The sequence below is a fragment of the Lethenteron reissneri genome, chromosome 34 (assembly GCF_015708825.2).
Source record: "Lethenteron reissneri isolate LAM-NWPU_2019-01 chromosome 34, ASM1570882v1, whole genome shotgun sequence".
Taxonomy (NCBI): domain Eukaryota; kingdom Metazoa; phylum Chordata; class Hyperoartia; order Petromyzontiformes; family Petromyzontidae; genus Lethenteron; species Lethenteron reissneri.
In genome coordinates, this window is record NC_083812.1 from 8597639 (window position 1) to 8885996 (window position 288358).

General features: G+C 42.2%; 5 protein-coding genes and 1 long non-coding RNA gene across 7 annotated transcripts in view; 5 read left to right on the forward strand and 1 right to left on the reverse strand.

Moving 5' to 3' along the window:
• The window catches only part of LOC133350648 (carbohydrate sulfotransferase 3-like), a 10407-nt gene extending 7529 nt beyond the window's left edge, over positions 1-2878 (forward strand). Inside the window, exon 5 of the mRNA XM_061565246.1 lies at positions 1-2878. This exon is cut by the window's left edge and continues 1093 nt beyond it. The gene's annotated coding sequence lies outside the window, so the exon portion shown is untranslated.
• An 18575-nt stretch (positions 2879-21453) lies between these two features.
• Positions 21454-69206, forward strand: LOC133350649 (protein Dok-7-like). Its single transcript, XM_061565247.1, has 8 exons — positions 21454-21629; positions 21748-21793; positions 27181-27489; positions 38539-38739; positions 41407-41523; positions 62110-62237; positions 64710-65654; positions 68943-69206. The coding sequence occupies exons 1-8, from the start codon at positions 21576-21578 to the stop codon at positions 69006-69008; spliced, it is 1866 nt and encodes a 621-aa protein (XP_061421231.1). The 5' UTR covers positions 21454-21575; the 3' UTR covers positions 69009-69206.
• Positions 69207-81159: 11953 nt separating this feature from the next.
• LOC133350650 (uncharacterized) lies at positions 81160-121473 on the forward strand. Its single transcript, XM_061565249.1, has 8 exons — positions 81160-81240; positions 94803-94845; positions 100224-100308; positions 103817-103908; positions 109010-109082; positions 110211-110330; positions 113409-113573; positions 120674-121473. Exons 1-8 carry the CDS (start codon positions 81191-81193, stop codon positions 120796-120798), a joined length of 753 nt encoding a protein of 250 aa, XP_061421233.1. The 5' UTR covers positions 81160-81190; the 3' UTR covers positions 120799-121473.
• Positions 121474-125409: 3936 nt separating this feature from the next.
• Positions 125410-140771, reverse strand: LOC133350651 (dentin sialophosphoprotein-like). Of its 2 annotated transcripts, XM_061565251.1 has the most exons (7): positions 140540-140771; positions 139337-139387; positions 135041-135172; positions 133639-133833; positions 133068-133140; positions 130479-132423; positions 125410-126724 (listed from the first exon to the last, which is right to left on the reverse strand). In XM_061565251.1, the coding sequence occupies exons 4-7, from the start codon at positions 133668-133670 to the stop codon at positions 126321-126323; spliced, it is 2454 nt and encodes an 817-aa protein (XP_061421235.1). In that variant the 5' UTR covers positions 133671-133833; positions 135041-135172; positions 139337-139387; positions 140540-140771; the 3' UTR covers positions 125410-126320. The 2 variants fall into 2 exon arrangements, with proteins under 2 accessions (XP_061421235.1, XP_061421234.1); XM_061565250.1 differs by lacking the exon at positions 133068-133140.
• Positions 139830-140833, forward strand: LOC133350653 (uncharacterized). Its single transcript, XR_009756096.1, has 2 exons — positions 139830-140486; positions 140786-140833. It is a non-coding gene; the product is annotated as an uncharacterized LOC133350653 (long non-coding RNA).
• A 7853-nt stretch (positions 140834-148686) lies between these two features.
• On the forward strand, positions 148687-178923 carry LOC133350652 (tetraspanin-5-like). Its single transcript, XM_061565252.1, has 8 exons — positions 148687-149495; positions 169977-170027; positions 170973-171119; positions 171858-172028; positions 172574-172699; positions 174110-174157; positions 175167-175283; positions 176881-178923. Exons 1-8 carry the CDS (start codon positions 149385-149387, stop codon positions 176944-176946), a joined length of 837 nt encoding a protein of 278 aa, XP_061421236.1. The 5' UTR covers positions 148687-149384; the 3' UTR covers positions 176947-178923.
• The last annotated feature ends 109435 nt before the right edge of the window (positions 178924-288358 follow it).

A 288358-nucleotide genomic window follows, 5' to 3' on the forward strand; every position in this document is an offset into this window, starting at 1 on the left:
ACCTGACTTCCATTATCACTAAGACATTAATTTGTTATATTATCATTAAGCTACATGGGTCCCATGGTGGCAAAATGGCTCAGCACTCCAACCTCGTATCTGCCACCACTTTGTAGGTTTGAATCTAAGCAAAGCTTGCCGTGAATGGATGTGGTTTTCGAGTGCAGTTGGCTGACAGTCTCACCGCAGTTACAACTGACCACGTTTTGCATTTAATTTGGCTAAATTGCTGCTCTAAGAATCGAGGATATTGGTTTGAACAGCATGGGATGCACATTTATCTCTGTAGCTGGGCAGGTGGGAAAGTGCTGCCCCTATACTGTAGAAAATAGGTCAGTTCTGCAACATCTCCTTCTATGGACCATTCTCGAACATAAGAGGATGCAATGCTCTTCGAGATTTCAGAATGGGTTATTCGTCTCATGAAAAAGCACATTTGTAATAGATTCTTGGAAAAAGACAATAATGACATTAATTACCACATCAGTATCATGGGACCTCCTTTGCCAGTACCAAAATATGATAACGTTTTTCCCATTTTTTCTGGCAACAAAACAAAAGACACTAAAACACCATGTTTTTGTTTGAATTGTGACCACAAGAATTGTGGTTAATGCAGACATGATTCCTTGTAAAAGGTTTCAGTTTGGTGTTTTAGCGTCTGCCAGAAAAATGGGGGGAAACCTGTTATCATACAACATCAGTCCCACACTGAGACCAATTTATTTGCATTTTGGACTCTGCTATTCTGGTGTGTAGACAAAAATAACCAGTGTCATTGTGTAAAACTATAACTAGGAAGCTAATGGGTTAGGAAATCCATGCTTAGTATGCAAACATGAAATGCATAAAATGACCTGCCATCAAAGACAGAAAGACAAATTAAGTCACGGGGTGACTGATGTTTGCTTGTTTGGCACAATCTTCACAATCACCCCATATCGATGTACTTTGACTATCTCTGGTATTTTCACAGTTGCAGCACATTATTACATTTTGGATTGCATTTTCCTCGCAAAGAGGTGATATTGTAACATTGTATATGTTCGTGTGGTTGTCATATTTGTCCAAGAAACCCGAGAGAATGTGTAGTAATAATTATTTATTTACGTCGTGTATGTCATTGTTTTTGCTGGACACAACTGTATTTACATATTGAGACATTGCTTGCCTTCGCAGACGCAAGTTCACACTCAAATGCATGTTGACACAGCTTGGTAGCTTGGGAAGAGTTAATTTGCACCATCATTTAGACGCGATTCCAACAGAATTACTTTTGTTTCCATGTTACCAGTAGTGAGTGCTAGCGTGCCCGAGTGTAAATGATGGAGATATTTGATAATTACCCGCAGTTGACAAAGGTAAAGGATGACAACAACAAATTAAGATCGATGTGATAACTTTTCATTCCATTATGTACACGCGCATTGAATGTCATTGCTGCACCGCTGCAAATGTACTTAAGAAATGTTTTATATCTGCTGTGTGTGGATTAAAAAAAGGAATATGAATATCCAATGAATGATAATTATGGTTACAAAATTGTCTACTTTTTACAAAATTAATGGGGATAAAAAGTGACATGTTTCTTACAAAGTACAGCAACATACAGATAAAAGTAGCGTTGCCTGGATCGTATAGGGCAGGGGTCGGCAACCTACGGCTCCGGAGCCGCATGCGGCTCTTTACGGGCTGCTTCTTGACGATATGTACGTATGTACAGTATGTACTCAGATGCATTGCGGCTCTTGAAATACTGAATTTTGTACCGAATTGGAAAGAAATGGCTCTTCTTGTTATTTTGGTTGCCGACCCCTGGTATAGGGGATGGGACGTTTTCACCTTGTGGGATGCTTAGTCTGCTTGCAATTAATCGGAAATGCATTGGATCAAGCACTTTGCTGGACAGAAATGACTGGTCCACCGACACGTGAGTTACATTGGTTGGTAGCTTCGGTTTCATGTGTGCGCCCCTGTGTGTTTGTGTGTGTGCAATTATGTGCGTGTGTACACACGCCATGTGTGCGTATGCATTTACGGTGCAACGTCACGTACGTGACTCGCTGGGCACTGAGATGCGGGCGGATAATGTTATGGTCAGATGCGTGAAGTTACACTGTACATCTTTATACAACAATGACTTTGTAACAATACGAACGTGCATTGGTCTGTTTCGTGTTGTGATTAAGACACTTGTATTAAATGCTGTGTACATGGAGCAATATACGGTATATGTATTCCACACAGTTTATCCAGTTTTACAAAAGCTAACAATGTCTGAATAATCACCCATAACACACAACCAGTAAGGATGTTTAATCTATTTTACGACATAGCAGCACAAGATATATATTTTAATGTTTGGATGTGCATCGCAGAAGGGAAGTTAATTTCTGTCATAACTTATGATTCGGGCATCGATGCAAATGCAAGTTCTTGCATAGAAAGATTGCAAGTCTACGATAATGTTCCCTAGCTTGTGGGTGCAGTTTGTCTTGATTACTTAATTCACGGTGTTGAGTTCATTTCATTGGTTTTTGTTCAGTGGTTGACAGTTCTGGGAGCAGGATAAGTAACACAGTGGTTTGTGCAGAATCAACTCGATTGAAAGCAACAGACGATGTAATTGTGACAAGTTCCCAATAAAATAAGGGGATGGTTAAACATGACATTGCATTGCATGGTGTGAGAATGTTAACATCTAAAGAAAATGGTTTACACTACAGTGTAAATATATACCCACCGTTTCTCTTCAGAATCGTGAGATGCGGTCACATTTAGCTTCTATATAAATTCAAATACAAAGTGTAATTTCACATACACCCCCATACTCCAGGTGAGACCAAAAATGTGGAAACCGGTCCAAAGTTTGCTTAACAAGTGCTGAAAGGCCAAGAGATGTATGTACTATAAAATATTTGATGTGTACATACAAAATAGTAGTATATTTAATTATTTAATTACCCAGAATGCTACAGTACGTAGTTGTTATTTTTTTTGGCGTAGTTCTGTGGGCTGTAATACTGACTAGGAATAGCCCTGCATTTGAAAAGACTGCTTTGAGATGTTGAAAATGTTAATTCCATGCGCATAGTGAAGTAGTAGCTGTAATGTCACCTGTTACTTCATTTGAAATCTGACATGGGATATGACTTCAACACGAACTTGAGGCACGGGTGCAAAATAAATATTGGCATTTTGTCCAGCCATGAAGTACGTAATCTGACCATTTGTATTCTGCCCGTTAATACTCCTGGAAATAGGGAAATAACGATGTACACAAATCTGAAAAACTGTGAGCTTGAGACAGCCAGAGTGATGGACTGCAGAACGTGTGTGTGCACGAAGTGAAGAAAGGTACAGAGTTGCAAGCCCAATCACAATAATGGCATGTTTAGACAGGTCCTTAGAATACTAAATTACAAACTAAGATGTCAAGATCCTCCCAATTCAAACAAACACAGGGCTATACATCACATCTTGTTTACAGACCTCAGCAAGTGGTGTAATTCCACATTCTGGTGGCAGGGGTGAGTCTATGCATTTTACTTTCCTCAAAAGCCAGGAGTTGAACTCACAAACGTATCATTGTAGATGTCACAGTGATTCTGCAACATTGTTCTCCGTTCCTTGAATCATTTTTTATAAACTGTAAACCATTCTACTCGCCTCGCGAGTTCGCGTCGTTCATTTTGGTCGGAGTATATTTGCCGCCGGGACCTCAGGTTAAAGAGGCCCAACGCATGCTCGCCGACCAAATTCTAAGTGTGGAGCGAGCAAATCCAGATTCGATGGTTATTGTACTTGGCGACTTTAACAAAGGTAATCTCAGCCACGAACTCCCCAAATACAGACAATTCATTAAATGCCCTACCAGAGAAGGGAACACTCTGGATCACTGTTACACTACAGTCAGTAGAGCCTACCACGCCGCCCCCAGAGCAGCACTGGGACACTCTGACCATGTCATGGTCCACCTAATTCCTGCATACAGGCAGAAACTAAAGCTCTGTAAACCTGCTGTGAGGACATTTAAACAGTGGACTAGTGAAGCTATAGAGGAATTGCGGGCGTGCTTGGACTGTACTGACTGGGATATGTTCACGACTGCTACCAATAGTCTGGATGAACTCACAGAGGCTGTGACGTCGTACATCAGCTTCTGTGAGGACTGCTGTATTCCGAACCCGCACCAGGGTGAACTTCAACAACAACAAGCCCTGGTTCTCAGCAAAGCTCAGAAGGTTGAGGTTGGAGAAGGAGGAAGCGTTTAGGAGTGGGGATAGAGACAGATTCAAGGAGTTGAAGAACAGGTTTAGCAAGGCGGTGAGAGAGGCTAAACGACTGTACTCAGAGAGACTAAAACACCAGTTCTCTGCTAACGACTCTGCTTCTGTCTGGAGAGGGCTCAGGCAGATCACCAACTACAAGCCCAGAGCCCCCCACACCACTAACGACTCCCGCCTAGCCAACGACCTGAACGAGTTCTACTGCAGATTTGAAAGACAATTGGACTGTCCTGAACTACCCCTTCCCACCCAAGAGGCCCCTATCCCACCCCACACTACAGAGACAACTATCTCCATTCAGGAGGGAGAAGTTAAAAAACTTTTCAAGAGGCAGAACCCACACAAAGCAGCTGGGCCGGACTCTGTCTCTCCAGCCACCCTCAGGCACTGCGCGGACCAGCTGTCTCCAGTGTTCACCAACATCTTTACCACCTCCATGGAGACATGTCATGTACCAGCCTGTCTCAAGTACTCCATCATCATTCCAGTGCCCAAAAAGCCAAGGCCAACAGGATTAAATGATTACAGACCCATCGCCCTTACCTCCGTGGTAATGAAGTCTTTTGAGCGCCTGGTCCTGGCACACCTCAAAGCCATCACAGACCCTCTACTGGACCCCCTTCAGTTTGCCTACAGAGCCAACAGGTCTGTGGATGACGCAGTTAACATGGCCCTCCACTTCACCCTACAGCATCTGGACTCCACAGCATCCTACGCCAGGATCCTGTTTGTGGACTTTAGCTCGGCTTTTAACACCATCATTCCTAGCCTGCTTCAGGACAAGCTCTCCCTGCTGAACGTGCCAGACTCCACCTGCAGATGGATCACAGACTTCCTGTCTGACAGGAAGCAGTGTGTCAAACTGGGATCACAAGTTTCTGCCGCCAGGTCAATCAGCACCGGATCTCCTCAGGGCTGCGTCCTTTCCCCTCTGCTATTCACCCTGTACACCAACAGCTGCACCTCCAGTCACCAGTCTGTCAAACTCTTGAAGTTTGCGGATGACACCACCCTCATTGGGCTAATCTCTGATTGGGGTGAGTCTGACTATAGGAGGGAAGCTGACAACCTGGTGACCTGGTGTAGCCAGAACAACCTGGAGCTTAATGCTCTTAAGACCGTGGAGATGGTTGTGGACTTCAGGAAGAATACAGCCCCACTCACCCCCATCACCCTGTGCGACTCCCCAGTCACCAATGTTGAGTCCTTCCGCTTCCTGGGCACTATTCTTTCCCAGGACCTCAAGTGGGAACTGAACATCAGCTCCCTTATCAAGAGAGCTCAACAGAGAATGTACTTCCTACGGCAGCTGAAGAAATTTAATCTGCCAAAGACAATGATGGTGTGCTTCTATACAGCTATCATTCGGTCGATCCTCACCTCCTCCATCACCGTCTGGTACGCTGCTGCAACTGCCAAGGACAAGAGCAGACTGCAGCGTATCATCCGCACTGCTGAGAAGGTGATTGGCTGTAATCTACCAACCCTTGAGGACCTGCACACTTTGAGGACCCTGAAGCGAGCGAGGAAGATTGCGGACGATTCCTCGCACCCTGGATACTCTCTGTTCCAGCTACTCCCCTCCGGCAGAAGGCTGCGGTCCATCAAGACCAAAACCTCACGTCATAAAAACAGTTTTTTCCCATCTGCTGTTGGCCTCCTCAACAAGGCCAAGGGCTTAAAATGACTTTTACACTTAAAATGACTGTTACACTTACTATAACATTGTATCTACATAATTACACCTTTCCATACTTACAACGTGTAATCTTATTTGTATTTTTGTATTTTAAGATTGTTTAATACGGCTAATTAACATTTTACATTCGCATTTTATAAGGTCTACTTATTCATAATTTTTAAGATTTTAGCCCTTTGGTATTACTTATACTTTGTAACGTTAGTATAGTTAGAGTGTATACCTTTTATATAAGTTAAGATTCCTACTTGTTCAATGTATGCACCGTCCCGCCATAGTGAATTCCTTGTTTGTGCAAACTTACATGGCGATTAAAACCGTTTCTGATTCTGATTGTGAGCTGCAGACCCTAACCACTGCACCATGCAGCCAGATGCAATATTTTCCTTTGCCAGAAGCTTTATTCAGCAATGGTCATGCACAGCACGACAATCTGGGTTCTGTATTCTTAGAATTACCCAGACTCCTATGTGCGGCTGTGGCATCACACAGGAGTTTCCATATATTGTCACAACCACTCTACAAACGTTCTGACATTCTCTTACTATTATCTAGTAGGACAAAAAACATGCTACATAGAACTTCTATATATATACACGTATTATAGGGAAAATAACGTCGCATAACGTTAACATTTAAGTTTGAGAATAAAGTATTGTAAATGTATTTTACACTCTTAACAGATCAACTACCATGTGAATGTATTTTTGACTGCTGCCGCCGATAAAACAAAGCTGCATATTGTATTCTACTCGAAATTAAACGCACGGTAGTTATGCTAATATAGTATGAAAGGAGGACACGTAGATGTGATTCCAGGCTGCATTCTAGGTGTGTCCCTTCAGCTTGGTTCGGAGTCGAATCACACCAATTTTTGCAGCAAAAAAATCATCACTTCGGTGAATCAATATTAATGTGACCCAATCATCGACGTGTGAACCAATGTGTAAATCAATCATATTTCAATCATTTATAGTATTAAGAATTAGTAGTTGGCTGAAGTCTTCATTCGAATTACAAATTGATTCATTTAATGGATTGCTCGGTGATAGATTCAACAATTCACTGCCAGTAAGAGCTTGGCCACTTAGCAGCCCAAACCTACAACACCTCGTGTTTCCAGGCAATCTCCCATCCAAGACTAATTCGGGTCCAATCCTGCTTCGCTTCGAGATATGAAATCTTGGGCACATATCGGATGACTTGGCAGTTCCTGTAATTATTTTCAACACTGACAATGATGCAAATTAATTAATGTTATGGTCACCAAGGATGTATCAAGCACGGCAAAACACTTTAGTGAATGCCAGTCTTCATAAAAACTAATGCTAAGTTCAAACGTAATTGTGGAGCTTACGTGACTGCAGGAATTGCTCTTTGGTTCTTTCGGTAAAGTCACGTAGAAAGAGAAAATAAATATGTAATGTTGTATTTTCTCTTTATACGTGACTTTACCGAAAGAACCAAAGAGTAATTCTAAGTTATATGTGAATTAAATCATTAGTCGTTATATTCTTGTTGCGGTACATTTGCGAATTGATTAATTCACGGCATCTTTCAATCTGTGTGTCTATGTAATTATTATTATATTCTTGGGTCTTTCGGTAATTATTATTTCGCGTTTATGTATGTGTGGCAGCCATACATCGATTGGACTAGCACCATCATGTAAACGTCGCGCATTCATACAATGTATTGATGTCCCGATGCTCATTATCGCGATACAAAGATAGCGCAAGATGTCATGTCATCCATGCTGTGATGTACTGCACATTCCCTTGCATGGCAAAGATGACACTGTACAGTGTAGACATCTGGCTACAGTCAGTTTGTGATGTATTCTTTATTACGTGCAACACAATAACTGCGTCTGAAGAGAGATCCACTCCCATCAGTTTGGGTCATTCCAGGGTGGAGGTGTATGCTCAAATGGTATGTGGGACACATCCCAAATGGGCATTTGTTTAAGTTACGTATAAAGCTGGTCGTCTGCCGCCTCATTGAGTCAACTGCCCCCTTTTTTTGTCGAGTGCTACCTCACCGTGTCCACTGCCCCCTCGTTGAGTCGACTCACTGTGTCGACTACCCCCCCCCCCCCACCAACACTGCCTCATCACATAGACATAGAGCAGGTTAAAGAAGAGGGAATTAAGGTAGGAGTGCTGCTTGAATGTATGGACCAGAGAGCTGGACTCGAAGAACAATGGAAATCGGCTGTTGGAATGTAAGCACAGGTGTCAGAGACGGATGATGGGAAATGCCCTGGCAAGGCAAGCTAAGCAATGTGGACATCCGGAAGGGAACGTGGCAGGTAAGTGGCGTGTTTATGATTTGGCGTGGCAGGCTCCACTGGACGGGATGTGTCTCAGGATGGAGGAGGGCTGGTTACCGCGACGGGCATTTGGGAGTTTTGACTTAAAATTTTCGTGACTGCGGGAATTCATATTCTTGTTTTTTTTTGGTAAAGTCACGTAAATAGAAAACAATGAATTTTGAAAAAAAATACAAATCAAATATAGTACAAATTCTCTCCGCATGACGAAGAACGCTTGTGTTGCCATCAAAACGTCGTGGGCTTTTGCTTTTATTATCTTCAATTTATTTTTATTTCTAAGTTTTAATTTGATTTTACTATTTTTATTGTGTTATTTTTGCTTTTATTATTTCAAACGTATTATTTTCAATTTATTATTTAAATGTAAAAATTGATGTTATTATTTTTATTTTATATAAATAAATAGATATTTTGTCTTCTATTTACGTGACTTTACCGAAAGAACCAAGAATAGGCAGTGGGAGTGGTTTCCACGTGTCCAGCGACCAAGACCACTGCCCAAGGCTAGTGGGGATTACCGTAAGGGCAAATGATGTCGGACGCGTTTTTACTCTGCAGGCAGCTGCGGGGTTTGGCAGAGGGCAGAACGCTTTGGCATTAACGACTTTGGCCATGATGACATCTTGATCTTGATTGATCTTGAACAGTCATGGGCAGTGCCGCCGTTTGACAAGTTGGGGGAGCGATACCTAACTCCGTTGCGCAGACACGGGGAGAAGGGGGAGGAGGGAGGTTGACTTCAGGGGTGGAACGATCGAGCGATTAATCAAATGTTAATGTTCTTGGTTCTTTCGGTAAAGTCACGTAGAAGGGAAATAATAAAATAATACAAATAAAACATAACAAAATAAAATACTTTATTATTTCCCTTCTACGTGACTTTACCGAAAGAACCAAGAAGATGAATCTCTGCAGTCACGAAAGCTTCAAATCGAAAAATCAAATGTTAATGATTACACTCATCATATATACAAGTGTAATGACCGAAAAATGACCAAAACTATATGCAGCCTGACGGCTATTTAGAAATAAACAAAGGTCTACGATTGGAAGAGAGAGGCCTCCACGGTGATTGGTCGGGGGGCAGACCTTTAAAGAGATTGGAAAATAATGGTTGAACGGGAAAACAGAGAAGATCCGTTAAAGGGAACGGGCAGGGGTTGGCTAAAGGTAAAAACAAGGACCAAGAATGTTCGAGAAAGGGGGCTGAGGGATATATAAAGGGGACAGCACGAGGAGTCGGAACACTCGGAGGAAGATACAAGCGGGAAGACAAGAAGGAAGCCCAGTGTCCCTCATTGTGGAAGTCGTTAGTAGTGTTCCTAATTGTGGAAACATTTCAATTAAAGTGGCTCTTCTCATTACTTTGTCGTCGGAGTCGTTACACATAAAACAGCGTGTGTGAGAATCCACGTTTTTCTATTCGCATTCGTTCCATGTAATGCATTCAGATATTACTTGCCAATTATTTTCGTTCAGTTGATTTTGCTTTGTTACACGGATGATCCCGTCTGGCTAGTTATCCGGCTATTTTACACGACAGTTCCGTGATGCGTGAATACAGCAACAACAACAAAATATCAATATTGTAGAGAATTAGTATAGGGCCTTTAAGGATCATTGCACCACGAACAAACGAGTTATTTAACGGTCGTAAACAAAACACGAGAATTAACAAACAGTGCGAATATAATATGAGAGCAAGAGGTACCAGATAAACTTCGATACAGGTGCAAGGTCTATATCTTAGCCTAACAAACCACTTGAAGCGTCGCTCGCCCCCTTGTATGCTGGATTGCAGTTGTAATCTGTTTCTATTGAGCATATCCCGAGAGTGTCGCAAATTGCCTAAGCTTTTGCTCTATCTGTACGATTTTAAAAGACTGCACTCATGTGACTAGAGTGTGATATGTTTGAGTTAAGATTCAGTAATGTACTAATTGTCAGTGTTCTATTTACACGTACTGTGTAGAGGTGTAATTGCGCATGGCTACGAAAGGTGTCGTGTGATTATGCATGGCCACGGATGGCCAACAAACACAAAGGGCGGGGTTACGGCCGTACACAGGGGTGGCGCTCGCACCGACGTCCGCATGTACATCCCCCACGGGCCCCCCCCTTGGGGGCAAGTCCTATAAAAGGGGATGAGCCGAAAGGCTCGGGAGTGGGGACTCAGCTTTAACCAGAGAAGAACGAAGACCTGCTAGTATAGGCCCCGGAGCTCCCCTGGCTCGCTGTCCTTCTAAGGGCCGACCAGGGCAAGCCGGTGGCGTGGCCCCGAGAGCCCAGACGAAGCTGGTCTGGTGACTCAGGGAGCCGGGATCCCAGCTTAACCAAGCTGGGACAGATAGCCTCCCCTAGTCCCGTAGTGGAGGAGTTGGTATAAGTTAGAGGGGTTAGCTGTCGAGAAATCCCTGTAGCCAAGTGACCTGTACAACTGTGTTGGTGTAATAAATAAGTGTGCCTCCGATCCTGTCGTCAAGCCTCCATATATACTTACTACATCTGGGGTCAGAAGTAAACGTCCAACGATGGACACACGAGGGACGACACGTACCAGGGAGTCGGAGATGGAAGACGCTGCGGCCGAATCTCCACCAGTGATGGCCGGGGTCGAATCGGAGCAGCCGGGGCCGAGTACGCCCGCGCCGCTACGACAGGAGGAGCGGGATGCGTCGGCCGAAGGACTCCGGCTGGCCCACTCCCGCCTGGCGGACCTGCTCTACGCCGCGGCCGCCGCGTTGGACGAGATCACGCGGCTGGGGGCTGGAGGAGCAGCGCGGGTCGACGACGGCAGCCGGCGCGGGGCGACGTTTCCCGCCACCCCGACGCGGCTCGCGGTCAAATTTCCCGCCATCTCTACAGTACGAGCGGAGGGCGGGGCCGGCCCGCGTCACGTGTCTGCTGAGCGCCAAGCACAAGCCGTGACATCATCAACGCCGGCCGGCGCGTCAACATCAGAGCGACCGGCGATGCCATGTGCACGGCCCGCCCACATTGTATCATCGGCGGGGAGCGACGGAGAGCGTTCTGCGGCCACGGACGCCGCCTTACAACAGCGTCTGCCGCCTCTTAAAGAATTTGTCGGCGCTGACGGAGACTGGGGCGGCTTCAAGAGGCGGTCCATCGCTCATCAAGAGATGGCGAACTGGTCGGACGCGAGGCTCTACGCGCGCTGCCAGCGATGCTGGACAACGACGCCCTGGCTACCCTCACCTCGGCGCCGAGGGAAAAGCGCGCCACTCTACACCTGGCGTTGCAGCTGCTGTCAGCCGTCTATGGGCCGCCTTCGGACTGCAGGCAGCTGTTCCACGATCGGAGTCGGGGCGCCAACGAGTCACCCCTGGCCTTCCGGACGGCTCTCCTGGCTCTGGCAAAGGCTGCTTTCCCAAGGATGGACGAGGAAGGAGTGGATGCCATGGTGGCTGAGAAGCTGCTGCTACTCGCTGACGAGCTGGACGTCAACGTCCTGGCTCAGGACGACGCGGAGATGTCGTCCCTGCTGGTCGCGCGCCACATCCACGGGGGCTTGCGGTCCCTGCGTCGGAAGGCGGCAAAGGGGGCGGCCGGCCATGCCATGGCGACCACCGCCCTCCCATCGGAGGAGGTCTGCGGGGTGGAGCGGCGAGGGGAATGGAGATCGGCGGCACCGCAGGCTCGGAATGGACCGAGCCGCCAGGAGCAGCCCAGGTCATCTGGGGCGCTCACACGCTGCTACAACTGTGGCCTGCAAGGCCACGTTGCGTCTGGATGCCGGGCTCCCCGTCAGCGCGGGGCGACACCTCGTCAGGACGCCACGCCGTCTCCTCCCAAGCTCCAGCAGAGAAATACGGCGAGTCGCGGCACCTCACACGTTTGGCCCACGCACACATCCGACACACACTCACGCGCTCAACTAAACAGGGCTCCAAATTCCCCGTCCGTCGCGCGCGATTGTTCGGTAATGCGGCGAGCGCTCCAACCGGGTCAGTGGTCTGAGCTCGCCCATCGTGTCGTTGCTGCGTCGGCGGGATCATCGGTCGTGGTCGGTCACATTGATGGGGTAGAGGTGCGGATTTAATTGACACAGGGGCATCGGCGACCATTATATCTGATTTAATTTATAACATCCTTCCCGTTCAAAGTCGTCCCTTGCTCCCTGTTGACGTGCCGTGCTATGCCGCTAACGGGGGCTCTCTGGGCATTATTGGCCAAATCCGCGCCACTATCTGCATTGGGGACATTAAATTATCCGGCCCTGTTTTGGTTTCCTCCTCACTCGCGGTTCCGTGCCTGTTGGGGACGGATTTTCTGGCCAAAATGCCCATCCGTATCCTTATTGACCAAGGGTGCATTGAGCTCCCATCGGGCCGACGCGTTACATTTCTGTCTTCCCCCACCACGGAGCGTCGGGCGTTTGCCACCGTGCAGGCGCTCGTCACAAAAACTGTGCGCGTGCCTCCGGGGGCTCAGATGCTCGTCCCTCTTAGGTTGCGTCGGCCGTTTGATGCAGGGGTTGCGGATCGGGGGGTCTTGTTGGGTCCATCTCGGGCCGGGGTCAATGGACCCGATTTGCTCGCGGCTCAGACTATGGTGAGAGGGGATGGGGACCCCTTCATTGCAGTCCTTAATGTGGGATCGCGAACGGCCGTGGTTCCTCAAGGGACCGTGCTTGCACACGCAACGCCGGTGCCCTATGAGGAACCACTCGTGGGTCAGGTATCCACCGAGCCTCCGTCGCGACCGCATTCGGACTCTGATGACGGATGGCTGGATGCGCTTTGCGCGGGTTCAGTGGACCTGTCTGACTCGCAGCGCGCGCAGCTGCGAGTTCTCCTGAGCGAATTTGCTGACGTTTTTAGTCAACACAAATTTGATATTGGTTGTACAAAATTGCTGCGACACCATATTGACACGGGTGACAGCGCGCCAATCCGCCAAAATCCCTTTCGGTTGAGTCCCGCCGAAAAGGATCATGTCAAATCGGCTGTTGATGACATGCTAGCCGCCGATATCATTTCCCCTTCCACCAGCCCGTGGGGCGCGCCGATCGTTTTGGTGAAAAAACACGACGGCTCACTGAGATTTTGTGTTGACTTTCGGCGTCTCAACAAAATCTCTGTGGCAGATGCGTACCCGCTTCCTCGGATGGATGAGTCGCTCGACGCCTTGGCCGGTGCGCGATTCTTTTCCACCCTTGATTTGCTATCTGGATTCTGGCAGCTTCCTCTGGATGACGAATCGAAACCTAAGACTGCTTTTCGTACACCGCAGGGCCTCTTCCAATTTAACCGCTTGCCGATGGGTTTACATTCTGCGCCGGCAACTTTTCAGCGGTTAATGGAATTGGTCTTGGCAGGTTTGCAATGGGATTCGTGTTTGATTTACTTAGACGATGTCATCGTCTTTAGCAAATCCTTCGAGGAACACCTCCAGAGGTTGCGTGCTGTTTTTCTCAAAATGCGGGCTGCCAATTTGAAATTTAAACCACAGAAGTGCCATTTACTCCGCGAATCGGTGCGATATTTGGGTCACATTGTTGGGCGCTCGGGGATATCCACTGATCCCGCCAAAACGGAATGCGTCAGCTCCTGGCCGACTCCCACCTCTGTGGGAGAGGTCAGGAGTTTCATTGGGTTCGCGTCGTATTATCGGCGATTTGTGGCTGACTTCGCTACGATTGCGAAACCATTGCATGCCTTGACGTCCAAGGGAGTCAGGTTTCATTGGGGGCCGGAGGAGGAGGCTGCTTTTCGCGCCCTCAGAAATGCTTTGGTGGGAGCTCCGCCGTTGAATTACCCGGATTTTTCACAACCCTTCTTGCTCGATACAGATGCAAGTAACACGGGCATCGGGGGCGTGCTGTCCCAGCTCATTGGGGGCGTAGAGCATGTGGTGGCTTACGGTAGTCGGGTACTGTCTCCAGCCGAACAGCGGTACTGCGTTACCCGTCGGGAATTATTGGCGATTGTTTATTTCATTCAGCAGTACCGCCCGTATCTGTACGGTCGGCGGTTCACCGTCCGTACAGATCATGCGGCCCTACAATACGCCCTGCGGGTTCAACAACCATCGGGCCAGTTGTCTCGATGGTTGGAGATTCTCCAAGACTATGACTTTGTCACCACATATCGTAAGGGTCTCCGCCACACGAACGCTGACGCCCTGTCGCGATTGCCACCCACTTCAGAGTGCGCGTGCCTCTTGGGTTCGGGGCGTTGTAGGCCTCCGAACGTCACCACCGAGTCGGTCCTCGTGGCCGCTGCCGATGCACCTTCGGTTTCGGGTCCTATTGAGCAAGAAGGGAGGGATTCGTTGCTGGGGTTGTCGGTCGCGGAATGGAGTCGCCTCCAAATGGAGGACACCTCCCTCCTCGCTCTGCGCCGTCGCGCCGGGGGGGTTGGCCAGGGGGTGGAAAACGTTGACTCGTGGGGGTTGTTCCAGGGACTTTTAATGCACTGGGATGGTAAAACCCGGCGCCAGCGGCTCGTGGTGCCTGCTGCTTTAAGGGGTAAGGTGGTATGGGCTGTTCATGAGCGGCTTCTGCACTTGGGAGTTCATAAGACCTTTGCCACGCTCCAGCTAGATTTCTTCTGGCCGGGCATGGAAAAGGACGTGGGGGATCTCTTGGGGTCATGCACGCAATGCGCGCAGAGGAAGCCACCTGCTAGGGGGTCCAACCCTCCGCTGCAGTCCATAAAAGTTTCCCGGGTTAACGAGCTCGTCGCTCTGGACATACTTGGCCCATTTCCCGCGACGCCCAGGGGCAATAGGTATTTACTAACGGGGGTTGAATACTTCACGAGATGGCCTATGGCCTGGCCCCTGGCGAACCAGTCGGCAGCAGCCATCGCGGAGGCCTTTGTCCAGGGCTATGTCCTCGACAAGGGTGCTCCGGAACGGCTGCTTACTGACCAGGGTAGGAATTTTTCTGGTAAACTCCTACGTGAGGTGTGCGACCTCTTGGGTACGGAGAAGGTTCGGACCTCTCCGTATCACCCACAAACTGACGGGATGGTGGAAAGGCTGCATCGGACCATCACGTCCATGCTGTCCCAGCAGGTGTCGGTATCCCAGACGGATTGGGACCTCCGCATAGCCGGTGTGTTGCAGGCCTACAGAATGGCTCCTCATGCGGCCACCGGATTTTCCCCTTTCTTTTTAATGTATGGGCGCGAAGTTAACCCCCCTGTGGCGACCCAGCTGAAGCTCTCGGCGCTCCCGGCGAAGTCTAATTTGTCCGAACACGTTAAATTTAACATCGCTAAATTGTCTGAGGCGCGGGAAGCGGCCGTGCAAAATTCTGAACTCCGCCAGAAGGCGAACGAGAGGCTTCGGTTGGGGCGGGTGCAGGTGGTCAAATGGGAACCAGGGGACAGGGCGTGGTTGCACTGTCCTCAGGTGCCGCTGGCAACCTCGTCGAAATTGGTACGGCCGTGGCGGGGCCAGTGGAGGTCGTGCAGGTTTTGCGGCCGCAATGTGTTCGCGTCAAATGGGGGAGGCGCCGGTGGTATGTGCACCCCTCAAGGTTAAAACCATTTGTCGCGCCGCCCCGTGGTTCACACACACACACGCATGGCCAAACGTGTGAGGGTGTCGCCGACTCCCCGTCGTCGCTGCACTCGCCTAACCTGACGCCAACTGTTCCGTCCCCAGGTGAAACAGGAGTGACGGGCCCACGCCCACCAACCCCTCCCGGTGGGGTCGGGGGTCACTCGGCAGCGACGCCTGACTCTCTGGCACCCGGACCGTCAACAACCTTCACTGAGCGTGCCAGGACGGGCCCTTGTGACGGGCCCGCCGCGAGAACGCGCGCCAAAACGCGCAGACTGTTGTGAGGTCGGCCGTTGGGGGGCCTTGCGGACAATGGAGAGGGTGTTGTGAGGTCGGCCGTTGGGGGGCCTTGCGGACAATGGGAGGGGTGGCGTCCGGAGTGTATATATATGTGGGTTTTGGGGTGCTTATTCAGGGAGGGCGCGTCGGGATATTTTTTTTCTCTCTCTCTCTCTCTCTTCCTCTTGTTGTTCTGTTAAGGTTCTCTTGTTCTTGTTGGAAATAATTTACGCGAGGCACACACACGGGGGGTTGTGAGGGATACACCTTTATTCAGATTTTTTTTGCAGCCAGGGACGGCTGCGAGCTGTACAGGGGGGGGTGATGTAGAGGTGTAATTGCGCATGGCTACGAAAGGTGTCGTGTGATTATGCATGGCCACGGATGGCCAACAAACACAAAGGGCGGGGTTACGGCCGTACACAGGGGTGGCGCTCGCACCGACGTCCGCATGTACATCCCCCACGGGCCCCCCCCTTGGGGGCAAGTCCTATAAAAGGGGATGAGCCGAAAGGCTCGGGAGTGGGGACTCAGCTTTAACCAGAGAAGAACGAAGACCTGCTAGTATAGGCCCCGGAGCTCCCCTGGCTCGCTGTCCTTCTAAGGGCCGACCAGGGCAAGCCGGTGGCGTGGCCCCGAGAGCCCAGACGAAGCTGGTCTGGTGACTCAGGGAGCCGGGATCCCAGCTTAACCAAGCTGGGACAGATAGCCTCCCCTAGTCCCGTAGTGGAGGAGTTGGTATAAGTTAGAGGGGTTAGCTGTCGAGAAATCCCTGTAGCCAAGTGACCTGTACAACTGTGTTGGTGTAATAAATAAGTGTGCCTCCGATCCTGTCGTCAAGCCTCCATATATACTTACTACAACTGTATGGAATAGAACATGTAGATAATAATAGGCTGTGAACCACATGTAATTTCAATACATGTCATTGTTTTTTTTTAAACATCTTAATCCATACTCCTCATTATTTGTATCTTAAACATGTTGTACTCAGTAGGGGTATAACAATTTACCTCCCATCAGAGATGAAATTCATTGATAAAATTCAGTGCTGTGACTTTATTGAATAATTATTCATATATTGTCATGAACCTAATTTCCGCTGGTAACTGCAGGGTTCAAGTGAACCCATTGCAGGCGACGGAAATATAAATATTAAATAAAAAGGCCATTCTTACACAATTCAATAATTGAATTGTGAGCTTAAGAATGTCGATTCCTGAATCGATGCATTATTCCACCTCTTGTAGTTAATGTGGTAAATATAAAGTAATTAAGGAATATTTCCGACTATGGCATTGATGCCAAACTTGGACAAAGAAAATGGAACGAAACGTTGGTAAGTGCACAAATAAGCATGGCCAGATGCAAGTTTGCAATACATTTGAGAGATGAGAGACAGGGGAACACGTGGATTAAATAATCGAGGTATGTTCAAGAGGGAGGCAGGGGACGTGCCTGAGAGGACGTACAATGCGGAGATGGAGCAAAGATAGTGGCTCGTGTGCTGGTGCTCGTTATCTCACAGCACTGCGAAAGACGGAGGTGGCTTGTGGAGACGAGTAGGTTAATTATGGCCGATGATAATTGAAAAAGGTGAAAAAAATTAGTACTGTACTTTATTTCAAGATGTAGAAGAAACGTTCATTCAACCGACTTCATAAATTATATCCACCGCTTCCCATGCTTGGAAACATTGCTTACCTTCTAAAGTCCATTTAATTGTGTATGTGGGTATCCATGGCACTGTTTTTGAATGTATGCGAGCAATGTGTAAAACGTTTTTTTTTAATTCCTACAATAAGCGGTTGATGCCATGGAAAACATTACTTCACCATGCTTCCATGTGGCACCACTTTGATAAAGGCCACGGGCATGGAAATGCACACGTAGACATTGCTTGAGTTGACGTACACACACCTACGTGGGAAACCAGCTCTTCGCCAAGAGTGGCGAAAACTGCGATTGGCTTCAGCGCTTTGCGGCAAACGTGATCTTTGGGAGATATTTTTTTTTTACCCACGGACGAAGGCATAACGGCAAAAATGAATGGGTGGAAAAAACCCGATTTTTCCAGCGGCAGGCATCGGGTTTTTTCTTTAATACAATTAACCCCGATTTCGGGGAATTAAAACCTGGTTTAATGAATACGAAACTCTGATCCAAGGCTTAGGCTGCTTCCTCGTCGGTGCTGCTATCGTACTCGGGGGCCGTCGGGCACGGGGTAGTCGTAGAATGCGGCGGGCAGGTTGGTCGTGATGAACACGATCTTCTCCACAATTGTGGGCGCCAGTGAGTTCCTTAGCTTGGAATGGATGAAGCCCATCGTTGAGAAGTTGGCGAAGTGCGGTTCTACAATTAGAACCAATTAAACCGGATTTCTCCCAATCTCAGATGATCGGGTTTAATATAAAAACACAATTAAACCCGGTTGTAAAAACCCCGACTGTGCCACCCTTGCAAAAATTAGCAATCTCCCGCATGCTAGCGTGACCAATGTTTTTACAACCAGAGCACAAGTGTGGCAACACGGATACGGATAACTGTTTGGAAAGGCATCGCCGTGATCTCTGTAATTAAGCAAGCGAGCCCCTGCGAAGATTATAATGAGAGCAGAGCTATACGCGTCGCTACCAAGAATAGCGGCCACATTAATGCGTTTCGCTCGTCAGCCCGCGGAGGCTGTTACTTTGAACCAAATTGTGTTCGCTACGATACAACGACTTGTCTCAGATTTTAAGTGGCATTTGCCTATTCCACCCCCCCCCCCGCAAAAAAAAGAATGCAGCAGCTTTGCAAACGCCGATAGTGAAATGTAATTGCGGCTCATGTCATCACTCTTGTTTCTTGTTTCAAAGGAAATGTACTGTTGGAAACGTTTAGTTAAATAACATGAATCTATTGTTAACGTTTACACACGTTTGGATGATTTTAACTCTTTTACAGTGTGCATAAGTGTGCAAGGGTGGAATGGGAGGCCAATGATGTCATTTGGTTTGGTAAAAACATACAATACAATACTGTACACCATTGCCACGTATTTTCTGTAAAGCACTGCCAGCAGATGTTTCCTTACCTTCCTGTATATTGTGAGTTACTGTACATCCATAACTTTCCAGTGGAATGAGTGTCCCACATGTGCCCGTTCGCCAGGAGGCCAATGTGCAAGCCCCTGCAACGAATTTCTCACGGCTGGTGAAAGAGCTTCCACTAGAGGTCGGTCTTGAGTACCCGTCTAGAGAGAATTTTGGTCGACTCCATCACGCTGGTCAGAAGTCTTCGAAAATGTGGTTAGGGGCCGTCCATAAATGACGTCACGCGATTTTGGACGATTTTTGACCCCCCCCCCCCCCATCGTCACACGGCGTCACAAAAAGTGAGACCCCCCCCTTCAAATATGACGTCACAAAGCTCTGCCCCCCCCCAAAAAAAAAAAACATGCTTCAAATCGCTTTAAACTATTGTCATTGTAGTGCGTATTTGATGTGGCGCTGCGCTCTGATGTTGTAGGAGAAAAAATTTATTAAAAAGTCTATTTAATTAAGTAGAACGTGTTATCTATATTTATTAAAGTTGCGCATTTTTATGTGACGTCACATTTCTCCCCCCCCCCCCTCTCGTCTCACATCGTCACAAATGTCTGACCCCCCCCCCCCAGGTGCGTGACGTCATTTATGGACGGCCCCTTACTTTATCACACCATAGGGCACAATCTGCCGATCGACTGTGGCTTACCCATGCACATATTGCTGTGTGGACAGAGTTGCGGGTGCTGAAGGAACTTGCTCATTGTTCCAACTTCCGTTGCGCGGAGTTTGACCCGGTTAATCTCCGGGTGTGCTCGCCATTAAACCACTGACAGAATCCCAGTGTATGTATGTATATTCATATCGAGTGCAGTACCATTCATCTATTGTTTTATCCGTTTGTGTATGATGTGTTGCATGAAGTCTTGTAAATGCATGCTATACTGTTGTTGCCTTCTGTGTGAGCAATTTCCACCAACACAATCATACGTTGCAATGTACAATGCAAATCAATAATACAGACGTGAAGAAGAAAATTGCTTGCAATTATTGTGTTATATGTTTCAGTAAGCAAATACAATTTTAATATAGTTTAAACTTATTTTAGCGTGACATATGTAAACAAATGCATAGTGAACGGGGCACGATCCTGGTTCTCATCTGTATTTCCAAATTGTGCCACTAAATTGCAAACATATCACGTGATCAAAAATGGCAACGCCCTTGCACAACTGCACATTATAAGAGCAGCAATCTGCTTTTCATGTTTGTGTCCCCTGAGGGTATAACGACAATTCATACTTTATTCAAGAATCAACCTGCAACATTTCAATAATCATGCGAACTGTGGAAACATTTACAAATGTGTGCAAATGGCTGCTTTGAGATAAAAACAAATGCATTGATTTCACACACAAACATAGCCAATGAGACACCACAGATACAAGTCCTGTTTTCTTTATGACCTCACTCGTGTAATGTTTGACACCTGTTGAGCACAAACTTCTTGGTTATTGAACTTGTCATGGATTACTCAATCAACTCTGCACACACGAATCCGCACAGCCACTGATATGTGCTTAATTTCGACTTGTCCGTCATCTCAAATCATCCTGTCAACACAATGTTGAAGCTGAACCACCAACTGGCGTCCCACTTATTTTGTCATTGCAAACATGTTCACATGCGATTGCAGTCATTCCGCCCATTTGTAAGTGTGACCACAGTTTGTGCAGTGATCGCCCAAATCGCAGTGGACAAAAATACTAAAAGGAGATAATGTTCTTCTAATGTGTGGTTATAATTCGGGCTCCACCACCATCTTTAATAACATGATACAATCTGCCATCTAAGTGACAACATCTGAAAAGAAAAAAAATTGCAGGAGCAGGGTCATGCTCCATTCACCAACCATTTTTTCAAAACCAAAATTGCACTCACTTCGCATATAGAATATATTAAAAAAAAACTATCTACCAATGAAAGCTTTATCAATGATTTGAAACCGCATTATACTGAAAAATCACAGCACTGCGGCACTGCAATGCATAACTGCTTTTAATATTATTCACAACATGCATTACAAATAGGTTATGCGCCTCGAGTCTGGCTCGGAGTAATTGCAGCATTAAACAACGGATCATCTGGTGGCATCGCCATGCTGCCATTGACAGATAGAGTGCCCGTGTCCTCCTCCACTTCCCATTTATGAAAGTGTGCTCTCATTACTGTACGCTCAGCGATTCCTTGCGACGTGGCATGAATCAAGGGCTGCTTGTGGTTCGGGCAGGGCCTCGGGGATTCCTCTCGGGGGCAGCGCTAAGGCCTGAGTTGGCAGGCACCGGGGCCTCTCCCTTTGAGACTAATTTTAAACTCTGGCTTGAAAATGTATCCGTGTGTGCCCCGATCGAAAGATGACTGATGTCGTGGTAGCTGAAGGCTCCGTGAAACTCAGGGAAGGGAAAAAGGTTTGTTGCGTTCCTTTTTGTTATTACATTTCTTATTCCTTTTTTTTTGTGAGTTCCAATTAATTTTTCAACAACGACACTCTCCCTCTCCCTCGGTAACTCTGTCTTGTTCGTCCAGTGGAAAACGCGATGGGTCGTGCTGAAGAAGCCCTCGCCCGTGGCCGGTAAGTCAGCTGCGCAGGGAAAGATAAATCCGCCTTGGGCTGTTGACGCTCGGCCGCTCGCGTCTGCGCCGTTACCGCTGCATCGCCTTCTTCTTTTCAAGGGTCGACGGGGATGCGACAACGTCGAACATTGTGCCGCGATTCAAGCCCGGTCTGCTTTGCTTTGGCCGGCGTTTCTTTCGCAGAGCCAGGATTTGCTACAAAATGTATTTCTCGCCGTGGAAAGTGCGCGGATTAGGAAGGCGGTTTTTTTTTAACGCCGCAAACGCGCTTTCACATGCGCGAGACTGGGACTCGAGAGGCTGAATAGTGCTGTGTGAATGTGGTTTCTGCTGGTCAGGCAACTTACTTGCTGTAGGTTTGCTGAATATCATGTGTTTTTTTCTTCTTTTTAGCGCGCGCATGTACATATATATACTTAACTATTTCACTGCGACTCAACTGAAGAGGAACACGTCGGAATGGGAAGGACACGGATAGCGCTGTATTAATAGCGTGAGAAAAGGATTATATAAGTGCGATATTTCTTTGCTATGCTCGTTAAAACCTGATGATGTATGGCACAGCAAATAACATTTCTTTAAGTGACGTGTGTGCTTGCCGGCCAATCAATGTTTTCACATTACATTATATAAACACACGCAAAATAACTGACTTTATAGATTCATGCAAATAAAATGTGTTTTTTGTGTATTCCCGAATCATCGTCATACAAATATATATACAATTATTTAAGTGATAATTTACAGGTGAATAAATGTAATACATGCACTAATGTTTTGTAACAACTCCTTTGTTAAAACAATAATACATGCGTGTACTATTTAATGTTTGAAAATGCACGGCAGAGCCGTGGAAATCTCTACCTGTTTACACGCCACGTGTGTTCATTGCGGATAGTTCTCGCGATTATATTCCAGCATGATTGATTGAACATGCCAACAGCTGGTCAAGCAGCATGACCGGTCGTACATGGCTTTAATGAACCACGAGCGCTGTTCACAAGAACAGATGAAATGCATTAACTGGAAATAGGGTTCATTTTCATAAAGGTGCCAGTATTTTGTTTGCCTGCTGTGCCACTAAAACATCATTCACATTGAAGTCCCGATGCGAAGAAAATATGCTTCTCACACTAAACTAATAAAACATTGCAGCACGTTAACTATGTATAAGAAACCCCATTGCGAAGGCGTTCGTGGGTATGCTATGTGCGAAGGGGGTGACGGTGGTGCAGTAGTTTGCACTCTGTGCTATGAACCTGGCAATCTGAGTTTGATTCTCGTCCATGGCTAACATTAGCGGCAGGTTATATTGGAAACGGTCCTGGACCCAATCTTAATTTTGGAGCTTTCGTGACTGCAGGAATTATTCTTTGGTTTTTTCGGTAAAGTCACGTATACAGATAAAATAATAAATTAAATAATAGCATACGACGTTTCGATTGCAACACAAGCAATCATCATCAGGTATAATGAAATAGCAACATAAAATCTAACCAGAAAACTGTATAGACAGACATATAAGCAGACAGATATCACCAACCTGTGTTGCTCTCTCTATGTATCTTGGTGATATCTGTCTGCTTATATGTCTGTCTATAGTTTTCTGGTTAGGTCTTGGACCCCTCCTTTACCAACCCGCATTGAAAATCATCGTGGTGAAATTATGGTCAAATAATACCCATGACACGGTGTTACAAAAAAAAATTCATCTAGCAGGGGATTGACGGCAAAGCTATACCATAAACTATATAAAAATGAACAAGTGGAAAACAGACATGTCATAATTTCGGCGGAAAGTACCTTAACATTTAAATTGTGTAACAATGGTGTAGGTTTACAACACCTACCAATCAATACAGCGGCAAACACGATCAAAATCATTCGGAACATGAAATGTAATAAATAATGGCATGTTACTTTTAAATTTCTATACATCAGAAGAAAGGTATAGCAACAGTATTTTATATTAATGATGGATAATTCCCCCAGAATGTGGAATTATTTGTATGATACTGTATATATTTGTAATACATTATTGCGTAACATCCCATAAGAGAATTGGTTTTTTACCCTTCTATCTGGCAACAAAACTGACACCTTTGCCAGATAGAAGGGTAAAAAAACAATTATCATATTTTTTACTGGCAAATGAGGTTCCAATGGTGTAAAATCCCATACTTTCACAGTACTATATGCCATATATATATCAAATTTCCAGGCTCATATACGTTTCCCCTCGTGTTCGATAGCTTTCTTAACTCGCACAAACTGTGTGTAATAAAATATTACTTTTTAAACGCCCCGCCATGGAGATGGAACGATGAGATGAGCTCACGTGCGGGTGCAGGTGGATCATCATATGGCAGGATTCTATGAAATGGGGGCGGCTTGGGAAGGCCTTCATCGAGCAGCGGATTTACTCTGGCTACTGATGATCATGATGATACTTCATTCCATGTCTCAAGATTAGAACAGAAAACAGCATACTCTTTGGTTGTATCAGTAAAGTCACGTAGGTAAGGACGCTTGTGTTGCGCCCGAAACGTCGTGATTTAATTTATTTGTTTTCATTTTTCATTTCTTTTAGATTTTTTACCAACGTGACTTTACAGAAAAAACCAAAGAGTATGGATCCTTGCAGTCACGTAAACTTCAAATCTAAAAAAAACAGCACGTTGTGAGATTAATCTTGGTTGCTGCGTAAGTTGCGCATGAGAGTACGTAAGGTATTCCACGCGTGACCGAATGTAATTCTAAGACCCAAAATTGTGACATCGCCTCTCAACAGCCATGCACATGTATGCACACTGCAAGGGTTTATGTTGACGGAGGTACGTTTCAATGTGAACAAGTCTTTTCCTTTTTTCCAAGTGGTGTGGCTGCGTGATTAGAAGTGTGATGCCCTGGCCGCAGTCCACATTTCTGGGCCACGTGATTACAAAGAATCTCGCTGGAGCCAATGAGAGAGGTCCAGAAGTCCTGGGAGACGGTTCACAGGACTCTGCCGACGGGAAATTATGTAACATAATAATTGTTATTTAAAGTCGCAAGGTGCAGCGTGTGTTTTTGTAGCTGCTGCATCTCCGTTTATTAATAGATAGGAAAAATACAAGAGAGGGGGGGGGGAGATCTTACGTACTTGAAAAGACACGCATGATGGTGACCGCTTCCATCGGACTATTTTCGTCTTATCAGCCCCAACACTTTGCTTGAGCTATCTGATATGAATTTATCCGATATCTATGTCGCTTGCATTCTCATTATAATTGGTTTATTATCAAGGGAAGAGAAAGTGGAACAAACAAAGAACCCAAAGGTGATTACACTGAGTCTATAACGTGACAACACGATCATGTTAAAAAATATAATGTTGAGAAGACCACGTGATTGCCTTGAGCAAGTGGAGTTGTGCAACACATGTCTATTAGGTCATTCGAACGTAATCGTAATAAGATGTACTGGCGTTGTGTAATTGAACACGTTGACTGCCATACGACCCGCATGTGGGTCGTATGGCACCTTCTCTGTGGGGTTCATATGACCCACCTGTGGGCCATTTGCCACTTTAGATTTGAAGGGCTCTGTATTTTTCTCACCCTCACTGCGTGGCTTGCATAATGGCCCATTTAGGATGTCGACTTCCGTTAGAAATTTATTTTTTTATTTTGTCTTCTTTTGCTCAATTATTCACGACAAAGTAACGTATGTTACTTGTGACGGGTACAAATGTGTACTTTAGTTTTAGTTGTATAAGAGGAGCGCCAATCCTTTTGTCTTTAACCGAAACGAAAAATGGTAGAGCACGCTTCTTTATATATGAATGCGCTCGTGGAACATTAGCACGCGAAATATAGAGCAAACCGAGCAATTGCTCCGCACGTTAGCGCTTGTCTGGTGACAACGGTCGAAATGAAGACGAGCAGCCCCGTGTCCTCACAAGCTACACTATGCTAGCGGCGACAGAAAAAAAACCCAGTGTACATGTCCTATGTTGAGGGCCATCTGGAAAACCAGTGGGTTATATGGTCTCACAGTGATCCAATATCACTCAGATGCCACCACCACTGTCAGTGTATACCAAAAGTTGGATTTCAAGATTGGGAAGCTTCATGGAAAACGTTTGCGCCAATAATGCACTGGTGGCCCTAATCATGCTTTTGGGCACGGGGGAGGAATAAAGGAACAGGCAAAGAGAGGGCTTGGCAGTCAACACTTTTACATGATGTGAAATATTACCAAATGTTTTTTGTCACTAAAATATTAATCTGAATAACATTGAGGCTTTTCGTTTGTGATCATTTGTGATCATTAGACAGGTGAAATGCAATTGTTTTAACATTTTATTAGCAACGCAGGAAATATTCCAAGTTACGTAAATGCAGCTGAAAGATGAATGACTGTGCTAAAATTAACATGGAAAATAAATTTTCTACGGACTGGGTAAATCAGTGATGCATTGTATATGGAAATGCAGCAAAATCATTTTGCTAATTTATCTATATATACCACATAGAAGCTTTTCTGTCACGATATTTGACCTTGTTGCATTTGTGGAACAAATGAAATATCTGACATTTCCATGTGCACATATTGCTTTATCTGTAAGAGTAATGTTTATTGGGATATTATTTTCGTAAACATTGGCCTTAAGTACTAATAGTAAGAACAATATATATAGTTTTAATCACTGAAATAATTACATTCTAGTATACTTGTGTATAAATTATATATTTTAAAATATATAACTATTATGAGTGCACATATCGAACAAGTGCTCGTGTCTACATTTTGGGGGAGCTGAGCCCACTCAGATTGCTTTACCACATTTAATCATTTTGTACGGACCATTAATTGCTTAATTAGAATGGAACTGCAGGCCTTTGTTTGTCCACAAGGCAGGCTTAATTGAATGCATTGCTTCTGCCAGAAAAATATTGGTTCTTTTAAAAGCCCCGTACTAGTGTATTGAACTGTATTTCAATGAAGCGATTAACCTCTGTATTCCAATTAACCAACCAAATACCTGCTCCTGATGCATGCAAATTAAAGCCTCCTCAGCGTTTGATCATACTCAAGTTCCCACATACTATACTTCTGTGTTGTAGGGAAGATTGTTCCAAAATTTTCCATTTTTAAAGATGCAAACTGAACGTGTCGCTCTACTAACAAAGTCACAACGCCTGATGCCACGTGACATCACTTTAAGAGGTAAAAAAACATGAAAGCGAAGTGACGTGAAGCTATTTCCCGTGACACAAAACATGAATATCTTCCAGAACCTCGTGCCTCGTCCCAATTTGGGGGACATTTTTTCGAATTAATCCGGAAATTGTGAGCACATCCCCCCAGTCTGTTGTTTTCAAATGACCATGTCGACCGCAGACTGCCTCAACCTCCTCGCCTTCAAGGACAGGCGAGACAGCTGCATCGTGGAGAGCAAGAAGGAGAGAGGCAAGGGAGAGCGCGAGCGGCACAAGGAGAGGGACAAGCAGAAGGAGAGGCTGGAGAGCGAGCGGGAGAGGGCTGACCTCTTCCTGGAGAGCGTGTGCGGCCTGCAGGGCGGCCTGTCGCTCGAGGGATGCGACCACGTGCTGGCCATCATCTCCCTCACCCAGGTGCTGCTGCTGGGTTTCGACTCGCCGCGCAGCCTCGCCGAGTGGGACGAGCAGCTGCGGGACTGCCTGGGAGAAGGTGCGGGGACGGTGGCCGCACTTGCAGCAGCTTTCACGACACTTGCGTCGTCGCTCTAGCGCTTCTGATCTCCGACGCGTACCGCGCATCATGTTCCCAAAGAAGCTCCCAGCCGGCACGTGGTGCGAAACGTTGGACACAGCGCCGAACGAACACGCGGTTCACCTCGATGACACATTGGAGAGCTATGAGCACGGCTGTAAAAGCGTTCGTTACAAGTAGTATGCACGTTGCCAATAAATGTGTCCGCGTTTTTAAAGAATTACAGACGGCAGTTTCAGCGAGGTGGATACAAATTGCGCACGCAAATACTTGATAGTAAAAAAAAACATAGTTTTCGATTTAAAGGTTTCGTGACTGCAGGAATTCATCTGCTTGGTTCTTTCGGTAATGTAACGTAGAAGGGAAGTAATAAAATAATAAAAATAAAACATAATAAAATAATTCTCACGACGTTTCGGCCACAACGCAAGCAGCCGTCACCTGAGGACAGCTGCTTGCGTTGTGGCCGAAACGTCGTGAGAATTATTTTATTATGTTTTATTTTATTATTTTATTACTTCCCTTCTACGTGACTTTATCGAAAGAACCAAGAAGAAAAAACATATAGGTTTCTAAATGGCCCTTTATGACCCATAAGAATGTGGTAAGAAGTGAATTTTGGTTAAATAACGATGGGCAGTGGACAAAAAGTGGAAAAGGATGTTTGGTGTTTAGCCGAGCTCGAGGAGTTGGTCATGATCGGCACCAACTGAGTCGTTCGCGCTGGTCCTGCTGGCATTGTGTGAATATCACAAGAGAATCGTAAATTCTGCTGCAATGTTTTTTTTTTACTGTATATCGATCATTCGTATCTTGCCGTTTTTCATGTAACGTAATTTTCACAGCGTTACACCTTGTGACATATAATTATAATTAGATTAAATTAGTAAATGACAATGAAAGGCGAAGCGACACAACACAATTATGCAGCTTGAGCAAACGCATTAACTCAAAATAGAAAAACCACAGTAACACGCGCTCAATCAAATACGCAAAGCTTCCAAACGAATGCACGGCAGGCAGAATAGGTTCGTACATAATATAACTGTTTCAGATGGCAACGAACAAGGTGAACAGCACCTAGGACATCACATGGTAAAAACCCAATTTGGCATGGAAGGTGCTGGCAGCCACACGCCATCAATCAGTGACAAAGAAATGCATTTTTCCTAACTTGATCAATCAAAATCCATTTCGCAACATATGGGAGGTGCAGTCGTCACCATATCTATAATTGTGGTCTAGATTTATGGGCAAATAATGCCATAGGATTAATGACACAGCAAGCGTGCCTGGGAGGTCTTGGTTTCCTGATGGGGTCTGACCTCTACCCATGCCGTTAAACAGCTCCGATCAACAACTGCCACACGGCAGACCTGCCATCATGCATTCAGAAGATGTCAGCACATTACTGTTATTATCATAGTTGGGAGACCTACGACTATATATGGGCTCTTGCAATGAGCTATTAGCCTCGCCACCACCACCACATTTCATTTCTAAATCATTGACCCCACGTGCAACAAACTCATCAAATCTGTGCAGTGAATCTGCCCGGGAGCATTTCATTCACTGGTTTAGGGCACAGTGCAACGTCACGAATCCCCCAGGATATATCCGCCGTTCACACCCAGTGCCGTGTTGGTGTGGGGTGCAGCTAATTGTCTATGGATGTTCACAAATGCAACCTTTTCACACGCAGTAAATACCGTAAAGTGTCCTTAATGTCGGCGTACGTTTCGCTTGCTTTTAAAGCACAGTCAAACATTGTCCCCATGTTTGGCACGGTTTTGTGCTGCATAATTGTCCAGTAACCTCTTTGTGCAATGGTGGTTTAACTGTCACTTGCTATGAATGTTCACAAATGCAACCTCTTCACACATTCGCAGCGAGTTGGATATACGACGCTGTGTACCTTGCGACATGCGATGAGTGTGAGTGGTAGATTTACACAAAGGAGTGCAATAGATTCACTGCAATGAGCATCCGTGTGCATTCCCAATTTGGCAACCATACAACGTCAACACAAATCGACATCCTTTATCTACGTATGCAAGTCTACCTGGATATTACATCTGCCTATTGGTACACCAGGTATTTACATGACTGCTTAGTCATTTCATTGGCAAACACAAAATATCGGAGAGTAAGGTACTATATGAATTGCTGTTTGTATTTGATTGACTGATACATTGTTCAACTTTTAATTATAAACGAAGCATATATCCCAGAGTGTATGGGCATCTATTACCAGGCCAGATTACGCAAATTCAAACATTTATTGTTGCATTTGTTTAAGGGAATGTTCCAATTTCGTAATTGGTTTAATTATTATTCATAAATGTTTTATGTAGGCCTCGATATGTGAGATATCTGATTAATTGCTTCAGTAACATGCTATTCACGATTGCTCACATAAGTGGTCAACTTTAGTATAATTTTGAATAGATCTTAGTGGTATTAAGAGGGCCTAATTAAGACATAACGGTCTTGCAGTCATTTCAGAATATGACTTAAATAAACTCCCAATTGTATTTGACATTTCCTCACGGATGTGGTGCCCGTTATAGTTAATTACTTAATCGCTCAGATATTTTGTTGATACCTTTTCTAACATTTGCCATTTTCGTTGCTGTTGAATCTAAAGCATTTCACCGCCATTCTGTGGCTGTAATGAGTAAAAAAAACCCTACATGAGTGGGTGTGAATACAGGCACCATTTCACCGAACTAAAATTCAGTTATATGCAATAAGTAGATGTGAAAAGTGTGATATAAATGTCATTATAAGATACAGCAACATATATATTACAGTGGCCTTCCAGTGTATACTATATATAGCCTTGACTTTTCAATTGAAATAAATATGGAATTTATTCCATCACTTAATGCAAGGAGATCGCTAAAAGGCTTTTCACGGTGTCCCAAAAATTATGAAACGTAACTCAATATCCATGGCAGCGTCTTAATGAAATATGCATCGTAATTGCACTTTTTATCCTCGAATTTCTTTGATAAAAATATAATATATATAAAAAGCCACATCAACCAATCATTTCAATGACTCAACTCTTTATTAGAAGCTTCATATAATCTATATATATAAAATCGTTCATGTCTGTCTGTGTGTGTGTGTGTGGACTTTGGCCCATACGCACTTTCATTGGACGGCGGTTGCCCCTGCCAATGGCTAGCCACGCCTTCGCCGCTTTCATTGGACCTGGCAACGGCTAGCCACGCCTTCGCCAAGGGCTGCAGTTTCATTGGACGGCGGTTGCCCCTGCCAACGGCTAGCCACGCCTTCGCCACTTTCATAAGCTCCGTATTTAATTAAATAATAGCCATTACACAGTATTGTTGGAGCGCTAGGGGGGGGGGGGGAAGGAACGCCACCCGTACCCTGCCTTTTCCAAGCCGACAATTTTAGGCGAGGCCGCAGGCTTTGCACGCTACTAGGCCTCGACACCCACCACGCCACTCTGAGGTAAATTCATCAAAGTTTTTCCTACTCTTCACTACACCCCCACCACAATGTGTGCTATTAATATTACTTTTAAACCCAACGCGCCAACAATCGATTACTTTAATGTTCACTGTACAAATACTCATTAAGCTGGGTGAGCGTACTGCCAGTCTATCATGTACACTGTAGCCTGCTTATTAAGCTCGGTGAGCGTACTGCCACTCTATCATGTACACTCTAGCCTGCTTATGAAGCTGAGTGCGTGTACTGGCAGTCTATAATGTGGACTCTTGCCTGGTTATTATAATCGATTCTTTATATGTTCTTTGTACAAACAGTCATTAAGCTGCTTGAGCGACCCCAGTTCGATTCCAACTCACGCCCACCACCGCTGACGATTATTTGAAACGGACCTGGCCCTCCCCTAGGTCCACTCAGCCTCAAAAGCGTAACTGCTGTCGTGTGTGAACATCGTCACTGGGGAGACAAAGGCGGCGGGGCATCGTGGATCCAAGTCCCGGGCGAAGCCGGGTCATGTGTATGTGTGTTTGTGTTTATGTGTATGTCTGTGTGTCTCTATGTATGTGTGTTTGTATGTGTATGTATGTGTTTGTGTGTATGTGTGTGTGTATGTATGTGGGTTTTTTTTATGTCTTTATGTGTATGTCTGCGTGTCTCTATGTATGTGTGTATGTACGTGTGTGCATGTGTTTGTGTGTATGTATGTGTGTGTCTATGTATGTGTGTGTATGTGTTTCTGTGTATGTATGTGTGTGTATGTATGTGTGTTACGTGTCTGTCTGTGTGTCTGCATGTATGTGTGTGTGTATTGTGTATGTGTTTGTGTGCATGTATGTGTGTGTTTGTGTGTATGTCTGTGTGTTTGTATGTGTGTGTATGTGTGTGTATGTGTTTGTGTGTATGTGTGTGTATGTATGTGTGTGTATGTGTTTGTATGTGTTTGTGTGTTTACGCTCGCATTACACAAATGTGTTGCTGGTCTAAGGCGTTCCTCGCACAGCATTGCCGCTTTATTATTTCAGTCGTTTACTGCCTTACGCACCCTGAAAGTCGTGTGTGTCTGCAGCAAGCGCGTGTATGTGTACCTATGGACGCGCGCGCGTGTGTTGTGTAGGGGGAACGGTAGTGTAGTGCTTAGCGTGCTGTCTGTGTCTGTGTGTGTGTCTGTGTGTGTGTCTGTGTGTGTGCGTGTGTGGTGTGTGGGGAGCGGTAGTGTAGTGCTTAGCGTGCTGTCTGTGTGTCTGTGTGTGTGTGTGTCTGTCTGTGTCTGTCTGTGTGTGTCTGCGTGTGTCTGTGTGTGTGTCTGTGCGTGTGTGGTGTGTGAGGAGCGGTGAGTGTAGTGCTTAACGCTACGCTGCGCTACCAACCCGGCGAACCGAGTTCGATTCCCGCTCACGGCCACCACCGGTGACGATTATTTGAACCTCCCCTAGGTCGACTCAGCCTCAAACGAGTAACTGGTGTGGCGTATTAACATCGGCACTTGGGAGACAAAGGCGGCCGGGCGTGGTGGATCCAAGTCCCGGGCGAAGCCGGGTAGTACAGCTAGTTTTTATATAACTTCCTCCGTTCCAATAAAATCACACCAGTTTAAATCACACCGCATTAACCTATTGTGCAACACTAAAAAACACCCGCATATCACACTGGGTATGATCCAAAGCTCAATGTCATGCAGCCCAGGTTCATACATTAGGGATGAGAGTCTGCAGCTGCAAACACAGCAAATATATAATAGTATTTGATATCCAGTGAAGACCCCATTCCTGAATATATGAACCCAACTTCTTCGTACATTGGCATATAGTGCTTCTCAATGCCTTATTTAAGATTACAGGATATGTATTTTCCAAATGGCATGGGATGCAATACAGTATATATTCTTGCGATGCAATACAAACCCTCACAATCACATATATCCAGCAGCGGAACAAATCAGCTGAACGTGAATCGTGTTTGCAATAGCTCTTGTTCATGCCAACAAAAAGTTCAAGGTGCAGTTCTGCATTTTCAGACAGGGCCTCCACTAGTGGGAGCTCTAGAGAGCACCTCTAGAGGGTATTTAGCCTACTCTTCCACGTTGAAGGAGGTTAGAGTACCCAAACTCCAGCACACGTGACCTACGGATCCACTAACTATGGTGTACTCATTTATTCTGCTGGGTGGACAGCGATTGGAGGACTGAACTCTTTCCCATTCCGAGACGACTGCAAGTTGCAGGGTGGGTCCCGTTCACCACAGAATCTCGGAACGTGCGAGCGGTTAGCATTAATTTTATATAGAGACGTAGTGCCGTTGCTTTTAAAGACATTGTACTCACCGCAGAGAACTGTATTGACATGACCGCACTCCAGCTGGCGCCAAACTGTGCCACACACCCTCCCACATGGCCTTAAACTTTCGATTCCGTTCCGATGACGTACAGGTACGTACGTGCGTGTATGTCTATATAACCGATGACGTACACGCACGTCATCGGAATGAGAAAGGGTTAAGGAACGTGTCCCATTGCTTAAATGCCAGGAGGATAAACTGAACCTGCGATTTCTGGATTGCAATTCCAGTTTGCCAACCAGCAGCAGCATCTCCCTCATGCCTCGTATGGATAATTAAATATACACATTGCGAACTGCCCTCAGCACCACTCACGACCTCTTACATGTATTACCTCACTCTTGTTCATTCTGCAGTCATTAAGCTGACATAGGTTATTCAGCCATCGCCTACCTTAATATTAATTCAGTCATTCACTCCTTTTCCCACGGTGCAGTGCATCCAATACTTCCTACAACCTCAGCCCCTGCGTTAATTAGCCACAGTCCACTCATAGGCATTGCAAAGTGCCCTCGTTAGCCATCACGAGTGAAGATAATTAAGTGATGAATAGGTTTTTTTTTTATACACACAGGCAAATTGCGTGTTGCCAATACTGGGCTATTAATTTAAAATATATTAAACTTAATATGCATTTACTCGGTTATAAAGATAGTAAAAAATAATACTATTTTACATCAATATTTGTATATAATGCATATATCTAATCTATATATATAAAATCGTTCATGTCTGTCTGTCTGTGTGTGTGTGTGTGGACTTTGGCCCATACGCACTTTCATTGGACGGCGGTTGCCCCTGCCAATGGCTAGCCACGCCTTCGCCGCTTTCATTGGACCTGGCAACGGCTAGCCACGCCTTCGCCAAGGGCTGCAGTTTCATTGGACGGCGGTTGCCCCTGCCAACGGCTAGCCACGCCTTCGCCACTTTCATAAGCTCCGTATTTAATTAAATAATAGCCATTACACAGTATTGTTGGAGCGCTAGGGGGGGGGGGGAAGGAACGCCACCCGTACCCTGCCTTTTCCAAGCCGACAATTTTAGGCGAGGCCGCAGGCTTTGCACGCTACTAGGCCTCGACACCCACCACGCCACTCTGAGGTAAATTCATCAAAGTTTTTCCTACTCTTCACTACACCCCCACCACAATGTGTGCTATTAATATTACTTTTAAACCCAACGCGCCAACAATCGATTACTTTAATGTTCACTGTACAAATACTCATTAAGCTGGGTGAGCGTACTGCCAGTCTATCATGTACACTGTAGCCTGCTTATTAAGCTCGGTGAGCGTACTGCCACTCTATCATGTACACTCTAGCCTGCTTATGAAGCTGAGTGCGTGTACTGGCAGTCTATAATGTGGACTCTTGCCTGGTTATTATAATCGATTCTTTATATGTTCTTTGTACAAACAGTCATTAAGCTGCTTGAGCGACCCCAGTTCGATTCCAACTCACGCCCACCACCGCTGACGATTATTTGAAACGGACCTGGCCCTCCCCTAGGTCCACTCAGCCTCAAAAGCGTAACTGCTGTCGTGTGTGAACATCGTCACTGGGGAGACAAAGGCGGCGGGGCATCGTGGATCCAAGTCCCGGGCGAAGCCGGGTCATGTGTATGTGTGTTTGTGTTTATGTGTATGTCTGTGTGTCTCTATGTATGTGTGTATGTATGTGTATGTATGTGTTTGTGTGTATGTGTGTGTGTATGTATGTGGGTTTTTTTTTATGTCTTTATGTGTATGTCTGCGTGTCTCTATGTATGTGTGTATGTACGTGTGTGCATGTGTTTGTGTGTATGTATGTGTGTGTCTATGTATGTGTGTGTATGTGTTTCTGTGTATGTATGTGTGTGTATGTATGTGTGTTACGTGTCTGTCTGTGTGTCTGCATGTATGTGTGTGTGTATTGTGTATGTGTTTGTGTGCATGTATGTGTGTGTTTGTGTGTATGTGTATGTCTGTGTGTTTGTATGTGTGTGTATGTGTGTGTATGTGTTTGTGTGTATGTGTGTGTATGTATGTGTGTGTATGTGTTTGTATGTGTTTGTGTGTTTACGCTCGCATTACACAAATGTGTTGCTGGTCTAAGGCGTTCCTCGCACAGCATTGCCGCTTTATTATTTCAGTCGTTTACTGCCTTACGCACCCTGAAAGTCGTGTGTGTCTGCAGCAAGCGCGTGTATGTGTACCTATGGACGCGCGCGCGTGTGTTGTGTAGGGGGAACGGTAGTGTAGTGCTTAGCGTGCTGTCTGTGTCTGTGTGTGTGTCTGTGTGTGTGTCTGTGTGTGTGCGTGTGTGGTGTGTGGGGAGCGGTAGTGTAGTGCTTAGCGTGCTGTCTGTGTGTCTGTGTGTGTGTGTGTCTGTCTGTGTCTGTCTGTGTGTGTCTGCGTGTGTCTGTGTGTGTGTCTGTGCGTGTGTGGTGTGTGAGGAGCGGTGGGTGTAGTGCTTAACGCTACGCTGCGCTACCAACCCGGCGAACCGAGTTCGATTCCCGCTCACGGCCACCACCGGTGACGATTATTTGAACCTCCCCTAGGTCGACTCAGCCTCAAACGAGTAACTGGTGTGGCGTATTAACATCGGCACTTGGGAGACAAAGGCGGCCGGGCGTGGTGGATCCAAGTCCCGGGCGAAGCCGGGTAGTACAGCTAGTAAAGATATAAATTTGTGCTGAATTTTTTTTTAGTTGCCTCCCATCATCACCAAATATTCCATATACACGGTACCTGTTCAGCAGAATACTAATGCATAACATACTGCAAATAATAATTGATACACTTGTTTACAATGCATGTCGATATCACAAATAGGAAAAACTAAGTTAATGTAGTTAAGCTTCTTAAAGAATTCTACAAAAAAACACATCAAAGTGTTCAAGAGTAGCAACAATAGCATATTGATTTGGCTGCTATTGGACCGGCAGCAGAAATAAATCTCAACAAAGCACAGCCACGGTTGCCTGACCACCACACGTTTATCCACCAGGTGGTATTAATTGCATCAACCATGAATGGACAATAGGCTGAGTCATCCGTTCATGGCCGGGACTTTAACCCCCACGCCCTGATAATTTGGGAGCCCTACTGACTCTAAGTAAACTCAAAGGTATTTTACGACGCGGCTAGCTGCAGCGTTTGGGACGAATGCCACTGGGCTTACACAAAAGGGCCCAGGTTGTCACAAATGAATATCTTGCCAACAACGAAAAACGATTGTTATAACATGCACAAAGTGAAACCGTATGTTTGTGAGTAGGCAATGGATTTCACTGACGTCACTGTATTCCCCTTAGCTTCACTTTACCCGGGTTGAGGCTGTTCGTCTCACTCACACTGCAAGCCACATTTTCTCTCTGCCTCTCTCCTTGCACTGGTCAACTTCAGAATCTCCCTCCCATTACCCAACTCATTACCCTACTCAAGGCAAAAAATGAAAACCGTATTCTCCAGATAATATTTTTTTTTTAAATGTCCATGCATTTTAAAGCAAACTAAAAAGGGTGCGCTCTTATACTATGGCAGGTTTTGTTGTGATCAGAATTGTGGTATAATAATACAACAATAATAGCACACGACTCACGCGTGGCTGAACGTGTGGGGAGCGGTGGTGGAGCGGTTAGCTACGAACCCGGCAAACCCGAGTTCGATCCTCGCTCACGGCCAACACCATCAGTGACGATTATCTGAAACGGTGTCCTGAGCTTCCCCTAGGTCGGCTCAGCCTCGAACGAGTACTTGGTGCGGTGTGCAGTAAACATCGCCGCAGGGGAGACAAAGGCGGCCGGGCGTGGGGTTTTACATTGTCTGCCGACAATGTACGCATAGGAAACGGGGGTGGGGGGGGGGTGAAGCCTCGATAATAATATGTCCACATTAGCCTTCAAATGAGCCACAGTTCAGTGTCTTGAGCTGTCAGACAACGAGTACTAGCGGGAGAAGTGGCATTGTGGGAGAAGTGTCACTTCGTGTGCCACCGTGCCCCTGACTGCAGCTGTCACGCAGCTCAGCAACATCAGTGGCCAAGGTGCGCGACTTAATTCCTTAATGCAGCCGGCGATGGACTCTCTGTTTGCTTAAAACACGTTCATATTTCGATTGAAAGCTTTCGTGACTGCAGGGATTCATCTTCTTGGTTCTTTCGATAAAGTCACGTAGAATGGAAATAATAAAATAATAAAAATAACACATAATAAAATAATATAATAGTCTATTTTTTATTTTATTATGTTTTATTTTTATTAGAATAAAATAATATAACAGTATATTTTTTATTTTATTATGTTTTATTTTTATTATTTTATTATTTCCATTCTACGTGACTTTACCGAAAGAACCAAGAACACGTTCATATTATTAATCCTTGATCGTTTCTGCGTGGATTAAATATCGGCCGTTCTATAGGATTCGGGGGGGTGGGTCAGGCGTACGTACGCAGGTGGGGGGGGGGTCTAAAAAGTCTACGTGCGTACAGGGAGAGGGGGGGGGGGTCAAGTTTTGACAGACAGATTTTTTGCGTACCTACTCAATGGATGCCCCCTAGGTGGTTATTGTGGTGGTTGTAGTTCTTCTTGGTTCTTTCGGTATGCTAGTATTTAATTTAATTCATTATTTTGTCTTTATACGTGACTTTACCGAAAGAACCAAAGAATAATTCCTGCAGTCACGAAAGCTCCAAATTAAGTTTAAAGTCACGTGACTTCACCGAAAGAACCAAGAAGATGAATCCCCTGCAGTCACGAAAGCTTTAAATCGTGGTGGTTGTTATTGGTGGTGGTCGGTGAATTTTTTTTATTTTTGTGCCCCCCCCCCCCACGCCCCCTAGGTGGTTATTGGTGGTGGTCGGTGAATTTGTTTTATTCTTCTTGGTTTTTTCGGTAAAGTCACGTGACTTTACCGAAAGAACCAAGAAGATGAATCCCTGCAGTCACGAAAGCTTTAAATCGTGGTTGTTGTTATTGGTGGTGGTCGGTGAATTTGTTTTATTCTTCTTGGTTTTTTCGGTAAAGTCACGTGACTTTACCGAAAGAACCAAGAAGATGAATCCCTGCAGTCACGAAAGCTTTAAATCGTGGTTGTTGTTATTGGTGGTGGTCGGTGAATTTGTTTTATTTTTGTGCCCCCCCCCCGCCCCCCCCCCCGTGCCCCCCCCCCCCCCTCGTGCCCCCCCATGCCCCCCACCCCCCCAGTGCACAGCTTCGCGGTGTGGGTGCCAGCGGGCAGCCGTCTGGAGAGCGGGCCGGCCACGCTGCACTTTCGGCACAACGCTTTCGTGCTCACGCGCCACGCGCCCCCGGCGCTGCTGGCGCACTGGCGCCTCGCGGAGCTGCGCCGCTACGGCGCCGTGCCCGGGGGGTTCGCGTTCGAGGGCGGCACGCGATCAGCTGCAGGTCCCCTGAAAGCAATCGCCTCGCACCCCCCCCCACCCACCCAGCCAGCAAGCGGAGATCGTGATTGACTGCTTGGGGCAATTTCAATTTAAGGCTGTCGTGACTGCAGGGATTCATCTTCTTGGTTCTTTCGGTAAAGTCATCACGTAGAATGGAAATAATAAAATAATAAAAATAAAACATAATAAAATCATTCTCACGACGTTTCGGCCACAACGCAAGCAGCCGTCCTCAGGTGAAGAACAGGTCTGTCGAGAAGACATTCAGACTCTGTCTTCTCGACAGACATGTTCTTCACCTGAGGACGGCTGCTTGCGTTGTGGCCGAAACGTCGTGAAAATTGTTTTGTTGTGTTTTATTTTTATTATATTATTATTTCCATTCTACGTGACTTTACCGAAAGAACCAAGAAGATGCTTGGGGCAAGTGATGTTAGTTGGGGGGTGGTTGGTTAGTAACCACACCCCGGACGGCTTTGTCTCTGCCCCGGTGGCGATGTTTACGCACCGCGCCAGGTTACTCTATTGAGGCTGAGTCGACCTAGGGGAGGCCCATGACCGTTTCAGATGATCGTCACTGGTGTTCGCCGTGAGCGGGAATCAAATTAGGGTTTGTAGCGCAGTGCGCTAACCACTACACACCGCTACACACTACAACCACCAAGAAAATGTCTTGACAGAAATCATGGTATTTTTAGTGTTTTACATTTTTCTCCCTTCGACAAGGTGACACAATTGCTATGCGTGATGATGATGGAAATCTTTAAATACACAGCAGCGTTTGGACAATAGGCTCACGAGCGAGTCATGGAGCTAGTCGTTGCAAAGATTTCATTTTAATTATGATACATCGATGACCAAGTGGAGGGGGTTGAATTTCGTGGGTCTCCTGACTGTATATAAAATCAAAAGCCAGGGGGAACCATCGCGAGTAGGACTCCCCCGCCCCCCCCCCCCAAATGCCAAAGTGTGGCTTCAACTTCCTGGCAATTTCTGCCGGTAATTATAAAGTAAAGCAATTCCTAAACTATTTACCAGGTAAGGCCCACTGAGCTATAAAGTTATTTTTCAGAATCGAGCTGGTCACAAATTATAGTCAACAAAGTGGCTTATCATGTGGAAATGTATAGCAGCCAAATAATCTAAACGCATGTTAATTCTAAATGTGGAGGGGAAAAACTGTAAGACTCGGAGAAAAATCCAAGCAACCACAGGGAGAACATGCAAACTCCAAATATGCAGCAGGCGTCACGGTTGGGGTTGAATCTACGGTCTCTTGTATACCAGGCGAGGTAGCTAACATCTCGCCACCTGTTTTTTTATGTAGAATAATTCATTAATATGTCATACCCCAAGTATATCTACACTAGAATGTAATAACCATGGAGTAGCCAAGTCTCTTTTGTCAGAGAGATTGAGTAACATCCAGCTGATTTGTCCTGGCTTCTGATTACTCTAGCTCAACGTTTTTTTCCTTTCTTTCTGCAATTGAGACAGTTGAATTGATGAATCACAGGACTGGACACTGGAGAGTCACGTGATGTGACTTTCACATGCACACTTGTGCATGTGAACCCTCCTTTGAAACAAGGAGAACAAACTCTGCCCTAGTTCTGTCCAGTATGGGTGACTTAGCGGCTAAGTCTTTGCCGCTAAGCTCATGAGCGCAGCGCTTTAGCTCAGGCTCTTTCAGGGACACAACATCAGTGGATGTTTTCACAATCCTTGCATTTCACAGGTAACGCAAATATATTGAGACTAATTATTCACATTTTACATCTGATAATTTACCTCCCTGAATATAATTGATATTCTGCGCATGTTATACTGTGTTAGAATATTGTACTCTCGTCTAGTGTATAGTATTTAACTAAATGTTCATTGGATTGAGTGGATCTCCTCTGTGGCTTTTAATAAAATGCCGGGAAACACAACTTTGGGCACCCTGCAATGAAAAAGGACTCCCCGTGTTGAATCGTGGCAATGTGGGTAGCTTTCAATACCACTGCTGAGTGTGTAACTGCACGAATGCTTTCTCCAGGGTGATGTGTGCAAATTCCTAAGAGGATAAAAGTAGAAAAGAAGATGGCGAGCATTGGGAAAAGGCCTAGCAATGCCCCATGCCTTGGTTCCCCTGGTAGAATCAGCTTTCTCACAATGTAAATCATTCCAGCAACTACCGTCTTGTCTATTCTCTGCTTCGACGCAACTCAGAGCACTGGGACTGCATCTCCGTGTAGCGCAGTGCAATGTATATGCAGAATTTGCCACTGCCTCTTTATCCTGTTGTGCATGAATCCCATCAGTGCAATAAATGATAATTGAAGAAACTGATTTATAAATGATTTTATGGGGCTCTTTGACAAATAACTTGCGGTGTTTCTCATGCAATGCTGGCACAAAATGGTTGCTTTTGCAAACAGTCTTGTGGGAGGTTTAGCATTCACAGGCAGATGACATAGCAAGGATAATTTCAATCTCAGCATGCCCACACTAAAAGGGTAGTTTATTTGGCCACCGTGAAGTACCTTTGTGTTTCTATTGCCAGGTGCCCTGTTAACTTTGTTATTGTTCAGTCTTGATTTGTTATTGTTCCTTGTATTAGACTAATGCACCATGCTCTGCACTTGGGGTGACGTTTGGGTAATGGATTTGGCTCTTGACTCAGGTGCCGGTGTGTTCTTCCTGGCATGCACGGAGGCCGATCAGATTTGCTTCCTCTTCGACTGCTTCGTCGCAGGATTTGCGTCACCAAGAACCTTCCGCAGGGCACCCACGCTGTCCGGTAAGAGGGCAACGGCGACCCTGTGTGTGTGTGTGCGTTTTTTTAAGCAAGACTTGAGGCTACTTCCAGAGATGAGCTGCCATGATTGATGTGATGGTTAGCACACAGGACTTGCAATCCATCGCCTGCCAGTTCGGTTCATCCTCCCGGCAGTTGAAACAAAGTGGCACGTTTCTTATATCTCCCTGCCTCTGTCCACCCGGCAGTGCAAATATATACCCTACAGTTAGTCAATCAACTGTTTTAGTGGGATAAATTGTGGGTACACCCACCTTTTCAAAGAAGTCTGCCCAGCGCAGAAGATGAGGCCAAATACCCCCTAGCGGGGCTCTGTAGAGCTTCCATATGCATAGCAGGAATGATTGTTTGGCTTGCTGGCTAGGCAAATTGTCATGCCAACTGGGAACCGCTAACCGGTTTACTCTGTAGTCTGCTAAAGGCTATTCCATGAACATCACATAGCGCTTGGCAGCCTAAGGCTAATACAGGAATAAATCCTCCCTTGGTGGAGGGCTTAATACGACACCAACTGAAAGTCACTTATCCACATCAAACGCTACCACATAGCTCTCTGATGGGATTTTGAGTCGTATTGTGTGTTCTTCGGTATCATGTCCGACGTTTCACTCTATGTCCAGGGAGCTTGTTCAGGAAGTAACTCGTCATATATATTGCTAAACAATGCGTGGCACAACCCGAAAACACATCGCATAGCTTGAGAGCTCGTGCGATGTGTATAATATACAACATTATTTCTCTTGGCTTTAAAGTATTGAACACTATATACATTTGTCCAGACAGTGATGTACACTTTAAAAAGCATTGCATAATCATCCTTCAGACATTCCATGCTTGAATGAAAATAGTATTAGGCCCAAATGGGTCATTCTGTTTGGTGTCAACATCTCAAGTTTGGATGCAGCTGGATTTTATGGTGTAAAATGGGAATTAAAAGTACACTTCAAAAGCATGAATTCGTACTTGACCACACACACATACAATCACAGTGTTTAAAGCATCTGTAGAGTAATGTTATACAATAACAGTGGTCGCACACATTGAAATGCTGGCGATATATCGCATGGTATAAAAGAAATCGTACACTATGACATAAAGCAGACTTTCTTTACTCAGCAACGTGTCTAAAGAGACGCCTTTTATTTCCCTCAGTCTCTTTCACTTCACCAGTGACGCTTATTTCTCTGATTAATATAAATTGCTATTGATGTGTTTTGAAATAGTCATGTTTTAGTTACTGGTCGGTGGGATGTTATTATTTTACTGCTCCGAGATCCAAGAAAAGCCTTTAGTGACTCCTCTTAAGGCTGTGTCGAGCAGCTTCTGCTTGGTATGAAATTTGAATAATTCCCCACTGAGTATTCAATCCTCATGTTTTGTGTAGAAGGTAAAGGTGCAGCACTGTAAGTGTTTGCTCATTCCACTGCTGGTAGAAGGGCCTCCACTTGACGGAGGTCTACATAACTCTTTTAAAGCATATATTCTTCTACGCTATTTTAAAACAACTATTTTTATTTTAGCAGGTAAGGCCCACTTAGTGATAACTCTTTTTCACAAGCAAGCTGGCCACAAATGATAGCGAAACGAGGTGGTTTATATTGAAATTCATAGCAGCATATTTACTCTAAACGCATGTTTCTAAATGTGGACAGGAAAACTAGAGGATCCAGAGAAAATTCCACACGACCATGGGGAGAACATGCAGACTGCAAATATGTAGGCGTCAGGGTCGGGATCGAACTCATGCCAGGCGAGGGAGTTAAAATCTGACCACAATGGCGCTGACTACATGTCTTGGAGTAACAACACTTTACCCCACTACCACACGTGACCTGCCACGCAGCTAACTGTGGTGGACCCATTTATATTGCTGGGTGAACAGAGGCAGGGGGATAAAATAAAAGACCATTATTTAAACTGCCGCACCGGAAGACTGAAATCAACGGCCTATGGGAGCACAAATAGAATATAAGATTGAAAGAGTTTATAATAAGATAGAGTATTTCAAATGCAGTACATGTCAATGTATGGAATGGGGCTCAGGCTATGTACAGGGCTCATCCTCCATGCTTGTGCACTGTGCAGTAATGCCCAGTTCCTTTCTCATCATCACATTGAAGCAGAAATAGCAACGTGAATTATAACCTCAACTTAATTAACACTGCACCCACTGGGGACAAGAGGAGTGTTTGACGCAATCATAATAATAATTACTTTAATTACATTGTGCGAAAAAGATACGTGTAAAATTCACAATAAAATATTGTAATGGTTAAGCTGCTGATGAATGTCTCATAGACTATGGCATTTCGTGCTTTCTCAAAGGCCATGGACTGCCGTTGATCAATTAAGGTTGAAAACAAGAATACATTGGCTGTGTCTATCTATCCTTTGTAGCAGGAGACCAAGATAACGCTTGTAAAAAATAACCAATATATACAAAATGTTAGTATAAAGCAGTGTTGCTATTAGAAACTTACCCTGTAGAAAAATTTGCTAATTAATTAAAGGGTGTCCCAAAACTCGGCGATTAAGAAAATCCTTTGTGGTCAAGACACTAATGTAACAGCATGCTGCTGGAAACCATTACAGGTTATATGCATGCTTTTTATTCCTTGTTTAATGGCTAAACTTGCCAGGCTATTCTTTCCTGAATGTCTACTGGGGCTTAACACAATTCTATGAAGTGCCGTGAATTATCCCCTCCAGACATATTTTAGCGCTATTTAATACTTGACTTCATCATTATTCTAAGAGTACAAATTCTGCAAAAAATATTGATTAAATTAGGACCCTTGTTGTGATTCATATCACCTATACGCTCTGTTGGTTTCATAGCCACAAATCTTAATCGCTTTTGCTTTATTATCCATCCACTACTGGATGAAGGCCTCTCCATGGTGGTTGTTTGAAATTATTTTACCACACTGGTCAGTGCGGCTTGATGAAAGGTGAAATGGCCAATACTACTGATGTTAGCCACAGTCAGAAATGTAACATAGGTGGCTGGGTTTACAGTGCAATGTGCTAACCACTGTTGAAAACATTTACTGCGCTGATTGGGATGTAGACTGAATATATTTAAACAAAACTATACAACTTTTCTTTTGCCTGGTAAGGCCCTCTGAGCTATATACAGTGAGGGAAAAAAATATTTGATCCTCTGCTGATTTTGTACGTTTGCCCACTGACAAAGAAATTATCAGTCTATCATTTTAATGGTAGATTTATTTGAACAGTGAGAGACAGAATGACAACAAAGAAATCCAGAAAAACGCATGTCAAAAATGTTATAAATTGATTGGAATTTTAATGAGGGAAATAAGTATTTGACCCCCTCTTAATCAGAAAGATTTCTGGCTCCCAGGTGTCTTTTATACAGGTAACAAGCTGAGATTAGGAGCACACTCTTAAAGGGAGTGGTCCTAATCTGGGACCATAGTCACCAAGAAAACAGTTGGTAACACACTACGCCATGAAGGACTGAAATCCTGCAGCGCCCGCAAGGTCCCCCTGCTCAATAAAGCACATATACATGCCCGTCTGAAGTTTGCCAATGAACATCTGAATGATTCAGAGGACAACTGGGTGAAAGTGTTGTGGTCAGATGAGACCAAAATGGAGCTCTTTGGCATCAACTCAACTCGCCGTGTTTGGAGGAGGAGGAATGCTGCCTATGACCCCAAGAACACCATCCCCACCGTCAAACATGGAGGTGGAAACATTATGCTTTGGGGGTGTTTTTCTGCTAAGGGGACAGGACAACTTCACCGCATCAAAGGGACGATGGACGGGGCCATGTACCGTCAAATCTTGGGTGAGAACCTCTTTCCCTCAGCCAGGGCATTGAAAATAGGTCGTGGATGGGTATTCCAGTATGTCAATAACCCAAAACACACGGCCAAGGCAACAAAGGAGTGGCTCAAGAAGAAGCACATTAAGGTCCTGGAGTGGCCTAGCCAGTCTCCAGACCTTAATCCCATAGAAAATCTGTGGAGGGAGCTGAAGGTTTGAGTTGCCAAACGTCAGCCTCGAAACCTTAATGACTTGGAGAAGATCTGCAAAGAGGAGTGGGACAAAATCCCTCCTGAGATGTGTGCAAACCTGGTGGCCAACTACAAGAAACGTCTGACCTCTGTGATTGCCAACAAGGGTTTTGCCACCAAGTACTAAGTCATGTTTTGCAGAGGAGTCAAATACTTAGTTCCCTCATTAAAATGCCAATCAATTTATAACATTTTTGACATGCGTTTTTCTGGATTTTTTTGTTGTTATTCTGTCTCTCACTGTTCAAATAAACCTACCATTAAAATTTTAGACTGATCATTTCTTTGTCAGTGGGCAAACGTACATAATCAGCAGGGGATCAAATACTTTTTTCCCTCACTGTAGTTTTTTTTCAGAAGCGACCTGGCCACAAATGATAGCTCTACAAAGTGGCTTATCACGTGGAAAATTATAGTAGCCAAATACGCTTTTTATGCTTATGTCTCTAAATGTGGAGGGAAAAACCAGAGGACCCAGAGAAAAATCCACGCGACCACGGGGAGAGAGACATGCAAACTCAAATATACAGCAGGAGTCAGGGTCGGGATCAAACCCAAGACCTTCTGTATACCAGGCGACGTAGTTAACATCTCGCCACTGTGGCACCCATCTTGGTGATATCTTTCCTTACCCATGATTGGTTAGCTAATGACTGTCACCACTCCACTCTATTGGATATAAGGCATGATAATGCTCGATAACTAATTCATACAGTTTTAACATTCATAATATAGCTTTTTTGGGTTAGATCATGGTAAATATAAATGTGTCGTTAAACCTGCCACCACCCGACAGCCAATTAATAAGGTTCGTCACGTAAACAGAACATGCCAAGTCATTACCAGTACAGCACACTGGTGTGTTGGAGAGCAAATTCACAACATTTAAAATATGAGTGTGGATTTACTCTAAGTGTGTTTACGTGACAAACCTTACTAATTGGCTGTGTTGGTTGGTGGCTGGTTTAACGACACATTTATATTTACGCGATCTAAACCAAAAAATATTTATTATGGATATTGGTCGCGAAAGCCTACGTGTTAAACTGAGTTTTAACATTATTGTGTGTCGTCGTTGAAACTACTTTCCAATTTACAAAAAAAACATTCCTAACTCTTTAATATAAATGAACAAAAATATCAAACAAGATTACGTTATTTATAAAGGGAACCTTGTTTTTACGTAAATGAAATTATATCTTTGCAGGATTGTACGCTCAGAAACAGAAGTAGAGGAATTGGCAGGTGCAGGGCTATATGTGTCTTGTGCATATGCCTTGGCGTTTAGATAGCAGAGGACTGGTGATCCTTATGAAACCCAACTCCTGGGAACTATGCAGACATGTTTGCGCATTCATTTTTAACAATATTCCATCCTTGTGTGCTGAGCCTAACAGCCTGTTGCATTTGCCGATAAAATAAGGGCACCATGATGATGATGATGATCATCATCATTGTTAAAATAATTATCATCATCATCATTAGACCTCCTTTGCCAGTACCAAAATATAATAATCAAGGTTTCAGTTTTGTTGCCAGAAAAAAGGGGAAAACCCCTATTATTATTATAATTAACATCACCATCAAAAGTACACTTGTGCTGACATCATTACGACCAGAATGGGACCGACCTAAACGGGTTTCTGTTCTTGTGTTGTTGGCTCACCATATGGTCTTGGTTTCTAGTTGACATTTCAGTTCATAGGATTATGCAAGCTTCCCCAACCCCTGCCATGAGGTCGTGATATTGTCACTCTTACTTTGTCACTCGTACTTTCGCCTGAGCCTGCTCGTGGGCAAAGAATGCTTTTGACCGTGCTCTGGGTCGTAGACAGTTGGGGTCCAGGGGCTAATGAGCTGCAGATCAGGTTAACAATACCAATTTTGTAAACCGTTCTAGATTAACGCTGCATCTTAGGCCGGTATAAACAATGAACAGACTCTCAGAGCAGTCTCTCGTGTTACAAATGGGAAACCATTCAAATAAAGTTATTCTGTTCTCAGGGTTTTGCCGGCTGTGTAATATCTCAAATTGAGCTTCAATTACAATAACACTGGTAATTGTGAATAAAATGTAAAATGCTTGCTTTTTTCTCTTTTTCATATATACTCTATACAGCGAGTGAGATAATTTCTTCTTGACATGCTTAACTGCCTCCTATCACTAATAATAATGATGCAGTTTGCAATAGTACATCCATAACGGCCCTTACATGCATTGCTAAAATAGTTCTTCTCTGACATCTATTTATACTCTTATCTGTAAAGGTTTTCAATGTAATAATACACTTTGTATATAGACTGTAACACAATTCCTAAAATTTTCGGAGCGAGCAAAAGCATTATTTTAGTCCCTAGAGCGTTAAATCTCATGAAACTTTTCTTTGAACTTTACATGCTTGTGTTCATAAAACGCCTCTTTCCATGGTTTATCACTTTAGAGTCTGAAAACGTCTTCAGATAACTATAGCCCAATATATGTAGCCGATTTCAAATAAAGTAAACATTGTTATCTATGCAATAGATATGGCTTCAATTTAGATTACTCCAGTCGGTGTTTGTAACACTGCAATTATCAATATGCTGCCGAGCGAGAAACTTGATGGCTCACAAATCAGTTCATTCATTAATGGAGCCACTTAACACAAGTCAAAAGTTGGATTCTTGCTGAATCAGCAATGTCTGGTACTGTACAGTATAGTGAATACATAAAAAAACCTTTTCTATCATCATTGAGTACCGCAGTTATAGGTATTGTCCAAATTCCAGATTTTAAAATGACCCACAAATGTGGTGCTCCAAGTATCCCTTGCAAAATATATCAATTGCAATTGTTGATAAATCCATAAGAGGTTTTTTGTGTGTGTTAGATCACGTAAATATCAATGTGTCGTTAAACCCGTCACCACCCGACGCAGCCAATTAGTAAGGTTTGCCACGTAAACAAAACATGCCAATTCGTGCCTAGTACAGCATACCAGTGCGTTGGAGAGTAAACGCACAACATTTACAATCTGAGTACGACGTTTCGCCAGTAACTACAACTAGCATCATCAGGCGACAGCCAGATTTGTGGAGAACTCCTCCTGTTTCGTTCTTAAATAGAGGGATACATGCGATGTCACCTGTCAGCCAATGAGGTGCGGAGGCCGGGGGTGGGGGTGAATGCATGCATATAAATCAACACATTGAAGGGTTATCACTTGTAATCACCATCAGTTATGGTCTATCCACTTTTGGACGATGGCCTCCGCCATCCGTCACCATCTTTCTCGATCCTGCGATGAAGTGATCCACCATAAAGCTGCATATTAGTTGATTCGCAGCATTGTTAGTATAGATGTGTACAGTATTCCAACTACAAATGCTGTACATGGTCATGCATTCCATTTGCAAATAATCACAATGCTCGGCCAGTGTTAGGCTTGGCAGGTAGTTTTTCTTTTAAAATTACCATTTGTTGAAGAGGAGTGAAACATCATTAATCATATGAACGGTTTCCTTATGTGGAATGCCCTCGCGTGCATAAACATAGGCGTAAAAAAGCCACTATTGTTCGCTTAACAGCTAAAATAATGCACGCTACGGTTCAAAATGTACATCAAACACAATCACAATGCTCTCTTGGTTTGTTTATGTTTCCATCAAAATAAAAATGTTTCCCCTTGGCCGAAATTCAGTGTGCACAATTAATCACGGATATCATTTATGTGCTACAGTAATTGGAATGCTGTGTCTCTTGGGGAAAGAAAAAACATTAATCAAAACAATCATTAATAATTCAGAAAGACAAATCATACTTGCAGAGGCCCGTCCTAAAATTGTACACAAAGCATAAAAGTCCACGTGGCCCATTTTTCCTATCGCAGATAATTCTCATAGTTTGTGGTACCGTTAAAGGTTTGTTTTAAGACTATGTTTAATAAAAAAAAATTACAATTCAGTTCCACTTTTAGCTCGTTGCAATGATTCATACTGTGAAGTAAGCTGCTTATTGGGACTTCGTATTCTGAGTTATGTTAGCTGCCATTCAAATACGGAATTTTTTCAGTAACATATTTTTTTCCACACAGACTTTTCGAAGCTCACTTTTACACTCTAATATCGCTGCTTTCACAGAATTTATGAGTAGTGCAGATTATACTGTACGTATGGTAGGTGTACGGAAAGTAAAAAAAAGTCTACAAAAATAACATGGTTGAATTGTAACTTAAGCAATTGTCCAGGATGCGAGCCTAAACCCTTGTGTTTACGCACAGCTAATCACTCCTAATTGAGATCGTAATTACCCAGAAAACCCGTGCTTAGATGGCGTGCAAGGCTATAATTGAATTATTTACCAAAGAGGTAAAGTCAGGCAGACATCCGTGGCATGCCTTGTCCATTCAGTTCGTTTCCTTGTCTATAAATCGCTCCACCCACCCCCGTCACGTTGCTCATGTCTAGAGTGAATTCCCTTTTGCACATCCTGAACACAATGGTGCATTTAACTGCCAACTCTTGCCCTCCTAGGTGGTTGCTGCAATAAGTATCCCCTCAGTTATGAGCAATACCTCCAAATGAGCAATAAGGATTAAACATCTGCATGCAACTACAGTCCATTGCTACCATATTTTTTGGATTATAAGATGCTCAACAAAGTGAGATGTGCGCCCCAAACGTGTGTCCCGCGGGTGTCATGAAATTATACAAATCTGGTCAAAGACACCCACACATACAAACATACCAGATTGAAAAACGCACCCTCCTAACATTTGTTTTCAAATATCGGAGGAGGGGGAGTGCACCTAATGTTCCAGAGAATATGGTACAGTTATATCAAATAGCATTCCATTTGGCATGCCGCCTGTACTACAGAGTTACTGTTATTTAGAATACGTATTGCATCGTGTACCTGGTTCACAATCCAAGAATGTTAATATTTCACAAGAGGACTGGTTGAGACCTACGGACATACTCGTCTGTCTCTGCCCCACGTGGCTAGGCATAATTTAAAAATAATTACTGTTGTTTTGGATTTCCCAGTTTAGACACCTTAATTACGCACCTTAATTATGTGGCCACTTAAAGCCCCACAGGACATTTCAATGGACGAGTAAAGCATTCATATGTCTCCTTATAAAGCTTTTAAACTACGATTAAACTCTCCGACGGTACTGTGGTTATATAATAATCTGTTTTAATGAGGCAACTTCATTAATCCCACATCTTTTACCGACAAATTCTCCCTGTCTCTTGTACGAATTTGAATTGGGCAGCAACTATAATCGATGTCGTACAAACGAAATGCATCTTAATTGAGCCGATGTATCAATTAACAACAATAATAGTATTAATTAAGGGGGTGGCACAGTGGCACACTGCACTCTGAACCTGGCACACATGAGTTCGATTCCCACGGTCCAAGACTAGCATCAGTAGTGAATGACATCTCGTACAGAGTCCTGGGGTCCCCATTCACCAACTCACAATGACCAACGTGGTGAAGTATAGTCAAGCAACACCTGTGACTTACATGGCGTGGGAAGGTCGTCATCTAATAGGGTATCGATAAAGGGCCGTCAACTGTAAACGTTATTTAATAGGAATCCATAAATCATTCAAATATAAAGAGTTCAACCACTGCACCACTGCTCCTGGTGTTGACTCATGATCCTTTTCATTTTGCATATGGATGAAATCATGAAATGTTATGGGCGGTGCCTGGGGGGGGAGGTCTGATATTCATAAATTGGTTCAGAGTTTAGATTATTAACAGTTCAATATACACAATTAAAGTATGGTGTGTTCTAAAGTACTGTATGCTTTTTCTGCTTGTGCATAGAGAGAGAGAGAGTTGTGTGCGCTTGCAGTTTATTTAATAATGTGGTCATGCAGGACAGAATTGGGTCACTGCTCTGTCAGCCATGCTCCATGACCCATGAAAACGCGGGCGTGAAGAGTTGGTTTCTCGGCCATGTGTCATTACTTTCCCATCGCTGAGAAAATCGGCCTGTGCGAGATTTTAGAACTTTCCTTATTCCGTAGCTGGGGCCCGCCACATCTGTCAAACAATTTAACCGTGCCATGTGACGCTAAATTGAGAGCAGGCGAATTGAATGAGCGGAAGGGGGACACAGGTTTGGAATAATTTATTTTGCTACCAGCTTACTGTATTCAACATGGAATTGAACACTTGGTATGACAAGCGTGGTGCCAACACAACAACTGCCATCCACCAGCTGTCACTGCCTCTACTGTACTGTTGTCACCTGAAATATTTGATCGCTCGTGTTGGTGATTATGGGTAGCCAGTAAACACACATCTCTCTACTACGTGTGATTAAGCAATCATCCAGGCTGGAAAATCTGGCACTTTGCGTTAGGTTGAATCTCCATGCCTGTTACCTATTAAGGAGGAGAGAGAGAGATCGAGGACAGATCACTGTTGGATCCTACTCAGTTTTAATACAGTATGAATATTAGCATAAATGCATTCGATGTAACACATTCCCGTGGAGGGAGCTGGTAGGAATGTTGGGTTGCTTGGTCAATGGCCAGGGTCAACGGCGGCGTGGTGTATTCCGCAAATATGTCCGACTGTGAGGGCGGGCACAAGCCGGCGTGAGTAGGTTAAACGTTGAGTTTTATAAGGGCACCACGGGGTGACCAGCCCCTCCCCACCCAGCCCCACCCTACCCTCCCCACCCAGCCCTTCCCCACCCTCCCCTCTCCACCCAGCCCCACCCCTCCCATTTTTGGATGCACGACGGACGGACACAATTATCCCCTGTGGATTGGTGTAACCAGGAGGTTCCTACCAGTAAAATATCGCCGTGCTGTGTATTGGAAGGAGGGCGGCTTCAGCAACGACTGGGTAATCAAATGAAATGCGAAGTGACACACGAGTAAAGTAACAAAAAAAATGCTTTATTCAAAGCTACGGAAAATGTCTCTGCTCTGTATTTTATCCACTTCACACCCATCGTGTATTTGAATAGAATGTTCCACACACTGAATTCAACAAACACACGGCACTCGTATTCCCTAAATCAACTAAACTCTGCAAGCAATATACTATACAGTACTAGAAACACTCGAATGTTAGACTAGTGTGAAATAATCCGAATACAAATGTAGATTACGTTGCTTGTAGTACACGCCCTTCGTGTGGGATTTGTACTTTTTGTTTTAACTAAAGTTTTTTTTTATAAATTACGTAATTTTAACTACTAGTACCTCGAATAAATCTGTCAGAATGGGCTGTCTTATTGCTTATATGCCAGCCATGCGACACTGTCCCCAAGAACGTCCTCTTGGCTGGCCATACCAATGTGACATATGGGATCTGGTTTCACATTCCGGCAACTCAAGGCTGGCCAAGGGGTGTCATCTCTGCTGCTGGGTATGAGCTGGCGTAGGCCTCTCGCTGTGGCACTAATTGAGCCGGATGTAGGCCAGCTTTGAATTGTTGTGCTTCGTGGAGTGGCCCACAAAGGGCATTTGGCACACATTCAAATACATACATGCTTAATTAAGTAGGAAATTGCTGCATCCTTCTGAGGAAGAAAGGGTATTTGATGGAACTGTGAAAAAAAAACGGGCTGCGTCAAGACGGCCCCTCTGCGTATTCACACGAATTGTCTTCAGTCTTCCACAGGCACTCGGGGGGGAAAGAGTAGTAATACAATAATAAAAATAAAACATAATAAAATAAAATAATAAATATGTTTTATTTTTATTATTTTATTACTTCCCTTCTACGTGACTTTACCGAAAGAACCAAGAAGATGAATCCCTGCAGTCACGAAAGCTTTAAATCGAAATGGGGAAAGAGTACTTTGGATCGTGCCACGGCTACATTATATATTGGTGTGGTGTTTTTCAACGCCTTTATATTATTGCAAACTGTTTACAGTATATATAGCTAGCATGATCATGGTTTAATAATACTTGCACCATCTCATGGGAATGCACATTTAACAGTTGAATACTTTTGTAAATAAAATGGGAGGGAGCTTATTATTACACTCTGAAGCTGATTTTTCCCCCTGTTTGGTCCAGGGAATGCACGTTTCTACTGTTGGGCTGACATGATTAAAAATGAAGCTTGAGAATTGGTTTTAAAAAGTCAAAATATCCATCATTAAATATTTGGCAGGATGGTCTGTGTGATACTTTTATACAGGCAACCTCAGAGGTACAGCTGACAAGCACCTCCAAGAAATGGTTCAACTTGTGAAATAAAATCCTAGAATTAAATTAAAACAGTCAGTTAAACTATTGCAACCAAGCATATCAGAGCATGAATTCACATAAATGTTTATTTTTTCTGTCACAAGCTGTGAAAGTCAATGAATAACATTGATCGTTTAAAGCCTCTGTGGATGAAAGGCCCTTCAATTATTGTCACGATAAAAAAGCAGCACACTGAACAATACCCACACTGTTTCAACGTCATCAAAACAGACCTGTCCGTTTAAAAGCATTCTCGAGAAGCCAATGCAATATAATGAGCAACACATTCAACTGTACTCCCAAAACATTGCAGCACATTTGCAAACATAAAAAACTGCTCTTACAAAAAAAAAACAAGTGCACACAACTGTTCAAGTTCATAGGGCTCTTATTTCCTCCTTCATGCTAATTTTACGCAGGGTTTTATACACGGGCCTTTCAAGCCGTTTCGAACACCCAATGGCTTGACACTTTGTGCTTGCTCGCCCATGAACCGCATCTTTGTCCTCCTGATTTGCACGCGTCTGTGTCTCATTTATACGAGGAGCAAAATCACTTCGGCCCGTATTCACGCCGCAGAGACTGCAAACTGTCTGTGACACCCCCGGTCCCCATGGCGCAAGGGTTTTGGGAACAGGGCACAGCTTATCTGCAGCGTTATGAATGCTGCTAAAGTCAGACACCGAATGGGAAAGCCACGTGGAATATTTCAGCGTCTGTGTGCACTCACACAGACGCTTGTGCATTTTGTTTAATTTTTTGGTGACTGCCGTACTGGAGCTTCAAGGGTACCGTTAGGAAATTGAGACTCTCCCTTTTTCTCATCCCGTAAACATCCCAAACTGCTTTGCGACACGCAAGCGTATATAACAGGCATAGCGATGCATTCACGCAAGAACCAATGAACCAATTAATTTAGCGCCGTTTGTTTTCTCTTCGTATTAACTTTTCCTGGAATTGGACACATTGAAATGTGTAATTTGTAGCTCGAACAGTATTCTTACGAGTAAACATGTTTATACAATACCAGGCATGGTGGCGCACACCTCCAATCCAGGTCACTTTGGAGGTTGATAAGAGCATGAAGATTTAACTATCTGTGTGACACTCCCAATCTGTTGCAAGGCCAGTTAATTTCAGTGATTAAATAGCTTGTCGACCACCCACATGTATGAAGTTTTGAGTCCTATCCCCTCATGAGCACACATTTATCCCATTGCTCGAGTTGTCCCCATGCAAAATACTCATTCAGGAATTGGCGCAATAGCCCATTACATAACGCTCATGTAAAATATCATTCATTATCGTTTATTCAAATGTAAATGAGAGCTGTCCTGTAATTTATTACGCCCATCACTCTTTCCATTCAGTTGCTCACGAGTCGTAGTACCATAAGCCTCTGGTAATTGAGTTTCCACGTGTATAAACCAACAAAGACACAGGGAAATTGCTGCATGAATAAGCTATCAGGTCTGCCAGGGGGGGTCACTACGCGCCATGTAAAGCCATGGCTTGAAGCACGGAGCGAAAAGTTCTCAGCATTCATCAAAGGATTTCTGAATGAAGGCACGCATGGCGATAGGGTTACATTGCACGAGGCCAGAAAGCACTTGCTTGGGCCGCAATTTTACTTTTTGACGCCGCAGGTTTCAAGTTGCGATGTCTTCACTCCCCCTGGTGAGCTAAATTGGGCCCCTGTTTTGTCAGGGGGAGCTGTAAACAGTGGCCACACATGGTGGCTCAGTTGAAAACCAGTCGCCTTAAGCAAGGCATCAAAGTTGTTTGTGTGTGCACAAAAACAGATATCTCCAGAAAAAAAACCGTCCCTTTTCACACGACATGGGAAACCTTCATTCGAACTTGTTTTTGCTACTCATGATGGTTTGTTCTCTAGAACCAGGTTTTAATACGTTCAGCCACCCCGAACAGAGTCGTGCCTAGATCTCACGCGCAGCTTATAGAGTGAGGGATGATGAGGCTACTGGCGTTTGTAAAAACCCACTGGCTTATGCAACACTACACAGCACTCTTTGGAAGACAGGCTTAGGAAAATGCCTCGAGTTCTCCTGTGATGTACTCAGCTGATGGAAGTTGTGCCCGTGGCCAGATTAACTCTGGGGCTTGAGTAGCTGCAGCCCGAGGCCACAGATTTGGAGAGGCCTCCAAACAAATATTAGAACACCGTTTTATATGGTAATAGAGGAAACACCACAATAAGGTAGCACTTCAATACATCATATGGTAAATGCTGTAAAGTCATGGCATCACTGTATGTATTAGGTACCACCAGTCATGTGCCGAAATCTAAAGAGTTTTGTTTATTTTACCTTTGATTAGCTTTAAAAAAAGTAAACAACAACGGAGCGTTTTGCTTTGGGAATGGGTGGTGATAAAACAGTAATGGAGTGAAGGAATTAAATGTAGTGAACGGGGCCTCAAAACTATAACAGCCCCAGGCTCCCATCAAACTTAATCCGGTCCTGGTCGTGCCATGCTGAACATGGCTGTGGGTGTGATAAGAATGGTACACGATCTCAAAACAAAAGTGATACATTCCGTAACCATGTACATGTTTCCTGCGAAAACATATTTTTGTTTGAGCCAATTTGTTATTTCTGTATCAACATACAAGTAGAGATGCAAAGGTTGATTAGAACTGAAATTCAGTTTGTACTGTCATATGAAATGTCATGGTAATCTAATCAGATGCCCTTTCAAAGCCAGAACTTTATTTACTAATGAAATAATAATATTCATATGAGTGACTTTGGATAAATGTATTACATTAAGTGTGAATCTATGCACACTGTTTTTATATGCCTTCCTTTTAAGATTGTTGCCTGTTTCTTGCATGCATATGCAATTTAATGTGTATGCATGGTTAGATAAAAAGCAAATAAATCTGTGTTTTTGTTGTGGCGAGGGTGCTAACACAATACTAACACAACACAATACTGCTCTATATACCTAGGCATGATAGATGACATACACACACACCATTGGGCAAAAGTCATTCAAGCTCAGTAATAGAACACGTGGAACGGCTCGAGGCTTCGATGAGACAATTCTAGTTAATCCCATTCTTCATTCAAGCACAGGTGTGACATTTCCCATCGGTGTGCTATTGCTCCTTGTTATGGAAGTTGGAATTCTTTGATGAATGGACCCTCGTGCAACAGCGAGTGACTTACATATTAGGGCACATTTATACAATGTCCAGTTGATAAATTACTTTTCAATACACAATGCTTTATTCAAAACTTCCCCATAATCATATTGTCGTAGTTCAGATAACAAAGGAGGAATTATTGTGCAGTGAGTGTTCATCCTTGTTCCAGAACAGAATGGAAATTGTTTATCCTTGGGATGTAAGCATAACAATATTTAATACCCTGTCAAATATTGATATTAAAACTCTTTATCTACTTAAGATAGAGGAAAAATATTACGTGACGTAATTCAAAGCAACTACTGCATTGCCTACAACTTTTCAGAAAGGGAGGTGTCATACAATTTGCAAAGTCCCATTGTTAATGCTGCCCAGTGCATTCTATTCTTATGCATATAGCCAACCTTGCTTAGGAACTAAACCCAAGGCACTGCAGAGCATCTTCATTCATAAGCCTGACACAAACCAAACAATGACTTCCTTGTCGTAACATCTAAACTAGGACTGGCGAAGCTTCACTCTATTCTTTAAAAAAATATATGTTTTTTGCAGAGACTTGATTGTGTAAGACCCACAACAGTCAGGTATCTGTTGCCTTTTGGCATGTTATTATCTTTTTTATAAATATCCACACCAAGACAGTGAATGTATGTGTACGTTGTATGTATACTCTTAGGTTTTTTCGGTAAAGTCACGTACCGAAAAAACCTAAGAGTATGAATCATTCCAGTCACGAAAGCTTCAAATCTAGCTGTATGTATACTCTATGCACTATTAAAGACACGAAGCATGCATTGTAGTGCCTGAACGAAGGTGGTTCCACAGGGACATCGATCCTCGTTGGCACAAATGTGCTCATTCCCCTGTAAGACATCAGAAAGCATCATTATATGCAACGTTGTGTATGACAGCATGACTGGGACATAGTGTCAAAGGAGTGAAACAATTCATCTTGTACGACTCATTTCTCATTAGTGTAACATTCCTTGTGCTGGAAATCCTAATAGGCGACCGCATTCCCATGGGATTCCAAGATATCCCATGCTGGCCCATGTCAAACTAGCTAGACTTTCTTTCCCACTGCCTGAAGTGTGCCTGGCAATGTTGGTTGTTGCATGGACATGCTGCACCTAACCACGATGGGGATGAGGAATTTACACCACCAGACTCAGGAATGTGAACACAGATAAGCACCACGCAAATCACAATATGAGTATGGGAACTCATGTATTTGTTTGCCATGAGAAATATAATAATTATGTATTTACCCAGAAAGGTCACACTGAGGTTGAAGGCTCTATTTCTGGAGGATCTTGTAATATATCAAATCACCATGGAGTATGATTGTCTTCATGCAACCCAACAAATCCAGACACCATGTCAACACTGATTATACATTCACACATACTACACACATGTAACACAGGACACAAGTTGCATCATTAGCAGTATGCAGCTTAACATTTTCATTGGTATAACATCATCATAGGCATCAAGCTGCGCCAATTTTGGAAGTGGTCAAGTGGGAATTAATCCAGACACAATTAAGAAAAATTATATTCAAAGTGAATGTTGTATACGTTTCTGGTTTGGAGCCTCTGAGCTCAAAATATAAAATCTGAATATTGTCTTCTTAATTTATCGAGGCTCTCATGTAGCGAATGCAGTGTTCTCAGTACAGTCATTGAAGAGTCACAATTGAATGGCCCCAAAAATTGTGTGCTCAGAGTTTATTTATTAACAGTCAGTGTGATGAGTACAAAATGGGGAACAATTGGTGAACAGAAATTTTAATTAATTTGTCAGCCCAGTGGAGGGTGTTCACCTTTTTCAGAAAGCAAGGCTCAGTATTAAGGGAAAAGCTTTTAAAATACACAATCTGTACCGTGCATACATAGGCAAAGCTCTTATTAAAGCAGCAATTGAGACCGCTTCGTAGCAAAGGTGGCTCAGCAAAATGTATGCACAAGGCATATCGAGCGGGAGAGAAAATCGCAACATAGTTTAATCTAAAAAACAATAACCACAAGACAAGGAGCATCCTTTAAAATTATACAATTTACAGACGTCATTCATCTAGGTATAAACCTTGGTTTTGCCTCAGTGCAGTGAACTTCTATCTTAATGCTTATATATTGGTCGTTTTAGCAGCAGAGGGCCTGGTGATAAATGGGGGTGGATGCAAGAGTTACAAAGCAATGAAAATATATCGCATGGATGTGTCACAGTAAATGACTTTTCACAGATGCAAAACACATTGGGTCATCACAGTAATTTAGATGAGTGCACATTTGAATTTTTTAGACATTTTGCTTTACTACAAAAGGTTGTAGAGTTGAGCAGTGGCGCAGTGGTGCTGGCTCTCATGGCACTATGAACTCAGGGGCCTGGTGAAGTATGCTCATTTCCTGGCAGCGATTTCAGCCGCACCACCTCTACATAACAATAGGCTCAGTCAACCATTCTACACAACAAAGACTCATTTCCTGGCATCGATTTCAGCCGCATCACCTCTACATAACAAAAGGCTCAGTCCCATTTACACGCACCTTTACATAATCCGCACCTAGTTTACACAACAAAGGCTCATTCCTAACAGCGTGCTTCAGCCGCACCGAACCTCACAATAATAATATCCAGGGCCTGCCTTGGCTCCTTCCACCCTCAACCAGTATATATACAAGGACTGTTTTCTTGGAATTTCTCTCACTTGATACAGCTATCGTGCTGTGACGGTTCCACCTGAAGACAGAAGCTTGTGTTGCCTCCGAAACGTCGTTATTTTTATTTTATTTTTATTTTACTTTTATTAATTTAAAAATTTTTACCTACATGACTTTACCGAAAAAAACCTAAGAATTTGGTCAAAGAGCCCATGCTGCCGGCAAGGCGTGGAGGATCTTCCCATCCAGCAATGGATTTATCGAGGGCCGGACATTTACATCGCAATAGAGGTTGTGTTTTGAAAAGGAAATTTTTTTTTAAGCATTATTAACTTTCATTGTAAGGATTTGGTGATGTCATTTTAATGCAATACGTGACAATAGGTAAAGTGAAAGTTAAGTCAAAGTCCTCGTTGAAATGCGTGTCGGGCTGTGTTCATTACCAAGGTTGGTCTTGAGCCAACGTCTGGAAAGGCTAAATTGCAATAATCGGCATGGACTCGTTTATCCAATGGAAATCTATACTGACCAATAATTGTAAGTTAAGTCACATCCAAAATTCTGCCAAGGTTTACACAGCAATTTTGCCAACTGTCAGTGACACCCACACACGTGCATTCTTATAATTTTTTATTCTGAGCTCACTGTACGTCTGTGCATATGAATCCTATCTAGGGACTATAATCACATAGTGACTTAACAAAGGCATAGATAACATGGCCATTGAAGTCGAATCAAAACTTTTGGTTAGAAGAGATTTCTCTATTTCGTCGAAGCCCTTTTTGAGATCATACTTTCGACGTTTGACATTTCCATCCAACGATTTCATAGTCGCACGCACAATGAGCGTCCATGGAACATAACAAGCAGAGACATTCAAAAGTGCGTGGCCACTGACAGCTTTGATGTAATTTACCTGAAAACGCAGCAGCCAGCAGGGAAACGTTTCACTCAGCAGCAGTGTAATCTGTCACATTACCACCTGTGGTTACCCGATCGTGATATGCACCGCTGGGTATTGTGATGCATAAACATAGGGCAGGGCCGCCCAGTCCTCGTTATATTTGTGCTACTGCTTAGGCTTTTTCATGGTCGTCCCGGGTAGCTCGCTCTCTCTCTCTCTGATCTGTTTTCAGGTTGTACTGCGTGTTCTTTCGCGTGATGTCCGACGTTTTGCTCTATGTGTTGAGAGCTAAAGCATGTGGTACAAAACGTCAGACATCATGCAGGTGTAACTTGAGCTGGCTTCAGTGGAGAGTAGTTATATGTATATATACACATCTTATAGATGCTTTTTGTTTATTGTTGTTGCTTCAGGGACCATGCAGGCCACTAAACTAGAGCCAATGTCCCAGGAAGGTCAATTTACAGTGGCCTAACATAGCTTTGCCAAGATCGTTCATCAGAGTGCCATGTGACACCTGAGTTGTTGATTCATAACTTTGACTACTAAACTTAATGCTTAAAAACATGTACAAAAAACGGATCAGGTAGTACGTATGGTTAAAGTCATTTTGTATTCCACTCAATGAGCGTGCCAGCTTCTTTAACATTGAGCTGGCTTCAGTGGACGTCAACACGTAACACACAGAGGTGACATTTTGCAGACTGGAAATCATCATTAACAAGCACAGCTTCCAAAACGGAATAAATACAAAGTGCAATGGGTAAATACAAATGTGGAAAATGGACTTGCTATATATATTAGTATTACATTCAAGTTTGCATAAACTTAGTAAAATTAGTTGTCAGTTCTTTGGTAAAAAAGAAATCAGTCTATTCAATCGCTTGAAAAACATTTAGGGTTGTTTGATTCGTTGTTACCTTATATGTTTCAGCAAATAGCACATTTGATCAAACTGAAATGTTTAAATGTTGTTGGAAATGGCTGAGAAGAACACAACCTTTTAAAAAATGATAAACCCACAGTAGTTTGTATTACATTTATTCAAAACAAAATGTAATTACTTCATTTACTGCATTCAAATGCACAATTATTGAAATGCAAAACTCTTTGAATGAGACGTACGCTATGCGTGAAAACAAAACAAGTGTTAAATCATTCAAATGTTATTCTTGGTTATTTCGGTAAAGTCACGTAGAAGGGAAATAGTAAAATAATAAAAATAAAACATAATAAAATAAAATTCTCACGACGTTTGCGTTGTGGCCGAAACGTCATGAGAATTTTATTTTATGTGATTTTTTTTCTCTTCTACGTCACTTTACCGAAAGAACCAAGAATATGAATCCCTGCAGTCACGAAAGCTTTAAATCGACATTAAAATGTTGTTCATTTCCGCTGATCATAACTCTCATCATGACTAAGGGGCCATTTTTATCGGTGGGCATGAATAAGCAATGCGATAAGCGATGTGAATAGCTGGCACATGCATTTGTACAATAAAAGCACGTTTTGGAAAAGTATAAAATGCAAATATGAATGTCTTTTTTTTGTTTGTTCTCGTTGCAGCTGTTCACCCTCGTGCTAAAGCAGCGCGGGCATTCACAGACAGCTCCGGCGTCTCCGGATCGGCAGACGAGCAGTCTGATGGCAGCCCGTCAGACAGCCTCATATACACCTCCATCCAGCAGCTCACGGCACGTGCCAGCCCCCACCCCCGCCGCCTCGAGGCAAAGAGGCTGTGAGCAGCAAACGAGCAGCAGTAGATCTCTCTCTCCCTGTTCATATCCACAAGGGTGATCCGTTTTACAGTATAGCCCACCCCACTAAGATAATAGGGAGAAATTACACAATGATAGATTGTGATTGAGGGCTGCCAAGCACGACATCCTGTGAACGCAACAAATTCCCTCCGGTTTCTTAGTTTTCCTTTTTGCGCGTTTTAATAGGAACCTTGTCACGGCATTTGAAATACTATTTTGTAATTCGATTTCCTCTGCGGTGGCGCACGACCGGATTTCTCCCCGGGAATGGATGGCCCGCGCGCCTCTCCAGGCGTGCGTGCGCGCACCGCCACAGATCAGCGAATGCGAACCACCGGAGTCCTTCTCTGTCCCCCTGGACGTGACGGAGCCGTCGCGTTCACAGTCACTCTTTCACCCGCTGAGAATGCACGAAGAGGATCATTGGAAATCAGTGGGATTTCGATTTAAAGCTTTCGTGACTGCAGGGATTCATCTTCTTGGTTCTTTCGGTTAGGTCGCGTAGAATGGAAATAATAAAATAATAAAATATAAACATAATTAAAATAATTCTCACGACGTTTCGGCCACAACGCAAGCAGCCGTCCTCAGGTGGAGAACAGGTCTGTCGAGAAGACAGAGTCTGAATGACACGCCCCAGGCTTGGAGCGACTATTTAGGCTGGGATGGAGGGGCAAAGAGCGTCTTGACAAAATAATTTGCATATCAAGAGGAATTTTGCATATTTATGGGAAATGCAGATATGCGATTAGTACTACAAACCTCCTACGCATTTCACAAGTAGTGCTAATCGCATATCTGCATTTCCCATAAATATGCTAAATTCCTCTTGATATGCAAATTATTTTGTCAAGGCGCTCTTCCCCCTCCATCCCAGCCTAAATAGTCGCTCCAGGCCTGGGGCGTGTAATTCAGACGCTGTCTTCTCGACAGACCTGTTCTCCACCTGAGGACGGCTGCTTGCGTTGTGGCCGAAACGTCGTGAGAATTATTTTATTATGTTTTATTTTTATTATTTCATTATTATTTCCATTCTACGTGACTTTACCGAAAGAACCAAGAAGATGAATCAGTGGGATGTCTATGAATGGATCATCCTTGTGTTTGTGGCGATACGTTAATTACATCGCCTGCTATACGGTGGAGGACGTGGGTTCGATACCGACCCTGACGCCTGCTGTATATTTGGAGTTCGCATGTTCGCACCGTGGTCGCGTGGATCTTTCTCCGGGTCCTCCGGTTTTTCCCGCCACATTTAGAATCAACATCACGCGTTTTCAGTATTTGGCTGCGATACATTTCCACATGATGGGCCACTTGTTTCAGCTATCTTTTGTGGCGAGGTTGCTTCTGAAAAAGAGCTTCATAGCTAAGTGGGCCTTACCTGGTAAAATAAGAATGGTTTCACACCTAGGCTTTCGCGACCAATATCATCCATAATGCAGATTTTTTTTGGGGGTTACATCGTGTAAATATAAATGTGTCATTAAACCCGCCACCACCCGACACAGCCAATTAGTACGGTTTGTCACGTAAACAGAACATGCCAATTCGTTACTAGTACAGCACACCGGTGTGTTGTAAATGTTGTGGCTTTGCTATCCAACACAACCGGTGTGTGGCTGGACTAGTAACGAATTGCCACGTTCTGTTTACGTGACAAACCTTACTAATTGGCTGTGTCGGGTGGTGGCGGGTTTTAACTACACATTTCTATATTTATGCGATCTAACCCAAAAAAAACCCTGGATTATGGAAGACATTGGTTTAATTTAAATATACACACACAGACCCTGGTTGTGGCAATTCTGCATGAAGCTACCTCATTTTACAACTAGGATCATTGTCAAAGCCAGCAACGTGCACTGCCTCAGCATTCATCTATGGAAATGATTGCAACTGCTAATGTGAACATAACGTGTTTTAAATTGCCTCTGTTTTTTTATTGGCAGAAAAAAACCTCGTGTAAGTATTTGTACTGTGCAATGAGACTTTTACAGTAAGATGGAGCACAATCTGCAAACAAATCGTTTCTATCTAATTATGACAAAACCAAGACTACAATGCAATACCCTCCCAGGGTTCAGCAACCAAAATAACAAGAAGAGGCAGTTTTTTTTTGCGAATTTGGTAAACACAAAAGAATACTCAGTATTTCAAGAATCGCATTGCACGTGAATACGAGACGCAAGGTTACCGACTGCTGATCTAGGAGGATTTGTGGGGTATTCACTCTGGAACTTTCCTCAATACGTTATGAACAGGAAGTAAATGCTATATATATATGAAAGAAACCAATTTGTCACAGATAAAGACGAATATATACGTCTAAGTTTTATTTGGTTGTTGTGTGAATATTACACTTAGTATTTCCTAATAACTGTGTACTGTTATGTTGCTGCACAGATGCCACCAGAAGCAAAGATAGCCAGGTCCCCACTCCTGCATAGAGCTTCCGCTGTGATTACTGACAAGTCCAGACTTCCCACGAAGCCCCACCTGCCATCGCCGGCGACAGAACCATCCCGGAGGATATCATCAGACAGCGGGATAACGACAGTCACCCGCTCGGGCTCGGGGTCTGCCTCGGGCAGCTTCTCTTCTTGCTCTGGCAGTGCCGGCGGCTCGGCGAGTGACGAGTTTGAATCCATCCCAGCCAAAGGGCCAGAGGCCTCCTCAACGATTCCACCGGCCTTCCACCAAGGGGCAGAAAAGTCCGAGTGCCGCTTTCCGTACGTCACCAACTGGTGGTATGCCGTGCCGCGCAGGGAACTCCACTCGAATTGCCCCAGCACCTGCCTGTACAAGGAGAGGCATTCGCAGCAGGAGGCGGGGAAGTCGGCCCCTTTGAGAACTTCAGACACGGCGCAGAGGATGGATGCTGCCACGGCAGCAGAGCCGGTGTCATTAGAAAAGCACGCGTCAATCAGAGCAGGCGACGTTCCCGTCGAGACGGAGGCTTGTACCAGCTACGTACAAGCCGCCAGAGCGCACGTTGGAAATGTGACTGAGCCCGGAGATTGTCAAAGTGGACACCGTGCCGGCTCTTCGAAGGAGACCTTTCAGGGGGATTTGGCCGAGGCAGCTTTGCAGAGGCTCATGAGGTGCTCCCTGGTGCAACCGCAACCTTCAGTGTCCTCTGCAGCGCAGGAGGCGGCCGGCGCCACCGCATCTGGAGCGTGCGCTCGAGGGAGCCACCCGATCGCATCGACAGATGTTGCGGTCCATTCCGACGAGATGCCGCAGACGGAACTGGAGCCAGCACTCCAGTGCTCCGCTGTCCACACCCTGACGCAAGATTACAGGGGACCCCACAGGATGCCAAGCGGTGGCCAGATCACCGCTGAGAAGGTAAGATGATAAGCAACTTTTTTTTTCTACCTCCACTTGCGATTATGACAACTTGTAATTAATTGCTTTGCTCTGCCAGATGCCTCAAATGTGAACGTGCCCTACTTTTGAGACAGAATGTATGGGACACTGAATGTCTGAGTTATCTATTTACACAATTGTTGAGGTTGGTACATGTTTCAGCAATAGATATAATGAGTATATTTGGAAATGTTGACATATAGCACAAGAAACATTTCTGATAAGTATATAAACTAGTAAATTTTTGAAAATGTTGCGCTTACAGTGTACGTCTAAAATAACACTCATGAATACGAATATCTATGCAGCATGTGTATGCCAAAGATAAGTCGTACAAATTCGCGTCTGCATTGGTTAGATAAGGAGATATTTAGGCAGTGCAATTGTGGCGGTAAAAATACATTTATTACATATCGTGCTGCTATTACAGATTCTACATCACGAGATAAAATATCTAATCCAAGGTTAGCAATGCAAAAAATGTGCACAATTCCAAGAAGACTGGCATGTTGCAAGACTATGGATACAATATACTCAGATACGAAAGATATATAACAATACATTGTAATGCTTTTCACTAATTTGCATACAGAAACACTTTTGCTGTTGCCGTGTCTAAAAATATACCCATTTTTGTCCCGCTCGTTCAGTGAGATTTGTGGCAAACAAATTCAAGACCCAATCTGAGCAGATTGGAGCTTCTAAGTTCAACATTAGTTATGAATAGGCGAAACTCCGAAAGCTTGTGCGTGTTGAAAAAACCATCCTGTGTACCGAGTATATTGTGCACGTAAGCATGAGCGTTGGGTAAAAATGTTTTGAGAAAAAGACAATGATGTCACACACATCCCGCTATTTTGCGGCTCGCTTAGACGACAAATAAAAAACAGCTGACAGGTGTTTGTGTTGAGGGTAGTTTAATGAAAAATAAAAAGTAAAAATGAATATGGCGGTATGAACACTTATACATAACCAATTCTCAAAAAAAGTTCGGCTCTCACATGTACACAAAGATACAGCAGAACATATAAGCGGCCGTCCATAAATGACGTCACGCACCTAGGAGGGGGGGGGGGTCAGACATTTGTGACGATGTGTGACGAAGGGGGGGGAGGGGTTTGAGACGTCACATAAAAATGCGCAACTTTAAATAAGTATAAACGACACGTTCTACTTAATTAAATAGACTTTTAATTAATGTTTTCTCCTACAACATCAGAGTGCAGCGCCACATTAAATACGCACTACAATGACAATAGTTTAAAGCGATTTGAAGCATGTTTATTTTTTGGGGGGGGGGGGGCAGAGCTTTGTGACGTCATATTTGAGGGGGGGGAGGGTCTGACTTTTTGTGACGCCACGTGACGATGGGGCGGGAGGGGGGTCAAAAATCGTCCAAAATCGCGTGACGTCATTTATGGACCGGGTTCTAACCTGTGCTCATTATTGAATAATTTAAATTTCTCACTGTCATTGGCCGCCACATTTTGTATCGTCGCGATTATTTGAACGAGAATATCACGCGATAATTGATACGACGGCATGGGCATGCGGGACTTCGAGATGTCGACACCGCTGGACAAATCGATACCACAGGGCGTTCACTTCAACCATTGCTTTTCCCATTAGTTTCAACCCTCTTGTGCAGATAAACTTGCTGTAAAGTCATTAACTTTGAAACATGCTAATTTCCTCCTCTAAAAAAAAACATGCACAAAACACCACGATTAAAACAGATGTGCATTAATGATTTACCAATTAATTGTTTTAAAGACCTCGCGCCTTGCTAGTCTCGTTAACGCGCAAATGTGGGGCCTTGGGATGGGGTGGGTAAGTTGGCAGGAAGCATCACAGACTGTTTGTCCAACTAATATTTGGACCTATTCTGTGGTGTTTCGATTTAAAGCTTTCGTGACTGCAGGGATTCATCTTCTTGGTTCTTTCGGTAAAGTCACGTAGAAGGGAAACAATAAAATAATAAAAATGAAACATAATAAAATACAATTCTCACGTCGTTTCGGCCGGCTGCTTGCGTTGTGGCCGAAACGTCGTGAGAATTGTATTTTATAATGTTTTATTTTTATTATTTTCCTTCTACGTGACTTTACCGAAAGAACCAAGAAGATATTCTGTGGTGGTTATAGATAGAAATGTAGGCAGCAGCATTGCATCGACCGTGTTGACTCAAAGTGCTGAAATTTGAATTGATGACATGTAAATGCACATCCGTGGACTCGAAAGACAAAATAGGCTCCAAGTAACTCTACCCAAACGCGTACACTTGAGTACTGTTTTGGGGCGAGTCCGTGCATGATCCACCACACCACACTGAACCACAAAGATACAGATCCCCCGTATAGCCGTCACAGACTGTTGGGGCAAGTGCTCTTAGCGAGCACCTATGAAGGCCATCACGGCACACGAGGGGGTGGGTGGCCATCACCACGCTCGGCCGCCTTTGTCTCCCGAGTGGCGATGTTTACACACCGCACCAGGTAGACATTTGAGGCTGAGTCGACCTGTGTGTGTGTGAACCACACCCCCCCCTTGGGAAAACAGGCACACGCACGCACCAATGCATGCAAGGGCACAAGGTAATGTGCAGGCTCGGAGGTCATGCATGAGCGCACATGCATAAATGCACTCAGATGCAAGAAAGTGCCTTGAATTTGAGTTACATCTTTTTTTTGCCAGTGTGGCAAAAAAAAAAAGTTTTTCTTCTTCCACCAACTGCAACTCCATCTTATCTTGTTGTTGCTTATATTTTTGATTGAATGTCTTTTTTTGCATCGGTGCTATCCTGGTATACAATATTTTGAATAGGGGATAAGAAAAAATGGTACCACAGTATACCAGATATATTGCATGTGAATATTCTGTGGGTTTCAATCTACGATCTGCACGTCGATATATACTTGTACTCACCACTCTATACTCTATGTACAATATGTGAATCCTGTATACAACTTTATGAGTCACATTTGTATCTAAATGCATTTTTAAAATACATTTGCGTGTATCACCATAAGCCTACTCGAAACACAATCTTTATTACAGTGCAGTTAATATAATTTGAAAAGCGCCAAGTTTACAACTTTCTGCAATACTGCAGGGTACAGAGATCTCAACTTGGGCATTATCAATACTGTCCGCCTGACTTTGTAAATAATACAATGGTGTGGTCCATACATTTATTGCTGGGTGAGTGATTAGCTGCGTCCCTTTTCGAGGTAAGATTAACAGGCTTCTTTGTGTGCTTACCCACAGTCAGGATTCTTAGGACACCCTGAAGGTCCGGGAGCCAAATACAGGCACTCTGACAAGACAAACTGACAAGACACTAGCACATTGGCAAGACTGCAGTCTATCACTCACAAGACAGGACAAAAAACGGTGGTAACAGAATGCTCAAACATTTCCACACTCACACCAAAAAAAAAAGAACAAAATAAACTTCATCCCATGGAGAAGGGAAAACACCGTGTGCAGAAATTAATAAGTTATTGGCCATTGACTCTTCTGCAAGAGGTAGCTACGTAAATATAATATCCAGTACAATTTCAAAGTGTATTTTAAAAAAAAATAAGCGAAAAGAACAAGAATATCATGGTCGTAGTAATAATAATGTATGTTTTATGTGTTTGTTTTTATTTTAACGTGCCAATGTAATATTTATTGTTTTTAGAATATACTGTGCAATGCGAAGTTCAAATGGAAAAATGTATATCCGGTGCTGTATTATATATATAGTAAAGATACCCAGTTGAAGCTGCAAGTGAATTGAAAAGGCAGTGGTGTGCCCACAACCCGCATGTCCTTGGTGCATTAACAATTTAAACATCCAGGCAATAACTTATTGTGTCAAATGCAAGCACAGTAATAGCAATTGTTCATATCTGGCACAATTATTTTCCCACGTGCCCCCTTCCGAGGGTGTTACACAGCCATTACCGCTGCCTCCATTTCATTATGAGTTTGTGCCATTACGTTTGTGCTGTTTGATTCCAGTCTTTCGCAGCTCGAGGCTAAATATTGCACATTATCGCAAGGTGTATAATTAGGGGCTGGTTTTCTCATTAAAGATAACTGAGGGAATGGGTAGGCAAATTAATAAATGTGCAGCACTGGCAACTAATGAAGTACATGTTTTTTAACAGCGCGTGTGGATATAAAGTAGCGCATGCCTGTCACCCGGAACTTTGTAGGCAGGGATGATGGTTCACACAGATGTCATGTGAGTGACACTGCTGACCCGCATGAGTACTGGAGAATGATTCTAGTTGAGATAGCTTTCTGACCTATGCAAATGGTTTTTAAATTGTATCCTCTCATATGCATATTTTTTTCCTCCCTGGATGATTAGGTTTCCCCTGACACACAAAAAAAGACTTAATCGGGAATTTAACCTCATGGTGGTATCCCAGGGTACCACAGCACCCCGGCTCTCGCACAATGTCCGTGATGCAGTCATTTTTAGTCTGTTGATGGTCGGCGATGCGGCAATCGACTCATCTCGACGAGCTGTACACGATGCACCACCACTACGGCGCGTACCGCGAGCGTTCAGGGTTTCAGCGCAATCGTCCTCGCTGCGTTTCGACATCGCGGAGTGTGGCACCGATTTCGGATTGATTGGTACCCCAGTCGCGGAGTTGAAGTACACCCCTGGAAAAAATAGTGTCCCAGAAATTAAATATTTAATTGCCTCGGCCCATTTTTTATTATTTGGTAACCCGGGGTACCGCCATAAGGATCAATTGGCCAAATATCCCAAGTGAAATGCTCATGAACAGGTTTTGAGACTCAGCGAGGCTCTTTAGGGTTCAATCTGCGACACACATTTGTTGAATGAACTGTCAGTAGCCTCGCTGAAGATGTATACATTATCATGGAAAGTGGATTTACTACATTTATTGCCAGTGACTTTCATTTCATTTTTTTAAGGAGAAGTTTCGACAGGATTTGAAAAGTTAATGTGATTCTGAATAGCGTTATTTTAAAATTGCTATTGATCAAATGCCATCATGAACTGTCGCAATATATTGAGGAAAATATTTTAGATCTCATCGCCAGTAAAGACATTTGTGTGACGGATAGCATTGGCAATGTAGGACTTAACAGATAGCCAAATTGATTTAACATTATTACAACTCGATAGCAAAACTCGACGCATGCTTGTAATAGCTGAAATCAATGTTGCATAAACCCCTTTACAATGTTTGGAACGCAACCAGACGCATTTGGAAACAGCATTTACAGTGATGTAATTGCAGTACTGCAGATATTCGATAACGAAGTTATTCATTTGCATTCTTGGTGATGTAATTATGAACTAACTCAAAGCATATTGGCTATTTATTCACTAATCACCACACTGCCGACCTGTTAAGAGAGATCGATGGTCATTACGAGTGTACAACTTCATATCTACCACCGGACGATAACAGTGAGAGCAATTGCCTGTTGTATGTATGTCGAACCTCTTTCGCACCGTACGTAGCCAACCGTGCTAATCGGAGGTGCGATGCACAAGGATAACACAGTGCATGGCCAAAGCTGTTCGTGTCACCGTGCCTCGCCAACGCTCTCACTACCCTCCTCCAGCTCCCACAGCTGCTACGCAGTGGTCACAGAGCCTCCAAGATCTGCCCTAACAGTATCCCACCATCTGGTCTTAAGGTCTTGTCCCTTGGTTGTCACTCATGGAAACTATTCCAATGCCTACGTTTGCAGCTGGCCCAGCTCAACATATCTGAAACATTCACCTTGCGATGTTCTCTTCTGCATTGCTCATCTTGTCTTACCCACGCAATTCCTAAAACCCTTCGGAAAATATTACTGAGTGTATTGAATATTTGTTTATACAGTACGATGTCATGTTACCCTTTGTGTTTGCTATCTGTTAAAGAAGCAAGCTTGTTTTTGAGACAGAATAAAATGTTGACAATTGTTTTTTTTTAATCCTGTTTCTTTTTTTGTTCATGCCTGAAGCTACAGATAAACCATACAGATAAACTGTACACACGAGCTTTCATTAAACAAGAATGAGATGCTCTCTGACAGCATGCCAGGTCAATTTCCTGAACATTTCGGGTGGCATTTTCTAAAAAGAGCTGAACCACTGAAAAAGAACAGTGCTTGCAATATTTTGTTCACTTTAAATTTTGCTCACCATGTAACATTTATACTCTTTGGTTCTTTCGGTAAAGTCACGTTGGCAGAAAATAAATAATAAATCACGACGTTTCGATCGCAACACAAGCAATCGTCATCAGGTGGAAAGATACAGCAGTAGAACTGCTGAACAAGACAAGGCTGCTGCAACAAGAGATCATATTTAGGTTTGAGGTGGGTGTCACCCAAGGGTAAGTAGGCGGGGTTAGAGATGGAATGGAGTCCCGTCGCCGCACGCATGCACAACAGCTGCGTTCAAGGGAGAGATTGGCATGTCAATGTAAACGAGTTTAATGGGAAGATAGCGTGTCTGTGTCAGAGGACCGAGCATATCGCCACCTCGTGGGCAACATAAGCTGCGGCGTTGGCTGCTGCACATTGAGAGGCCAGCGTATCAACGCAAGAGAACCACCGTAACGATGACCGTGCCAGTGAGACATACAGTCTATTGAACAGCGAGAGCTACCGCTACATCGAGGCAAAAGGGAGCAGCGGTGGCTATGTTAGTGAGACCTTAGTCTGTTAATGTAAAGACATTTAACAAGGTGATGTAATTCAGAGAGTAGGAAATAACTGCTAAACAATTGCAGGAAGGATGGAAACATCACAGCAAGTTATGACTTTACCTGGTTAATAACATCCTTCCAATGATTGCTCAGTTTGTACCCATCTTCTCGGTTGAAATTGTGTCTGTGTTTATATATCTGGATGGCTTCATGGACACATCTTTGATGGTTGCCCGAAGGTTTGCGGAGTACCTTGGTCTCGGAAAAACAATATCGTGTGAATCCACCGCGTTAAAACGTTGCTTGTGTTGCGATCGAAACGTCGTGATTTATTATTAATTTTTCTACCTACATGAGTTTACCAAAAGAACCAAAGAGTATGGATTCCTGCAGTCATGAAAGCTTCATATCAAGATCATGTTACATTTATTATATCTGTAAGAGTTTAAATTCATGTTTATTTAATGTGTCAGTCCTTGATCTACACGCTCGCTGAAATACTGTAATATTTTACTCTAGTTAACTCATCATTGCTGTCCATCCCACAGTTGATGTACAGGTTGTTTATGACGTTGAAAGCAATGGGTGGTTTTGTCTTAAAGTAGCCCTATCAATGTGCGAGTCTGCACGTTACCAGAAAAGTGGGCGGGGGGGGGGGGTGATTGTCATGGCTTTTTTCTTAAATAGCAAGGAAGGAACTTTTCCAAGCAGTGTAATACTGTGCAGCGGGTTGAAACGTTCCACTTGGAAAATCACATCAAGGTGAACTTCTTTGACTTACCTGTTGGCAAATGATGAGCATCAAATCCCCTGTGAAGAAAGCCCAGTCGCTCCTCTCAAATCGCACCGGGTTGCCAACGCGCTGCGAGAATGAGCCTCTGTACTTCTGGCAGAGTGGCCTCGAAACTCATGCCCAATTATTTTTCAAATCAAACACTAACCATACTCTCTTTAACTGTCAGGCAAATAGATTCAATGCTTTACGGCATAAAAGTAAAAAAAAAATTGTGACATGCATCCAGTCTGCAGACAGCAATTATGGGTATGGTGTGTTGTGCTAACGTGAAATATGAATGCAAAGAGAATCCTGCTTGGTTTTAATTATGTTTATGTACCCGCAGGAACAGCTAATTGTACAACAACACTCAACATTATCTAATTATTACCAGCACCGTGTAGCTGAGGGATGAAATGTTAACAGTTAAATTGAGAAAATTACGTGGAGCACTTAAAATATGCGCGTGTGTGTGTGTGGGCGCTCTCCGGCAAAAACAACCCCCTACCTCCTCATTGGTGCCGGGCAGCAACGCTGTGGTGGGCAGTGCCATGGGGGGGAGGACCAATTTAGATTAGCCTTTCCCCTAATGGCGTTTGTAACCACCACAGCAACCAAATGGGGACTCTGCATGGGTGCGAGCGGCTGGTAACCCAGGACCTACCGTGGAGCTGATCTGCCCACTGACCATCGACTTGTGAACCTTCAATTAATTACCACCAAACCACGTTTTAATTTTTTTATTAAGCTTGTGCTAGAGGCTCCGGGGGGACAGGCGTTTATGACGTCTCCTGGCCAAACCCCATTTGGCGGAGCCAGGAGACTGAATCCTTACCCTCGGGGCTCCTCCAGAAACAACAAAAAACCACTGCAGATGGCCACGTGGAATGTTCGAATGCTCACTGTGGAGAAGAGGCTGCCACTCCTCTGTCGGGAACTGGACCGGTACCGCCTGGATCTCTGTGGTATTCAGGAGGTCCGGTGGACCGGTTCTGGCTCCTGCCACCATGAGGGGTAGACAGTCCTCTACTCGGGGCAGGAGACTGCCAAACAACAGGGAGTGGCTTTTCTTCTGAACAAAAAAATGAAGGGGGCGTGGGAGCGTGGCGGTGAGGTGTGGGAAGCGGTAAGCCCCAGGCTACTTTGGGCTCGCCTTCCCATCAACCGGAGGCAAGGAGTGGTGGTCGTGGTTACTTATGCCCCCACTAAAGACGAACATCCGTGGAGGGATGCAGGCAAGGCCGATGAGTCAGATGTCTTCTATGACCTCCTGTCACAGGTGCTAGCTAAAGTGGCCCCTCGAGATAGAGTCATCTTGTTGGGTGACTTCAATGCCCGAGTTGGTCATGATGCTGGCACCTGGTCTGGAGTGATTGGAAGGGATGGGCCAGATCAGCTCAATAACAACGGTAGGATGCTGCTAGATTTTTGTGAGAGCCCATGGGCTTGTGATTACCAACACGCCATTCCAGCATCGGCGCATCTACACAACATCATGGATGCATGCTGGGTCCAAGCAAGAACATCTGATGAACTACATAGTGACGGAACAGCGGATGCGGGCCCATGTCCTTGCCACCAGGACCTACCGTGGAGCTGATCTGCCCACTGACCATCGACTTGTCATCTGTAAGATGCGCCTGCCATTCTTCCACTCCGGTGGTGGGTGTACACCCAGGACCCCATTAAAACCCAAAATGGCCTGGTCTCAGTTAGCTGATGAAAGTTGCGATCGAGAATTTGATCATCGCTGGTGTTGGCATCGTCTCCTACTCCTCTAGAGGTCGAGGGGAAATGGGCGAGGTTTAGGACTGTGGCTCATGCAGTTGCAATGGCTGCCTTGGGTACATGGTCCAGACCTCCCCAGAGACCCTGGCTGACAGAAGAGGTATTCAAGCTGGCTAAGAAAAAGCGACCGGCCCACTCTCATCGTCTACAGCATCCCACGTCAGAGAATGAGGAGGCTTACCGCAGCCTTCGCTCAAGGATGGGTGGTAGTCACGGGTTGCTGAGGAGATGGAGTCTGCCTCAATGGCCCACGATCACAAATCGCTATTTCACTCCATCAAAAACTAACCTGCAGCGCCACAGCTATTACCATCATTAGGGGAAAGATTGGTGATCCAATCTCCGACCCCCAGGAACAGGTTTGCAGATTTGCTGAGCATTTATGTGAGGTCCTGGGGGAGGGGAAATCCCTCAGCCTGGAAAACATCGTGGGACAAAGTGGGGATGACCCTGCTGAGGCTGCGGTGTCTCAAATATTGGAAGAAGAAGTCACCCCCTGTGAGTGGCTGGCTGAGGTGTCATCTGTTGAGGAATTACAGAGGGTGATCCAGAGTCTTAAACCAGGAAAGGTACCGGGCAGAGATGATCTCCCAAGCGAAATGCTGAGGGAGGGTGACGTTTGTGCACAGACTCCCCTACATGACATCATGACAACAGTCTGGACCACTCGCCGGGTTCCGCAGGATTGGAAAGATACCCTGGTGGTCCACCTCTTTAAGAAGGGGGACCGCACAAACTGTAACAACTACAGGAGCATCTCACTCCACAATGTGCCGGGAAAGGTCCACGCAACGATTATTCAACATCGCCTTGCCAGGCACGCTGAGGAGAGGCTTGCGAAACCCCAATGCAGTTTCAGGAAAGGGTGGTCCTGCACAGATGCCATATTTTCTGGCCGTCTGCTACAGCAGAGGTGTAGGGAATTCCAACAAAACCTACATCTCTGCTTTATTGACCTGGTCAATCGGCCTGGGCTCTGGGTTATTCTTTGTGCTTTCGCAGTCCCTGACCCTCTGCTCATGATCATTAAGGACCTTCATGATGGTGAGCGGGCCTGGGTAAAACTACGTGGCCGGGAGTCGGAGCCATTCCCTGTTCACCTTGGGGTACGACAGGAGTGTCCTCTGGCTCCCACATTATTTAACATATTTTTCGACCACGTAGTTCGTGAAGCCTTCGATGGCTGTACCGGAGGAATTTAAATCTGGTACAGATACAATGGGAGGCTGATCGATGTTCCGGTGCGATCAAGGGATGGCTCCCTATTGGTCAACTATATTATGTATGCCGATGATCTGGTAATTGCTGCTCACTCAGAGGAGGAGTTGAAGGCGCTGCTGCTGAACTTGGAGCTTACCACTAAGAGGTGGGGCCTTACCATCAGCCCCACCAAAACTAAGCACCTGCCTGATTATTTTGTATCATCGAACACTTCACCTCCCAATTGGTGATGGGGCTGTTGTGGAGAGAGTGGAGAGTTTCCCATACCTGGGCAATGTGCTCATGACCGGCTCCGGTTTGACAGCAGAGGTCTCACTCCGAATCAGTCGAGTGGCATTATCTTTTCATAGGCTGCGTAACACTGTGTGGAAGCTACCTGGTCTATCGCTCCACACGAAGGTTCAGGTCTTCTCGGCCACCGTCATTCCCTCCCTTCTCTACGTTTGCGAAACGTGGACCCCCCTAATGGAACATCTTCGCCGGTTAGAAACATTTTGGCTGGCCTGCCTACGATCCATCCAGGGTTTAACCAGGCTGGATTGTTTGAGGAGCTCACATATCCTTGAAAGATCTGGACAAAGTCCCATCGGTGAGCTTCTCCGGCATGCAAGGCTGCATTGGCTGGGTCATGTAGCCCACATGCCCAGCCATACGGGCTACATACATAAATAGCTTTTGTTCGGCCGGATAGAGGGGGCTAAACAGGTGCGGCACGGGCTGGAGAAGAGATGGAGTGATGTGGTCCAGGAGGACATGGAGCTGAGTGGATTTGCCGATGACTGGTACCAGCGGTGTCAAGATTGGCCTCTGTGGAGGAGGCTCGTGAAGGATGCTACTGGGCAGTTGGAGGGCAATCGCCCTCCAACAACAACGGAGGGCGGAGGAGCGACGCTCACAACAACGAGCGAAGCGCCGGGTGGCTAAAGCACAGCAAGTTGGCATAGTAGGGGGCACAGGTGGTGCATCAGCCAGTCATCTCAGCCCTGTGACCTCCTGCCAGCGGGCGTTCGACACTTCACGTGGCCTGAACGTACACATAGCCTGGCACAAGCGTCGTGGTGACGTCACCGCCACTTAGTGGCAAATGGTGGTTGTTGTTGCTATGGTGGTGAGATGTTAACTACCTCGCCTAGTATACAGGGGTCGTGAGTTTGATCCCGACCCTGACGCCTGCATGTTCTCTCCGTGGTTGTGTGGATTTTTCTCCGGCTCCTCTGGTTTTTCCCTCCACATTTAGAAACATATGTTTAGAGTATTTGGCTGCTATATATTTTCACGTGATAAGCCACTTCGTTGAGCTATAATTCGTGGCCAGGTAGCTGGTAATAGTTTAGTTTATTATGTCTATCTAATAGACATAGCCATGATACTCTTTTTGCTATTCTTAAAAATTTGCTTTCATATTGATAGATGGATAGCTCTGTGGATGAGTGTTTATTTGGCAGGCAGGTGGTCCACAGTTTAAGTGTTCTCACAGCTAAGGTCAAACTTCCACAGAAAATGCTGGATCTCATTGTGTTCTGTTCTGATCATAATTCACTCATTCCATCATTACCCTGAATCCAAAAACTGTCTTTGGGCATTTTGCCAGCTGTCATGTACGAGGAATCTCTCCTAGTCGCAAACTCAGATCTCACAGAATGAGATTTTCCTGCTTGTCTGCAAAGCATCGCAATTTATTACACACTGCTTCATTTCGTAAACATGTCCTTGTCTCCTGCTCAACTTGTGACATCCACATTGTTAGTTCCTACAGCTCCAGTACCCGCAGGACATTTCTAACAGAATACACACAATTTGGCTGCCAAAAATCTGGATCAGTCTACCTTTATTTTTCTGCCAAATATATATTTTTTTAATTATGGGTAATTAGATTTTGGTAAAAGAAAAGGTGCAGATCTGCAATTGCTTGCTCACGCTACTTGCTGGCAGAAGAACTTCTCACTCGAGGAGGAAGTTTAGGAGAACACCCTGTAACCCACCAAACCCCGATCTGTAGGGTACCCATCTACACTGCTGGGTGTACGGAGTGATGAGTGAAACAGATCAAATGAGTATTCTTGGTTCTTTCGGTAAAGTCACGTAGAAGGGAAATAATAAAATAATAAAAATATAAAACAATAAAATTCTCACGATGTTTCGACTGCAACACAAGCAATCATCATCAGGTGTGAAATCCACGGCAAGAAATTTTGAAACAATTTGGCGGTTTTCAAATTGGATTTCACACCTGATGATGATTGCTTGTGTTGCAGTCGAAACGTCGTGAGAATTGTATTGTTTTATATTTATTATTATTTTATTATATCCCTTCTACGTGACTTTCCCGAAAGAAACAAGAATATGAATCCCTGCAGTCACAAAAGTTTTAAATTAAAAAAATCACATGAGTGTCTGTCAAGCTGTTTTTCTTCATCCTCTGGGCAAGTTGTGTATTTGTTGTTTTATGTGTTTTTAGGGCAGTATTAAATGTGTTAAAGATAATGAATGCTGCTGTCTGTTAAGTTCTCAGAATCCAGTCTCCAGCATTCCGTTCTTAAAATAAGAATGTCAAATTACGTATCGCTTTGCCAGCAGTAATGCCAACCCTCTCGATTGGTCACCCAAATGTGTTGTTTTTGTTAAGTTCACACGACTGCAAAGCACAGAAACTGCTATATACGACCAGGTAACTACAAATTAACTGGTAACCCAATATCAGCAAACATTATTTTACTTTTTTATGCTTATTAGCAATACCAAAAGTCCCAAAAATATTAATATTCATACCAAGACCTTCCATATATACTGCACATGTATATTATCAACAGTGAGGGCAATACTCGTTATTTTATTGAATACACCATCTCGTTTGCATTCGACAAAATATTCTAAATTCTTGCACCCGTGCCAACAATCACAAATTAATTGTGCGCCAAAGTGAGATCTGCAGAGAAAATGCTTTTTGTGAGTGCGGTCGTGTCAGCCACACTATATCTGCTCTGATTGCAGTAGGTTGAACTGCATTGTTGGTTTCCTTTGACAAGTTTGCATGACAAGTTTGCCACTCCCTCCCCCGCCATGACCCCTGGAGTGCCCTCTTTGTTGGCTGCTCTCCTTGAGTGGGAGAAAAAAAACCATCCTGGAGTGTGTGCCGGTATCTTATTTTATTTGAACAAAAAAAAAGTTGAAAGTTTGTTCTAAAAATAATCCCACAATTGTTTGGCAGCATTACAATCACCGTGCAGTATTTTCAGATCTTTGCTTTGTGAGTTTCAGTAGCTGTCGGTATTTCAGTGCAGTGTATACATAAACACTTCACTGCTCCAAACGTTCTTTCAAAATAATGTCCTTACACAGCTGGACCACCTATGCACTGATTTGCCTGCAGAATGCTAATGTGAAGCAGATGTATTTTCCTTGCTGGATCGACAGCTGCAAAGCATTATGCACATTGTCAGTGGTTCATAACGCATCGGTGCTTTTAAAGCAGTAACTTCTCAACAGCCAGCTCTTGTACTCTTAAAACAGGGGGTCCTTGGAATGTTAACTAAATCAACCAGAGTATGTATAATACAGTATATTAAAATAAAACATTAAGCAAATGTACAGCCCTTGCAATTGCTTGCACACGTAACTGTTGGCAGAAGGACCTCCACTAGAAGGAACGATAAAGCTCCTTTATAGGGTATTTGGCCTACTCTTCCATGCTGACCAGACGTCCGGGAAGAGTTTGGAATACACACTGTACCCCACCACATACGATATGCTGATCGATACTGCGGGGTGGACCAAGGTAGGGGCATTTAAGAAATTTTCCAATTTTTTTACTGCCGTGTCACACGGGAGGTCGGATTGAACCGCTGAAGTCCATTGCGCCAACATACCACAGCAGCATTCTTTAAAAAAAACATTACAGTAATGGAAAAAAATCGCTAAAATCCTCCCCAAGTATTGGAGGTTGTTGTCCTCAATATGACTCTGGGACTACCGACTAAGTCACACAGTTAATCCAAGTAACTTCCAAAGTTCCACTTTGGTTATGTATAAAATTGCTTCTAATGGCTCAGAAAAGAAAATTACGTTTAGCAGCCTGTAATTATGTTTAAGAATAGTGACATTCTGATAATAATTGTTGTAAATGCGATGACTACTGTTGATAATACTTTAACAAAAATGTAATAACTATTTAAAATGCTGTTTCCATTCTATAAATTCAAGAATGAGAATAAACATTGGAGTTAAAGATTCAAACAATACAGCAACTTGTACCATGTTCATATTTTATTAGTCTTTTGTACTTTTTTTGTTGACATGTAAGATTTTTGTTCAGTATAATGCTTAATTTTTCAGTTCACGTACGAAGTTATGGCTTCAGGGTTTTTTTTTTACCCTTCGTGAAAATGAAATACACTACGATGTGTAACATTATACACAGTACCTGAGTGCAAGTGGCAAAACCAATATCATCAAACACACACACACGTAATGCTTCTTTGGCAGTTCCACCACAGGTAAGATTGCTGCTGCTTCATGCAGGGAGGGACTAACAAGGATTGGCTCTCACTTAATGGACACCCTCTAGTGGAATATTATAGAATCGTACAATAAACTGAGGTGTGGCGTTGGCTTTCAACAATGGCTTTTCTGTTTCAGCATTATTGAGTCACCTTAAGTCCACAAAAGCCAGCATATGGGACATTCTAGTGGAAACATAAGTCGGTCTTCCTGTGGTCTAGCAAGTTTCGACATTAAACGACACTGCTGACTCCCCACCCAGTGTTACTCACAGTGTGGTGCCCATTTGACTGACCCTGGACGGGTGATGAGGTGAGCCTGACCAGAACCGAGATTTCCACTCACAATCCAGTAACTGTATGAGCCCCCGTGCTCTGCTATGTGAGCTTAGAAAGTGTGTGCCATTAGAATGTTCATTTAAAACATTGGCTCCATCCACTATATCGGCGAGTGAGCTGCACCAAAAATTGTATTCGTTGTGTAAACCTTCACACAGAAATGTCGTTTTTGCTCCACGTGTGAAGGCTACTTTATGCTGAGGTCACTGCATCTGGATGTGTGGAAACGTCCCCACTGTCATGCCAACAACCCTCTCTCTGCATAGGTAATTCATACCAGTGTATATTGCATGTGGTTGCTTTCACTCCAACAAGAAAACCTGGCTGTGCCATAACCCCCCACCCTCCACTGTAAACGTGGTGATTAACAATGTGTACACTCCTGCCAGACCTATTCCATCTAAAATAACTCGTATAATGCTCGTGTACCATGCAGTAACATTGCCACATCGAGCATTAAGGAACACGGCCTTAATTTATGGCGTTAATAAAGTGCTGCTCTACAGCACTGATTGTTAGCACTTAGCAAGAATATGCGGAAAATAGCCCGAGGTGCCTGTCGCTATTATCGCGATTCCACACTTTGCAATTGCCGAGCTCATTAAATCCCATAGAGTTACAATGGCCATTGGCGAATTCGGCAAGCACTGGCTTACCGTTCCAATGGAGTGTTCGGCTTGCACAGAGTTGTTCTGTTAGCGATGGCGAGGTCACTGGCTTCAAACATCGTCGTGGCCAAGCGTGTATGGCAAGAGTGGATTTTTTGCGAGGATGCAATAGTCAGCTCATTGTAAATGAGCCCCCGTATGTGTGATAGCTGAATTGACTCTTTATTCACGCCATGCTCATAAACATCACGGACCAAAAAAAAATGTAGGCAAACACAAATAGAAATGTTCATACACAACGCAGGCGAGTGTACGAGACGAGCAAGTGCGCTGGGGCAAGACTCGTGTCGCTCGAATGTTATGGCCGGTGGTCAAGAATAACGTCGGAGAGGCAGCCAAAGCAGACATCGCGCCTGAGAGTGTGTACACCCATGAGATGGAGGGATGAGATCTGCTCCCGTTGCTATTACAGCTTGCACGTATTCAACTCGAAACAGCAACGACAAAACACACCCTTTTTATGGTCTCAACGATATGTTTGGCTTTAATTTGGCCAAACCAATATGATGAAACGAACCCATACATTGGGTGCGTTTCATCATACCCATGTACACAACAAACAGCAAAAACATTTTTTTTTACATCTGAAAAAAATAATATGCGTGCAAACACTCGAAAACACAACTAATGCCGACATATAACCATTTGAACTCAAACGGCCTCTTGCATACGTTTGTTTTTTAATTGTGTTACTCATCGGGCAAAAGGAGTGTACAAGTAATTATTGGCTGCTGTGCTAGGTTAAGTGACCTTTGCACATTAACCCCCCCCCCCCCACACACATTGTGCAAGAGCGCAGAAGTGTGGTCAACACGTCTACGCCTCCATATAAGGAACGAAACAGGTGGACTTCTCCACAAATCTGGCTGTCGCCTGATGAAGCTAGTTGTAATTACTGGCGAAACGTCGTACTCAGATTGTAAATGTTGTGGCTTGGTTCTCCAACACACCGGTGTGCTATACTCGTGACGAATTGGCCACGTTCTGTTTACGTGACCACCCTTATCAGTTGGCTGTGTCGGGTGGTGGCGGGTTTTAACGACACATTTATATATTTACGCGATAACCCAAAGAAACCTCGATTATGGATGTTGTGTGTTGTTGGGGGCCGCACGTCAGGAGCCACACTAAAGGCCACCAGGGGCTGCAAGTGGCCTGCGGGGACTTGCATTGAAGAACACCGCTATAAGCAGTCTGCTCAGGAGTCTTCATTTGTTATTCTTGGTTCTTTCGGTAAAGTCACGTAGATAGAAAATAAAATACAAAAAATTAATTAAATAAAACATTTAAATACAAAATAATGAAAGCAAAAAAAACCACGACGTTTCGATCGCGACCGTGTTCGTGAACATAAGACAGATCTGAAACACGGTAGGACCAATACTTCTGCCGTGGTTGATCATTATTTTAACGTGGCTGGCTCACACGCAATAGATTTCTCTAAGACAATGGTACTTTGCAAGCCGACTGGCTATCAACAAAGATTCGTTCATGAAGCCATCCATAGATACAGACGCAGACACAATTTCAACCGAGAGGAATGGTTATAAACTCAGCAATCATTGGAAAGATGTCATCAACCACTTTGGGTCATGACTTGATTTGTGTTTTCTTGTCAACCTCTACCGTCAGCACTGTGGGTGTGTGTAGCGAGGTGCAATGCCCCCCCCCCATCTCTACCCCCCCTCTCTCCCCCTATGTCTAACCCACCCTCTCTAACCCCTATCTCTACCCCTTTCCTCCCCCATTGTCTACTCCTACATTGTCACTGGCTGACTGGCTGCCCCGCCCGTGCTGTTTACCCCGGACAGCTCTCCTCCTCCCAGCTCTCGTCCCCTGCCAACTCACTTTGGAAACCCTTATAAGCAGTTGCATTTGGAGGCTTGCCCCCTCTTTTCTCTAGGCCTGATGAAGACCGCTTGTGGTGCGATCGAAACGTCGTCGTTTTTTTTGCTTTTATTATTTTTATTTTATTATTTAATTTAATATTATATTTTATTATTTTTCTTTTATTTTTTATTTTCTATCTACGTCACTTTACCGAAAGAACCAAGAAAATGAATACCTGCAGTCACGAAAGTTTTAAGTAAAAATGTAGTCTTCATTGAGTTTTGGTCTCTAAAATCCCTTCGGGTAAACAAGACAAAGCCAAGTGAGCACTGCTTTCACACATCTGGTAACCACATTGCCCCAAATTGTTAAGGACAATAAGGCAAAGACCAAGATTCGATCAGCAGTGCACACAACTTATGCGCTGAAGAGCCACAGTTTTTTTTATTGTGCATAAATTTGCAAGCACCTAAAGTGTATCGCAAAATCTACTGCTTATAATTAGTTCTCTGTGATGTGTATAAGATTCTGTATAAAATGTAATTACTGTGTAGCTGCATAAATTTCAACCGGGAGATATATATTATTTTTGTAATTAAATTCTGTCCCGCAACACCCTAAATCTGACTGCACAAGCTCTGCTAAGCTCTGCTATCACAACATGTTTACACTTAGACAATTGATCTATTTATTTTCACGACCAGTTGGCAATACTTGATAAGTTTCAAGACACTTTGTTATCTCAGCACAAATAATCCATGCATTGTTGTTATTTTACTTTAAACGTATCAGCACATCTTGCGATGACATTTAGGATACTTGCAAATGCGATGTGAGTAATGTGTGCAAAATATATCACGACATATTTAGTTCCCTGATGAACCAAACACATTTTTAACAGTTCAACAGTACATGCTGCATATAATTCAAAGGATAAAAATAATACATTGAACATTAAATAGAAAAGAAACCTCCAGGGTGTGATATTTTGGCAGAATGTTTAAAATTATAGGGTATGACCCTTATTCAATAGGACTGTTGTATTACAGACCATGCTTTCAACAAATGCGATCACTGTTAAAAACCCTATGCCATGTGGCAGTATTTAACATTAATAGGGAAAGGAAATCTTTCCTTTGTTCCATTTCTAAGCATTACATAGGCAAAACTGATGGACACTTCAAAGGCCCTGAAGAGTTGTCATGATAGATTCCTCAGATTTATTTCGTTTCAAGTGGCACTACTGAATTATTTACCCGAATGAAATTGGAGCCAGTAATACTTTTGACAATTAATGCATTTAATTGTTAATAAAAGCAGAATTGGGAATACCGTAAAGCAACGCGTATTTCTTTTCAGCATTGGCAACCCGAGTCCCATTACACAGTATAAGTCAGTCAATCTCTGCGAGTTCATTCTATTGTAGAAAAGGGCCATTGCTTGAAATGTTAACATATTTTTTGTTCCAAGGCACTGTTAATGACGGTCTGGGTGTGTATTTTTATTCCAATCAAAGTTCAAAGTTCCCCCACAAGTTTGGACGACAGTGAAATTCACGTGTTAACTTATATTGTGGTGTGATGTGACATTTCAACACTGTCAAAATCACGTTACTTTTGAATGGTAACCGCATGACGCTTAGAGCACCCCATGTACGACAAAAACAGAACAAGTCTCCTGTATTTTTAACATGTGGTAGCATGCGCATGCTTGTAGGATCCTCGTCTTGAACAGTACAGTACTTGTATTTATATCGACGAGATAACGGTTGAGATATGAGACTGAATGTAGATTAGCACTGCCAAGCTCGAAGACCATCCAGGGCTAAAGTGCACCGGTTTATCAGGCTCTAAAATAATGGAATGGAACACCTCGCTCTTATCAGTGAGATGTATTAGCAAATCTCTAAATGTTCCAAAAGCAACAACTTTGTGATGCTAATACTGTACAGCTGTATTTGCATGGTGTGCTTTAAAGTAGGTTGTTATTTGATGTGAAAACTTTAGTTATTTGTGATCCGTCTATGACTGCATGGTGGTTTGTGCTAGTGTGCCTTTGTGCTTATCGTATTGTTTAGAGGCTTGTTACAATTCACCCACCAAAATACGGCATTTAAATTATGAGAAAACCCCATCATAATGGAAAATGCGCCCATCCCGTTTCAGATTTGATGAACTGTAACAAACTTGGGTTGCAGATTCCATTCAAGAGTCGATTCGCAAACCTCCAGTGACTCCTAGGGTTTACGTAAGCCAATAATATAAAACAAACACACATTAAAAAAATATATAATTATTTTCTATATGCACGATTACATGGATGTATCAATGAGTGTTAAAACTAAATTAATCAACGAAATGATGCAACGTTACATGTTGAGCAACGTATTATTTAATCTACTTTCAAAATTAATGAAATTTAAGGATTTCCACTCGTGAGTTCTACCTTGGTAAATCAATAATCACAGTACTCTGAATACTTTTAATAATGTTCGTATCTCAGGCACATGATGGCAAAGACAATATTGGCTTCACAATAAATATTAACATATTTAATAAGCCTAGCTCGCACAATATTTCCTCAACGTTTAACACTTTTATTTTAATAGAGAACTAAGTTTTATCGTGAATACACGCAGTCTTTATGTTTTAAACAACCTTACTTTATCCCAATCGTGCTATCGGCGTCATATTATAAGGCAAATCATGAATTGGGAACTTTCATATAGCAGTGAAACCCCCTAAGTTGGAGAGCAGTTCATGAAAGCAGATATCGCAGAACTCCCAAGATCCGTGAATGTGAAGTCTTATCCACACTCGGGGGTAGCAATTGACACTTTTGATTCTCAGAGCTGAACTACAGCCAATTAAAGTACAAGAACGAAATAAATGATTTATTAATTTAACTTATTTACCCAGGAACGTCACACCGAGTCGTGGGGCACTTTTTACGAAGGGGTCCTGCATTGGTTTGTTTTATTTTAAGATGTTTTAAGCCAATTAATCAGTATTTATACAAGTGGGAAGAAACCAATGTGCGGGTGGGGGGGGGGTCCACGCTTGTGAGACGTGGATCCCCCTAATGGACAATCTTCGCAGATTGGAAACATTTAGGCTGGCCTGCCTAAGATCCATACTGGGTTTAACCAGGCTGGATTATGTGAGGAGCTCACAAATCCTAGAAAGATCCGGGCAAAGTCCCATCGGTGAGCTCCTCTGGCAGACAAGGCTGCGTTGGCTGGGTCATGTAACCCGCATGCCCAGTCGCCGCATGCTTAATCAGCTTTTGTTCAGCCGGATAGAGGGGGCTAAACGGACGCGGCACGGGCTAGAAAAGAGATGGAGTGACGTGGTACAGGAGGATGTGGAGCTGAGTGGACTTGCCGATGACAAAAACGGAGGGCGGAGGAGCCACGCTCACAACAACGAGCGGAACGCCAGGTGGATAAAGCACAGCAAGTTGGCACAGTAGGGGCACAGGTGGTGCATCAGCCAGTCATTTCAGTCAGTCGACCCGTGGCACCTGCTGGGTCTGCCCCGTGAGTTCCTGCCAGCGGGCGTTCGACCCTTCACGTGGCCTCAAGGTGCACATAGCCTGGCACAAGCATCGTGGTGGCGTCACCGCCACTTAGTGGCGAATAGCGGTTGTTGTTGTAACACTATATCCGCACAGATGTAAACAGATGGCGATTCGTCCACTTTTGCTCGACTGCCTTCTCCCAGCGAGCCAGGGAGTGGCACCTCCTGGGCGCCCACGGGATGGGAGTGTCACAACATCTGTGCAATCCACCAACCCTCGCTGCCTCCAGAGTGCTGGATTACAGGCGTGCATAGCGACCACTGCCCATTTGCGTGCGTGTGTAGTCATTGGTGACCAGGCCTAGACCGTAAACTTGCTCAACATCTTTATTGAATGGGCGGCTGCCCACATTCAAATCCAGCATCACAGCCGTGGCCAGCTCAGTGTTCAGACCACACACATCTGAGCCATCCAGCCGCCTCTAATTGCTGCATTATTAAGGTCTTTCATGGCACTGTCATTGCACCACCAGACTGATGCTCACTAGTGGCATGGCTACTAAACATGCTTATGAAGATAACATTTATTGCCACTCATGGCTAGCAGCTGTCCCATTTCATAAGGGACTGATTGAGCACATGCATATGATGCAGACGCACGTCATTAATTATGACAGCTTTTCTAGACAGCAGCTGTGTGCTGCACATTAATAATGCCTTCGCATGCGCCACATCAATGCATGTGTTGGGGGAAAAATCACAAATTAACAGCTCTACTATTCGGGGGTTTTCGTTGTGCTGTTTGTTTTTAAAAGTGTCCTGACCCTTCATGTTCACGTCGGTTAACAGAACGGGGTGGGGGGGGGGGGTGCTTTTGTGGTGGTCAAGGTTGACACCAAGGTTGACACAGGTCACACAGGTCACACAAGCTAGGGGAGAGGTACGTACCGGTCTGGACCGGTCCGGATCGACAGGGACGAGAGGTGGTTGGAACCGCTCTGAGGGGAGGGGGCTGGCGAGAGCCAGGGCCCGAGACACCCCCGCCCCTCAGAGAGAGGGGATATAAGACGGCTCCCGGAGAGCGGAGGGGTCGATCTCACGAGAAGCTGAAGGAGGAGCGGCCGGAGATCCTGGACCCCCAAGCCTCGAGGATGCCGCCCCGCTGGAACTGAGTGGGCTGAGTAGCTGTAGGCTAGGGAAGAGAGTAACAGAGTAGCTGTAGGCTAAGGAAGGAGAGTAACTGAGTATCTGTAGGCTAGGGGAGGAGAGTAGCTGAGTAGCTGTAGGCTAGGGAAGAGAGTAACAGAGTAGCTGTAGGCTAAGGAAGGAGAGAAATGAGAATAGAGCCGGAGGCTGTACCTCCCTAGGTTGTGTGGTTGGACTGTTCCCCCAGTGAGTCCTGAGGACTAGTGTTATCGGAATAAAAGCATGTGGCCTCTACGAAGTCTTGGTCTCATTCAAGAATACTACACTTTTACTGTGATTTCTCGTGACCTTCAAATATTAGGTGTAAGGTTTAGCACCCACCAATCAAACTCTATACTCCGCCGTGCATCTCCCATTGACCTCTGCAAAGTATTTGGCTTCAGGAAAGCGAGAGGAGGAAGTTTACGGGCCAACATTTACAATGTGGGTATAAAGGAAACGTTTATAGTCACTCAGATGCGCCGGTCGATGATGTTTTAAACACCTCGAACTCATATCACCTACCATCACATTGACATCATTCACACGGGATTCTCGTGTGAATGTCGGGATGGCTATTTTGGTGACCAGTTGTTGAGAAACGAGTTTCCTTCTGTCAATTGTCAGTGGGCGATCTTTCCAAAACAGATCTTGTACGTGTCAAATGTTCATTTCACAACCGTGTGAAACGCAGTATCCAATGTCAACGTTGCAACCACAGGTGATGAGTTATTTGTGCACATGAAATGTTAACGGATGCAGAATATTTCACTCTGGACAAGCACCGACTACAGAATTGCATAGCAAATAGTAATTTTATGTTTTTAACACGTTGGTTGTGATACGTTGAAATGTTATTGGAAGAATGCCATGTTGAAACCCCATTATTTTTCATTCTAACTTTCAGAGGAACATTCCCATGGCCCAAGAACGTCTAGCTAATGCACAATGACCCACCCACATGCTGGCAGTAATTATGAATGTAATATATCCTGAACGCCCTGTGTGTGTGGGGAGCGGTAGTGTAGCGGTTTAGCGAGCCTTGCTACAAAGTTCGTGACCCGAGTTCAATCCCCGCCCACGGCCAACACGAGTGACAATTATCTAAACTGGTCCTGGGCCTCCGCCTCAAATGAGTACCTGGTGCGGTCCATAAATATCACCACGAGGAAGACAAAGACGGCCGGGTGTGTTGCTGGCCACCCACCCTCCTGTGTGCCGTGTTGGTCTTCATAGGTGCTCGAATGCAGCACTTGCTCCAACAGTCTGTTAAGGCTATGGGGGAATCCCTGTCTTTGCATGATTCCTGGATAGATCACATCACAGTTTCGTCGTAACCATTTGCGGAAGTAGAAAATGCCACACTTTAAATGCGCCTTCTCTGAACTCTCAAACACGTGTCCATCACAATAGAGGCACAGTGGGATTACAGGCGTGCGAGGTAAAAACATCTAACAATTCAGCCCTGCCTGCACCCAATCCCCCAGCAATGCCATGCATTGTCGCTATTTAGAGCTAACATTCGACGCTTATTTTTGCCGTATTTATATTTTTGTTCCTCGTTTGTAAAGCTGTCCTCCTTCCATACATTGCGCATACGTTAATGTTCGTATCGCAAGTGTGTGAATTGATTTCAACTGATAAATCGACGGAGTGCAACAAGACATCCAAGCCACTGTAGAGTCCCAATACCGAGTGGCATCGCCACATGAGGAGCACAAAGGAACGGCGCAGCGCACGCTTCTGGCTTGCGACAACGGAGCGCACCTTCCATCAATTCTCATGCTCACGATGCCGGCATCGAATCGTGCGTGCTATGAGTACGTGAGGTATATTGCAGTAACGGAAATCGTGCAGACACTGGAGGCGCGATATATTGAATCGATTTCACGAACCAACCACAATTGTGGCAATACGTCGAATGCCGAGGGTGGCATATTTTTACGTGCCTGGTATTTTTTTGAATCCAGATTTTCTTTTTTCTTCTGAAGAGGTTTTTTTTCATGATCACACCAGTCAATACAATTCCTTTATTTGCAGTGAGGAGGCGAGCTCAATGTATTAAACATATAATGGAACCTGCACAGGTTCATAAGGGAACCGTTGGTTTTCCCAAGACACATCTGGTAAGCAGGTGCGGCAAATCTCTGGCATGCAAGCACAAATCTTAAATTATTAAGGCAGATACAGCAGCAAATGCATCTCCTGCATTGAAATTGGATACAAAGAGTGGCATTATTCTGCCTAAATGTTACTGGGTCTAAAGATAAAGGCAGCGTTGCTGTGCACCCTGAAGGAATATGAATGCATTCTGGCCAAACGTTATTATTTTATGGAGATATATTAGGTTGGGCACATGCGTGTCACAATGTTTACATAAAATACTAAAAAGGTTTCCAGTAAGTCAATTAATGTTGGAAACACACCTTTGTAAAACTCCACGTGTTCGAATGTGGGAACCCACTCACCGAATACGCACTGCAAATTTACATTCATCCCTGACTGTGTTGTTTGAGAGTCCAACTTCATTAGTGTAGCATAACGTTAAATGTTAAACAAGAACAGACATCCTATAGAACAGCACTCTTAGAATTCCTAACTGGGCGAATGTTTTAAAACGCGGCAGTTGCGTTCCCGCAGAACACCGCGTTCTGGAAAGATCGCGTAAATAATAAAAAAATATATGATGTAGGGGTAAAGCACAGTCCGCAATAACACGTAGGATGTGTGTGCAGGCTTGCACAAATACTGAGGCGCGTGGGGTAGCATCTAGAAGCATCCAGCAGCATCCCACCCTGTGCGTGATGCCACACCGAGGAAGCCGTGCAACCGCTGAAATCCACTCGCGTGACGTAGTTCTGTTCACTCAATCGCGTTATGTCCAATTCGCACCCGCATTATAAAAAAATTTATGTGTTCCCTCATACGTTCATCTCGTTACATCAGATCCGCGTTATGACAACACGCGTTATAGGAGAACAGACTGTACGAGAAGCCCCGTAGCGTAGACCTAGTTTAAAGAGGGGGGGCGGGCATACAAATACTCAAGCGGGGGGCACAACGCAAATAATGTTAAACTTTAAACTAATTTAAATCATAATAATTAAAATGTATAATGCGCATTCCATACTAGGATCCCAATGCGCTATGCATGGAAAGCAGCGAAACAAAAACAGAACCAGGGCAACCGACCAAACGAAAGAGGGAAGGCCACTTTAAAGGGATGGGTTTTCAAAGCAGACTTAAATGCTGAAGAGAATGAGTAGAACGATACCATCTTGTAGCTCAATATACCTGGATGAGGAAAGGATGAAGAAATCCCACCGGCTGATGTTAAATATTTTACCAACCTGTTTTTGACTCGGGGCTGAAGCTTTGAATAGGCCACCTCCAGTCGCTCCCCTGCCACAGGGGTGGGCTAGACCACATTTTTATGCAACGTGTGGCTGGTTATGACCTTCGGTTAACTTCGAGCTTGTGTTGTAAATCTGAAAACTCAAGCATATGAGATATAAAGACAGACACAAATGTGTTCCCACCTTTCTCCATCACCTTTCCGACCGCGTGCTCACCCGTGCGCAAGTTTTACTCGTGTCAAGGCGATTGCAGGGTTGGGTTGGTTATCACTGTCAGCAACCGAAATCTAAATCAAGATACATTGGCCGTATGGCACAATTTGATGTCTGGGAAAATCAAAATATACGCTGAGGGGTAATTTCAAACAGTGTTCACCCTACCATTCATTCATCCTTGTTCAACAAACTTGGTGAGTATGCTCTTGCAAAATATCCTAAGTATGCAAATTAAGGCTGAAGTGACCCCCTTAAATTATTCACAAAAATACCTTCTGATGTTGCAGAGATCAAAAGGGAGCTTTAATACATCAGTGGATTGTTTTTTTTAATATCTTCTTTCTTTATTGCTCTTGGAAGCTTCTTTGGGATCACGGCAATAGTGCTTTGATATTGTGTGTAATAAACAGATCAATAGCATAGCACGGCGTTGGGAAAGAACTGTGTATTATATTCGTAATGAAAACAACGCCTTGAAGCAAAAAATTAAATTGTTTGTGTGGTCTCGATGGATGAAGGGCCTAATACTTTTTCTTCTCTTATTATTTCCCCCCGGTATTAATTTCCTTTTATTTGTGTGCTTAAAAAAGATAGACTTGTTGACGATTGGTCCTTCTGATGAAATTATTATTGTAATCAAAACTAATTTCCTTTCGGAAATGTAGTTCTGCTGAAAAAAATATCTTATTTTTAAAAAGTCATTCTGCCATGATATAAATGTATCCATTCTTTCATATTTTTCCTCCGATATAATATGGGGTACTTGTACATCCATGGCTTTGTTCGAAAATCCAGTAAAGTTTACTCATACAAATCTGGTCCTGTCCTGTATTAAAACAGTTAAGTGCATCGCAGCTCATAATGTGCATTGCATTTGCGTTTTTTTGCTTTTTTCCTTTCCACGACGCTTTTAAGATAGCACTCGTCATGAAAGTGCAATAGCCAACTTAGCATGGAAAAGATAGTCATACATTTAATTAAAAAATACCTTTTTATATATATGTAAGTAATTCCAGAAATCCGACTTAAAATATTTACACACTTAAAACACAATATATTGCAATGTAGATTCAACGAAACATAAAAAACAGCAAATAACCTGGACAACTTTGTCGGCACATGCTGTGATGTTAAACGCGAAGCATGAGAGTAATTCCGAGTAACAGTGTGGAGCCTATGCATCTCCTCCCGGGGGTGAGTTACAACTGGGAATAGGGTTACAGTTAGGGTCTAGGCAGGTCGACCTTGAGAAAGCTGAGCAGAGAAAATTGCTTAGAATGCCTGCTAGACACGTAATTACTTAACAAGGTAGCTGATAATACCACCTAGCTTCAGTTTCTACCCTGCCAGCATCGATTATTGCCTTTGGCATTGCTTCGTCACACTCCACAGGCAAACACATATCCTGATGGCGAATACACTCCACCTGAGAAGAGACACCGTTTCGTTTGCTACGTGGGATGTGAGCAGAAGTTACTCGAGCATTCTCAACGGAGGCACAATGCTGATGGATTCATTCGTTCAGCCTGTGAATGTGTAACGATCTTAGTGATTTCCGATGCGACACCCACTGCGTGCGAACTTTGCGTCATATTTTATTAAATGTGTCTCATCGTTGACATCTGTTAATGCAGCACAATTGAAATTGGCTATTCATTGATATCTGTTTCGGGAAAATGTGAACTGAGACAAAGCAATAAAGTGCGTGCTATAAATCTAGAAAGTGCTTCATATGACTGTTCTAAGTATTCAATTATTCACGACAACGGATTAACATTTCATGAATTTAAGATGGCTAGGTGTCTCATAGTGAATGTGCTCATGTTAGGACCGAGCCAGCACGGCTGATAGGCTGCCACGGTGACTAGGAGATGTTAACTACCTCGCCCAGTATACAGGAGGTCGTGGGTTCGACCCCGACCCCGACGTCTGTATATTTGGAGTTTGCATGTTCTTTCTGAGGTCGTGTGGATTTTTCTCCGGGTCCTCCGGTTTTTAGCTCCACATTTAGAAACTTGCGTTAAAAGTATTTGACTGCTTTACATTTCCACGTGATATGCCACTTCGTTGAGCTATCATTTGTGGCCAGGTCGCTTCTGAAAAAGATCTCAGTGGGCCTTACCTGGTTAAAAAAAATATATAGTTTAGATGTTTGTTGTGCCCCTGGGCATACAAGCCAATATTGAACACGACTACCCTTCTAGTTTGAGAATGCTCTCACACATGCACACAGTGATCTTGATTACCTCAATCTAATCGCCAAGGACATTTTTTTCCCATTTTTCATGAAATCACGAAACAATCGCTCCTAGTGATCAACCAACACGTTCTGCTTCGCCAGCAGTTGGTCGCCTGTGGGTGAAAAAAAAGGGTAAAAGTGCAGCCCTGCGATTGCTTGCTCACGCCACGGCTGGTGGAATGACCTCCACGAAAGGGAGCTCGGGACAAATACCTACCTGGGGGGGTACTTGGTCTACTCTTTGACACCGGGCACACGCCCTGGAAGGAGTGAGAGGACCCACACGCCAGCTCACCGCACGTGATCTGCCGATCGACTAAATGCGACGTTTCCATTTGTGCTGCTCGGGTGGACAGAGGCGAGGGGGGATTGAATAAACTCGTGCCATTTGTTTCGACTGCCATGCCGGAAGCAATGCCTATTGAATATTCATGAAGGAAATGTTACACGGACTAGTTAACACATCGCATCTGGGCTAAGGGGTTGCGTCTAACCACTCTGGGGTTGTTGAAAATATACGCAATAAAAATTATGGGTTGTGTCTATTGCTTGGAATCGTCAACTTTAGAACAGTTTCATCCTGTTATTGTCCGTTATTGGTTCTTGCTAAATCAATGCATATACACAAAGACAAATACACCAACAGTCACACCGAAATAGCACAATCATTCAACCCTCCTGCTTACTCGCAACGATTCAAATATCGGATGTTATAATACTCCGATTAACTGTTCTGCATTTTGGTCACCTTGTACGCTGTGTTCTTATCCCACGTGATCTGTTTTAAAGGCAAATTTGCGTGTATGTCCATTGCAGACATTTCCAGGGAGTGTGGCTAGACATTGCCAGAGGAGTAGAGGTAAGGCGTGCACGGGTGATTGTAGCTGGTTCCCCCCTGCGCATTTTCAAGTCCGAAAGTAAACAGTGGCACCAACCTATTCAGTGATGCAAGTTTACACATCACACACAACTGTGTGTTCGTTAAATACCATGAATTGCATTTGATACTCACATTTAAACATCATCTTGGTTCTTTCGCTAATTATTATTTCCCTTCTACGTGGCTGTATCAAAAGAACCAAGAATATGAATCCCTGCAGTCACGAAAGCTTTAAATCGAAATTTAAACATCATCATCATCAGTGAGGTTTGCCACCTTATCCACATGGCGAAACCTGTACATAGTTTTGAGTTAGTCTATCAGCACTGTGCACTCTACTGAAGTACACTTCAGCACAGTACCAGTATCAGATCTCTGTACGAATCAATTCTTGCCACGTGAATACAGATGCCACTTTCCGGGCTTTTCTCGTCAAAACCTGAACGCGTAGAAACCATTCATCACGGTTCTGCGACGTAGTAAATTATTCATTATAGCAGACTACGCTGCAGTTGATTAACAAAGATGCTATCATGCTTGATGTACATGTCAGTGTCTATCATCATCATCATCAAAAGCCACGATTCATTCACTGTTAGATGAAGACCTCCCCAAGTCATCGCCACAGAGCATCAGCGTCTAGCTGTGTTTGGTATTAAAATAAACTAAACATTGTAAACTTCAGCGCATAGAAATCCTTCATAACTCACTTTTCGAATGTCCAATATCATTTAACAATGCCATTGATGTTATTTGATCTGACGTATCTTGGCACACTTTCCCAGATATATATATACCGTCGATCAATGCATGTCCCTTCACAGTAAGTCCACAATGGCTCCTTTGCTCTTACAGTAATCCACGTCATTAACTTTCTTTCCAAACATGTTTATCTTCTCCTCCTTCAGGGACACCCTTTGTCTCATTTCATTTCTGAACAGCTGTTTAAATATGTGGCTGACTGCACTTCTTATATGTTTTTAATCACGGATAGATTTACACAAGAATATTTTTTTTTCCCGACGACGTAGCTAGACACCCGGTACTGTATTCTCTAACAAGTTTTACATCTCTCTTTTTACTCAGCTACCCTGCACCCTATACTTTGCCTTTCTTGAACTGGAATGCACAATGGTTTTTTTGGTTGTTTAGCATTACTCCAATACTGTGGTGTAGCTCCATTACCTCTGCATTAGGCACACGCCATTAGCTCATTCAATGGACAGATTATATGCTTTAATTAATGATACAACCAATTGGTTCTTACACTCAACATTACTGTACACTTTGACTGATTACGGCTCCTTCTCGCTGTTAAGGGAAGGTGATACAACCCAATTATTTAATAACAGAACTGTAAAAAAAAACAGAGGATTGTACTGTATATGCAGCATATGGTATATAATCTACAGAGTATCACAAACATCATGAGCGGAGAAATATTTTAGGCTTATTTGCAAAATGTTGCTGCGTTCCTTGGGTATAAGTCGTACTGCACACAATTCGACATTGGAGGTGTTCAGCAAAAGCAAACTATGCAAACGATTGGGGTCCCAAACCACTCAAGGTGTCCGTGATTGATGACAAAAGATGGGTGAAGCAAAAAATCAGCCGGTATTAAAGTCCTAATCCACACAACAAGCGAGTTAATATGAACTAATAATTAATCTCTCTCATCTATGTCTTGTCTCTCTCTCTCTCTCTCCTCTAATCGAATTGAAGATGTGTCTATTGGCTTAATTGATCTCATTCCACTGCAGCTGTCGCTTGCTTATATGTATTTTCTTATCTCACGACGTCTTCTATCTTCTGTCTACATCTCTATATTCACTACATATCTCTCATTCCACTACATCTCCATCTCTTCTCTATATATATTGTCTTCTTACTCGAAGATGATAAATCGATTTGTGAGGATCCCGCACAATATTCTTTCTTTATTGGCCAGAAAACCACCACTGTAAGACCGTGTAGGTTTTAAACTGCTAAACTTAAAAAATATATATTTTGAACAGGTAAGGCCCACTGAGCTATATAGCTCTTTTTCAGAAGCGACCTGGCCACAAATGATAGCTCAACGAAGTGGCGTATCAGGTGGAAATGTATAGCAGTCAAATACTCGAAACCCATGTTGATTTTAAATGTGGCCGGAATGACCAGAGAACCCTGATAAAAATCCACACGACCACGGGGAGAACGTGTACAACTCCAATTATACAGCAGGCGTCAGGGTCGGAATTAAACCTACGACCTCCTGTATACCAGGCGAGGTAGTTAACATCTCGCCACCATGGCGCCCAAGCAAACGCAACTTATATTTTCATAATATGACGCATTCGCCGGTAGCACAGGAAATACCCATTTAGGCTGGGCCAGCTAAAATATTTAAAGAGGGTGTGGACTGATCCTGCATGGATTCTATATTCGCTATGCCAGGTTTGGCTACTGCTACTTGAAATTTAAACTACAGTATGTGGGAACAAAATAAATAAGCAAACAATACGCCTGATTCATGTAATTGATGTGGTTTCATTGGCATATTTGCCCATCGCCTGACAACTTGATTTGATTGGCTCTGTCGGGTAGTGGAGGTTTATAGATAAATTGGCATTATACCTACCCGACGATCTAACCCAAACTAAACTCATTATGCATCATAATATTACTCGTGAAAACCTATATATAAAATGTAACTTATACGCCTCCACATACATTTCTCTCTATATATACATCCATAAAAAAATACAATTATTTTGATGCGACCCATAACCCACACGGTCTTCTGAAAGTGCATAATTTCAGCAGGATTGATTCAGTACAAGCAACCTCAAGACAGAAAACATGAGCAACTCCATGTCTGAAGCCAGGATTGGAAAGCAAATACATACTCTCATGAGAAATAAGAATGGGTTTTACCCTTTCTGTAAAAAAACAGGTGTTAAGTCTGCATTAACCACGCACACTTGTGTAAAAAAATGCAAACAAACATGCTGTGATAAAATATGCATTGTCTTTGAAACTGAATGGCCGACAAGAGACACAGCATTCTTTATGGCATTGTCTTACCAGTTTTAAACCAGAGAACGCCAGCAGGCGCACAGCACAAAGACAATGCAAGTTTCAGAACACTTGTAGCTCGGGTCAAACACTTATATTTCTGAGACTTTTTTTGCCAGTTTCCAAAATCATGAAAAATAAGAAGAGGTGTTTATTTGAAGCTTTTGTGACTACAGGAATCTATACTCTTTGGTTCTTTCGGTAAAGTCACGTAGGTATAAAGATAATAGATCACGACGTTTCGATCGCAACACAAGCAAACATTTCGCAAGATGTATCTATTAGAAATGGAGACAAACTTTACCTTCCTGAAATCACAACTTAAGTCTCGTAATGAACGCACCATTCATCAAACTGATATCCCAAAGCTATCGAGCTATTTTTATTTCTGTAATGTGCTGCTTGTCTTATTTTAATCATCTTGTTCCACAAATGTATACATTTCTCTCTCGTATAGTTATGCTCCATGTAATTGTACGCTGTTGTAACGCACGATTTAATGCATGTACATGGGTATTTGTGTTTGCGATTAATTATTTTCTTAATCACAATACGGCATTCTAATCGCGATCATTGTGGTTACAAAAGTATAAGGGCGCCACCTAGTGGGAATATCAGAAAACCAGCGTCATTCCTCATTGCACCTCTGCCAAGCTTAATATCGACCCTGAACGTAATACGGTATCACCGATTGCATCGGCTTTATCCTCATCCCGAATATAATGACTAAGTCTTCCTCTCTAGGGAGATATACATTTCAGGAACGTTGATGCATTCACCATAGTTCAGCTATCCCCACATAATTATATTCAAAGTTTTAGATTGCTACAGCAATAACAAATACACAGCTTATTACATTTGTAATTAAATCAGTCATTTCATCTCAAGCGGTCGCTGATCACGAAACACGTATGCGCTAATAAAGACGCTAATTAGCACTTACTTTTGCATGGGCACTTGACCTTATGTTGAATGGTTCGCTGATACGTCAAGCAAACTTAAGAGTGGTTTTAAATGCTGAGTTTGTGAGGATCTGTTACAGACACCCCACAGTAAATAATGAGGTCACAGTGATGATTCTCCTATTTTAGAACATTTATATAATCTAAAGCTATGGCATGAAAAGCCGATTAAAGTATTGCCCGCTGAGACATCCTTTTTATTTATCAGAAAGATTTTCCTTTTGTTTATGCTTTCATCTAACATCATCCACCCTCGGTGTTTGTCTTGGCGATGGCAAATTAACTCAAGGAGGGCCCTGGAATGGACATTGAAGATAGACGAGATACAATTTGAGCTGCATGAACGGGTATAGAGCTACAAGATACCACTGCAGGAGTGGTACATACGAGAAAGGACTTGCAGCTACTACGACTGTGGCTGCGTCAAGGTTTAATACAAATAAATGAAATAAATGTTCTACCTTTGACATCCGCACTATTCTTATCGGACGAAGACTATCAAGTAAGGTGCTACGTTATGTATAATTTTCCAATAGGGGGTGATGTTTCTATGTGGTTTTACCCAAGTTATCAATGTGCAGGTAATTTTTACAAAAGCAGCCCATTTGGACCGTGACGTCGGAACACACGGCCTACACTTTTTTTCGAATAGTTTCACGGCATTTTTAACACTACGGTGGAGCAGACCATACATATACTTTTGTGAACACACCCACCATATTAACCAGGGCGGCTGGTGGGTTTGAACCATGAATCTCTGCAATAAGCGGCAAATGTGCTAAAGCTCTGTCACCATCGTGTGTGGATGTCGGGATGGTCCAGCCAAGAGACACGCAATGTTTTCAAGAGATATTCATGTTGGCCAGAGTGCACGTTCTGTAAAACATTTTGTATAGCACTGTTACACAGCAGACACAACCTGCCTATGCAATAATATATGCACATAATGTGGATTAATTAATACTTTTACAATACCACCACTTGTCTGATGAACCATATTACATAATTGCCATTACTGCACTACTGGATACCCTGCATGGTATCGGTCATGTGGTTTGTCTTGAGAATTCTTAAACACTCTGGTCAGTGCGGGTTGGTGACGAGGTGGGATTGGTTCAGATATCTCTCACTACTCGTGTTAGCTGTGGCCAGTCATCAAACCCAGGTTACTGGGTTCATAGCACCACCGCTATCCCGTTCTATTATTCAACACTGCACAGAACATTCTTACAGGAAAGCTACGGGTTTTTTTTTGGTAGATATTATTTTTATGTTACCAGACGCATAACAAGTGAAGAAATGAGCTGGATATTCCACTCTCTGTGTTGTTGATGTCAGGTCCTGCAAAGGGATGCGACTCAAAGGACAGAAAACTGGAGCGAAGTAGTAATTTCCACCGCAAAAGGCGCAGGGAGCAGGGATGGTAAGTGAAAAGACGAATACAAATTCGCAGAATCAGACGCCTTTGGAAGAGGAGTATACATTTTTATGTTATTGCCTGCTGGTAGCAGCATACATTATTAATATAATCACTCCAGTTAAGCCGCTCTCCCATCTGCCTCCCCATGGGCATTGGCTGTGGAGATGCTTATGTGCGACAGCAAGGTAGCGCCTACAGGTTTGTTTTTTACTGCCTAATGATGAATAGGGCACTAATGTAAAATGTATGGTTTGTTATCCACGTTCAGGGAGATGGCGGCAATGTTTAAGAGGTGGTTCCTGACCTTCGGGGTCACCGGTATAATGCAAAACGGTTGGTCCCGGCATAACCTATTAAGTGTGACTGTCCACTCGCATTACAGAGCCTTTTGGCTCGCCGTCGAACAAAGATGGTTACGGCATCGCGTGCCTTTCAGATGCCCTTCGGCAGCAGTCTGGAATGCTCTTCCTTCCCATACGGTATTAGGAAGCCACCGGGGCTATGCACTTTTAAATATAGATTGAAAACTGACTTTCTTTAGAACTTTTGGCTACATACAGGTGCGAAATATGTTCAACATACATACATATAACAAATAGGATGTCAAATTCCCCAAAGCCGAAATGTCATTGAAAGTTGGACCAAACTGAATAGTTCTTACAGAAGGCACCCTGGCATTATATACCAGCATTTGTGTTCACATTCCCTCACAGTTTTATAAATCTTACCTATAAAAGTATTTTATGTCTGTCTGTGTGTGTGTCTGTCTGTGTGTCTGTCTGTGTGTGGACTAAACTTGCAACGGATTTGACTCGCGAACCGTGGGGTTTGCGTAAGAAAAAAGTTAGCAGGTACCACGCGATAAGCCAGCACTATTCAAATTTCGCATCCGTCAACTTTAAAGTAGTTACATTAACAATGTATTCCCTTTTGTTATTATATTACTCCACTGAGCATGCGCCAAAGCACGCATCTGCGCATGCGCGACAAAGCCGAGCCGTGGTTGCCCCCAGCAATGCACACGCGATCGGTGGGGGGAGAGGGGAATTCTCATTCGCGTTAAAAATGCTAAATAAATACACAACGCTGAGGTAAATTCTTCAAAGTGTGATGTCCCCCCCAACCCCAATGTGTGCAGTTACTACTATAGAGTCGCTAGATGCTACTTTGGCCGGCTGTGCAATCTAGGCGAGGCCGGGGGCTCTGCACGGGACTAGGCCTCACCACGTCTGTGTGTGTGGTGTCTGTGTGGTGTCTGAGTGTGTGTGGTGTATGTCTGTGTGTGCTGTCTGTGTGTGTCTGTGTATGTGTAGTTCCAGCCTTGGTAGGTACTGTGGTGTCTGTCTGTGTGTGGTGTCTATGTGTGTGGTGTCTTTATGTGGTGTCTGTGTGTGGTGACTGTGTGTGTGTTGTGTCTGTCTGTGTGTGGTGTCTGTGTTCATACTTCATAGGTGCTGCTGCTCGCTACGAACTAACAACAGTCTTAGTTGTGGTGGTCTCTTTCACCATGTGTTTTGTCTGTTTTGACTGTAGTAGTTACTACTATATAGTAGTTACTAGTAGTAGTTACTATAATAGTCAGTGGATACTACTATCATCAGTAGTTACAACTTTAGAGTTGGTAGATGCTACTACAGAGTCGGTAGATACTACTGTAGTCAGTAGATACCACTACGGTCAGTAAATACTGCTACAGTCAGTAGAAACTACTATACAGTCAGTAGATACTACTATAGTCATTAGATACTACTGCAGAGTCAGTAGTTATTGTTATAGAGTTGGTGGATTCTACTATAGAGTCGGAAGATACTACCGTAGAGTTGGTAGATACTACTATAGTCAGTAGATAATACTTCAGTCAGTATATTCCAGTAGAGTCAGTATATGCGGCTGCAGAGTCAGTAGTAATGACTATAGAGTCAGTGGACACTGATGTAGTGACATCTCGGATGTCACTGAGTGGTGCCGGCCCTCGAGAGACATGGCGTGCGATGTACTCACATCACGGACATCATGTATGTAGCGACATCGTGGATGTCACTGGGTAATGCCGGCCCTGGTGAAGCACGGCGTGCGATGTATTGCCATCGCGGACACCCCATATATGTGGGTTTAGTACCAGCCCTAAGCTCCAGCGTGTAGTGCTGACCACTACAGGGTAGGGTGTGAGAGTGCAGGCCATATGGGAACGCGGTTACTGTGGGCCATGGCACTCTAGTTGACCCCGAAGGACACGTGACCAGTAAAGTCTACATGGGGGCCCCCAGGTGGGGGCTAGGGGATGATCACGTGTCAGGGGAAAGATCTTACGGGAAGGGTCGAGAGGTGACTGGAGGTCTCTGGAAGGTGGTCGTGGCCAAGGGCGGGGCCAGCCACGACCCGGGAGCATATAAACCGGGTCCCCACAGGGACCGGGGTTCAAAGTTGCTACCGTCATCTGAAGATCTATTTTTTGAGGGGGGGGGGGTCGACAATTTTCGGAAACCTTTTAGATCAACTATTTACCCCCACTTTCTATAACTTTATGGACTTCTGCAAGCCTCTTATAATTTTGTTGACGGACAAATGGCCAGACAAACGGCACGCCGGGCTTTCACAATAGCTTAGTATTTGTGTATGTATATGTTATGTTTTTAAGAGAAGTTTTGAAAGATATTTTTCCCATGGGCAACGCCGGGCACTTCCCGCCAGTGTAATATAAACACACATCATCGATTCAGCGTCTAATTTCTGTATTGACTCATTGTGCCTCATTGGCAATTTGAATAGAGTAGCCACCTCTTCAAATATGTCACCAATGGGTGGGGAAAAAACAAAGCGAGGAAGATGAACAACCCTTTGTTTCTGAGCCTGTCCTCGTGCAATCAACAGCGGCGGCAGCGGAGATTACAACGTGCCGAAAATTGTATCACCGACAGAAACATTGCTCGTGATAAACTTTCGAGCAACGACGTATTGTGACGGATTGGGTGTGGGTGGGGGTAGAGCATGTCTATATCCAAATGTATGTGGCGGTACACCGGTGGTGAGCTGGTACATATATATAAAAGAAAAGCAAATTTTTCACAATAATGATTTATTTTCCCGTGATTCGCAACCCCGGTCAGAAAATCTCGCGGTAGTGGTGATGGCGGCGCGTCAAAATCCGTTCTCGTGATGTCGAAGCAAGTCGGAAGACGAATATCAGTTCACATTTTGATCTGAGACTGTTTTATGAGAAACCGGTGTATTATGCTGCACCGGTGTACCGCCGATACGTCCGTATGCGCGTTGAATATTTACTTGCTTCTTGGCACGTGCGTGGGGTGTGTTGTTATTGTTGCTGTTGTTAATTTCCAGATTCGCAGCTCTGCTGCGTCTCACGCACGGGCGGCGGGCAAGGCGTAGGTAGGGGGCAGCAGTGGCGAGCACGGAGCCCCCCTCACCACCACCCCCCTTTGCGTGACCCGCAGCTTGCGAGGTTAATGGGTGGGGGGGGGGGGTGCCTCTTTCTTGCCTGTCGTGAGCGCAGATCGATGGCACGGTGCTCAGCACAAGGGTGGCAGACACCGACGATCAAAGAGTGCCGACGCTGGGGTCAGGGCCATGTCACTTCCCGAGTCGGTAATCACCAAGATTTAAAGCTTACCTAAATGTGTAATTAATATTGTAATAATGACCGCGGAAGGGGTTGGGTGGTGTTGGGATGGTGGGGAAGATGGGGGGGGGCGGGGACCAGGCGGAGCATTTTTAAGGGCACCACTGCTAACGTAGAGAATTGTGGGGTGAGTCATTGGAACAAGACGTGATTCCAAACTCGGCATGTGGGGTGAGTCATTGGAAAAATAGAACCATCACCGTTGCTTACAGCTACAAACGCCACGTAAGATTCCTATGATGTCACGTTATGTCGTAAATACTTCTGAATGCTGTTTTATGCATGTATACTTAGACGATAGAAAATAAAAGGCAACCCAGAAAAAAATGCTATTGTAGTTCTTACCGAAGCTGTGTGTCCTGGACTGTCTGGCATGTGTTTGAACCCTCATTGCCAAGGCAATATACTTTTAAATCGCAAGTGCATTCTCGTGAAATCACTGCCATGCTCATTTTCAAAGGCATCAGTAATCATGACATTACTGCAGTGATGTTATGAAAAGCAAGAGAAATAACTTTAATCGGTCCTGCAGTGATGTCATTACAATGCACTTGAGGGTGAATTAAAATTCTTATTTTTTTTACGAAGATTTTTAATTATTTCAGAAAGCCCGAAACACAGACCATAGTTACAGATGTACAAGGATAACAGTTGTTATTTTTTAAAATATATAATAAAGGTTTTTGGGTGAGATCGCGTAGGTATAAATGTGTCGAAGCCATCCACCACCCGACACAGCCAATTAGTAAGGGATTTGTAACGTAAACAAAACGCCAAATAGTTACTACTTCAAACCACCAGTGTGTTGGAGAGTAAATCCACAACATTTACAATTTGAGTCCGACGTTTCACTGGTAATTACATCCAGATATAAGAAATTACATCCAGCATCATCGGGCGATTTGCCTGAAAGGTGAAGAAATCCACCAGCTTCTGGTCTTAAATAGAGCAGAACGAAGTCATCACCTGAACCCAATAAAAAAAACTTTATTATGAAAATTGGTCGCGAAAGCCTACGTGTTGAACAAAATCACAGTTATTTCTTTGTTGCCTTGCATCTGACTTTGACAACTATGTTTGTTGTCAGCGTTTAGTTACTGTTTTAAGTCTGAGACAGTACGCATTTTTACAATCAATATCACACCCAGCGACTTGCCTCATGCACTCATGAAAGGGTGCATGTGTATAGAGCCTGAACATGTGATAATTAAATTGTGTTTCATGTTATTGTAATTTTGTCCAGCCAATATGAAATTGGATATTTTATGTGACCAACATTTTAATGTAAAGATTCGTCATGTGCTTCATTTTGTTATATATATATAGATGTCTCATTTTAAGATCCATTAACATTAATACAAAAAAAATACTTGGAAAATGTAATTTTGGCTGGTAATATTACCGTTTGAAATATTTACGTGGCCAATACTTTTAAATTTTTAATACAGCTTTTTGGGTTAGATTGCATAAGTATATAAATGTGTGTCGTTAAACCCGTCACCACCTGACACAACCAATTAGTAAGGTTTGTCACGTAAACAAAACATTCCAATTGGTTACTAGTACAGCACACCGGTGTGTTGGAGAGCAAAGCCACAACATTTACAATTGTTACATTTGCATTGCATTCAAGCACTGTACACACTATGTACTACTCATAGTCTCGACAATGAAATATTTTTACAATTATTTTTGGAAACCTTTCAGAATACAACGTTAGTCGCATGTATCTTTTTAAAGCTAATTTATATATTGTCAGAATTTAAGTACCTTGTGCGCACTTATTTCTATTTTTAGATTGTCAATTTTATTTTATTTTACCAGGTAAAGCCCACTGAGCTATATAGTTATTTTTCAGAAGTGACCTGGCCACAAATGATAGCTCAACGAAGTGGCTTATCACGTGGAAATTTACAGCAGTCAAATACTCTAAACGAGTGTTTCTAAATGTGTAGGGAAAAAACAGAGAATCCGGAGAGAGATACACGTGACCACAGAGAGAGAAACACGCAAATTCCAAATATACAGCAGGTGTCAGGGTCGGGAACGAAGCCACGACCTCCTGTATACCAGGCGAGGTAGTTAACATATTGCCACCGTGGCGTCCCTAATTATTATTGTTTTATTCCCTGCCACAGGTAATAAAACAACGAGTGAGTGTGTGGCAGACGAAATGTCACAGAAGTGTAGATAAACGTTCCAAGCTGCCTATAGATTGGTCGAATGCGTTGTGCAGTCGATAGCACTGTAATCAGTGTGAGACTTGGACATGGCAATGGAAACCATCCGAAGGCTAGAAACATTTGAGATTGTTTTTTGTTTTTCTCGGAGAGACTTTGCGAATAATATGGAAAAGTAAAATTACGAACGAAAAAGTGTTCAATGTAATGCAATGCCAAATAAGTTAACTAAGATTCATTATATATTTAAATATAATAATGATCTAGGCATCATTCTCTGATTGAGGTATTTCATTTGTCTAAACATGTAATAAATAAATTCACTTATTTTCTAACAACTTGTCCCACTTAGTTGATGATGTCCAGAGTTACACGATTAGAATGAGGAGTTTGTTTCCTTTATTCATACTGTTAAGAACAGTGTTTATATCTTCAAGTGTGATATCTTCATCTGATAAATGATTTGATGCCTGGCAATTATGATTATTTTGTCGTACGGTTGGTTACGTATGGTGCGAAAGAAGTCCAACATATATACATGCATACAACATTATTCTACCATCTTGTGGTATGGCTCCATCTGTCTCCCTAAGGGCGACTGTTCATGAATTGCCACTCATCAGTCCCCCGTATTGCTGCGTTCGTAACCCATTGCTTTCGACGACGTCTGCAATCATTTTAGTGATTTGATCTCCAATTTATTTTCCATTTTTAAATCCTAATTGTTTTACAGTTATTCGTCTGAAATGTTTTGTTTTGCATCTATGTTCACATCTCTCCTCCTTCTGAATGGGTGTTTTGTGGTTTCAGATCATTTGTTATTCTAAGCTTTCCCCCGAATTTCAATGCGCCCTCTTGCTATGCTGGTTATTGAAGTAACATGCAATAACCGGTCTAAATAATTAGCCAATGAAATATAATACCTATGCAATAAATGTCAATACTAATTTTATATATGCTATATTACGTAAATTTTAAATAACGTAATACTAATAATTATGCTTTCATTTTATATAGCGTCATTCATGCCAACAGACTCACACCATGCTGTACATTAATTACATATAAGGCCCAAATCCCATATACGCGGTTTGCTACTTACGGCGCGAAAGAAGCCCAACACACGCATGTATCAAGCAAATGAAAACCCTACTACTACCAAGCAAAATTAATAAACAAATTAATAAATTGCACCAAAAAAAGGTTTTCAATAAATAAATAAATAAAAGTTGTGCCTGTAAATCAATGCCTTCATTTACCTCCACTGGCTTCACATTGGGTGAAAGATTAAGACAAATAAAAAAGTTATAGATCATTAGCTCTTTCTTTTGAGTCTTGATATAATCTAGCTTAATGTTAAGACAAATTAGGGCTATGTGCCATCTGAACATATGGGCAGAGTTATCGCCTTGGGGTTTCGTACAATGTTCTGACATTTTTCCTGACTTGAAATTGATGCATTAAGCAGAGTAGCACATGAACTTTTATCATTTTGGCCTAACGTAACATGAAACGGAATTCAAGTGAATTCCTTGTTCAGCCTAAATTATATATACGTCTTCATTACATCGGTGATATAGTTACGTAGTTCTCTTGTAAACAACAAAGCATTATAAGAAAACATGTATATTGTCCCTTTTAAGCTGCTATGCTTCTTTGTGTTACCTTGCAAGTAGGTGTATGGAAAACCCGCTTGACTAACGTTAGCATGAAAACTGCCAATACAGGACAACTTATAAGATGTTAATAAAGTATGTAGGCAGCTTACGGTTAGGGTTAACCTTTCTCTGCCCAAAATGATAAAACATCAACATTGTATAGGCATGAATAAGTGGAAAAAAGGTCCCAAATATAATATTATAAGAGCTTTCGATCTGACATCATTTGTTTACATCCAACCAACATAAATTTTGAAATGTTTTCATTTGAAAAATAAAGTTATATACCCAAGATAAGAGTAACAACATCTGAAAATGTGCATTCACAGAAATTGCTGCGTCACGTGTCTGACAGTATCTGTGATGTTACGTATGATGTGGCCAAAACGAGCAGAATACAAAAATGTGCAGTTCATGGCATAATGCGCAAAGGACTCTGCTTGGAGACACATTTTCCTGCTCTGATTAGCCTCTAAGTATCCAAGTACAGATTCTCGTGCATAACCTTGAACAGTCCTGTCTTTAATATTAGGACTACGGTTACCACATTCAAAATAAGTAAATGTTTTGATAAACAAAAGGTTTACCATTAGTTCATATTGGAATTTGATATGATCCCATTTTTGCCCAACTAATGCGTTACTCTCGGCCTCGGTATACAATATTTCGCGGGCCATGAGGGATGGCATTGACATGCGAAAGATAAATTCACCCACCCGTAGCCAGACAGTGGCTGATACTGATGGTGATTTCAATGCACATCAAATATTTTACGATCAGACGTTAGCTATTTGTTCTTGATGGTTATTATATTGTATTCATATTTATGGGAGGAAAAATGCCTTAATTTGTGTGGTTCAGTATAGACAAGATCTTTTTTTTTTTTTTATAAAGTCCTACTTTTCCATTAACAGGAAAAAATTTACACCTTTTACAAAGTTTCTAATTAGGGTCATATAATTTTTATTTTCAAAGGTTGCACCACCAAAGCCCTAAAACTGTACATAATTTAACGATTGCTAATGCTTCAGTTGTAACTTCAAAGCCATTATCACATTTTAATAAAGACAAACTGTAATACTTGGAATACAGTAATTGTTTTCTTGATTGCTTCACTAAAATGTGCACGTAATAGGCTATGATCTAAAATAAATCACTGCTGGCTTGTGAAACGTGCCCTCTGGTTTGCAGTACTGGTCTGTGTCTCTGTTCACGCTTGTTATACACAGGAACAAGTGCTCTTCACGCTTCAAGAAATCACAGGCAGCAAGGTGCCTGGTGCCTCTGTGAGCAGACATAAAGGTGATATAGAAACAATCCATGGCTGGATGAAGGCCTCGCCATTGGTAGTCTGACCCATAGATATGCATATGTTGCACTGCACAATGTCCGTACCGCGTACGTCATATATCCGACCGTCACGTATCCACCCTGACCCATTACCTGCTCACCCCCTGGGTGCTGTATTTGTGCAGCGTGTAGCTTTAATGTTGTAACATGCAGATGTTCACAAATCCCACCTTATCACATATCCACCTATGCACCTCGGTCCCCAAAACATCGGGTATGTGACATTGTACTGTATGGTGTTTTAAGCATATATACAGTACTATACTGTACCGTATATGACAAGACACATCAATAGTATATGATCAGAGCATGTTTGTCTTCATATTCACCACAAGTACGTGTGATTAATGCAGACAGGATTTCTTGAAAAAAGAATGATGTTTGGTGTTTTAACATTTCAACGCCTGTTTTATTGCCAGAAAGGGTAAAACCTATTGTTATAAATTGGAAGTATTACATCTGACATCGTGACGTCGAAAGGCTGGGCCCCCCTAGGTTGCAGGGCCTGGGGCAGTCGCCCCGATTCGCAGTACGGCTCTGCAAATGCTGGCAAAAATATATTTTTTCGTGGCATTTCATCTCCAGATCATAAATGTGCATGATATCAAGATTAACGTGAATGATTAGCATATATAAAAAATAAAACGTCATACAGAAATGTCATGTTCGATATAAAACATGATTTTGAAAAGAAAAGTAAATGAATGTGATATTAAACATCCGTGAAATATGAATATAAATGGAAAGTGTGTCTTTGTGCGACAGACAGTATGTATACGCTACGCCTTCTGCCCACGGTTGGACATTGGTAGCATTTGCCAGCGAGCTGGCACGTGGAGTAACTTCTAGATTTGAAGCTTTCGTGACCTGCAAGGATTCATACTCTTAGTTTTTTTCGGTAAAGTCACGTAGGTAAAAAATGTTTTTTAGATTTAATTATTATTATTTTATTTTTATTAATTTTAATTTCATTTTTTTTACCTACGTGACTTTACCGAAAAACACTAAGAGTACAGTGTAGTAACGCCAGAACGTGCAGCACTGGAGACTCGATGCAGCGCGTGCTTTGTCGCCTCCTAGCGGCAGCGGAGTCGTCCGTCCCAGGCAAGAGGCAGACTTGCTATGAACCCATGGCACCCTTTGCCGCTCCTTGCCAACCCAGAGGGGCCATCCTGCGCAGCATCAGCTGCATCGAGCAGGGTAAGAGGGTTATTTGACTGTTTTAAAGGAAGTTGTCCTGGAAAAATTATAATTTTCAGGCCATTAAAAAAAGCCAGTTGTGTAATGATGGATTACACTATGTAACAGTTTTTGTTTTTGGGTAGCAAGTGTTATTTCCTAATTGCTTATGCCTAAAAAGTATAGAAAATGGCTATTATTTGCGCCTTGATTATACCTCAGAAGCGAAACCCTACTCTTGCTGTGTGTGCGTATCGGCGTTTGATGGGAGCAGACTGAGTACAGTTTTCCAGTTTGTCAGCTAACCCTCAGTCACATAACCCACAATACCTGTGTCCACCCACGTGACCTCTGGCCAGCGAGGAGCCTTCGACACTTCACGTGGCCCTCAAAGTGCACCAAGTTCCGGCACAAAGTGGCGTGGTGACATCGCCGTCACCTAAAAGAGGCGAATGACGGGGCTGTTTGTTGATGGGAGCTAAAGCACCTTTGGGGGGGGGGAGTGAGAGAGGCCAAGGGGAGGAGGTCTATGTGGCATTGAATGTGATAGAGAGGGGGGGGGGGGTCAGGTGTCAGGATAGCTGTATATTGATTTCGTGCTGGAGAGGTGAGGTCTATATTGGGTTTCCACTGCCACTCCCCAACATATGTGCAAGAGGCAGAGAGTGCAAAGAAAAGGAGTTCGTGATGGGATTTAGACCGCTGAGGCAGTGTCAAGCAAACGAATTTGAATTAAACTTTAAAACACTTCTATATCTGGTTGCTGCTTCAGTAACTGCCCAAGGTTAATCCGTTTAAGTATGTCAACTGAGGCTTCAGCCATGCTGCAAATTACTAAAGGCGTTTATTGGAGTGTGCATTGGTCAAAAGCATGCCCCACACCGCACACAGAATACAGCTTTGATGTAGCAGTTCAAGTGTAGCCGTATGCATACATGCATGCACCATTAGATTTTATATTAAGTTTAATTAATAAAGCGCCGTTTCTACAAAAAGGGAATATGCCAAAGGTAACCCTGAAACTCGATTTAATGTAAAAAGTAACTGCATTGGTAATCAAGCTTTATATATATACACACACAACATAATGTCTCCTGAGCCTCGAGGGTTGGGAAATTGTATTTATGTAAATAATTGAAAGTGAGAGTAAAACATATGATATCCGCTGTCCTAACACTGTCATTTCTGGCAGCCGTACTTCTGCTGGCTGAGCGATATTGTTCACATTAATCCTGCAAAGTCGCAAGCAGCGCATTGATGTATTGCATATTTATAAGACAGCTATAGGCGTCACACATTTCCTCACCGTCGTTGAAAGAAGCACTCCTTTTGATTCTGGAGTTATTTTACATTTCTACAGCATAATTTTTATGTTGTTTTTTTTAGAAATAGTTTCAGTAGTGTCGCTCTTCAAGATATATTTCATGTTATGTTGGGCAAACAGGACAAATGATCAACACGAGACTAAAAGAACATCAGAGAAGTATTCAATTCTCCCAAATACAACTGTCAGCAGTAGAAGAACACGCGTGCCAACAAGGACACTCAATTGATTTTGGTAATGTTGAAGTTCTGTGTAAAACTAGCTACTGGCCAAGACTAATTAGAGAATGTCGAAATTGAAAGAAATAAGAATAATTTTAACCGTTCGGATAGCTACCGCCTTAGTGCTGCGTGGAAGCGAATCATCAAATAATACATTATTTAAATGCATGCCTTTAAAGGGCAGCATACTTCAATAGGGATTACCATTAGTACGGCTATTTTTCATAAATACAATAGACAGGAAGGACAAGATCAAACGGCTCGCATAATGCACATGCATAATGTACTTTGACTCAGTAATCTTCCCCCGCCCCCACACGTGGCGCAAGAGCGCAGAAGCGTGGTCATATCTACGCTTCTATATAAGGAACGAAACGGTTAGACTTCTCCACAAATTTGGCTGTCGCCTGATGAAGCTAGTTGTAATTACTGGCGAAACGTCGTATTCAGATTGTAAATGTTATGGCTTGACTCTCCAACACACCGGTGTGCTGTACCTAGTGACGAATTGGCACGTTCTGTTTACGTGACAACCCTTACTAGTTGGCTGTGTCGGGTGGTGGCGGGTTTAACGACACATTTATATATTTACGCGATATAACCCAAAAAAACCTATTATGGATATGTTTCATCGTCTGAGATCCGACTTCAGCTTTGTCAAATCAGAGCCATGGACACAGAGCAGCGTGTCAGCTTTGCTCGTGATCCTTGCAGATCTTACAGTGACAAATAATACACTGGTGACATTGCTTTACAGGGCCCCCTCGTTTGAATGCACTGTATATCCCCCTAGAAAGAGCACAGGAGATAATATAGACAAGGGGTAGCTGTGGAGTGGGATGAGATGGATGTAGACAAGAGGCTAGAATGAAAAAGATGAATGCGATTTTTATGTTTATTCGGATTTATATTTCAGCTGAGATTTGTTTCACCCCGATTTATTTTTAAATTAATCCAGTACCCCTTGAGCTACTTGTGGCCCAACATGTTTGCTTAGTTAGCTTGTGCATAGCACCACCACTGAGCGTGATTGTCTTGTTACATTTTTTAAAATAAATGAGTACTCTAAAGCCCCAATTATTGTGAGTGCTTCATTGCCAAAACATAAAAGGATGAACAACAAAGCTAAATCACAAGAGTCTGAGGCTACACAAGCATTTGTAATTTTCTCATCTTGATCCTCTCGGTGAATGAGCTGATAAAATGTGTGGCTACGTGCAAGTCTAAAAACAACCACCTCATTTTTTGTTACGGACTATGAAATTGTCGTAAATTTCTGTACAGTTCATATGATTCAATTTGCCTTATTTGTTTGGCAATGTCCATTTACATAGACACTAATACAGAAACGAAGGGAGATACATATATAGTATTAAATGGTTTAAATTAACCTGTGAAATTTAACTGTAATACGCAATTGCCCATATTTCCAGTTCGTGAGCAAAGCAAAGCGGGCACTTGTGGGTGTGTCGGCATTGCTGCCAATTCCTGAGCACACAGCAAATCTAACCGAGCAGTTGCCCTGTTCTCTCGTGCCTCTGCACCAAACCTCAGACAGGAGGGAGCCTGCGGAGTGCCCGGCTGAGTCCACCTCCATCGTGTCTGCCCTCGCACTTTCCACACCGGACCACACTTACGTCAACATGCCACAGACACCCACCAGCCGGCACCAACTCAACTACATGGAGCTGGACTTGCAAGCCCGCAGGAACCTTCGTGGTGAGTTGCGTCTCTCTCTCTTCTTATTGCATATGGAACATCGGAAGCTTCACAAGGCGATTGTCTTACTTTGTTATCAGCTATTGATTCGGTGGGTGGAACATTTGTGCACTCGACTTGCAATTCCAGAGGTCACCGACCGTCAAAACAGCAGTTGAAACAATGGGGAAAGGGTCTTAAATCCTCTCCTCACCACCACTATCCACCCAGCAGTATGAATAGGCACACCACAGTTGATTGTATGTTGAACTTCTTTCGCACCGTACGTCGCCAACCGTGTTAATCGGAGGTGCTAAGGGTTGGGGGGGGAAGAGGACAACTAAACACAGACAAGCAGTTCGTCGATCGGCAGGCCGCGTGTGGGTGGGGTAAAGTGTGGGTACTCTTAGGGGCCGTCCATAAATGACGTCACGCACCTAGGGGGAGGAGGGGGGTCAGACATTTGTGACGATGTGTGACGAAGGGGATTGGGTTTTGAGAAATGTGACGTCACGTCAAAATGCACAACTTTAGATAAATATAGACAAAACGTTCTACTTAATTAAGTAGACTTTTAAATAAATGTTTTCTCCTACAACATCAGAGTGTAGCGCCACATTAAATACGCACTACAATGACAGTAGTTTAAAGCGATTTGAAGCATGTTTTATATATTTTTTTTTGGGGGGGGGGGGCAGAGCTTTGTGACGTCATATTTGAGGGGGGGGGGGTCTGACTTTTTGTGACGCCGTGTGACGACGGGGGGGGGGGGGTCAAAAATCGTCCAAACTCGCGTCGTGACGTCATTTGTGGACGGCCCCTTACCTCTCCCAAGATGTGTGGCCAGCGGTAAAGAACACATTCCTCCTGCGGAGGGAGCTGATAGGAACGTTGGGTTGCTCGGTCAATGGCCAGGGTCAACGGCGGCGTGGTGTATTCCGCAAATATTCCCGACTGTGAGGGCGGGCACAAGCCGGCGTGAATAGGTTAAACGTTGAGTTTGATAAGGGAACCACGGGGTGACGAGCCCCTCCCCACCCAGCCCCACCCCTCCCACCCCCCACCCAGCCCCTCCCCACCCTCCCCTCTCCACCCAGCCCCACCCCTCCAATTTTTGGATTCACGACGGACGGACGGATGGACACAATAATCCCCTGTGGGCTGGTGGAACCAGGTGGTTCCTACCAGTAAAAGGGCAAAATAACACGGAGATTGGTTCCCAAGAGCTCCCTCTATTGGAAGCCCGTCTGCCTGCAGTGGCATGAGCAAGTACTTGCAGGGCTGTAACTTTTTATTGACTGCTCACTCTGCATGATTATGTCTTTCACGACAATCATACCAAACTGTAATATGTGAAAAAAATCTCCGAACGTGTTCAACACAATGTGTTGCCGATGGTTTGAGACCATAGTGGCAGCAGTGATTGCAACTTTAGCATCGGCGTTACTCCCTCTAAGCCACGTATTTATCAACAACACATTTTGACGTTTTTTTTACGACTGCCCCGTTGTTGTGTACTCAACTGCAAGTCAATCAACACGCCACTTGCATGTCACACTTTCCTTGTGGTTATACAAAGGGGATCCAATGTCCATGTTGTATGTTCCATTCAGCTGCAAGATGAATATGTGTGTGTGCAAGCCAAGATAAATATATAAATGAGGGGTGGTCTGGCTTATCGCAATGTAAATGACAGCAAAGATATGTAGCAATGTCTGCACATCTCTTGTTACTTATATTCTCCACAATAACGCGAATGATTATTTTGTGTTATTATAAAATGTTTTAAGTTGACCTAGGACCCATGTCTTGTATGTATGTTGAACTTGTTTCACACCGTACGTAGCCAGCCGTGTTAATCGGAGGTGCAGTGGAAGGACAACAAACGAAACACAATCAAACGTTTTCAATCGAGATTTAAAAGTGCATAACTCCAGTGGCTTCCTAATATCAGAATGAAGAGCGTTTCAGACGGCCGCAGAAGTGTATCTAATGCAGTGACCGTCTTTGTTCGATGGTTAGCCAAAAGCCGCTGCGAAAAGAGTCCTTGCCCTGTAACATTTTGCAGTTAATCAGCATTAGTGGAAGCAAATCTGACCCTGCAAATGATACTGTATGCCAAGGCTGGTCCAGAGTTTGCTTGTGTTGAATAAACAATACACTCCCAGAAGGTCATGGTTGTGGAAAAAATACTTTTATTTTCTACTTGGGGGGGACAGATATACAACATCTTTGATACCCACGAGGTTTGAATGATTAGTGAAAGTCCATTGAAGAGAAAACTTAGTGTTACTGTGGAAGAGAGCAGATGGTGACTCGGGCGTTGACACAGCAATCAACATGTACTGTTCATAGTCCTGTATCTGATATAGAGTTTTGAATGAACGAACCCAACACGCGGAAAACACTACTTCCACTTTGTGAAAGAATGGTTTGTAAACTGCTACCACATGGTTAAAGCAGGCACAGTAAGCAAGCAGCGGGGGATCTTTAAGCTGAACTGAGCAAAGGGATGGGTCAGTTTCTCACGGCAGCTGGAGCCCACTGAGGAGGCAGCTATGAGGCTCAGTAGAGCACACATTAAAGTCATGCAGTAAACATTGCGACACAATCGTTTCAGATCTGAAACTCATTTAGTATTAATGGTCTACAATTTAGAAAAAAAGTTATACTAAATTGTACCGATTAATAATTGACTATTTGTTTAGGCCACCTAAACATCTGACCAAATCTATGTCATTAGAACCCTTCACCACTCAACATAGCCAAACAAATGATCTTGCGATGTACATTGTTTCACTACATGCCGATTCGTTTGGCTGTGTCGGGTTTTGGAGGGTTTTTAATGACAGATTTGGTCAGATCACTACTTGGGCCTCACCCAAAAATAAATTACGAATCATATTCGCCACAAAAAAACCCAAGTTCTAATTACTGTGCATTATATTTTTTCTTGTATGAAAGCAACTGCAAAAGGTAACAGTCCTGCATGTGTTTTCTCTTGTCACTGCTGTTAGAAAGGCCTTCACTTGAGTGAGCTCTAGACAGCCCCGCTAGAGGGTATTTAGCCCACTCTTCTACGCTGGCGGGACGTCTCAGAAGATGTGAGAGTACCCATACCTCATCCAGTGCCGGATTATCCTAGTAGCAAAAGTAGCATGTGCTACGGGCCCCGCACTTTCAAGGGCCCTGCGCTAAATGCTGTCAAGCTATCAATTCCACCATTAGAACCTCATTTGCCAGAAGAAAAAATATGATAATTGGTATTTTACCCTTTTATCTGGCAACAAAACCGCCTTTTGGCGTCATCTGGTCCAACACCAAGTGAGACTAGGCTCTAAGGAAAGCTGTCTCGGGTGTGGACCAATCAACTTCAAGGACAGTGCATACATTATCAGAGTTGTGTTTTTTTTGCATTACGACTGCAGGTATTGTGGTCTATGCAAACATGACTCCTTGTAAAAAAGGTGTCAGTTTTGTTGCCAGATAAAAGGGTAAAAAACCAATTATCCTATCAATTCCAGTTCAGTGATTCTGCACTTCCTCCATTACTATAGTACTATACTGCCTTCAACTTTTATGAACGACTGGGTGTTTAAGGTTAGCGATTTGTCGTATTATCTGGCTGTATAGCAAATGAAAAAAATAACAATACTTTACTATGCAAGTTAAACATTTGTTTGAATATTTATGTTTTTTTTTAGGGCCCCTTTATAACATATGCTACAGGCCCCGCACTAGCTTCATCCGGCACTCACTCCATCCCTCTCATACGTGACCTGTCGATGGACTAACCGTGGTGTACCTTTTTTAATACTGCTGGATGAACACAGACAGGGGATTTAAGAAACACCGCTTCAACTGCTACACCAGGAGATCTAACTGGCGACCTCTGGTTTTTCAAATCCACTGGGTTTTGGCAGCATTTATATTCGTTTGGAAAATTGCTAGACAAAATAACAATAGTCAATGAGACTCGACATAACATGCACACTGTACTGCGGTAATGTTTAATTTAACTTAAATATATGTATAAAATGCTGGCATCTGGATGACCCAATGTGAAAGCCATTTTTTTTATAATGCACCACGTCTGAAACAAATGAAAATGTGTTTCTGTCACAATTGTTCGCAAAAGCGTATTTTGAAAGTGGGAAGACAATCACACCACTGTGTATGCTTCGTTAAACAGAACTGGAACAGCTGCTGAACTCTAAAGCGTGTTTATGCGCATTTACAATAACACCAGTTTACACCAGCAGCACAATGATAATTGATAAATGCAGACAGTTGCGGTCTCCTAAGCCGAGCTACGTATGGTAAACAGCTGCTGAGAGAGACACAATGTACGGCATTGATGTGCTCGTGCTGGAGCCAGATTTTGAGATATTTCTAGAATCTAAGATAATGCTTAAATTGTTTCCATATAAAATGTGTGTTTTAAATCAACATACCAAAGAGTTTGTTGTTAAAATGATAATTTGTCTGAACTAATGATTGGTACGTGTTTTATTCCCCCAATAGTCGTCATGTTAGCATAATAACAGTTGCTTATTTAGCTATATTTAAAATGCTTTAAAATACAGTATTGTAATTCAATTTATGAATAAAATGAATGTATGAGAATACGTTTTCCCCTTTTTTCTGGCAACAAAAGAGGTGTTAAGATGTTAAAACACCAAACTGAAACCTTGTACAAGGATCATGTCTGCATTAACCACAATACTTGTGGTCAGAATGTAAACAAAAACATACTCTGATAATATATGCATTGTTCACACCAGAGATGTGGACAATGAACGGTGTTAGACCAGAGGACGCCTTTTGGCGTTTGAGACTAGGCTCGAAAGAAAGCTGTCTCTGGTGTGGACCAATCAGTTTCAAAGACAATGCATGTATTATCAGAGTACGTTTTTTTTGCATTCTGACCACAAGTATTGTGGTTAATGCAGACATGATTCCTTGTAAAAGGTTTCAGTTTTGTGTTTTAACATCTCAACACCTCGATTTAAAGCTTTCGTGACTGCAGGGATTCATCTTCTTGGTTCTTTCGGTAAAGTCACGTAGAAGGGAAGTAATAAAATAATAAAAATAAAAATAAAACATATTTTTATTATTTTATTACTTCCCTTCTACGTGACTTTACCGAAAGAACCAAGAAGATCGCAACACCTGTTTTGTTGCAGAAAAAAGGGGAAAACCTACTCTCATATTCTGGTACTGGCAAAGGAGGTCCCATGATGTAAAATGAATGTACTTGATAATCTGTTTTGTAATTTGTCTGGTAAAATAATAGTACATTTAAAATCCTTCTGCTTCAAACTCCATTGACAAGGCTCGCACCAGTCAAAATAAAAACGTCCCAATGGAATCTTCGTGTTTGTAAACAGCACAGTATGTCGCACCTTAGAGCGCTACGTCATTACGATTCACGAAACCTCAGAAGCTAAATAGGAAATAGGGTTGTGCGATTCAGGTTTTTCTTTTAATGTTGTACGATCACACGGCCCGAATTGTATCGAAATCCAATTCCAAACAAAGCCAATCCCCATTCACCCTCCGCTCAGTTGGAAGTCGCTTATTTCGATGCTGCTCGCAAAAACATCGTACGGCAGACTCCCCTGCCCTTTGTCCAAGTCACTCGAACATAAATTATGGCTGTTTCTGTTCAGTGTGTTCAGATGCTGTTATATCCAGACACGATATGCATAGGAATTGTATTTTATGTTGACCGCTGATTATTATTTAGTGTTACTTATTTACAACGTATTTATGTCAGTTTGCTTTAAATGCGGTGTGATTACATCGTATTTACGCACGACAGTTGCGGAATGTATCGTGTTATTTTTACCGGTTCTCTGCATGTAAAATAATATAAATTAGCCAATTAAATGTAGCAATGTTGTTACAATCTGATTTTCATTTCGAATCAATACCAATTGCAGCAATATGCTCAGCTGATCTCCTGAACCGCCAGATCAGATGAGGCAGGTATAGAGCTGTTTCTGATTTATGATCGATCCGATTTACACTCCGAGTAAATAGGATTCAGCCGAGTCAGTTTGGTGGAGCAAAAGGCAAGTCACACCTGCATCCAATGTGATGCTAAATTAGCGCCAGGTGTAATGCTTCAGCGTGGTTCTTTGAGAGCAATTGTTCTGTAATTAATGTCATTTTCCAATAATATTCCAAGCTAATGCTCTGCTTGTTTTTTTTTCAATACACATTGAAGAGCCCGCGACATTTTTCAGTGATCTGCCAACCTTGCATACATATCTCACAATGACCACAGGCATACTCTCAACCAAACTCTAGAAAATACACACGAGTACCAAACACAGTTCATGCACTAATATTCCTGACGTTTATAAACAATGCAAATACACGTGATTCATGGGAAACTGAAGCTATCAGCAAAGCAAAGGCGTTATTAGAAAAATATGCAGCAATTATCAAAGCCATTTATTAAAATAATGATGGATCGCTACAATGAGTTTGCATTGAGAGAATGGCACCCTAAAAATCGGAAGAGAAATCATGTAAGGAGATACCCTATAACCAAGGCTGTAAGAGTAAGAAATATTTTTCGATTTAAAGCTTTCGTGACTGCAGGGATTCATCTTCTTGGTTCTTTCGGTAAAGTCACGTAAAAGGGAAATAATAAAATAATAAAAATAAAACATAATAAAATTAAAAAAATTCTCACGACGTTTCGGCCACAACACACGTTTATAAAGACGGCTGCATGTGTTGTGGCCGAAACGTCGCGAGAATTATTTATTTATTTAATTGGTTTATTTCGTATTACTTTATTATTTCCCTTTTACGTGACTTTACCGAAAGAATTAAGAAATATTTGTTATCTTTTGTAAAAAAAAAACCCCACTTAATCAGTTTAATAATAAATATCCAGCCTTTTCATAACACCTCTACTTAGTTGCCACTTACAAACCAAGCCTCGGATGTGACACTGAACACACTAAAAAGGAATGTGGCACATTAAAATGTAATATTGACACACGCACTGCGTACATTCGTAATGTAATTGCACAAAACCGTCTGAAATGTCTCCTGCCATCTGCTCCCATTCCTCGAATGCCACGTGTCTGCTCCCACCCCAGTAGGCTCCCCGGTGAACTACGCCCAAATCGACCGCGCCGCGATGGATATCGCGCGCAAGGTCGGCACACAGCACGCGAAGCGGAGGGAAGGACGACTGCCCCACAAGCAAAAGGATGCCCCGTGAGGGCAGCCGGAATGGCAGCGGTGGGGACCGTGGTCCAGGCCCGCATCGCACCCATCCCCCCAAACTCGAGCGCGGCTGCGAATCCCAAATCATCCGGGTCGCGTGCCACTTTCGCGACGGTAGCGCGCCCATTAATCAGAGTGCGAAGCGTCTATTTGTTTGAATCTCGTGCCTATGGATTTTCTGTAGAAAGGGGTGAATTGAAAACACGGGATGCGCACTGGGTCGGCCAGTGGTTTTTGTGTGGCACTGTGGGATCAAGTACACGCGAGCTGCGAAGTGCTACGAGACACGCGCTGTGTGATAACGCCGCAGTGTACGCGATTGTGATGACGATTGTCGCTCTAGTACACAGAGTACTCTAATGAAGTGTGAATGAGTCAATTCCTGTGCATCACCCGGTTCTTTTTTGTGGCGTACAACCATTAAACTTCGGGGCACCAGATCAAAACGCTGACGTTCTTTACACCACAAAGGTGTGTCATACTAGCAGCTAGCACGTGGCTTATCACAGTGATTACCGATGAACACCTAAATTGCTGGCGTCGAGATCACAGCAATGTAACATGCTGCCTTTTAAATGGACCGTGTAGACGTATTACATTTCCAGAGCACTTCACGGTTAAATTATATTACATGCTTTGTGAGTATTGTAGTCCTCTGTTCATGGCAAATCCATATTCTATATTTGAAGCTTTCGTGACTGCAAGGATTCATATTCTTAGGTTTTTTCGGTAAAGTCACGTAGGTAAAACATTAAAATTAATAAAAGTTAAATAAAATAAAAATCACGTTTCGGAGGCAACACAAGCTTCCGTCTTCAGGTGGAACCGTCACAGCCACGACAGCTGTATCAAGTAAATGATTCATTTTAATGTTTTACCTACGTGACTTTACCGAAAAAACCTAAGAATACAAATCCATATTATCCATACACGGTGAGAAGCCTTTCAAAAGCATCACCAACTGAACTGCTTCTCGTATACACTCAGGGTTATTCCACTTAATGTATTCTACTCGGTGTAAATTGAACTAATAATTTGGTGATAACGTAGTGGCATTGTAGCAGAAGCAAGAAAATCCTCAACACATTCGTCAAAACTGGCCTTAAAAGGGAAAGAAATTAGGTGATGTTTTGGCCCACTGGTCCTTATTTGTGTGCTATTAAAGAGGGTCAATTCCTGAAAAATAAAAAAAATGTTGTTTTATTTTAGGGCGGTTTGGGTATATATTAGTTACGTAGTGCAATTTATATTACTAAGAAATTAATAAAAATGTAGGTGTACAAATGATAATTCGCCGTCGAGATGCGGAAGCCCAGTCACCATGGAACCAACGATGGGTAGCAACAGAAATTAATGTGCATTCCCATGGTAACGCAACATCTTCACTTGGTGCCATGAACAACAAAAAACGCTTCAAAGGAGATACCATATACTGCTCAGCAGCAGGTCTGCTTTGTGTTACGTGGATACGTGGAAGCATTAAAACCATTATTGAAAATGTACCCCCAGGATTGACTTACTGTAGGCCAATCCCATGATGATATACAATAAAGGCTGGGCTGAACTGGTGATTAACTTCAAACATGTGACCAGTCGAGCTAATGGGTCATTTACGGCAACACTGGTGAGAAAGATCTACGCAGTGATCTCATGAAAAGGACCATGCAGTGGAGGAAAGGTTACGTCTAAGAAATCAATTCAACAGCTATACCCAGGGCATGCATGCAGCAGCAACAGTACGTACAGCAAGTCAACAGTGGTAGCGTAGAGAAACGAGAATCGGCACACACGGCCATCATTTCTAAATCTGAACTTTACAACTATTTGTGTTTACGTTGTGGTATGCTCACACCAGCACGCACATGTCCCAACTAGACGCAAGCTTGGTATGCGTCGTCAGCTCAGAATCGATTGTATTCACTCCCAAACACTGTACTGTAACCCTTAATAGAGGTTGTTTGTGTATTAGATCGCATAAATGTGTCGTTAAACCCACCATCACCCGACACAGCCAATTAGTAAGGTTTGTCACAAACAAAACATGCCAATTCGTTACTAGCACATCACACCGGTGTGTTGGAGAGTAAACCCACAACATTTACAATTGGAGTAAGACGTTTCGCCAGTAATTACAACCAGCATCATCAGGCGACAGCCAGAGTTGTGGATACACCCTCCTGTTTCGTTCTTAGAGGGATAAGTGTGATGTTATCACTTGTGAGCCAGTCAGGTACGAAGGCCAAAGGGGGGTCAATGAATGCATCTCCGCGATCGAACCCAAACGTCTATTATAGATATTGGTCGCGAAAGCCAATGTGTGAAACTGTAACCCTTATTTGCACTCCGTCATCACTCGGCACGCTGTTCACTATGCATGCCTAACATCCTGCTCATTGTGGAACACGAGAAAAAACAGCTCAGTTTGAAGAATAGACAATATACCTTCCTTCACCTCTATGTAGCACGTGATTTTGCTGGGTCGGTGTGTATAGGTATCAATAGTCTGTGGTGTTTGTCACCCTGGCAACACGTATGAATATGGAGATTTGAAATAGAACAATGTTTTAGCATCGTTTTTTTATGCACTTTTTGTAGTGGTTTCGTTAAATTGCGAAAAGGAAATGGACCCGAGGGATTATGAAACTATACACGTGGCGTATATTGTACTTAATTGGTATACATATGCATTATCACAATTTTCAGACCGTGAAAATTGTATTTAACTTTGTGCCGAATGTATTTTACTTTAGTTATTGAACTTAATTGTGGCTAAATTATGAATAGCATTGTCCACCGAGACCTATATTTGGAAGGTAGCCTTGTTTTGTTATTTAATTGCTTGTGGCAGTGTTAATGAATTAGCTTAGCTAAATTAACATTTCTTAGCATCGGACTTTTATTTTATTTTAAAAGGAGAAAACTTCACGCATTTTTTTGAGAATATTCCAAATGTTCTGGCGTTAAAAAAATGCAGTTATTTGTTTACTGTTTACTGTATTGATATTTTGACTGTACATATTAGACAGATGTCTAGAACACACCATGATTTCACCACCAGCGTTATTGCATATTTATCAAACTTAGTTAACAAATAGCTTTTACTTGCAAATTAAACTCTAAGTGCTATTTTAGCATCAGTTATCATAGCATGTAAAGATAACCATGCTGTATTACCTAAGTGCCTTAAAGACTATATGATGTGTAAACTCAAATACTTGTACTGCCATAGCCATACATATCAGATCCCACAACTCACGTGCTTGCTAAGAATCAAATTACCTCTTGCTGGGTTTACAATTTTCTACAAAAATACTACTATCCAGTGTGGATCTTAATTCCCCACGTCTAACTGTTGGGATCTTGAAATGCCAATCCCACCGCATATACTTGCAATGGTTCCATATTTTAGTGCACGTTAATAAGCCACAATAACCAATTAGGACTACCATTGTGAATTTAAAACCATACTGTAATATTTCATGCATCCCTTGGCAAGATAAATCTGATCAAAATGAATCATACATTGTGGCAACGTCAAACATCGATTTCATATTCTCAACATCCTATACATCAGTATGTACAATACTATATATTAACACCATGATTGCTGTTGACTACATTGGTGCACTCTCGGTTTTAAATTAAGTAACATCCATTCAAGTATCATTTTATTATTCTTAATAAAAAATGGCCTTAGGCAAAAGGCAATAAACTATTATTGTTCCTGCTATATGTAAAGCATGACTTTACAATCTCAGCGTTACCTTTGTAAACAAGGGACATTACTTATTCTTGTTGGCTCTGTAAACATCCACTTTCATCTTCCCTTAAGTCAGTAATTCAGCTATCTTTCCATTGAGACCCAGTAGAGGTTAACCACTTGCTCCAAGAAAGTTATAAAAAGTATCTTCTTGGTTCTTTCGGTAAAGTCACGTAGAAGGGAAATAAAACATAATACAATAGTATTTCCCTTCTACGTGACTTTACCGAAAGAACCAAGAAGATGAATCCCTGCAGTCACGAAAGCTTTAAATCGAAATTTATAAAAAGTAATTAACAGCATGTCTGGCACATATCTAACTCAATGGGGACTGAGGTACAAGCTGAAATATAAAGGTCAGATATGAACAAATTTATAAAATCATTTACACTATGCACAAATGGGTTACTGGGTAGACATAAATGCAAACTACTTTAAACATGGGAAATGTTTTGTTAGTATGCGAGATTAATACAATGACTGCGTGAAAGTCTGATTTGTGAACGTCTCTAGAAAGTTACACAATGCACACATAATGCACTGGGTGTCGACGGTTAATTGGTCAAAGCAGATGTAGTCGCATATGTACACTATTCATTAACTCAGGGTATGTAAGTTTGTGTGGTTGTGTGCTAATTGGTAGTACCATAAGCCCACTAGCATATAACATATAGGATTTGCATGTTGTTTATCGAAACATAATGGCACACTAGAAATTTTCAATACAGTACTGTACACTTATTTATATAATAAATGTAGTTTTTATACAATGTAGTCTGTGCACTCACAGGTCATACATACAATACACAGCAGTAGAACTTCTGCAATAGCAAGGTATGAAACAAGTTCATTGTGGAAAAAGGGAACCTATTTATTACACACACATATATTTACATGTGAAACATGTACAAGTAAAAACTGATTGCTAAAGCGCCACGAACACAAGGAAAATACCTAAACATGGCTTCATTTCAGTGATACTTTTTACAGATCTTTATACATTAAGAAATATTTTCTGTATTTGATTTATATTACAATATCAACACCTTCTGACATCTCCTTGTAACACATGAGATTTTTTCATATAAGCAGTGTTTTTAAAGTTATTGGCCAAAAATTGGCAATGTCAACAACAGTACCATAAAGACTGGATTAGTTATTGAGCAATATTCTGCATTGAAATCACCATCAGTGACTGAGCAGATGGTAATTTGCGTTTCACCAAGTGTAGGATGCCAAAACAACACGCAATAAATCACGTAATTGGCTTTAGACCTGAGGTTTGTTTCATTTATTACATACCTACAAAACTTGTGGCACTGCAAAAGGTTACAAGGTGGACTGAAATTAAATTGAACTGAAAAGGACAAGTCAACAGTGGGCAGATATCCTGCTAGAATTAAAGGCAATCCGTGGTTGTGTGTGCGTGTTCTTTTGCACATTTAATGTTACTCAAAATACATAAAAAGCCACTGAATGGCTATGGAGTTTGTCAAGGTTTTATTTCACAAAGACCCCCTACATATTCCACCATTTTCAAAACAGTTATTGTTATTTTTAGTGCACTATTAACCTGACAAATAGTGGTAAACTTTAACCAGGTATTTTTCTCAGCATAAATCAGCACATTTCATATAAACTGGATAACATTTTGGTCTTTTGTCAATTAGCTCATCTCTCGATACTCACTATGAACAAAATCACATAATAATTTAACAGCAATCGCAAAAAAAATGACTGATTCATATTTTCACTTCTCAGCCATATTTTTTCTTGTCTGCCTCTATCTCCTGCTTTCGACGGAGAATTTCTGCATTTTTTTCTTGGATTTTCCGAATTCGTTCATCAAGCTCACTCTCTTTGTCTGCCGAAACATCCTTTTGTGCCTCGGCCTTCTCTTTTCTATGGGGAACAGATATTTGTGACACCAATCCTGAAACAGGCTCATTATTTCTACTCCGCTTTGACATTTCCCAGTTTCCACCTTCGCTTGATGCTGGCTCCTCTTGCTGCTTTAGTTTCCCTCCTTCCGTTTGATACGAACCTTTGGAGTTGCTTTGCTGCACTAAACAATCAAATGTTTTTTTTACAGTTATGTGCTGCTTGACTTCACCAATTCGCAGGTGCACTGGCAAACGTTTTTGGAGAGACTCCTCCTCCCCTGAAGAAGAAACAATCACAGTTCAAGTAATATGCACCAAATACACACCATTAACAGCCCCAGTAGTCTTACGTCTGCGCTTAATGTCCAATCGCTGCATGTAAAGTTTGTACAAATTTGTAGTTGAAATTGTTGATTGGTATACATTTCTGTGTAGAAGGAGGTTATTCGAGATAAGCTTCATTCAGACGGTTGACCACCCCCACTGCTCATAATTTACACTCCACAACGACATTATGCAGCGAAGCAAAACAGAAGCCCACTCCATCATGTACTCTTGCATTAAACCCTTACAGGAAATGCCACTCAAAGTTTCACATGTTATCTTGTTTGTAATAATATACAAAACAATAATTAATAATTATTCCTATCCTTTTGCATAACACAACAATAATTAATAATTATTCCTATCCTTTTTAATAACACAACTTAGTAACCTATAGTTTATTTATTTGAAGAATGTATTTTCATCGATAATAACTCTTTCAAACATTACACTTGACATGTTTTATTGGACCTTATATAAAGTTTACTACAGTCGTTTGTCTGGTTTTATTTCTAAATCATAAATATCCTACTTCCACAGCTTTACAGATCGTTTCAAATCAAATCATAACAAATGCTTCAGGTGAGGAGGACATTGCAGATGTCACACTTGAAGAGATAACCAATGCACTTTACTCTATGCAAAACAGAAATGTTTTCAGACCAGATAGGATAACACTGTGGAGATCATCAAAAATTTAGCCACACATGTTGGTTCACAACCAGTAAATACATGTCCTAAATATTTCCTTTAAACAGAGATTAAATACCTCAACCATATAAACATCCTTAATTTTTCCATTGATAAAATACAAAACAGATTTTGGGATAACATTCCTGCGGAGGGAGCTGGTAGGAAAGTTGGGTTGCCCGGTCAATGGCGGCGTGGTGTATTCCGCAAATATGGCCGACTGTGAGGGCAGGCACAAGCCGGCCATATTAAACGTTGAGTTTTATACTGGTAGGAACCTCCTGGTTACACCAGCCCACAGGGGATTATTGTGTCCATCTGTCCGTAGTGCATCCAAAAATGGGAGGGGTGGGGCTGGGTGGAGAGGGGAGGGTGGGGAGGGGCTGGGTGGGGAGGGTGGGGCTGGGTGGGGGGTGGGAGGGGTGGGGCTGGGTGGGGAGGAGCTGGTCACCCCGTGGTGCCCTTATAAAATTCAACGTTTAACCTACTCACGCCGCTTGTGCCCGCCCTCACAGTCGACCATAATTGCGGAATACACCACGCCGCCATTGACCCTGGCCATTGACAGAGCAACCCAACGTTCTTACTAGCTCCCTCCGTAGGAATGTTTTAAGGGCACCACGGGGTGACCAGCCCAGCCCCACCCCACCCAGCCCCACCCTCCCCTCCCCACCCAGCCCCTCCCTGCACGACGGACAGACACAATAATCCCCTGTGGGCTGGTGTAACCAGGAGGTTCCTACCAGTATTATAGAATCATCAGCCTCTTACAACACCTATGTAAACTGTGCACGAATATTGATGAAGACAAAATAATGGCCAACCAACCATGTGAGCATGCTGGTTTTAAAAAACGTGTGTCTACCTGGAGCACATACTATTTAATCATTAGACCTCCTTGCCAGTACCAAAATATAATAGGGATTTTCCCCTTTATTCTGGCAACAAAACTTAAACCTTTTTACAAGGATTCATGTCTGCATTAACTACAATACTTGAAGTCAAAATGCAAAAAAAAAACATACTATGACCATATATGCATTGTCCTTGAAACTTATTCTTTAAGAAAGCCGTTCCTTGGTGTGGACCAATCAGTTTCAAGGACAATAAATATATTATCATAGTATGTTTTTTGTTTGCATTTTGACTGCAAGTATTGTGGTTAATGCAGACATGAATCCTTGTAAAAAGGTTTCAGTTTTATTGCCAGAAAAAAGGGGAAAAACCCTATTATATTTTGGTACTAGCAAAGGAGGTTTCAATTTTGTTGCCAGATAAGGGGAAAACCCTATTATTACCACATACTATTAAGTCGAGAACAAAACACGATGATAGGCAGACCTCGCTTAGCGCTCAAGATGCATTTCTGGAGAAGTGAGCGCTCACCAAAATCAGTGCTACAAAGGTGTAATCATACCATTGCATATATGCGGATGCATTCCCGGCAGCGTTATTTCTTTCGTATGAGCAATATATGAGCGCTTCATTGGGGTATTGGTAATAGCGCTAATAATAATACAGATGGCAAACATTATTTCATGAATAAAAAATATATAACAATCGTATTTCGTGCTGTACTCACGAGTGCTATCTATTGTACTCCTACAAGGCAGCGGTGGGAGAAGAGGTTGGAGCTGCTGCGCACCCAATGCCGGTCTTAGTGATGCCCTCAGTCAAACGTTGTGGTGAGGTTTCTTTTAAGTGGAGCCTGAGACTATCCTGGTCTCGTGAGTTCTCACCTGGCTAAATTCACTGTAATAACATTGGGGGGGGGGATAGATTTTGTTTTAAATGTAATCATGCTCACCACTCATGATCATTATCATGATCAATTCCTGGGGGGGGGGGGGGGGGGGTCTGACTGGCTCAGCGTACGTCACTCTCATTGGCTGAGCGAATGATGGGGGGTACGTTGCCTCGGCTGGCGCTGCTGTGTGTTCTCACTCGTGAGCGCTGTTTAAATGCTTTGATTTCATTGTAGTAAAACATTTTCTCCAGGACAATGAGCGCCATAACAAATCAGAGTTCTACGGGGTCGTGCTAAGCAAGGTCTGCATGGTAAATATAATTCAGCCTAGCTTTTGTAGATGATGAAAAAGGATTGAACTTGAACTGGGTCAATCCTCCGACTGAAGCTTTTGTCTTCACAAATGAATTCAACCTATCTCAGCTCACCTGTTCACCAACAAGTCCTCATATTAAAAAAAACCCTGATAACTCATCAATCCTTGACGTCATCATGTCAAACGCTCGAGAAAAGTCTGTAAAAGTGTGTCCTGGTAAATCATCTTAGAGACCACTCAATTATATTTGGCATTCGACACATGCATCTGCTTCAAGTTCCACATTAGATTACATTTAAACACTCTTTGAAATAATTTTAGTGTCAGGCCTTCATTCTCGGCATTGTGAATTCTGATCTCCCTTACGTATGTGAGATTAACATATTGGGCAACCAACCTAAAGACCTTGGAATCTATAGTTGACAAACATGCTCCAGGAGAAATCAAGCCCCCTGGTTCAACACAAACAATTGCCCAGCTCATCCTTTCCAGAAATGCAGATTGGAAACTCACTAAGCAAACAGGTTTAGACTCAAACTGGAGCAACTACACAGTCCTAAGGATCTGCTGCAGCCCAAACACCATCATTTTCAGGATACCCTCTTTGGCCCAAAAGAGAAACCCAAAACTTTCTGGAAAGCCATAAAGACCCTTGAAGGTAAAACATATTGGATATGGAGTACCACCAAGACTTTGCTCAATGGCAGTTGCTTTTCTGATCAAAGTGCAATTATAAATTGGTTTAATTCGCACTTTGCATCTGCCAGTCTTGTGACACCACCTGCCTCGTGACCAGCCCTCCTCACTCCCCCATAAACATAAATTGTATTTCCTCCCAAAAGACCACTTAGTTCTCCAATCTCCCTCATGTAGCCTCAATAAAATAAGATTATGAAAACACCCTGTTCTTAAAATTACCACACCTCAGTGTTCTAAGGAAGAACAGTGACAATACCTTCCATGATGAGGACTTTTCGCTCAATGTTGCTAGAAGTCTTGCCTTCTCTCCTCTTGCTTTTGGCATGAGAGTCATCCTTCTCTGGACTCTGGCTCCTTGTGTTCACCTTATCTTCTCGTGGCACTGAGTCTCTTTTTTCCATCCTGTGTCTGTATCTCTCCAACTGCACTGGCGTCTGCTTGATCGTGCCTTTCTTATCATTGATGACACTTTTTAAAATGGCGATGGGGTCATAAGGCACATCATCATTTGCATTAAATGTCCTCTCGTGTTCTCTTGATGGTCCAGAGACAGATTTTTTGCAGTCTTCCTTCAGAGGTCCAAGCCTGTGTTTCAGTGACTTTTTTTTGTTTTCACTGACCTCATCTCTGTTCTTAAAATGTTCCATCTGCTTTGCATCATTGTCCACTCCACCATAAGCCAGAGACATTAGTTTTTCCTGAAGAGATTTCTTTCCATCCACCCGACTCATTTTGGCATTAATGTCCCTCTCATCTCGGAGGTCATGTTTTCTCAGATCCAACCCCTTTCTTTGCGAATAGGTCTCTGACTCATTTCTTTTGTCCACAAGCCCATCAGTTCCCCTGGAATTATTTGTTCTCTTTTCAAATGACTTCTCTCTTTTTGTTCGCTGCACTGAATCATCACTATCAGGATATCTGTCATTATAAATGCCATTATCCTTTTCGCTTGACAGATTTTCCATTACTGAACGTCCACTGTGATCCTCTGAATAATTATCTTGTCTTTTTTCAATTGACCTTTTCTCTCCATCCTGATTTTCTTTCAAAACTGGATATACTGATGCATCAGCCTCGTTGTCCACTTCTCTTTTTAATTTTATGTGTTTTAGGGAAATACGTTTCACGTCAGCAGAGCTGACATTCACCTCCTGACATTCAAACTTTCTCCTTCTTGCTTCCAGTGTGGCTTCATCGGGAAGTGGAATGAGCTCCCCATACCTTTTTTTTTGACTATCTTCCTTTTCTTTTTCAATGACATTTGCATGAGCATTTTCTTTGGACAAAAGCAAAGCATATCCTTGTTGACCTTTGTCATCCTCTGAAAAGGTATTTCTGCTGGATGGTAAATGAAAGGCATGCAATGGGGAGCGAGACCTCGATCGTTCTCGAGAATATGTTTTGCCCTCTGTTTTTTCCCTGCCACAATACCTTAAAGGTGATTGAGAACGAGACCTTCTTTGTAAATTATTGCTTACTTCATGTTTCCTCCGATCTAAAATGTTATGTGATGAATGAGGATGCCTGGTTTGCTTACTAGATGAACCCAATTCTCTGTCCGAACACTCTTTAAATCTCAATGACTCACTGTAGCTGTTACCATCCTCGTCACTGGCCGATGTATGTTTACTTTTACGCTGTGATGAACTGTCATCCTTTGCGTGGCCACAAAGATTCTCCTTGCCAGGTGACAAAGACGACGACAATGGCCGATGCACGTCTGAATGCGGACACTTTTTGTCCACTCTGTCATCTTTTGAACACTTGCAGGGAGAGTTTTCTTTTGGTGATGTTTTAGAAACATGAGAATCTTCTATAGAATGTGCTGGGCTTTGATCAGACCTTCCAAGAGCTTCGGCAATGACTTCTTCTTGCACAGTATTCATACTTGGTGAAGCATCTCCGACTAGCGACTTATTTTCTAATATAGTTTCAGCACTGGATATTCCTGTGCTCATATCGGCATCAGTAGTTACAGAATAATCTTTATTTTCCCTTGAAGATCCTTGACATGCATCCTCTTCAGAATCAGAAGTATCCGACCTGTAAGAACCCTTCTCCGATTGGTTTCCCGAGTCTACCATCTCATCCGAACTTGACTCTGACTGGCTTTGTTCATTGTCCGAGTCACTGTCAGATTCAAAGCGACTGAATTTGTCATCCCGTTTTGACTGCTGTGGGGATCCCATCACTTCAGCACCCTGCAATGACATGCAAATTTCGATTTCATTGTTAAATCCTCCCCATGTTAAGCCAACTCATGTAAGCCCTGTGCAATTTTACACATTGGGCATGCTATGATGTCAACATCAACTTTTATATCGCAACCAAAACTAAGTTACTTTGTTGCAATCATCACCCTTAAAAATATATTTACAGCAGACTAGGAATGTCACTATGTATTAGCTACACTGGTTGATATTAAAATGAATACTAGGGCAGAGGCAGGAATAGGAATCCTCTTCTGTTGTCATATATTTGTGTTGTAAAAGCCACCAATTTTACAGAGTAAAAAATGCACACCATGAAACTTGAAAATAGCTGTATGTCATAAAATTGTTACAAAAATTGTTAAACATTTTAACTACATTCAGTGGTTTCCCACCTAAATGACTCTGAAACCCATTTTCATAACGGGGAAACAATGCACATAAACAAGCACGTGCAATCTTAGAAATAAGCAAACCTCATGAATGGTTATTTTGATTGCCTAAATCAGGGGTGGGGAACCTTTATTTCTGCCAAGGGCCATTTGGATATTTATAACATCATTCGCGGGCCATACAAAATTATCAACTTAAAAATAAGCCCGTTATATATTTGGTCAAACATTTAATTAACTCACCCCTGTGATGGCTGGAACAGACCAAATGATTTCGCGGGCCTTATATGACCCGCGGGCCGGACGTTCCCCACACCTGCCATAAATTGTCAACATTACTGTTTCCCCCCCTCAGATTTGTGTATAAATTTACAAAAAAAATGCAATGTGCACAAAACCTTCATAGTTTTTATATTTACTTCAATAAATGTAAATAAATGTGCATGTAGTGCAAAAATATATAAATAAAATAAACGTGGAACATTAGATACATTTTCAGCCTGTAGTAATATTGACATTAAATGGTCAATTGCCAGTCTATTGCCTTTTTCCTATATTGCAACTTATTTTAAATGGTGCTAAATAGATAAGAGCTAAATCCATGGCGTTTAACATCAAACTTCCAGAGCTGAATTCAGTCAAGCATCTACTAATATAGAACTTGTCACAAACCCTACCAAATAGTGATCTAATTAAAATACGTAGAGCATTCTGTAAATCAGAGCATACAATTAAGAACCATGCAATGAAATTAAGTTGCTTATAATGTAAAATCGCTGAGTTTAAACTCTTGGTGATGTTTCCTTAAACCCACCTCAGTGACGATGTGATGAGGCAGGCGCTCATTCACGCTCATGTTGCACTCTCCGCCAACGGGTGGATATGTCTGGAGATCCGTCTCAGTGTAGACCAGAGGAATGACTATCAAGTTACTCCGCTTAGGATACACTTCTAGTCTTTCATCGGGACTTGCAGGCAAATAGGTAGCATCATCTTCTGTTTCAGTGGCCTAAACAAAAAATATTTTTTTTACAAATTATAAAAATCCTGCTATAGAGAAACTGATGTTTTTGTTTTTCCGCTTGTAGCAGCATTCAGCGGGAAATTTCTAAACACTTCTCATTATTGCTGCATTATGTAATAAAGCAAAGAAATAAAAAGTAATGGGAAGTTGGACAGCTTTAATGGTCATGGTGATAATACGTCAGTTTAAAACCAGTTCCATCATACCCGTCTGGTAATGTCTACATTAAGAATATGCACCATCAGCTTAGCAAGAAACAGCAAAGACCCCATGATAATAATTGTAAGCGCAGGTTATTGAATCAGTTACACTTCCAATCCAAAATCTGAGAAAGTAAAAACATTGTGAAACACCACTCACTTGACCCTATTGATGCTTACCACTCACACTGAGCACACATCGCAAACACTCAAAACATGACTATTTCTGACAAATATAAACTGGCTGCAACACAAGTTGCAACAATACTGCATCGTATAAGCAGCGTTATTAAGTGCAATAGCATGATTTATCCACCAGGTAGTATACTATTGGTAATCTTTGCTTCTTTCTGTAAAGTCAGGTATATAAAAAAAATTGTCAACATGACCGTTCTTTTAATAAACGTGACTTTACCGAAAGAACCAAAGAATATTAATTCCTGCAGTCACGAAAGTTTTAAGTCAAAGTTTAGGTAGTATACTACTCATTGTTTAGCAGGCAGACTTATTACATCAGCAGCTAAATAGATCACGTGGTGCCAATTGCGAGATTTGTAAATGTTGCTTTCTGATTGGTCAGTAATGTCAAACTGCCAGAGAACCATTCTGATAGGTCAATAGTGACAGATGAACACCAGACAGGCCTTTAACATATACATGCGTCTATGTAATGAGTTAATCAGGTCTCATTTGCAAGAGATATGAAAATCAACAGGCCTATTAGAGTATGTGAAATGAGATGTAACATTGTAAAGAATGTAGGCCAGGCTTCCAGACAGTTGTTAATACCAGCGTTATTTATATGGTCACATTTTTATACATGACCTTAATATTCAATGCATATAATGAAACAGCACACGCAAAGGTTACAACATTTCAAAACTATCTCAGTTTCATTGTGCTACCCATCGTTAAAGGACAGTGTACTTGCCCATGAAAACAGAATATTCAATGAGTCTGCAGAATACAGTTACAGGATTATAAGAGCTTACTGTGAAGGCTGACAGTTTCTTCGTCTGTAAAGCAGCCAGACGCAAAACATCCAGGTCTTCGTCATCCTCTGCATGGCTGCTATTCTCATCCTGAGACAGACTCGCTTGTTCAATCTTTGTATCTCCAGATTTCTGTATATGCACAAGTCAGTAATTTATGTTAGCGACATTTATTCTGCCATTCTGGAGTCACAATTTATCAACTGTGGCTATGCTTCAATTAGACGTCTGTCAAATGATGTATTATGTTTGAGCACATGCATAGTTCTGCCCTCTTCTCTGATCATCTCTCCAGCTATGTTTGGAATAATGATTTGACTGATTTTTTTAATCTGATATTCAGATAGCTCTTCATACTTCCAGCTACATATGGACCCAAAAGGTTACATAACCACCCATAACACATAGCCCTCGATGATCACCATCAATGAAACAGCAATATAATGTGCAATTATACAGTTTTAATTGTATTATGTTTAATCATAAACAGCAGAGCAACACACAAAATTCCATATTGTAAGGGTTCATCATTAACTATATTCTGCTAATTCAAAAGCATCTTAATTTCTGTGTGCAATGAAATGCAGGAGTCGAGGACAAAATCTTTACTGTCAACCAATAAATGTTACTCTCATGGTATATTTAAAACATACAATTTCAACATTGAAATTAAATACGCAAAAATAGCTTTTAAATTATTATGAATTGTGATGTACGAATATGTTGAATGTGTCAAGACAATTTCCAAATTGTTTAACCTCAAATGTTCAATGAGCACTGTTATATTTTCAGCAATCTTTATTTATACAGGAGAAATCTGATGTATATTAACTGAAACATTACTGCATTATTACATTCATATTTTTCACAATTCACATGGCATTTGTTTCTTAGACTAATTGTAAGTGTACAAAATATAATCGGTCATGATCTACCCACTGCTGGATGACTTCTGCAAGCAAAACTACATCTCACAGTCCTATTGCATCACTCCGTATTTAAAATGAATGCTCTCTTGGGTATGGTTCCTCACTTGGCTGTGATTACATCCAATCTGTTTGTTAAGAATAAGACTAAATAGAGCTACATCCTACCTCCATGTTAACCATCTTCACTGTGTAATTAGCTTAAAAAATATCTAAGTGTAACTTTAACATGTATCACACCAGTCTTTGTTGAATTTGATGTCAAGCAACATCTCAATCTGGGGTTGGTCAACTAGAAGTAGGGCCGGCAAGTCGATAGCAGAAGAATCGGTTTATAATCCAGTTTACGTTAAGTTTCAAAATCGATTCTATTTCATACAAAATGTACTCTACGCCAACCCCACGATTGATTCAAAATCTTGGAATATAAATATCAATATATTTTTTATTAATTAAAACAAATTATCTTTAATTCAATTGCCATAAATATCCCGAGGTATTAAATGTTACTTGTTACGAATTGTTACGAATCTATTGAGCACTTGATCATTGGCACCATAGAGTTTGTCAATCAGGGGATTCGGGGACAGTGCAATTCAACAACAGCAGGAGCTGTAATTTCAAAAAAATGTCAGCTGTGTCCAGTTGTTTTACGTTTGTTGACGGAATGCATAAGTGAACTTGCATACAACATAACAACATAGCCAATGTGGAAAAAAACCTTGTAATTTTCAATGCGACATAAAAATCGGCATGTATAAATCAAACCCGCAGGTGTACGACTCTCTCCGAGTAGTCCGGGTAAAATTAAAATAAATAATTCACCAAATATCAAATAAAGAAGAACACTGTATCAATATAATTACAATTTCTAATAGAAAACAAGTGTGTTTTATGGACAAAGGGGAAACATTGCACAGATAAAAATGTGATACTGTTCTTCAAGGCTACTATGTAACAGTGACCTGTCAGTAGACAGTGACATGAGTGCTGATTCACGAGTGCTGATTCAAAGATACGCTCAAGACTGAAGGCCAAGCAGATCAACATGATGCTCGTCCTGTACTACGATATGTAGTTGAAGAAGAAATTACTGGTATGTGGTATGAAAACATTTATTGTGTGAATTATAATTATCAATCAAGGTTTAAACAAAATTATAGGTGCAAATTAATTGTTTAGTTTTTAATATAGTAGTTATTTGTGTGTATAATGGCCATTATATATTTGACTAGCAGGTGTACCCGTTCTTTCGCACGGAAATTAATAGTTTAGTCCATCACAAATGTGACGTCACTGCTCACTTGCCATACAATAGATGTTTAGACTTTTTGCATTGTGTACAGTCTGGAAGCTACCCACATGCCAAATTTCAAGTTTGTTGCATGTTGGGAAGTATGCTAAACATTTCTAACAGACACATATATTCACAAATTTCCCTTTTATATATAGAGATAAATACTTTTATTATTTTTTTCAATATATTTACATAGTTATACTCAAGTATTTATAGCCTTCAGGCACAACATATTCAAAACCTTCAGTTAATTTGTATTGTTTATGTATATAGTTAGTTTTTATCACTTAAGTCTTGAATTATTCACGCTGTATTCATCCAGAAAGAATACATTCTAAAACAAAATAACGGTTTTGTAAAAAGTTTGTTTTCTCAGGGGTGGTGGGAAGTTAAATCGGAAACGACATCAGAATAGATTTAATTCACTATAGATCAATAACTTTTTCTCAAATGGACTCCAAAGTGCCCGAACAAATCTTGTAATTCAGTGAATATTACCTATGACCAATTTATTTTTATGAAAGCTGAAAAGTATGCATGGAAAGGGGCACACTTGCCATTACTGAGGCAAAAAAGAACACATGATGAGAAAACAATTGAAAGTTGTTAAATGAAGTGAACTTGGCGGTAACCTAATGACGCAGTTAGTTATAGCCAAAGTAGAAAACATGTTTGAGAGGACATCTACTGCAGGAGATGGGTTAAGAAAAGCCGCTCTTGTACAGGTGCAAGATGGATTGTTACATTGCAAAAATGTAGAGATCGGGAAGACTGGGAGAGGCATTTATCAAGCAGTCAATGGATCATGGCTGCTGATTATTAACAATGTAAACAAATACATTTAAATACATCCCTTTGTCACGGTATACGACCGCTTTGGAATACGTCGAATTTGGTATACGTCGTGTTTTGACGAGAGAAAAAATGTCTTGGGATACGACGTCTTGCTTGGGATACGACGCGCTTGCTAGAACTTATATGGGTCGGGATGAGTCACCGCGTACAGTACCCGCGTACACAATACTGTTACGGCTCTTAACAAGCCGTAACAGTATTGTGTGGAATGACCAGACAATGTCACACTTCAGGAACATTCTTAGAAGGCAAAAACAAACTTCAATGGACAGGTTTTTAGTAAAACTCAAACCTGGTGAGCCTCAACCAGGTCCAAGTCAAGAAAAAAGAAAAAAAACCCATAATTTCAGCTTCCTGAAGTTTTAATGGAAGGGGACTCTCCTTCCAAAAAATAACATCTCCTCCCCTTCCTCGTAGACTATCAACTCCTCTCAACAAGGTAAAGTGATGTTAAATTGTATTTTTATTTCAATTAATTTCAATTTATTATGCATTTATTTTAATGTATGTATGCATTTTAGTAATAAGTAGTGTCTAAATTATTTTATACAACCCCATTAATGTATAATATGCCATATAAAATAGAATTTCTTATACTCTGGAACGGATTATTTCCTTTCCCTTTATTTCTTATGGGAAAAATTAGTTTGGTATACGTCATTTTCGGTATAAGTCCTACCTTCTGGAACAAATTAATGACGCATACCGATGTACCACTGTATATTCTTTTAAAAAGTAACGTGTAATAGAGTGTTCCTGAATTTGCAGCTATAAGCCTTTATCTCCTTATTAAGGAACTTAAACTATTGATGTTCCAAGTAATTGGATTGGTTTGGTGTTATAGCTAGGATACGGCTTGCGTATTTAAATCAAACATGTTTTTGTGAGAATCTTTTACTAGTGGTTTAACAACCAAACAAATGCCTTAATAGGAATATACAAATATGTTTAGCAAATCTTGTAGGGCAGTATTATTGACAAATTCGTTTAATTTCCAACCGAGCTGAGCGTCTTGTAAGCATAAGAGTGGAACACTCATATTCATTAAGGACAAGGCACAAACTTCAGCAACATATACGCTACAACACTCATTAAAACTGTGCCACCTCATAAAGTTCATGAAATTGTAGTTTGTGTAAATGAGTAAACACTGTTTTAATACAGTCTAGTTAAAGCAAACACCATTATCGGTCAAGTGTGATCCAATTCGTGGCTTACAGCTTTGAACGAGGCCAAGACTGCTGATCTCAGTTCTGCCAATTCTGCATCCTGAAATGATAAAAAACAGGTAAATTGGTATTAGAATAAAAAACCACTCGAAAGATAACTGTTGGTCAATCCACTATTCGTGAGCATTTATACCATATGCTGCTGTTATATGAGTAAAAATGTCTCCATGTTCAAATGAGTATTGAGCCGTGTTCATCTTAATTGGCGTGTCCATGACAAAGGAAGGCCCATATTCCTATGACCCGGTTACAGGCTGCCTACAGGATATCCAGTTATCTAAGTCAACCTATGGCACCTGAAGATATTCTTCCAGCGAGCCTTCGACACTTCACGTGGCCTGAAATGTTTACATATCCTGGGACAAGCGCCGTGTTGACGTCCTCGCCACTTAGTGGCGAATGACGGTTGTTGTTTTTATAGGATGCCCACACAGTGCTACGTACTATAAAGTGAATATCTCTATGGCCAAAGGGACGTTCAGCAGTACACACGTTAAAAGGCGGCCCCTGGGGCTTGCGGTTAACATTCCATATTCCCATGAAGGGGGCCGATATATCCTTTGAACGATTAACTTTAACAAAAAAACACTCATCTCGTCCGGCTAGGATGATGGGATGTATGTTCAAGTTCTAAAGTTACGTACGCAGCCAAACGTGCTAATCGAAGGATATACGTTTACACACGTGCACTAACGTACAACACGTGCACTAACGTACAACACGTGCACACACCGAACTTATACACGCAGTTCAAATGGCGATTTAATTCTAAACGCCTTCGCTTGAAGGCCAAAACCCGGGGCGGCTTTCGCTCGCAGCGTTTGTAAAGCAGATTTTTTTAAACTTCTAAATGGCGGTGCAAGAAATGTCTCGGCCCTTGTTCCAAAATCCTAAACCAAAACTCGTACGACAAACGAATTGGATAAAGCGTGCGTGCGTGGAGTCGTAATTCGGTTAACCGTGCGAGTCTGGCGAGGCCTAGTCGAGAGAGGCCTGTGGCGCCACCGTCAACGTACGGACCACACAGCCCCCCCCAGCTTGGCGCCCCCTTGTAGCCAGTGCCGCGTTCAATCGACGTGCATCCATAGCCGCGAAGTAGTAACAACGCCAGCAGAGCTGATCAACACAAACAAACGCCGGTAACAAGAACTCATCCGCAGTTATAACGACACAAAAACGTGCGACGACTCACATCCTCGCTCGCCGCCATCTTGATCCCGACTCTACCACTGAGCTCGGTCTTGAGAGGGGTGTGCGGGGGTGGTTTGCCACGCTAAGATAACAAGAACCGCGTTGTATTTAAACCTTGTGATGCTATTCGGATAACCCATTACATTTGAATGTGCCGTTTAACGACCGGCGTTAAGCGCTGTAACATTCAACGCTTTCGTTACAACGAACGCTTTGTTGAACGTCGCGTGCGCCCCCCTCCGTTAAGGGGGCAAGTGGAACGTGCGCGGGGCTCCCACGTGACCGGCAATGGGGGGGGGAGAAAAAGAAATCTGCGGCAGTGCCAAATTCCCATGCACAGGCCACCACGAATGTCACTTTCTCGACGGTAAATTGGTGTCTGAGCTTATTCCTAATTGATACAATTAGAATTGCGTTTAATAAGCACGACGTAAAAGCCAACAGCATTGTAATGTGTGGGATAAACGTTCCTATGATCACTGCTGTTTCGTTGGTTTTATGGCTTTATTTTGGTGATTTTTGAAAAGTTTTTTGGTTTGGCCATGTTTGTTTGTTGTAGTACAGAGTTAGACTGATGGCCTTAATCTAAGTTGTCTTGTGGTTGTTGTTGTTGTTTGACTTGCATCCCACTGAGATTTTTGCACACAGCGTTGGTGTGCGGTGCCTTTTCTGCAATATTTTGCTGTCTTTTCTTGTATTTTCTGTTTGCACATAGTCACTTTAAGATGTTTTCTTGTTCATGTGTTTTGTTTGTTGCGGTTGCACCCGATTCAAGAGCCGAATGGCTCATAGGGCTTTACCTAATCAATGAAAAAAAAATGAAATGAGAAATGTTTTGGTGACCCTGCCACGAATATCTTTACGCCCCCAGTAATGACGGGCGAGAGAGGCACATGAATCATCAGAGTGCTTGATTAGGGGTCCAACAACAACAACAGCAGCAGGGTCATCATTGCGAAGGGGGAGAAGAATATGCGACAAAATGGGAAGACAGCGATAACCATGATGCTAATTCACTGTCTTGAAGTGATTTATTTTCACGCAACTGACAAAATGCTGGACTCTTCATGTCCTTGGAAGACTTTCAGATTTCTCAGCAGGAGAAAGTGCCATCAAGTGATGGCATGATGATAAGAGGCAAATGGACATAGCAGGGACAGTCTTCTTTTTCTGAATTTCAACACCATCAATTTCAGTATTTACATTGCAGTATGTATTTCACAGGCAGCACAAGTGTGGACATGCATATTTTGTCAAAATAGTAATGCGTTGCTATACCATTTGTATCACTAGGTGGTGCTTTTGAATCTTCATCTCAAAGAGGAAAGCATTGTACTGGTAGGAACCTCCTAGTTACACCAGCCCACAGCGGATTATTGTGTCCGTCCGTCGTGAAGGGAGGGGCTGGGTGGGGAGGGAGCGGCTGGGTGAGGAGGGGAGGGGCTGGGTGGGGAGGGTGGGGCATGGGTGGGTAGGGTGGGGCTGGGTGGGGGGTGGGAGGGGTGGGGCTGGGTGGGGAGGGGCTGGGTGGGGAGGGGCTGGTCACCCCGTGGTGCCCTTATAAAACTCAACGTTTAACCTACTCACGCCTGCTTGTGCCCGCCCTCACAGTCGGGCATATTTGCGGAATACACCACGCCGCCGTTGACCCTTGCTATTGACCGAGCAACCCAATGTTCCTACCAGCTCCCTCCGCAGGAATGTGTTCATTAAATGGGTGGGCGGGGGGGGGGCACAGGTCTGCCCACACATGTCGACCGAGTGATTATACAGGAATTGTGAAATAGCCGAAGTCAATTCCTCAACATGAATCATCTTTGGCTTTATGTCTGCGGTTTGTCCTTGCAAAAGGATTCCTGTGAGATCAGCGGTCCCCAACCCCCGGGCCGCAGACCGGTACCGGTCCGTGGCCTGTTAGGAACCAGGCCACACAGCAGCAGAAATTGAGCAGTGAGTCCGCACGTGGCCCGCCACCATTATTTTATTATTCACCACTTCCGTCCGCGCCTCTTTCCCGCACTGCGCACTTGTCTCACTCACAGTTTTGGTGAGCCCACAAGCTAACCCCTAGCCACAATGAGTAAAAAACAAACGTCACTGCAGAGCTTCTTTGAAAAGTGGGAAAGACCCAATGATGACCCCCCCCCCCCCACCGGTCCGTGGAAAAAATTGTCTTCCACGAAACCGGTCCCTGGTGCCAAAAAGGTTGGGGACCGCTAGATGAATTCCAAGAGGACGGTGCATGTCCGTCTAGAACTGTTAAAGCGTAACCTACAGAATCTTCATATGCCATTGAGGGCATTTAATTGTGAACTCGACACGTGTACAAAAACTAAACATACTGAAAGCATGATTCATGCAGTCACGAAAGCTTCAAATCAATACTGAAAGCAACATACAGTATTGTACTTCTAAAGCATCACAAGGAAAAAAAAACTATATATAGCCGTGAAAATATTTTTAAATTTAAAGAGGAAATTCTGTTCTCTATAAAGTCTAAGTTTATATGGCTTAGGACCACTTTACTGAAGTTTAAAGTAGAGAAATACTGCACAGTAATACGTAACAGCTCAGTTCAATGCTATTTTAAGCAGTTTTACAATTGTTTAAACGCTGCATATCAAGCCACTACTTTGATGTTTTATTGTTAGGTATTAAAAACAAAACAATATGAACGATTAACAGCATTCTTTTCGTATTTCGGTAAAGTTACGTAGATAGGTTCAAAGAAAAAAACAAAAAAAACGACATCAGCCAGATGACGACAGCTTGCGTTGCGATCGAAACGTAGTTTTGTGTTATTTTTGTTATTTTCATTTAGCCTATCTACGTGACTTTACCGAAAGACCCAAAGAATATGAATTCCTGCAGTCACGAAAGCTTTAAGTCAAGATTTACTTTGCAGTAATAGTTATTGCACTTTGAGTTGAAGCAGATCTTGTCAATTGCCTATTACCACACATGGAGAAACAAACTGGGATTGTACTAATGACAACTGGTGTAAAACATCAATAAGGAAAACTAAAGTTCAGTGCAAATATTCCCTGCACTGTATAAAAAAATACTTGCTGAAATAAAACCGTATAAATTGGCATTTCATGGAATGAGGTCAAGGACGTTACATAGCAAGAAATCGTGTGGGCGTAAGTATCAGTAGTACAATACTGCACTATGTTGTACATCGTATTTAATTTTTCTGTTAGCCGTATAAACATCACTGTATACAATAGGGACCCTTCAGCACCATCTGGCTGGACTTTACCCTACTTTAAAACACCATTTGCCCTTTTAGAACTGATTCATTGCGGTGCATAGGCTACAATTTTAAACACAGGGCAGTCAAATACTGTAATGCTCATAATGTATGTCAGCAGAACATCACACCCATTACTTTGATGTGCATGATAATTTTTTTGTAAGATTTTCAATACACTACTAAGATATAATAGTAATTTGTTGATCATAAATACACAGTAATGAACTATAACGACAAGCGAACACTGGGGTGGTACAACATAACTCCTCTTATCTGCGGTAATGTGAGTAACGGACATCCAATCATCACGATATTATCCGCGAGAAAAGAAATTGGATAGCAAGAGTTTTCACAGACCCTTTAGCTCCTGTGGACAACAGAAACAGGTTAATAGGCTCCGGGATAGTACAAATTTAGCTATACTGTTCAAACGAAACTAAGCTACATTATTGCATGAATAAAGCTAACAGGGGACACACAACTATGAGAACACCATGGGTCAAGATGCCAATCACCACGCTCACCACCGCCCCACCAAAATATGAAGACACCTTTTGCCTGAATTCTAGATTTGAAGCTTTCGTGACTGCAAGGATTCATATTCTTAGGTGTTTTCGGGTAAAGTCACGTAGGTAAAACATTAAAATTAATAAAAATAAAATAAAAATCACGACGTTTCGGAGGCAACACAAGTCTCCGTCATCAGGTGGGACCGTCACAGCCAGCAGCAAATTTTAATGTTTTACCTACGTGACTTTACCGAAAACACCTAAGAATAAGAACCTTTTGCCTGCCCTGGTCTCTGAACATCACTGGGGACAGAGGCATGCGCAGAACTTTAAATGCTTCACATTAGCATACGGTATTTTGCATTACATTCCACTGATTCACGTGGATTGAATTTTAAGTATTTCTCTGGTGGGTTCGTGCGGTGGAGTATTAAGTCTCGCAAGCAGTGATGACTGCTTCAACTATTTTTTTCAACTTAATCAACCACAGTTTACTACCCACTACGTTGTCTGCGTACATTCTTGTTTTTCCTTGTCAACAGTTTGCTTTTAGGTGACATGATGATCATTTTTCGATTCATATTCTTGTTTTTTTCGGTAAAGTCACGTAGAATGGAAATAATAAAATGAAAAAAAAATAAAACTATAAAATTCTCACGACGTTTCGATTGCAACACAAGCAATCATCAGGTGTGAAAACCTGCGGTCATCAGGTGTGAAAACCTGTGGTTTGATTGCTTGTGTTGCAATCGAAACGTCGTGAGAATTTAATAGTTTTATTTGTATTATTGTATTATTTCCCTTCTACGTCACTTTACCGAAAGAACCAATAATATGATGATCGTTGTGTAATTAATACATTGAACTATAATTAATCCCTTGAGAGACACGTGATCGTCAGCCCTAAACTACTTGGTTAACGAGAGAACATGTTCACACTTGGCCTTATATTAAGTCTGATTCATGATGTTAAATTGCTTTTAATAAAATTACGTTATCCCAGTTTGAGCCGATACAACACAATAGAAAGATTGTATGCTGCATGTGACATATTTATACTGTGCTGTATATTTGATTTTCTGTCATTTCAATTATTTTGTTGAACACTTCCATTGTCATTTAACTTTATTGGTTTTTCGACCATTGAGATGGTCTAATGCACGGTGCTGTTGTATTGCTCTAATACAACTAATGTACTGTACAGTAATGCAACATGCCACCGTTACATATTGCAAATCAGCTCTAAAGTAAACAGATGTGATATATGTCGTTCACAAATAAAAACGTGTTCATCAGGCACCAGAATTTATTGCACAGTAGTAAATGGGAGATACACAGGCCACCACGTGGGCATACTGATGTAACCGTCTATGGTGCCAAATCAGGATGTTTGCTGCAGGGCATAAATTGACGCAGTTTTAAACTGAGTGAAGACACAAACATGACCTGTAGGATGCCAGCTGATGAGGCCAAGCTATACTTCACATGTTTTCCAGCTACATACATTGGTCAGCTACCATATTTCCCAAGTGACTAATAGGCCACCTCAGCCTACCTGCAAGATTGTGCTTGTTTAGCAGCTGGGTTGGAGCAGCCTGTGACCAGTCTCACAAATTACTATAATAGGTCACTCACAGTAAATCGCATTAGTTGGGTAAAATCAACAAATCTATATGCTGTACTGTAGTTATCTTGGGAAGTTGTCTGAAGGTTACTTAATATTGGCTTTTTAAACAGTGTCCTAACCACACCTAATTAAATTCTACTGCTGATAATAAACATGCTGGATTAACTTTTGTAAGGTACTGCATTTTCAAACGACAATATATTGTACTGAGTTCTCCCTTCAACCTTTGCCTCTGACAAATGTTGACCATATACAGTACAGTAAAGTAATACAACAAGAACTATTGTAATAAAACAATAACGCTTGTCTATTATTCGCGAAAGCCAATGTTTTTGTAAAACTCCTTTTATCAGCGGCTATATTACGATTGTCCTTAACTGTAATTTTTTTCGCATGACAAATAAGTGAAGTATAAAGCACGCAGATCTCCGATATTGCCACCCTAAAGTATCATTGATTTTTCCTTTACCTACATTTATGAAATCAGGTATGCGATACCTTACTTTAATACGCATTGGTTTGCATAATCACCCATGTTTTATTCATTTAAAAGATGTACATGCAGTGGCAGACTTTATGTAAGCTGAAGTAGGTACTGCCTATTGAAAACTGCACTCTTAATTGTCAAGACAATTTACTATAGTATTTTGCAGTAGAGTATTGGTGAATGAAGTACTTTGTTACATTCTGTATTTCTCATGTTTTTTTTTGTTAAACTTTACACTTTTGGCTTAAGCAACTTTCCAAAAGTAAAACCAATAATAACTCTAAATCAATTAGATGTCTCTTCATATTGAAACGTTATGTAAAAGCATTCAAAAATATATCCACACATAAGATGGATTAAAAACCTCTTATTATTCAGTATCACTGCTTTATTACTATACGCGATTAGTCATAATTGTATTGAGGATATATAAGTACAGTGCACAGGTTCCTGGCCTGTTTGCAGAATCTGAGAGTTTCTATATTGACTGGGGACTTTCATCCTATTTGCTCCCACATGCATAACTATCATTAAATTATTGGCTATATTTTTCAGTGCAGCAATACAGTATATTAATACTTAACCATGCAATCGGAAGTGTGGCAGTTCAAATGCCAGTAAGCTTCAACTCACTCAGCATTTCATTTCACGAGGGTGCATACAATAAAGATCGAAGTCAACCGTGTGCATCCCGTGGAGAGGAGCTCACACCAAGCAAATGTGACATTTTTTACCAGTGTCCCAGGACCACCATTGGCGATGGGTGCCACCTAAATAACTCATTTAATTAGGGAGACACTTTCAGTCTCAGAAAATTGAAGTTCAAGAGTTGAACTTTCAGTTCCTGAAAGCTGAGTGAATTAATAAACTCTCAGCGCATTGATGGTACAAACGCCGGACATCATGCAGAGCTACGCGCAGTACAATCTGAAAACACTATACAATACACTAAACACTACTATAGACTACTATAAACTACACTATACACTAATATACACTAAACTATGCACTACTATAAACTACACTATACACTACTATACACTAAACTATGCACTACTATAAACTACACTATACACTACACGACTATAAAATACACTATACACTACTATAAACTACAATACACTACTATACACTACACATATCCACTCCTATACACTATACACTACTATACACTACACTATAAACTACAATACACTACTATACACTACACTATACACTACAATACACTACTATACACTCCACTATACACTACTATACACTACACTATACACTCCTATACACTACACTATACACTCCTATACACTACACTATACACTCCTATACACTACACTATACACTACTTACTATACACTCCACTATTATACACTATACACTACACTATCCACTCCTATACACTACACTATACACTACACTATCCACTCCTATACACTACACTATACACTACACTATCCACTCCTATACACTACACTATACACTACACTATCCACTCCTATACACTACACTATACACTACACTACACTATACACTACACTATACACTACACTATACACTACACTATACACTACACTATTCACTCCTATACACTACACTATTATACACTATACACTCCTATACACTACACTATACACTACTATACACTACACTATCCACTCCTATACACTACACTATACACTACACACTACTATACACTCCACTATACACTACACTATCCACTCCTATACCTACACTACACACTACTATACACTACACTATACACTACACTATACACTACACTATCCACTCCTATACACTACACTATACACTACTATACACTCCACTATTATACACTACACTATCCACTCCTATACACTACACTATACACTCCTATACACTACACTATACACTACACTATCCACTCCTATACACTACACTATACACTACACTATACACTACACTAGACACTACACTAGACACTCCTATACACTACACTATACACTACACTATACACGGACTCGAGCTCGTCCAGGGGGAACTCCCAGGCGTTCCCCGGCCAGCCGAGCGACATCGTCCCGCCAGCAGCAGCAGCAGCTCGTGGCCTGGGCCGGGCCCGGGGTCTTCTCCCCGAGTTCCAGGGGGAAGTCTGCCGGGGGAAGGGGGGGGGTCCCTGACGATTTCGAATAATTATCACCGACCGGATACGAATCGATTAATCGATTCTCGCAACCGGATACGAATCGATTAGTGGGCCCGCCCCCCACCCCTTCAGCGGGCCCCGCCCCCGGATGAGCGCGACGGCCGCGCAGAACAAAGCGGTGGCAGCAGCAGCAGCAGCCCCAAGCCACCCCCAACCAAAAGCGAACCCCCTTTTATGTTTACCCGGCGCTTCGTTTCGTTTTAAAGACAAAAAAACAAGGAAAGATAAACGACGGTGCGATTCATGGAGCGAGGAGCGTCCTCGCTGGCCGCCTACGTTGTTTTTGTTGTTGTTGTTGCTGCTGCTGCTCCGAGTAGGGCGCGATTATATTTTTTGTAACAAGAGGCTACGGAGAGGCGGACACTGTAATTGTTTATTCGTGTTTCGCTCCGTTGTATTATAGTGAGGCCTTTTTTTTTAAAGAGCTGTTTCGTTAGTATTACTTGAATTTATCGTAGTTTATTTTTTTTGTTCAACGTTTACTTAATCGTCTTTTTTTTTGTTCCACCACGAAGTGTTTCTCCGCTGGGACAGGGCGCGCTGTTTACCGCGCACAACGGGGACTGCTCGGGCCAAAGCCGGCGATGAGACTAGGCGAGACCGAGGCTTTGTTCGTATACCGACAAACCAGCTAGGCCGCACCGTCCGCGCTTGTTCGCTAAACACTGACATAATACATAGGCAGAAAACTTCGCACGTCTCTACACAAACATTGAATCCAGTCGGGAGCAAGGAAACGTAGCGGACAAAGTCTCCGCTGCCCTCGGTTAGAGCAGCAGTAAGTGTGCAGTATAATGCCTCGGCAGGCGAGCCATGGGGGCCAGTATTACTACAGAGCGTACCGGGGCCCCGAGGTGAGCTGCTGGACCAAGTACTTCTTGTTCGGCTTCAACATCATCTTCTGGGTACGTGCCATGTTGGTAATTTGTGTGTTTTTTCTCTCTCCAATCGGTGCTCCCGAGGCTTTTGACCATCGTGCGTTGAGTGGTGTGAATGGTGTCTGTGCGCCGAGGCCATCGTGAATGTTGATGGTTGGGCCATAATCACCGTCGTGTTATTCAACATCGTCTCAATTGTCGGCCGCCGTCAATCCCACTGCTAAACGACGAAGGGCTTCTCATGCCGCCCGATCTTTACGCGTTGAGATTCCAACCAGAACTGGCACAAGAGCTGATTCCATCGCTCCATCTCCTCGGTGACACGTCCATGCCTTTGCCTTGCTACTCTGTCGTACTTGACCACAGTCCAACATCGTTCCCAAGTCTCCCCCCCACCTACTTAACAGTTTTAATAATGTATTTAGCCTAAGTCTCTACTAATTCGCATGTTCCTCTTTTTTTTGTCTCTAAATGCAATTAGCACTTTTGAGTCACAGCAGATAGACCAATTTTAGGGTGAAATGAGGTGTACATTTATAACTTTGTAGGTGTACATTTATAACTTTATACACAGATTCAATATATTGTTATCCCCATACACTCAAGCAACTATGTATGCTACGGTATCGTTTATACTTCCTGCCACGTGCTCGGCATGTGCATAGTGTACCATACGTTACTGTATACGTGTACAGTATATGTTTAAGGCTGTAACAGTGCATGTGCAACAAGCTCTGTAGTACATACTGTGTACAAGTTATGCCCATATTGTAGTGTATACTATTGTCTGTACTGTTTGTGAACAGCCCGCTTCAATAATGCTAACAGTTAACGATGTAGTTATACTTGGCATACGTGTTAAACGATGCCGTAATTATGTTTTTTTGTATATGTGCTTCATGTAAACTGTGTCCGACGTGTTTAAATGTTTGTATAGGCTGCTACAAATTCTAGCACGTCAGTGTTTGCGTGAGACTTTGATTCGGCGGTAGATTGTTGACCATGTGCGCACAAACGGTGCTGCTATCTGTCTGCTGTATGGTATGGAGGACTCTACATTGATTCTGCACATTCATTTGGAAATATACTGTGTTCTGCTTTTATTTTACGGTGGGGGGGGGTTATCGCCACTGTTTTAATGCATTTCCATGTGATGGAATCATAAGTGAACTTAAAGCTTTCGTGACTGCAGGAATTCATATTCTTTGGGTCTTTCGGTAAAGTCACGTAGATAGGTTCAGAAAAATTACAAAAAACTACGACGTTTCGATCTCCATCACCTGATGTAATTTTTTTGAACCTATCTATGTGACTTTACCGAAAGACCCAAAGAAGATAAGGGAGTCTTTATTAAATCCGCTGCTGTTTCAAGGCCTCTCCACACCGTGTCGATCATGGAAAGTTTTGACCACACTTAACGCTTCCCGGTGCATAACATTTTGTTTTAAATCTGTAACTGGTAACATAACACGGTGGACACACATGTTCGTATCATTCACAGCAACGTGCTAGAAGCAGTTCGTTTTGTGTATCGCTGCATAGAACAATCCGACTATAAACAACCCCATTTATTACAAACGCTCTTACGTAATTGGTGCATCGTTTTCAATGCCATAATCAAGAACGAAATCATGGGGGGGGGAAGGGATAAATGGTATGCATTAACATGTATCATTTGCAGAAGATGTTAGGCAATGGGGTACGGGTTAACCGTGTTCAACCTGAAAGTTTACGCACTGTAATAATACACGTTTTGTTATTTAGAGCAACAAACGTGATGTCATGCTAAAATTTCCGTACGGTATTGATTTAATGTTTTTTGTTTTCCTCTGACCGTAAAGCATGCGTGGTAGATTTGCATAAATATTTAATGCATTTTTAAACGTAGACCATTTAAAAGACGAATAAGTGGGTCTGCAAACATGTATATACAGTAGTACTGCTTGCTAGAATTGTACTGTAAATGCATCAGTGGTTTGCCCGTGATAATTGGCCTTCAAACGCTGAAGTCTTGTTTGGGCTCTTACCTTCAACAAAACTTAGTACAGTATTAGTTTACCACTGTTTAAAAAGCGTATTGTTAAACCAACATGCAATGACGAAAAGGGTGGGTGGGGAAGCTTTAGCTGGGAGAGTAATTTAGTATAGTGACACTGTTTTAACGAAGGATGCTGCTCACACAATGGTTGTGATTCGCTGACAACGAACACTAGTCCGTGAAATGTGTTGAAACACGTCAAAGATGGTTAAAGACCTCTGACATGAAAACTGCAGATACATCTTAATTGTGGGTGTGTAAACATAGTTTCCCAACCTGCTGAAACCCTTACGACTAGCATTGATGAGTGCCAATTGTACCTTCAAATAGATCGACCTACTGACGGTGTTAGCATGAGCTACCATTTGCGTTGTTGCCATATCCATGGACTTTCATGAACGTTACTGAGTTGCCCCCTTTTTAAAATCCTTTATATTAAGTTCGCTTGCTTGCTTGCGTGCTTGCTTGCTTACGACCGTGCAAATCTTTCGGTCGTTTTTTAACCCACTTCCCGTGATCCAATCGAGCTGACATTTTGCACACAGACTCGTTGTGCGAGACAATTAATGTTCGTGTAAAATTTTTTCCAAAATTTTACACTGTTTAGGGAAAACAAATTAAATATTTAATTACCAATTGCTTAATACTGGCAGACAATCATCTGACCCATAGGTGGCAGCCATCTCAAGCCAGAGGACGAGAGGACTCTAGCCGCCACGCATATAAAGGATTTATAATAAAAAACTTTGTTTTTACGGGTTATACTTATTGTGATGTCAATGTCGGAGGTGGGGAGGCGCCTTTTGTGAACATGGAGACCGATCAGCTGCACATTGAGACTGCTTACCTTTCCTCCCCCTGCCGTCTTGGGCACACATGAGCACGGCAGGGGAGAGGCTGCCTAAAAACTAAACTAAAGCAGTGGAACCCCAGGGAAAACAAAGGAAACAGCATGCATCAATGACTAGTGTTTTTTTTTGCTACACTGTTTACTGTTATACAGACTATTGTTTAGATAAAAAAGAATCATGGGATGCTTTTGTATGCCCCACACAATTGGAGTGTTCACAATCGGCCTCTTTATTGCAACCGTATTCATGGGAAGATTTAGAAGTTCTTCATTCTGTTATATCGTGATTTTTCTAAATCGCATTTCTAGAAATGTACAAAAATAACAAGCTATGTGTTGAAATGGAATTGTTTTAATTAAATACAAGTAGCGGATCAGGGTTGTATGTGTCATAAGTTACGTGACAACTTTTTTCCCAAACGCATTTAATCAAGGCACAAAAGCAGGCCACTTGTGCCCTGCTGTCGTTTGAACATTCATGCAGTGTATTAAGGTGACATCGCTGTTCGCGCTGTATGCTTCCTAGAAAATGTAGTGATCAGATGCATGTTGTATATCAAGGAAAGTGCATACCATGCATATTGTGATGGTGCAGCCAGACGGAGATGTTGGAAGTCATAATTGCCACGTTAAAAGTTTAATGCTTAAGCCGGGATTAAGCATTTATTCCAGTGTCATATTTTTCGCAGGTGTGGCATCAATTTGTTTTTGGCAGTCTGCCCATGCCTGTGGAGAGTTTCCATGACATTGCTTCAAAATGGTGTATTGTGGGAAAGTAGAGCACAACTAATGTATTGGAGTAAATGAGCATGCCACCGTCCATTCTTTGATGCCGTGTTCATGCTTTGGCACGGCGGAGAGGCGTGCAAAATGTGTGAAGCTTAGATAGAGCAGCAAAGTGCCGCTCAAGTTGCTGTGCCACAAGACTTTGGCCCATATTGAGGGAATGTCGTTATCCTGCCAAATTCCACACCGAAACATTGTTTTGCCACAATATTGAAATTAACATTAATGCCTGAACTATCTAAACTGCTACTATTCAAGGTGTGGCTTTGTTGTGGAAATTTTTACTTAAGCAGAAGGTAATTTGTACACTGTAACGAAGAACTTTCAACGTCTGTGTAATGTCATTTGCGACATGCTGCTGCTCCCTTGGTATGAAGTGTGCTACAAACAGTAACCCCGCATTGACTCACAGTCTGAACCCCCTGAGCATTTTATGGTGGTGTATGTTGGCCCAGCTTATGAGGAACTATCTCTAGTATATAATTACAATCACTCCCCCCTTGAATCTTTGCACCTGATGAGTTAATGATGACGTCACCCTGCTGCTGCTCTATATAAGAACGGGAGACAGCAGAGCCTCACCATTCTGGCGAATTGCCCGATGATGCTGGATGCAATTACCAGCGAAACGTCGTACTCAAATTGTAAATGTTGTGGCTTCAACACACCAGTGGGCTAAAGCAGTGAACTATTTGTCTTTTGTCAACGTGACACTTTTTTACTGATTGGCCATGTCGGGTGGTGGAGGGTTACGACACATTTATAAATAACGCGATCTAAACCCAAAAACGTTGATTATGAATATCTCTAAGAACTCGACGCATGGGAGGGGGTGACACAATGTCCAGTATATGTTTTGCGGTACTGTGCCCCTTTCAAGGAGAGGATGAGTGCATTGCAAAAACAATGTGGTTTGATTATTTCTCATGGTGCTACATCAAGTGCCTCCTGCGCTGTACCCACTTAGTTGCGTACAGTATTTGATGAGTTATCACGCAATACTCAATTTTATATCTGGCTGAACAAAAAAATCAATAAACTTTCTATGGAAGTGGTAGAAGGTCCCCCCCCCCCCCCCCATTACATCTCCCAACCTTTTTTCAGCCAACACAAAAGCATATGGTAGCTTATATCTGGTATTGGTTATCTGCAGTTTAGGACACGTACGAATTGTCTTTAAAAAAACTGGAGACAATTCTTCGTGATGTTCACGTGAACTTCTGGTCTGGTGGAATACGTAGGCAAATGCAACTTATTTCACAAGTGTTTTGAATATTTAATTTAAGGCAAGTATCTGCTTTAAAATGTCGTTTGATGTTATTTTTGTTAAATATAAATGTTGGCACTATAGTTGCCAAACCACTTAACTATATAAAAAGTAAAGTGGACAAACGCCATGCACAAATAATAATTAAACAATTCATCTGGTGGGATGTTTTAAGTTCAACACATTTGCTTAACATGAGCATGCCAACAATTTTTAGTTCTGTGGTATTTTTTTGCCTCTTTCTAGCCCCATAACGTCTCCTTTTTACAGACTGCTGTGCTGAATACAGATAGCGACGGTAAAATTCCACCTTTCGCTACTTTACAGACTTTCAGTCGGCTTTTAGCTGAAATAATTTTCTTAAAATTGTAATCGTGAACATATAGTTGTTATTTTTTGCTTCGGATATTTTCACTGCTGGCCAACGTCAAGCTAATATGGCCTAGTTTGGAATAACATCATACGTGTAGAGGTGTAATCCGCCATACACACTTACAGATATGTACAGTAGTAGGGGCAGTTGTGTGCATTGCTTGTGGAATATCGTAGTGCTAACAATAGAAAATCCATTGTGTAATGCAGCAACGTATTTACAACAGAGTAAAATAGACGGTCTAGGCTCAGTAGTGTCATGATTTTTGTCATAAGTATCAGTGGATTATTGTCGAAGTGGCTTTTTACGCGTGATTTTTTTAAAATCTATGTTTACATACTAACCTATGGATAATAATTAGTATATATGCCTCGGAGCCACACATCTACTCAAGAGTAATATGTTGAGATGGAAGGTGATGCAAAGTGTCATCCTTCTTTAAATCCAAAGGAAAAACAAAGATGAATGTAATCTAAATGTGGATATTCTTTGGGTCTTTTGGTGAAGTCGCGTAGATAGGTTAAAATTATTAAAAATAAACAAAAACCACGATGTTTCGATCACAATACAAGCGATCATCATCCTGATGACAATAACTTGTGTTGTGATCGAAACGTCGTGTTTTTTTTTATTTGAACCTATCTACGTGACTTTACCGAAAGACCCAAAGTATATGAATTCTTATAGTCACGAAAGCTTTAAGTTAATATCTAAATTCGTGTAATTTTATTTTAAAAAGTATGGTATAACAGCTTGGAATGTAATAATAGTCACCATTGTGGTGAGCGATTTAATTATGATTCAAGATCCCGACTCAAGAATCGATTATTTTTTTTACATTGTGGTGGGTGCCTCCTTGTTGCAGGCTTCCCATGAACAAATTACATTAAACATTAATATAAATAGAAAATATTCCAAAATATTGTATAATACACAATTTGATGCATTTATCGTGTGCATCATGATTTATTTTAATGACATCAATAAAACATTTCATCGCTCCATGTCGAATGGCCCACTACATGACTTGTAAGTACACAATCTGCCAGTAGTTTCTGGAATTACTTGGGCACCTGTATTATAAAAATTCCATTAAAGCAGTAGGTTTTCATTGGTGTTAACAAAAAATCAGGCCATTTTGGTCGAAAATTTAGCTTAAAAGTGTATAGAAACACATCATGGTTATTACATTTTTGGTTTTATATTTTTTTACAATTTATCTTTTTATTGTGGTTTTTTGCTTTAATTATTTTTAGTAAAAAAAAAATTCAATCTACGTGACTTTACCGAAAGAAGCAAGAATATTATTAAGAGCTGTTTCTGGCCACTAGCATTTTGTTGAAAAAAAAATTGCAATTGGTTAAGGAAATGCATCCGAATGAAGCATGTTTTGGGTTATGAATGTAACTCAATGCTTCTCATCTCTAGACCTCAAGTCCTCTTTCATGACCTGTCAAGGCACCAACCCTCAGGCTTTTCCAGTAACTTGATTTGCATATGTATGAAAAGTTTGATAATTACAAGAATGTGATCATGGGGGGTGGGGGGTCGCTAGAACTGTAGTTGAGAAATGCTGCCATAACTGGATACTTCATCTAGTTTGTACATTGTCTTGCAAATTGAAATGCAAAATTGGTACTCATGAATAGGCAAGTTAATACATTTTGGATTGTGGTCAGCAGATTTCCGTGATGCATTTTGATTGCGATTACAATTTATTTTTTACGCTTGTAAGCGATCCGCACAGTATTGGGTCACGTTGACTAACATAAACACCCCCCCCTCCCCAGTCTTCATCTGTATGTCTCGCTGGCCTTTTGAATTCAAATTTTATATTAAATTCTTGATTTTTATTTGGTACATGCAAGATGTTTACTTTTTTTCATCAACATTATGCCAAAGTAGGGACAAAAGTGTCCCCTCTTAACCGAGTAGAAATAGAGCTCCTTTGAATTCAGAATGAGGCTACCCATCGAACAAGCCATCCTTATGTAAAGATTTGCTGATTCTGAGGAAATTATCAAGTTGGCCATGTAACCTTGCAGCAAATAACACTTTTTAGAAAAGAGTGCCTTTTTTTTTTTTACAAACGTACAGATTGGCAGGTGATGTGTTCATGAGCATCATGTCCCTCCAACCAATTATGGCAGGCCTGAAGATGGATTCTAAAAGTGATACCTGAATACAGAGGTACATGCCCAAACGTCGAGGCCAGTGGTTCTCAACCTTTGTGGATTGGTGGTCCCTCCAGTGCCCCTCACCTTCCCAGCCCCTGTGCTCCCTACGTTAACTAAGGCCACGATAAAACGAGAGATTGCATGGCAATGCCTATATTCCACGCGATATTTAATAGGGCATTTCTTTCGTGTTGTGTATTCGTGTTTAGTCTTTGCACCGTCATTCCTTGTGCACATTTAAAAACACAATTCCTGCATGGTAATCATGCTGCAGTTTGAACCCCCATGGAACGCTTTTGCGCATCTGACATGTGGGGGTCATGGCCTACAGGTTGAGAACCATTGCTCAAGGCTAACCACCATTTGTTATGGAATGTCCTAAGTGCACAAGCTACTGTGATCTGTTTCTACAGGCTTATATTAAACAAATGTGGTGCACCCAGCTGAACAGAGTGCACTATATCTCATTACAATGTCCATATGACAGTGTTTTGAAGCAGGGTTTCTCTTTTGAATCGTTTATGCCGCAATTTCGGATGATTAACTTCCGGAGCGCAGATGCACATACAAATGAATGAGTCCAGCTTCCAAGAACTGCTATGTTTTTACTTGCAGACCCTTTTCCCGATATTCTATAAACCAATTGCTGTCCACACCTGTGAGATTTCTTTTTGCTTCGAAAGTAGCAGCTTTCTTTTCCAACAGAGGTCATCGGCTATTAGTTATGGTTGAGTGCCAGACCTTAGTCTACCGGTACTGGCAGAGCTCGCTGAACCGCGCGGGGCTTGCGTTCCTTGAAAATGCTCTGTTGGGCAAAACTTTGTTTGAAAATGTATGAAAATTCGACATGATTTCTGCCCATGATATTGTACTAAAGGATTGTGACTCACTCTACATTTCTCGTGTGTGTGTACACGCTTTAGTTAAACATTTTTCTTAAACATAAAACCCTCAAATCTATTACTCTTCCCACACCGTCGCGCTCCCCTTTAACACGAAATTGCCAGCCCCAATGCTCGCCCCTAACAGTAATTTGAACGTTAATCATTCGCCATCCATATGACTCACGCCTTTAGTGACTGGACGGCTAGATGCTTGCGACAATGTGAACGTGCCGTTGTGCGTGTTGAGTGACACATCACAAAAAAAACACACACAAAACCATACATGGTAAATAAAAATCCTTCTGACTACATTAATTAACACCCTCCAACATCACAGCACTCTCAAGGCACTACTTTTCGATGCGGAGATGAAAATCTCAGCAGCATCAAAGCACCTATAGCTGAAACATCGCCGAATCACACGTTCGATAAAGCTGCGTTGGGCAAGGTTTTTCTGTCCTTCAAACGTGTTATGCTTGCTGCCTGTGGGTTCATATTAATATGTGCTGGTTATAGACAAACCAAGGCACTTGTAAAGGACAACTTGGAGGTGATCTGTGCAGTTGTATCATTAGTCAGATGCAGTATCAGGGTGGCGTAGTGGTAACACGCATGCCTCACTTTAACCCGTTCCATACATGTACGTCATTAGCTTTTTTCTTCCGATTCCGTTTCAATAACGTACGTGTACATCATCAAAACGAAACCGGGACTTCCACAAGGCGATGTGGGAGGGTGTGTGGCACATTTTGGCGCCAGCTATCAGTGTGGTCATGTTGCTACAGTGCTCTGCGGTGAGTACAGTGTCTTTAAAAACAATGCCGTTGTGCCTCTAAATACAATTAATGCCGAGTCGCTTGGACGGTTTGAGATTCGGAGGTGAACGGGACCCACCCTGCAACTTGCAGACATCTCAGAACGGGAAAGTGTTAAGAAGGTCTTGGGTTTGATTCCTGATTTGGGTACCTTTCTGTGTAGAGTTTGTATGTTCTGCGCGGGTTTTATCCAGGTTCTCTAGTTTCCTTGCGTAGTAAAAAAACCCCTTACAATGTAAGTGGTATTGATCTAATTTGTGCTAAAAAATGATCTGAAAATCGCTCGAATAGGATTACACGTAGCAACATCGCCCCCTCTGAAAACTTGGCAGGACACTGCTGAACGCACCTTGAGAGTCAGTGAGGCTTTCCTGGGTAAAAGAAAACCGCGCAAAGATGCATTTGCAATCCTGACAATACTCTTTGGTTCTTTCAGTAAAGTCACGTAGGTAGAAAAATAAATTAAAACAAAAAATAATGTATCACGATGTTGCGATCACAACACAAGTGGAAAAAATATAATCCAGCAGTGGAACTGCTGAACCAGCAAGTTCCACTGCTGGATTATATTTTATCCACCTGAGGACAACCGCTTGTGTGGTGATCGAAACGTCGTGATATGTTATTTTTTGTTTTATTTTTCAACCTACGTGACTTTATCGAAAGAACCAAAGAGTGGATTCCTGCAGTCACGAAAGCTTCAAATCAATCCTGACAATGTTCTCTGAGAAATGTTAACAAAATTGTAGTGACCCCTGTGTTGTATTGTATATCTATGCAAATATTACATAATAAGCTACAAAGACTTTACACAAATACACAATTGGCAATAAGAGAGGTTTGCAAATCCCAATGATTAATGTAACAATACATGCAACTGTACCATTTTTATCCATTTAATAAACACAAGCCCACCTGTTCTAGTTCCATTAACTTGAACTTGCCAGCATGGCATAGAGCCGAAAAAGTGTCACACAATCCCTTAATGCACAAGGGACACCACCCTCAAGGGGAATGCAGCTTGTGAACAAACATGGCAAAACAAACTGCTTCCAAAGCCCTACCAGATGCTGTCAGAGAGAGAGTATTGAAAGCTGCAAGTGGCCGTCAGGCAAGGGAGCCAAATATCTTGATGAAATCCTCAAATGTCAAAGAACACACATCAGCTTTTGGACCTGTCTAATTTTCACAGTTGAAATGAAAAATACTGGGTTTTAAAACAGACTTAATAGGTCCGATCCTAATCCCTTGGACAACTCATTGTGAATATAATTTGTTGAACAAAAACCAACTTTTCAACATTTATAAAAAAAAGTCGGTTATTTCTTGCACAAATGATCATTGGGGCTCATGTCCTGTTTACATCATTGAGCTATTGCTGGAAATGCTATATTTCTATGGCAGTAGCGAGTCATCTAAAGAAGAGCCACTTCACTTTCCCATAAGTAGTACTAATTGTATCAATCCCAGAGGCTTAGTTAACCCCAAACAAGGTACTGATCTCGAAACATTCCTATTGCAAGCTGTTCACTACTGCTAAGCGGCTCCCTGTAATATTCGCTGAATATCACTGGCAGTTGTACGCGATGTTGTGATATTTATGGTCAAGAGTACAATTTTCACACGTTTGTTCTTTATTTAACATTTCTGCTCAGTCCAGGAAATATATCTTTCTATGTATGGAGATTATCATTTTATATTACGCAACCCATATGATCCATACACTATGCTACATAACGTCCCACGCAGATCGTTACTATCACTTTCAAGTTCAAAAGATGTTTAGTAAAAAGAAAATGCATGCTACTTATCAGCACAATTAGCATTGATTACAACATACACAAGTGCCTTTTATGGACTGGTTTGCCAGCTTGTCTTCTGTTTCCCTTGTATTGATAGTTTCCATAGATCAATTGTCCAGTAGTTCAATGAGTGTTTGTAGTTGACATTCTGGTTAAAAATAAAATAAAATTGTGCCTCTATCTAGATACATACAAAATGTCATTGATTAATTTGGCCCATTAGATTCGTACTTTGTGAGTCAGCCAATGGAGCCCATGCAGTCTGGTTGTGAGACAAATGTGTAATGCAACGCTGGCTAACTGTCTGGCTTTAATAACAGCAAAACCTATCATCATTGGGTTACACTATCTTAATAAGGTCACATCCATAGGACGCTAATGCTTCTAGTTATGCTGATTTTTTTTGTTGGCATGTAGCAATAATAACTGTTAATGGAACTGAAGTTAGATGGTTAGATGTACCTTGTATTTTCAACAAATTAATGTTGACAAATTATAACATTGTTTCTAATTTTTTCTCAATTATGGCAATTGTACAGCATGTCCACGTTTCACGTGGTAGATGCGTTCCTGAAAAGCGCCACGTTAAGCGAAAAACGCATGCAGCGAAAACAATTTCCCATAAATAATGTAACGATAAAGTTTGGCGAGATACTATGTACATTACGCACACGGATAGAGTACGCTGCATTACTTGTATCATTTCATGTCCTGTATCGTACCGCTCAGCTGCGCAGCTCAAGAAAATAGTTCGTCTTTGACCGCTCATGAACCGAGTTATATCTGCCACGTTCCGTGCTATTATACCAGTGCACGTTAAGCGTTGTGCAAAAAGTAAAATTAGCTGTGACGGTCCCACCTGATGATGGAGACTTGTGTTGCCTCCGAAACGTCGTGATTTATTATTTTATTTCTACTATTATTTCTATTTTTAAATCCTTTATATTAAGTTCGCTTGCTTGCGTGCTTGCTTGCGTGCTTGCTTGCGTGCTTGCGTGCTTGCTTTGCTTGCTTACGACCGTGCAAATCTTTCGGTCGTTTTTTAACCCACTTCCCGTGATCCAATCGAGCTGAAATTTTCCACACAGACTCGTTGTGCGAGACAATTAATGTTCGTGAAAAAAAATTCCCAAAATGTTACACTTTTTAGGCAAACATTTTTTTTACATATATTCAAATAGAACTCAATCATGGCTTTGGCTGAACATCACAGTATAAGAGCCCAGAGCGTAACCCCTCCACAGGCCGTGGCGGAGTAGCGCAGTTGGTAGCGCCCTCGCTTCCCATGCCAAAGGTCGCGGGATCGATCCCCACGTCCTCCACAGGCGAATATATTTTTAAATCCTTTATATTAAGTTCGCTGCCACGCATATAAAGGATTTATAGTGGAAAACTTTGTTTTTACGGGTTATACTTATTTTTACCTACGTGAATTTACCGAAAAAACCTAAGACTATGGAAGAACCTAGTTGTATAGCGAAAATGCGTCGTGTGGACACCGCGCGTTAAGCGAGGACTTGCCGTGACACTGAAGTATTTATCTGATGGGGTAACTCGTCGCTCTGCATTTTCTTTACAGTACTCGTATGGCATTTCTTGGGTATTTTTGGTTGCGCAGGTGATTGTTGTTGCTAGGTTTTTATTTTACCACATGTGCAGCGCTTTGGGCAATGGCATGCAAGCCAGCCTGTGTGCGTACGATCATATGACTTCAAAAGGATAGAAGAAATATAATCTTGATCAAAATTGATTTTGCAATGTAACCCAAAGGTGTGTGAAGAATGCCTCTTTTTACACTTCTAAGCATTGCCTTTTTGTGTTGTTTTTCCTTGACTCAAGCACGCAAACCAGCCCACTGTTTAAATACAATAAAACCCGAGCTAGCTGAAAGGTCCAGCCAGCTGCAAAACGAATTAAAATCGGTGTGTAAAAAAACAATCCACTGTGCTTCTGTGTATGTAGTGCTGTAAATGTCCTCGTGTGTTATTGTACAGACCAACACATAACGAGCACTTCCGGGTTGCTATACGCTGTGCACTGTGCTGTTGCACATTCGTCGTTCCGAGGGTGCGTGCCAGTTTCCCCATCTCTCAGCACCACCAACATGCGGTGGTATAGCCATATACGTGAATGTATTACATTTGTACTTTGTTATGGCTTATACACTATATAACAAGTTAGTGCGCAACTTATCATACATTATACTTACCATGACATATTCTCTACTTTATAGTCTGTACATAATTCCATGTATTTTTATTTACATTTTTGATGTTTATTCATTGGTCGACCTGGTGCAGCTTAATGCGAAATTATCCTCCGTTTGCTTCCTCGCAAACAATTCAAGTGTCTTAAGTGAAGTGGAAGTTTTGATTAAACCCTTGGTCCCAGGTCCAATGTGAGATGCTGTTTTGCCCCAACGTTTGTAGGTTCAGCCTTTTTTTTAGGTGCAGGAACTGTTCATTATTACAACATGTACACAAAGGACATTTCGTCGAACGCGGCTTTATCAGACGCGTGTTTCGACTATACTCTACACGGTTTGCCTAATGAGGTCTATTTTCCGGAACACGGGGTGATGTTTCGGCTCTGCGTGGTTTGATGCTGCTAAGAGTGGGACGGTACTATGGTGTGAATGAAGGGACTGTGAGAACGGTGTGTTCACCGTGTTTTTTTCTGCGTATGATATTTTGAACAGGGGTACCGTATGCAACACGCAAGGCGCATAACGCCAACGTTCACAAGCTGCCACATGCATCGAGCAGTCCACTCATTGAGGGTTGTTAGTCATACGGACGCCAAGATGTTGAATCGTTAACGTTCAAGTTACCGCGATAGTTTGGTGGGGGGCGAGCATCGGGCTGGAAATTCAGTGTTTTGGGGCATGAGTGCCGCTGAGCGGAAAGAGCAATGGAGATGGGGCTTTTGTGTTGCGGTGAATTTGAGTGTACGCGTGCACACACACACGCGAGATGGAGAGCGACTCAGGCATCCCTTATTTAAAATAACAAGGGAGGAATTCGTGTAGAATTAAACAGGGGGATATAATATCAGACCCCTATTTTCCCTATACGGTATACAGTATTTTGACTTAAAGCTTTCGTGACTGCAGGAAATCATATTCTTGGGTCTTTCGGTAAAGTGACGTTATTTTCTTTGAACCTATCTACGTGACTTTACCAAAAGACCCAATAATATGATATACAGTATTATTTGTCACGCAGTGTTGTATAACACTGTTTTATCCAGGAAAGTAACCCCCGAGTTCGCTGAGGTTTTCCTGAATTCATTGCGGTTGTGGTATCACGTAAAGCACATAGGATCACTACACTTATGTTGGGTGTTTATAGATCAAACCTCTCGGTACCAATGTGAAGTGTAACTTACCTTTTTGAGGAAAGCATAGGCTGTTTTGAAGTTTCGGTAAGTGTTGCTGCATCTTTTGAAAGTAATCCTCTACCTTTCTGGCAATAGATTGTCATCCACGTGATAGTTTTCATAAAGTCACAGCTACATACAGTCATATTCCCTAGTAAGATTTTTTTCATGTCTATATTGACTTAACTTTCGTGACTGCAGGAATTAATATTCTTCAGTTCTTTCAGTAAAGTCACGTAGATAGAAAAATAATGAAAATAAAGTGAATAAAAAATAGAATAAAAAAACTAAAACCCACTAATGTAAACTGTAGCAATGGTTATTCAGCTGGGTCAGTGTACTGGCAGTCGATAATGTAGACTGTAGCCTGATTCTTGGTTCTTTCGTTAAAGTTACGTGACTTTACCGAAAGAACCAAGAAGATGAATCCCTGCAGTCACGAAAGCTTTAAATCGAAATTTGTAGCCTGATTATTAAGTTTGAGTGTACTGGCAGTCGATAATGTAGACTGTAGCAATGGTTATTCAGCTGGGTGAGTGTACTGGTAGTCTATAATGTAGACTTATTCTTGGTTCTTTCAGTAATAATGCTTATGGCATATGAGACCAATAGTTGGTTCACGTGGGCTTAATTTATGCTTATATTTGTGTTTGCGTCCGTGTGTTCTCTCGTATGAATTTGGTACCTCCACAACCCTGACTGAACCCTGAAACACTTTATCAATAATTTTTAAAACAGTAACTTGTGAGAAATGGTTTTGCATGCATGGATGTTTGTAAACATTTTCGATTTTAACATCCCCATTGAAGTTGTATAACGATGAATTGTCTTCCAACTTGTTGCCACTGGTGAATCACAAATGAGTAATACTTGACCACACTGCATGACTTTGATGCTCAAGATCTAGCCCAGCAGAGTATAGACCGCTCTTCACTTAGCATGCGTCATACGCTGTGTACATAGCCATTGCAGACACTCCAGTGATTGTAACACGCATATCTGTTGGCTCATAGTTGGGGATTTCCAGTGCTGAGTTGCTTAAGCGTACCGTTATCAATGTGAAACACATTGTTTATCTTGTCATTCGTACAGACGGCATTGTGTTTGGGTGGTTAGATAGTGGATTGCTATATTTCACCTGTTTAACTTTGGCAGCATGTTTTTAAAACAGGAATTTTCCAGGCTGACATTTTTTTGGGTGTGGTTAGTTTATTCAAGTCACCATATAATTTAAATATTTCTACCGGAAGACAAAACGCACCAAGATGGCTATGGAATGTGTTAATAATAAACAATATATATTCTTGAAATCATCCATTTATGAATGACTTATTATTTTGTCTTTTGCTTCCACTTTGGTGGGAAAAACAGGACCTCACACAGATGAAACAATTAAGTACAAATGGGATGGTACAAACGAGACAATAGACAGAAAATTACAGTCCAAGGAAGGAAGATGAAAATACAAACTAGACACGACAGACGTTACAAATGACACATAGTCCATACAGTGCAAAACGAGGTGGTACACGTGAGAAAAAAATGCAAACTTTAATCAAACTGTGACCCTGAATCATGTTGTGTCGTTATGGTGAATCCTTATCTGCCTCATCATATTTCAGTGTTCAAGACACTGAGCGGGTTATCACAAGTTAGTTAATCTTAACAATTCGCAATACCCCTTTGGACCATGGGTAAGTGATGCAGAGAGATTTTGATTGCCCATCCCTCTGCTACCTCACTTCCCCCGACTACTACCCACCGGCCTGTCTTTTCTGCACCTTGGCACGAGCTGCAAACAGTTTTAGCCACTAGCTAAAAAAAAATGCTTCCCCACTTAGAGCCCCTCTTTACAAAGCAACAAACTGTACCATACCTTGTCTGCTTGTGTGATGCTCACTGTTGGTGTCTTTTGTTTCTATCCCCAAGTTTTTTGGAATTTTTTCGATAAAACAATTGGCACGTGCTAAAATATTGAATTAAATGCAGGGTACCTATGTCACCCCAAGCATTTACTTCAACTTCAGCGTGTAAATGTGAGATTGAAAGCACCAGTGTTGACTTTCATACATGTTGTTTTACATGCGGAGTTGAGCACGAAATGGGAAGTTGTACCGACTCTTTAATTCTCTCCCATCCTGACAGACCGGAGAAGCGGCGTCGGTTATTGAATTAAAGTGGGTGCGAGGCTGCACTCAGGACTGCACTTGGGACTGACCTGATATAACTAAATGGCGTGTCTGTACTCAATACGAGTGCAACATCCGGGTTATGTTTTGTGCATGCTTTGGCATAACTGCAGACCACATACGGATTGAACTGGTGGTTTAATGTGTTATTTTTCTTTGTAAAATATGAATGAAATCCACATGTCTGACCACGCCCTCTGAAAGTGCAGACTGACATTTTGGACTTACTACAGCTTTAATTTCTGGCAGTACAAAGACATTCAAAAGTGCTGTTTTTTTATTGCGTTTTGAAAAGTGCAGTTCAGCCTACTTTTTTGTATGTTGCACATTTTTTCCCATACAATTTCCAGCGGAGTTGTTAGCAGTTATAAATAATAATTAAAAAAATACGAATAAAGGAGGCTGTACAGCAGTGATGTTTGAAGCTGGTTCTTTTATAGCCAAGAAACCTGATATGTCATCTCGGCTTGGTTGACTTGGCTGTGTAACCTTTTCAAAGGAGACGTACCAGTGCTTTCTTGCCAAGTCATGTCCTTGTTTTTTGACGTATGGTGTAGATGGAATGTTTATTGGAAAAAACTGGATTAAATTTTCCAAATTTCAATTGGTAGTGCTTGTGGAAATGTCGAAGTGTAGAAATGTGGTGGCAGGAATGTTGAGTTTAAAACGACACTAAACTTGTGATTATTTAATTAATACGAGGTATCCTTAATGAGAATTGAGAGTATAAAATAGTATATTTATTTGTATCATAACGTTGCAAGATGTAATTTCACGCTCTCCATATGTTTTATAAATATATATAAATGGAGGAACTATTTGTTGATGACTAAGATTTGCCAATGAGTCCTGTACAAATCAATGAAAACAGACGACATAAAATAGTACAACTTAATAAAGAAGACTGCAAAGTTCGGCTGAAAGTAAATGAGCAAAATTAAAGGTCTTGCGCAAGTTCCATAAACAATTGAAGGGACGAAACTGGAATATAGCAGAGTGTTTGAACTGGATCAACATGATGAATTGAAGAGGCAGACGAGGCAAGGTTGGAATGCTTTTTGGAAAACTCAACTAAGCTTATGAAAAGCAGCATACAGTTGTGCCTTACAAAGAAAGTTTTAAGTCAATGTATATTATCTGCTCTGAAGAAGCGTAGAGAATTTAATGATTACACTGACAGACAAAAATGCTTGTATTGGAAAACAAGCATTTGAGACATTGACCAGTAAGAAACATATGAGAGCTTGGAAAAAACAAGTCACTTCCAGGAAATGATGGTTGGTGTCTAAAATTAATGATGTAATGCTGAGAGCACAGATGATGGTGCGTTGAAATATGCTTATGTGTAGGTGTGGAATAGATTTTCACATCGGGAGAATGTGAGATGTCAGTGGATTGAGGAGGCATTCAGCTGTGGGTAGTTTTTTTTCAGTAGGAGCCCGGTTTGGAGCACAAACTTCGACGAGGGTGGGGGTACGAAAACTCCGTGGACATAAGTCTCGGACGCTGTGCACCTGGGTTTAGAGAAGGGGGAGATTGGGCACGCTGCCCCATCGAGTGGGGACTGAGCGAGGTGTCTGTATTTTACATGGGAAGGTGAGGGAAATAATCTTTGTTTCTAATGAGTATTAATTTCTTCATACGTGCGCTCAGTATTGTCTCCAAAGGAGTAGCACATCGATTTCATTCACAGTATATTTTGGATTGGAACGTTGAATACACTTGCTAATGCAATCGGTTTGACTGAGAGGTGCATATTGCACTTGTGATTCAGAGAGATGGCTTCACACACATTCTGTACTTTAGAACAAGCTTATTCCCATTCCCTAAAAGATGGTGTGAAATTGAATTTCCACTATAGCTTTGTAAGTGTTTGCTGCAATTGATATTTGTAAGAATGCAGAAACAACCCCATTTATTTGCAAATTGTCCATCGGTGTCGTATGCAGGCAATCTTTGACAATAAAAACAACATTTTGTACAGCCACGAACAGTAGAAATACTCTTATCTGGTTTGACGTGTCGTTTTAGGCACATATTTTGTGTTGTTGTCTAACTTACTCTTTTTACCCAGCAGCACACAACAGATAGGATGAATTTGCTGCCACTTCTGGGTTACTCTAATCATGCAAAAGCTCAGATAATTATTGGAAGAATTATGTTTTTTCCTGGATTACACCTCTGGATCATTCTAAGTGGGGTTATTTCCAAAAAGTTGATGATTTATTGCCAACATCTGGGTCGGTCTCTCTTCTTATCTGGATGAAAGCTTGGATCAATTGTTGCCATGCCAATGACTTCCTGGAAACGTGTATACATGGATTAGCTGCATCATCACGACCTTTACTGTTATGGCCATCACTACCATCAATAGCATCATCATCATCATGACAAATAAAATCGCTGTGAGAGCAGAACACAGCCGGAGTTGTCCCAACGCAGTGCTCGTCATCGGGACATAGTGAATTGGCCACAATCCATAATAATCATCATCATCTGTACAGTGTAATATATTTCTTTATTTTTTATAATTTCTTTGGTATTCATGGCGGTGATCTGCACGGGACTCGAGTGCTCGTTTGTTCAGAAGAGTCAACTCAGTTGGCCCAAACGTTTGTAAATCAATTCGTACAACTGTTTTGGTTTTAATTATTTTGTCTATGTGGACTGCGTGTCGTATAAACTATATATGATGATACTTGTGTTTTACGTGTACATTAATATTGCAAGGGTATGCTTTGTGTCCCAACTGATATTGTACAGTTGCATACTGTACTGTTTTATTTGTTTAATAGACAAAACAATAATATTGTCATCGTTACAACAGCCATTCTGTTTGTTGTGTGACAGGGGGTCTAACATTCTAGTCTTAAATGCATCTAATGTATAATTTTTAAGCTCTGTTAATGTAATTTAGACGGACTCAACTGTAGAAAAATTAAGTTGTCGGATCAGCAGTCCCTTTGTTCCCAAGCCATAGAGCTATGCTAATGTAATTTGTCGACATGTAGGTTTGAGAATTGCAGTGATTTTCAAAATGCCCTTTCAGCAACTACCTTTTCAATTGCTGTGTTGATGAAGCGCAAAGACAGGCGAAGATAAGTTGGATGGACTAATCTCGAATGTTCTGTGCATGCTTCAGTTGGGACCCAAAGATCCTGTTATTTATTTAGTGTTCCATTCAATCACATTCTTTATGAAGAGAGCTGTTGGAATATATTATCTTTAGTCGCAATTAAAATTTTGTGAGAATACCGATGAGCAGATAACATTGGATTAGTTTCTTTACTTTCTTCAATGCACAGACCAATTTGCTCATTGGCCTTCAGTTCAAAGTTTTCACAATGTTTGAAGCATTTTAATGTCAAAGGACCACAAGATGTGTCCCAAGCACAACTATCCCACTGACTTCACAGGAATGTAATTCAACTTTACCCAAAGTTAATTGTAGGCAAATTAACAAAGCTTGTATTGTATAGACTCAAACACAACATTCGATATCTATCACTACTTTATATAACACTTGCAAGGTTTAGATAAAGGAAGACAGTACCGCACAGTGATCTTCAATGCCACGGCAAATACATTCACGTTCTCAACCTTAGTTGGAAAGCGTTAAACAGCGCATTTTTTATAAAGGATATCTGTTCTTCTTCTTGGTTCTTTCGGTAAAGTCACGTAGAAGGGAAGTAATAAAATAATAAAAATAAAACATAATAAAATAAAATAATTCTCACGACGTTTCGGCTACAACGCAAGCAGCCGTCTTGCGTTGTAGCCGAAACGTCGTGAGAATTATTTTATTTTATTATGTTTTATTTTTATTATTTTATTACTTCCCTTCTACGTGACTTTACCGAAAGAACCAAGAAGATGAATCCCTGCAGTCACGAAAGCTTTAAATCGATATCTGTTCTCTTTAATTGTATCAATTGTTTCTTTTTTGCAGTTGGTTGGTGCGGCATTTCTTGCAATAGGACTATGGGCATGGGCGGAAAAGGTACGATTCTATTATTATTTTAACTGAAATATGTACGCGAGAATGTCGATGCTTTTTTTGTTCTCTTCATTTAGGTGACCACCCTTTACACCCCTGTGCATAATAGGGCAGTCCTAATTAAACAATACCCATTTATTAATGCAGTCCTGAAACATAATATTACGTGGAACAGAGGCAAGAATTCCACATACTGTTTAACCTACTTTTAGCCACTAACATTATGATGGTGTTTGCCAGTATTTTAATTAAAGTTATTATATTTTAGTGATGTAATTTTGTAGCAATGCTCGTTTTTAAATCCTTTATATTAAGTTCGCTTGCTTGCATGCTTGCTTGCTTGCTTACGACCGTGCAAATCTTTCGGTCGTTTTTTAACCCACTTCCCGTGATCCAATCGAGCTGACATTTTGCACACAGACTCGTTGTGCGAGACAATTAATGTTCGTGAAATTTTTTATCCAAAATTTTACACTGTTTAGGGAAAACAAATTAAATATTTAATTACCAATTGCTTAATACTGGCAGACAATCATCTGACTCATAGGTGGCAGCCATCTCAAGCCAGAGGACGAGAGGACTCTAGCCGCCATGCATATAAAGGATTTAGAGTGAAAAACTTTGTTTTTACGGGTTATACTTATTTATGTTTAACAATGTAGTAATAATCTTTTCTCCTAAATGTTGATACGAAACCATGGCTTTAGAATTAGCATTTGTAATCGCACAGCCATGTGCTATAATATATCACAAGCCATTTTCAATACTTGCATGACATGAGGCCTCAGTACTTATAATGCCACCTGTTGTGTATTGTAAAAATATGGAGTCAAACATGTGTGCAGACACTACAGGGCTGTCCCCGATGAATCTTGTTTTTATTAACAGTGGCCTTGATTGAAAAGTATGCACTCTAAATCCTGATTTTGTGTTATTTGTCTGATACAGGGAGTCCTATCAAACCTTTCTTCGATTACGGACCTAAAAGGATTTGACCCAGTGTGGTTGTTCATCGTGGTTGGCACCGTAATGTTCATCTTGGGCTTTGCTGGCTGCATTGGTGCCCTAAGGGAGAATACCTACCTCCTCAAATTCGTAAGTTGCCATCAGTAAAACTATATTATTCGAATATGATAACATCTCTTGAAACCCCTTTAAGTAAACCTGAATTCAAGGTAAGCCAGAATGGCTGCTGCAAATACATGTTGAAAAATAAACTTAAAAACTCCAACCCAACATTGTTCACGCACTAATTTAGCCTGTGTGCAGTAAAGCTCTGTGCCAATTGTGTGTAGGAATGTTAGATGTGCTTGTCATAGCTAGGAAATGCTAGATGGTATCCCCAAACATTGTAATAAATATAATGTACGTGTGGATTACCAGTGTGGCTTTAGAACTGCTTCTGTACAGATTCATGCATTCTTTTAGCATGTGCAGTTTTATTGGGTACATGAGCAATGTTGAAGTTGGAGTTTTTGTTTTATTAATAGATTTTATTTATTTTGAGTAGTATCCCAGTCTGTCTCAGCTGAACTTAAGTCTGGCTTTAATGTACCTGAAACAAGTTTTTTTTTCAAATCAAACGTTGCCTAAATTGTTGTTGTTAATCAAATGTACTGTGCTATAATTTACATAATTTTTTTTGTGAATTTAGCTTAATTCTTTTTACGTTTAAACCTTATATATTTTTGTGCCTATTTGTAATGAGATTTTCATAAATGTGTCACAAAACTTCGCATACAATTCCATCTAAAGTTATTACGTGCTGTATAGCGGTTTGATGGAGTGCATTCTCGCTCTTTATATCTCTCGTCGTTTATTTGTACCACCCAGTTTTCCACATTTTTGGGGCTGATCTTTTTCCTGGAGCTCACCGCCGGAGTGCTCGCCTTCGTCTTTAAAGACTGGCTTCGTGACCAACTGAACTTTTTCATCTACAACAACGTGAAGGCCTACCGTGATGACATTGACCTGCAAAACCTCATTGACTTTGCACAAGATTACGTAAGATAACTTCCTTATTTTGCTCTCCTGCTATATTGTTTACTTGTAAATATATTGATGTTTGTTAATATAATGTTACCTTTATGTTTAACGAGTCCTCTTTAGATGGATTAGAGTTACCAATATTTAGTTGTAACTTCTGAGGTACCTGTGTGATTATGATGTTTGTCATTAGTATAATTTTCACGTTTAGGATTTTGAGAACACTGGACAATTGTGATGTGTGTAACATTTAAATATAATGGTGTACATTTTGGTGAACCTCTGCAAGTTATTATCAGGATGCAGTAATCAAATAGTATACACAAATTGGATAAGTGAGGAGCTTACTATTCGTTCAGCAACTGAATTCATGTATTTTACTGCAAAATACATATTTTATATAAAATTGAATTTACATGCCAAAGGTTGATAAATTATAAGCATCACATAGCTACCTAAGTTAGCCAGTTTACATATATATTTTTTAAAGTAGTAGCAGGAATGTCTGTTAGTTAGAAACACATATTTTGACTATTTTTTCCATTCATCGGTGTGCTTCACAGTGGCAGTGCTGCGGTGCCCATGGTCCTCTCGACTGGGATGAGAACATCTACTTCAACTGTAGTATCAAAAACCGCAGCCGGGAAAAGTGCGGTGTTCCCTTTTCCTGTTGCGTCAAAGACCCTGCGGTGAGAACAGAGATAATCACATTGCCTCTACTGGCTAGTCTTCCCTTTTTGACTGGTTTTAAAAAGTGTCGTGTTTTAGCGCTTTGAAGAATGTGTGCATGAGCTGAACCCCCATAGTGGTTTCCTGTCAGACCCACATGCTCTCCACCGACGAATGTGTCCCAGTTTGCCCCACATTGTAACTGTGTAAGTTATTTTTTGTAAGGTGTAGCCGCATTAAGATAATTCTAAGATGTACACATACGCATGACAATGGTTGGTCTTGTGCAAAATGAGGATGAATGTGTTGTTGTCTTTATTTTTCGCTAATCATTTGTGTAACACGAAACTAAATGTTCTGCTTCCCTCATATTTCAAAACTGAGATATTAATGTGAGCGAATACATGACTTCACATTTTTTTTAAGCCTCTTGCTCAACTTTTTTTCCCATGAATGTATTTCATGCCAAGTGGGTAAAGATTTTGAGAATTATTTTGGCTCTCATCATTTCATGTTTACACCAACTTTTAATGCCTCAATTTGTGAGTTCTGCAACTTCAAAGTGAAGTTACCCAAATAGGATTGGAAAAAGTGCACACATTGATTCTATGGTTAACATTTATATCGAATTGGTGAGTGATAGTATATACTTTCAAATAGGAGCTGAAAACCTTTGTTCACAAGGCCCAATTATTTTTCTTGTGGGCATTCTTCAAATTTATACTTCATGTAATGATATCTCAGTGACTGTCTAGGACAGTGTCAAAGTTTATCATCCTGAAAGCAATATGGTCTGGTCATGCTGAGCAGTATTGCTTTTCAGTAGTGGGGTTTCAGCTGCTCAACCAATGCCAACTGGCTCTATTACAAGACTAAGTTATGAGCATTGTTATTCGGGAGGGAGGGGGGCGGGGCTCCCCTCCCTCCCGATACGTTCCATTCATTGGCTACCACATTCTGATGAGCTCCCCCCCCCTCTCCTCCCCCCTCAACTCGCTTTTAAGGGATTACATCTTGAATCATTGCCTCACTTGATGCAGCTAATCTGGCTGTGACGGTCCCACCTGATGACGGAGACTTGTGTTGCCTCCGAAACGTCGTGATCTTTATTTTATTTTATTTTGATGTTTTACCTACGTGACTTTACCGAAAAAACCTAAAAATATGAATCCTTGCAGTCACGAAAGCTTGCAAATCTAGAATTATGAGCATTGTTGATTTTACTAGGTCCAGGCAACCAAAATAAAGGGTTAATAACAGCTTAGATGTTAATTTTCGAAATGCAGCAGTGTCATACCAGTCTTAAAAAGGGACGAATACCCACAGGCCAAATTAATTTTCAATGTAAAATAGTATACATAATTAACTGTTTTGTATACACCACAATCTGTTGAAAATGTAAAAAAACTAATTGTTTATGTTACTTGCAGGAAGATGTTGTGAACACTCAGTGTGGATATGACGTAAGGTTAAAAGCGGTAAGCAAAACGTTTCCTTGAACATACACCAGTTTGTAATGCAAAATTTATGTACACCTGACCCTCGATCTGCGTTCTGAAAAAATGCCGTGCAGTGGGAACACAGTGGACCCGGTAATAGCTGGATTATGTTCCAGACTCCCTTCCCGAAACCCAGTATTCACGAATGTACATACAAAACTTGCACAAAAAATTAACGACTGTAACTATCAGATGAAACTATGCCTGGGCACTGTGCTCACTAATACAGGCTGGTAGTTACGAATACTGAGACAATGCCATATGCTCCTCAGTAGGGCTATTCCTCCCTTCTCTCTCTATCCAGAAAACTTTTAGTTTATCTTTGACATGCGTTTATCTCCCTTAAATATTATTCTTTTTAAAGACAAAAATTATACCAGTGGCTATGGTGGACTCTAAACTACAAATCTTGTTTTGGCAGCATTTTCTGTAAACCAAAATATTTTGAGATAAAGGAAGAGGAAGTGAGGGCAGCCCTCAGCGGTCCATTGGGTGTGAACATGCAGAATTGTTTTCCAAACTCAACGGCTCTCCATGCACAGCCAATCGGCGCTATGCAGCTGCCTGCAATCGACTCAGAGTCGCGTGCGGAGTCTGGCACAGCCCGGTGCAGCGCGCCGCCTATGCAACACCCGTTCCTGAACCCGCGCGCAGCTGCGAAACCGCACCCGTGTGCTTTCTGAATTTTTAGTTGTCGTAAAAATGCCGTGCAGCTGTAAATCCGTGCAGAAATAACCCATGTGAGGGCAACGGTCAGGTGTACTCAAGTATTAAGATGCTGTTCAAATCCTCATCGAAAATTGAGTGTTATGAAGATATAGGCAGTGAAGGATCGATGATGTTTCACATATTTTACAGTTGTCACTCTTTCTAATGAACTTTTAAATGGGTAAAAGTGTATCGTACTGTTGTGCACATTGTTTTTGTGGTCAGAGTTCACGTGGGTTTCTAATCTTGCAATATGTGGGTGTGGTTGCATTCAAAACAGGAACTGGAACAGCAAAGTTACATTTATACAAAAGGGTGTGTGACCCAGTTTGAGAAGTGGCTGCAAAACAATCTGATATTGGTGGCAGGGATATTCATCGGCATTGCACTTGTACAGGTACGTAAACACATCTGTGCACAATTTTTATGCTTCGTGATATGGCGGACTTAGAATCGCATATTTACACGAATCCCTCAAATTGACCCCCCATCCTGGCCTGCATGCAAATTCCCTTTTGGCATGATGATTTTTCTGTGACGTTGGCAAATGCAGTGAGCACTTCTTGTTGTACTTCAACACTCGTAGACCATTATGGGCTGCCAGGAGGATGAATGTTGAAGACATTTCCCGAGTCAAAAGCATCTACGTCTTAAGGCTTGATTACCATCAACTAACAGTTGCTATCAATCATTTCATTTGAAAAATGGTGTCAGCTTTTTCTCGATTGTGTACATTGTAACCCACGTGGTACACTTAGCCATGTGCAGCTAATTCTATTGAGACCTAATAATACAGTACCTACGAAGTGTTATGTTTTCATAACGTTTTTCATTATACGAAAGTAATGAAGTAGTAATGGTTAACATGCAGTGTTCTCTTTTGGACATTTTACAATATGGGTGACTGCATTTAGATGGGACACCATGGCAGGTAATTCTTTACGCTGATAATTGTCTTTTTACAAAGGCACTTGCGTTTTTTTTTACCCACCATACAACATTTTTTTCATTTTTATCCAGGTCTCAATTTCTGGCTCATTTAGCTGTCTCTTGATGACTGGGGTCCCATGGCGAATCATGTGCTCACTCACTGCATGTAAATTGACAATGTTGGGAGTGTTAATTATCACAAGGAACGTGTTTTACAGGTGGATGTATAATGGTTGCCGGTCAATGTGACCTCTGCATCATTGGTGTTGTGAATTTTAGACGTTAGAAAAACTGATTTGCTTGCATGATTACATTAAGGGAAGTTTGTAAAGTGAACTCCAACAATGATAATAATTCATACAAAAATATGCCACTGTTTGGATTGAAAAGGTCATTTGTATAAAAAAGTACAATTGTAAAACAAATTAAAAAATTCAGCAGTGGGGCTATTGCCTCTATCAGAGCACTGAGCAAGTTCAGCTGCCTGTGATTAAAGCATTTTCTCAAGTGTAGCAAGTTAAGTTTCAGTCATTTCCTTGAACTACAGAAAAATTTAGCATGAAATGTTAATTTCATTGAGAGCAAACCAGCTCCAAGGATGGTTCTATACAGCATGAATAGGTGGCATTTAACACGTTCCTTCGGAGTGGGCAGGTAGGACATTGGTTGGACAGCGCATTTGTGCGATCCATGTCATGCGGCGCAAGCTGCGTGGGGCGGTGCGTCACGTGGTGCTGAGCCCGCCCGAAGCGCTCTATGAAATACAAATCGAGGGCGTGGCTATGCACGACAGACAGACAAATAATCCCTGGTGGGCAGTGTGGAACTGTTGTTCCTACCTGTATTATTGGGCACGAGAGGCCTTCTAAAGTTTTTATGGATGGTAGTATCATCTTCTCGGGACCATTCTCAGATGTTAATGTATGGGTTGCCTGGCTGCAAGCATTCCAGATGGACAATTGTTCATCTCTACATGCAATTATCATCATATAATTGGATTGTCTTTGATGTTAAAAATGAAAACATACACTAACATTCTGTCTGTGTGTGTGTGTCTTTTGCAGATATTTGGGATATGTTTGGCACAGAATTTAGTAGGGGATGTTGAAGCAGTGAAAGCCAATTGGTGAGTCGACAAACAGCTGTGGGCCTTCAGTACCTGCTCGTATAGCCCTGCATCTTGGCCAGCATGGGTTGGTGTGTCTGCAGTTAGTATATTCCGAAGCCTGCAATACACAACAAATCAGATTTACATTTTTATTAGATTACTCTCAGATCACCTTTTTTGTTTTTCTTTTTCTAACTTGTTAAATAAACCCTATTTTTCAGACTTTGTAAATGTATGTTTGTTCAACATCATTGAGTCCCAATTGACTTGTTTGACTTTATACTACACACACACTTTTAAAATTACCCATTATTGTTATTAGTTGTATGAGCATTTTGTTTTGGGCAATGCAGTTTGAATGGACTTGCCGCAGTTCTGAATAAAGGCTCTATAGGTGGACATTGATTTGAGGATGTAATGGGTGGTTGTTAATTGCTAAAGAATATTTACATTCCTGAACAGTTAGTCAACCTATTTAATTTCTTTTAACAATTTACCATTATACAAGTATCTTCCTGATTTTGTAAAAAAAAAAAAATCTTTATTGTACTTTCCCTAAGACAAATTCAGAACTGTTTTGTTGCCATATTGCATCACATGCACAATATACAATTGATGATTCTCCATCAAGCCACAATGGGTGTATACATTTACTTATTTTAGACCACTTTTTCCCAATCGGTGAAGATGGCATCTTTTTTCTTTGCCACTGAATGCTTTTTTTTATTGTTTTTATCTTTTTCTTGAATGTAGTGGCATACCTCAGTAAACTACATAAGCAGTTGTTAATGAGCTTTATTTGATTGGCTTATGTAACAGCTACATTTAGCTTTCATGTAGTAGTTTGTTCACTAGCTATAGCACTCTTTTGTCTTTTGTTAGATATGTTGAACAATATTTGCCATTCATCCACTAACTCACTCTTGTCAAGCATTTTAACAGCAGTGGAATGTGTTCTTTAAATGCAAGCTGCAGTGCAGCAGATTTCACTATTGAATGCATCACCACCTTCTAGTATTAAACCGTCAGTAGATTTATTACTCTTCGGCCCAGTTTGCTATAATTTTAAACTACCACTAAGTAGCAGTGCTTTTAATTTATCCGTTGTAAGTACGTGTTACATAGTATATTGCTGAACAGGAGTCCTGTGTAGTATTGCTTAAAACATCTACAGCAAGCCCTTAAAGATTTACAAAACAAGTCAGTGCACCCAGAGATATTCAATCTCTAGCATGCTTTTATTATAGGATGCATGCAAACAAAGTGTATTAAATTTTAGTGTTGCAAGTTTTTTTTATTTATCACATTGTAATCTTCTTTTCTTTAGTTTGCACTGAAGTTGCTAATGTCTAGATATGAAAAATGAAATAAAAAAACATTTAAAAAGTTGTAACTACTGTAATGATTGCCGGAATAAGTGAAGCCGCCACAAAGCAGGAGAGAAAAACACATGGCGAAAGAAAGTTCCGCTAAGTATCCACGCACTTGTTGTTGTTCTTCCAAAAATGTGCTTAGCTTTAGACCCAAAACTTATAATTTGTATTAAATTTTTAGAATATTTTTCATCTACAAGATCTTTGGCACTCATGTACAGTTGGGTTTGTCTGGTGTATCAACTGTTGAAAGCCAGTGAAGAGGTTAATAACTATTAAGTGTACAGGCGGTGAAGTTGTGTGAAGTTTATGCCATTACTTTTAGATGCAGGTCTGTCCAGTGTGACTGTTGTTCTGATTTCTGCGCGGTAATGATTTAAAGATGCATAGCTGTTTTACTGTACTGTAAATATGAATCGCTTTTCCTGTATGTGATCAGATTGGAAAGCATTTTGTTAGGCTTTTTGAAATACAAAATAAAGGAAAAAAACACCCCTTCTTGTAAACTTTTTTAAAACCTTGTGAAAAAAATGGCCCACCTACAGTACAAGACATGTCTGATGTAACATTTTCAGTGTTTGTATGACTCCAACAGTGTGTGGAAATAAAATGCACTGCGCTCTTAATGTATTGTGTGCGCCTCTTATGTACGTTTAATAGTTTCAGGATTTACAATTCATTGTTAAATATTCATCTCTCGCTCAGTGCCGATCTGTGTGAATTAATTGTAGATCGATTCCAGGCCATTCAAATTGATCACAGGAATCTTTAAGTTTTGTAAATTTTGCTTTTGAAAAAAAAATCCGGGTGAAGAGGTGTTGGTAGGTGTGCCGATCTTCTGAATTGTTTGTTTATATATTGTAATTTTGTGAAGTAGATTTTTTTCATCTAAAAGCACTTAAGTATGTTGGATTGAGTAGCACTCTTAATTAAATTAACTTAATACCTTTTATCCTTTTTACACCTTCATGACACTACCTGACATGTTACAAGTTAAAATCCAGGATCGTGAGCGATAGTTTAATTTGAAACGTTTCACGCTTTTGATTCTCATGGTCGTGCATATATTCACCTAAAGCTCTTGTCTAAACGCAAGACATTCTCTTTACATATGCCTCAAAACGCCTTCCATTAATTGGCTTGAGGGAAATGTAGCCATCAAGTGGATGCCACTGTAAGTGAAAATAAATGCACCGTGCTCCGTGTGGATTGCCACAGCAGTATGCTTGATTGTATAATTAAGCCAAGGTACATAGGGAATTAGCTGGCCTTTAGCACATTGCATTTGGCAATGGTCATCTGCAATGTCTTTAAGTCAAATGACTCGTGCAATATTGATGCAAACTCCAAAAGGGCTGTTTTCATACATTTTTGGCAGTGACTTAACACGGGAATCAACTCCTAAATGAATAGGTCTCTCGTGTCCACTTTGCAACACACTTTGATAAAGCCCTGCATTACTGCTTGAAAGATTGTTGGATGGTGGTGGGATTCAACCGATTACACCCATGTAAACTGCCTCTGTAAAGCGTAATAGCGAGAAGTGTAACGCGAGGTTTTTTGGGATACATTTTTTTGCGTTGCATTTTTTTGTAACGAGTTCTTGTGGGGTGAAAATGGACATCGATCACAATCCCTGACGCGCGGTGACCGAGTGTCTAGGTAAGCATATATTCTTGTGATCTTTTGTTTCCCCCTCGGCTCTCGCTTTCAGAATGCTTTTCGAATACCCTTTAAAGAAGAAAAATAAAACCACCTCGCCCAGAAACACCCTGTATCTCAACGAAGACCCCTCGGCCTGCACTCCGAACGCTGCCAAGTCTACAAATCAAGTCTTCCCCACCACACCTCTTGACAAACACGTGCAATGTCACCAATGTATAATGGCGAATAAAATTCATAATCACCCCTTTTTTATGTTTTACCCCCACAAATGATGCACCCATCCTGCCCAAAGAATCGATTCGACCACTAACGTCTGGAACAATTAGGATGCAAAATGACCTGTTTTAACGTGTAAAATACAATCGTGATCCAGGAATACAGGCTGGGAAGAACACCCAATTCAAAAGACAGATTGGGAAATTATGAAGAAACAACATGCCCACCCTATAACCAACAAAAAGGAATAAGTGCCATTGAAAACCCCCTCTGTTCAACGTAAAACTCGCAATCAACACCAACTCGACCAGGAAGATAAACCACAGAATCTCACAGTATCAAAAGCAACCCAGAAGATAAACCGCACTCGTGCAATCAAACGGCGTCCGAGTACACAACAGCACGATGTGTACCTCCACTCCAAGATACAAACCTCGACAAGTCGCCCTGGGATTGATTCAAGGAAGATGGCCCACGCTCATGGGCTGACTGACAAACCACACCACGTGCTCCTTGGCTCCCTGGTACCCTGACCGACCGACCAACCGACCGCAAACCTAACCTGCCCGCCTTTACGAGCGACTCTTGCACACGACAGTAATTTGTATCTTTATGTGGTTGTCCCACCTGATGACGGAAGCTTGTGTTGCTTCCGTAACGTCGTGATTTAATTTATTTTTGATTTATTTTATTTTATACCTACGTGACTTTACCGGAAGAACTAAAGAGTATAGAACATTGCAGTCACGAAAACTTAAGATCTAAACTGCCCTCCTTTCTTTTTCAAGAAATAGACCCCCCCCCCCCCAACACCGGGTGCGATTGTCCTGAAGGATCTCCACCCATCCACGCATCGCAGTGACCCTGTTCGAATCTAAAATACCCAAGAGAATACCTCTGGGAAGTTAACCTGGACGGGGTGGTCAAGGGCTGTGCCTACCACAATCTCTACTGTCACTCGGGGAGAAAGAGGTGGTAGCCCTCTCCCCCGGACCTGGGGATCACTGATATCAGGAGGGGGACGGGGCATTAACAGAGGAGAGATATCAACGCCATACACGGCGCAAACGCCCGCATCTCCAGACTTTACAATGAAAACAAAATAATTCTCAAGTGCTTGACAACACGGACTACAACACGAAACACAAAAACCACATCCACCCGAGACAATTCCACAACATCGCCCACACTGATTACCCCACCCCACCACCAAAGCACTAAACCCAATCCCACTGCCTGTCTTTCATACAATAAGACACGGATCGCTGCACATTTTACGCATTTCCACCAACATATACGCTGCGAGACACTTAGTAAAATCTCTCTTTGCTCCACCACACAAAACGCAATCTCTGGCAGACAACTCATGTGAGTTGTAAGATAATGTATAGGAAAATATTTGTTCATCTGTCCATGCCTGCTCAACGTTTAAACAATAACCAACTGTTATTCGTAATAATTACTAAAGAAATATCACATCTTTGCTGGCCATTTTGCTCTGGGAAAAACAACAGCATTCAGTCTTTGTTTTCGGCTTTTGCAATTCACCTCAAAACGAACGCGTAACATTTGGAATTATACCCAGACTATATGAAAACTTCAAGTAATAATTTGTATTGTTATTGAAATAACCATATGCAATGTGATGTGGTGGGTCCCTGTTTTGCCCTGACATTTGTGCCACTATAATTCCATATTCATCTTGGGAACATGCATTTTTGCTGGTCTAAGACCTTCAAAATCAGTTGTATGTATGTTTAACTTTCGTATCGCACGTGGCCAACCGTGCTCATCGTAGGTGCGGTGACCTGCAGTCAATATTTTAAAAACATTTGAAAAATATTCACGATTAACAATGTTTTTTAAAAGGTGCAATGCAAACTGCGGTTCATATACCGATCTTCTTTTCTAATAAAATTCATTTTACAAAGCAAGATAGTCAACGCTCATTATTTTCCAATATATCATTCATACTTCAACATTAGTGCAGTTGGAATTGTAAAATGTTTGGTGACGTCCATTGTTAAAAGCCATAGAATACCAAACATTTGTTTGAAATTAGGATATTGTAAATGTTGACCTTTCTCTTCCTGCAGAAGCAAGTGGAAGATGGTTTTGTCACCCCCTGGGATATGTAGTCTTCCTGCCACTTCCTCAGGGGCTTGCCTCTTGTGAACCAATTCATCCAAAACAAGAGTGGGCAGGATGTCAGCGTGAGCATGTTACTTCGATTACAGCTCGGCTGCTTTTAAAGGAAACCTTGTGCTCCTTTCCTAAAACAGGAAACTGATTTTTTTTGTTTATTTACATTTGACAGTAAACAATAGCACATTGAAAGCGCAGCGTTTGAGTATATTTTTTATGCAGTATATATAAAAAATATACATTTCTGCACGTATGCTCTTGAATGTGGAAAATACAGTTACGGTATAACTGATTTCTCAATCTTGATTTGAAGCTTTCGTGACTGCAGACATCCATACTCTTTGGTTCTTTCGGTAAAGTCACGTAAGGTAGAAAATCAATAGATCACGACGTTTCGATCGCAACACAAGCAACCGTCATCAGGTGGGACAACCGCAGCAGTTTTTTTCTTGCTGTGGTTGTCCCACCTGATGATGATTGCTTGTGTTGCGATCGAAACGTCGTGATCTATTATTTTTCTACCTTACGTGACTTTACCGAAATAACTGATATCTCGTTTGTGCTTATGTATAGTACGGTACTTCAGAAAAAAGATATGAGAATACTATACAGTACCACGATGCAGGTTATTGGAGTTGTTACTGTCGAGTTCTCTGATGCATTTTAGACTCTCCTGTGTGCTGTTTGGCATCGTGTGATGTATTGCTCCACATTTTGTGACTTTCTGTAAGAAATTCATAGAAGAAGCTCCCACGGCTCGTGGAGCAAAAAACGTCGGACATCGTGCTGTAACAACACACGGTACAACCGGAAGAAAAAAAAACCCGACAGAAGTAATAAAATAAGTTCCAGAGGACCCAATGGTTTTTAAAGTAGAATTTCTCTGGTCTAATTGGTCAGCACCTTGCCTGTCAGTGTTAATAACAGGTGCAGTCCATGTAGAAGAAATGTTAACCACGTGGCATCAGTCAATGATGCATTCACTGCACGGATCATTACTCATTAGTGCGAGCTCACACCATGCTGAGAGTGCACTCTGTGGGAACACTGGCACCATTCCCCACCACACTGAAAAGGGAATGGGTAATTGTGTGCTTGGAACCCCAATATCCCCAGCGCTGTACTTACACCAGGTGCGATCATGGGTGTACATTGGCTTTCGGCGGTACGATCAAGGCGAAGAGAATTTTCGATGACACGTCATTTACTTTGATCACAGAAGAGGCGAAAACGGACAATTGCCATCCAACCTATTCATTAAAGAGCGAAAGGTGTAGGCCTGCAATGAATAACTTGACTGCTCGCAGAAAAGCCTCGACAACATGAAGCACAAGAGGATCCATCCAGTAAGTATTTGGCCTACCCTTCCACGCTGGCTAAAGGTCTTGGAGGAAGTGGGAGCATCCACGCATTACCCCACCAGACGTGACCTGTCAATCGACTAGCTTGGTATACCCATTTATACTGCTGTGTGTATCGTGGCAGGGGGGATTTAAGAAACGTGCTCTTTTCTCAACTGCCGTGCAGGAGATCGAATTGATAGCCTCTGGAAGGCAAGTTCAGTCTGCTAACCATTACACCACGGCTGTACATCCTTGTTGAAATAAAAAATAAAAATATAAAACGTGCAGCTTTTAATAGTTGTGCTGAACTGATTGCTTTGCAGAGGCAGTATGACATGGCCCATATCAACAGTGGGCAGAGAATGGATGCTGATTGCGATTACGCTGGGTCACTGCTTTCACTGTCACTGTTTTCTTGGACAGAAATTGATTTTCTTCATTACCAACCATAAATAGGGTGCCATAACGATTGTGGTGATGATAGTTAAGGCTGTGAATTTTTGGTTTGTGACGATTATCATCAGGAAACAATTCTGTGAATCACAGCTCTAATAATGATGTATGATCACTGTTAAAATCCAGAGTGGGCGCAGAGGGATTTATACTGTAATTTGTAATAATTTTGATTAATATCCACGCTAGGTAAGGGGCAACAGAGGTAATTCAAGAAAGGAGGCCACAGTATCTATTTTACTATTTTCATTTACAATCACGTTTTCTTTCTACTGAAAAAAGATTGAAACTCTCCTCATGTTTTTATTTTTGCGGTTGGGCCACATTTCCGTGTTGTGATATGAATGCTTGGTTGACTAAACATTTAAACACGCATATGCAATGGTGTACTGTAGTTGTTATTGGTTGCCTTGAATTTATGAAAACAAGCTAAACCATTATCAGTTTATGGTGTTCAATGCATGCATTTGTAAATACCACATGGGTCAATTTGTTTTATTTTATTAACAGATCACACTGCTTGGGTTGCTACCTGCATGTCCTCGAAATCTGTGCATCTTCCAGGGAAATGAAACGTCCCAGTTTTACTGGTAGGAACCTCTAGTTACACCAGCCCACAGGGGATTATTGTGTCCGTCCGTCCGTCGTGCAGGGAGGGGCTGGGTGGAGAAAGGAGTGTGGGGAGGAGCTGGGTTGGGGGTGGGAGGGGTGGGGCTGGGTGGGGAGGGGCTGGTCACCCCGTGGTGCCCTTATAAAACTCAACGTTTAACCTACTCACGCCGGCTTATGCCTGCCCTCACAGTCGGCCATATTTGCGGAATACACCACGCCGCCGTTGAGCCTGGCCATTGACCGAGCAACCCAACGTTCCTACCAGCTCCCTCCGCAGGAATGTGTTATACACTGCTTAAGACAATGCATTTACACGTGACTCTCCCCTATGGTATTGTAAGATATTCTTCCTATGATATGTCCCGGTTATTTGTACCTTAGAAGTGGTGAGCCTACACAATTAACATATACGAAACAATACATAAATAATGGCTATACACAATGCATTATAACAAGTGGATATTAATATTTGTGTTACCTCCCACACTTACTGAGGAAACATTTAAACATGCTGTCAAGGTATGCCATTAAGGGGGGTCTCCATCTTTTTATTTGAAGCTTTCGTGACTGCAGGAATCCATACTCTTTGGTTCTTTCGGTAAAGTCACGTAGATAGAAAATTATTAAAGGTTTCACGATATTTCGATCACAACACAAGTGACCAGCTTCTCGGTGAAGAACCAAAGAGTATGGTCTCCATTTTGTTTTGGTATTCTTAGGCGATAACCTTATATCCGAAATACTTTTGATAATAAAACACAGTGACGAAATGTTAACTCCCTCACCTGGTATACAGGGGGTCATGGGTTTGACCCTGAACCTGACGTCTATATATTTGGAGTTTCCATGTTCTCCCCGTGGTCGCGTGGATTTTTCTCCGGGTCCTCCAGTTTTTCCCCCTCCACATTTAGAATCCGCATCACGCGTTTAGAGTATTTGGCTGCTATAAATGTTGACATTGTAAGCCGCTTCTTGGAGCTATCATTTCTGGCCAGGTTACTTCTGAAAAAGACAGATAGCTCAGTGGGCACTACCTGATAAAATAAAATAAATGTTTAGTTTAAAAGTAAAAAAAATAGTAAAGGTGCAGCCCTGCAATCAATTTCTCACAACCACTGCTGATGGAAGGGCCTCCAATTCTGTCAGCTCTCGAGAAGCGCATCTCTGGGGTATTTTGGCCGAATTTTCCACAGTGGGCAGGCATCTTGAAACATGTGCGAGTGCCCACACTTTACACCGCCACAAGCCACCTGCCAATCTACGAACTGGTGTACGTACCCATTTACATGTATGCCGCTCGGTTAAATAGAGGCAGGAGGGATTTAATAAACCTTGTCCACGGTTTCAACTGCTGCGCTGGGCGACCACATTGATGACTTGAATTCAAGTTCGGTGTGCTAACCATTATAGATATATACCACGGTAACTAGCAATATCATGGACAGCAAGGTGCTAAATTTGTCCTATTTGTGATTAATTTTTTTATAATAGAGATGATGATGGTATAGTGATGTTGGTGGATGATGAGAATTATGGTCACCGTTACCCTCTTCACCATTAACCACTGCCGCTTCTGCTTGTCATCGCAGCCACGAGTGATCTCACACTGAGATGCCTGAAGATGGCTCAACGTGGAACAGGCATTGGAACGGGCACCTGGTTTAAGAAGTCAGCAACCACAGGAGACGAACAGTGTTGCTTTTTTGTTTGTTTTTACCGAGAGTTAAAGGTGCAGTCTCGCTCAAAGTATTCTCCTTCACTGCTCCACGCAATCGTTTACCTTGTAATGATTTTTTAAACGTCCAGCTTAATATGGTAGTCCTGTCTTCCTGGTCAGGTGACCAGATCGGAGCACCTAACGGTTGAGCATCTTTATGTAAAGCCTTACATGATATGTTATTTTTGTACATATCCTATTTAATTTTTAATTTATCGTTTCAATAATTACAGTATGATTAATATTCATGAGAAAAAATAGCAACAGATTGCCTCTGTGATAATGACAGCTTCCTGATCAGGATCTAACCATGATGCATTTTTCTGACAAGAATTTGGAAACACTCTCTATATACAAAACACATCGCACCAAGGCTATTCAAATTGACAATAGAAAATAATTTCCTGAAAATTGGACTGGAGAAAGAAAATGCATGAATATCAATGGGGGAAAAAACATTAATCATCTCAGGTTTGCGGACGACAATAGTTATTTTAAGGTCCGATGGCAGTGATCTGCAGGGAATATTAGAATATAAAAGAGAAAGACTGCAAGGATAGGTTCAGGATATATACATGAGCAAACCCAAGGTTACGTGCGTAAAAATTCACTTTAAAAAATTGGAGACATCTGTTCGCAGGGCACGACGTTAAAACGCAGCTAAATAGTTGTACCTGAGGCATTTATTGAAGGCAGCCTGCGATCAAAACGTTTAGAGAGGCAATGCCAGAGTAAGTTGGAGTGCTTTTGTAAAGTGTAATTTGATAGTGCCAAAGTGGCAACCTGAAAGAGGAACGCTTTTATATAGTGCTTGTTGCCTGCTGTGTCACCAGCCAGAACATGGACAATGACAAAGAACATGGACACAAAAAAGCTGCTAAGTGCACGAAGATGCATGTGGAGAGGATGCAGGCTAGGAATTACACTGAGAACAGATGGATCCGAGAACAAACGCACAAGTATAAACATCACTCCCCTCCGCAGAAAAAAAAGTCGCCTCTATAGTTATCATTTTCGTCTGTGCTGACCCTGGCCAGACATTCCCAACGTCATCAGTGTCACCACCACTCGATAAGGGTAGGGTCGGTCAGACGGTCATCACCAACCACCACCGTCTGTGTTGTTGCTCATAGCCTGAATGTCCTGCGTGTGATTGGTGCCTTTACATGGAAACAGGATGACACACCGGTGTGCTGAACTAGTAACAAATTGTCATGTTTTGTTTACGTGACAAACCTTACTAATTGGCTGTGTCGGGTCGTGGCGGGTTTAACGACACGTTTATATTTACGCGATCTAACTCAAAAGCCTCTATTATGGGATTATTACTGTTTTCCACAAGTAAGTGGCGAGGGTTGGAGTGGGTAATAGAGCAGCATACATGTCTACAAAACCTCTTTGCCAGAAGCTTTCTGTATTTTCAGCCTTTGACCCAGACACCCATGCGGGAGCTCAGACCTCCCGGTTTTTTTCACTATCTCACAATCGCAAACGAGTCCCAGGGCAGTCTGCAGTCCTATGAGAGGCCAGGGTCCATCACCAAAGTGTGCCAGGGTCAGTGGTGTCAACATCAACGAGTCCCAGGGCAGCCCCTGCTGCACACGAGTATGTATAGAATGCCCAGGGCAATTGCTGAATTCCGACCATGAGCAATACGAGTAAAGAATCGTGAGCAGGTTTGGATGCTTTTGTAAATCGAACTTGCTTCCGAAGTGCTACGTAGAAATGTGTCTAAGGAAGTGTTTAAAAAAAATCATAACTGCAATGACATGGATGAGATACATGGACAATTGCAAAGAAAAAGGAATCAAAGCTGAAAAGTGTACAAAGAAGCATGGCGGAGAGGTGCATTTTCTGGAATTACACCGAGGTAGAGAGGAAAACGTGATCACAGAATACTATACAGTACCGCTTGGGCTGGACACGCCACAAGAAGGGGATTATGACCGCAAAACTTAACATAGAGTAGTGGCGATGGAGGAGGGAACGTGCTGGGAATTCCACAATAGTGTGGAAACAAACTTAAGATGAATATGACTCGTGTCCATAATGGGTGAACACAAACCATGGGGCTATTGTTTTGGAGGACTGGAATAAAACAATGTAGATCTCTGGTGTATTTGCAGAGCTGTTACACCAGCTGAGAAGAATACTGAGACAAAACATTTTTTAAAAATGGAAAACAACGATTAATTCACGTGATTATTACATTATGTATGTATGTGCGTATGATGAACTTTTTTTCGCACCGTACGAAGTCAACCGAGCGAATCGGTGATGTAAGGAGGATTGTTTAATAGGGGGGAGAGTGTTATTGAACCACGGCAGCGTTGCCTTTTTGACTTAATGTGAATAACTTGCGTTGTTTGTGGGAAGGCGTGTTGACGTGCCCTGCAATGGTATGAGCCTAGGTTTGAGTCCAACCCTGGGGAGTTTAGCGTGTAGAAGGCATGTGGAGAGGTGGCGGCCGTGAAGACATTATGCTGCATCGTAATGGTAAGAGAATACTGGGAAGTAGGGGTTGGACACATCTTGATGGCGGCTGAAGTGGGATGCATTCTAGGAACTTTCTGACACAATGATTCTTCGTTCCCAAAAATTCATTGTGAGGGCATTTATTGGGGAGGAACGGTGACAAGATGTTAATTACATCGCCTGGTATACAGGAGGTCGTGGGTGCAGTTTAAACCACGACGCCCGTATATTTGGAGCTTGCATGTTCTCCCCGTGGTCGCGTGGACTTTTTTCCGGGTCCTCCAGTTTTTCCCTTCACATTTAGCAAACTTGCGTTTTGAGTATTTGGCTGCTATACATTTCCATATGATAGGCCACTTCGTTGAGCTATAATTTTTTGTCCAGGTCGCTTAAAAAAGAGCTATAAAGCTCAGGGAGCCTTACCTGGTAAAAAAAAAAATAGTTCTAGTTCGTTAGTATTAGAAATATGTGTGGGCAAGGAAGTGACCATGTCATGGTTCGTGTCCGTTTCTTCTGCATCATATCGTTGCGCCAGTTCTGTCCATAGCTTCCTTGTGAATTTTCGATAACGATGTAGGTAAGAATTGCGCACAAAACTCCAGGGCATATGGAATGAAGAATATCTCGCGATATGAAAGACGGGAGAACTGTATGTCAGTGTCTTGAGTATGTTATTGTTTTGATTTAAAGCTTTCGTAACTGCAGGGATTAATATTATTGGTTATTTCGGTAAAGTCACGTAGAAGGGAAATAATAAAATAAGAATGAATATAAAACAATATCATTCTCACGACGTTTCGACTGCAGCACAAGCAATCATCATCTGGTGTGAAATCCACAGCAATAGAATTTTAATGTTGTATATTTTTTTATTATTATTTTTATTTCCCTTCTACGTGACTTTACCGAAAGAACCAAGAATATGTTATTGTTGTTATTGTTGCGGAAGTGATAAAAACACGGCGCTTTTAGAACGTCCTGGGAAGACTGCCAGCATTTTCCAGGACAAACAGCTGCTGCCTCAAACAAAGAGGAGGATCACGAGAAAACCAGGACTAGAACCGCCTTCTCCTGGCGAGCCGGGGTATGGCAACAGCTTCCACGCACACGGGAAGGGCGTTTCACAGCAATTATGTGATCCAACAGCCCTCGCCGTCGCCTACACAGAGCTGGAACTTTACGGGCCTACGCGCTGAACCACTACCCCCCCATTTCCTCCTAGGCTATGGGACGTCGAAATAAAAACGTCAATATGATAATAGGTTTTTCCCCTTTTTTCTGGCAATAAAACAGCTGTTAAGATGTTAAAACACCAACTGGAAACCTTTACCAAGGAATCATGTCTGCATCGACCACAATGCTTGTGGTCAGAATGCAAACAAAAAACATACTCTGATAATATATGCATTGAAACGGATGGGTGCACACCATTAGCGTGATCAGTATTTTGATCACTCTAATGTTTTTGATGTTTATGTAATTCACTATTCCCAGGAAAGAGTGACGTAGACATTCAAACGCGTTGTTTTTTTAATGGAAGAATGTACAGTCATGAATACAACAAGTAACGTAAATTAAAAATTTTAACAATCAAAAGACGGAATACTACCGTTGTTAGTGCAAGGTCAACACAAAACTTACGTTACTTTGCAGGTTAATTGGGGTTGTTCTACTATACTTCACCGTGCTGGTCTCTATGTTCAGAGCGCCCTGCCACATCTGCAATTACTCCACAAGTATTGATCAATTAAGCGTTCAATGTATTTTTTATTGTCGATGAAAAAGCGCCTTATTATTTGAACCCGGCGAACTTGAGCTCACCTTCTTCGTATGTCACACAGGGCCATCTAGTGTCCCAGGCGAGGCATTTTACTGGTAGGAACCTCCTGGTTACACCAGCCCACAGGGGATTATTGTGTCCGTCCGTCCGTCGTGCAGGGAGGGGCTGGGTGGGGAGGGGCTGGGTGGGGAGGGGAGGGTGGGGAGGGGCTGGGTGGGGAGGGTGGGGCTGGGTGGGGGTGGGAGGGGTGGGGCTGGGTGGGGAGGGGTTGGTCACCCCGTGGTGCCCTTATAAAACTCAACGTTTAACCTACTCCACGCCGCCGTTGACCCTGGCCATTGACCGAGCAACCCAACGTTCCTACCAGCTCCCTCCGCAGGAATGTGTTAAGAGACCAACGTGATTTGTATCCAACTCTCACCTATGCAGCTGGATCTATTTATCGCGCCATGTGTGAAATTAATATGGTGCGGACCAAGCCTGCTGCGGCCACGGACATGCATACCGTGTCAACTCATATGGTATTCTTAGGTTTTTTCGGTAAAGTCACGTAGGTAAAACATTAAAATTAATAAAAGTAAAATAAATTAATGTTTTACCTACGCCACTAAGAATATGAATCCTTGCAGTCACGAAAGCTTCAAATCTAGAACTCATATGGTTTGTCCTGTATTCTTGTAGAGATAAACTTGAGTTTTCAGGTCCATACGACGTACAGCCGTTTCAATGCGGGGAAGACAAAATGTTTTTGTCTATTTGTTCATGTTTCTCCCTTGTGATGGGAATTTGTAGGATGAACGTTGAGATTTATAAGGGACATGGGGTGACCAATAAGGTCTGAATTGGTCTGTAATAAGGTAGGGCACTGATAAGGGGTTGACAGGTATGTTAATCTTGACTTAATGCTTTCGTGACTGCAGGAATTCATACACTTGGGTCTTTCAGTAAGGGGCCGTCCATAAATGACGTCACGCACCTAGGGGGGGGGGGTCAGACATTTGTGACGACGTGTGACGAGGGGGGGGGGAGTTGAGAAATGTGACGTCACATAAAAATGCGCAACTTTAAATAAATATAGACAACACGTTCTACTTAATTACATAAACTTTTAAATAAATGTTTTCTCCTACAACATCAGAGTGCAGCGCCACATTACATACGCACTACAATGACAATAGTTTAAAGCGATTTGAAGCATGTTATTTTTTTTGGGGGGGGGGGGGGGGCAGAGCTTTGTGACGTCATATTTAAGGGGGGGGGGGCTGACTTTTTGTGACGCCGTGTGACGAAGGGCGGGGGGGGGGTCAAAAATCGTCAAAAATCGCATGACGTCATTTATGGACGGCCCCTAAAGTCACGAAAGACCCAAGAGTAGGGATGTTAATGCCGCGATGATACACTTTACGCATGTCGGGGCAAGTGAACCGGGAGAAATCATCTCATCTGCCATTGTGTTACCGACAACTCATTATCTCCGGCAACCTCCGATTAGCACGGTTGGCTACGTACGGTGCGAAAGAAGTTCAACGTGCATCACCGGGAGATAAAGGGTCCGGGGGAAAAAAAAAACGATTGTCCGCGTCCTATTCTTCCTTTTATGAGTCACTCGTTTTTGTTTCTCAGGCAAGTTGAGTCAATTTGCGGAGAATATCGCGGCAAACAGGATCCGCGAAGTTCGTTCTCCGCGTCACAGCGGACAGGGGAGAGAGATCTATTCCAGAGAGTGAAATGCGATGTGAAGAGAGGGTCCCGGACCTTCGCTTTGCCCTCGAGCTGTGTTGTGCATCAATCCAAGTCCACCACGAGGTGGCACTGCCACCACACTGAAGTGCAAGAGGGATTCCCGATGACCATGGCAATTGTCAATGTTGGGGGCTTTAGGAGTTGTATGGATGGGCATCACCATTGGCCTGAGGGTTTAAAGATCTCTAACACGGATCTGCGATGTAATCTCACAATCCCCCCCCCCCCCCCCAGCTCTGTGACTGTACATGGGGATGAGCGACCGGTGTTCTCTGAAATCCACTCGGGATCAATTTGCCCAGGCTGGGGATTACACAGAACCCTCGATGGTGGAACGACTCGCCCTGCCTTACTCGTGCTGCTGGGCTTCGCTTTGGCCCACGGAACTTTTTTTTTCACGGAGTGAAAAAAGGGGATGAATTATTCTTGACGTGCAAATGTGAGCCTGTCACACGAGCTTGCGTCTGCCGTTTTATATGCTCGCTCTAGAAAGTATCCTGCGGTGATTATGCTATTTCAATGCCATATAATTTGCTCGTGTGTTTCAATCTATTCAGTGCCACCGATTCTCCCTTCAGGCTCTCGTCCTCTGTGGCTATATGGAAATAAATAACCAAGTGTGCAATAGTCGCTATGCAATGACGAAACACGTGTAGTGTGCGGTGTGGACACTAATATGTGATTTATATGTACAATTTTTAAATGTCAAGTCTTGGGGGTTTCAAGACTTAGTTTCAATTTGTGTAACCAGGTGAGAACTCACGAGACGGCGATCGTCTCATTTTCAAGAGTGACCTGAGTCACGAAATTCAAAAAAGCAAAACAAATTAAATCCGAATAAATAAATAGATTCCACCCATTATCATTCCACCAGTGGAAGAAGGCCTCCTCCCTCCTCCTACACCATGTCAGTCGTGAAGTTTGTTACCACCCTTCGCCACGCTGTTTGCACATGTGTCCCGATTGCACGTGGTGGAGCGATGGCACAGTTGTTAGCACGTTGCGCTAGCAGATCCACCCCTCACTTCGCCAAGCCGTACTGACCACCATTGTGAACTTCGGAAGAAAAAAAAACCAAGACTGACATTTAAAAAAATTCCAATTAAGCGTGGTCTTCACTGAGCTTGAAAGCATACTCCTATCCCACTCGCTATCCTTCTACATTCCAGCATTTTATATTTACCATTCACCTCCTGCTCGGCTGTGCCCAATCCTGTTATCAGCCCTTCTATATCCTTGCACCCATCAACTGGAATAAACTTCCCCTGTTCCCGAAGCAGCCCCCCTGCTTAACATCCTTCTGTTCCTCTCTTAAAGCCTCACCTCTATTGCTCATTCTCTTCCTCTTGCCTCCCGTTCCCCCCCCCCACTCCTTCATGTACCTCCCCTACCGTTCTGTGATCCCTAATTAGCCTCTATCGCTATCACTCATTCCTGAATCCTTGCATAACACTGCCATCTAAATCATGTTATTCTGTCACCGTTGTGTAGCCTACGTCGAGCTCCTTGAGTGAAGGCCCTCTGCACATGTAAAATTTAATTATATTAGTTAGCAAAATTAAAAACTGAATGTAGACAATTTGGATACTTAAAGCATACGGGCTGTTGTTTGGTAATGACTGCGTATTAATGTGTGTTTACAAAAGCATGTCATTCCACTTTTCTCCCTATTCCAATGCTGTACCATATGTGTGAGACTGATTGCATGTTACATCGTATAAAATTATAGATTAATTTGGTTTGTTGTGGGCTGACCCACTATAATCTGAGTAAGCGGCAGTTGTGGCTGGAAGCAGTGACAGGGCGGCAGGAGATTGATGAGCAAGTGGCCAGGGCAAGAAATAAAGGAGAATGGTGGCAATGGGAGGGAACATGTGAGGCAAGGGTGACAAGGCAAATAGGGTGTGAATGCCAGGAAATGTGGGAATCGATGAATGCAGCAAACAGATGTTGGGGTACAGTATGATGCACGCTGACAGTTAAGTGACAAAACACAGGCGCAACGCATCAGCGTGGGGTAATATCGCAAGAGATGTGAAGAGAAAAATGAGCAAATCTGCAGAGAGAAGATGACTATCCTCGTCTGTGTGTCGTTGCCTGACTTTTAACAGGCGCCCAACAATGGAGAATGGGGCATGAGGGAGCCCGACACGACAGTGAGGGGCTTTGAAAGTATTGTAGAAAAATAACATCAGTTCAGTGATTTTATTTTTGTTACGACACAAAGGCTACTCGCTCTAATGTTTTTTTACCACAAGCCCAACAGCACGTTCTTAACCAAGTTTTACTATTGAGTGGCGGGCCAAATTTGCCCGTTAGCTATTTAAGTCAGAGCCAATAAACGTGTTTTTTTTCTCTAAAAAGTTTCGGGAACAAATGTATATTCTATACGGTGTAATCCATTCTGGAGGGAAAAGCGTTGTCGTAATAATTGGAGCGAGGCTAAGAGATTTATCTGCCTTGAGGTTTTCCAATTCCCCATGCCAGGTGTGGGCACTATTGTCAATCTTCAAGGAACATAATGCATTATATCTTAAATTAGCTATATTGAACACATCTGCTGTAAGAAATAATCAAATACTGGAATGGATCTTTATCTCTCCTAGCCAACTAAAGGATTGTGGCAACATTAATGATCTCACCTGAAAGTGGCATACATGATACTGCACTGTCATTTGCTTCACTTCGGCTGATGTATTTATTGTGGTTCGCGACAATGATAGTGTGATTCTATTATTATTATTTATTTTTTACCTACGTGACTTTAACAAAAAAACCTAAGAGTATGAATCTTGCAATCACGAAAGCTTCAAATCTAGAATGATAGTGTGAGTCGATTGTAGGCTCTAAGAAATATTCTTTGATTTAAAAAATGCGTGTGAGATGACAGAGATATGGAAATAGAGATGTAACTGAGGGAGATATACATGTGCATAGAGATGTAGTGAGATAGGAGAAGAGAGGAAGACAAGAACAAATAATTGTTGACATTAATTGGCATTTTATTTAATATTTTCACGTTTTGTAAGATTTTAATTTGAGCTGATCTTTGATGCACCCCTGAATCTTGAGGGTACCTTGAGCTACTTACGGCCCAACGCATTTCCTTGCTTTACATAGCCTAACTGTATTACTGGTTCTCAAGGATTCTGCTTTTTAAACTAGCAAGTGTGCATCTTTTTTCATGTCAGTTTGTACTCCACGGACTGCTCAGATCGCTTGCAATGTATACAGAAACTCTACTTATTTTTGGCTGTGCTATCAGCAACTTCTGATATCTTAAGAGCCATACCAAGCTGTGATTCATCCCATTGTTCATGATTACTACGAATAATAGGAAGGGTGCAACGGACAGGCATTAAATGCATCAACCGTTATCAGTGGCCTACAAGGGATGGTAGTGAGGCTATCTTGAAGTGATGTATTAAAAACAATCTTGAGACTCAGATAAGCATTTCCTGGATAATCATAGCATCCTCATAATCATCATCAGCATCAGCAGTATAATTAGCACGATGTTGATGATGATCCTCATCATCACCTTAATCCTGTTGTCAACATCCTCCTATCCTCTTATCCAGAGAACCACGGATCATACAATGCATTGAGTACCCACTGGGAATCACGTAATGTGTGTATGTATGTTGAACTTCTGTCGGACTGTACATAACCATCAATGCTAATCGGCGGTGCAGGGGAAGGACAACAAACGAAGCACAGACACCACGGCCGCATCATTCTTTTTCGTTCCCACCTGCTATGGCCACTTAGGAGTGATTCCTCTTATCTGTGAAATATTGCGGATGTGTATACGAATTTACTTTGAAAAATGGGATTTTTGCAGATCAATGCAGAGCCACGTGTAATTATCAATCACGGATAATGCCGTGACAAACAAGAGACACTTGACTGTACATATACAACCATTCTGTCAATCCACTGCTGGATGAGGAACATCCCACACCATGCGGTTCGTGGAGATTATTGCACCATACTTCACCTCACCATTACATATCCGGTGGATACATGTGTAATGACAGGGTGCCACCTGTCGGCCTGGAAGGGTAATCACGGGTATGGGCAAGATTATGTAACAACTAATCAGAAGGGGGGCGTATCTGGGTTAAAGGTAAAAGGTGGGGCTAGTCTGGAAACTCCAGGTAACTTTCGATTTAAAGCTTTCGTGACTGCAGGGATTCATCTTCTTGGTTCTTTCGGTAAAGTCACGTAGAATGGAAGTAATAAAATAATAAAAATAAAACATAATAAAATAATTCTCACGACGTTTCGGCCACAACGCAAGCAGCCGTCCTCATGTGGATAACAGGTCTGTCAAGGAGACAGCGTCTTACTCCGTCTCCTCGACAGACCTGTTCTCCACCTGAGGACGGCTACTTGCCTCCGGGAACCTGCTCGAAGGTTCTGGAAAGGGGGCGTGGCCTGAGGCGGGGCCTGGCCACGCCGAGAGGTATATAAGGGGGATGGAACCGAAGGTTCAGGGTTGTTGCAGGGCCCCGGGGTCCTGGCTGCGTCGCTGCTCGTCATCTCTCTCCGTCGTTCTGGCCGCATGGCCGATCCTCTGCACGGCTCCCATCGCCGTCATCGTCACGCCAGTCAGCCAGCTGTGTGGTTGGATGTAGGCGATGGGACTATGTAGAAAGGCCGGCTGTGCGTAGCTAAAGTAGAAACCTATATATATATTACCCAGTGTTGTGCCCAGTGAGAGAAGATGTACATATATATATGTGTCGACCTGTGTGTTGCCGACCAGTGTGAGAATGAATAAGAAGAAGCCCTCCAGCACGACGCGTCGTGGAAGTCGCTCATTACACGTGTATTCACCGCTCAGAATTGCTCAGCAAAGGTGTTTTTGTATGCATCTATAACTTCTTTCGCACCGTGCGTAACCAACTGCGCTAATCGGGTGTGTTGGTACTGTGCGTGCGTGTGCAGAGCTTTCAATGCAGCATTTCCATTGCAGTGCACGTTGCGTGTTTTGTGTCCGCAAAAGACACCTTGGCTCTGGGTTTCATTGGAGCAGTTTCAAGGCATCTGCTGTAATTCTCAGCCTCGTTTCAGACTGGCTGCCTGGCAACGTGATTGATGGTGGCAAAGTTTTCCAAAAATGCTTTCTGGTTTCACCCCCCCGCGCCCAACCCCTCTATCACAAACTGGAATGCCCCCCCCACCCACCCTCTTGCAGTATACGTACAATAAGGTGCCATTTATGTTATACCCACAGTCTCGCAGGTCTATCTATGTACACCGAGGCTTGCCGCTTGTACAGGATTACAGGGAATCGTCAAGTGAGGCTACATACACAGCCCACGGCTAAAACATCTCGCAAGCACCTCACTCGGCCGGCTCTCACATCACGTTCATTAGACTGCTTTTGCCGGAATATGAGATGTCGGGGTTGAATAGGGGTGGGATGTCTAAGGATGAATGATTTTACTCAGTGAAATAGGGGCATTAACAGTGCGGCGCGTCGTCAATATACTGTGTACACATGCGGGAATGCAGCCGACATTGGCTGTGCAAGCGTTATGTTTTCAAAAGCCGAATTCACATTCGCAATCATATTTGCTGTAAGCTGTCACATTTGGACAACTATTAGACCCACTAAATTGCATTTCACACACTTGGAAAAGCCGATGCACTTCAATGAGAAAAGACGCACATTAGCATCTGAAATGCATAACAAAAAATATCCAAATGCTGATGGCCTATTGCACATCGGCGGATCTGTCATCTGACATCACCCCCCAATGCTGCCTCCCCCTCTCCAGTGTGCGCAAGAAGCTCTGTAAACCTCAATGTGTCTTGAAGGTTAGTCATCCAAGATTTCGATCTCCCATTTCTCTGAGTGACAGTAAACATCGCCGCTATTATTTATAAAAAAAATGTAACAGCGCGGCCCTGCAATTCATTTCTCATGCCACTGCTGGAGGGAGCTCTCGAGAGCCCCTATAGAGGGTATTTGGCCTACTCTTCCATGCAGGCCAGACATTCTGTAAGAGGTGGGAGTAACCACACCTTATCCCATCACACACGACCTGTCAATCAACTGTGGTGGACCCGTTTATACCACTTAGTGGACAGAGGTGGGGCGATTTGAGCAACTTGACATTTGTTTCAAACTGCCGCAGGGAGGGATCAAACCAACAGTTTATCGATTGAAATCATGACACCACAACATTCATCACATAGTTATATATATTTAGTTTGAATCAACCTGTTGTTTTATGTATAAGCTTGCTGGTGTAGCCACTGCATAAAATACACACGGTACTGTATTGCCGTCGACAATTCAAGGCCTTGTTGTTTGTACGCATGCCAATATGCGTGTTAAGGGCATCACCGCAGTCTCTTTGACCTTGGCACAGGATCCCTGGTTGCAATATACATTTACAATTTAGTGTGCATATGGCACATTGTGCATTTTAGCTTTTTAGCACACCTGAGAACTGTAACTGCATAATTAATGGATTTCATTTCAAACGTACATTTGCATGATTTTCTTATATATTTTTTACTCTTGTGAATGGTCCATACAACCTGCACATGCACCACACAATTACATTTAATTTGGTCTTGGGCTGTCTTCTTAATATATATGGCAGTATCTGTTATATATTACTAATTTTAATATAATATAGTGTAACTTAAAGCGTATTAAAATTGCCTTTGAATTTTACAAAATAAAAAAGGGTATAAAAGCGATAAAAAAAATTCCAAAAGGGTGACCATTAAAGTACATAATATAATTATGGCAAGTCAGGAAAGCATAAGAATAAGTGGCAATAGCCCATGACTTTAACGCTTGCTAATTAAAGCACATCAGCCTGCTATGCATATTAAGCTTATACACAGGGCTCCCATTTGATCACAGCTCATTTAGCATGCAATTAATCGGGTAATATAATAAATCATTGACCACATTGAACAGATTCTTCATTTACATATTTTCTACTACAATCCAGGGCCCTTTTTTATTTCAACTCAACACGAGCCCGGTACAGAGCACAGATCGTTGAACAGGAAGGAGAGACGGGGGGGGGGGGGGCACAATGCAAGGCCCTTAATAGAATGCAGAAACCATACAACCACTGTGCACAGTGCAACCATATGTTCATAAACGATACAATTAGGCGTCAATAAGAATTGCAGCAGGGGGCACTCCTGCCTGGACACAGTAACATTTTGACAATGATGGTTAAGATGCGTGTTTTATAGAAAAAAACAAACCGAATTATGAACCCTGATTGCATAAGCATGAACGAGCATGTGGTCACGTTCTACTATTTTATGGTCGGATTTTTACATCTTTTCCTGACATATGTCAGAACAGGCCTGAACAAAGTAGGAAAACGGAATTATTAAAGTATTTTGTGGCTTGCTTTATGTAATTTAAAAAAAAATATCTGAATCCTTGTCCATCTTTGCATTCATATGATTATTGCATGAAGGTACGCCTTCAAAATAAGCATGAAGTTAGTTTCTCATCTCACTCAAATACTACTGTTCATATCTATATATATTTTTCTAAGTATCTAAAACTATCTAAAATACATTTATGATAAATACATTACAGGACATGCAAGGGCTCTTTGAAACAAAATGCCAAATTCATTGCTAAAATGTGTCCTTTCATCTGATTAGAAGGCATCCTACAAACACCTTCCTTTGCTTTTTATCATTCATTATATATGTGGAAAACGTAATATTCCTCCAATCATGGCCAGACTGAGAGCCAGTTGGGCCCCAGGCAGCAATACAGTTTTTGGCCCCTCGTGAAATAACCTATCATGTAAAGCATCATAATAAAACACCACATTATAATCTCATTCTAATCCCCTCCCTGTGTTTTCCTACTGTTTCCCTCCCATCTCACTCTACTCCCCGCCACGCACTCTTCGACCTCTCCCCTACTCTCCTACCTATCCCTTTTTAGTCTCATTCTACTCCCCCCCTCTCCATGCACTTCCCTACCTCTTACCTCTCACATTGCTCTGCCTTTCAAACTCTCTTACCTCTTTCCTCTCATTTCCCCCTACTTCCCGTCCTGTGCTCACCAACCTCTCCCTTCCTATTCCTCATCATCTCACTTTACTCGCGTCAACATTGCCAAGAGAGATGATGGCTGGTGGTCGAGAACAATGATGGAGTGGCAGCCAAGCGAGGGAACATGGCCGAGACGAAGTCCTCCGTGGAGATAGAGCGAGAAAATCAGCTCTTGTGCACGACCTTGACGAATGTCTGCATCCCGAGACTTTGAGAGATGGCGATGGCTTGGATACACCTTCATCTAGCAGTGGATAGATCGATCCTGATGATGATGATGACCTTCAACTGTCATTAAATCCACCTATGACTTTATCATAGCAGAACTAATGTCTTGCGACACCTGTGATGCATTATGCAGGCTGCAATGGAAAGGCCCAAGGCTCAGATATTCATGACTATTCATCAAGCTATTCTGAAACATGTCCAGTACTTCCATAACTACAAGCAATTACACGTCAGTTGTAATATCACTGTCATGTTATTAGATAATTAAGTCTGCAGCGAGCGGTGCATTACCCTGTGTCAGAGAATTGCCCTGGAAGTTGACATCATAGAACTAATGCTGGACTCACTTCAATAGACCACTTTATTCTCACTCGGGATACACCATTTAATGCCCTGCAGATATAATTTTCACATGCCATTCAAATCTCGAATATGCCAAATGCATTGAAAAACCAAATGTAGTGTTAATTTTGTTGTAGAATCATCAGTGACTGGGGTGAGACTATCAACTTTTCACACGTGACAGCTCTGGTTAATCAAGGGTGGCTGCCTGGAATCAGAACCAGGATCTCTCTGCAGTGACCTCTGAGCAACCCGGCAACCTCACATCTCACATTTACTTGAGTTTGCTTAACTTTCTGACTTGTACGAAAGTGATAGATTGCATTTGAATACCAATCAAAAAAAGCATATGCCAATAAGGCAATCTGTTTTTGTGCATGCGACGTGCGTTCGTTGTTTTGTTGAAGCGGTTTTCTTAATGGCAAAAGGGGAACTTTGCGGACGGGTGGTTATGTACGCGACAAAAAACGAAAAGGTCACCTTGTGCCATGGGGGGGTGTTGTTTCTGGGTGCATGTGTTTACTGCTTTAGACTTATTTTATATTTGTGTTAGATGAAGGCGTTCTTATTCGAAAGCAACTGCCTCTGGCCTTGTGAAGCTGCAATCCATTTCCCTGCTACACGTGCCTCAATTTCATCACTCCATCTTTCCTCTCCCCTTTCCCTTGTGTGCGTGTTCCTTTTTAAATCCTTTGTATTAAGTTCGCTTGCTTTCTTGCGTGCTTGCTTGCTTAGGACCGTGCAAATCTTTCGGTCGTTTTTTAACCCACTTCCCGTGATCCAATCGAGCTGACATTTTGCACACAGACTCGTTGTGCCAGACAATTAATGTTCGTGAAAAATTGTTTCCAAAATTTTACACTGTTTAGGGAAAACAAATTAAATATTTGATTACCAATTGTTTAATACTGCAGACAATCATCTGACCCATAGGTGGCAGCCATCTCAAGCCAGAGGACGAGAGGACTCTAGCCGCCACGCATATAAAGGATTTAGAGTGAAAAACTTTGTTTTTACGGGTTATACTTATTTCGCCTCCCTTTCCATCACTGTTTGCGTCCAACTATAGTCATTCCTCCCCAGTCGTGTGTCTTGACCCAGTCCACTGGCCTTTCTGAACAGTTTCGCAGTCTGTGTGACACCGTGGATTCTTGCTTGTTATCTGACCATGATCAATCTACTACTTGATAATGGTGTCCCTTAACACATTGCCACCTCTCACAATCCACTCATGCAATAATCCACCTAGCACCTAGATACGAGCCAATTTCATTGCTCCATCTCCTTATTGGACGTGATTTCGGACGCGAATCATTCCTTGACGTACCCTTGCTTATCTTCCTGCCTTCACACTGTATGAAGTGTAATTGTCAATACATGCAGCAATGTTTTAGAGGTACATGGTTAACATAAATGCGTGGCCATATTAGAACTAAAGTCAGGCCTTTGGACATGCATTTCAGATCTGACCTTTATGCTGAATTTTCGTTTATGTTATTTATTCAACTGAGTGTCAACAAGTTGCCCATTTCGCCACGAGGCATTGGTGAGTACTGTATTAATAAAGGTCAGTGTGTGTGACAGACAGGTTGATGAGCATAATGCAGATGCATGCCGAGCCGCCATTCTGTGCGGTTACATAATGCTGATTGTGAAACTGTTTCAGTATATTCTCTACAACCAATCAATGAACAAAGTGTGTTGTATTTCATTGATAAAAAAACATTATACTTAGTACTTTAGTCACATGATGATTAATATAGAGTGCTCATACCACTCGAGTGCTTCCAACGCCACAGGTGCTGTACTTATTAATGCTTCCTTCTCTCTATGATGACTAGAAGAGCTGAAACGCGAGGGATTACCCCCACTGTTTACCCCATCACAAGTGAAACAACCGTTGACTTATAAGCGCACACATTTCCACGATCAGGAGGTCATCGCGGCCAAGGCCACTGGTGCCACGACACCGACGCCTTCTACCCAATGCCAGATCCCGCAGTCGCAGTGGCATCCACAGACTCGTCTTGTTGCGCCACTGTGTGCGCAGTTTATCGCAGAGTTCACGCTCAGGCGCGGTATACATGTTCATTGACAATGACCATACAATACATGTTGGGATATCATTAATTCCTCAAATATTTAAAAGCATTGGGTGAATACACACACGTTGGTTCAAACTTGTGTGAAACCGCAAGGCGAGGTACCCACGGAGGCCCAAAGAGGCCCTACTTGTGGGTGGAAACGTGACAGCACACCACATCTCTGCTCCTGTGCTGTCACCCTTTGGGTCAGCCAGGCCATTGCCTTTGCCGAACAAAATCCCAGCCTGATAAATATTTTTCAATCATACTTTTGACAGTTGATGGACAGGGAATGCACTGTGGTTCAAGGGCAAAAATGTTGTTCTCAAATGTACATGAAAAACAAGCAAAACCCAATATGCCTTTTGATCGGTCAAAATGCTCATATGTGGTGACATTTTAAAAGGATACGGACAAACAGGTTCGGGAAAGATATTAGCTTCATCTGTAACGCACGCCCGTGCACTTGTGGTGTTAAATCAGGTCAACAGACTATCTTCATGGATGCCACTTATCACCGTGTTCCTGTAATGTAAGTATAGAATTTGGTGACTTAAACGGAATCTATCGACTGGGTGTTTGCCATTAGTTGAGAAAAGTGTAAACCTAATTCTCCTGTCTCCATTAAAATGCCAATTAGGGTAAAGTGTAATGTTGATCAATGCTCATGCAATGCTTAGTGAGTTGGTAGCGATTCTCAGCAGCCATTATTTGCTCAATGCGTTATTTTAGGAATACCTAGAAGAGCTATTCCCATCATCATTATTAAATTCGATGCCAAAAATATTACGGGATCAAAAGTCAAAGTCCCTCTGTTGTCAAATGAGTGTATGGCACTACTCCATTTGTGGTCTTGTGCCTGTGGTGTAAATTCCACATTCCCATAATAAGGACTACTTCTCTCAAGCGGATATCCACTGTTAATTTTGCATGAAGTGGCCACTGATACGTGCACTATATGCATGTCCATTATCGACTGTGCTTTGCTAAATCGTCACACACTGAAAAGGCACACAGGTGGTAAGACTTGGTGTCTCCTATGGTTGTTTTGAGGGTGAGAGGTTAATTAGCTTTTTTGGTCATGGTCTAATAGGATTATGATTATAGGCACACTCAGTTTTGTTGTTGTTAACATATCTAGTGTGAGGCTGCATATGCTCTAGAAAGTCTTCAGATGAGTATGCCACACATTATGAACAAAACAGTATCACACTCGGCTACATCCACAACTTTTCTAGAGATTATTTTTGTTATGAACATTAACGCAAAATAAATACTGTGTGTAAGTAAAGACTGGGAAACTACATTTGATAAAATGAACTAGAATGGTAAAAAACATAAATCTGAGAATAATATACTGCAGTCTGTTCTATAATCCTTTATGGATGTTATTTTCTTTAAGAAATACCATAGTGCTCTGAAATGGCAATAGCTTTCATATCTGAGGTTAAACCAAATCCAGGTTGAGGGAGCTTGGTATTAAATGCTTATTTTTTTACATACATTTTATATAACAAACGTATAAGTACACGATGTTGGGGCTATAATAAAAAAGAAACCAATAATACACGGACGTTTTTTGTTTGTAAAATGTGCCTTTTTTTACCACGGACTTTATTGAAGTATATACGGCGCTAACCCACAGGTCGCTGGTTTGATCTCTCAGCACAGCAATTGAAACAATGAGGAAAGCTTCATAAATCTGCCCGTCTCTGTCCATACAGTGATGGGTACACCACAGTTAGTCGATCGATCAGCTGGTGGCGTGTGGTAGGCTAAAGTGTGAATACTCCCACAACTCCCATGACGTCTGGCCAGTGTAGAGCAGCCGGCCAGGGTACCCTCCAAATGCGACCCTTCCGCCGGCAGTGGCATGAACAAGTCGCTGCAAGGAGACACCTTTACCTTTCGTACAATGTTCTCCTTATTCCAAGACGCCTCCGATACAAATTTACTTCAACCTATATCGCCATCAGATATCGCACACTTAGACCTTCTTTGTGAGCTTATCCAGACGAACAGTATGTCTTCTCTCGTGCAAAATGCAAGGTCCGATATACAGTATCCGAAATGAACATCAGGGGTTGCAATAAGCCGTGGATAAATTAATATAAATAATAATAATATCACGCAAGCGACATTCCAATGCCAGTGTTGCCTTCGGGCTGTGTCGCTGTGTTTAAGACTGCGTGAAATGCGCGCAAAAACCCTGCGTCGGTCAAATCCCTGAGTCATTATTTCTGAGGCCACATGGGTCCATTAAGGCCATGACCAAGTGGTGCCCGAAGGCTGTGCTGTCCCAGCGCCCGTTTCTGTCCATCCCCAGGTAATTTCGTGACTGCTAAGGTCTCTCATCACTGGGAAATTGTGTAGGTTAGAGGATGAATCCGTATCAATTCCTAACAATGCTAATCGATTCCAGTCAATTCTAATTGCAACTAATCAATGACAGTATTCTAAATTGTGTGTACGCGTGTGTTTTTTGGATTGGGTTCCGTTAACATCTAACCGTAATTTAATAGCTTTTTATGCCAATCGTATAGTTTATGTTAAGAGATTGAGGCTTATAAACGTATACACTTATTTGCTGTAAATAGATTGATACTCATCTACATCATTAGACCTCCTTTGCCAGTACAAAAATATAATAGGGGTTTTCCCCTTTTTTTCTGGCAACAAAACTGAAACCTTTTTACAAGGAATCATGTGTGCATTAGCCACAATACTTGTGGTCAATTGAGCACCAATTGAGACGAGGCTCAAAAGAAAGCTGTCTCTGGTGTGGACCAATCAGTTTCAAGGACAATATATATATTATCAGAGTGTGTTTTTTGTTTGTATTTTGATCACAAGTATTGTGGTTAATGCACACACGATTCCTTGTAAAAGGGTTCAGTTTTGTTGCCAGAAAAAATGGGAAATCCCCTATTATTAGATTGATAATATTACTTCGTTAATACAAATGTAGGGATAACATTGTTAATTTAAAAAAATCAGTTTGAAGTTAAAATGTGAACAATTTGAAACATTAAACAAGGTTTGACACTGGTGTTGGTTATCATGAATCAACATTTTACTATACTGTACTTTAGTCACGTAACTACAGAAACCATCAGTAAGAAAACATTATTTCAATTCGTAACATTATCCTGCACATTAATGCATTTGACGCTGCATTACAGCGTCGTTTTTCATTCTCCAAGTGTTAGAATAAAGATCTGGCTGTCCGCTTGATGGTGCTAGTTGTAATTACTGGTGAAACGTCACACTCAGATTGGAAATGTTGTGGATTTGTTCTCCAATACACTGGTGTGCTGTACTAGGAACGAAATGGCATGTCCTGTTTACGTGACAAACCTAAGTAGCTGTGTCGGGTGGTGGCGGGTTTAACGACACATTTATATTTACGTAATCTAACCCAAAAAAAACTATATTATGAATGTTGGAATGAAATTTCATTTCTGAAAAAGTACCTCCGATTTATCATGGTTGGCGACGTACGGCGCGAAAGAAGTTCAACGTACATACATTACCTTAAGTGGGATGTGCAGTTGGCAATTACGGTATATAATAATTAGCTGGGTGCATACAATTATTACAGGTCGGAGTTATTTATTAGCAGGCGACATAAATGAGCAACGATAATTTTGTCAGTTTAACACGTAAGCTTTCGCGGCCAATATTATTCATAATCAACGTTTTTGGGTTTAGATCGCGTTATTTATAAATGTGTCGTAACCCTCCACCACCCGACACGACCAATCAGTAAAAAAGTGTCACGTTGACAAAGACAAATAGTTCACTGCTTGAGCCCACCGGTGTGTTGAAGCGTGAATGTTGTGGTTTCACGCTTCAACACACCGGTGGGCTCAAGCAGTGAACTATTTGTCTTTGTTAACGTGACACTTTTTTACTGATTGGCCGTGTCGGGTGGTGGAGGGTTACGACACATTTATAAATAACGCGATCTAAACCCAAAAACGTTGATTATGGATAATTTTGTACCCAAAATGGTGAAACCAATATAGTTTGACGGAAAATGGTAGCGTTTATGTAATTCCCTTAAGGGATTTTTTGAAATCAACCCCCTCAACTAGTTATTAAAAATTACTTTATGATGCTGATATTATTATTAAACCTAAATCCGTAGTTGAGCAATTATTTTCATATTTTTGATAAGGCATTTTAGAGCTCTTCATTTAGAAAAAAATATTTAATGTAACCATGAACAGCACACATTGTACATTTGGACAATTGAAAACACATCAATATTTAGTACACTACTGTATTGTACATTGTTGGCAAAACGTGTAAAACTATATATATATTTTTTAAGCACTTCTCAGAGGTTGTGTGATTGGCATCACCAAGATTAACCGAACGCTCGCGTTCAAATTGTTTCACAAAACGCCAGTGAACTGTTGGCGTAATTCCAAAAATTTACCCCGTAAAAATATTTGACCTACACATTCACATAAATCTTCTAAATTGTTCTTATAATTAGCATGTAGAAGCATGTTAATGGTTCTGCAGAATTAAACATACCCTCCGCCATTACGGTTCAATATTGCTTCCCTTTTTCTTGGAGGCATGCCAACAGGATGTCTGTGTACATTTTCAAAAGTGACAAAACTAGACTCTACGTGTATAACTGTATATGTATATACTCTTCGGTTCTATCGGTAAAGTCACGTTGGTATAAAAATGTATTATTAAAATTTATTATACATTTTTTTTTACCTACGTGACTCACCGAATGAACCAAAGAGTATGGATTATTGCAGTCACGAAAGCTTCAAATCAAGATTGCATATGTATATATGTATTCTATCAGATGACAGACAAGCCTGATTAAGGGGGGTTATTGCTCTCTGGGCTGAACATATATTTCTGCCGAAAGAACTTTAATCTGCCGAGTTATCACGTTAAGATGTGCCAATGCTTGTTTGCACACCCAATGCATCTTCTGACATCAGTCACACACCTGATTAGATGTAGTGTGAGTGAGTGCTCAAGGCAAAATAACCACCACGTGATGCATGTATCATTAGCTACATTACGAGTAGTGCTTCTGACATTTTGGATTGCTTTTTCTTTACTCTAGATTTCATTGAAATATCAAGGCACGGGTTTGCACAATTTCAAAGCCTTTTCCTTGCTGCTACATTCTGTAGCATTTTGCCCACCAACTGCCATCGTAGAGCAAATGAGATAATGGTTTTTCATTTGCTATGAAAAAGAAATTAACATTTAAGCCGACTAGCTTTTGTCAAGATGCTGTAAGGCGATACGCTGCTGAAAATGTTAATTAATTTTATTTTTGTTGAGGAAAACAATGTGGCAGTAATATAACTACATCGTACAATATTTATTCTGAACTGCAAGCATAGTATTAACTTCAATGTACATGCAATTTAGTAAACAATCACATTTACAACTTGCGCTTTGGACTGTCCTGTTACATTTTACTTACGTCCACTGAATATTCTTATAGTTAGCAGCCGTGATCGATCCACTGCTGAATGAAGGCATCCCCAAGCCGTCGGCCATCCCCCGTGATCCTCTGATGAAACAATCCACCCGACACCTGCACACAAGGTGACCTCATCGCTCCATCTCCACGGAGGGTTTCCTCTTGGGCTCTCTCACTCCTTCAGCCACCACTCAGGAGTTGTTCTCGCCCGCCACTCACCGCCCCCCTCCAGCGATGTGTCCTGTCCGACCCCACTTTCTTGTCTTAACAATTAAAATAGCACCTCACCTGTGTCTGTTCTCAAATTCACGTGCTCCCCTCTCTGCCCGTCCATGTAATTCCATGCTTCCTTGTGCACTTTCGAGCCTTTGTTCCATCTTCACCAGTGTCGACGACTTTTGATCCATATTCCACGCATGTAGTACGCATTTCATAGGAGGTTACTACGCGTAGCACGCAATATGCCTTGAAATTGTCGTGGCAATACACGTTTTAATTGTTACGGTGGAGTTCAAATTTCGATTTAAAGCTTTCGTGACTGCAGGGATTCATCTTCTTGGTTCTTTCGGTAAAGTCACGTAGAAGGGAAGTGATAAAATAATAAAAATAAAACATAATAAAATCAAATAATTCTCACGACGTTTCGGCTACAACGCAAGCAGCCGTCTTCAGGTGAAGAATGAGACACTGCCAAGCTAGGAGCTTATATATAAGCTGAGTTGGAGGTAGGCTCTCTTCTTCTTCTACCTCCAACTCAGCTTATATATAAGCTCCTAGCTTGGCAGTGTCTCATTCTTCACCTGAAGACGGCTGCTTGTGTTGTAGCCGAAACGTCGTGAGAATTATTTGATTTTATTAGGTTTTATTTGTATTATTGTATCACTTCCCTTCTACGTGACTTTACCGAAAGAACCAAGAAGACGGCGGAGTTCATCAAGTTGATGAATGCTCTACCACCCAACAAAGTGCTCCTCACATTTGGCTGTGCCGTGCCGACTGAACATGTCGCGAGGAGGCTGGCATTCACATTTGATCTCTCGAGAACAATGATGGAGTGGCAGCCAATGGAGGGAAACATACTCGAGAGGATGTGCACTGAGGAAGATGGAGCGATGAAATTGACTCGTGTGCATGTGCTAGATGGATTGTTCATTCGCGATAGATGGCCCAAGTATAAGAGTACGGCTCCCCAAAATATAGCGCAGCAAGCATTGCCTTATGCTATGAAGCAGTGGCATGAAACAGATCTGGCGTGTGGATGTCGAGCATGATGCTAACATCAAACCTGGACAACAGGCCCATTGTTCTTTTGCACAAAGAGACAACTGGTAAGGTATGTATATGGCAGTCAGTACATGCACTACAGCTCATTAAGAAACTGGCCATGACATTTAATAGGTAATTACAGTAATGGGATGTTAGAGGAGACTGAACAGGCGACAGCACGTGTGCTCATTAACAGATAATTAGTACATAATTGCCTGTGGCTTGGCAGACAGCAAAGGTCATACAAACAAGTACGTTTCTTTATCAGCACTGAAGCATATAGGTAAGCATATTTCTCTTGGCAAGACAAGCTTTTTATATGAATGCTCTGATGTCAATGTCAATTGCTTGCTAATTGTTAATATATGTTCTATGATTAAGCTATTTTAAATGGGATTAGGGTCCCTTGTTTCGGGGTATGTACAACATTTGTAGTAACAAAAACATGATCTCGTTCAGACCGTGGCTTTTCTTGGACAAAAGGAGAGATTATGAACACCGCCCTCCTCAATAGTTTCTGTCGTAATCGTCGCTGCCACCAGCGAACATCATAGTAGGCTTGAATTTAATTGATGCAAGGTATACGCTTTCCAATATTTTCCAATAAACACCTTGCAATGCCAAGGTTTGTTTAAAATTAAAGTTTAATATCCTTTGTAATCAGTGTAAGTTACTCAGTGTATTTAGGGATTTATCAAGGGCCTATGTATAACATTTGGAGTTTTTATTACATCAAAGAAAGCACGGGTAAACTTCCACTCGCTGACACGTTGTGATCTAACACCAATGTGATGCGTCTTGGGTGCCGTGACTTGCCCTTTCACCATATGACCTAAGAGCAATCGCAATAAAATGTATTGTAGTCCTTGACCATCACTTAAAATGTTCCATGGCTTGTTGAAATGCTTTTCAAAAATAGTGCAGATGTAGTGGTGGTATTGACGTGCACCGGCAGTGATGGATCACGGGGCGCGGGGTTGGGCACGCGGTGTGGGCGTGGCATGGACGCGCGCGCCGGTGGTGAGGCGCGCTCACACAAGCTGGGAAAAGAGGATCGTAGCGAGTGCGCAGTGATTGGTCAGATAAGTGAGTACTCTCAGCGACGTCCGCAGGAGGGGTATAAAGGGGGACGCGCGAGAGCACTCGTGGTCAGTGTTAACCAGTTGAAGACCGAAGACGGGGTGGAGGAGGTAGGGGCCCTGTGTGGCTCGGAGCCGAGACTGGGGGGACCGTAGTCCGACGCCCGTGTGGGTCGGGACGGTGGTACCCAGAGCCAAGACGGGCACCCCGGCTGGGTGTGTCCCGGAAGGCTACAGGGCGTAAGAGCCCGTGTCAGTACAGCTGAGTGGGTGTTGGTCACCCGTGTAGCTGAGTGGGTGTTAGTCACCCGTGTAGCTGAGTGGGTGTTGGTCACCCGTGTAGCTGAGTGGGTGTTAGTCACCCGTGTAGCTGAGTGGGTGTTGGTCACCCGTGTAGCTGAGTGGGTGTTAGTCACCCGTGTAGCTGAGTGGGTGTTGGTCACCCGTGTAGCTGAGTGGGTGTTGGTCACCCGTGTAGCTAAGTGGGTGTTGGTCACCCGTGTAACGAAGTTGTAGTTGAGTGGGTGTCCGTCACCCGTGTAGCTAAGTGGGTGTTGGTCACCCGTGTAACGAAGTTGTAGTTGAGTGGGTGTCCGTCACCCGTGTAGCTAAGTGGGTGTTGGTCACCCGTGTAACGAAGTAGGGTGTTAGTCATCCGTGTAACTACAAGTTGGTGAAAATAAAGAGTGTGCTACCCGTGAAGTCGTCTCCTGCCGAGTTACTACTTTACACAGATATTCGGACATGCCGACACATGCAGGCGTACAGGGCATAATCCCAACGCGAAGTGTGGAAATTGGCTGGAAGACTTTTATGGCCCACAAATGCACAACAAGCCTTTTTAAAAAGTGCACACCCCTACACGATTTCACGTCAACCGCACCAAAGGCAGTGTGAGTGGTGATATGCGAATGTTGCGACACACTGTTACCGCACGGTTTACATGGAGGCCCGGAGGAGGTTCAGTGGAAACGGGAAGTCTGAACACCGGCCACGATGAACGTCGAGTCTGTAGCAGCAGCAGCAGCAGCAGGGTGGCCGGCTCGAATTACTCTGAAATTACTCTGGGAAGTGAGCACAAACGCACGCTTTTGCAACTTGTTACGTTAAATTGACGCATCACTTGGAGAACAAAAACAGGGTACGCTCTGACCTCGGTAAAGTGTGCTGCAATCCCACGCAATGGGAACAGCTCTTGCAAGGGTCGTGTGGTTCAAGGGCTGCATTTTTTCTGTTGTTGTTGTGCAATGCATACAAGGTGACAAGAATGTCCAACAAAGTGGACGAGGTTGTTGCCGTGATGAAATGTTCGTCACTGAACATTCCCATCAGTTTCTAATGACATTTTGGAAGTTTGTGTGCTGCGTATGATGCTGTGTACCTTGTGTGATGTATTCCACCGAAAATATGGTTTTGATTGATGGTGATGATTGATCCACGGACAGAAATAAACCTACCGTGAAGCGTTAACAGTGGCATATCTCAATGTTTTGCTGATATGTCGTACGTGTGACCCAGTTTTAAACGTGTAATGAATTGGAAAGGTAAACATTTTGTACTGCTGTATAACTCTTTCCAGTGAACATCTGGGAAGCTAATCAACCCACGTAGGAGCGCACCATTAGCTAGAATGGGAAATATGCACATTCTCAAACTAAAATTTGAAAATACCATGAACGCCTTCAACTTGATTTCGCACATTAACATGCACATGCATTTACATCTGCTCACAATGTAGCATCTACACTCAGGTCACCCATGCTGGGGCCCTGCTATTCAGCAAGGGGGTACTCGTGCCCTGCTTGGGCGAGGTCTGTGCATGCAAATAGTTCGACCCGGTGTTAAACGAATGCTGCATAAGCATTCGCTGGCTGTCTCAAGGCGACAAATGTCGACAGACTTCACCTCTTGGCTGGCATCGCATCGACATTTCTAGGCCAGTGGCCAGCTGCACAGAACGCTCGCGTCACGACCACCAACCCACGGGATTCACTGTTGAGAGTAGATTTAAATCATATGCCTGGTGCAAGTAGACTCAAATCATATGCCTGGTGCCAGTAGTCTTCAATCATATACCTGCTGCCAGTAGCCTCAAATCATATATCTGCTACCAGTAAACTCAAATCATATATTTGGTGCCAGTAGCCTCAAATCATATATCTGGTGCCAGTAAACTCAAATCATATATCTGCTACCAGTAAACTCAAATCATATATCTGGTGCCAGTAGACTCAAATCATATATCTGCTACCAGTAAACTCAAATCATATATTTGGTGCCAGTAGACTCAAATAATATACCCGGTGCCAGTAGACTCAAATCATATATCTGCTACCAGTAAACTCAAATCAAATATATGCTACAAGTAGACTCAAATCATATACCTGGTGCCAGTAGACTCAAGTCGCACAACAGTTTTACCACTTCATGGAACCTCTCAGCAATACGCTGCTCCAACTATGGAACGCATGGCTAGAAGCAGCTGTTGAGACTGATAGTGACGGAGACTCTCCCATAAGGATCAGAAAAAAAACTACGGGCAGCCTGGCGATGCCTGGACCGTTTTGCCGTACAGGCGTCGATTGCTGCACAGAAAAATTCAGGAAGTGATTCCATCTCCACCATTAACACAGCCGCTGCTGCTGGAGCTGTCTCACATTGACATGCTAATCTCGAAACTCTAGGTTTATCAGGCTCTCCGATCTTACATTTACATGAAAATTCCATCTCTAGCCCCGCCCACTTACCTTTGGGTTGCACCCATCTCAAACCTATATAACCTCTTGCTGCAGCTGCTCTACCGCTATATTTCTCCTGCCTCAGCAGTTCGCCTGCTGTATATTTTCACCTGAAGACGATTGCTTGTGTTGCGAACGAAACGTCGTGATTTTTACAAATTATTTTTCTATCTACGTGACTTTACCGAAAGACCCAGGAGTATAAATTCCTGCAGTCACGAAAGCTTCAAGTCAACAATTACTTTATTGTGCAAGTAAAACATTTGTGTTTTAATGTTTATGTGTTTTTTATGTAAATATAGGGCCCCTTTATAACATATGCTACAGGCCCCGCACTAGCTTAATCCGGCACTGGTTAGCCTGTGCCCATGTACAGTCGTTATTGGTCTGACTCGGATGGTATTGATGTACGCGAAATTATGAGTTTTAGACAGCCTTTTATATATATTTTAAATGTATCTATATTCAACCTCCACTTGTATTTCCTTGCAACCACACACATTCAGCAGTCAGACCTGACCACGTGTTTTTAATGGCACGTGATCGGCTCTATTATAACCGGGCACTTGCTCTGCTTAAGTTTTTGGTTGCATTTCAAGTGAGAGCTCATAATTCCAACCCAGATATAGGCCTCAGACCTGTTGGCACTGCCGAGCTACATGCACCGCATGACAATTGGCTCACTGAGCCTCACCAGCGACCTGTATATAGGGTGGTCCAGATGTCTTGTGACACACAATTGACCCCTAACATTTTTGTTCCTTGTCTTGTTCATTTCTGTGTTCACACCGATTGGTATGCAAAAAAAAAAAAATACGTTTTAGGTAATTACATGGGAGTCGCAAGACATCTGGACCACCCTGTGAAATGACGAATATTCAATTTTAGTTTGCCCATATTAATAATACAAATGCACATTTAAGTCACCGTGTGCTGTTGGCATAGACTACATCCTGTAAAAAATTAACCCGTAAAAACAAAGTTTTTCACTATAAATCCTTTATATGCGTGGCGGCTAGAGTCCTCTCGTCCTCTGGCTTGAGATGGCTGCCACCTATGGGTCAGATGATTGCCTGCCACCATTAAGCAATTTGTAATTAAATATAAAAAACATTTCCCTAAAAAGTGTAAAGTTATGGAAAAACATTTTCACAAAAATAAATTGTCACGTACAGCGAGTCTGTGTGCAAAATGTCAGCTCGATTGGATCACGGGAAGTGGGTTAAAAAACGACCGAAAGATTTGCACGGTCGTAAGCGCTCAAGCAAGCAAGTGAATTTAATATAAAGGATTTAAAAATTACACAACATCCTGTCAATATTAATGCATTTTCCTATAGTGGAGAGACTTTTCAGATTCAGGTAATTGTGCACTTTAAATGGGTTCGTGTTATATTATTGAATACACACTAATGTTGGTGAGGCACAATGTGACAACTTGCATTTGATAGTTGTGGCTATTTTGAAGTAAAGTCACGTTTAACTATGAAGATACTAGAGGTGGGATATTCAACGATTTCATGCAACCGATTACTCGTTTTTGACCAATCGAAATTAGTTGTTTAACACGTTCTCACCTCTGTTTCCACGTGTGACGCTGGACGGGAGGTTTGAAGACGGAATTGGCATCGTCGTCAGCCGCGTCACACACATTGGAGCGTGGCTTTAGGGGGTTTCCCACCTTCGGGATGTAGCCTGTGGTGGTAACCACCATTTTTTAAAGAGGCGGAAATAATCGACCATGAAAAAGTAGTCGATTAAAACTTTTAGTCGATAAATTGACTTAATCTGTGTACAGACTTAATCGACTCGACGTGCTAGTTCTAGAAAACGCAGACATTTGAAACCTGAGCAACACACATCCCATGACGCAGCCAGGCAGTGTTTGTATTTATATCACAACCACCACCAGAGGGCGTCGCAGACAGCAACATCGCGCGCGGTTTCGCTGTGGTATAGAACACGAGTGAGTGGCCGTCTCTGAACGTCTGTCCCTGCAAAGGAGGTATTGACTCAAAATTCCCCCAGTATTAAACAACATTGATCCAACATAAATTCCCAGGGCATTGTCTACGTCTTCCCTCTGATGTTTAAATCTCCTCTTAGATGTTATAATGTACGTGTACAAACGGCCTTTCATGGCACCTTACCCCGATGTAAGGCCAGCACTTGAACATGATTTAAACTGTGTGATTTAAACTAAAAGTAGAAGTCCATATTGTAATTTGAGTTTGTTAAGTATAGTTTCATCAACGTGGGATGATACGCAAGCTTAAAATTGGCAGCAATGTGTTTCATATTGTGGGAGGAGTTTCATTTTGATGCTTTAATAGCACTTCCGTCAAATAACCACAGTTTAAACATAATAAAAACATTTTTTCTAACTTTTGTTGAAAAACACAACTTTAATCCATTCGAGAATGCCACGCAATGGGCTATAATTTAGTGCATTCACGTGGCAAAAGAAAGAAAATGATTACAAATAATAAATCCATTTTTGGTGATCCAAACATATTGCCATTCTATAAGCAGGGAAGGTCAGAAGGACTCCCATTAGAGTAATGAAGCAATTACCAATGAACAGCTCCTATCGAAAGCATTTTAAGCAGTTTTTACAATCAGTTCCAATCCCTTGCCTCAGCTGTTCCTGTGTTGGCTGATTGAAAAAAATTGAAAGTTAATGTCTGTCTCTGAGGGTAATGCATCCCTGGCTGTGTTTAAATCATGGGTACTGCACAGAGACCACTGATCTGCTTTTAAGCGATTGTTTGCATTCTATTAACGGTAATCGTCCTGTCACAAACGGCTGGCAGTCACAATTTACATGTTGAATGGGATTTTGGGGGGCAGAGACAAAAAAACAGCTGTCAGGTATGTTGAACTTGATTTTCCTTACTTTGAAAACGTATACATTGATACAGTGCACGAGAGAGACACAACGTTGAGGACACGTTAATAAAAGTGCTTATCCTTCACACCTGTTACAGCTATTTATTGTTTAGTTTATTGTCCTTCCCCCCGCACCTCCAATGAGCACGGTTGGTTACGAACGCTGCGTAAGAAGTTTAACACACATGCACACAACACCAATAAACATAACAATTGATAAGGTACTCTTTGGTTCTTTCGGTAAAGTCACGTAGGTAAAAAATATATATATTTTTTTATCTACGTGACTTTACCGAAAGAACCAAAGAGTATGGATCCTTGCAGTCACGAAAACTTCAATTCTAGAATTGATAAGATACTGAACGGAGTTGTGTCCTTACTGACTACAGATATCGTGGCTTCAAATACAGTCATGCATGAAGGTGGCGTGATATTCTCAAACGGCAATATTCCCACGGGAAACTCGTCGTATCGCAGCCCTCGTGTCGCCAGAAGCTTCCCATGACACTTCGCAACTGACCTTGCATCCTCACGTCAACGAAATAAACGCACGTCAAGCATGCCGACAATTGCCCGATGTCCCCACAGAAGGCTCGTTCACCAAAATATTAGGTTTCAATTAATCTTCACACATACACTTCACGTGTGCACATATACACAATTTGCACATGTTTGTATCTAAATATATGTTTATATCTATATATACGTCCTGCTCACGCCACTGCTGGCAGACGAGTCACTCCCATAGGGCCATGGCCCCTATTGAGGGTGTTTTGTCCCCTCTTTAAGGCTGGCCAGTCGTTTTGGAAGAGATGGGAGGACCCACGCTTTAACCCATCACACGTGACTTGCTACTTGAATAACCGTGATGTTCTCCACACCATTTACCAATCGGTGACGGTGACATCGCTCTGGCACATGTGCCAGGCGAGGTGCACTTTGAGTGCCACGCGGAGTGGTGAAAGTTGCTTGTTGGGAGGCAGAGGCCATGGACTAGAACCAGCTTCATGGGTTAAGGTGACCCCTTCCTATGTAGGCGTGCACGCAGGCACGCAGAGACACAGAGAGAAAGATCTCCCGTACAGCCTTTAACAACAGACTCTTGGGACTAGTGCTGTTAGCGCGTAGCAGCAGCTATGAAGACCGGCACGCCACACGCGGGGGTGGGTGGCCAGCACCACCCCCGGCCGCCTTTGTCTCTCCAGTGTCTGATGTTTAATACACACCACACCAGGTACTCAGTTGAGGCTGAGTCGACGCTGGGAGGGGGGGGGGGGGGCTCAGGACCATTGTTGCACGACCGCTCCCCACACGCAAAGACACACACACAAGCATCGTATACAAAAGTGAAAACAATACAAGTTCACAACAACAAAAGGTTAATATTTTTAAAAGTTGGATTGCCAAATTATTAAAAGGACACTGCGTAAAAACGTAGTGACTTTAATGTGAACCCTCTTTACCTGCTTCAATCGTTTCATTTTGTCTCAAGAGATATGCACACAATGTGCTAAATTTAACGTCATAATTGGATAACAGCTGTCACAAAAATGCACGTCTCATATAAACTGACGTGTTTTAGTCATTAGTTTGCACACAAAAAAAAGAATATATACACACAAAGTGATAGCCTTTTCATTATTGAGCCAATTTTTCCAGCCCCATGTGTAAAAGTATGATGTAAGACCGAACTGAAATACATCATCTCTATGGATAGTAAAAATCACGTGCTAGTTTCAGAGAGATGTGATTAACAGCTAACAGTGACCGCACCATGATAAAGTATGCTGCTTCTGTCAAATATCTCTCGTGCAAAAACTATTTCGAGAGTTTATTTTCACAACCATTGTTCTAAAGATGTTTTTGATTGAGAATTACAAATCTCTCCTCAATGGCAGAACTCAACATCCAAGTATAATTCACGACAAAATGCTGAAAATGCACAGTGTAAAGTCTACCCAAATACCATTAACGTATTTATATGCGTTAATGCAAAAATGTGATGAAAATGCTGCTGGCAAGATTTATGAGCTGTTCTCCACAATGAGCATAATTTAACTTTCAGGACATTCCATACGATAATGGGATAGAAGAACGACTGATTTTTTCCCCCGTTTTATATATACCTCAGTTAGTAACCTCTATTAATACAGACCAACCTTCTTGGCACTGCAGCTGACATTCTTCAGAGTCACTTAATACAATTTCTCATGTGTGTAGTAGAGACCAGAATGACAGATGAAGATTAATTATTTAACCTAGGGCAATATTTTCATGTTAATAGCTTTTAAACTGATATAATCCCTAAAGGCCAAAGTGCTATGAGCTTGTTGTGGTGATGAATAACCAAAGACAAACAGTAGACTTCCAAAGTTAAGTCTTTTACACAGAAATCTAGGCTACTGCTTGCAAGATAGTAAGAGTAATGTTATTGTTTGTCTGCTCACAAAAGGAGGACAGACTTTAACTACAACATGTATTACACAATGGCTAAGGCTTTTAAAGTAAATTGTTGTATTTGCTGCTAGATTATAAAATCACCTCGTTTTTCCTTTGTATGTAACATTTTAAATCACTATATGTAGAAGATTAAAAACGGTGAGCTTGAATATAATTAAATCAGTGCAATTTCCTGAATGACCTATTTGAAATACAATGGGCATTTAGAATTAACGTAATAGGCTTTATTGCAGTGCAGTTTCAATTGTTAATAATAAAGTCCATGGTAACAGATTATTCAGCACACAATAGAGGATTGTCATGGTGATGTTAAAAAATAGAAAAAATATACTGTTGCCAGTGTATTATGAAATGAATATGAAATTAGGTTTAAAAATAATATAAAAAAATCCACTCCTATTAAGTAAATGTGCGATATCATAATTTATTTTAGCATTTTTTTTTTACTGTGAAATCTCCAAACCAATAAAATAATTGCCACAATGTATATGGGATGAAACATATCAAGTGATGTGATGGATCACAGCTTACTGTTCAACCTCCTAATATCGGTATTGAGTTACAGTAACAAAATATGATCGAATGCACCTGATGATTTTGTTTTAAGACTGCATATATTATTGATTTCATATCAGGTTTTCCTGTTGCTTTAGTGACCAACTGCAACGATATTATCAGTATTTGCAGTCTCGATGTCAAATGTCAGAATTTTACTAATTAAGGAGATAATGAAACATGTTCAAATATAAAAAAACTCACTTCGTTTTTATTAACTTATCCTCCTTTGCTCATGTTTTTTTTACATAAGATCTTGTATGTAATCTAAATTCAACAGCAGGCAGTTGGCAGCGATGCCAGCATTGTCATCATCACAATAATCATACAAGCATGCCTTTGTAGCCTTTAACCTTAGCTATTGCCTCAATTCAGCTTCAAGGCATTTGATCCCACCTCTCTACAGGGGGTGGGGGTGGGGGGGATCTGGTCATTTAATTTTAGACAATTCTGTAATTTTCCTGACATCAACAGAATATTTACATCTTGACTTAAAGCTTTCGTGACTGCAGGAATTCATATTCTTTGGGTCTTTCAGTAAAGTCACGTAGATCCTATCTACGTGAACCTGTCAGCGTGACTTTACCGCAAGATTCAAAGAATAGAATATTTACATGTTTCAATTGCATAAAAACAAGTAACCGGCCTCGTGGCACAGCGGTAAGGCGGATGATTTGGGCTTGCCCCAGCCCATCATCTCTCCTGGGTCAATACAAATGATTACCAACAGCAGATGATCACCACCTCATTTCTCAATTGAGCAGGAATTCACTTTAATTTGTGTCAGAGAATAACTACTGTAAGCACTTGAACATTTCTGCTGGATTTGCCCAAAATAACAAATATACTTGTTTTCTGTATAATTCCACACAAAACATGGAATATGTAAAAAAAATAAAATAGTACGAGGCGAGCTCAATGCGACAATCCTTTCAAAGGTCAATGACATTTCTATTCTGGTAAATTACCGCGATTTTATTTGCTCTTCTTCAAGGACATGCAGTTAGAGAAGAAGGTACATTTCAGCGTATTGCTCGAGCATAGACATCTAGCAACGTACACTCTACATAAATACAATGGACACGGCGTGACGGATTCACGCTGGCTCACCCTGAGCAGGAGAGTAAAATTAGATATTCGCTGATTATTCATTGAAGCAGTTTGGACACAAAATTGACTGTTCTACCATGTCACTGCATATGTGCACGTTTGAATGTATTGTTACATTTATACATTTCTATTCGGACTGAGGAACTTATATTATATTGTGGCGTATACAATAATCCTGTGCTACTTTCATATTAAACAATAACTTATTGAATAAAGTGGTTTAGCACCGTCCGTTTATTTTGAATTAAGAGACGGTGTGTATGGGGCAAAGTCATAGAGGATTTTACCGATCAAGTTGTTGAGTCAAGCGAATGAGGGCATTTTAATGGAACTTATAGTACCAAACAGAATTAATATTTGTAAAAGGCACACACAATGTAATGGTCAAAGTGAAAAATAATGTAATCCCTCATAAAAGCCTTAATAAAGTCGAACCTTCCACTCCTAGTTGTGCATTCACTTGCTGGCAAATAATTGATAAAAGTCGCTTTAAAGATACGCTTTAAGATTTAATAACAGAGCACAATTCCCCACCGAGTAATAAAATCAATTTGCAGAATATCCTCTTTGAGGTGAAAGTGGGTTAACCGTTGGACATTGGGAACAGCCTGTGCTTTGAATGCCTGCTAAAGTGAACCAGTGCAATTGGTGTCAAACTCTACGGGTCAATTCGAGGGAAAGGAAAGCGTGCGCGTTCGGAGGAAGGCTAGTGGAAGGATACTGTCGCTTGAACAAAACAAAAAATGCCACAGAGTATTAATTCACGATACTACCTACCAAAGAGACGCTTCGCTTGTTTCCTCTCTCAGGTACGCCAGAGTATTACCGTGAACATTTTACAGCCATTATTGCAGTTCCCAACTCGAGGCGAATCAAATTGATGTGGGAGAGACTATTTAGTTTCTACATATAGACAAATCCATCATCCCTGTCACCCAGGTCCCTTGTGTGATTTCAAATCGTGCTTTGCTGAGTTTTCGTGCAATTATGAATTGAGTTCTGATGTTCTCACACACGACTTCCAGTGAACCTACATCGTCGTGATTCACAGTGGCAATGATTCTTTGTAATTGGTGTTGTTAGCAGGCCGGGTTGTTGATACTCACACAGATACCAATACCTGACTAGGTATCATACGACTGAATATTATTTTCTGGCTGGCTGGTTGGCTTGGGAGGAAAGGACTGATGGATAGACTGTCATGTCCAAAGGACGTGTTGATTGCTAGTTGATGTGGAACATGTTAAAATATTGGCCACCTCCACGTCGTACGCATACGTGGGAGATTTCTCATTCGAAGGCTGGGTCAAGGCCGGTAATGTCCGGTATATGAATGAGGTTTTGGTGTTTTTTTTTTTCCTTTTAACGTGGCAGACGAACAGAGGAGGAATACAAACATTGGGCAACAGCAACCACTTGTATGCTAATCGGCACTGACAGACTGTGATTCGTCCCAGAAAGTATGATTTTGAATTCACTGGGTTTAATGAAATTTACTTCTACACAAATTAAATTTCACCTCCGCTCATTGGCTATTTTTGTAATGTACTTTTGGAGGTGAACTTGCATGTGCTATCACTCTGAATAGAGGTTAACTCTTTCAGTACCAATTTTATGAACGCAGGGATCAAAATACTCGAGAAATTAGGTTGATGATTGTTCACAGTTACTTTAGACACAAATAATATATATATGAGCCCAAATAAATCTCATCAGGCAAGCTCTTCGCCCAACAGCAGGATTATTTAGCATACCATTATTTGATATGAGTGTGGAAATTAAATACAAAGAGTCAACTATTGTTTGTAATACTATTGGTTTATGTTACTACGCCTATTGTCTTCGTCAGCAGTTGCCATAATACATTGCATCATACTAATGACACGCGTTTCATTCAACATTTCATACAAAGCGAAGACGCGTTCCTTTGGTTCGATATAAGAAAGCATTTACATTTTTAGTGGCAGTTTGCATGGCCAAGTAACAATAATGCAGGAGCAAGCGACAGTGTTAAGAATCTAGCAGCTGGCGGAACCCCCGCCCCCAGCTGCGTAAGATAATTGGATACCAACTGTTTCAGGGTCTGTGTGTGCGTGCCTCTTGCACACCTGCATGCTTGGTTACATCCCTGCAGTGCACGGAGCCACCTGTACACGCCAACAGATAACAGGCCAGACAAATTCTGCGTGGCAATTCGCAGTGCGATGTGTTTAAAACGATTTGGCAATAGTAAACATGCCCCTTGTACTGAGTTAATAAGACACGAGAAGCCTTGTGCGCACGGTGTAGTGTTCATTCTGTGTTGCGTTCTAAATATGTTCTTTAATATACTCAGGGATCACGACCCACACACTCAATTTCTCCAGATCTGTTGGGTGCAGTCCTGATATCTAATCAATAACTCAATGCCTTTGGATAATTCTATGATAAAGCCTTTTCAAAATAGTTAGTTTTTTCTTCTTTAAAATGTCATGCCGTGATGATACGTTATAACTGCTCTTCCATTATATTCCCCTGCTACTCCTACAATGTTTTAATGAACCTTCACCTTAAATAATAATTTTTGTCTGCCTCTGTCTACGTCTAAACTGAAGACCTCCCGATTATTTGTCCTCATTCATGGCAATGCATGACTATCATCACTTACAGAGTGAGAGAATAACACACTTTAATTTCGCCACTGCTGGACAATACTGGCAGTGAAACGAAATGTTAAACAGGTAAACCCTCAATCTAGATTTGAAGCTTTCGTGATTGCAGGAATCCATACTCTTTGGTTCTTTCGGTAAAGTCACGTAGGTATAAAATAAAATAAATCACGACGTTTCGATCGCAATACAAGCAATCATCATCAGGTGGGAAACCGCAGCAAGACATTTTTTTGCACTGTATCTTGCATTTCAGTATCTTGTACGACAGTTTTGTTATCCCTCAGAAAGATGTGCTCCTGAATTTTGTACAATTAGCAACAGAATTTTATTTTATTTTAGTGCACCAATCAGTGGCTGATACAATCTATACTAACCGGACTGAAATGTGGAAAAACTTTGCAAGACTATTCTTTGTTTAACTGTGTTTTGCAATAAAAGCAGATTTCATGGGTCAAGAAGGCTTGTTATTGAGTGTACCTGGTCTATTTTAAGATCACCCTTGTGTGTATTTTATTAACAGAGGGAAAAGGTGATGGTGTGCTTAGATTTAAAACATCATTACACGATGTCAATGATCTAAACTATGGTTTTATATTTTTACGTAAAAAAGTACATTATTCTGATCATTTAAGACGTTTTGTATGTTTTACATCTTGTATTTTCCCTGTAACCCAGGTCTCCATTGCAAAAGGCTTAAAACCACAATACAATTTGCGACCACAATTTCGTGGAATCTGCTGATACTTGGAATCCTACAAAAGCCATTCGACTAAATTCACGTTCAGATTATTGGCTAAATTTGCCTTGAAAAGTGTGTCGGAGTCCCATTCGCAACACAATTCCGCAGCCAATGGAAAGCTGGTGGCGTGCGGCAGGGAATCTGGGCCTTGCGTTGCTGGACGCTTGCCCTGACCAACAGCCGACTCAAGCTTCGTCCTTACCAGGTAAGTCCCACTGAGCTATATAGATCTTTTTCAGAAGCGACCTGACCACTGATGATAGCTCAACGAAGTGGCTTATGTGTAAAATTATAACAGCCAAATACTATAAACACGTGTTTGTAAATGTGGAGTGAAAAACCGGAGGACCTGGAGAAAGATCCACACGACCACGGGGAGAATATGCAAACTAAAAATATACAAGCGTCAGGGTCGAACCTACGACCTCCTGCATAACAGGTGAGGTAGTTAACATCTCATCACAGTGGCGCCCGTAGATATGTAGATGTAAAAAACAACGTATATACAATTATGAAGTGATAATGAAAACTGTCAATATTTATGGCACACGTGCTGGCTAAAATGAAGCAGCATTAATCCGACTAAAATAGGCTGTACTAATGGCTTGATGTGACATTGAAAGGCTTATCTACGCATCCGGGAGGACAGTCTAGGGTGCTAAGTCACGTGAGCCAGCAAACATTTAAAACGGACCATTAACATACATTAATCCTCTCAATATGTTTGCGAATGAATAAGTCGGCTGTGTTTGGTATAATGCATATACATTTCTATCAAGTTATGCTGACGCGTTTGTTATTTTGTTCAGTGATTGACAAGGAACAATAGTACATTGGCTAGTTTAGATACATGCGTGTTTTTTGCCATTGTTAAATGTCCTTGGAAAGTGCTCCTTCAGTTAGAAAAGGCGCATTGGCAACCAATGTGGAATTTTAAAATAGTGTCAATCAATTGATGATTAGGGATGCAATTCAAGTACACAGTCATAAGCTATCGCGTAGTACTCAAGTCACTCACAGAGATATTACTTCACTTATCTGCTTTAACCCTCCCCCTTGTACCCGCCCTTTCATCAAACTCATTATACATTCGTACTTCCAGAAAATAGGGGTCTCCAAAGTAGTCTCCAAGATTGTAGCATGATTAACATTTCCCAAAACTTTATAATCTCTCATCTGCTATGCTCCCAAGAGAGAAGGGCTTAAGTCCGGACGTGTGCACACTTTTAATGCAGCAATGCACCTGGGCAGGTGTTTGTTTTTAGGCATCGTCGTATAAAACCACGTAATTTCACCTAATTTCAGAGCCCTCTCGGGCGTAAGTGTAGTGGTGTACATAGTGTGTATCAGGGACGTGCGGTCAGGGGAGGCAGGGGAGGCACAGCCTCACCTGTCAAACTCCAATGAAAATAGCTGCTACGAAAAGTAAAAAATAATCAACTAAAAATTAAGATTTTTCCACTGATCTGTGTTATAAATGTAATTTCTGTATGATTCCAATCATTTTTATAGTCAAAATCGCCAAATTTGCGCAGCTTCGCTGCAAATACATGAAGCCACGAGAGGTGAGGCAGCGGCGAGCTCAGCCTCCCCTCTGATTGCGCAACCCCTCAGAAACTGGATGGAGCGCGGGCAATAAGCGCGTGCCTGTTACTATCTCTCTGTGTTTCACCAATTTAATGTTTGTAGACCCCTTCATTTCATGACCTTGCCTCCTTCCATACTCCAGGTAACCTATTTCACGTATGTGTATAAAGAGATTTAGGCTCGCTGGTCTTGTCATGAAACTGCAATGAAAAAGCACCAGGGGAGGCAGCTATCACATCTGCCTCACTGAGGGGGGCGTATCAAACAATTTTAAATCTAGCTTTAAAAGTGCTTTGCTCCAGTGGCTTCCTAATATCAGAAGGAAGAACATTCCAGACGGCCGCAGAAGCGCATCTGAAAGTGCGTGATGCAGTGACCGTCTTTGTTTGATGGCCAGCCAAAAGCCGCTGCAAGGATGACTGGAGTTCACGTGATGGTTTATGCCTCTTGATGAGTTCAGCAAGGTATTGTGGTTCGCTTTCGGCAAGCGCTTTGTGTGTAATGAGTGTGACCTTATAATGTTTTTGTTCGGCAACCGGAAGCCAATGCAGCTCAGCGAGTACTGGCCGGACATGGTAATGGTGCAAGGCTGTAATTGAAATGCGAACACCACTTCTGGCAGAAGGGCCTCCACTAGAGGAAGTTCTAGAGAGTTCATCTAGAGGGTATTTAGCCTAATCTTTCAGGCTATCCAGACATAATGGAAGCGGTGCAAGTACACACACCTTAACCCACCACATGTTACCTGCCAATCTAGACTGGCATATCCATCTATGCTGCTTGGTTGAATAAAGGCAGGAAGGATTGAATAAACTTGGCCATTGTTTCAACTGCCACGCTGGGAGATTGAACTGGCAATCTGTGGATTGCAAATTTCGTGTGCTCACCATCGCATTGCGGCAGCATCCAAAGGGGTGGTATACAGCACAGAAATTAGAGTTTACGGTTTGATTTAGACCATTGCCTCAGTGAAGGTGTGGTGTTGAAAGGAAGTGCTTGAAATAATGTACCATTGTCATCGACGCAGCTCTTGTGCTTTGTGCAGAGCTCAAAATTACCCAGCTGCACTATTTCAATGATCTGGTCAAGTCTGGTCATCCTTCCGTTCGCCTTAAATGCATTTGAGATGAGATTGTGGCGCGGTTTTTTGCTCATTCGGTGTGCAAACACGTCGTCTGCATTTCACAATCTCCTCCAAGAGGGCACATTACCTGATAATGGTCACGCACTCTCGGCAGAATTGCTCAGGAGGCCACCTGTCAGTAAAACTGCGGCGTCGTGGGACCCACGCAAGGTTGGGCAACTCTTCGTGCAGACGGCGGTGTGCCTTTGGCGCGTGGCTGTCCCTAGAAGACTCTCTTTGTTGGTGGTTATCGCACGTGATGAATACGCAATCTGGAGGCTCGCTTATCAGAGGAGCGTCTTGTATTCCTACAGGAGAAAATTGCTTTGTGGTCATCTCAGTTCTTGCCTCTGGTGGTTTTAAGTTATTATCTCAATAAGGAGATTCATTTACCCACCTATTCTTGTGGACTCCTTGTGCTCCGACAGAAGTCGTTTTGGCATTCCTTGAATTTAGTTTTAGGCTATATTGTGAATCACACCGAGTATGTTTGACATGATAAATTAAAATAGTGGCTGGGTGAGAGTGCAATGGTTAGCAAAGTCTTCCACGAACCGTACCACATGAGTTCGGTTTCTGGCCGTAGCTAACGTAACTGATATCTCAAACAGTCCTAGGCTCTCCCACCCTCACAATTCGTCACTGACCAACATAACGAAGTTGAACAAGACCGGCAAGCTGCGTGGAGGCCTTTACCCAGTCGTGGTATCAGCAAAGATTGTAAATCACATTCGTAATAATTTTCATTAAAATAAATATTTTTTTATATTCTATTTATTCATATAAATAAAAAAATATATGATTTATGCTAAGGGCCTCCAAGTCTTTATTGTTGACATTCAGATCGGCTGTCTGTGTTGCACAGCAATAGTAATGACAAGATATTGGTAACCAACTTAGGTTAGGCGACATGGCTACACACGTTGTAAATGGTGAACATCATTCTCAAAGTGAAGGTCTAACCATGCCTTGTGAAAACACGCTCAAAATGGGTGATGGCAGCTTCATGGCGATATAAGGGGGCATATGTCTGGGCATTAAATTGCAGTGCAGCTGCCTATTTCTAATTCATAATTACTAACTGCACACCAAGACTAAGGCGCGTGTTCTATTCTGTACGGCAGACCTCTGGGCAGTTTGCCGAGCATTTGTTTCTCTGTCTGCCTGCCAGCCTTCTGAATTCTCCTAAGAAATTACACCATCAAGAAACGATCAGCACACTGGCTGGGGGTGGCCCTTTGGACAAAAGGATTGTTTTATCATCAGTTGCTAATGTGTGCATGAGTCTAGATTGGATCTTGTGTCAGACCTGGCTCTTTTAAATGTGTAGCACTAAATCTATCCTAACCATTGGAACCTCATTTTCCAGTAAAAAATATAATTGGTTTAACACCCTTCTATCTGGCAACAAAACTGACACCTTTATTTTTACAAGGAGTCATGTTTGCATAGACCACAATACCTGCAGTCATAATGCAAAAAAAAAACATAACTCTGATAATGTGCATTGTCCTTGAAGTTGATTGGTCCACACCCGAGACAGCTTTCCTTAGAGCCTAGTCTCACATGGGTTGGACCAGATGACGCCAAAAGGCGCACAACTCAAAGACAATGCACCATCAGAGTATGAAAGCTCGGTGTAAGCATTTACACCATTGGGACCTCATTTGCCAGTAAAAAATATGATAATTGGTTTTTTACCCTTCTATCTGGCAACAATCAATCCTCTTCACAGGACGGAGCTGCTGTGGCCGTAGTCATGGTCATGGTGTAGACGAGTCCAGACTCGTGTGTGGGCTGTGGCAATTTGGCAGTGGCGTGATCGCGAAGTAAAACATTTTGCATTTAGTTTATCGTCCTTTCTCCGCAGCTCCGATTTAGCACGGTTGGCTACGTACGGTGCGAAAGAAGTTCAACATACGCGAGTTGTACCCTGGATGTTGACATTATCGCGACAGTACAGAAGCCTTCCGTCGTTATACACTATGTTATGCATGTAGGGGCATGTAACCAAGATAAATAATCGCATCTGCGATTGTGCTCCCGACAACTCATTATCTCCCGCACCTCCGATTAACACGGTGGGCTGCGTACTGTGCGAAAGATGTTCAACATACAACCATACATACAAAACATGAACATATTTTCTAGGATAACTGTAATGCCATACATCTGATAACATTGCCCGTAATCATATCACCTAATAACCTTGCTCAATGCAAGACAAATGTGAGCTCTTGTCGATTACAATTTCAATCGTGCTGTTAGTTTCTGGCCACCTGGCGTTTTGGGTCTGCACTCGGCAACCGCTATTACTCAAATTCCAATCATTAATATACTGAACAGGAATAATTACAATTATGTAATAAACATTTTTTTAAACTATAAACTGAACAGGAAGTCACGTATTCATCATAACGCTTTATCCACTGCTGGATGAAGGCTTTTCCATGTCGTCGTTAAGCTCTTCGCGGTCCAGTGCTTATTATCTTCTATCTCACTCGTGCACATCAACTCATCTCATCCCTTCATCTCCATGCTAGTCGTCCTCTTGAATGACTTCTCACCTTTGGATGCCATTCCATCACCTGCCATCGTGAATTTGACATCGGCCCCTCGAGCATATGTGCCTTTCCTCCAAGTCCATTAAACTTCTAGATTTGAAGCTTTCGTGACTGCAAGGATTCATACTCTTAGGTTTTTTTTCTGGTAAAGTAACGTAGGTAAAAAATAAAATTAATAAAAGTAATAATAGAAATAAAACAATAATAATAAAATTAAACTTGAGTATTTATTGCCAATAAAATGTCTCTTGTATATTTTTTTCTGTGGCTACGTGATCTCCCGCGTTGCCCACCAATTTGGGTGAGTTGCACAACTGATTGTATGCGGCACAACGTAATCGCCGATTAACCATTTCAGATTTTTTTCTGATTATATCCTTATAACAGCCAATGGTAATAAATATTGTAAAACCTCATAAAGAAGGCTGAAAAGTGCGATTAAAGATGACTACTATAGCAAAGCAAAAGTCGCGTACCGTACGACAAAGGGGCTGGCGATTTTTGCATGCTGATTGTTTTCGTCAATGCAAATCAATCAGCAAAGCACTCTTTACAATCGAAATGAAAACCAAATCGACGTTAACAAGTATCATCTGCTTCAGATGAATCTCTTTTGTGCAATGTCTGCATTATTTTGCTCATCAAACGAAAGCCGTTCATATATGCTGTGAACGGTATAAATTTAACTTGCTGTCAAACGCTCCTCACGATTTCATGTAAATATCTCACCGTAATTTACTTGTAACGTCCAAGCCATCGTCACATAATCATGATGCATCGCTATTACGGCGCTGGAATGAGCAGAAGACAACAATAAACAATATTCCATGACTGCCAAGCGTTTGTGTACCCTTCTGTTTTTGTTGTTGTTAAGTGTCACCTTAAAATTTGACAAAACAGCAGCTGGACAACGCTAGGTCTGTCCTTTCTCACGCATAGCAGCAAGACAAGAGCGAGTGGGGCGATATACCTTCACAGACCGGCTGGCCAATGTTGACAGATGCAAAGCCTGTGACCACAAAACATTTCAACAAGGCCAATTGGAAAAGTTTCACAATGTGGACAGGACATGCTGTGGCGTCAATCACCGGGGTTGGCTCGGTTGTCAGCTGTGCCCGACAGGTTACACACATGTTTGGCGGGGGTGAGAATGAAAGTGATTTGACGAAGGCGCCTACAAAGTTTTGAACTCGCGTGTAGCACACGGAGGGGGCTCTGCCACGTGGGAGGACCGCGCATCGTGAGGACGCGCACGTACTTATTGGCACTGGCGGCTTCAAGGCGTTGAGGATCTATATACAAGGATCTATATGCCTCGTTCGTATGCCTTCACGGTCAATGACTGCTCTGTGTGCGCTCTCTAACTCTCTCTCATATGTTAAACTATCTTTTATTTATTATTTTACCAGGTAAGGCCCACTGAGCTACATCGCTAACCAATGTCAAAATTCCGTACATTTTGCAAAAAAAAAATGCAATACATTTTGCAACCACAATTTCGTGGAATCTGCCGGTACTTGGAAATCCTGTGAAAAGCCATTCCACTAAATTCACGTTCAGATTATTGGCTGAATTTGTCTTGCAAAATGTGTCGGAGTCTCATTACGTAGCAAAACTCCACAGCCAATTGAAATCTGGTGGCGTGCCGCAGGGAATCTGGACGCATGCCCCGACCAACAACCGACTCGTGCTTCGTCCTTAACATTCTGGCGAATTGCCCGATGATGCTGGATGCAATTACCAGCGAAACGTCGTACTCAAATTGTAAATGTTGTGGTTTCGCGCTTCAACACACCGGTGGGCTAAAGCAGTATAACTAATTTGTCTTTTGTCAACGTGACACTTTTTTACTGATTGGCCGTGTCGGGTGGTGGAGGGTTACGACACATTTATAAATAACGCGATCTAAACCCAAAAACGTTGATTATGAGGTAATGCCCACTGAGCTATGTAGCTCTTTTTCAGAAGCGACCTGGACACAAATGATAGCTCAACGAAGCGGTTCATCGCGTGAACATTTTTAGTAGCCAAATACTCTACACGCATGTTTCTAAATCTGGAGGTAAAAACCGGAGAACCCGGAGAAAACCCCACACGACCACGGGGAGACAGGCATGCAAACTCAAAATATACAAACTAGATTCGAAGCTTTCGTGACCGCAGGAATTACCCTTTGGTTCTTTCGGTAAAGTCACGTAGAAAGAAATTAAATTAAATCATAATACAAAACGACGTTTCGACTGCAACACAAGCAACCATCATCAGGTACAAATGAATGAGAAAACAGACATTGTAAACTTGGAAATATAATGCAATACAACACAGAGAAGTCGGCCAACACAACAGTCAACACCCCACCTGGTTCATTACGTTCTTCTAAAGATTGATAAATTTGAGAGAGATTCCTGCCCATAACGGACGGACGAGCTGGACATTGGACTTCTAAACAAACAAGCACGGAGCGTTGTGTGGAATTCCTGCCCATAGCGGCCGGAGGAGAGAATTGACTTATAAACAAGCACGGAACAAGCACGGTAGAAAGCAAATTTAATCCAAATACTGTATACAGCCGGCGTCAGGGTTGGGGTCTAACCTACTATATATCAGGCGAGGTAGTTAACATCTCCTTGTCACCGTGGCACCCATTCCGTATCTTATGAAAATAAAATTGATTTTCATGTGACTGGGCTGGCCACTTTAAAAGGCACAGCGTGCGTTTGCTCTTTATCAAGTCACACAATTGCATTTTAAAACACCCCCCCCCCCCCGTTCGCTGATGTGAAGACATGTACTGCACTGCCATTTTTTTTCTTCTCAAATTAACTCTTACTTGCGACTGATGGATACACTAAGGTGCACAGTGTATGTTTCACTTACATGCTTGTCTAAGTCCACATTGGGAGCCTACGTTTTAAATGCAAATGGTTGTTTATGAATTACTTGTCATATTATAAAGGTCACGTGATCAAACCATAGTCATTGACTCCCCTTCTGACTTGATTCAAGTTCACTTTTCCGATTGTCTAATAACCTATATTTGTTTACTTGGTTTATTCACTTATTTTAGTTAATTGCGTTTGTTATCGTGCTTTGTTTGGTCACGGTGAAGTGAATGCAGCAATAAAATGAATCCGTACCTGTACACCGCCTTGAGCAGCTAAGTTTTAGGCAAACTGGATGGACGGGAGGCAGCATTTTTAAAATGCTGATGCTTTCATTCACTCCGCGAGATTTGATGTGGTCGTAGCATTTTGTTTTAAATTAATTTTAACTTTTGAGTGGCACTTCGGGTCTGAGTGACTGATCGGACATGATTAAATTAGACTGCAGTCTTTTGTGACTTTCCTCGCCCGTGAACTTGCTCGTGGCAACAAAACAAACTTTCATTTTGGAATGCTTCTAGTGAAGGTCATTTGGCATATAAACAATGAGATTTCCCATTGTTTGCCCTGCAGCTTTAGACTTTCTTGCTCCCATTATATACAAGGGGCAATGGAACGATGCTATACATGAGATAACAAACATCGCGCGAACTTAACTCTACACTGTCATGTGCTTCGGTTTCTCCTTGATATTTTTTGTCATTACAGTATATTCCACGATGCATATTAGCAAGGCACATGATTAAGAAATGTTCATATGGAACGCTTGCCAAAGGCAATAAACACCCCCATCCTAGATAACAGCTTCGAGAGATATTGCATCATAGAACTTCTTCTGAGACCTTGAATTTGCCGCCTGTCGACACGAGCGGTGGTGCATCTTCTCACTTCTCCTGCTACATCTGCATGGCAATTAACCCAACAATTCTTGAATACCGTGGAGTTTTTCTTTTCCTTCTGTGTGCAGTTATTGGTGACCATCAGCTCGGTGTGTTTAGGAACCGGGTTTCGTCATGATTGGGGGCCAGATTCAAACCACACTACTCCCAAATGCATATTTACTTTGAAAGCCCCCTTGTTATTGAACTACTTATGTCATGCATATTAATATGCATGATTAAAAACTGTTGCATAGTCTCTTAGTAAGTTTATTTTGGGCATTACTCATTGAACTAAGAGCTCTTTTTTAATGGCAATATTGTATATTTTGTATCTGCTTCTCTGCCTTCATCCAGCAGTGGCTTGAGAAAGGGCTGGAAAGTACGCTGGGAGTAAATATTCATGGGGAAAAGTTAACGTTGAGCTACCAGTTGTGATCTCATTTAATTGGAATCGGAAAATTTTTTCATACGGTTTAGAAGTATACCCAATCGTGTATTTCACGTTGTTAACTTCTACAAAATGATGGCATATCAAGTCAAATTGCATGAAATTTTTTTCAATGAAATTTTACATTCCCGTGATCTTTCAATTAGTGCTGAAAATATGCTTTGTTTGAAGCCGGCGATATTTCAGGGTGGCAGCTGCATGTAGATGGAGCTCTCCGTTGCCGTATTTAAAAGACTGCTGTGTTTAATGTCCCAGTTTGTTTACAGTATCTTAAACTGGTTTGATTTATCGCCAATAAAATTTCAGATTTAATCCAACATTTTTGATGAGTAACTTCATTTCCAAAATTTTTCTACCAGCGATTTCAATCTCTGGAACACACGTACACACGTACAGGGCGACATGTGCAGGGAGATGCACACGTAGAATTTTATTTAAAAGCAATTTTCAACTCAACTGAAATCACGACTGCTGGTTCATTTATATGGAATGCATCCCATGAGTCTTAATCAAATGATATTCTTGGCTCCGCAAGAGAGAGGCGAACATTGTGGCTAGCCAAGCTGCTAATAGCAGGACCGTGTGGTGGAGTAAAACCCCTTGAGGTGAATCAGCAGGCTCAGCTCCTGACGGGCTTTCAAATTGCTGTCACCTCCGCACACAAAATAGAATTATCCACACCTGCGCAGCCACACGGCAGCCACTCTGCTACTTAACTGCAGGTGTGCTGATACCTACGGAGCCCACGCGTGCACAGAAAACTCAATTTTAAGGGGAGCGTGCAGATGTTGCTCCCCGAGTCGGCGCCGATTCCCCGAATAGCGAGGAGATGGCACTCTTTTTTGGTGCACAGATGGCCCGTGGTGAATGTGCAAATGTATTAATCAATGAATGAATTGGTTAATTCTTTCATAATCATTGTCACTGATACATAAATGTTATGTGCCTAAAATAAAAGGTTGTGGCCAGTTTTGTAGAAAGCTGCGGTAACACCTGTGCAGGAGACTGTGGTGACGGCTTTCATGATTAAGTTTCCTCGCCCGTGGCGTTTTATTAATGCCTCTATGTTGTGCACAGGTGTCAGATACCAATTGTGGTACTTTTTTTAAAGAGGCGTTGCCCTTGCAATGTCCTGGGTAGTTTGGCACGTTTTATTTTGACCAATTAATTGTGTCGACAAAAATGTAAACGCTGTACTGCAGAAATGTTTAAGTCGTTTGAATTTTCTTTTTTTACAAAAATTGATATAAAAAGTTAGCATTCCTTTGTTAGTACTGTATCACACCTGTTCGTGTGTCTGATGACTAGACGTTTTAAGACGCATCTGTGAATTTTGAGTTCATTAAATTTTTTGTATTAAAACATATTTACGGAAATTAGTCACATGTATGTAGCCATTCTAATCGGAGGTGCGGTGGAAGGACAGCAGTTAATTGTATATTTTATGAGATAAATGCACCACATTTGATTAATTATTATAATTTCAGTACAAGTTCTCTTCGTTACAAATTTGAAATGTTATCTCAGATGAGATTACCGTAAATTACGTTTTTACATTTATCTTATGACTAATGTGCATCTGAAGAAACCGAGTTTTCCTAAGCCAGCGTTAAGGGTTAATCTTGCATGATTCACTTAAAGTTTCGAGTTTGTGGCATTGATTTGCCAAACTTAGTCATACCAATGTTCAAACTTGATTTGAAGCTTTCATGACTGCAGGAATTACCCTGGCTCTTTCGGTAGAGTCACATAGAAAGAAAATAAATTAAATATAATACGACGTTTCGATTGCAACACAAGCAGTCATCATCAGGTAGAACTACATATGAGAGAGAGACAAAACACAGACACGGAAACACACAAGCAGAGAGAGAGACAACACAGAGACACACGAATGGACCAGGTAAATTATCTTGCAGTGGTGAATACCTACTTACAGAAGCAGGAGGGACATCTGATGACCTACCAGAGTGGAAACGTGATGAGCCACATAGATTTTATTTTAGTGAGGAGGAAGCACCAGAAAGAAGTAAAGAACTGCAAAGTAATCCCTGGAGAGTGTGTCACTGGACAAACATAGACTACTTGTGGCAGATTGCGTTGTGAAAGGAGTTAGGAAGAGGAAGGTGAGACAAAAGAACTGTGGTAGGGTGAAGTGGTGGCGACTAATCAATGCAAAAGAAAACTTCTACAGTCAAGCTGTTGAGAACTTAAAAAGTGTAAGGCCTTGGAGGAGCGTGAATGAAATGTGGGAACAACTGGCAAGTTGAATACTGAAAGCAGCAGGTACTACAGTGGGAGTGAGCAAAGGAAGACAGATGCAACAGAAGGAAACATGGTGGTGGAGTGATGAAGTGCAAAATGCAACAAGAGAGAAAAGTTTACAAAGTGGCAGAACATGAGAGAGAAGGACCATCCGGATGAATACCTGGCAGCGAGAAGAGAGGCAAAGCGAGTGGTAGCAATGGCGAAAACCAACAGCATTTGCACAACTCCACCAGAAGCTTGACAGCAGAGGCGAGAAAATGGTATACCAATTGGCAAGAGCCAGAGAGTGAGAAAGACCAGGGACATCGACCATGTGAATCTCGTTAAGAACAGTGAAGGACAAACAATCTTGGATGAGATAAAGGTTAGAGAGAAGTTGCTGAATGTGTAAAACCCAGGACGCCTTGTGGTTGAGGAACATCAAAGAATTTAAGTAGTTGCAGAGACTATAACCATATACTATAACCAGAGACTATAACCAGAGAAGAGGTAGTGGAGGCTCTGGGGAGCATGCCACATCAAAAGGCAGCGGAGCCAGATGAGATTCCAATTCATGTGTTTAAATTAATGGGAGAAAAGGGCGTTGAAACATTGATGGGGCTGTTTGGGAAAATTTGGATGGAGAAGAAAATGCGGGATACGTGGAGAGAGAGTATATTGGTTCCCATCTTTAAATGTAAAGGTGATGTACAGGAGTGTGGGAACTACATAACAACAGCATTGATGAGTCACACCATGAAACTCTGGGAAAATGATCATAGAAATGAGACTGAGGAAGCTGGTGGATACTGGAGTCAGTTTTGATTTAGACAGGGAAGGTCAAAAATGGATGCACTCTTTGCACTGAGAGTATTGATGCAGAAGTTCAGAGAGAAGAAACGGGACCTGCATATGGTGTTTAAATATCTAGAGAAAGCATATGGCAGGGTGCCTAGAGAGCTCATCTGGTGGTGTATGAGGACAAGAGGTCTTCCTGAGGTATATGTCCAGCTGATCCAGGATATGTATGAAGGAGGGAAAATGCATGTGCGAAGCAGCTGTGGAGTCCTGGAGAGCTTTCAAGTATAGTGCGGGAGTGAAGCAAGGTTCTGCCCTGAGCCCCTTCCTGTTCATCCTGGTGCTAGACACACTCACGAGAGACGTGTATGCTGTTTGCAGATGACATTGTGCTATGTGGTGAAAGCAGATGGGTAGTGGAAGTTGATTTGAAGATTTGGGTGCAAAAGATTAAAGGGAATGGATTGAGGATCAGTCGGACAAAGACTGAGTATATGGTGGCAAATTTTAGTGGAAATAAAGCAGGATGATTGTAAATTGGAAGTGACCAGTTAATGAAGACGAACAAGTTTGAGTAGCTGGGTGCAACGATGTGGTGCTGATGGATCACTAGAAGGAGAGATGAGAACGAGAACAAGGGCTGGATGGCTGAAATGGCAAGAGATGACTGGTGTGGTGTGCGATAAGTGGGTCCCAATTTGGTTGAAGGGAAAAGTGTACAAGACGGTGGTGAGGCCGGTGCTGGGGCACAATAAAGAGGGAGGACCAAGTTATGGTAGGCACAGAGATGAGGATGTTGTGGTGGATGGTGGGTTTAACAATGAAGGACACGTTGATAAATTAAGAAGTGAGAGGAAGACTCAAGGTGGTAGAAATCACAGAGAAGATGAGATAGAAAAGGCTGGTGTGGTTCCATCATGTGGAGAGACAACAAGAAAATGTTGTGGGTCAAAAGCTGCAAGTGATGCAAGTGGAAGGAAATAGATCAAGAGGAGGGCAGAAGAAAATGTGGGGTGATGTGGTGCGATCGGACTATGGTGGCCCGAGGAGCGGAAAGAGAGATGGTGCAGGACAAAGCAGTGTGGAGAATATTGGCAAGGACAGCGAACCCCACGTCAGTGGGATAAACGTGTGGAAGAAGAATAAACTATATTATTGTGGAGAAATCCTCCTGTTTCGTTCCTTAAATAGAGAGATAAATCTGGCTGTCGCCTTATGAAGCTGGTTATAATTACGGGCGAAACGTCGTACTCAGATGGCAAATGATGTGGATTTGGTCTCCAATACACCGGTGTGCTGTACTAGTAACGAATTTGCATTTTATGTTGTGTGACAACCCTTTCTACTGGGTTGTGTCGGGTGGTGGCGGATTTAACGACACATTAATATTTACGCGATCTAACCCCCAAAAAAAACCTATATTATGGATGATATTGGTTGCGAAAGCCTATGTGCAGAGTTACTTTTGCATTTGCTCAGAGTGAAATGGAGTTGCTTCCATAACAACGAGAAGGCGATTGTGGTTACGAATGACAAGAAAAATACGGATAAAAATATTTCTGTTGCAAAGGTAAATTGGAAGTATTCACTGAACTTCACGAGAGTGCTTTATAAAGAAGTATAAGTTTATACTACAGTACAGTGGCGGCTCCGCAAAATCTCTCGGGGGGCAAATATCTGGATCATTGATAAGGATAAGGTCCACCCATGCAATGGATAAATTAACAGCTTAAGCATGTAAAGGCAACTTCACTTCTTTAATATTAATGAAAAATAAAGTGACTCTTACAATACATCTTGTTTGTTTCTATACTCACTATTATTACAATCCACTCAGTTTCTTTTATTAAAGATTCCACTAGATGGCGACAAATAATATTGTTGGATGAAACGTGCTTACGTATGATGACGTAAGCACGTTAGTGCGAGCCCTCCCGGAAGCCATAGAAAATGTATTGCAGCGCCCGCCGTTCGAAAAAAATCATCTTTGAATGTAAGTCTATGGGAACACTCTGGGCGATTCTCAGCCGGAGTGAAATCGCCCAAAAAGAGGCGGTACTCCACAGAATGTAGCATGACGCTGATTGGATTATATCCAGAGGCACAGTAACGGCTCGCGAAACTCTGTGGTTGAATGACATTGATGGTGCGTCGCCCAATCGCCCTAATGAAGAAACCGCCCCTGCTACAGTACACATGCAATCTTGCATTTAATTCATGGTTTTATGATAACCCATCTCATATCACCTCTTTCTTATGAAGCACCATGGTTGCAGTAAATAAGGTAGTGATTATTACGTAATTTAAACCATATCAACAAAGCTTTTGTAAAGTTACAACCTGTTTATTATGGACAGATTCTTGAACACCATTCCCAAATTATTTAACAATGTTCAAATGTGCTTAATCTAACAAAACAGAAAAATGATGGCCAACGCAGTTTTATCGAATGCACGTTTCGAATCGACACGGTTTAACAAATGAGGTCTATTTTTTTTGAACCACGGGAGTGACGTTTCGGCTCCACGCATCTTGACGCCGCTAAGGTGCTCCTCTCTGCATTGAAAAGTAGCGCCTCGAGAGTGCTGCATCCATTGTCATGCGTTCATTATTTGCCACGTATGTTCTTTTTTAAATCCTTTATGTTAAGTTCGCTTGCTTGCGTGCTTGCGTGCTTGCGTGCTTGCTTGCGCGCTTACGACCGTGCAAATCTTTCGGTCGTTTTTTTAACCCACTTCCCGTGATCCAATCGAGCTGACATTTTGCACACAGACTCGTTGTGCGTGACAATTAATTTTCGTGAAGTTTTTTTTCCAAAATTTTACACTGTTTAGGGAAAAATAAATAAATATTTAATTACCAATTGCTTAATGCTGGCAGACAATCATCTGACCCATAGGTGGCAGCCATCTCAAGCCAGAGGACGAGAGGACTCTAGCCGCCACGCATATAAAGGATTTATAGTGAAAAACTTTGTTTTTACGGGTTAATTTTTTTAGTGTGTGCCTGCTTTTTTTTACACGCTTTCAACTTCTTTTTTATTCTTACACGCTTTTTATTCACTCTGTCTGTTGTTGTTGTATCCTCAAATCTTGTAACTCAATTTTTACCCACTTCCCAATGTGGTATCGACTGAAAACTTGGTATACTTATGTCATACTGATGACAATACTATATTCTATCATAAAAATACATATATTTTTAAACATGATTTCTTAAATGTAATGTTTCGGCTTGGGTCTAATTATCCACGCTCAGCTCACGTTGGCTGTAAATGACCACAGTCCCTTACGTTATGGCAAGCTTCGGGGCCACTTCCTGGAGTCGTGGAGTTCTTCCATTGCTAGTACGGTACATTTCATGAAAGCGTGTTTAAAAAAAAAGTTTTTTAAAACATTATTTATTTTGCGTGTGTGCCTGCTTTTTTGTGTACGCTTTATCGTGCGATAATGTAACACACTGTCCTCAACACGCTCGCGCACAACGCGAATGGTCACGCGTTGCCGCGATGCACCGCGTTGTCCACGCGTTGGAGACATCATTTTTCGGGACACCGAGATGGCGAATCGTTAAATGTTCAAGTGACTGAGGTTCAGAGAGTCAGGGTTAGTCGGGGGGGAGGGGAGGGGAGGGGGCGAGCGTTGGGCGTGAGTTGCCGCGGTTTCGGGAAGAGTAATCGAGGCAGGGGTTTTGTTTTTAGGTAAAATTTAAAATAAAGAGTGAACACACGCACAAGATATGGAGGAGAGTCGTGTGTGTGTATACAATAACACGGGGAGAAATCATGGAGAACTAGCTAAACAAAGAGCGGAGGGGGGTGATCGTTTTGGGACCAGGAACGCAACCCTTATTTTCCCACAAGGTCTATTATTTGTCGAACGCGGTTTTTGCCCAACACGGCATTTTTCCAGGAACGTAACCCCCGTGTTCGGTGAGGTTTGCCTGTATGCTATCCCGTGCACATCAATTACGAATGTAAAGACGTTTATAATTACAATTGAACATCTTAACGGCTTTTAATAAAAAAACAGCATCTGCTTTCCATATCGTTTAAATTTTTTCTCCATTAAGAATGAACTGGTCAAGTAAAAAAAGTGGATATTTTTGTTTCATATCCATCTAAAAATAAAACGCAGGTCTAAATTAATAATCTAATCGAATCCAGCAGCAAAGCAAAAAACTTAACAAAAATTAAGGCAATTCTCGGGTGAAACTACACAGTTAAAATGACAGGTGTTCAATCATTGAAACAGCATGTGCATTAAGAAATAATAATTTCAGCGTATAACTAAAAGAGAAAAATGACAGACTCGAATGGGACTGAACTGTCCCCCAGCAATCCTATTAATCATCCTGTACAATTTGGGAGTTTCAAAGCTGCTTGTCAAAACTAATAATTTACGGAGCTCTTGGTCTTTCATGATGTGACTGCAAGTATAAATGTGTTTGGTTTGTCAGGGGAGGAAAAATACTCAAAGCCAGGGTCTATTTAGTATGCAGTAGCAGTAACTCGTATAATTATTTCGCTTATGCAGCTTCAAGCTCATTTCCTTGTATTTCCAAAATAAGTACAACATTGCAGCCACAATAGATAATCTATGCACCGTTTCATCACATTGCAATATTGCAATAACATGAAATAGATAAAGGAATTGTTTAATCTGCAAAAGGAGGAAATAGCATACAGGATATGAATACGTATGTTGTGTGCACGATTTTAATCACTCTTGGGTCACATGGCGTTTTCACACTTAAAACTCAATTTTCTCCCTCTATCCTTTGCTGTAAATTGTCTCCATTATTCCCCATCTCGTATCACCACATCAACAGGTTTTAATTTGTTGAACACCAATCAATCATAAATTATATTTATCAGCAAACACTGACATCCCTTCCTAAATCGAAGATTAGCTCTGTCTGCCAAAGTAATTATTCAAACAACAGATGTGAAAAATATTTCCTATTAATGTTAAGCAGGCACCGTGGAAGATTAGACTTACTTTCAGAATGTATATATTAACAGCATATCAACACTATGAGACCTCCTTTACCAGTGGCAAAATATAGTAATAGGTTTTTACCCTTTCAACTGGTACAAAAACTGACACCTTTATACAAGGCATCATGTTTGCAATAACCACAACACAAGCAGTCAAAATGCAAACAAAAAGAAACAACTCTGATGATGATAATGATATGCACTGTCCTTGAAGTTGATTGGTCCACACCCGAGACAGCTTTTCTTAGAGCCTAGTCTCCATTGGTGTAAATGCTTACCCCGAGCTCTCAATACTCTGATCGTGCGCTGTCTTTGAGTTGTACGCCTTTTGGCGTCATCTGGTCCAACACCAATGGAGACTAGGCTCTAAGAAAAGCTGTCTCGGGTGTGGACCAATCAACTTAAAGGACAGTGCATATCATTATCATCATCAGAGTTGTTTTTTTTTGCATTTTGACTGCTTGTGTTGTGGTTATTGCAAACATGATGCCTTGTATAAAGGTGTCAGTTTTTGTACCAGTTGAAAGGGTAAAAACCTATTACTAGCATATCAACACATGACAGTAATTTTCATTTATCAATTTATATACTGAAATAATACGAGACAAATGGGGACACTAAGTTCCCACCCTAGGCTGTATGATAACAAATGCATGTGTCCTTTTCCATGAAAATGTATGTTTTGACCTGCATATCTTTGTTGTGATGTGTCTCCATATCGCTGTTAATTGTGCTTGTGCACCACTGCCAACGCAGCACCACCAAACAGATTGTTAGTTTAGACGATATTTGGGGGTGCTGCGGTGGCGACATGTTAACTTCCTTTCCTGGTATACTGGAGGTCGTGGGTTCGATTCCGACTCTGACGTTTGTATATTTGGAGTTTGCATGTTCTCCCCGTGTTTGTGGATTTTCTCCGGTTTTTCCCTGCACATTTAGAAACATGCGTTTTGAGTATTTGGCCGCTAGACATTTCCACGTGATAAGCCACTTCGTTGAGCTATCATCTGCGGCCAGGTCGCTTCTGAAAAAGCGATACAGCTCGGTGGGTCTTCCCTTGTAAAATATAAAATAGTTTAGTTCATATTTATATGCAGTACATCTGATTGTACTGAGCACACATCAACCGATATAACGTCGTGCCTGTACAAGAGTTGAATCCTGCAATGGATAGTTATATATTCGCCCTGCTCAACACGTGTGTGTTTCTTGGGGGCACTTTTATACAATTTTATATCTGGTTAAGCACAGTGGTGGTCCTGCTTATCACTGTTCACTGCCCATGGTTCAAGATTTTCCCATCCTAACCAACTGCTTTCCCCCCTCACCCGACATACACATCTTTCCACACTGTGGTTAATGAGTGTTCTTTTTAGGTGATACCATCACCAGACGCAGTTTAACATCATACTAGGTAGAATTTTATATCATGCCGAGGACAGAAACGTTTACTGCGCTTAATAAAAAAAATACTTCATGCCAAAGAATTTACATAAAATTGCAATGTATACATTTAATTGTTGCATCACTATCTTTGGAATTCATAATTGAATTTTCATATTTATGTGTACATTCTCTGACGTTATTTCAGGAAGCTACTTTTTTTACGACGTCACAGAGAACACAGCACGCTGTGATGTCACAGGGCACATGATGCGTTGTGACATCACAGAGTATGCTGTGATGTCACAGAGTACAGAAGATGCTCTGTGATATCACAGAGCATAAAATGCATGGTGATATCACAGAGCACGCTATGCTGTCATTGTGTCTGGCTTCTTGCAAGTTACAGTGGCTGCAGCAGCCCATGGTCCAGCATCAACAGCTCCAGCAGCAGCAACTCCACACGTTAGCCTACGGTATATGAATTGAAATGTGTAGCCTGACCAACCCTAATTTGAAGTGTAGTGTCAGAGGGGGTCTGCCTTTAGTTACCGTCAGGTGCCTGAAAAAATTAAACTGTCTCTGATCAAGACAACTTTCATGGATGGGCACTATCCCAAGGTGCCTTAACCCAGAATATTACTTGATTCCATCTCCTAGATAACCCACTGCTTGGAATAACCACAGCAAAGTACTGCTGCTGCTGCTTATGTCTACATTGGCAGCAGTCCCTGCGTGTCCCCTGCTGAAAATATTTCCAGCCAACACACGCAGCTAGCCAGCAGCATCGACCATCCAGGCCTCGTATGAATTATTTTCCTCTGGCAAAATAAGAAATGCTGTCTACGGCATCATCTTATCACAGTTTAAAAATAGGTTTTTGCAAGGTAGCTGACACTGTCGAACTTTCAAATGTCAACCAGATTGGAGCTATGGTTTCAAGCAATGCTGATCCCCTGCAAGGGTTCTGGGGCCCAGGTACACGATGCTATCTCTCAGCAACATTTAATTGCTGCAGTTGCTGATTATATCCAGATGCTGACAGTTGCTTTCTACAGCTGCAGACAATTAAAGAACCGTGTCAATTGTGTTTCTTTTTTATTCAGGTTAAGGCGGAATAGATCCATTTCATTAACATGAATGCTTGCTTTTATTGCATACTTCCAAAAGAGGTTGTGTGCACATGAAAGTGTAATTTGTGCAGCATTTGGTCATGAAATATATTTCACCATTCATATTTAAATATGTAAATATATTAAATATATGCAACGTGTATCACATTGAATACCGAATGCTAAGCAGTGAAATGATGAAAGTACATTCAACGATTGTTCTTTCACAGGTTCCTTGTTATGTCTCCATAGCTAAGAACTTGTATATATAATTGTCTAATGTCTAACAAATATAGTTGCAGAACAGAGGTGGCACTGGTTTGTATAGTTTTGAATGTTTTGTCTATAGCCATACAAATACCGTGCATGTAATGATGATTGTTTCACATATAAATATAATGTTATTCTAGGCTCACAGTATTAAAATTGTCCCGTTTTATTTACTAAACTAAAATATGTTTACGTTTGCTTTTATAGTGGTAATAAAATTGAATATGTGTATCCGAATCAGTAATTAACTTAAATGGATATATAATGAATTGTTGGAATAATGTGTTGTTATTACATTGTTATGATGACAATATGTTATTACCTATTATTCGATACGTAGAACGATCTTTAAAGCTTGTCCCAAGCCCACGTTGGGAACATTTAAGACTGGCTCATACCCTAAATAAAAAAAAGAGTCATATTTTGCCATTTTACCCAGTCGTGGTTTCGGCACCGTGCCATGACACAAATAATCCTTTCGAAACTCTGGCAGAGCAGTGCAACCCTTCTTGTTGGAGAACAGCCCACAGAAACAGATATCAGAGAGCTACCTCTGAAGTCCTTTTAAGTGACCTCTGGTCTACACGGTAGAGGGCAGCACTTTTCCATCTGAGAGTGATGTACCATAAAATATGAGAGTAATGTTTGTCACGTGACAGTCAAATCAATATATGAATTTTCAGTGCTGGAATTTGGCCAAATGATCATCAGCATCACGGTCCTTGGGCAGATGGCCGGTAGGTGTCCACTGCACGTTTCGTAATTTGTTTACACTTTCCTCTCTGGCTTGTGCTATTATGCTCAAGTTAGTGTACATCTTCCTGGCACCAATCTCTTATGTCAGCAAACCATTTCCTGTTCGGTCCTCTTCTCTTTCTGGTTCCTTCCATTTTTCTGAACAACAGACTTTTAATTTTCCTCTTGTCGTCCATCCTACGCGTGTGTCCAAATAGTGCCAATTTCCTTCTCATCACCGCCTGCATCAGGTCTTCTTTTATGTGCAACATTTTTTCCTACCTCTACGTTGGTCACTCTTTGGGTCCAGTTTAGATGCAGTGTCCTTCCGTAGAAATACAAATTGCAGCAATACATTTCAAATGAACTGCAGAACAAACTTGAATGTAATGGAGTGTTTTAGTTTTTTATGCAGTCATTGGTGACCAGCCTGAGACCATGAACTCGCTCCACTAGAGGACATGATTTCACCACAGGTGGTTGTCTTGATTTTAACCCGTGACCTCAGTGGTGCCTGACCTGCGCTTTGACCTCTGAGGTACTTGACCACCTCTCTTTGAGTTTAATTTTGCGTCCATGTGCATCATTACTGGATCTGTCTGTGAAATCCATTCGTGGAGAAATCTAGAAAATTATGCAAATGTCTCCACTAAGTATGTGTGCGATGAATGAAGGATAACATGTAAACAGATACTCAAAGCAAAAACAACATCTGCACAAAAGCGAGAAAACATGTTAAAGCATCGATGATGTTGGCGTGGACAGGAAAGCATTTCACCCTTTCCTTGGCAGATTAAAAGCTGCACAAGTGAAATTACCGTGTGACGAGAAATTATGAAGGACACGTAGTCCTTCAGGCGCTTACATTCATACATTAATCATGATCAGAGATGGAAAATTGCAATGAAATCTCTTTGTAGATATAGCCCACAGGAACGCTTAAGTCTCTTTAATGCAATGCCCGCAATATTTTATTCCCAAAATGCATAAACCAGATGGACCAAATTAATGCATTAATTCTATGTAATTATATGCAGTATGCAGAATACTGTATGTTAAATATATATGTTCGAGTGCTGCATATGGACCTTGTTTATGCATTCACAAAATATATGCAATTTATTTGAATTGTTTATAGATGTTGTAATGAAGTCAGAAAACACACACAAACCCCTAACCACAGCCAAACGTACTGCTTCATGACAAGCAGATGAACAAGCATTTCACATCCTTAGGTGTCTTTACATTCTATAATGTGCCTGTCTTGAAATTTTGAAGTGTAAGCTATTTATTTTGCCAGCGAGTCACCTTTGGCTTAGACACGACACAGTACGACGTTACATAAGTGGAAAATGTTTGCTTTTGGGCAAGTTGTTTGACGTTTCCTGTGGTCAAACATCGGGCAATGTGCCACGCTTCCAAGTTTCACAAGCACACAATGCTACCCTGTGAGCTGCGTGTGTTTGTTGTTATTACTCTTCACAAATTGCACGAGCCTACACTTTTAACGTTCCAAATGTCAAAGGCATATTTTATGAGCTTTTTTTTGGCACTGATGATTTTTCACACAGGATGTTGATAATTCACATGCTTCACTGCCAGAGCGTGGGACATGTGCTTTTGGCAGGTAAATGTACGAGTGAGGCTGGAGTGATTTTACAAAGACTGAATCTCATAATCTGACCCAAATTGAGTGGTACAGTTCAACAACTATTCTGCATTGCGTACACGCACTGTGTGTGTTTTGGTGCAAGTTAATAGGCCTGGGACTGAAGTCACTTGACATACGTAGGCCAGTACTGTGACAAGGCCTCGTTGTGGATAACCCCCTGTGCAGCATTTCAATTGTGAAAATTGCAAAAGGAAGGGCGATGGGATTGGTGGGTCCCTGCGAGATTGTGTTGTGAATAGGGCGAGCTGCCCGTTTTTAACATTCGCGTGATTAATTTTGCATTTCTCAGGATGCACAGATGCTCGAACTGCTGTTGCTGCGCTCTGGGCTACCGCCTGCAACTTGACCTGCTGTGGGAAACAACAAAAAACAACAACATTCTGCTTCCACCGCCACTGCTTTGCAAATTACAAATATAATGCATCAGCTAACAGATATTCACACACACACACACCCACAGCTGTAAGATGTGTAATTATTTTAAACGATGCAGAAAGAAACGCATGCCTCTTTGTGGGTTTATGAAAGGTACGAGCAGATATATCCGACCTGGTGGCTCAGGGTCTAGAGAGAGTGAACTAACAATGAGAAAGGTTGCGAGTTAAAATCATGGTTGGAGGTTCACTCAACCCATCATCAACCTTCGGTTGATAAAGTACGTACCACTTTGTGGGAAAGGCAACAGTGGTCTAGTGAATTAGACTTGCTCCAGTCACAGGAATTTTAAATTTGCTCACTGGCCCAGGGCTGTAAATGGGAGATGCTCATTTCAAGCAGATATCACTTAGACGGCTTTGTTATGCAGGAGGCATTTGCCAACATTATTTAATCCCTTTAAGGAACAGATCCAGAAATCGAACATCCACTTCTGGGCATTCTTGACTGTGTGTCTGAAGTGCTCATTACTGCGCTGAGTAATGCATTCTTGCAGTTCTTATCTAATCAGGCGCTGCTGCCTGAGAGGCATGCGTTATCCGCAATGCGATTGGAACCATTTTAAACACAGACACATTGATATATTATTTCCAATAGCAATCTACATTTTTGAACACTTGCTTGCTGAGCACGATATGTATTAACATTGCATATGAATGGTGCACTGGCAAGGAAAAATATGTTTAGAAAACAGTTTCTACAGCTCAAAGTCTACATGAGATTAAAATAAATACACGTGAGGATGAGGAATTTATAACAATTTAATACACAAGTGCACAGGAAATATCTATTCTTGAAATGTTTGTGAATCATTATCATCAATCATAAGTCAACAAATACAATAATATACTGTGCTGTTATTAAACATTGATGTCGTTATCGTTTTTTTTATTGTCGCTGCATTTTCCTTGTAATTACAGGTGACAGCCCATTTCTTTAGATGATTATAAATGCTACTGAACATGAAGCAATATGTGCAGCAGATACTCAAAAAGTACTTTTAGCTGACTTTGCTATGTGGCTGAAGTTTCCGAAGCATTGCACACCATTACACATTGCACAGGAGTTTACAGCTATGGTTTTTGGTGTGTGGTTAAGTTCGCCTCAAGCTAGTCTATTCTGAAAGCTGCAGTGTGCGCTTTATGCAGTTTCCTATCTGTCCAATAATTCTTCTGACTCTGTAGAACTACATCATGATATTCACAGTTTCTCTCTTAGCCTTTTGCTTCTCACGCTGCCTTGCAAGCTGATGTATAATCCATAGTTATATTGGGAATGCAGTATAACATTTGTTTAGGTACCGGAGGTTTATCACCGAGGACAGCTTAAGACAATTTGTCGTACCGAGCTTGCTCTTTAGGCGAGTGTTTATTTATTTCAAATATTCTTAGAGATATTTTCGCAAGGTGCTTGAGATGCTACGGCTTTTAAGCTAAACTAAGGCAGCGTAGTATCCATTGTGCTTCTGTAATCAGTCACCATTCAGCTGTACGGATGCATAGATGCACCAATTTAGTGTAGCGCTGAACAATTGTTGAATTAATTCCTCAGCACGCAGCCATATCGGAGGCTTCTTGAGAGTTTCTGTATGTATTCCTGAGGTCGAAAATGTATAATAATAAAACACTGCAAGGCTGATTCACGTAGATTTCACGGTTGTCATTCTGCCCTCTTTTTGCAGACTGATGGACATGTTTATAAAAGCCGACCTAGCAATTTGTAAGTCAAATAGGAGATTTTTTTTAAATCTCCACTACCTGACTGTATCCTGCCCTAGAAACATGGACACTCAGGGTAGTGCGGTGGGGGAAGGGGTGGGGGGCAGTGATTCGATCACTGTATAGCATAGTGGATTGTTGTGCTGTACTTCTATGCTCCCACATCCATGCTCTCCTCCGCCTTCAACCCGCAATGATCAGCATTGGTGAAGTAAGGTCAAACAAGTCAGGTCGTTTGCCAGCAGTGGATTGACAAAATGGCCGTATGTACATCTTAATAGAATTAAGTTGGATAGTTTTGTAAAATTCAATTAGTTTCGAAGACAGCCCTGCAGCTGAGTGTTTGGCACATCAGCACATTGAGCAGCAATGTCAAGTTGGTTATCTCAATATTAAAGAGCTCTTGTGGCACTCCGTGTCTAATTTGCAACGATTTCAAGGCCAAATTAATGCCCATTAACCATCAATGAACTAAATAAGCAATCCATCTGTTTCGCTCGCCAGCATTCCTGTCACGGGGAGATTGTAAGTGCGGAAAAAAAGGATAAAATAAATCATTATCAATCACGTCAAAGCTCCCATTATTTTTTTTAGCCCAAGTGGTTATCACAAAGCTGTTATCGTGCCTTTCTTTACGGAAAATGTGGTCATAATGGATGATTCTCGGATTTCTCTTTTGCTCTGTGGCCGGAGGTTATGCATTTGACGTGACTGTGTCCATTCTGCTCACCGCAGCTCGTCGTGGGAAGAGATTTGGTTTTTGGCCAATGTCATCTTGGCAACAGCATTACCTCGGGGTTAGTTTTCGTTTTTCCTTGCCTGTTTATATCGCAAGAATGCTCGTACTCGCACTTATACGTAATAGAATTTAGAAATACTTTCTGTGAGAACTGCCTTGCAATGTAGCATGTGGAAACACACGCCAATGCAGTGTCACTTTTTGGATTCTGCACTCAGCAAGTAGTTTAATTAACTGGGAATTGTTGTTTACCTACCCTTTGTTTAATTGTGAATGTAATTCTATTTTACTTGTGAAATAGAGTACTTTGGTACGTGAACTTATACCAGCAATTCAAGACTTGTAAAGATCCACTAGGAATGCAAATTGATTCATACTGCTCATCATCTAACGAGTTTCAAGTTAATAATTATGCATGTTGAACTTCTTTCACACTGTACGTAGTAAACCGTGCTAATCGGAGGTTCGGGGGGAAGGACAACAAACCAAACACACGAAAGTAGTTTTAAAGAAAAGAGTTTTCAATCGAGATTTAAGATGAATGCCATCATCAGCCGTGTTCTGTCCATTGCTGGATGAAGGCATCTCTACGGATTGTCAGCAAACCTAATGGCTCCTGCACATTAGCCGATCCCATCGCTCCATCTCCATGGTGGACATCATTTTGAGCGTTCACTCATTTGCCTGCCATTGCCATCAGCCTCGTCCATCTGCTGTATCCTGCCCAAGCTCACTTAAAATTAAAATAAATTAAATCACGACGTTTCGGGTGCAACACAAGCGTCCTTCTTCAGGTGGGGACAACTTAGCGAAAGCACACCTGAAGAAGGATGCTTGTGATTTTAAAAAAAATGTACCTACGTGACTTTACCGGAAAAAAAAAACAGTATGAATACTTGCAGTCACGAAAACTTCAAATCTATAATTAAGCTCACTTAAGTTTCTTCAGCCAACATATTTATATTTTTTGTGCATATTGCCTGATCCGTTTGTTCCTCTGTCCGCCTCTAAGTGCAATCCCCGGCATATGTCTCTCCATTCTTAAAAAAAAAATACTTTTCAGCTATTGCTGTTTTTTAAATTGTCAGAAAAAAAAATGTTTCATGTGCAGCCCTCTGGTGGAGCGCTCTTCGTTCCGATATTAGGAAGCCACTGGAGCTATGCACTGTTAAATCTAGGTTGAAAACCTATTTCCTAAGAGCTGATTTTTGTGTTTCGTTTGTTGTCCTTCCCCCGCATCTCAGATGAGCGCGGTTGGATACGTGAAAGAAGTTCAACGTACATTCATATATTTGTTTAATGGGTCGATTTCACAACCGCTTGTAATCGACGCGTGGATTTCCCGGATGGGCTGTGGGTTGAGATGCACTTTTTCGGATTACAGGAATGTTTAAATTCGGAGCACATACCGTGTGTTTTTTTTATTACAAAGTTTAATTGTTCAAAATCAATCAATCCTGCCCTCTCTCTATCCGCTTAACATCAGTCTGACAGTGGTCTGTATTCAGTAATTGTCCTATATACAGTATACTGTGTTGTGTTTTCCAGTTGTGTTTGTGTAACTTTTTTGAACGTATTATTTTGAACCTGACGCACTTTCAGTTTAAATTTTGCATTCAATTAATCATAATATAACTATGTTTTAAACATATATTTTTTTAAATAATTGACAAATATATTACCAATTTGTAGACTCGTACCGAAGATGCCTTTATTGGAAAATGTTTTCCAATAAGTGTTACTACTAATTGCAGAATTATTCAATGTTTGTATTTGAGTATTGCTATTCAATCTGTCTATTTTACGTAATTAAATACATCGTGAAAGTTTATCTTACATTTTTATAATTTCATTTCAGTGTCCTTAATTTTCAGTAGAAATGCATTGTTTATTATTGTTTTGCTTGTTACTGTAATGGCATCTGCAATAAAATATACTGTAGAGGGAGGCTGTTTACCATTTATGTATCCGCTTGCATTTGTGAGTTTCGAAATAATATAAAATGAAATTACGGCAATGCAAATAAAACTAATTTACCAATATGCATCTGCAGACGTGTTGATGTGCTGCTATAACCATTTGCTTATCGTCAAATGCATTAGTACACATGTATACAATGCCAATTTGGCTAAATATTCCTAAATTGTGTAATTCTGTGTAATAACCCCACTGGATGCACTTTGAGTTACCGAACGAACAATGTTATTTCTACAGTTTATTTGCAATGCGATCTTCACACCAAACACATTTCTTAACCTAACAGGGGCCAGGCGTCTGAGTTGCAGAGTCAAGTAAGCTTTGTCGCTTTTCACAATTAAGCTGTATTCAGATCTCCGATGTGTTGTTTGGGGTGTACCACGTGTTTCTTCAGCACGATGTGGGAGCTTCAATGCAATGCATTTTTCTGCAGGAAGCTCCCAGCATGTTCAGCAAAACATCGAACATCTCGCCGCAAAACACGCTAAATAAAATATACTGCAAGCTATATACACACACACTCTACTAGATTCTCAATTCACAACTGCAAATAATGTATTTACTCCGTCTTCACCATGCTACAGCTTCACGTGTGTTAGTCTTTCAATGACCTTACCGAGTTGTAGATCTCTAGATCTCCCATTGTTGTGTCTCCCCGAGGTTTCCTCTGAGCTCGCTCAGAAAGCATTTGCTTCCACGCAGCTACGCAATCCTCAATGTAGCATAACATATTTGTTGAGCCATCATCCTAATTGCCACACTGGGCGATCTATGGATGGACTCTCAAAGTAAATTATAAGTAACGGGAAGTCCTTTGTGCAAGTCCACTGTGAGCTAACGAGGACGGCGATATTTTCAGGACTCCTTCACGTGCAGATCCTGTAGCCACAAACGTTTGTCCACTTTGTGTGCACGTTGAGAGCTTTATTAAAGGTCACTGGGATTCCCATTAGAACAATGAAGCAATTAAAATTTAACGGGCCTCCTGTAAGCATTCTAAATAGTTTTCAATTAGCTGCAATTCCCAGCTCAGCTGCATCTGTGTCAAGGAATGAATATATTGAGAGTTAATGAGACTTGCTAATGATGTCGGCACCCGGACCGTGTAAACTGCCGTGCTTATCCCTCCACAAATCATAGCTTTCCTGCCCTACAGTAATCAATTTTTCCATTACTTTTCTTTTGTTTTAGTGGCTTGAAACTCGGCCATAGCTTGTGGGACATTGCAGTTGTTGGAAATTCCCTTGTTGAACAAACCCGCACCTTGTGAAAATAATTTTTTAGGTAATGTAATATCGATTTTTCATTATAAGCATGTTGCAGCTGAAGTGTTTCTCCTGTGGAGAGAATGTGATGGAGTTTTTACAGCCTTTTTTACGGGCGTCAAAAATCAAGCATTCAACACACATCGAAACACATTCGTGCTCTTATATATTGATTTTAATAGTGCTCACAAAAAGCTAACTTTGCACGGAAGTGTGTGGCATAAAAAATAGCATGAAAATAACAGATTTTTAAGGACAATTTTGTACGCATTGTTTTAGCTTTTTATATTATTTATAAAAAAATATCTTCATGCTAATAAAAGTGGTGCCACCTATTGCCAAGTTACACCACCTCTGATAGGAAAATCACGGAAGTGACAACTAAATTACGTCATTTATTGTGGCGACGTGCTTTTGGAATAATGCAAAACACATTTCATTTCCCAGATCTAACATTTTGTGTCCTGGCCCAATCTTCGGATTTTCAAAAAAATCCGAAAATTAGAAACACACCCCGAGTGTACAGTGTAATACTTGTTTTTTGTAGTTGAAATAAAAACAAATTCATACGTCAGCATTTATTTTCATAGTGTGTATTTTCTTTTCACTGTCTATCATTTTATTTCTGTGATTCTGTTGCTATATAGCAAAACATATCAGTTGTCATCTGGGTATATCATTTTGATGTGACCACATTCCACTAATGTATCAAGTTGGTACAATGACTATAATAACCGACCACCTTTGTAATCGGACATGACCAATTTTGGCACAGATGCACACACGATTATGCCACTTTATATATATTTAAAATATTCAGAGAGCTAACATATACTGTACTATACTTAAAATTCTGTAGATGCACTCGCACTAGTGCAGAAAGCCAAGGCTATCTATTGAAACATTTTCAAAGCAGCAACTGACAATTCCAAAATAGACAATGCACAAGTCGAACATGACAAGATGTGGCACAGCATGACAAAGCCAACACTGAGTCTTGGCTGGGGTTAGATTTTTTTTAGTTTCAGCTAGGAAATGAGGCATTCCTTTTCATAAAGATAAATTCACAATAAAACCTAGTTTGGTTGAACTTTTTTTGTGCAAACCTTGGTCAATCAACTGCTGGACGAAGGCTTCTTTTATACTCACACAAGTGGAAGCAATTTTCCACATTCTGGCAGATAAATGTTTGTAGCATGGAAGTAAAACGTAAGTGTATAGACAGTTTAAAGAGCTGGCATATAGCCAGATCAAGTGAATAAACGAACTTATTTACATGTCTGCAGTAATTGGTGACCTGGGAGATTATTCCAGTGTACTCAATAGTCACTCTTCGGTAACTTTTCATGTGCATATTTTAAAAAATGGTCATCAGAAAACATTTCAAAATTAAATTTCTCATCAGGCTCCATGGTGTCAAGTCTCCAATCCATGATTCACTCTATCTCTCTGGCCATTGCCCTAAACGTCGCAAATTTTCTACTTTCTTCTTTTAAAACAGCGTTATTGAATATTGTAATGGCGTATTTCGGTATAATTGTAGTTGGCTGTGTCGATTCGAACCCAGGATCTCAACAGTGCCACTTCAATACTCGGAACTGAGCCACAGGGCCACCTTGACATCGTTGTACTTAATAAGCAGGGATGGGAGGTGATGTGTGGGTAATAACATCGTTTATTGGCCTAATTTATTTTAGCGATGTCCACTTATGTTACTGAAAACAACAGGGAATAGTCCACCACACTTCTTCCTCACTTTGTCTCTTTCCTATTAAAGAAAAAAAAGACATGTTACGCGATGTTGGCCGTGGTGTATATTCACTAATGAACAAAAAACCCAACACATCTAACAATAATACTGCTCAAAAGAAGAAAACAATGGATAATAGGTGGCATTTTGGGCAATAACAGTTCTTCATAGAGACATGGTCCCCCTGCTTCAGGGCAGTGAAATTGATGCACGTGTTGAGTTTTGTCATTTGTCCCGCTTTTGAAGTGTCTTTTTGTGACAAGATTTTGTTGCATTTGAAATGCTATCCAAACCACGCACCAACATGCCAAGGTGGCACTGGGAATATAAGCATGGGGTCGTTCTGTCCAACAGCAGATGGGGCAGTTCTCGTTAGCTCCCTTAGACCTCAAGGAAGCCACATGTGATGCCTCGAGCCTCAGGGCACCCAGTGAGACGTGGTCCCTAGAGTTAGGCTTTTTTTCTATTTATTCAACATGTCCAACTAGTGTAGCATTTTAACAGCTCATCGTCAATCAACTGCTATATAAAGGCCTCCACATGCCATTCGGCTCACGTGAGTTGACCATATTCAGCAAGCTGGTCAGGTGGGTGGGCTTGGTGGAGTTGGGGAGCATAGATGTCCAAGGATTGAAGCACAGTACAACAATTGATTTTCTGCACTGCCCTCTGTTGCTTGTCAGGTAGCTCCAAATCCTTTACTAGCTATATCTGGTGGTCGCCAACCCAAGCACTACGTTCACAAAAACAAATTGTGACATTCTACAGTAGATGATTTGGTCATAGGTATTTTCAGCTCCTAAAAAGCATAAAAACGCACTGTGTAGTCCAGCACATATGAAACAAATGGATATTAATCCACTATAACCTTATCCTGTGGCCTTTTCATTACCAGTGTTGTATTGTGACCTTGACTAAAATGACCATGAAAAATTGTCGCCTTATTTACAAGTGACTAAGCAAACTCACTAGCTCTGTTAGCAGAAGACAGGGTTATGGATGCCATGGCGCTGGAGACGGGTCACGAGAGCGTAACAGTTACCACCGTGTTCCTTGATGTTGCCCGATGGCAACATCAAGGACGAAGCCGTAGTCGTAGGGCACTGGTCTCAAGATCAATACTGGGGTGATTGAGGATTCCAGTTTGCTGCACTTTCAGGTTGGGGAAACAGAGGCTGCAGGAATGCTGGCTCACAGGGTGGGGATCACCAGATCCAGGCAGGATGATAAAGGTTGTTGGTACATAGGGCCTCGATCACAAAGGGTCTAGACAAAATGAATACTTTTCCTTGTGGTTGTCCACATTTACTTCATTTGTCGATGGTGAACTAAGGCAAAATAACCACAATGCCATGGTGAGTTTGTATGATGAAAAAGCTGAGGATGTGATGGGTTTCCCTTTTCAGTCGTATTGCTCTGCTCCCGTTCCATTCCCATTCTGTTGTAATGTGCACTGATGCCTACTTTATTGAGGGCGATATTGGCAGATAAAACAAAGATTGATAAGGCTGAGGTATTTTTGTAGAGGCAATGAAAATCTGTGCGTGTTGCTCCATTTATCTGTTCCCAGCCCACACTGTTTCTGTTACAGTGACTTTTCTCCCCATTTACATATTTTAACTGCTATCGATGATCAATAGTCAATTATTGTTGTCATCACCAGTCGCTGCCAATGAGACGGCTTACCAGGATCAGCGTTGGAGTATATCCAAAGGTCAGCGACAATGAGAGACACATATTGTACTCACGCGGTAGGTTATTGTATGACAAGACCTTGCAGGATGAGTGCCCATTGCAAAATAATGAAGATAATGTTGATTATACGGATGATGATGACAGATGACAATGGTGAGTGAAGATTGATTATGTTTGAAGTCGATGGTTGCCACCTGTGCTGATTTGTCCCAGGATGTTCCCTTTCTCATGTTATCTATCCTAAGATAACTGTACGTCTTTACACAACATTAAGAGTCCTGGTTTTTGTCAGTTGTGCAATGCTACACCAGTAAAGACAACGCATCTACATGTATCTCTCCTCCTTCCTCTGCAATTTTGATGATCTTTTTTCCCGTGACACCCCTCGTTTTATTGTTTGTTCCACAGAGATTGCAACCCTATTGCCAACGCTGATGATTTAGTGTTAGCTGCTGTCTCCAGTCGCCGCTGATGCTGGCGTAGCTGAGACGTACGGCGCATTGCACCGTATCTCACGATTCATTCATTCCATTATCCACCGTAATGGTAGTTTATGATTGCCGTCGCCAATCACTGCGGCCGTGATGGCTTAATGGGAAGAACATTTCAGTGCGGTCCAGAGAGGTTGACTGCCATGCACAAGACATCGTCCACTAAGAGGTACAACGTGAAAACGTATCGGAGCGCTCGCGATACAATATAACTGCAAAAACATACGCAGCAGTTAAGTGTTACGATATCACGCGGTGGAATACAGCCTAATACAGCCTAAGACCTCGAGTATCGGTGTTGATGCAACAGATGCTGGATAATGCCAATAAAAATAACGGGTGAGGATTTAAGAAAATAGTTTTTTTAACATGTGGTGAGCCTGTAGCTGAATGTCTGCTAATCTAACCACCTTCCACTTCGTGTCCGACGAGAGTGGACAATGGTGCGACACAAACCGAGTGGGCGAAGTTGAATGTGGTGCCAACTCTTTGCTGTTATTCCCACCAGCCAGAGCCCATGATCCCCATCTTTTTGGTCGTGGTGCGACTGGGTGGGAGGTGGTGGTGGTGGTTCGGGCCAGAGGGACACCCGAAGCACTCCCCAGTCATGCCACAACCGGAGCTCAACACTCACACAACACTCACACAACTCTCACTTGCCAATTGGCACGGTTGGCTGCATACGGTGTGAACGAAGTTCAACATGCATACACACACGTCTACGTCAGACTTTAAATTGGAGAAGTAACAAAGGAAATTAACACATTTTGCATAAGCAGTTGAACATTTTCATGAAAAATAAACATACTTCAAATTCAACACCAGTAATGTCTTTCAAATGGACGAATCGAGTCGATTGGGGGAGAAGGTGACACACTTGCCTGCTACGTGTGAAAGCACAATTGATTGCCCCTCAGGCCTGCCCTGTAGCTTCCCTGTGAGGAAGAGCGACAAGCCCTGGTGTTGATGTTCTGCTGGCGAGAGTTGGCTGCACCCGCCTGTGGTCACTCCACCACCAGCCACTCCAGTCGTACTCCCAACGACCTCCAGCCAATATCAATGCAATACTCGAGCAATCACACCATTAGCCCCCAGTGCACTGCCAGCGGCCAATCACCTGCCACTCCTGGCGGCTATGTACGGCGCGAAAGAAGTTCTACATACATGATCTCATCACTGCTCTCTTTTCAGGGATTTACACCAGCTTGTTAATACTCATCCTGCACAACCTACGTTGCTTTATCTGCTGTCTTCAACACCCATATCTATAACGTTCCGACTCAAGGCACTCTTACCAGCTCACCGATTTCATTTTCCATTTTCTCCTCCACCGACTACATTTTATCATCTTCTTTCACACCGACTCAATCTTCTCTCCACGGGCTCCCATCTCTCTCTCTTCTCTCCGTTCTCATTGGTCCACCCATGTCACCTGGCACTCCCGTGAAGATGTTGTCGTGACCCATCCTGGTCCCCTCCTCCATCTGGCTCCTTATGTGGGTGATGCTGATAAAAAAGGTGAGGGATGAGTCCGGAGTAAATGGATGATGTTGGACAATCCTGAAGGATCTTTACTGCTGTCTGCGGTCACCACTAATGCCACCACCGCCATGACGTTGGCGCCTTACATTGTATATATAACATGCATCCTGTTATCCACAATTATAGTGGATAACGGTCACAGTACACAATTATTACAAATAATTATAGTGCCGGATAACGCTTCCCATGACATTAGGAATACGTATTCTTTGGTTATTTCGGTAAAGTCACGTCGATAAAAAAATAATAAAATTAAAGTGAAAAAAAGAGGAAAAATAAAAAAACACAAATGTAGACTGTTCTTCAGTTTGGTGAGTGTACTGGCAGTCTACAATATAGACTGTAGCAATAGTTATTAAACTGGGTGAGTGTACTGGCAGTCTATAATGTAGACTGTAGCCTGCTTCTGTAGTTTTTTTGTTCACCAAAGTTCCTGTGCCCGATACCATTGCAATCATTGAAGATTTGGTCCCACATGGATTGCATGCTGATGTACCAGCCCTGGTGAGACACTGCCTCACCAATACATACTTCACCTGGAATGGAACATTGGACAAACAAACTGAAGGCACCCCAATAGGTTCTCCCTTATCTCCGGTTGTAGCCTATATTTTAATGGAAAATTTAGAGACGGACCCCTGTCCTTGTGGAAAAGGTACGTGGATGACACGTTTGTCATCTGGCCACATGGCCGATCCGCTCTGAATCAATTCCTCAACCACATAAATTCTATACACTCAGCCATCAAATTCACCATGGAGGTAGAAAAGGATGGCATGCTACCTTTCTTTGATGTCCTAATCAAAAAGAGACCAGATGGCTCAATGAGCCATTCTGTCTACAGGTAAGTAACCCATACTGATGCCTACCTAAAACTTGATTCCCTCCACCATCCATTCCAGAAGAATTCCCTAATCAAAACTACACCAAAGAGCTCACTGTATCTCCGACCATGAACACCTAATCAGGTAACTCAAACACATACACCAAGCTCTCAAGGCGAATGGATATTGTGACTACACAATCCGCAAAGTCATCACCCCAACTGTGAGAAAAAAAGTCATCTGCGGATCCAATCAAAACGATCACCTTGCCATACATAGCAGGGGTAAACAAACATATTTCCAAAATCATGAACAAACACAAGATCCAGGTCCAATTTAACACAGTACATAAAATTCGTGATCTGATCCCATCTGTGAAGGACAAGATTCCTGACATGCAATATCCCGGAGTCTACAAACTAAGCTGTATCTGCTGCAGCAGTTCCATTTGGGAAACTAAGCGACATGTCTCGGACCGTGTTCGTGAGCATGAGGCAGATTTGAAACACCGTAGGACCAATACTTCTGCCGTGGCTGATCATTATTTTAATGTGGCTGGCTCACGTGAAACTGATTTCTCTAAGACGATGGTACTTTGCAAGCCCACTGGCTCTCAACAAATATTTGTTCATGAAGCCATTCATATATACAGACACAGACACAATTTCAACTGAGAGGATGGTTATAAACTCAGCAATCATTAAAGATGTCAACAACCACTTTGGGTCATGACTTGATTTGTGTGTTCTTGTCAAGAGAGCACACGTCAAGTCGTGACTTGATTTCTTGTTATTTTACTCCGCCCACTTCGTTCTGACACCGAGACGTCTTGTGACACTGCATGTTCCGTGCTTCACATTGGTGCTCTCTGACCCCAGGGTACATATGCCCCGCCCACTTCGTTGCACTGCCGGAGCGCTTGCGCCACGCTCATTTTTGAAACCTTTATAAACGGTTGCCTTCGGTGACCTTCCCCCTCTTTTCTCCTGTTGTGATAGAACGTTGTGGTGTTTTTTTAAAAAAAAATTTGTATGACCGAAAGAACTAAGAATAAGTCTACATTATAGACTACCAGTATGCTCACCCAGGTTAAGAACAAGGCTACAGTCTATATTATAGACTGGCAGTACAATCACCAAACTTAATAACCAGGCTACATTCTACATTATAGACTGACAGTACACTCACTCCGATTAAGAACTAAGCTACAGTCTACATTAGTGGTTTTATGTGGGTTTTTTTATTCACTTTATTTTTTATTTTATTTTTTCTATCTACGCGACTTTACCGAAAGAACCAAAGAATATGCATTCCTGCAGTCACGAAAGTTTTAAGTCAAAATTAGGAATACAATTTCCTTCAAAGATCTATTACTTACACATTAATTGTAACACGTGGCAAATTATCTTTAGCTTACATATTTCTCTCTTCTAAATTAGAAAGAGAAAAAAAAACATTCCGAACACATGTTTGAACATAGTTTAACATTGAGAGTCATAAACACAATGACAGTAATGGTCTGAACAGACTATGGCATAAATAAGGGGTGGTGTAGAGGTCTCATTTTAATATCATACTAAAGAACATTACCTCTGGAACAGTGGTAATTTGAGTGCCAACAATTTGCCAATGTAGGCTGCAGTATTACTGCTAATTCAGGATGAAAAAGATGTTTGTCATTAGCATCCTTATTTATGAATTTAATTGATAAATAACAAATGATTGCCCCGAATTAGAGCATGAATGCCACCACACCATTTGTATTGGTCTCTATTGAAATGTAGGATGCTCCGTTTAATACAGGAAACAAAGTACACAATGCAACCAACTTGTGTCAGTGTTTGTTTGAGTGGAATCTTTTAAGGTTGCAACATATTTCCTAAGTTATACATTATTTAATCCCTTATCTGTGACTACAATTTGTATACATGCCATACCTATGGCTTCGGGAATCGTTCATGCAATAGAGGTAAATGTAATACATTTATATTATTTATTCATGATATATATCGATACATATTTGAAAAGTGAAAGACCTCGTGTGAGTTTCTTGTCATATAAAAAAATTATAATCTGACATAGGGTGCTTTCACGTATATATTCAATGAATCTGCTCATAATATTTAACTAATAGGGGCACAACTTGTCATTGAACTCTGCCCATTCATGCCATGTGGGGTCACCAGAGCGCACGCTCTATTATACCGGATGAACATTGAATGGGTTGTTGACTGATACTAACCCCCACCACGACAATATGGCAATTAGACCACCTTCGCCGCACCACTCTGGAGGTGCTCTCTCATTCGGGAAACTCTCCGGGAGGTTTTGCCACCAGCAGTGTCAAGAGCAGGCGATTGCAGGGTCTGCACCTGTACCTTATTTATTTATTAACACCACCAATAGAGACGAGTGCTTTGTCACTGTTCGTTTTTTTTTAAATCGTGGTGATGCTTGTATTTGTATTCATCAGCTGTGTATGGTCTGGAGGTTTAATGTTTTGGAGAGCCCCCATGCATTGCTTGCTTTGTAGAGAGTGTGAAACTCATTAGACTATCAAGCGGAGGCAATAATTGAACTAAACAACACAAAAACAACATTTATATTTGCTTTGTAAATGCAAGTATTGTAATTGGATTTTCACACGGTGTTATTGTTCAGAATCCAGGGACAAGGTAATTGCAGGTTTATATCCCCGGTGACTTCATTGTAATTTAAGCGAGGGGGTTTGGTTGTTTGTAAATTGTCACGGAGATGGGGATAATTGTCTGTGTACCATGGATTGATCATAAGATTTACTCAAACAATTGCTCTGGGTCGTGATAAGAGTGCACTGGCCTGTTGCAACTTAAGTGAAGATATCTCTTTATTTACAGACTGATTTAGATGTAAGCTAAGGAAAGGTTTTCGCTCAAGGAGTGTTATGCAACCAGTGACTCACTGGGTTTTCGTAAACCTCTGGGGCTGAAATTAAATGTGCAAGCTATCCAAAAAGCATATAAATAGTCATCTTATTTGAATGCATTTTTGTTACAAATACAATATGAACATTTACCATCAGAAACATCCTATAGGATTTCAAGTAATTATTTCGGCAGTGTATCATCCCTGTATTGCACTCATACTAAACGCCTCTTGACTTCAATACCAACATGTCCAACTTTACACAAACATTTTGTGGGATCCCACATCGGAGCATAAGATCCCAGTTACATACATTCTAACAAAACCAAATGATCTCATTGGATGTTTGGACATGTTTATAGTGGGTCTACCTTTATCTAGCTCATAGCTTCAGAAAAAAACCACTGTGTTCACAAGGGGACGTCACTTTCTTTTGAACGATATAACGTGTTTATTGCACTTGAATAATTACATCGGAACGTGTTATTTTTTTCAGTTTGTGATTGACACTTCAAATGCATGCAATTGAAGAGGATTGGTAGCAATTTGGTATTCTATCAAATGTACCCGCATCGTCGAAAGCATTGTCAAAACCGGTCTCTGCTATGCATTGTTGTTATACTTCACTAGTTTCCACCACCAAACAGATGCTATTTCATACCCACTGACAATAGTAAAAATAGGGCGGTTGGGAATGTGGTTAATAGGTCACTTGAAAATATGTCAGAAGTAGTTTTGTGACATCTCTCTCTGCCGGTTGTTCCCTAACACCAGGTGGTGGACTGCTGTGGCGAGAGTTTAGAATGGATCCTTTGTCCCTCCTAGCAAGCATCACACGGAATATTTGGAGGATAAATATATTTTTTAAGTGTTTTTATTTGAACATTGGTTGCTCGGAAATATAATGTGGGAGGACCTTTACACATTTATTCCTGTAATTGCCGCCGGTGCTATTTCCCTGCAGTGACTGAAAACCCTTTGTGAACGTTTAATGTCACCGTTTTTTTTTACTGGAGGAGTATAATCATCTGACAATTTAAGCTATACTCTTCAGTTGTGAAAGATGGATCTAAATTCGCTACAGCATTGTATTTTACGGTATGTTTAAACTGCGCGCCATAAAGCAACCCACACGCTCAATGTGTGAAACTGAAAAACAGCACTCACCACAGTGGGATAGATGCTGTGAAGCATTTTGACTGCCTCTTTAAAGCCCGAGACCTCCTCTGAATCCATTTTCTTTCACAAAGTACGTTCAATAAATACTTTATTTGCAGTTCAGCCACCATGTAGGGAACATTTAGGCCTTCAGTAAAAAAAATAGACGTATATACTTTTTTGTGGATGCTTATGGGTTTACCACGAGTGATGGTTCATGGCCAGAGTAAAGACTTTCAGATTTTCTGCTTTTACATATTTGAAAACTATAGTTTAGTGTTATCTGACCATCACATATCCGAACTAACCAATTAACCGCCCACACCCAGTGCAGTATGCATGATGTAGATTTAGTTTTCTATAGATGTACACATAGCCAACCTTTTCACATATCTCGCCTATATTTCAGTCCTCAGCAAGTGAGATATGCAACATTATTGCTGTATCATGCTGTCGAATGCATTTCTCGCAAACAAGGTGATATGACTCTGTGGGATGGTCATTAACAATGCATTGTACTCCACATACATTTTTTTAACAACATCAATTGAACCGTAGAGAGGCAGTGTCTGGGCTTTGAAATGTTAGGGAGCACCTGCTGAGTCGAAAGTGTTAAGCTCTGGTTTTATTTTTAATCCAATTACTGCATGCATTTAGTTATGCTCAGTGCAAGAATCCCCATTACTATGTCCACTCATGCCCATATTTTCATCCCCTGCATTCCCGAGAACCCCGCCAGTCTGACCCTGGGATCATCATCATGGCCACTGTGGATCCCATTACCTTGTGCAACGGCTTAGCTCGACCAGATTTCATTTCAATATTTGCACACGTAAACCATTTTGCTTTCATTATTGTTGCAGAACATTTTTCTCGATTTCACTTTAAGGTTTGCGCTCCATTTATCTCCACTGAGGAGTAAAGGAATAATACAAAAAATGTGAGTTAAATTTGAAAAATTTGAATCGATTTAAGTGTTCTTGACTTTGATTCATATTGCCAAAATGTTTATATGCTTTTTAAATCCCTCGGAATCAAATTTGTCGTGTTTCATTGGTTGCTGTCAAATTCATTTGAACGTGGCATTGCTGGCAGGGCGTTTTCTAAAACTGGCATGCTCACAAATAGCGCACTGCAGGGAGATCCTTTCTCAATGCATGGCTGACGATTAGAATTGACGGAAAAGCTGGTACCACTTTAATTAGCCACTGAAGTGAAGAGAGTTTCACCTGACTGCTTCCAATTACATTTTCAGATTAAATAGTCCTCTGCTATGAAAAATGCAATAAGAATTGTTGTTTGGGCAAAGTAAACGCTTTTCAACAAGAGGCACAAAAGTCGTTGTTTTCTGCTTGCATGATTCACTAAAAAGGTAAATGAAATTTCAATCACCAGGATATGTAAATGTTTTTGCATTTTTTGAAAGTTAGCAATAAAATTCAGAAAAATTCGCTCTTTTCTTTTATTATTTTGTTTAGAGGAATACGTTATTAGAAGAATAACAATTGTATTAAAACAATTGTTTACGTGGTGTGCTTTACTGGAAGCAGATTACATTTCTTCAGGGTATTGTAATTCATAATTGAAAAACCCCCACGTCATCTCTTAATTTAAAAGGCGAAGGTGCAGCCCTCGAATCGCTTAGTCGTATAAATGCTGACAGGAGAGTCTCCACTTGAGTTCCGTGTAGAGGCTATGGTGGCCCACTTTTCCATGCTGGCCAGATGTATTGCACGAGGAACGAGTGCCCACAACTCTACCCGACCGTATGCGAGCTGCCGATTGACCAAGTCTCGTGTATCCATTGATAATGCCTTTGCTCATACTCTTTGGTTCTTTCGTTAAAGTCACGTAGGTACAAAATAAATTAAATCACGACGTTTCGGGCACAACACAAGTGCTGTGGTTGTTTCCACCTGATGACAGGCACTTGTGTTGCGCCCAAAACGTCGTGATTTAATTTATTTTGTATCTACGTGACTTTACCGAAAGAACCAAAGAGTATGGATTCCTGCAGTCACGAAAACTTCAAATCTAGACAGAATGCCTTTGTTTCAACTGCTTGCCAGGAGATCGAACCGGCAACCTCTGGATTTCAAGTCCACAGCAGAATCCCAGAGTGCTGTTATATATTAAATATTGATATGTTGTAAGCTTTCTGGCTTCAGAGAACATTGACGATACTGTCATTATTCATCAAATATGAGTGGATATGATACAGCTTGCAGTGGTATTCTTGCATGGCCACTGGGGGTGATGTTCCTTCTATTGATGGGATAAAGGCAAAAAGGTCTGGATGAAATTGTACAGTTTTCTTATTGTAAATATTATATTGGTAAATATTTTGTTAATTGTTGTTCAGTGGTAATTAAATGCGGTAGGTGTTAATTAAATGTAAACGCAATTTAAACAGATAAATTATTTGATGTAAAATTATTTAAGTATGCTAGACATCCCCTAGAATCGTAAAGTCTTTCCCTTCAATTAGTCCGAATTCGAGACGGTTTTCTGTGGGGAAAAAAAGGTCTGAACACCATACCAAGGCTTTTCTGGGCCAGGATTTTGTATTTAATATGAAACATATACATTTAGAATTTTCTTAAAATGGAAACAGATAAAGTAATGCGTTTTTTCAAAATGGACTGTGCTTTGTTTTCAGATCACTAGACATCACTCACTAAATATATATCACACCGCACGTTATGCGAGTGCCCTGACTGATCGCAGCAGTTGTTTTATGAAGGGAGCCTGGCTCGATCAAGACTGGTCTGAGGTTTGCTGTTCAGACATTTACATAAATTATATTGAAAACGTTCATTGGCTATGGACCCATGTGGTTCAGAGGGCTGATTGCACTACGTTGTTGATATTCATTGCACTGAATGGTTTATGAACGCGCAGGGCATCACAAGCTGGTAACGCATGTATTCATACAGTCTGTACTAATGTCGTGAATATTGCATATTGCTTGTTACATACGTGTGTTTGAATGGTTAAAACAACGTTTTAGGATGATATGTACAGCTGTTCACCATTTGTGGCGGCAGGAAAAAAAATAGGCTGAGGTGTTGAATCAAACATTTAATAGCCACATTATGCACCGCCTCTGCTACACTCTGTGACATTTTTAATGTGCCGTATGTATCAAACGAAAGTATCCACATTGAAAATCCGAGCCAGTGACAAATACTTAACTTCGCGAGAAACAGCTCCACATCAGGACACTGCAGAAGCTTGACCAATAACTGATCAATTTCTCTATTTTACCAGCTTCCCCTGAGTATTCTTTCCTGCCGCACAAGCAATTTCCACTCAGCTCTTACACCACCCACTGTCTGTGCCGAAAACAATCGAATGATGAGCAAACTGTCAATACAATTTGTTTTATTGTTTTGTACGCAGACCTGTGCTAGGTGTCGGGATTGTCCAACTCTCTGCACTTGAGTTCACTTTCAGGCTGAGGGACAACATTCATTTTGGACCTGTCTGCCGCTGGAGTTTAAACCCATGATCTCAGATTTGCCGGCTCGGTTCCTTGACATGGAGAATTGGCCCCCTCGAGCCACTCGGCTTTCCTTTTCACCGTCATTTCAACTTTGAAAAGCAACAAATCCCCACGGCGATGGCTACAGAATTTTTTGGCATGGGGACCAACCCAAGTAGCAGAGGCCAGTGGAGTGATAAATAATTCAATGAACATATTCAGAAATAAGCAGGTGAAAGCAGTTAGTTAAAAATGGGCCTGGCAAAGAGAGGCCAGAGATAGCGCCCCCGCTGTTTAGCGACAGCAAGGTTCACATTGCCAGTTAGACCATTAACTGCATGGTTGATTGTTAAAAATATGTAGCACCTCCTTTGCATAGATTGGTATGTTAGTTACAAAGCAAAACATTGGGTGAAATGTTTAATCTCGTTTTATATGTATGCAAAGACAAAGGTATCTCAATTGGGAAAACAAAATTATAATTTCATTTCCATATTAATTGTAATGCTGAGGGCTGCATCCAGTAACAGCTCCTAGACGTTGAAGATAACAAGATTCATATGAATTGGCAATTCTGGTAATTGCCATTGCGAACATGCTTTTAATTTTAAAGAAAAAATGGAAAAAACTATTAAATTGAACTTTGGTGGCTTGGAAATGTTTTTTTTTATATTAAGAATGTGATGTTTCTGCATGGTGGCTGAGTATTCTATATCTCTTGTATCATTACCAATATAATCCTTTTTCTAGATCTATAGTATTTATATTTTAAATACATGCATATCATAATTGAGTTTGAATTTCCAACGTAAAAAAGAAAATTGCAATGCAAAAAATATCAAAGAAACTGTAGAACAAACAAACATGGCACGTCAATAAAACCTGTCAGCGTAAGGAACATATGTTGATATTTTGGACTGTCGATGTGTTTGTAGTTTAATGCCATGTCCTGAACCCAACAACCTTTTGAAAAAAAATGTCATCCTGATAAAAGTGTAAGAGTCTGTTATTATTCGTGCCATATGGCCATAGATTTATTTGCATGTATGCTTCCCCATTACAACGTCATGGCACAAATACAAAGGTAAACCTGAGAATGTGATGCTTTCGTGTTCGTTGGAATAGTTTGTGTGTATGTGCGCGTTTGTGTACATTTTCTCCATCAATGGACTGCATTTTTTAATTTTCTACTCCACTTGGTTTGAATTAATTTGTGTTGCTTATTGTAAAACATTTCATTTCGAAATAAATCTTGTCTGGGCATCGTGTACACAATTATCCCATGTTAAGAAATGCATGCAAAATAAAATAGGACTTAATAAATGATAATCACTCACAATAACGGTATCCGTTTGGTTTCGAAATGCTTCACGCACACTCTATCGATATAACGTATTTAATAATTTGATTTCAAATCTTATCCATATGGTGACCTTGTGGTGTCCTTTTCATGTTTCCGTGCCTCGTGATGAACTGATATGGAACGCGGTTTTGCAAGGTCAGGAATCTGCTGTAGAATTGGATTTTTGCTAGCATGCATCCGTCACCAATTACCCCAAACCCTGCATACATAAGCACTCCCTGTGATGCGACAAACTTGGACGAATGTCGATAAATTTGATGCTACAGCACAACCGTTAACATGGAATGTGGTCAAACGATATGAGGAACACATTTATTATTTTCATGAACGCAAACACAAATCACAACACAGTAATTTCCTGCAGATTCCCATAAATTTATGTGCATTCCTATATTAAATTCTTGTTTATGTTTATGGTATATGTATGCAATTTGCCACTTCCACATCAACAGTAAGGAGGTCGGAATTTTTTTGAAAGGAAATGTTGGATAGCGTAAAATAGAAGAGTAACTTTTGAATTTCGTAGAAATATATGAGTGCTCTGTGGGTCAAAACTGAAATGGTCCTCTTTATTCAGTGAGCGTAGATAAATGAGTGAATTGGCGTTGAGCAGGCATCGATTAATTGATAAAAACATGTATTCCCGTGCTCACGATGAATGCATCGAATGATACTTTGTGTAAATGATGTGCCAATGATATGTTGATATCACAATTAGACCAAAGAAGCAGGTCAAACTGTGCAAATGAAACGGCGAAAAAATCAAGAGAAACAATGCAAGAGATACACTAAGTGGTGATAACTTTGATATACAACACAACTTATTATTTTATTCACGGTCATGTCTTATAAATATCGTTGTCCTGTGAATACAGACGTTTAGAATGACGTAAATACTATATGTAATTATTGAGAGATTTAATATATGAAATACTATATTTACAATGTCGTCTGCTCGAAAACTGACCGTGTTGTTATTCCAGCTGTTCGTGGTTCCACTATATGGTATATCATTTATAAGCTGAATAAATGTTGCTAATGTGTTTAGCTTGTCACCAATTATACAACGTTTTCGTAAGATAAATGTCTTCCTTTTCTCACACAGTTGTTTAAATATGACTGACCTTGCAGCCCATACCATTTATTACCATTTACTTTTATAAACCCTCCTGTTAGCCGACTCGCATGCCCTTGGCTAATACTTTGTCATTGCGATGTTTGACTTTAAATATTAAGCCAAATCACATTCGTGATCTGGCTTAATATTGGCTTTTCTCTGCTTCCACCAAAGGTCTGCACCGAAGAGACAACTGTGATCATAAAAATGATTGAAACGCAAAATGTAATGTGGTGAAGGACAGAAGATGCAAATTGACACCACTTATACATAAAGGGGGAACATTAAGCGTGTGTTCATTCACCGGCGGAGTTAAAGATCGCAACACCGTTAATGGGAGCACGGCCCTCTGTGTGTCAATGTCATTTTCATATTAATCACTCTGGTCCACTCACGATAAGTCACATACCCTGCTATTACTTTGCATAGTGGAATATAAATGAGTGATGCATTGTGTGTACTCGGTGCTACCAAGTGCTCATGGATATAATTGGAGGCTGGGAATTAAATTATAAATACAATCCACTGAGAAGTGCAAAATATTTATGCATGGAGTTTTGCGGAGACTGTGATTCTGACACTATGGACTTGATTTATGTAGAGTTCGTTTCCACACGTTTGTGGAATTCCAGTGTAAAGCCGTCATTGTGAAAAATTGGTCCCATCTAATTAGCACAATTTGCGGTTTGAAATGATGGGTGGAGCCTTATTCCACCACAATTTCCCACAACCAATCAGTAGCTGGGCTAGTTTAGCTGAGAGTCGTGGACGCTTTCTTGGTGATACTACCTCTTCTGCAGCATCTGTTTTACCAGCAGCAGAAGCAACATCAACTCTAGCCACAACGGAAACAGCAAGATCATTGTCATTATCTTCATGGTCATTGACATAACCTGCGGTAGCGTAATTTATCATCGTCATTAGAGCCACTATCATTATAATTCACAGCAGTAACTGTATCCTAATCATCATCTTATGTCATCCCGCACCTCCAATTAACACTGTTGGATACATACGGTGCAAAAGAAGTTCAAAAAGACAAAAAATCCTATAATTTTTTTGTTAAAATTTGCGACAATATATTGTGGAATGGAGATACCAAACAAACAACGTGATTTAGCGCAGCATTTTCCGACCCATGTCCCGCTCAGCACTCCCCATACAAGTCTAGGCTCCGATTCATGATTAAACCAATTCGTAATATTTTCAGAAATGTCTGCAATTGTTGGCTCGCCCTAAACCCTGCCCACCTTCTTATTGGTTCTTTCGGTAAAGTCACGTAGAAGGGAAATAATAAAATAATAAAAATAAAACAATTATGAAATAGATATAATTTTTTATTATTATTTTATTATTTCCCTTCTACGTGACTTTACCGAAAGAACCAAGAAGATGAATCCCTGCAGTCACGAAAGCTTTAAATCGAAACCTGCCCACCTTGTGGAGTAGCCGAATGGTTCTGGATTTGTATGGAAGTGGCAGTACATGAATTGCAAAGTGTGAAATGTTCGTGATTTTATGAAAAAAAACATATCTTATTCCACCGATAAGTCGTGGAATAACAGCCAAAATAACTATATGCTTCAGGCCGCATGCGTCTCAAGTTTTAAAGCCATTCATTGACTACATTCCATGTCATTAACATTTCGACATGAATTGCAGCCAAGGTATCAGAATAGGTAAAATTATATTGCATGAATTTTAATGCCTTCCTAAAATGAATTATGCGATGGTCACCAAACTTCTGGCCTTACAAATTCCAGGAAAAATAAGTCTGTGCCACCAATCCTGAAATGAGTACCAGTAGACCTGAGATATTGGTTGTAATTCGATATTTATGTAGCAAACAATAATCTCATTATTGCAACACTGTTGATTCCAGGTATATTATATGAAACTATGAAATCAGTGGGAGAATACACGGATGGAGAGGCATTATGGGTGCAAATAAATAGTGACACGGCAGAACAGAAGTCCCCGAGTGCATTCTTTTACGAGGAAAATGAAAACACCTCCACACTCTTTCGGACAGATGAGGCATTTGCTGGCTCAGCATACATACATACCTACATTTTATTATTACAATATTATTATTGTTTGATACAGACCTTCCCAAGTAATGTTTTCCAGTGGTATTTTGTTAAAATGATGGAACTCGTACTGTTTTGATGTTGCGCTCATATACCACTATGCATTGTATGTTAATCCTGGGCTGCTTGGGTATTCAATGTTATTGGCTGAATGCATAATGGAACACACATCCAGCAGGTTCCTTTTGCACAGCATATGGTCTTTCTTTTGAAAATAACTGCAGCCTAAAACTTGGTTTCCAGTGCTGGTACATTGTTTGAAATTCTCAACAGGAACCTGATAACACAAGTATCTTTCTTCCCAATATATCTTTCATGTTTATAAACATATACAGTATATTTTTTATAAGGGGGAAGGTACATTTCTGTTGCAGTGAAAACATTCGAGTACAACTTCTAATGAGCAACAAAACTGTCCAAAAGTGTTCCTGCAGACATCACTGAAAGCACACGCAGTGCTTACGTGTCACGGTGTTTACGTGTGAATGTTGGGCTCAGTCTGTTTTCATTTTAATATTCATGTTTTTAGACTTGCTTGGTGTCGCTGTTTGGTGTTGTTGTTAATGCTGGATGGTGTGAAGTCTGCTATGTATGTTCGGGTAAATGCTCGTGACATGAATAAAAGAGTTCACAATGCAGGCAGGCATATCTTCTAGTTTTGTATGCTTTATGAATTCTAGTTCTCGCAGATTGCACCAGAGTTATACATATATAGCACTTTTCATCAGTTATATGCTATTTAAAACATATGAGGCAGTGACATTCTAGTACATTAGTTGTTTCATAATTGACACACCACATTTTTAAGAGACGTTCACTTCATTTTGCGTGCCTATTAATTCCACGTAGCTTAATAGTGTAATAAACCCCGTTCAGACGACGTTGTGACTTGAGAGTAGTTTATTCGTTTCCGTTCACAGCTTTCCACCACATTCGTTCACTCGGTTCCCTTGCTCCTTCACGCTGCTGGCTGACAGCGTGAGGAAAAAAGAGACTGGCGCGGACCGCCACGTGGCTGGATCCGGACCACGGCACCAGCGTGGCTTCCCCCTTCGTTCCTTGCACACTGACCACGTGCTGTTTTTCTCCGCCCCTTTTAATCCCTGGCCCACGTGATACCACGCAGCCAATCCTCAGCCACACCCCTGGAACTTTCCCGAAAATACTGTACGGCTCCAGGGCCACGCCCTTGGCTCGACTCCCCATTGGTTGCGGGCTGAGGCCGGCAGAGCCTATCATTATCATCCAGGTGTAACCTCACATTACATCAGGATAAAACATTGTTACCTATGAAAAAACCCAAAATATTATTTTACTGGCTGCCCATGGTTTTACTCTGACGAATACACGATTGAAAATGGCACCATCATCACTTCTTCCTGGCACTCGCTCCCCCTGCTTAGGGACTGTCCCTCTCACAATGACAGTCAATCCCTTTTTTACACTGCACAACCGAACAATGCCGGGGCTAAGCTGAACCAGCCGGGTGCAGTTCATGAGACGCCAGATTTTTTTCCACAGTGGAGGCTGAGTCATGCTACTGACATAGCATGCAATGAATGACTTGATATCAGTGGCGGCTCCTGCAAAATCTCTCAGGGGGGGCAAATGTCTGGATGATTGATAAGGATAAGGTCCACCCATGCAATGGATAAATTAACAGCTTAAGCATGTAAAGGCAACTTCACTTCTTTAATATTAATGAAAAATAAAGTGACTCTTACAATACATCTTGTTTGTTTCTATACTCACTATTAATACAATCCACTCAAGTTTCTTTTATTAAAGATTCCACTAGGTGGCGACAAATTATATTGTTGGATGAAACGTGCTTACGTATGATGACGTAAGCACGTTAGGGCGAGCCCTCCCGGAAGCCATAGAGAATGCATTGCAGCGCCCGCCGTTCGAAAAAAAAACATCTTTGAATGTAAGTCTATGGGGCCTTTCGGGGCGATTCTCAGCCGGAGTGAAATCGCCCAAAAAGAGGCGGTACGCCACAGAACGTGACATGACGCTGATTGGACTATATCCAGAGGCACAGTGACGGCTAGCGTGACTCTGTGGTTGAATGACATTGGTGGTGCGTTGCCCAATCACCCTAATGAAGAAACCGCCCCTGCTTGATATGTATATACATGTTGAACTTATTTCACACCGTACATAGCCAACCCTACCAATCGATGTAGATGACAAGGTATTGAAGATTCCTTCCTCACAGATGCCTTCCTCACAGTGTACTGACTGATGTCTATGGCAGTGAAGAAAATGATTAAACTCACCCCAAACTCTGCAAGGCCCTGAGCCCGATTCAGATGTTTTGTGAGGCTAGCAATTCATGGTGTGGTTTTGGTGCTGCTTGGCAAATGGCCAGTGGAATCTATATATATAAAATCGCAAATCTGTCTGTCTGTCTGTGTGTGTGTGTGTCTGTGTGTCGCCGGACCATACGCAGTATCATTGGACGAAATGTGAGGGATTTGCGAGACACGATTGGTCCGGCGGTTGCCCCTGGCAACGGGTAGCGACGCATTCGCTGCGGGGGGACGCCATTTTTAATTCCCGTTAAAAATATGCGCACGCATTAACACGCGACTCTGCGGTAAATTCATCAAAGTTTAACGTCCTCTTCACTCCCCCCCCACCACAATGTGTGCAATTACTATTATAGGGTCGGTAGATTATAAAATTATAGTGATTAGACAGTATTATTGTAGCGCGGGGTGGGGGGGGGGAACGGCACCCGTACCCAGCCTCAGCTGGGTGGGCAATTTAGGCGAGGCCGGAGGCTCTGCACGGTACTAGGCCTCGACACCCACCACGCGACTCTGAGGTAAATTCATCAAAGTTTCACGTCCTCTTCACTCCCCCACCCCAATGTGTGCAATTACTATTATAGGGTCGGTAGATAATAAAATTATAGCGATTAGACAGTATTATTGTAGCGCGGGGGGGGGGGGGGGAACGGCACCCGTACCCAGCCTCAGCCGGGTGGGCAATTTAGGCGAGGCCGGAGGCTCTGCACGGTACTAGGCCTCGACACCCCACCACACTATAGGCCGTACATATTACTGCACAGCGGCCGAGGAGATCGTGGCTGGGGGGGGGGGGGGGGCAGGGGTAGCAGCCCATATGTGTATATATGTAAGGTTATTAAGAAATATATTTTTCACCCGGGCAACGCTGGGTACTTATGCTAGTTATCCTATAACGACAAGGTCACTGCTCTGGCACGGCTCGAATGTGCCAGTCAAAACAAGGGGTGTTAGAGACACGTTACAAACAACTTAGCCCAATATCTAAATGGAGATCAATTGGAGACCATTAAAAATATATATTGTATTATGAAAAAAAAATCCGAAAAACACAACGCAGACATCCGAAAGGAAACACAAGTCACGATAAGGGACCTACTAGAAGAACTTGGGTTCACTGCACTACCACTGTAGGGGTATTGATCGGGAGCAGAATATTTGCAGGGGAATGGTAAAAGAGGGAAGAAGGAGAGGGGGTGGGCGGGTAGAGACGATAGGAGACCACATTTCGACAGCCAGGTCGATGCCAGGCAAACAAAGGGGGACGACGACGACGACGAAGGTGTAGTCCTGTTAAAGTCTTCTCACTGGTTTCCTCAAAATATGTCTGCACTCTCTGACATTCGCATTGGGGCCACCTCAAATTCCGTCCTGGTTGCAAGGTGGGTATCAGAATTCAAAATGGCTGCCATAATCCCTTAAACTGTGTTTCTGTAGCCTGTATGTCTTGTGAAATGTAGATTTCTTTGTTTTTATCTGATGTAACAATATAACATTAACATTAAAAGTGCAATTGAAACTTATACTCTCATGCTTTGCTTTCGAGAACTAGTTCAAATAGGAAAACTTCAGAAATGTTACTGACGAGTTTTTGTTGACGAAAACTCGCATCTATGTCAGTACATCTCCTCTCTGCCCTTTATTTACTGGATAAGGTCAAACGTGCGTAGTTCTTGAGATGTAATGGCTTTAATCTCCACTGTGATGGCAGTGGATGTGCATAACACATGTCAAAAATGTTTCCTATTATATCTAAAGTGACAATAAATGCAAACACCATTGTAGCTTCTCTCAAAACTGTCCCCTGATCACCCACTCAATGTCCCCTCTTGCTCGTCCAGCTAAAAAAGAGTCTTTGCCCTTTTCAATTCTCTGCACACCCCCCTGGAACATTGATCATATTATAGTGTCATATGTATTATGCGGCATAAAGCTGGCAGCTTGGCAATAGTTGTTTTACTTCATTCAATCACCTTCTGCCAGCCTCTGCCAGGCATATAACGTGCTTAATGAGGCATTACGTCTACATCTATTTAATGTTAAAACAGGTTATGGAAACCTGCATATTGAGAGCATTCTTTGCAGAAATAGTTTTGGAAATGTGCTCAATTGGCCAATGTATTACATTGGTTACCTCGTGAGGGGTAATGGCTTCAAATGGCCTTGCTTGTGATGTTCGTACAAAATATTTACAAAAGTTTAATGGTCATGACCCAGAGGACCGGTGAGCTCCAATGCTAACAGCTCACCATTGCTTTTATTAGAAAGGGACTCATAGTGTGTGACATTGGGGCCATGGTGTCTTCAGAGAATGAGCACTCTGAGAGTATTTCGGAATTAATCATAGTGGAGGGTGCCATCATTCTTGACTATTAGGTGTCATTTGAGATGTCAAATGGTTGTCTCAAGTGCTATGGCTGTCGTGTGAGGACAAACTGTGTCCCGAGCACGAAGTTAAAAAAGCCAAAAATTATTACAAAATAAATGGGTCAACGATTTCACTGCTTCACCTTCACAAAGCGAAAAGATGTAGTTTAAACGAATGAGACTGTACATTTTTCAGCTCAATATCTATTCCGTAGTTTTAAAAACGTCCATAGGCATGTTTGCTCAATTTTAATTTGCTAAAACTTGATTACTTTAACATTTAAATGTTTTAATAATTACACAAACTTTTGCAAACAAATATATATACAGGTTAATGTAGATAATAAATGTACTCAATATGGATTTCTATTCCAAAACATTAATGGAATTTTACGAATGCCATTCAGTGTAGCACTTTTAAAATGTTTAATCAATCTTTGCCTCAGACGGTGGTTTTAATCCTGTGTGTATTAAATGGTGTGACCTGCTTTTGTTATGATTTCAAGGTTATGAACTGTATTATACGTAGAAGCTTGCGACCATTTAACTGTGTGCCCATGGTTTTTGTTTAAAATGTGTTTTCTATAAAAGTATTTCATGATTGTTTAAGTCCTGATTTTGCACAGACAAGACGGAACAATTTGCAAGCTTTAAACAAATCCACGCGTGCATTCGGAGTAGTATTTTTCAGTATTGTGTTAGGCAGTATATGCCCAATATACTTTAATTGAAAAAAAGGTAGCACCAGGTTTTTTTCAACTTTTCTGAAAGAATTATGTAAATATGTTGAACACATCGTAAGGATTTATATTCCAAGAAATTGACTGTCTTACCGATGATCCAAGAACTAAAGATTATCTATACATGAAAAACAGGCTGTGATTAGTCGTTCATTACAACAATGACATTTTATATGTGCGATATAGAATGACTTTGTAATTGCACCTGCATCGTAATGTAAACGCTTAGATCCCCTATTTGTGAAGGCTGATACTGCAACCAATTTCTGTACCTATTTACCTGGATGCACATTTACTCGGCAATCTTAATGTGATGCGTATCCCAGTGCATCAGGGAACTATAGCATATTCAGTCTATATACAATTATGAAGTTGCATTTTCGATTTGAATGATTGCTCTTGCTATTCAACAGCACACAATTGGATAGCCTGTATCCCATATAATGTTTTGAGCATTTCGTCTAGATTTCAATTAAAAGGCACATTTCATCTCAGTGACATTTCACCTACTTTTCAATAAAATATAAAATCACATACATGTAAATGCACTACATGCTGACACCACAATGCTCGTAGAGGGAGTCTGGATGAACATAACCAAACCTAATTTAATCTGTTTGACCTCATATATATATTCTGAAGACCAGTATGCAAGCCAGTCAAATTTGTAAATCTTTTCTTCTTAATGATAATAATAAAAACTGATTTTAATTGCAATTAGCGCTCACCCAGTGTATTGTGCTGCTATCCAGATGTGTTCAATTTCTGGCCTCACGTAGCCATGACCTCCACTCATTGTATTTTCTCAGCCAGACACGAGTACTGAGTGGGATTTGTCAACATCAGCACTCAGAGAGAAACAATAATCAGCCTGATTTGTTGGCCCTGCCACCCCTTCGTGTGCGACGTTGGCTTCCACAGATTCACCTCGAACAGAAATTCCTCAGAGAGTTCATGTCGACTTTAAATTAGAGACGTTTACCTTTGTGTGCATACCGTACTTTGTGAATGTTTGATAATGTCGTCTAATTAATAGCGGCCTGTGAGAAAATAACATTGTTGATATGAAATGACTTTAACGAATTACATTGTGTGTAGGCCACTAGGAGGTGCTGCTTATCAAGGCTGAGATGCGACTGTGCTTCCCACCTGCCATCTTTTTGTAAGCGTTGTCGCTGCATTGGCAAGCGTTGGCATCAGCAGATCATTATCCCGGACTGCGCCCTTCACATTGCAAACTGCATCTTATCCTTGGGAAGTCATTGCTATTTCCTGCTTAAAATGACACGTGGAAATATAGGAGGAAAGGCATTTAACCCTTCGTTTTCCAAACGTATACATTGTTCTTTTTACTGTTACCATCACCAAACAGGCATTTGGATAATTGCATGCAATTAACGAATATACTTAAAATGTAAAGAAACGTGCATCTGGCAACTCTCAGTCTGAGTAAAATAGAAACCATATTTTCAAAACAGCTTAAGAAAAATCTCTTTACAAATGTGCAAGAGCATATAAAAAAATGCTGCTTTCAGGCAAACTGTATGATATTGGGTTAAAGGTAAACGTGTTAGAGGAGGCAGATCAATTACAGAGGATGGGATATAATGTTACATTGTATGCCATTTGAAGTATTGCTATTTGTATTTTAATGACCTTGTTACTCCTCTGGCTTATGATTGTCTTTCAAATCTAGACTACTTATTTTTTTTCTTTAGAAAATTGAGCTGGAAATGTGGCCGACTGATGCAACCTTTGTGAATATTGAAACAGTCCTACAAGTTGCAGTATCTTACCATATTTTGATCCTCAATCCTTGTGCCTGAAAAATGTAATAAAGACAAACACATTTTCTATGGCATTTGAGTTAAGAAGGCAAGGCAGAAGCCCTGATTCCACTTGGCAACATCAACCACTTTCGCATTACCACATAAAGGATGATGGAGCCCTGACAGCCTTGTATGGGTCACACAACCCCATGGGTAGATGCAGTATTGTACTGAGGTGAGGTGTGATGGGAATAGGGGGGCAGCTGAGATACTTATAAGAAGCAGTCGACGGCAAAAGGAAGCGAGATGAGAATTGAGCAAGCACGGCTGAGAAGCAGTTAATGTGAGCATGCAGAGTGGTTTTTAGTTGCGTGCCTCTGATTAATTATTTTCCTTTTACTCATTGTCTTAAACCGAATCTGTCTATATATTTCAGGATGGAGGAAAGTGCTGTCTACTCAAGTCGTGACTTATTGTGGATGTTCTTTATCTGTATGGGAAAATAGCTGCTGTATATATATATTGACAGTTTCTGCTCGGATCCAAGATGTCTTACGTTGTTGAGGCACAGCATAACCCATAGACACGACCATTGCTCAAGTCAACACCGCTGGGATCACGAAATGCTAGAACAACATTTTACCGCCACATTCATTGTTCAACTGTGATCCACGAACACAGCCCTTTGACCCATAAGTCGGAGGAAATTCCACTACTTGTACCAGAGCAGTAAAACAATGGCATAGCACGAACAAAAAAAATCTGTATCATTGTGCCATAAAAACATTGTATTGAAAATAATCAATGTGCTGGTGTTTCATTTCATTACACATGCAGGACATCCATTATGTGCCAAAAACATATAACTCGAGTAAATCCTCTATTTACCTTGCACCTGTATCACCAAAACGTCGATGACGAATCAGGGAACGTAATGCGGTTCAAATGCGTTGATTCGCTACAAAGTTGTTTTGAAATATTTGATGGCAAAGAACTTCCGTAGGTTTGGGCAGGCTGCGTGACGATGCACTTACCCCGCGGCGCCCATAGGGGGCCGTACAAGCCTCGGCCGTGCTTAAAACATCGCGGGGGTGCAACTTCTCAACTTCCCTTTACCCCACGCCAACCAGGCCTCGAAATGTAATCTCCCGCCATCTACGTTGAGTAGTTTGTATTCAATCTCTATTATTACTTCTTTGAACTTGTTATGTGTAACATCTTTTTTTGGAGTATCTTTTGTTATATTTTCTAGTACTTACACTAGTACTTATTTAATATTTTTTGTTCCGCAAATTATGACGCAAAAAATTACCCCAGGGGAACGTATCCTAAATTTGTATAATTAAGTGAATGGTGAAATAGTTTTCGAATTATGTTGTTCCGCCTATCACATTGCGTTTTCCCAAGCACGCATCCCCAACGTAATTAGATAACTTATCGTATTCCCAATGTCATATTATTGACCTATATATGCAACCAATCCTTCTCGGTGTAATTGATAGTACTGCTGCATTTAAATTCAGGGACTTGGAAAGGAAATCCAGACTGAACTTGGATGGCATCAACAGCTTTTCCCATGGTGACATCTATCTTGATATATGCATTAAATCACCCGCCCCTAAAACCAATACACTGCATTGCATGTTTTTGCAAGTATTTGGCATATGTTAATGTTCACGTAATGAGAAAAGAATTGTTTACACAATAAATCCCATATTTGCTCATATTCAGTGCACAACACACTTGTGTTTTTCGTCATCTTCAAACGGCTCTCTCTCGGATTTGTCACGGTTCCCTTTGCTGATAATAAAAATGGCAGCATAGTGTGGCAGCCCACTGCGTTTCTGCACTGGTCTGGACACTTTCAATTTAAAGCCTTCCTTTTAAAGCCTCGTTGCATGTCCTTTACTTAAACTTTGAATAATGCGTAAGCCTCAACCCATGAAAATTAGATTTTTGTTCAGGTTTTTTGCGATACCACCATTGCTATAAAAAAACATCGATTCATTTTCTCCAGCGTCATTCAACAAACCCAGACTGAGAACATTTGGCATGGTTTCCCTGTAATTCTTGCCTGTCCCTTGATAGCTCACTTCCTCTGTATTAATGTAATCACTCCTGATGCACATTATTTTCTGTCCTTCTAAACTTTCTCTATTTAACCTGCCCACTGGCCTACTATGCACTTCATGCACACAGCAGAATGCGATAAACTTTCGTATGTGCACATACACACACATCAACTGGAGGAATCCAAATCAAATGAGACACATATATCACATTTACGATCTTCAGCACAGCATGGGTTCAAACTTATTTATAAAATGAACATTACTGCTCTTTAAATATCATCTACAACAGTTTTGTATTCCCCCGGTTACTCATGTTATTTTGTTTATTCTAATTATGATTGTTCCCTAAGTGCAAATAAATAAACACATTGCTTACCCCAACCAGTTGCTGTCTGTGTCTGTCTAATTTTGATCTATATTACTCACGTCTGCTGTTGTTTTATTTACTACCCTATATTAGGTGCGGTTAAAAGTCACCACAGTCCAACCGTGTTCTCGTATGCTTGCCTGAATCCATAATACTAGTGCATTGTTTAGTGCATTACATCTTATGTTATTCGCAATAATGCTGGTGTGTGATTGATGTTATTGAGCTCATCACAGCCTCTGCGGATCTATATAAGTTTGGTATCAAAGTGATATACTCCTGGTTGTGCTGAATTAATTGATGTTAGCAACGTATAAAAGTGTTTTTGTGGAAGGGCATGGATGCAGTGCTTATAGTACTGAATGTGAGATTTTGTCTGTAGATCATATGTAGCGAGTATCAGTTTGTCGAATTGCTTTTTTACAATACAATATTTACAATAGAATTATATTTACAGATGCACCCGTGTAACGTGTAGAAATGTGTATTAATTTACTATTGGATGAGGTTATTGATTATGCGAAGCACATATACCCTTGTGTGTTTCTTGGGATGAATCTCTCTTTGTCACCATGTCTCCCTCTCTGTCTCTCTGTGTGTCTCCTATACATTTCCACATGATAAGCCATTTTTGTGAGTTATCATTTGTGGCCAGGCTACTTCTGAAAAATGAGCTGTCTAGTCCAAAGGGCATTACCTGGTAGAATAAAAAAAATATTCAGTTTGTTCATTGTTCAGTTTATGTATGTTGTGTTTCCTTTGTGCAGCATGAGTTGTTTTAATTAACTCCTAAAATTTGCAAACACTTTGATTGGCATAAATTTGAAGAGTTATTATCGCGCTGTGTTGCTAAGTACAGGATTTTTTAGAAGCATCCCCCAGACCAATGTCAAAAACCAAGCTTCATTCTACATGCTATCCCTTATTCCATGTGTAGAATGTTACACATATTATGCCATATTAGGTTATATGTTTCCATACACTGTTCATTGAATTGATACATTGTGTAATGCGAGCATATGCTGGGGGTCGCCGGTTGGTGGGGTGGGCTTTGCCGCCTCAGCTTCTAAGCCAACCAGGCAACACGAACCATCGGGGATAAAGTTCAAGGGCGGAGCCTGCGGGCGCTAGGGGGTGGTACCATCTGGAAAGTTCGTGTGGGGTGGGACAAGGGGCGGAGTCTGAGTGACGCGGGAAGGGGATATAAGGGAAAGCCGAAAGGGGCTCGGGGTCAGTGGGTAAAGGCTGGAAGCGGGGCCACGTCTCGGGTCTCCGCGAGCCATCGGCCACGTGGCAACGCGGAGACGGCCCCCAGCATGCCGCCTGCCAGCGGTGCACGGTCGTGGAGGAGTGAGGGAGAGAGCGGCGGAAGAGCGGGACGCCAGCTCACGCGACGCGCCACGGGATGGAGGAACTGAGCGGAACGCGAGCTGTCCAGCAGACGAAGGAATAAATACGGAGACACAGTCACTTGTCGTCGAGCTGATTTATTACAAATGGGGTCAGAAGTGATTCTTGACGTTGGACGACATGTCCAAGCATCTCAAGAAGAAGCTCCCACCTGCGCCATCTTCCGGCGACGACGACGACTCACTCACCCAGGACCTGGCGATCTTGGGGGAGGTGGACCCAGACGCGGCGGCTATGGCTGGCTCTGCTAAGGCACCAGAGATGGTCGTCGGGGCCGAGCTGTCTTTGTCCCCGGGCGCTGACGATGGCTGGCGGTGCGTGGCGGAGCAGATCGATTCGCTGCAAGCTGTCCTGCTCAACCAGGTGACGCTGGTCGCATTGTCCGCAGTGCCGGGACATCCGCGAGGAACGCTTCCGAGTGGTGATGAGCAGGGCCCCCCACGGAGGGTCTCGGAGGGTCCCCTCATGCAAGGATCGGCCGCCATTGCGGCCTCGGCAAGACTGTCCGCCATTATGCCCACGGCAGCTGCCATGTGGCACGAAGACGCCATCTTTGGCGGGTGCGCAGCTGGAGTATGCCATTTTGGCGGTGGCGCGTGGAGCGCGGGCGCGGGAACCTGGGTCCGGTGTGGACAACAGCACAGGGCGCAGCCATCGTCTCCTGCACATGAAAGAATTCAGCATGGGAGGGGACTGGAGCGCCTTCACTTGGCGTTTCGAGTCCGCTTTTCGTTCCATCCGGTGGACGAAGGAGGAGGCGTTGGATGCCTTGCCTACTCTCCTCGATGACATATCACTCGCAGTATTCCGCTCCATCCCCGCTGAAAAGAAGACGACATTGCGAGAGGCGTTTGCCGAAATGGTGGAAGTTTATGAGCCGCCGTTGGATACTCAAAGGAAATTTGTGCAGCGTTAGCGGGGTGCAGATAAGTCTCCCATTGCCTACCGTGGCGCCCTGGTGGCGCTTGCGATGGCTGCCTACCCTGACGCTAAGCTCGACATACTCGACCCTCTCATCTTGGGCAAAGGAACTCGGCATTTCGTTGCCTGTATGTGGTCACGAGCCGCTCATTTCCTGGTGGGCCGCCAAATGCCTCGACGCCCAGTTCAACTTGCGCCGCTGGGCGCAGATGGCCACCTGGACGGGTGTTCCTGCTTTAGACTGTCAACCAATGGGATGGGCACCATCACGGGTCATCCGCATTCCGGACGACGTGGGGACCGAGGACCTGGCCGCCACTGCAGTCCACTGGGTCCCGAAGAGGAGGGCCGAGTCGCGTTTGAGTGCTTTGTCGGCGCTGCACCGGGACGTCGGTGGAGCCGATCGGCGAGCAGGCATGGCGTGCTTCAGGTGTGGCCGTTTGGGCCACTTCGCACGGGACTGTCGGAGTCGTCCCTACCATCCGCCTCCTCCTGGATCCCCACCCTGGGCGCCGCCACCGTTGACGGACCGTGACCCAAGCTAGGCGAGTCAGTATGCATCGGCCCCCCCACAATTTTTGTCACCTAATGCATCTTCGGCCGTGTATGATCTGTCTATTCACGACTCACACGGTGCGATTCGTCTCGTACGATTATGCAGTGGAGAAAATTGGCACGTCGTGTGGTGGCGGCCGCGACGGGGTCCTCGACGGTGCCGGGCTCTTTTCAAGGGGTGGACATGCAGATACTGATGGACACCGGCGCGTCGGCCACTATCATCTCCGATGTCATTTTCCACCTCCTTCCCATCCCCACTTCGCGCTGCTAACGGGGGTAGTATGGGAATTTTGGGTCAGGTCGAAGCACATGTTTCCATTGGGAACGTTGCGGCATCGGGAACGGTCTTAATTTCCAGGTCATTGGCAGTGCCTTGTTTATTGGGTACCGATTTTCTCTGTAAAATGCCGGTTAAAATCCTCATTGATCAGGGCTGCATTGAGCTGCCTGCGGGACGTAAGATTTTTTTTGCTGTCCCTATTGAGTCATCCTTTGTCATGCGTTGCGGTGCAGGTGCTTGCTGATGTCTCGGTTGAAATTCCTCCGGGCTCCCAAATGCTCGTTCCGTTGCGGTACCGGAAGCAATTCCGCGGGACAGAAGTGGCGACCGGCGTGCTGCTGTCCCCGTCTAACACTGGTGGGGGCCCAGACGATCATCCGGCCCGGTCAACCCCATTTTTGCAAGTTTTGAACGGGGGGTCAGAAGGCGTTTTGGTCGCGGCCGGCACAGTTCTGGCTCATGCCACTAACGCATTTACGGTCCACAATGGGAATCAATGGCAGGGGTTGGCGGCGGCGATTGATTCCCGTGGGATATCTGACGATCGTTGGATCGCCGAGTTGAGTCAGGAAAATTCGTCTTTGACCACGCATCAACGAAGCGCGCTTCGAGCGCTGTTGTCCAAATATTCCGACGTTTTCAGCAGGAATGATTTCGACTTGGGGCGCGCTTCGCTGTTGTCCCATCACATTGATACTGGGGAGGCGAGCCCTATATGAATGAATCCGCACCGGCTAAGTCCCTTTGAGGGGGACCATGTACGTGGCGCAGTAAATGACATGCTGGCCGCTGACATTATTAGCCCGTGGGGCGCTCCCGTTGTCCTCGTAAAGAAAAAGGATGGTAGCCTCCGAATTTGCGTTGATTTTTGGAAGTTTAATAAGGTTTCCATGGCAGACGCGTACCCTCTGCCACGGATGGATGACTCCCTCGATGCCCTGTCGGGGGCACTATACTTTTCCACCCTCGATCTCTCTTCTGGATTTTGGCAACTGCCCCTCGATGATTCGTCAAAGGAAAAAACGGCGTTCCGTACGCCTCAGGGGTTATTCCAGTTTAACTGCCTTCCCATCGGACTGAAAGCCGCTCCCACCACGTTCCAGCGGTTGATGGAACTAGTGTTGACTGGGTTACAATGGGACACGTGTCTGATATACTTAGACGACGTCATTGTGTTCAGTCGAATGTTCGAGGAACACCTTCAAAGATTGAAGGCAGTTTTCGACAGGATGCGTTCCAATAATCTCAAATTCAAGCCTAAAAAGTGCCGCCTCTTGCAACGCTCTGTGCGTTATTTGAGACATATTGTCAGCTCTGACGGGGTTGCCACGGACCCGGACAAGACGTCGTGCGTCCGGGACTGGCCGACCCCCACCTCGGTAGGGGAGTTACGTCGGTTTGTCGGGTTCACGTCCTACTACCGTCGATTCGTTCCGAATTTCGCTACTATCGCTAGGCCGCTGTACCTCCTCACGGCGAAGAAGGTTCAAATGGGGACCGGAGGAGGAGCAATCGTTCCGGGACCTTCGGGATCGATTGTTGACTGCGCCGACGCTTTATTACCCTGATTTCTCCTTGCCCTTTATCCTGGACACGGATGCCAGTGATACGGGCATAGGTGCCATCCTGTCCCAATGCAAAAATGGCGTCGACCGCATGGTGGCATATGGGTGCCGTGTTCTCTCGTCGGCGGAAACACGCTATTGTGTAACCCGTAGGGAATCATTGGTGATTGTTCATTTCGTTCGCCAATATCGTCCGTATCTGTATGGCAGGAAATTCCTGGTGCGCACGGACCATGCCGCCCTGAAATATTTCTTAGAGATCGAACAGCCCTCTGGCCAGTTGTCGTGGTGGTTGGAGACATTGCAGGAATTCTCATTTGATATACAGTTCCGTAAAGGTTCTCTCCATTGTAACGCGGATGCGCTCTCCAGGTTACCGCAGGGATTCTCTTGCGCGTGCGCCTCAGGCACGAATCGGTGCATGTGCCCCCCTCAGCCCCTTCGACCGTTAGTGGATTCTGCGGACCCGGCCTGCCCTAAGCCGGCTGATGGGGTGTTGAATTTGACACGTTCGGTATGGGTCTGTGAGCAACTGTTGGACGATTCATTGAGTTCATTGCGAAGTCCTCGTCCGCGGACGATTCCCCGCAGGCGGCCTTCCGGGACGGGTTGTTGGGCCGTTGGCGTCTGGTGGTTCCTGTCGCACTTTGGCACAAATTGATTCGGGTACTTCATGCCGAGAAGTTGTTACACCTCGGCGTGCAGAAGAACCTTGCTCACGTTGCAGTGGGATTATTTTTGGCATGGCATGACGGCTGATGTCGCCAGAGATATTCAGGCCTGTTCTGAGTGCGCTCGTCGGAAGCCACCGAAACGGGGTTATATTCCGCCCTTGAAATCGATCCAGGTGACACGCATTAATGAACTGGTGGCTCAGGACATCCTCGGACCCTTTCCCCCAACCGCCCAGGGTAAGAAATTTTTATTGGTGGGTGTGGAATATTTCTCGCGGTGGCCGGTGGCTTGGCCCTTGCCCGATCAGTCGGCGTCATCTATCACGGAGGCATTTTTGTACGGGTATGTGATGGACAAGGGCGCGCCCGAACGACTGCTTACGGATCAGCGCCGCAACTTCTCATCTAAGTTGTTGCGTAATGTGTGTGATGCATTGGGCACCAGGAAAGTACGTACTTCGCCCTACCACCCACAAATGGATGGAATGGTTGAGCAGTTGAACCGTACCTTATTGGCTATGCTCTGCCATACGGTTAGCGAGAAGCAGGCCGATTGGGATTTACACATTCCTGGGGTGCTCTCCGCCTACCGGATGGCACCTCATGCGTCCCCCGGTACTCGCCCTTTTTCCTCATGTATGGGCGTGAAAATGTGCCGCCCGTTGATGTGCAGTTGTGGGCACATGCTAAGGAGCCCACGCAGACTCTCCCCTAATACGTTCGCGACACGGTTCGCCACGTCACGGAGGCACGGGAGGCGGCACGGATTGCCATGTCTAAAACCCAGGCCTGTAACGAGCCGTGTGTTCGGCGTTCGCAACGCACTATGCCGTGGGCTGTAGGGGACCGGGCCTGGCTCCATTGTCCACAGGTGCCGGTGGGTACCTCTCCCAAGCTGCCCAGGCCGTGGCAAGGCCTGTGGAATTGATCGAGATATCTAGTCCTCAGTGTGCACGTATCCGGGCAGGGTCGCGCCGTTGGTATGTCCACACTTCTCAGTTGAAACCCTTCTTTGCTCCGCACGTCAATCCGTCATCCCCAAAGATTGCCTTGCCGGTGTCTGATGCATCCAACAAGCCACCCCCCTTGCCTGTTGAACCTCCGAAGGAGCTTGTTTTGCCTCCCACAGTTTCGGCGGCCCTGAGGCAACCGAGCACATGTGATTCTGCACTGGCCGGGCCTTCACCTGCGGTGAGGGATGTTGATTCCGCCGCTCTTCTAACCCCACCTGGATTGCAGTCGACGAAGCCCCCTGCTCATGTAGGGGATGGTCCGGCATCGCGTACCAGATCAAAATCCCTCCCCTTCCGTTGATTGTTACCATTTACTTGTTGTTAAGCGTTGCTCTTGTTCCACTTGTCTGTTACTGTGCTACTATGTCTCTCGCATTATGGTCTTCACTTAATTTAGCCAGGATGGCTAGTCTTTTACACTGGGGGGAAGGGGGGGGGTGATGTAATGCGAGCGTATGCTGGGGGGTCGCCGGTTGGTGGGGCGGGCTTCGCCGTCTCAGCCTCTAAGCCAACCAGGCAACACAAACCATCTGGGGTAAAGTTCAAGGGCGGAGCCTGCGGGCGCTATTGGGTGGTACCATCTGAAAAGTTAGTGAGGGGTGTGGCGAGGGACGGAGACTGGGTGACGCGGGAAGGGGATATAAGGGAAAGCCAGGAAGGGGCTCGGGGTCAGTGGATAAAGGCTGGAAGTGGGGCCACGTCTCGGGTGTCCGCGAGGCATCGGCCACGTGGCAACGCGGAGACGGCCCCCAGCATGCCGCCTGTCAGCGGTGCGCGGTCGTGGAGGAGTGAGGGAGAGAGCGGCGGAAGAGCGGGACGCCAGCTCACGCGACGCGCCACGGGATGGAGGAACTGAGCGGAACGCGAGCTGTCCAGCAGACGAAGTAATAAATACGGAGACACAGTCGCTTGTCGTCGAGCTGATTTATTA

What these genes read in the sequence shown, in the direction of transcription:
- LOC133350652 (XM_061565252.1), top strand. Translation starts at nt 149,385, where the DNA reads ATGCCTCGGCAGGCGAGCCATGGGGGCCAGTATTACTACAGAGCGTAC. An exon ending in ATACCTACCTCCTCAAATTC is followed by an intron (nt 171,120 to 171,857) that starts GTAAGTTGCCAT and finishes TGTACCACCCAG; the next exon opens with TTTTCCACATTTTTGGGGCT. An exon ending in TCGGCATTGCACTTGTACAG is followed by an intron (nt 175,284 to 176,880) that starts GTACGTAAACAC and finishes TGTCTTTTGCAG; the next exon opens with ATATTTGGGATATGTTTGGC.
- LOC133350651 (XM_061565250.1), bottom strand. An exon ending in AGAAACTGTCAGCCTTCACA is followed by an intron (nt 133,834 to 135,040) that starts GTAAGCTCTTAT and finishes TTTTTTGTTTAG; the next exon opens with GCCACTGAAACAGAAGATGA. An exon ending in AAAAGTCCTCATCATGGAAG is followed by an intron (nt 126,725 to 130,478) that starts GTATTGTCACTG and finishes TTTCTTCTTCAG; the next exon opens with GGGAGGAGGAGTCTCTCCAA.
- LOC133350649 (XM_061565247.1), top strand. Translation starts at nt 21,576, where the DNA reads ATGACTGATGTCGTGGTAGCTGAAGGCTCCGTGAAACTCAGGGAAGGG. An exon ending in AACTCAGGGAAGGGAAAAAG is followed by an intron (nt 21,630 to 21,747) that starts GTTTGTTGCGTT and finishes TTGTTCGTCCAG; the next exon opens with TGGAAAACGCGATGGGTCGT. An exon ending in GAAGCCCTCGCCCGTGGCCG is followed by an intron (nt 21,794 to 27,180) that starts GTAAGTCAGCTG and finishes TGTCGACCGCAG; the next exon opens with ACTGCCTCAACCTCCTCGCC.
- LOC133350650 (XM_061565249.1), top strand. Translation starts at nt 81,191, where the DNA reads ATGTGTGGAAACGTCCCCACTGTCATGCCAACAACCCTCTCTCTGCAT. An exon ending in ACAACCCTCTCTCTGCATAG is followed by an intron (nt 81,241 to 94,802) that starts GTAATTCATACC and finishes TGTCCATTGCAG; the next exon opens with ACATTTCCAGGGAGTGTGGC. An exon ending in CCATGTCACTTCCCGAGTCG is followed by an intron (nt 103,909 to 109,009) that starts GTAATCACCAAG and finishes TGTTATACACAG; the next exon opens with GAACAAGTGCTCTTCACGCT.